The sequence below is a fragment of the Ctenopharyngodon idella genome, chromosome 1 (genome assembly GCF_019924925.1).
Source record: "Ctenopharyngodon idella isolate HZGC_01 chromosome 1, HZGC01, whole genome shotgun sequence".
Classification (NCBI taxonomy): domain Eukaryota; kingdom Metazoa; phylum Chordata; class Actinopteri; order Cypriniformes; family Xenocyprididae; genus Ctenopharyngodon; species Ctenopharyngodon idella.
In genome coordinates, this window is record NC_067220.1 from 41811099 (window position 1) to 42016582 (window position 205484).

Genomic DNA, 205484 nt, shown 5'->3' on the forward strand with positions numbered 1-205484 from the left:
CAGAAGAGGGCAGAGCTTTAACAGCTCACGATTCAGTTGCCAAAATGACGATTGTCATTAGTCAGTAACGGTGTTCAGCCTTATTTTGTTCAAACTGGAGTCGGACACTGATGGAGAGATTCAGGAAGAAGTTTAGGAATGCAACTGGACGTTTCTGAATGGTTAGTGGATAAATGTGCTGGCCTTTGCAAATAAACATAGTGTTTTTAATGTCTTGTCTTTATAGAAAATGTACACAGTTTTTCCAAGACAATCACCTTTTACGCTGCTCTTTACAAACGTGTGGTTATAAAGTGTATAAACAAGGTTTAAAATAGACGACAGACATCTGGTCTCTAAGGCAAGCTTTAGCTGCATTTGTTGTGGAACTGGCTAACAGACACATCGACTGAAACGGTGATTTGCTCAAAAATCATAAAAAATAAACAGTGTGACACTTACTTCTTCTGGAGGATCACGAACAGTTGGTACAGATCCATCCTTGAGTACCAACTTTTTAGCAAAGCCTGCATTGTAGTGCCCCCCATTCACAAAGCAGTCTGGAGGGAAATGATTTGCGCAGACATAGACGAATTTAGGTAGATTTTGGGACGCATTGTCTTCAAACATAAAAATAATCCACTGCGTCCTCATGTAATAATTGTTATTGTTCATATAGATGTAGCACTGGGAAGTCCAAAAAGTTTTAGTGAATCTTTTGGACGTTTCATGTAAATAGTTTTATCAAATAATTTATGATTTATTTAATATTTGGTCAAACCCTGCTGTGCATCATGTTTTTGACACAGTCATATAAATGAGAGTGTTGTCTATTTTTATTAGTTGTATTTATAAATGCATTAATTCAATTTAATGCAAGATCCTCATTTTGACAAATAAATCCTGCTAGCCACGTAAAACAATATTCACCCCCCAACCCCCACATGCACACAAAATCACCTTCAAGTGATTTTCTACTCAGTTTTAGTCTGTTCCAGACAAATCTAGCTCAGATGTATTACATAAGTGACGCAGAAAACTTCAAATCCAGAGGGAAGGGTCACTCGCTCCAGAGTAATCTCTCTCTGTGCCTGATCTCATGGACGCCAGACGATATTACAGGTTAAAGTAGGAACCTTGCGTTTAGCGCACATGCTTAGACATATTGAGGACGACAACAGTTTAGAATCACACCTTGGTCCTGTTCTCAACATTATTTCTTGAATATTTTTTAACATTTTATAATAATGTTTGCAGTCAAATGCATGCCAATTGGTACATTGGAGTTGTGATAGTCTTTTTTTCCCTATTGTGATGTATATCCGAGTGAAACGGCTTCTCAAACAAGAACAAATGTAGGGCGGGGCTTGATTTTGTCTGTGGTGAATTGATTGGATGGTTGTGGTTTGCTATTGGTGGAACTCATGTGAGTGACAGGTTGTCCCGCCCTTGCGCCAGTAAACACATTATCAGAGAAGAGAAGTCGCTGTTATTTTAATTAAAGATTACTAAGGCGCATGAATTAAAAATATATATATGCACAAATATATGCAATATTCCATAAAAAACAAGAACTGTCCATTTTTATTTCATGGTGACTAAAGTGTTCAAATTTTGGCGCCACAAAATATTAATTGAGAAACACAGATCCAAGTAAAGAATCTGGGAATGTTTCTCACTCTCAGAGAACAGATATCCATGTAGTACAATAATTTCACAGTGTATCATGTAGCCTAAAGAGTAATATAGACATATAACGTTAGAGGGCACTATCCCATTGAAATCTGATCCTACATACATATAGATGAAGGTAAAATCTTCTCCTTTTAAAATTAAACGCTAGTGAATGAATGAACCCCCTCTATTCTGTCTGGTGATTCTCATTCATTACTGTAATGAATTCCGCTGAGTCTGAGTCAAGCCTTAACAAAAGAAACGCTCCGTGGGATGACTGAGTTACCTGTAGATACCAGTAAACACCTTTGTCGTGAATGAGGGAGTGAGCAGATGCACGTCATTTCCCTGAAGAGCGCCGCTTCCTTGGAATCGCTCGCGCTGCTTACTGTCGATGTCGCTCTGAAATTATACGGATCTTACCAAAAATGGGATTTACTTCACTTGAAGAGCAATCATTTCGACAGGATTAACCTTTTTTTTTCTCACTCGAAGATATAATATGTGAAAACTGTATTAAAATTCGCTGGCAATAATGCGGATACAGATCTATATCAGTGTCACTGTCTTGATCTTAGTCCAGAAATCCGCCTCAGAGGGTAAGATGAGTTTATTTAATTTATTTTATTAGTATCGTATTAATAGTATTTTTATGTATTAGCTTGTATTAATATTTATTAGTTTGAAAAATACATTTGAATAATAAATACTAAATACATTATTATTTAGGCTACTTTTAAAAATATTTTAAACATTTATCCGTAAAATATTTGTTATTGTTATTATTATTGTTATATATATATGTGTGTGTGTGTGTGTATGTATATATGGATTTTTGGGAAAAACAAGCAAACCCATTCAGTGCGACTAAATGTTGGTAGAAATGTTTATTTTAATTTAATAATTATTTATAGTACTTTCATTTTAGAATCTTTTTTTTTTTTAATCTAATGCAGTCATGTGGCTCAAACTGAGTAGAGTATGCGCTTGCAACGTAAAGGACAGGGGTTCAATTCCCAGGTAGTGCAAGAACTGATAGAAATGTATGTTAATGCAGTGTATATATAAGGAATTATGTACATTTATACATATTCTAATCACTAAACCAGCAAGGAGACAACATATGCTTTTTGTGTTGGTTTCTTCCAGACATCATGCCCGTATTCAGGATCGAATATGGATCAGTCATAAGAAAAACCCATAATGAAATCTCAATTTCTAAAGGTCTTTGCTCTTGGAGCTGCTTTTACAGTGTTGTTTAGCATGATGATAAGAATAAGAGCATTGTTTTATGTGCCGGCGTGGTCCAAAGGGCTGGTGTGGGCGCTATTTTTATTGCACTCACACTTGAGATTAATCCTGAACACAGGTGTATCAGAACTCATCCGAGAGGGACGCAAACACGTCTCTTTACCGTCAATTCACATTTGAACATTTCACATATTCCTGTCATGCATGATGGTTTAATGTGTGCTTCATTAATGACACATCTGGCCAGAAATGCAATCATGACAGACATACTGTGCTCTACACATTAACTAAATCTATAAAACAGGTCAAATTTCAAGCTTATCACAGCTGAATTGCGAATGAATCTGATTGACTCGATAAATGAATCTGATTAGAAGTTGCTGATATGATAAATGTGTGGCAGATGGCAGGTGTAAATGCGTCCATTTAGATTGAGGAAATGATTTTATACACAAAGAGATCTAATTTTTAGACATAACTCAATTCGAACCAAATTTCAACCCCAATAAAAGAGCAACAGCTTGCTCCTGGAAGTAAAACTTTTTGTTGTAATGTGAGATGTTTTGGGTGGGGGCTTGTAGTTCTCAGAAGTTCTGACAGTTTTGAGGATGTTGAAATCTTTCTTATGAAAGGAGCATGAAGACAGACTGTGATTGACACCACGGATCTTGTTCTATTCTCTGATTTCTTAGAAAATAACATCAGCAATGAGAGAAATGGGCGGATATGTGTGTGTCTGTGTTCCCGTCACATTTCTCCTCAGTCATGGTACAGATAGTAATGGTTATTGGTCAATAGTCAGAACTGGGAAAACCAGTTTGAGAGCTTCATTACAAAAAAAAAAAAAGTGACTGATGACGCTAATCAAATCATTCATAAAAATATATAATGCATTATCGAGTTTGGGGTTGGTAAAATGCTCTTAAAATAATCTTATCTACTTACCAAGGCTGCATTTATTTGATTAAAAATACTGTGAAAACAGTAAAAAAAATTGAAATATTATTACAATTTAAAATAACTGTTTTCTATTTGTATATATTTTAATATGTAATTTATTTCTGTGATGCAAAGCTGCATTTTCAACATCATTACTCCATTAAATTTTACTTTGTTCTCACAACATAACTTGTATCTGAAAACCTTAGACATAAAAGACAAGTTAAAGGATTAGTTCACTTCAGAATTAAAATTTCCTGATAATTTACTCACTCCCATGTCACCCAAGATGTTTAGTCTTTCTTTCTTCAGTCAAAAAGAAATTCAGGTTTTTGAGGAAAACATTCCAGGATTTTTCTCCATATAGTGGACTTCACTGGGGATCAACAGGTTGAAGGTCCAAATGTCAGTTTCAGTGCAGTTTTAAAGGACTCTACACGATCCCAGACGAGGAATAAGGGTCTTATCTAGCGAAACGATCGGCCATTTTCTAAAAAAAAATATAAACTACATACTTTTTAACCACAAATGCTCGTCTTGCACTGCTCTGCGATGCGCCATGCATTACGTAATCATGTTGGAAAGTTCACACTTGACGTAGGCAGAGGTACCGCAGTAGGTCAAAAAACTCCATCTCACTTTCTCCCCCAACTTCAAATTCGGTACTTCCGCCTAAGTCACGCGTGACCTTTCCAATGTGATTACGTAATGCGTGGCACATCGCAGAGCTAGTGCAAGACAAGCATTTGTGGTATATAAGTATATAGAAGTATATAGTTTTTATTTTTTTTTAGAAAATGACTGATCTTTTCACTAGATAAGACCCTTATTCCTCGTCTGGGATCATGTAGAGCCCTTTGAAGCTGCACTGAAACTGACATTTGGACCTTCAACCCGTTGGTAATTGTTGAAGTCCACTATATGGAGAAAAATCCTGGAATGTTTTCATCAAAACCCTTAATTTCTTTTCGACTGAAGAAAGACAGACATAAACATCTTGGATGACATGGGGTGTGAGTAAATTATCAGGAAATTTTAATTCTGAACTGAACTAATCCTTTAAGAGAGAAGAAAAATACTGTATGAGGGTGAACCAAGTCAGGAGAATAAAACATCTTCCCTGCATTCTTAAATGCTAAATACTCATAATTATGTCATATTACAGCAATCAAATGTTGACTTTATAGGCTTTTAAAACACATCTGAAGGCATTTGCAAAGTCCAAAAGACTGGTTATAAGGTTAACATCACACACGGCAGCAGACAGAAACTGGCATAATCAACGGGAATAATAGTGTGCGTGACAGGTTAAATGGTGTGTGATGGCATACGGCAAGTGTGAGCGTGTGTGTGAGTGGGTGTTTCGAAGGTAGAGCCAGAGGGAAGGGAAGACGGTTTTTGATTTGGCTTGTGTTTATCATGAGACCCTGAAGAGAGCGAACGCTGGGAAGGGTCACATGGGGGCGTGGAGCCTGTAAAGACTTGTTCATACTATCCCAAACACCAACAGTCAACTAGCGCAAACCGCTGGAAGTCATTGTTTGTTGGTGTGTCGGGTCAGTCTGAACCAATACAAAAGGAATTACTGTAACTGTGGCTGTTTAGGTAAAAAATAAGAACGTATAGTTTGCGTACATGAAGCAAATTAAGACTGTTTTAAGGCTATTAAGATTTTTTGTTATTGCAACATTATTTTATATAAAAAATATTGGCAGCTCACAAAAATCAGCCTCTTTGCTACTGTTATACAGTAATGAAAATAATATTTTCTGGACAAAAAAGAATATATATATATATATATATATATATATAAACTACCATTCAAAAGTTTGGGGGCAGTAAAAAAAAAGTTTTCAAACAATTTAGTACTTTTATTCAGCAAGGACACAATAAATTGATCAAAAGTGACAGTAAATACATTTATAATGTTACAAAAGATTAATATTTCAAATAAATGCTGTTCTTTTGAACTTCATATTCATCAAAGAATCCTGAAAAGAATGTATCATGGTTTCCACACAAATATGAATCAACATTGATAATAATAATTGTTTCTTGAGCATCAAAGACATTACATTTTAACATATATTCAAATAAAAAAAAGTTACTTTTAGATTGATATTTCTTAATATTACAGATTTTACTGTATTTTTTTACTGTACCAACCCCAAATGTTTGAATGTTTGTTGTGTATATTCAGCAAAACAAATACTACTATGATGTATACTTAATATACAATTTACTGTATAATTGTACTTTACAAAAATAATTGAATATTTAAATATATCACTTTTTTGTCTTGAGAATTATGTTACAATGCAAAAAAATCTTAATGGTCCTAAAAACAGGCTGAATTTTCATTATAAAACATACGTAATTATTTTTTCTAAAATTTTACCCACATATGTGACAGTATTCATAGGATTTTGTCCCTACTCTGAATGGAAGTTATGAGCATGGTTTCATTTAGCATAATAAGAAATGTAATATTCATGAAAATCAGGTGGTCAGACTCTAATATGATTAACTCTCTTTTAGCCGTGAGTCGCCCGCCTCCTCCTGCTAACGTGTCCATACAGTGTGACAGCTATGGAGTTGAAGCACGATGGAAATATCCTGACCTCAGTCGGGATGTACACTTTTTTGTGGAGGTGAATGATTTCAGTGAAAGGTATGAATCAATCTTTCACAGCAACTAAGAGCCTTTTATAGTCTTTAAATGTTTATTTTAGCTTGATTAAATGACTGCTGGACCCTTTTAAAATATTAGTCAAACCATAAGGCTGTTCATTTGTATGCCATCATGACCTTACTGTTATTATTTATGTGTTCCAGGAAAAATAAGACCACACAAAATCTAAGTTTAAACATATCCAGTATGCTGTTTAATCCAGAATTCAATCGCTATTTTGTCACTGTGAGGGCCGTGCGGGGAGGACAGGAATCAGATCTATGCGAATCAGCTATTTTCAGCTTCAATACAAATGCCGACAGCAAAATAAAGTGTATGTTTAGTCTGTATTTGGTTGAATTCTGAAATATCATCTATCATTGCAAACACATGCAGTATGATCTAACAGTACTATTGTGCATTCAGGTTATTTGGATTTTCCCGAGGTTGAACTTTTTCCCAAAGATGGTAAACTTCACGTCCAGTTCATCAACCCTCCATATCTGTATGGAGACACGCCGGCTCTGAGGAACCTCAATGATGATCTGAATTACTCTATTGAAACAGAAGAGGTATCATTCACTTTCCTGTCCTCTCACATGTCCTCTCACACGCATAGGTCACACAAAAAAGTAGCCCATGTGACTTATGATATATTTCAAGTCTTCTTAAGTCATATGATAGCTTTGTGTGAGGAAACGACTAAGTAAAAACTAAGTAATTATTAATGCTAAAATTTAATCTTTCATAAAAATGTTTATGTACACTATACTGTTTAAAAGTTTAAGGTTTGGTACAAGTTTTGAACGTTTTAAACTGTTTAGTATTGTAATATATTTTAAAATGTAATTTATTCCTGTGATCAAATGCTTTAGTCTTCAGTGTCACATGATCATTCAGAAATCAATCTAATATGATGATCATACTATATTGAAATCAGTTTTGTTGTTTATTATTAATATCAATACATTTTTCAGGATTTCATTTTTGATGAATAGAAAGTTCAAAACAACAGCATTTATTTGTAATAGAAATCTTTTGTAACATTTACTGACACTTTTGATCAATTTAAAGGTGCAATATGTAAAAATTTTGTCCACTAGAGGCCTATTCAAAACAAAGGCGTAACTTGATGATGCCAAGTTTGAGTGTGGAATCTTGGGACATGTGGTCTTCAACTCAACGGACGGTGCAAAATAATAGGGATAGGACTCGGGAAGAAATCATGTTCATGGATGCGGTTATTAACGTTACTGTAGCTTTTCTGGTCATGATTATGAGGTAACGCAGCTCTGTTTATCATATTAGATACACTTGAGAGTGTTGAAAATGTTATAACGTTACTCTGTGCGTTCGCTCGGTGGCTGCTGTGAGACACTTGTTACACACTGCAGTAAGATAGATCGATTTTAGAATATCATATTAAATGCTGGATGGCTTGTGTTGATAAATAGCATGCATTTCATTTTAAAACGTATTGTATGATGGAGAAAATTCTGTATTACTGTTACTAAAAATAAAGTTGTATCTGATTATGCTATGTTAGCTCCTTCAGAAAAATAGTGTTTTTCTCTGAGGCAGCGGTAAAGCATGGTACTCACAAAAAAATCAAGAAAATTAGATTTAAACAATAAGACTAAACGCGTTGAGCTATGTAACAATAATTAGTTTTCTGTCTATAAATATGTCAAAACAGTTGTTTCCTTGTATATTAAAAAGTGTAATATATTAAAGTGTCTTTGGTGTTTTCATGGTTTCTACAAAATAAAACCGGAACCCGGTTAACGCGGGTATGACGCAATTGACAGGTGACTCCTCACACGTCCCGGAGCCTTGGTTAAAATTGCAACTGAACAAAATATATAATACTGGCCTAGTGGTTTTTGGATATTTTACTGCAAAAATATTACATATTGCACCTTTAATGCTTCCTTGCTAAATAAAACTATTCTTTTCCTTGTCACTGAATTTGACCCCAAACCTTTGAATGATAGTGTATATCTTAAGTAAATTTTTGTGTGAATTGTTCTTTTAACTAGTTGTTGATTACGCTAATTTCAAACTTTGTATGAACGCATTCAAACGCATCTTCTGTAAATCCTGTGCGAGTCTCAGTGAATTGTTTGTTTTATTCCCCACAGACTGAGAATAAATCAACCTGTGAAAGAAAGAATAAAACATGCGAGACGTCCATTGAGTTTTCTGAGCACAGAGGAGTGTACTGTGTCAATCTGACAGGAAAGTTTGGACAGAGACCACTCAATCCTAGAAGCAGCTGTTTCGAAGGAGACATAAGAATCTGTAAGTGCAGTTTCAACAAACTTCCACTGATTTCTACAGCAGATAATAGTGGAAACACAGCATCCCTGTAAACAGTGCTTGAAATATAGACAAATATAAGTGTTTTTATTTACATATATATTTTATTAGTTCATATCTATGATGACTTTACTATTATTTCAAAATATTTAAAAAAAACTGTTTTCTTGATTTTAATCGATTCCCATTTTTATGAACCGATTTAAATTTTTAGTCTATGCTATTTTCAGGTGATGCATGAACTAAACATTTGCAGCACGCCTCTTATCCAGTGAATCACATTAAGCTTTGAGCTTTGTTACTTTTGATATGAAAGTCTTAGCAAATTTGTCAATTATATTAAGACATTCATACAATAAATGCCGTTTTGGTGCTCTAATGTGGCGTGATGGATCGCTGTAGCGCCTCAATTCAAGCGGCACGTGAACCAATCATCTCTTCCGCTTTATTACTAGTTACAGCACCAAATAAACAAGTGAACATCAGAAGGTATGTTAAAAGATACAGTACAACTTACTGAAATTATTCATGTGATCACTTAATTATGGTTTCGACAACAGCAGAAAGACTTTAATTAATCATCTTTTAAACAATGTCATAATGTTAAATTTACCTCAGAAAAGCTTGATAGACAGCTAGAAAAATTAACTCTAGAGACGAGCATTTGCTAAATACATGCACTATATTACATATTTGTTTTATTTTTACTTAAACTGTTCTTCAGTATTTTATGCATTTGCATAAATCCATCACGTTTGATGGATTTATGCAAGTTTCATCAGTTTTAATCAACTGTTTGATGTTTACAAGTCACTTAAAAAAACGAGTCAGAGTAGAAACATAATGTCATTAAAAGTTATAAAACATTATTATTAAAAATGCCTTATGTGCAATTTAAATGTTTGTATACCAATCAATTGTTAATTTTAATTTTTTTTCCTTGGAAAAAAAATAGACATGTACTGTACCTGCTATATATATCCAAATTAATCAATATCAAATCGAATAGAATTGAAATTGCAAGCTTGTGAATCGAAATTGAATCAAATCATGAAATTTGTGTCAATGCCCAGCCCTATTTTAAAATGTTGAAACTAACATTGTGAAACTAACATAATTAGTTATTAGTAGATGCATGGAAACTTTTGACTTCCAACAAATTAGGTTTCCAGTTAAAGCAGTTTACCAAAGCAAATGATTTTTTACACACGAGACAAAACAAACACTGTACAAGCTCACGGGTACCAAGTATGAAACACAAACCTAGCAATACTGAAGGATAATAAAAAACAAACCCAACAATAAATACATGCACAGCTGAGGATGATGTAATTCACTGATGTTTCTCATTCTTCCACCCAGATCCATCGTTCACCATGTACCTGTATCCAGTGATGGGAGTCGTCTTAACGTTGATTTTCATAACCGTCATCATTATGCTGCTAGCGAAGAAATTCAACTCAGGAATTAAGAAGAATGCTATCACTGCATTTCCCAAGTTTTTGGTAAGTTTTTGTTTGACCTGATTGTTTGACCTGACCTAAATTGTTTAGTAAAAAATTCTCATGTAATTGCTGGATTGTATTGAATTCACCAAATTGTGTAAGAATAGTTGCACAAACAATTTACACAAAATCATAATCATCATATTTTTTATCTGTTTATGTAATCACTGGTGCACAATCCAATTTAAGCAAGACATCAAAAGACATAAATATTTATGAAATGAACAGCTCTACAGTGTCACAGTTTCTAGTTTGTTTGAGTTTAGACTTTCCAAATTTGGACGTGTCAGTTAAAAAAATGAAGGCAGAAAGAATTTTGAATGTATAATTTGTACATTTGGTGAAAAGTTGATAAAGAATGGGTATAAAGTTGACTACTATCCATCTAATATTCCAGACAACTTTAAACAAGCAACTCCTCAACATCAGCATTGTTATCGTTAACTAAAACTAGTTTTTTGTTGTTGTTGTTTTGTTTTGTTTTTTTGGTAATTTAAAAAAGCTGAAATGAAAAAAAGTATAAATATGAGATGAAAAACTTAAATGAGAAATGGTGAAGCTGGAACAAAAATAAGTTTGTAGTTGAAGTACTAAAATTACTAAACTAAATCTGATATAAACATATATTAAAGCTTAATAGAAATATTAAAAAAATTTAAAAAATGACAAAAACAACAAAATGACTAAAAACTTAAACTTAAATTAATTGAAAACTGAAAATATAATAATAAATGCTATTTCAAAATTGTTAAAAATTGTTTTTGGTAATTGAAATAAAGCTGACTTAAAATATAAATATTAGACGAAAACTTAAATTTAAATAAAATCTTAAGAAAACAAGACATGTTACCTTGGCAACTAACTGAAATAAAATAAGCCGAAGTACTAAAACTATTAAAACTACAATAACAAATAAATTAAATAAATTTAAAAAGCACATAAAATTACTAAAATTAATTGAAAAACTGAAAATATAAAAATAAATGCTATTTCAAAATATTATATAATAAAATATATTACATATTAGAAAAAAATAAAAATCAAGAAAACTAGACATGTTACCTTGGCTAACTAACTGAAATACAATAAGTTGAAGTAATAAAATGACTAAAACTAAAATAAAATATAGCAGAACATACTAAACTGTTTGCAAAACTAAAATTCAAATAAAAATGAAAATATAAAAATAAAAGCTATTTTAAAAAGTTACTAAATACTAGAATAGTATATAAATAATGCTAAAAAAAAACCAAACACAAATCACCATTCAAATGTGGGCTGACAAATCTGAGCTGGTAAACCACATGCGACTCTGATTAAAAGGGAAGGTTCACCCAAAAATGAAATGTTTGTAATCATTTACTCGACCTCATGTGGTTCCAGACCAATGACTGTCTGTCTTCTGTGCAACACAAAAGATCAGTGTTTTTATGTCCTTACGATAAAAGTCAATGGGACCAGTGTGGTTTGGTTCCTAATGTTCTTCCAAACATCTTTTTAGGTGAACTATCCCTTTAATTAGCTAGTTTTTAATAAGATTTGTCTTGGTCTCTCTGGTGCGAACTTGTTACAGCAGCATTCCTGCACAGGGCTGGGTGACTGTAAATTGTCTCTTTCTGGTTTGGTAGGTTTTCAACCCAGCATCAACAGACCAGTGCAAAGTGCTGAGTGTGAAGCCGGAGATTATGGACAGCAAAGTGCAGATCGAACCGGTCAGGGATCCTCACGAACAAACCACGTTAATAGAGATGTACAGCGATGAGGAGCAGTCCTCCGGTGACAGGGATGTGGGAAGAGGTGACTCAGACAATCAATGTGCATATGGGCCTAATATGCTTGATGAAGATGAGCCGGGCAACCTTTCGGATGGCTACGACAGTCCACACGTCGACGTACTCAGTCTGTAGATGAGTCGTGGAGATACGGTGAATGTTTATGGATCCTAGAGACTCCCCAAGGCACTCCTTGGATTGCTTCCAGAGGTTTAGAAGTGAAGGAAAGTCCCATACAGACAGTAAAAGCACCTGCTGCCAGGATGTTCTGGGAACATGACACAGGTTGGGGGCTGTTCAAACAAATACAAGCCCTCATATGACATCATGAAATGGAATTCCCCCGAGGTTTTCCGGTTCATGGCAGAATGGAAAAATCATGTGTTTGGCATTTGTCTTCATTACTGACACTCCCTTTATTTGAATTGAAACTCCTTTTGAATTGACACTAGTTCAGGGGGGGTAAGCATAATGCTTATAGTTGTTGCTACATGTGGTAGTTTGATCTACAGGTCGGCCAGAATCACATCATTTGGCCTTTGAACAAAGATTTACAACATCATTTACAAGTACTGCTCAGGTCATGTGACTCGTGTCATTGGATTTGTGTTGTATTCTCGCACGTCTCGTCGGAATTACCACCATTGCAAAATAACTTGCATTTTGTGTTTCTGTGGCAACACTCACAACACCAAACGGATCATTCATTCACCTCTATATTTATCTTTTTTTTTTAAATATGAAATGCACCAAGGTATCATGAGCAATAATAGAATGGCACATCAAACAGAAATGTACACTACCGTTCAAATATTTGTGGTCAGAAAGTATTTTTTCAGCAGGGTAGCCTTAATAAGAGTCTTCCTTCAAAAACATAAAAAAAATCTTACCGACCCCAAACGTTTGAACGGTAGTGTATGCAGTTAACTCTTATAAAATACGTCCAGCTTGCAATTACAATTTCCAGCAAAAACATGAACATTAGAGCGCATTGTCATGTAGCAGATCTTCAAGCTCACTCCAGATGAAAACAGGAACTTTTATTTCAGGTCAAAGTTGTTTATTATTCAGATCATTTGAATGACATTTATGCACTTTGTCTAATCATGGTAGAGGAGAAGAGAATTTCATCATAATGAACCGGGAAGCCACTTTATAAGCCATCTGTCCTTACAGGCAGCTAATAGTTTGCATTAAGTTCATTATTGTGCCACTGGTGAAAATGTGATTGATTTTTTTTTTCCTCCCAGAATGTTTTTTTTAATTTTTTTTATTAAAAGCGGGGTGGGTATTCTATGAAAAAAATAGTACTTGTGTTTTAATGTGTATGTGTGTTTTTATAAACTTTTTAGAATGTGATGAATAGGTTTAATTACATTTTTGTACATATATATTTACCTTTAAACAGTCAAGCCTGATAAACAGAACAGTTTCTATAGATTCCATTCATTATGATGTATCCATGGCAACACTATTCATAAACATCATTTAGAACTGCTTATACACTGCATGAGATAAAACATGGAAGTCCTGGTAAGGTAAATTATGTCATGTACTGCAACACACGTGTTTCAGTAAGGTCCTATAGTGTCCGCTGGTGTTGGGAACGTGTCGCAGTGGTTTTGACAGTCTCTGGAGTGTCTCTGCCGTCCTACGAGAGCTTCAGGCCCTGAACGTTTGCTCTTAAATTAACCATCTGTTTCTCCTGCATCTGTTTCTCCTGTTTGAATGCCAGTTTGTTTGCCTTCTTCTCCGTCCTCCTCTCCTGAAACAATGAAGGGGAAAATATGAATGCCAGGGTGCTTTTTAGCTATACATGCTGCTAAGTGATTAATTACCAGTGTTGGGAAAGTTACTTTTAAAAGTAATGCATTACAATATTGTGTTACTCCCTAAAGTAACTAATTACATTACTTTTTATGAAAAGTAGTGCGTTACATTACTTTAGCGGTACTTTTTCTCACCTGGTTTTTAATAACAACAAAAAAAGTTCTATTTTTAGTTAATATAAAAGCCCTTTCACAACAAAAGTGAAATGAATAAGCCTCAGGCTGAAGGAAATGGAATGTTTTTCACTTTTTCTAAAGTCATTTTTGCTTATTAGTACGGTTGAATTAGATCATTGAAGGTCAGCAGTAAAGACATTGGTTAATAAAGTGAGATTAAATACAAAGTATATTTGTATGATTTAACATATTAGAATATTGCACAAACCCTGCAATAATTAAAGATTGCATTCCACTGTTTTTATCCGTTTTGAGAAATACTGACTCTGTTTTTTCTTATTCTGATGGATTTTTCCACTTGCTTTATTGTAAAACAAGAAAAAAAAAAAGCCAAGTCTCCTCAACAAGCTAATAACGTTGGACAGGCAATAGCGCAGAGGAAACAGGTAGATAATCATCGGTAATTACAACATAAACTGCAACAGATTGATATTTAAAATAATTTTCAGCATGACGCATGAGATTACGCACCTTCCTCTCGGTCTTGATGGCCTGTTTCCTGGCTCTCCTCTCCTCTGCGCTCTCGTCCCGTGAGCGGGGCTGCGTTGAGACTCTGGGCAGGTCCGAGTCGTTTATCCTCTCCATCCTTTCCACCTGTTTAGCCGTCGGGCCTCGTTTCGCCAAAACGTCCAGAGGAATCCCTGTCTTACTGGACACTCGGATCTGCTTGGGCTGCAAACATACTTACAATTAATTCATTTGGCAGATGCTTTTATCAAAACCAACTTATATTGCTTTCAAAATATACATGTTATCACTTCATGCATTCCCTAGAAATTGAACCCATAACCTTGGGGTTGCAAGCGGCATGCACTAGTCTACTGTTTGTATTACAGTACGTGTCACGTTTTACCAGCTGTGTTTTAAAGCTCTGTAAATCCTTTTGTATCTATATCCATCCCTGTGAACAAACATCGTTTGCCATAATGACCTCTGTAATGTGTTGTGGTCAAGATACATCACATGCAAACTATTGTAAATAGAGAGTAAACACAGCGTAGGTTTGTGTGTGACACATAATAACAGCATTATTAGTCACATATACTATGAATGAACTCAATGAATAATGCATTAAAAATCCATTAACTGCATGAGTAATATTTGTTAAGATTAATGTGATCAATTGAATAATACAAGATCACATCACATTTCAGGAAAGATCACTATCTTATTGTTACAAATATAGTATGTTTGCTTCTGTGTCTGTGCTGTAGGTGAAATCATTCATACACGTAATTCAAACCACATCTTAAATTTGGTTCACATGCAAAAATGGATGCAGATTTGAATTGGAAATTGAACTTCCAGTGCATTTCACCCTAGGCTTCTTTATCTGTGTAATGAAATAGCAGTTTATGAAATATCCTTGGCCGAATGAGACATGTGAGGCAGGTTTCTTCACCTTTGGAGGGTCCTGGATGAGTTTGGGCCGGTTGTAGAGGTTGGAGTAAGTGCCTGAAAGAGAAAGATAAACATGATCAATCACCCCTGATTTACAGCATCATTCAAACTCCTGATACTCCAGCATCTCTTAGTAATCAGGCTTTGAACTATGAGGACACGATATCTTCATATGGCAGATGAATAAAATGACAATTGAAGTGGAAGATCATGCAAATGAATAGTGTTTTTGTTGTCCATTTCTCTGCTGTGGTGAGAATCACCATAACATCCTCAAAACTATATCATTTTCAGGAGATGCGAAAGAGGAATCATTCTGGTATTTGCGGATCTCTGTTTGTGCGGCTGTGTGCACAGATAACAGTGCATGAGTACTGAATTGAGTTCTCTTTCGTGTCTCCTTGTGCTTGAATGGTTTAAAATCACTTAAATGTGTACATTTGCAAGACTTAACATGCAAATGATAAACATTCACTCTATGATGGTTAAACTGTGTGCTGAACCGTGGGGCTTGGTCCGTACGGATTACGGATCAACTGTGATCCATTACACCATATACATTTATGTATTGTAATATTTGACATATGGCCATCAAACACATGTAAAAGAATATATTAAAGGGTTAGTTCACCCAAAAATGAAAAAAATGTCATTAATTTCTTACCCTCTTGTCGTTCCACACCCGTAAGACCTTTGTTTCTCTTCAGAACACAAATTAAAATATTTTTGTTAAAATCCGATGGCTCAGTGAGGCCTGCATCGCAAAACAATACAATAAACACTTTCAATGCCCAGAAAGCAACTAAAATCGTATTTAAAACAGGTCATGTGACTACAGTGGTTCAACCTTAATGTTATGAAGTGACGGGAATACTTTTTGTGCGCCAAAAAAAACAAAATAACGACTTTATTCAGCAATATCTAGTGATGGGCAATTTCAAAACACTGCTTCATGAAGCTTCGAAGCTTTACGAATCTTTTGTTTTGAATCAGTGGTTCGGAGCGCCAAAGTCACGTGATTTCAGTAAACGAGGCTTCGTTACCTCATAAGTGTTTCGAAATTTCAATGGTTCACCACTGGGGGGCGTGACTTTGGCAGTTTGATACACGCTCCGAACCACTGATTCGAAACAAAAGATTCGTAAAGCTTCGAAGCTTCATGAAGCAGTGTTTTGAAATCGCCCATCACTAGATATTGTTGAATAAAGTCGTTATTTTGATTTTTTGGCACACAAAAAGTATTCTTGTCGCTTCATAACATTAAGGTTGAACCACTGTACTCACTTTAGCTGTTTTAAATATGTCTTTAGTAGCTTTCTGGGCATCTGAAAGTGTTAATTGTCTTGCTGGCAATGCAGGCCTCACTGAGCCATCGGATTTCATCAAAAATATCTTAATTTGTGTTCCAAAGATGAACGAAGGTCTTACAGGTTTGGAACAACATGAGGGTGAGTAATTAATGACAGAATTTTCATTTTTGAGTGAACTAACCCTTTAAAAGCCTCTGTAAATTAATAATAAACTCACATCCACACATGGCATCAGAAAGTGCACTGCACTGATAAACTGTATGGATTCAGACTCACTGATGATGGTCTCACAGTCCCAGCGCTCTGCAGGCGGCTCTATGACCATTGTATCAATCGCCACTTCTTTGTCATCTTCATCATTTTCGTCTTCCTCTTTCACAGAGGGCAGCTCCGCAGGACCCAGCTGATCTGGTTTCTGATAACTACACAAACACACAAAGTGATGAGAGGATTGATCTCAAACACACACACACACACACACACACACACACACACACACACAGATGGTGTGTCAGTCACACACACTCACTCTTTCTCTTTCTGAATGAAGTAGTCTTTGATGACCTCCTCCAGGCGCTTGCTGTCCGGTTCAATGTAGCCCTCCAGCTCCGCGTTATCCAGCGCTCCGATCTCGTCATCATCAAACTGCTCGAAAAACTATTCAACAACACAACAAACATGGAATCATGCTTTATTATAGAAGTGTACATTATAAATTAAAAAAAAAAAAATTTTGTGGCTGAAAAGAAAAGTGCTGTGTTGTAATGAGAACTTTGCATCAAACATTCACAGAGAACGTGAACAGACCCTTACGTTCCTCATTATCTGTGTGGAAGATCTGCTGACTGACCTTCTCAAAGCGGTCGTCCAGCAGCGTCAGCTGTTCGTTCCTCCTCATGACGGAGGACGTGAGCGAGTACTCCGTAAAACGACTCTTCGTCTCGCAGTCGGCAAACATGAACTCTCTCTGGCCGCCTTCCTCGTCTGACAGACCCGCTGAGTCATAATCTTCCTCATCACCTTCATCATCCGTGTCCTCCCACTCATCATCATCATCATCATTATTACTGAGGCCAAAAATGACATCTGATGTAGGTGGGGTTATGCAGATTCAAGGATTCAACTCATAGGCTGACTCCATTTTATTTACATAGTACCAGCACAAAACCAAACACATTAAACATTTAAAGGGTTAGTTCACCCAAAAATTTAAATTCTGTCATTTACTCACCCTCATGTCGTTCCACACCCTTAAGGCCTTTGTTCGTCTTTGAAACACAAATCCTTTTAATGAAATCTGAGAGATTTTTGTTCCTCCATAGACAGCTACGCGACTACCACTTTGACGCTTCAAAATGTTCAAAAGAGTTTTATGTGATTTTTATGTTTATATTTAAATAAAAGCCTAAATTAAATCTGTTCATCAGAAAAATTGAACTAAACCACTCAATTCATATAGATTAGTTTTACAATCTCATTATTTTTGAAGAGTCAAAGTGGTAGTTGCACTGCCGTCAATGGAGGGACAGAAAGCTCTCAGATTACATCAAAAAGATCTTCATTTGTGTTCTGAAGATGAACAAAAGTCTTACGGGTTTGAAATGACATGAGGGTGAGTAAATGATGACAGAATTTTCATTTTTTGGGTGAATTTTTTGTAATTTGTCAGTTTTACCCCGTGTCACACATGACGTCATTGGCCTTGATGACGAAGTCATCTTCCAGCATGTTCTCTGGGTCGTCGAAATCAAAGTCCTCATCCAGCGCAGCAACAATGTCAGGATCCATATCCAACCGCGGCCCTGGAAAGCAAGATGCAAAATTACATCGTCTCATTTGTATTTGGCAGTTTCTTTATTGCATCACGTCTCAAAAGCGCTTTTCGAGACCCACGCGTTCTGTGCTGTGCTTTTTTTAAAAACCATTCCTGTGCTGCGTCTTGCGTTCTGTGTGAACGAGCCCTAACACTACCGTTCAAAAGTTTGGGGTCAGTGAAATTTTTAAATGTTTTTAAAAGAATTCTCTTCTGCTCATCAAGGCTGCATTTATTTGATCAAAAATACAGTAATATTGTGAAATATTATAACAATTTAAAATAGCGGTTTTCTATTGTAATATATTTTAAAATGTAATTTATTCCTGTGATCAAAGCTGAATTTTCAGCATCATTACTCCAGTCTTCAGTGTCACATGATCCTTCAGAAATCATTCTAATATGATGATTTGATGCTCAAGAAGCATTTATGATTATCATCAATGTTGAAAACAGTTGAGCTGCTTCAAGTTTGTATGGAAATGTGATACTTTTATTCAGGAATAGTTGATGAACAAAGTTCAAAAGAACAGCATTTATTTGAAATGTCTTTACAGTCATTTCTGATCAATTTAATGAGGTATGATTTCAAATAAAGTAAATGAAATAAGTGTTTTTCTGCAGCAACATGAGCAGGACTGATTTTGATCTCCACCCAACTCACCTGAAACAGGAGCTGCTTTGTTTAATAAACCCACTTCCTCTTCAAACTCTGAGGCGAACACAGACGAGGGCAGGTTAATTGAGGACGCCTGCATGAACAACACACATGACATAAAACAACAAAACTTCAGCAGGTCATCAAAAACACAAGCATAAAGACGCTCATCGTCTGTAAGAGACACAACCGGACCGTAACACTGTTTGTCGTCACCCTCACTGTAGCCGCGCTAATATTTTTAGTAAAAATGACCACACTTTTAAAGGGTTAGTTCAACCCCCCACCCAAAAAAAAGAGAAATTTCTGTCATGAATTACTCACCCTCATGTCGTTCCACACCCGTAAGACTTTCGTTCATCTTCTGAACACAAATTAAGATATTTATTGAAATCTGAGAGATTTCTGTCCCTCCATTGACAGCCTACTACCACTTTCAAGCCCCAGAAATGTAGTAAAGACATCATTAAAGTAATCCGTGTGACTCCAGACGGGTAATCTTAAATTTTATAAAGTGACGTGAGTGCTTTGTTTGCGCAAAAAAAACATTAATATTTTGTAAATAAAGTGGTAAATTTATGTTTTTTGCTTAAAGCACTCACTTCGCTTCATAAAACTGAGGTCACATGGATTACTTTTATGTCTTTACTACCTTTCTGGGGCTTGAAAGTGGTAGTTGCATCAATGGAGGGACAGAAAGCTCTCAGGTTTCATCAAAAAGATCTTCATTTGTGTTCTGAAGATGAACGAAAGTCTTACGGGTTTGGAACGACATGAGGGTGAGTAATTAATGACAGAATTTATATTTTTTGGTCCCTTTAATATTTAAAGTCTTTCTCTTCAAGGAAAACGGACCTTAGTCAGGGTAGCACCATATTTAATTTTTCACACGAATCAAAACAATCTACCCTGACTAAAAATACTGATGATATCAGATATGTGTATATATTTTTGTCCTGTAATATCACCTACTTGTGACTAGTAATGACAAGTAATGAAGACTGATTTATATCTGTGATGTGAACCATTTATAAAATCATCCTGTTTTCACTGTAAATATGTCAACACAAAACATTAACGGTGAAATACACAATATAAAAATGATATAATCAGTGTCAGAACATTATCAGATATGTAAATCTGGTAGCTGCAGGGAGGAGCTGCTGCCTTACAGGGACGATGACATCCTCTTCCTCCATGTCCTCTTCATCCTCTGCAGGCTTTGGCCGTGCGTCTCTGTGGCGGCAAGGGGCGGAGACTAGCTCCGCGGGCTGGGGCACATCCCTTAGGTGCTGAAGGTAATCGTAGTCGTCATCGAAAAACACTCCAAACTTGCGCTGTTCCTCCCTCCTCTTCTCCACCTCCACCTGCAGGAACAGATGGCAACTTTAGTGACACGCTCCAGAGGCTGATATTTGGATGTTGTGACCGTTTAATCCTAGAAAAACCAGTTTAGTGTGTTTGTTTTACCTTGGCAGCTGGCAGAAGGACATGTTGAGGTGCCATCTCGTCTGCTGCGAGCGGATCTTTCTGACTTCTGTGCACCAGGTGGAAGGACACGGCATTCTTCTTATTGATGAAGGCTTTCTTCTTTCTGTGAGGCTGAAGACACACAAATGACAACTAACATACACAGCCAACACACAGATCTGCCATATTCCGTGACTGCAGGATCATTTTAGTGACTTTAGGATGAATTTTAGTGAATCTTTAGTGAGTTTGAGCCAACTGTTTTACAATAAACACATTCATTATTATAATAACACAGCTTGCTAAAGCAACACAAATAGATCTGTGATCAAAACTAACCTGAACCCATAAACAAGTCTTTTTTAGAGCAAAGTCACTGTACTTAGCGTTTAAATAGCACTATTATAAACAATTAACAGTGATACATGATTTACATGTAAACACATGGATTCACTAGCATGACAGGTAAAAAAAAAAAAAAAAAATGTAAATAAGAAATTACTCACCATTCTTACACGCTAACGAATTATCTGGAGTTTGTATTTCAGATTTCAGTGTCTTTAATAGCTTCAATGTTGTAAAAAAGTAAACAACGTATAATCAAATCATAGAGATTCTTCTGTCAGCTCAAAACACATGGACAACAGCGGCCATTTTGAGACTCGACCATCTCGACTGAGTGAAGGGGAGAAGCACAGTCCATGCGATAATTTTGCTTTAAAAAATGTTATAAACAACAAATTAATATTCATATATATATATATATATTTAAGGCTATTTTTAATACAACGATTATAATCAAAATACTGAAGCGAGCGGATAAATGACAGGAATACAGACGCGACCGTTGTAGTTCCAGAAACACCCCTGATTCACTTTTGGTTTAGTCTAGATGGGGGACATGGCGTGATGATGATCATGACGCTCGACGCTCCCCTGCAAACTCTGCATGTCGTCGAAAATATATGGCAAACTTTTTTATTCTAATTTAACACATATTACATCGGCTTTTTTGCATTTTTATTAAGTCATTTTCCCAAATTGTTTTCCTATTTTATGAATATGCCCATCGTTGCTGTTGCAATGCCTGCTGTTCTGAATTTGTGTTCTGTTTATTAAGTCTCTTAAATTTAAAAATAATAAATAGTACCATTTAATTATGTATTTGGATTTTTAAGGTTAGCTTTTTTAAAAAAAAAACATAACATCTTTATTTTATGTACATCGATATGATTATGAACCTCCTTCATTCCTTTATTTGCTAGTTCCTTCTGTTTTTTTAATGTTTAATTTCATTAACCAGGAATGAATTGCACATTTATTTCAATTTTATTTTTTCCTGGTGATGATTCATTGACAGAATGCATGAACCTTGTTTAATATTCAACAAATTATTAAACATATTTCAGTCATTGGTTGCTCTGTCACAGCTTGTCAATAACAAAAGCCACAGTAATTTATTGTAATTTTTATTCATTTATATTCCTGATTTTGTTCATTTATGCATGCACCTTTCAAGATGAAAACTTGGTGGTTTAGCAGCTCTGTGAAGAATACAACATCTTGCAAATATCACAATTTCTTGCAAAATCCATAAAGAGTGAATATGCCTCAAATCGCAGAAAAATAACAGTAAACGTGCCAACAAGGACACGACATTGTTCACAAAAAAAAATCAGAGTAAAACTTTCACATGAATCCATAGTCAGTAGTGTGTGTGTGTGTGTGTGTGTGTGTGTGTGTAGATCTGTTCAGAATAACAGTGAAAATGCACAGTAGCACCGCTGACTCCATCCATCATATTGTTCTTGCTGAATTTGGTTGAATCCTCAGATGTTCATGGACAACATCAGGAACTGTGAAGAAATGAAGATTTGTTTATAATTTTGACCTGACTGCGTGTTAGAAATACTGAAATTATCAACTGCCACAACTGAAACATATTTTTTTAGTAGATTTAGAGCACCTCAAAACACATCAAACGTTAAAAGTTGTCAAAAGTTGTTAAATAAGGAAACTACTAAATAATATGTGAGTTTACATGCTTTACATTTCTATATTCTAGTTATTCTGTTATGCCTTTTTTACATTCACTAATGTAAATACAAAAGGTAAAAAATGGTGCGTTACCTGTTGCATGTTCAGACTGATCTCTCCTTTCTTTTTGCTATCAAAGGCCTGGAAAACTCCTGTAACAAATGCCAAAATCTATGTTTAAGTGCTCAGGTTTGATTTACACCCCACATGTTATGGAAGATACTGAATACTACTAATAAATCACATATAAAAATTGCAGTCCAACACAGAACAAATACCAGCATAAGACAAAATAGACATTAGCGAAACATCAGCAATGAAATTTCCCACAATATTGAGTCTAAGACTGATCAGACCTTCAGGTTAACAGCCCTGTATGTTAAAGCACCGCCGTCACTTACGGAACATGTTCTCCAGACGCACGATGCACGTCAGGTAATCATCAAAATCGATGTCAAAGTTCTCGTCTGCGAACCGCAGACCCAGCAACTGCAAAATCTTATTGTTCAGCTGCATCCCTGAATGAAGAAAACACACACATTGTTTAAATCAGGGGGTTTCAAAATGGAAATGTTTACAGAAAAACAGTGTAAAAATGTTTTTTTAAAAATACAAATAATCATAATAATAATAAAATAAATAAATATAATTATTTTATTAAAAATATATTAAAAATAGATCAATAAAAATGTAATTAACATAAGAAAATAAGTAAATAAACAAGCAAATAAATAATGCATCTAACAGTACAGTGCTATAATGAGAACAAAACAAAATATAACTTAATAGAAACAAAATACTTTCCAAATAATATTTAGACATATTTATAATATTCATTTTTATTAATTTGAATGAACATATTTTGGGAGTCTGTTGCATCTAAAAGACTGAAAACCCCTGGTCTAAATCGTGTACCAATGATTACTCAAAAACAGATGTTTAAATAATGTAAATTGCACTGTTATAGTTCATCATCAGGCTGTCCCATGCGTTTACCTGCGGCGTTAAGAGCACTGCGGAGCTCGTAGGAAGACATGCGTCCTGAACGATCCGTATCGAAAGACAGGAACAGCATCTACAACAAGCACACGACACAACTTTCTCTGTGAAAACTTCGTTCTGAGAAATATGGTAATTCACGAGTAAATGTATGATTCTGCAACTTACGATCCATTTCTTCAGCTTATCCCAGAAGACTTTGAACTCCTCGAATTCCAGCATTCCTGAGCCATCCACCTGTACTTGGTTCAGGAAAACTGAGCAACAAAATTATACAGCTCAGAGTTTTATACTCATATTCCCTACATATCAAACTTGAGAACAGTTTAATAGACTTTATTTGTTAGTTTCTGTAATTAAGCTTGGGGCAGGAGTGGGTTAATATTTTTTAATTTATTTTTTTAAGACTAATAACACATGTACAGCCATTGAGAGGATACATCCATCAGGTTTATGATACTGTGGCAGGTATTGAGGGTCAAACCATCAAACTTCACCTCTTTCCCTGCAGAGAGACACAGTTACATGACATGTTAGCATTCATATCACTGAATATTATTCTTGGATTAAAATAATTGAAATGGTGACAGACTCACTTCTGCTCAGAACATTGTTCAGCACGTGCTGCAGTTCTCTGGCGCTGATGGCTTTATCCTACACAGAGACATTGGGGAGAGTGTAAAACATACTGTAACCAGACGAGGGCGCGCTCGGTCTGTTTTATACACTATCTATCTTATGCCATCTCCATCACTCTTGTACCGACACAGAACTGCTCAGGGATTCCCAAAATTGTTTTTAAGCCCCTTTGACCTAAAACATACACATAAAGTACCCTCTAAGATTTTAAATTAATATTTCAAATATGTAACACATTCGCGGTTCTCAAATGTCAGTTAATGGTCACATGACATACAGGCAACCAAATAAAATATTTGATCATTTTAATTAAACTTTTTATTTAGATTGTTTTTATTTTTTTTAAATTAATTAAATTTGTTTTAACTTTAATTTTTTATGATGTAATTATTAGTTTTTCATCATCTCAAGAAAACCCTGCATTTCCCCATTGGGAAACCCTGCGGCAGACGACGGTTGACTGGATGGGAGTTTTCGATGGAAGCTTACACGAAAGGTAATTAAGTACGACTTTTTATCTCACAATTGCGAGTTTATATCTCACAATCCTAAGAAAAAAAAGTCAGAATTGCTAAATAATACTTCTTTTTTCCGCAATTGAGAGAGAGTTTATCAGAGTTTATCTAATTTATGTGAAATTATTGACGTTTATATCCCGATATTATGACATTTTCCCCTCAGAATTGTGAGATATAAAATCACAATTAAAGGGTTAGTTCACCCAAAAATGAAAATTCTGTCATTAATTATTCACGCTCATGCCGTTCCACACCCGTAAGACCTTCGTTAATCTTCGGAACGCAAATTGAGATATTTTTGTTTAAATCCGATGGCTCCGTGAGGCCTACATAGGGAGCAATGACATTTCCTCTCTCAAGATCCATAAAGGTACTAAAAACATATTTAAATCAGTTCATGTGAGTACAGTGGTTCAATATTAATATTATAAAGCGACAAGAATATTTTTGGTGCGCCAAAAAAAACAAAATAACGAATTATTTAGTGATGGCCGATTTCAAAACACTGCTTCAGGAAGCTTCGGAGCGTAATGAATCAGCGTGTCGAATCCGCAGTTCGGAGCGCCAAAGTCACATGATTTCAGCAGTTTGACGGTTTGACATGCGATCCGAATCATGATTCAACACGCTGATTCATTACGCTCCGAATCTTCCTGAAGCAGTGTTTTGAAATCGGCCATCACTAAGTAAGTCGTTATTTTGGGGGTTTTTTGGCACACCAAAAATATTCTTGTCGCTTTATAATATTAATATTGAACCACTGTACTCACATGAACTGATTTAAATATGTTTTTAGTATATTAATGGATCTTGAGAGAGGAAATGTCATTGCTCCCTATGTAGGCCTCACGGAGCCATCGGATTTAAACAAAAATATCTTAATTTGTGTTCAGAAGATCAACGAAGGTCTTACGGGTGTAAAACGGCACGAAGGTGAGTAATTAATGACAGAATTTTCGTTTTTGGGTGAACTAACCCTTTAACTTCTTTTTTATATATATATAATAATTCTGTTATCAGGCTTCCATAGTTTTCTGTGTCTTACCGATCCGGCGATCTGTTCAAAAAGTCTCCTCAGGCCCTTCTCCTCGTCTGTCTCTTCCTCAGGTGGGTTTGGCTTCGGTGGCTTTACAAATTAGACAGAAATACACAATTTTAACATCTACAACATAAGTGCATGTCGTACTATTTACACACAAACTGTATTTGAGTCTTTCCCAGCGCACAAAGACACAAAAATAAACCATGAACCAATGATTTTGTTTACTCACTTCTGGCAAATCTGCTTGAATGGTGCTTCCCATCTCGCTGCAAACACAAAACATATTACATTGTACAATTATGCGCTGTAAAAATACTGAATATAATGAATAATGCTTTGAGTATATGAGGAAGTACCTCACTGACCATCATCTTACTAACAATAATAATAAATAGTTTCTGCTTAAGATTCAGTTTCTCATCGGAAGTTTTATTTTATGGAAACATGTTTCCAAAATGTAAATGTATATACAAAATCTGGCTGATAAAACTGAAGAGTAGGTTGGATAGACATACATAGCTCCTGCTTTCTTCTCTGAGAAGATCCGGATTAGGAAGTCCGCCTCATTATGCGGCTGGAAGGTGGTGGGCACCAGCAGGTAATTTCCTGGCGGCAGTCTGAAGCGCTCGGACACCTCCCTCATGTTGATGTAAGAACGGCTCCGCGCTTTAGAGCCATTGTAGCGGAAAAAGTCCTTCCCCTGGTGGTCTTGATCATCAGGAGCCTATGAGTATGGTAAGTGAGCAGGTCAGACTTCAGTGGAGCTGAAGAAGTTCTCCAAACTCATCTACAGCATTTTATCTCTCTCACCTCGTAAAGGGCAAAGCCGATGGTTTCCATGTCAAGCCCCTCCTTCCTGAGTCGACGGCGGTTCTTCTGCATCAGGGCCACAATGACGCTACACAGCTTATCACCATCATCCGGATCCTTCAGACGAAGCTTAAACTGCGGGTTTGTCCAGAATGTGTCTGAGAAAATCAAGATCAAGAGGAACGCAAATGTAGATCTTTGTAACACTAAAGAAAGAAATTACTGTAGTCTCATGTATAAATGACAGCATGGATAAACATGCATACTTTTATGATGAAATCTACACATTACATGATACTGACCGATGTAGTTCCTGCAGCCGCCAGCAGTGGAGCCCCTGATCCAGTTGCCCTCAAACAGGTTCACTTCCCACTTCTTCGTCATGTCATCTGATAGAGAGTCTGCAGTCAGGTTACAGATCTCGATCTTATCGTAGTTGGATTTGAAGTCCCCAAACTCCATCCTGCAACACAGCAAGTCATAGAAGTTAAAGTGCCGCAGGTCGGAAAGAGCTTATTGGACACTTGCTCAGCAGAAACTTCTCAGAGCCTTTTTAGTGAAGCTGTTTAAGAGGAATCAGCCTGTTGTGAACTAGACTGATGGGTCGTACGTACCAGAACTCTCCGTCATCCAGGGAGTTGTGCAGCAATCGATTCTTCTCTGCACTGTCAATGGCGTTCCATTCCCTAGAGCTGAAAATACAAGATTTGTGGCATTTACAGTGACATCCCACGTACAAATTTAATATATTTAAAGGGTTCGCCCAAAAATTAAAAGTCTGTCATTATTTACTCTCCCTCATGTCGTTCCACACCTGTAAGACCTTCGTTCATCTTCGCAACGCAAATTAAGATATTTTTGATGAAATCCGAGAGTTATATGACTCATCCATAGACAGCAATTTAACCAACACTTTCAAGGTCTGGAAAGGTACTAAAGACATCGTTAAAACAGTCGACATGACTGCAGTGGTTCAACCTTAATGCTATGAAGTGACGAGAATACTTTTTGAGCACAAAATCAGAAAAAAAATAATGACTTTATTCAACAATATCTTCTCTTCCCTGTCATTCTGTTACTCTGTTTATGTCCAGCGCTTCCAGGTTCTACGTCTGAATGCTGGCTCTGTATTGGCCAAAGCTGCACATGTGAGCAGCACAACGCATACGCGTGATGCTGACACAGGAGCCGGCCAATAATCGGTCACCGTTCTGACGTAGAACCTGGTACGTAGAAGCTGAACGTAAACAACATATAAGAATGACACAGAAGAGAAGATATTGATGAATAAAGTCGTTGTTTTTGTTTCGTTTTTGCACACAAAAAGTATTCTCGTCGCTTCATAACATTAAGGTTGAACCACTGCAGTCATGTCGACTGTTTTAACGATGTCTTTAGTACCTTTCTGGACCATGAAAGTGGTTGTTAAATTGCTGTCTATTGAGGAGTCATAGAGCTTTCAGATTTCATCAAAAATATCTTCATTTGTGTTCCGAAGATGAACAAAGGTCTTACAGGTGTGGAACGACGTGAGGGTGAGTAATTAATGACAGAAATTTTCATTTTTTGGTGAACTAATCCTTTAAATGTATTTAAGGAGAATTTAAATGCATATTAAATATACTTATCAACAAACAATTTTTAAGCTGCAAATAAGTACTAAACAACTGCTAAAATATTAGAGGAGCACCATATATTGACAGCCAATATATTTACTTCCAAGTGGTAAATGAAATTATTGTTATTTATACTGATATCTTTAACTGCTAATTTGTCATGTTATATTTGCTAATACCATTGTTTTTGGGCGCTTTTTGTAATGTGCATGTAAAACCTAACTGGTCTAAAGAAACTGCATTTTTAATTTTAAGATAAATGCTCTGTTGAATAAAAAGATCTATGCATTCTGCTCCATCTTTTTTGTTGTTGTTGTTGCATGCAATACATCCTGAGCAAACATTGGATGCTTACTTGTCACTCCAGGGCCCGTTCCACTCCACCTGACCCCAGGGGTTACGGATACGAATTAGCTGGACCTTCGCTCCTCTGTAGTTGACCTGAAGAGACAAGATGAAAGAGAGAAAATAAATAGTGAATATGAGCCAAAAAAAGAGAAGATAGCAATAAACAAACATCTCGTTTGAATGAGGGTTGATGTGGTTACCTCTTGCACTCCAGTGATGGAGTAAGCATGGCCTTTAACCAGACCAGTAGTGGTTTGGGCTTCGGATTCAGCTGAACTTGTGATCTAGTGATATGAAAACACAAACATCTGGAAATCAGGAAGAGAAGATTGTGTTATTGATGTCACTTTGAATCCAACAAAGCTTCACTTACATCAATGGAGCAGCCAAGCATGGACCCTCTCTCCACAGCTTTCTTGAGGATGACGAAGAGGTTGCTGGGTGCGTTCTTTGTCTCGTACATCTCCCCCACGCCGCCGGTGAAGTCCTCCATCGCCTCCATGGTGCTGCCACCTTTCAGGGCTTCATAGCTGCCGTTCAGTCTGAGAGACACACAGGATTGAGTTTGACATCTCAAAACTAGATTTGACACGACATTTTGTTTTGTAAACTAAAGTGCATACTTGGCATAGGCCTTCTCCAGAAGCGCACTCCAGAACTCAGTTTGGTCTGCGGAGTGGACGAACACCAGGTTGTTCCTCACACATGGGAGTCTGTCGTCCACCACCACATCCATCCATTTATTATGCTGCCAGAACTGCACAACAAGATGAGTTTGATTAGCATTCAAGGCCATTGTGAACCTGTAGACATTCAGCGAGTGAGACTCACCTGGAAATGGAAGATACCGGCATAGCCGCGATCAAAGCCCTGGTCATGTGGTACGACCCTCTTCAGTGTGTCCTCATGGAGGGTCAGGGAGGCGATCGCTGCCAACAGCCAGCAGTCTCCTGTATGGTCATACATGATGGACAAAATTTAATGGATGGCCATTTATAATATGATTAGTATAGATTATCTCATTCTTTGGTCATTGAAGGTGTTTTACTCAGATTAGGGTCTCATTTTCCATAAACCATTTGAGTAACCTGAAACAAGAGGAAAACATACCCAGCTGCCCCTGACAGATGTCTGTCCTGGTGGCTCCTCCTGTGATGAATTTTGGGTCTTTGCAGATTTCCTGAATTTGAACAGATCAGAGAAAAATATCAATCAATTTATCTATCTATTTATTCAGCTATCCGTCTGTCTATCTACCCATCCATCATCCATCCATCTGTCCTTCTATCTATCCATCCATCTGTCTGTCTATCCATCCAGCTATCCATTTATCCATCGATCCATCCATCCATCCAAAATATTTTAGATGTATTTTGGGGAAAAATATGACAGAAGAGTTGGTTAGTGTAGGTTGTTTATACAACAGTAAACTTAGCTCCTATTCATTCTGCTGTTGTTAAACTTTAAGCTACTTTTTACAGACATTTCCAGAAGTTACAACACATCACATGACCAGCGTTTACTGTAGATCTAATGGAGCGTTTGATTAAATACAAAGGGAGAACGCCCATGATGCCTGTGTGAGGTGTGTTCACATTCTTACACAACCCCACACTCTTCACTCTGTGCATATCTAAGGTCACTCTACAGGAACGCCCTGGAATGAAATGCAGTTGAAGTTTCATTCAGAGGTCCTTAAAGTGTGAGGGGTGTGGATCATCTGATATCAATTGTCACAACCACTGATGACCTGTTCTTAAACTCAACCCAATAGTCTATTTCTAACTTAATAAAACCAGGATCCACTTTTCATTCGAACAATCAACACAAAATAAACAACATGAATTCTGTGCATGCCGACATTCCACCTGCATTCCTGACCTGTTGCATGGCAACTGTCTCCAATGGCTGCTTCATAAATGTATTTAATGCACAAATATGACCCTTTGTTGTGGTTACACATTGACGTCAGGAAATATAGCACTGCTGTGTTCATAAAATGGACAACCTGTGGTGTTTCCCAAAAGCATTGTGAGCTAAGTTGATCATAGAGACCATCACTCTTAAAAATAAAGATGCCAAAAGGGGGTTTTCACAGCAATGTCATAGAAGAACCATTCTGGGTTCCTCTAAAGAACCTTTCCATGAACAGCTCTTAAATGAACCACATTTTCTTAGTTTGAAGAAGATTTGAAAAATCTAAAGAACCCTTTTCTGATGTAAATAACCTTTTGTGCAATGGAAAGATTCCATGGATGTTCTTTATGGAACCATCAATGCCAATAAAGAACCCTTATTTTTAAGAGTGATTATTGGCAGTGGTTCTGAGACATTCTTGGGCTTTCAACAATGCTTTTGGGAAATGCAGCCCTGGTTGATTTGAGGCCTGGAATTACTCTGCAAACTTGCATGACAGGTTTTAAAATGTGCAAACTCACATTCTAAAACATGTCAATTGCATGTTAAATTAAATCATGTCATCTGCCATAACAGTCAAAAATCATGCCAACATTTTTAATTAGCAAATCAGTTATAATTACTAACCGTTAAAAAAACACTCCCATTCATTCATCTAACATCCATCTATACATGAACTAGAGGATCATCACAGAGAAGGAAATGCTTCAACCCATTTAAAAACAACACGCCTCTTAACAACTATTTAGTGCCTTTATCTGACACTAAAGTGACTAAATTCTGAATTTCATCCTCTACTTTAGTATTGAGGTAGCCTACAATTCCCCCTGCAGTGCCCATTTATATGAAAGTAAAAACCCATTTAGGGTAATCTGCTTCAGTGCTCCATCAAATCCAGCTGGTTTGTAATGTGATTGGAGTCTTATTTTGTTTGGGTGAACAAGTCTTGTTTGATATTGCAGTGAATAATTGTCAAAATTGCATAAAACGTCCCAGGCTACCCCATCATACCTGAGACACATCAACTCTAATTCCTGCAGGAACCTTATCCAGAATCTCCAATATATTTATATATGCAGAATCATGATTCTACAGAAGTGCTCACTTACCGCTGGCCTCTTCCATTCAAAGTTAACTGGGACCCTCTGGCTGTAGAACAGCGAGGCTTCCACAGCAGGGAAATCTGGATCCTCAAACAACTTTCCCTTCTGTAAACACTCCAGCCGGAGCTGTTCAAACGTCTTCCCGTCCGCCTGCGTGCTCTCCACTAGGGTCGCCTGCCCAGAGCCACTCGGCACAGTCACACTGTAGGGCATCTTCAAATCGGCCACAAGCCAAGCTCCAAAACCACAGAGAGGACACTTGTAATGCTCTTCTGGAGCAGTATGTGTGTATGTGTGAGATTAATTCAGCCACACTGGCCGATGGACAGGCTTGTCAGGTTGGCGTCACACCCATCAAGAGCAGAAACAGGTTAGGGTGAAAGCAGCCACGCCTGTTAGTGAGGAGGCGGATCGGCTGCTGCTTGAGAACTTTACTATGGTATTACTGTACTAGAATGGTAATAATCAGATTTGCAACATCAGAAATGAGATCGGGACAGCCATGAAATGTTACAAAAATATATTTACAAGTATCAGAATAATGCAAAATCATTTCTTTTGAAGGAAACAAACAATACAAAATTCTTTTTTCTTCTTCACAGTTCCAGACAAACATCCCATGATTGTGTTGTTGGCCACCAGGGACACAAAAAGATAGTGCTCGAGATGGAGGAACTTGACTTAATTCAAGGAAACTCACATCATCTATTCATCCATGAGTTACTCTGTTCAACAGGCAACAAAAGACAAAACTGTCATCTAAATTATTCTCTTTGTTGTAGCAAAACTAAATCTCAACTTACCCTTGATGAGAAAACCTGTTAAACTCAATCTATAGGGAACTTACTCTGGGTAAATGGCATGTTAAACTGATGTGAAACAAAACAAGGATATATGCATTGATGGTTCTTCATTAGGACTGCTGAAGTAGAATAATCCTGTTCATCCGGCTTCATGGTGAAAATCCAGAGGAACAGTGCTGGAAGTGCTTTCAGAACATGGGCCATCAACAAAACTGCAATGTCACAACGGAAATGAGCTGAACTGAAAAATCCAGACATGGAAATAATGACCTAACTTGTCTAATATTTACATCTATATGAAAACAGCAGGCTACACCTCTGACCTCAATAGGCATTAACACACATCATAACCAAAAATAAAGCAAAACATCACCAACATTCTGGCTTTACAAAACACACAAGGGTAAATCTCACAAAACCTGTCATGAACATGTGCATTTCACAAGAAAAAAAATAAAATATATTTTGTGCAAAGAAAATGAAGTACCATTAAGATTGTTTGAATTGTGACTATTCAAACACATTTGCCAACCAAATTCTTATTGTAATAATAATATTTACACATCAAGGTAGTATTTGTTGTACTTTAATGCAGATTAGAAAAAATACAGTGCATTGTTATGAACTTATAAATAATAGCAGTAAAATGCATTCACAATTATTGTATTACACCATTTTTTTTATTGGGAAATATTCAGATTAAAGTAATGAGGGTTATGAGCTTGATTTATTTAAATCAAATTACACCAAATACCACCATGATAAACATGACCCTTAAATCTCCTTTTTCATTACAATTATGAGAACTTGGGAATGAGTTTGTCTTAAAAGTAACGTCACAATGCAAACAATCTTAAATGGTACTATAAGGTTACATTTTTCTTACGTAAAATATATATTTATTTGATTTTGGGGTGAAACATATGGAAGCTTAATTCAGCCATTGAATAAAAAAGAAAAACAATATAATTGCGACATCTCACAATTCTGACTTTTTTCTCGCCATTGTGAGTTTGCATTCGCAATTGTCTTTTTTCTCAGAATTACGTGATATAAACTTGCAACTGCGATATAAAGTTAGAAATGCGAGATATAAAGTTGCAATTATAACTCGCAATTGTGACTTTACAACTCGGAAATTCTGAGAAAAAAAGTCTCTTTCCCTCGGAACCAGACTTTATAACTTGCAATTGCAAGTTTATATCTCACAATTCTGAGAAAAGAAGTCAGAATTGCGAGAAGAAAGTCAGAATTGTGAGACAAAAGGTCGCAATTATTGTTTTACGAGTCGTTTTATTCTATGGTGGAGCCAAGCTTCCATAGAAATATGCCCTAGACATGATTTTCTGAGATTGACCCCCACACACTCTCACTGTTCCTGTTTCTCCAGCGCAGTGCCCGTCACCAGCAGCAGGTTACAGGCCATGAACTGCACATTGAGGATGTTGCTAGTGCTGCCCGTGTACTGTCCAATCAGCTCGCTGCTGGAGCCGTCGGTGGGGGCGGTGCCGTGGGCGCTGCGTATGTCCCACACTCGCACGGAGTTGTCCATAGAGGCGGAGGCCACCAGACTGCTGTCCTGGCTAAAGGAGAGGCTGGTGATGCTGTCGGTGTGACCGCGGAGATCTTTGAACAGGCTCCCGGACGCCAGGTCCCACAGCTTCAGTCTCTGGTCCTCTCCAGCCGACGCCAGGTACTTCCCGTTGGGCGAGAAGGCCAGCGACAGCACGGGGCCGCGGTGCCCGGTGAACAGCCTCACGGACGCCCCCTGCTGCGTGCTCCACAGGCGCACGGTTTTATCCGTCGAGCCTGTCGCCACGTAATTGGAGTTGGGATGGAATTTGACGCAGTCGACGTCGGAGAGGTGGCCGGCATACAGGCGTAGCGGATATGTGCGCGCGAAGCTCCAGAGGCGAGCGGTTCTGTCGTGAGACGCCGTGGAGAAATACAGGCTGCAGGGACTGACGTCCACGTCCCAGACGGGGTAAGCATGGCCGCGGTACAGGACGGTGTTTGTGAAGCTGTTCAGATCCCAGAAGCGTACAGTGGAGTCCTCCGAACAGGACAGCAGGCCGGAGCAGTCTGTCAGGAACGCTGTGCGGTACACGGGGCCGCTATGAGCACGCAGGGTCTTTATCTCACTGCCCGAGGCATCCTCATCATCTGCCTGATTAGAAACAAAAATACATGTCAGTGACTTGAGATGGATGAAAACACATTAAAATAATTAATATAATAGCAAATATTGTAGAAGAGAATCTCTATTGCAATGCAATTAATCTGGAGTGTGATTTTGGACCAATGAGATTCTGATATATTTACAACATTATTACAGTTTATTTGAGATATATTTGATAGTGTTGATGATACAGAAATAACATGAAATTACATTTACTCAAAAAAATTACTAAGGAAATCATTTTGTAGCATTATACAAGGCTTAAAAATGTATAAAATCAATAAAATATCACTGTTGTAGTGTTGTCAAAAGTACCAACTTCGGTACCAAAATGTTAAAAATGTTACGATACCAGCATTTCTCTCTAACATTTTGAGTGCTGTTGAGCGGATTCTTAAACACCTCTGATTGGCCATTGTGCTCACGAGCTCAACAGATTTGTCTGAGACGCTCTTCACCGAATGCTTACACAGATACACAAGGGAGCGTTTGAAAGCAGCATTGTAGCCAATCACAGACATATCTGTTGAGCGTGTGAATGGCCAATCAGAGGTGTTTAAGAATCCACTCAACAGCGCTCAAAATGCTAGGGAGAAATGCTGGTATCATCACATTTTTAACATTTCGGTACCGAAGTCGGTACTTTTGACAACACTACACTGTTCATTAAGTTAAAAAAAAAAAAAAAAAAAAGTGTCAGATTATTGTAAATTATAATGCATTTTACTTCTTTATTTTACTTAAACATTTTAATCTACTTGACAAAGACTGTTTGGTCAACATGAGGGTGTCCATTAATAAAATAAAGTGAAATAAAAACCTTGTAAGCCATTTTAGGAAACATACTGAAATTCATCAAAAGATTAAAAATATCCAGACACAATTTAGCTCCAGTCCTATCAGTTATCATTAGATGTGCACATACTGATGCTAATATGAATGAATACACCATCAGCTACACAAAGCAAGAGAGACTGACAGCTGTCACTCACCTCCTCCTCCAGCACATCACAGGCGAGTCTTATTTTAGACACATCGGCCCTGTGAGGCCCCGCCTTCAGCTTCCTCGCCCGCAGACTCCACAGCTTCACAGCAGAGTTATCGAACCCCGCCGCCAGCAGACGGCTGTCCGCCGACACCTCGGCCGTGTTCAGCAGCTGATCCGTGTGCTGGAACGCGTAGAAGCAGACGGTGGTGAGCGAAGGCGGGCCTTCTCGCACACGCTTTATGCAGTCCTGCAGTGCTTCCAACGCCGCCTCGTTCTGAGGTAACCCTGCCGTGACCTCTACACGCTCTGCCCCCTCTGACCCATCCACTGCAGCCCATGTAGTGGAGGAAGAGGAAGTGGAGGTCGTGTTTCCCGCTCCTATCCCAGCACCGTACAGCTGGTAGTCGGTTCGACGCGCTGCCGTCACCTCCACCTAAGAAAAGACAGGTATGATAATTATGACAGGTATTATACTAATTACAAAGAAAACAAAGACTGTAGGTCAAAGAGGACTCCTCCGACTGATTTTCTTTGAGTACTTCCTGTCAAGTAGTATTTTGCAGGTGTTCTGGGCTGCTCATACCTGCACATGCGTGCTGAGCACCCAGCAGATGGCGCTGTTGTCGTCACTCTGCAGATAACGCAGCAGGTAGCTGTACGCTTGATCCGTCAGGTGCACCACGTACTTGTGATCCAGGAGGGAGCAGAGTTTAGGGTTTGAGGTCACATCCTACAAGACAAAAAAAAAAGGCTCCAGCATGCTAGAAAAAGCTTCTGGCTTGGAATAATGCTCAATGCAATCCCACAATGCAATGTGCTCAATTTGACCTACTATTTCCAATGTGGATTTTCCAATGATTTTAAATTTTTTGTTTGTTTATAATTTTGCACTATAACAGCCATCACAGAAAGTATAGAAAGTAAATAAGTAATATACACACACAATGTTTTTTTTCTATTAGATTTACTTTGAGTGTTTATTTTATTAACACTTAGCTATTATATTCACTTTTATTTTCATGTGTTAATTTGCCATCACATGAATAAATTGCATTTTATAATATATTTAAAAAGAAAATAGTTTCACAATATTACTGCTTTTATTTATTTAATATATATATATATATATATATATATATAAAAAAACAAAATCTAACATTGTTTTTAATTTTTGTTATATAGATACTGACTGACTGCTTTCATTTTGTAAAATGATAACTGAACATCACTGCATCCAACAAAATGAGGTCACGTGACAAAGTAGCATATTATTGTTTGAAATATTATTTTAGCATAATTTCAACTGTTTTACTTTTTATTAAAAAAATAGCAGGTTGTATACAGTATGCACTACGAAATATTCAGAAAGTAGCTTTTTATTCTAAACATGGACTTTCTCTCTCTTTAGTTTCTCAACAAACACAGGAAGCAGTGCTAATGTAACAATTAAGAGCAAAAGTTGTGCATTTGGTGTGTAACTGATGCTTAATTGATGTATTTAATCACTTTTTGTCTTGCCGCAAAGAATGATGGGAAATGTAGTGTTGGTGTGTCTCATTAACCAGCTAAATAAACAGCAAGCAACCAAACAAAATGCATACAAACTAAGCGAACCATTAAAGATTAGTTCATTTCAGAATTAAAATTCCCTGATGATTTACTCACCCCATGAAATTAAGAAATTAAGGTTTTTGAGGAAAACATTCCAGGATTTTTCTCCATATAGTGGACTTCACTGGGGTTCAACAGGTTGAAGGTCCAAATGTCAGTTTCAGTGCAGCTTCAAAGAGCTCTACACGATCCCAGACGAGGAATAAGGGTCTTATCTAGAGAATCATTTTCTTAAAAAAAAAAATAAATAAATTAAATACTTTTTAACCACAAATGCTCGTCTTGCACTGCTCTGCGATGCGCCACGCCTTACGTAATCAAGTTGGAAAGGTCACACGTGACGTAGGCGGAAGTACCGTGGTAGGGTGAAAAACTCCATCTCTCCATCCGACATCGTTGTTTTACCTTTTTTTGTAAAGGGCGACTGACTTAGTCTTTGTACGTTCGCTTTATAAACACATTAGATCGGTACTTCTGCCTACGTGACCTTTCCAACAACACTACGTAATGCGTGGCGCATCGCAGAGCAGTGCAAGACGAGCATTTGTGGTTAAAAAGTATTTTTTTTGAAAATGACCAATCGTTTCACTAGATAAGACCCTTATTCCTCGTCTGGGATCGTGTAGAGCTCTTTGAAGCTGCACTGAAACTGACATTTGGACCTTCAACCTTTTGGTAGGCTGTTGAAGTCCACTATATGGAGAAAAATCCTGGAATGTTTTCCTCAAAAACATTAATTTATTTTCGACTGAAGAAAGAAAGAAACATCTTGGATGACATGGGGGGTGAGTAAATTATCAAGAAATTTTCATTCAGAAGTGAACTAATCCTTTAACAACTAAAACATATTTTCTAACAGTAAAAGTAACAGACCTGCAGCGTGAGGGCTCCTCGTAGCAGGTCCACGATGGCTTTCTGCTCGGGGTCCTGCTGGAAGAGCGAGTGGAAGCGCCCATAGAATGAGTCTACCGCCCCCTTCAGGCCACATCGTGCCATGTCCAAGTGCAAGTAGAGGAAGAGCGGAAACAAGACGCCGTTCACCTCCTTCACTAACGGTGATTCTGCATCTGAGACGAAGAGAACGGTGATTAAAACCAGAGCACTTCCTGCTGTGGATAAGAGCATTATGTGTGTTTGTGATGAGCTCATCTCACCCTGCAGGAAGGAGCGCAGTCTGGAGAACTGGGTCTCATACTGCTGAGGGTCTGACTGACACGGGGCAGCGGACACCACATTTGCACAGCTAGACTCCGTCTGAACTGCACACGGCAGAAAGAGAGAAAGGGTGAAGATTAGCATCGCTATTACTGTTATTCAGGGTTCATTTAAATAACAACATGAAGTTCAGTCACCCGTCAGACTGGCAGCCATCTCCTCAGCGGACTGGGAGAGTTTAGCCCCCTTCAGAGAGCCATCTGTGTCTATGTACTGTCTCCTCTTCAGGTACTGGGTCACCGCATACTGGATCTGCTCCGTCCGGACCCGCTTCATCTCCTGAAGAGGGCGCATAACATACACTGAGTGTCATGCATCTCCAGTCATAACAGCGATCAACTGCGTAAAATGCCAACAACATACAGACTAATGCATGAATTCACATTATTCATTGGCTGTGTCTCGAGATCATATCAATCTGAATGTTTGATTTAATTTTAGGGCATCAATAAACATGCTTGAATATTTGATTCAATTTTAATCAATCATAAACATGCATGCTTAAATATATGATTCACTTGTAGAGAATCATATGCACACTTGAATATTTGACTCTATGTTAGAGAGTTACAAGCGTACTTGAATATTTGATTCAATTTCAGGGAATCATAAGCATGCTCGAACATTTGATATGATTCTAGGGAATCAGAAGCGCGCTCAAATATTTGATTCAATATTAAGGAATCATAAGCATGCTCAAATAATTGATTGCATTTTAGAGAATCATAAGCATGCTTGAATATTTTATTCGATTTTAATGCATCATACGTGTGTTTTAACATTCTATTTGAACGTTCGATTCTCTTTTGATCATCATAAGCGCATTCGAACATTCGGTTAATTTGCGCGGCGCGTTCATACATTCGAATCAAACATTCGACTGAATGTCTGAGTATCACAGGCATATTCGAACATTCTATTTGGTTTCTGGGTATCAGAGGCGCTCTCGGACTATAATGCCTCTAAATGCTGCCTAGAAAGACAGCTCGTTAGGTGCTGTGACACATTCACAGCTGGTTACTGTCCGTGCAATGCAGCCAAGTCAATGTGAGTTGAGCAGACAAGCCAAAACACATATCAATTCATTTGTTATCCTTAGATAAGATTTATAAAATTAACTAATTTAATAAATCATGAACGTCCAAATATACGCGCGGCCTCAATCACTGAGCTCATCATCACACTTCTGCACACTCTGATCTCGAATACACCCAACTCGTTCCGGTTTAGATCTGTTTTACAGTTTAGTAAAGATTTTTAACACCTACTGCATAATCCGTATATGACAGTCCGAGAGAAAAGTGCTCGTTTAAGCCATAGATAAAGTGTTCAGGAGAAGACAGCAACTCCCCACCGCTGCTCCATTGGTCGCGCGCACTCTTCTTCTGCGCCTCCGCTGATGGCGCGCTGAGCGGCAGGTGCTGCACTGCGCCCTCTAGCGCATCGACCGGATAAAAACTTTTTCGTCTCAGACATGTGTTGAAGTATGAAGCTGAAAATAGAGAGGCGTTAAATTACATGTATTATAGGATTTGATATTGTAATTATATAATAATAGGCCTATTTATTACGTATTAATTTTAAATTAATGACTTTAGGGTGCAATTCTTGCTACTTAATGAGACTGTAAAAATACATTTACCTTGTTATTACATTAAATTCACATTCTGTTAATAAATTGCACATATATAAAATAAATAAAATATGCATAAATAAAAAGTAAATAAAGACAGTATTTCAAGTGATATAAAGTCAGTGTAGATTGAAAAAGGAGAGATTTAAGAAATTACAGAAATAAAGGAGAAATTATATTTAATATCATACGACATTTTGGTGCAGACACACTTGTGTTATTATAATATGCACCAGTTTAATATTTGCATATTTTAATTTAAATATAAAAAAACAAAATCTGTTTTAGAGTGAAGAGAAACTACATTTCCCAGTGCGCTTGTCCTGTAAAACTGACCCAAGATTGAAACTGTTTTACTATTTTAAAATAGTAGGCAGTATAAAAGTAACAATTAAGTGCAAAATATGTGCATTTGGTGTGTGACTGATGCTTAATGTATTTAATCACTTTTGTTCTGCCACAAAGAATGATGGGAAATGTAGTTTTGGTGTGTCTCATAAACCAGCTAAATAAACAGCATTAACTAGCAAGCAACCAAACAAAATGCATACAAACTGAGTTAACCATTAACAACGAAAACATATTTTCAAATAATAAAAGCAATGGACCAGATTTACGTCTTAACACACTTCATCCACGTTCATCCAAATTTCAGCGATCCGCAGCATGAGCGCATGCGCATTTGAATGACGCACAATGTGTGCGCTTTGACTGAACTGAGCGCGCGGTAAAAGGGTTTTCCAAAGTTTATCGCGTTTCGTTGCCTCCGAATGAGTTTCTGTCCTTTGTAAACAGAGCGTCGGCCCAGTATGTTTACTCCCCGCGGCACACCGAGCTCAGGCCGCAGACAGGCGCCTCGGACCGGCGGTCGGAAGAGTGTGAGCTCCGTTCAGCCCGGGCTGCTGTTCTCTCCACGCCGCTCCACTGTCGCAGCCAGGTAAAACAGAGTAAACACACACACAGAGGCAGGGCTGGCTTTTATATTTCTGTCGTATACATGTGAATTTGATCAAGAAGCTTAAGAAACCATTAAAAAATTATATTCTTCAACAAAAAAAGTACCTATATATTCTCGTGTGACATAATACCATGTTGGATTATGATGTAAACACTGTAGTACATAAATATGACAATTATTTAGTATCATGGTATACATCGAGTTACCATGGTATTACCATCTGATTCCATCACTCCACTTTTGTGTTATAATCTATTGAGTTTTGTAATGCATTCAATCTTTCAATTCTGCAAATAATTCAATTCTTGTATTAGTATTTGTTTTTTTAGAAACTCGAAAATTAGTGACGGCAGCTAGCAAATTAGTCTAGATTTAAGGCGCTTTTATGATTGCAAAACGTTTAAAAGTACATAAAAACAAACATATTCAATTAATACTGAATATGACCAGTTTCCTATAATACACAAAAAAAGTTTACTTTTGTTTTTGAGCTGATTTGTGAGAGCATCTCTCTTCTTTCTCCAGATCTACTCCCACACGAGTTCAGAGTCATGCTGTTGTTGAGTCGTATAATTTCGACGTTCAGACGTTCGGATCATCTCTACCTGTCAAAGTCATGGAGGCACTGACCATGGCCGATGGTAAAGATTGATGTCTTTATCTTTACATAGAGCCTGTGTCTCAAAACCTGGTAATCTGTCTACATGGGTGACGTTTGAAAGATCACTAGGTTTTGAGAGCAGATCCAGTGGATGTATTAGGTGCGAAGGCTTCTCGATGTGTGACGTTGTGTCTATTGCAGTGGATGATCAGATCTCTGTGAAGGTCGAGGCGTCCGGTTGGGCGTGGATGGTTTGTGGAGAGCATCTGATCGTCTGGAAAGTGTCTCAGACGTCTGTTGCAAAGGTCAGAATGATTGGTCACACTATTGTTTGATGCTGAATTTGCTGCTGAGACAGTTTGTATGAAGTTTATGCTTTGCTGTCATTGCAGCTGTCAGTGTGTAAAGACCTCCAGCTGCCCTCCAGTGAGTTTGCGTACAGTGCTGATCTCATCTCCATCAATTCCTCCGGTCCGCTCGATCTCGCAGCCATACAGGTGAGATCTTGCATGTCTGAACGTTACCACTGGAGATTTCAAGTCACCGTTATTTATATAACGCTTTACACAATACAGATCGTTTCAAAGCAGCTTCACAGTGATAAACAGGAAAATAACACAATCAATGATGCAAACCTAATCAAATATGAGCGAAATTCAAACTTATTTAGTGTCATTATTTAGCTCATGTCAGTTCAATGTTGATTCAGTTTGGTTCAATAACAGTGTCACTGTTGCAAAGTTAATCAATTATGAAACAAATTAGATTCAGCTATAAAGCAACTCTAAAGAAGATTATTCAGCTTAATTCAGTTTAAATTCGGCATGAAACGGAAGTTGCGATAGTCTTTTCTTCTCTATTTTGATGTATATCCGAGTGAAACAGCTTCTCAAACAAGAACAAATGTAGGGCGGGGCTTGATTTTCTCCACAGGGAATTGATTGGATGGTTGTGGTTTGCTATTGGTGAATCTCATGTGAGTGACAGTTTGCCCCGCCCTCGTGCCAGGTAAACACTTCATCAGAGAAGAGGTGATGCTGTAGAAGGAAGGGGAAGTTATTTTGATTAAAGATTGAGGCACACGAATAAAAAAAAAAAGTGCACATAAATCATTTATAACAAATACTGCAATATTCCATAAAAAAACAAGAATTGTCATTTTGATTTCATGGTGACTTTAAGGTTTGTTCTCAACTGATAGTGTCATATATTACTGAATATTAACTGTGTTTTAAACTCCATGATGCAATTCGTTTAATGCAAACATCAATGCAAATGTGTTCTTCACAGTCCATCAGTGCTTTGGCCGTGTCTCCGGACGGCTCGGCCCGGTTCTGGCCCAGTCTGGCTCACGAGGGCACTTACACTGAGATCTCTCTGGACCTGAGCGGACACTTGTGCAACTACGTCACAGCTGTTAAGGTGGGCAATCAGGCAATATAAGAGTCCTATATTGATCAAAAATACAATAAAATCAGTAATATGGTGAAATATCTTTAAAATAACAGTTTTTATTTGAATATATTGTAAAATGTAATTTATTCCTGTGACCAAGCTGAATTTTCAGCATCATTACTCCAGTCTTCAGTGTCACATGATCCTTCAGAAACCATTCTATATATATATGTGCCTGTTTATGGGAATTGTGCTTGTGTAATATCCTTTACTTATAGGACTTCTGTTTTCATTTCTGTTCTTCCATGAAGTGTTTCTCTTGCTCTTTCAGGGCGGTAGTTTCATTGTGTCATCATACCGTGGACACCTGCTCCGGCTCAGTCCGGATTCCTCCGGTAAACTTTACCAGAGGCCTGTGCAGCAGGGTCAGGGGATGCTGTCGGGGATTGGACGCAGGGTTTCTAGCCTGTTCGGCATCCGCGGCCAGCCAGCCGACCTCACGGTCAGTACGGTTTGATCTTTAGAGGTGGATGCAGATCATGCTTTTGATTTGTTCATGCAGTGACAGGATATTTCTCTCCGCAGGTGTTCAGTGTGTTGTGGGTGAAGGAAACCGGCTGTCTGTACTCTCTCAGCTCTTGTGGCGTCAGCAAATGGGAGGTGGATGAGAACGGTGAGACGCAGGTGTTGAGCTGGAGCACCAATCAGATCATCACAGACAGCATCACCGACGCCATCTGGGTCAGGAACATTTACTGGAAGCTTTTAGAAATATATAGAAATGTGCTTTTGTGAACTTCATCTGATGAACCAGTAGTTCACCCAAAAATGAAAATTATCCCATAATTTCTTCACCCTCAAGCCATCCTAGGTGTGTATGACTATCTTCTTTCAGACAAACACAATCGGAGTTATATTAAAAAATATTTTATAATGAGAGTGAATGGCTGTCCTGATTTTGAAGCCCAAAAAAGCACATCCATCCACCATAAAACGAGAAAGTCGAATTCCGGCATGTGATGTAGGATGTAGGAGTATCGTAAGCTTAGACGCCTCTTGCGGTTTAAACAAACAGGGCTGGGCAACAAACCCAAGCTCCTCCAACATCTTCTCTTTAAAATTTCTCGTTTTAGACTTCTAATTCATGACCAGTGTTTTGTTTTGCTCTGCCCTCTGCGCCACCGCATTCGTCAATACGTCATGCCTCAGGTCAGAGTTCACTCTTCCGCTGGAATGGGTTTACACAAACCCATCGCTTCACTTCAGAAGGCCTTTATTACCCCCCTGGAGCTGTATGGATTATATTTATGATGGATGGATGTGCTTTTTTGTGCTTTCAAAGTCTAGGGTACCATTTACTCCAACTATAAAGCTTGGAAGAGTCAGGATATTTTTTTTAATCTGATTGTATTCATCTGAAAGAAGAAAGTCATATACATCTAGGATGACTTGAGGGTGAGTAAATCATGCGATAATTTTCATTTTTGGGTGAACTATCCTTTTAAAGGAGTCATGTCATACAGAACATTGTTTTTGTCATTGTTTTTTTTTGTATTAGTAAATTTTATATGCCAAAACAGTCATTTATTTTTCTTTCATGGCCATTTCTACCTATTTTCTGACTCTACCTTTTCTTACAAATGTAAATATCTTTATATTAATTTACATATATATATATATATATATATATATTTTTTTTTTTTTTTTTTTTTTTTTTTTTTAAACACGTGAAATGAGTAACATAGCTTTATATATTTATATAATCAATTATGGGCTTAGTAAGATTTTTTTTCATGTTTTTGAAAGAAATCTCTTCTGTTCACCAAGGCTGCATTTATTTAATCAAAAATACAGTAAAAACAATAATATTGTGAAATATTATTACAATTTAAAATGGCTGTTTTCTATGTGAATATATTTCAATGTAATTTATTCCTGTGATCAAATCTGAATTTTCAGCATCATTACTCCAGTCTTCAGTGTCACATGATCCTTCAGAAATCATTCTAATATGATGATTTGACGCTCAAGAAACATTTCTGATGTTAAAAAAAACTGCTTAATATTTTTGTTGAAACCGTGATACATTTTTATCAGGAGTCTTTGATGAATAGAAAGTTCAAAGAACAGCATCTATTTGAAATAGAAATCTTTTTATTATAAATGTCTTTACTGTCACTTTTGATCAATTGAATGCGTCTTTGCTGAGCAAAGCACTCCATCTTCCCATGAAATGACACATATAGGTGTGTGCTTGTGTAATAACCCTTACCTGTCTTATAGGACTCAGAAAGCAACTACTCAGAGATCAAGAAAGGAGTGAATGTCTCGTATCTGGACATGCAGTACAGCAAGTGAGTTCTGAATATCATGTTCAAATGAAAGTAACACACAGACAGTACATGCCAGCATTGACAGCTAATGCTCTGTGATTCTCAGTGCGGGGCTGGTGGTGTTGGCGGCAGCATGGCACCCGGGTGACACTCCATGCTTGGCATATTTCTGCTTGGTCACTCTTGGAGAAAGCGCAGCGCCCTCCCCAGACCTGCTCACTGTGGAGGTCACCAAACACAACCCACCCTTCCAGGTACACCCTTCAGCAATAGTCGAATCATCTGAATGTATAGACTGTGAGCTTCTGAATACAGCTGAATGAATTCTGCTCTGGTTTTGTCCTTCAGAGTGAGGAAGAGCTGCAGAAGACACGTTTGGTGTTGCCCGAGCCGTCGAGTCCTGCTGCGTACCTCTATAACGAGGAGCTGGTGTTTGCCTGCAGCACTGGAGCTGGACGCGGAGGTCTCGCAGAGGAGAAGATCTCCTTCAGCGCCCCAGGTACATTCGTCGGACTGCGAAAACCAAGCGAAGAAGCTAGCCTTCCTTCTGTAGTCTGTCTCATGTTTTTTGTGTCTGTTCTCCAGGTGATCGTATCCGTGGTGGTGGGGTGTGTGCCGGTATGCCGGTGTTTTTCTCTCAGAACAGCGGGCTGGTTGCCATTTCAGCAAGAGAAGGTGCTTCCCTCCTGCCTGAGACTATGGAGGATTCGCTCTGCACCTCAGTGGCTGGACCTGAGGTCTGGAGTCAATATACTTAAAGGGGGCATCATTTTTTTTCCAAGTCAAAATATAAAAATATATTTATAAATGAAATATTTTTTATGTTTTCAGGGCACTCCGTTAGAGACGCCACCCAAAATGGACATGGTGGCACAGGAGGACAAAACTAAACTGCTGAAACAGGCTTTCTTACAGTTCTGCCGGTGAGTTTCCTTCACATCACAGACGTAATCTGTGCGGCGCTTCTGTTTATGACTGTGTAGCTTACGGATCATCTGCTGTGGTTTGATCTGCAGTCATGATCTGGTTGGTGCTCAGAACATGGTGGACGATCTCTTCCCCAGCGACGGAGAGGGAGGTGCAGAGCTGGATGCCGTTGTGACCCAGATTGATCTGGATCTGGTGGACGACTACCCTGCATGTGACCCCCGCTGGGCTGAGTCTGTTCCTGACGGTGAGCGAGGGGGAGACGACCTTTCATTATGGACCAATAAATTAGTTCACCACAACCGTCTTAATTTTTGCGAATGAATTAAGAAAAAAATCCGGCCATAAATATTTCTTGTCAACAATGAAAGTTTTTTTTTTTTTTTTTTCACAAAAACTGGAAGACTTGTGTTTTTGTTCTTTTGGTTTCTTTTTGTGGAGACTATTCCACATATGCTTTGTCACTTGGAGTTTGAAAGACAAACTTCTAAATTAAATTTAAGAAGGTAAATCCAAGAGTTAAATTTGTTAGTTTCAGACCCTGGTCAATTTGTTCACGATTGTGTGTTTTGTCCTGTAGAGGGCGCAGGATTTACACTGACATCACTGATCCTGCTGCATCAGTTGGAGGATAAGATGAAAGCTCACCGCTGCCTCATGGACTTCCTGCTTCAGGTTCCTCCTCAGCTGCACAATCTATGAGACTTGTCTCATCCTTCACAGCATTCAACAATGCCTTTTCTCTCTGTCTGCTCTACAGACAGGTCTTCTAGACCGCCTCACTTCCACAATAGTGCGCTCGTCCCCAATGGCAACGCGGCTCTTGCTGTGCGAACATGCAGAGAAGCTTTCGGCTGCCATCGTGCTGAAAAACCATCATGCCAAGCATCCCGAGCTGGTGAACACAGCCATCCTATCAGCCCTGAAGAAGAACAACACCAAAATACCATCCAACCTCACACCCGCCGACGTGTTCTTCAGAGAGGTGCGAGACTTCAACACCCTGTTCATCGCACTCTAATGTAGAATATGTATTTCTCTCTGATTTATCATGTGTCTCTCTCCAGGTGTCTCAGATCTCCTCCATCTTCGAGTGTCTGTTGGATGAGGAGGAAAAAGCTTTAAAAGAGCATCCGGATGCCTCCAGGTGGGCCGAGGTGGTGCTCAACGTCAATGACATTGTCAAGGTTCCCGTCTTTTTTTCACCTTTTCATTAAATCATGCTCTCACACATTGCCGGTAACATGTATATTATATATAAAATTCATCCCACCAAAGTGGCTAGTAGGAGTGACTGCATTACACACCACTGCTGAAATCCACCCGCATTTGGTGGTTTGGGTGTTAATGTTAAGCCCTGCATGGACTTAAAGCTACATAAACTCCATTTCCAAATTCATGAGGTCCAAGAAAATATTTTGCATCATCTTCCTGGTCCCTGAGTTTGTGTAATGAATAATCATCATGTTTTGTGTGGTGTAGGATATGCTTCAAGCAGCAGCACAGTACCGAGAATCCAAAGCATCTCTGTACAGAGCACCAGAGAACTGCAGCCCGGAGCCGGAGTACATCCCATGGACAGGTACACACACACACACACACCACTGAAAGGACTTCCTGTGCTTTTTCTGATCACTGTGAGCTGTAAGCGCTTGAAGCTTTCCATCAGTTTGGGTTTCATAGCTTGTCCATCTTGCTCTCAGCCTCAGGAGGAGTCAGCGGTGTTCGTACCGCCATCACACGGCAGCACGAGATGATCCTGCACGCGGCGTATCCTCACGCGGACGCCGAGCTGCGCGCCGTCCTGAGCGAGCAGCTGGTGGCGCTGTTGGACTCTCTGTTGAGCGGTTATGTGGCTCAGCTGACGTCTCTCCGCCGCTCCGGTCAACAGGACCGCTACGACACGCTGGAGAATGAGTACACGCAAAAACGCTCGGAGCTGCTCGCACCTCTCTGTGAGTTATTTTTATGATTGGTCAGTTTGCATGTCGGTCAGATGGTCTCTTTCTGTTTAATACATGTGTGTTGTCTGTGATTCTCCCAGTGGAGTTGGGTCAGCATCAGTGGGTTGCGGCGCTGGCGGAGAAGTACTGTGACTTTGACATATTGGTGCAGTTGTGCGAGCGGACGGATAACCAGAGTCGACTACAGCAGTACATGGTCAAATTCGCTGATCAGGTAACAAACCCAAAAACATAAATCACTGTTCAAAAGTTTGACATCAGTACAGTTAATACTTTTATTCAGAAAGGACACATTAAATTGATCAAAAGTGTCAGTAAAGACATTTATAATGTTACAAAAGATTTCTATTTCAAATAAATGCTGTTCTTTTGAACTTTCTATTCGTTCAAGAATCCTGAAAAAAAAAAAAAAAATGCATCTCGGTTTACACAAAAATATGAAGCAGTATAACTGTTTTCAACATTGATAATAATCAGAAATGTTTCTTGAGCATCAAATCATCATATTAGAAAGATTTCTGAAGGATCATGTGACACTGAAGACGAGTAATGATGCTGAAAATTCAGCTTTGATCACAGGAATAAATTACATTTTAAGATATATTACAATATAAAATTACTATAAATTGTAATAATATTTCACTGTTTTTACTGTATTTTTGATCCACAAATTCAGCCTTGGTGAACAGAAGAGACTCTTTCAAAAACATTTTTAAAAAAATCTTAACGACCCCAAACTTTTGAACACTGGTGTATTATCAGCAGATGTGTTTGGATAGTGTAGTTGAAGTAGTTTTTGACTAGTGCACAATATTTAAATATTTGTAGAACTGTCCTTGTGTTAGATTAAACAGCATTGCACACTGACACTTTGAAATTCTTGCGAAACTAAAATCCCAGTTGGGTTATAGTACCTGTGCCAAATGGGTTTACCCACAGCCCTCTCTGTACCCTGCAGAACTTCGCTGACTTCCTGTTCCGCTGGTACATGGAGAAAGGCAAGAGAGGGAAACTACTGTCTCAGCCAATAGCAACACACCAACAGCTGGCCAGTTTCCTGCAGGCTCACGATCACCTCAGCTGGCTGCATGACGTACATGTGCAGGACTATCAGAGAGTAAGAGCACTATATATATACATAATTCACTTTAATGTGTGCCACCGTGAGCTTTCTGACACTGTTAAATGCTTTTTCTTCACGCCAGGCCCATCGTACCCTGTACAGTCAAGCCAACACAGAGACACGATACTTCAGCAAGAAGAAGACCCTGCTGGCCCTCAGCAAACTCACGGCTCTCGCGTCAGACATGCCTGAAGCCGTGCACCGCAGACAGCTCACCGGTCAGTAATGTGTAATGTGCCTTCATATGAGTTTGGAAGTCATAATTACTGTCATCTGTCTTAAAGTCGGCAGGAAACAGAAGTTGCAATAGTCTTTTCTTCCCTATTGTGACCTATATCCGAGTGAAACAGCTTCTCAAACAAGAACAAATATAGGGCGGGGCTTGATTTTGTCCGTGGGGAACTGATTGGATGGTTGTGGTTTGCTATTGGTGGATCTCATGTGAGTGACAGTTTGCCCCGCCCTCGCACCAGTAAACACATCATGAGAGAAGAGATGCTTCAAGAGGGAGGGGAAGATATTTTGATTAAAGATTACGAGGGCACACAAATTAAAAAAAAAAAAAGATGTGCATGGATAAATCATTTATAATAAATACTGCAATATTTCATTAAAAAAGGTTAAAAATGGTCAATTTTGATTTTATAAAATGGATTGCATATTGATTTTCCCTTTTTGTCATGCGTTTTTAGTGCTAGTACATCAACAAAACGAGGAGCAAAAGATGCACAGATTGTAATTGATGCGTTTTGTATTTATATCTTTCTTGTGTAGACACAGAGAATGATGGGACATGTAGTTTTTGCTCAGTATGTCTGGCCTAATGATTAGACCATTAGGCTGTGATACTCATGCAGGCCACATGGCTTCAAATCTGACCTGCATTTCCCTCTCTCTCTCCCCAAATGTTCTGAGCCCCTGATTATTTCATCTGCAAAAAACATTTTCTGAAACAATTGTGTTGTTGTAGATATAGTGGAGCAGGAGAGGTTTCTGCTTCATCAGGAGACTCTTCCTAAACAGCTGCTGGATGAGAAGCAGATGAACCCAGACATCATGCCTCTACTGAGACCTCGTGACCTCATATATGTGAGTAATGCACATTTGGCTGCAGTTTGTCATTTCTTCACACTTCTTCATCCTCATTTCTCTTACTTTATTTCTCTCTTTTCCTCCAGCTGTACATCTGCGACGAGAACCGTGGAGCCAACGAGTACGACTTTAAAAAAGCTCTGGATCTGCTGGAGTACTTGGAGGAGGTATCTGTAAATAAACAAGACAACGTTTAAAAAGAAGTTACTTTTCCACTTTTCTTATATGTATTCATCACCTGTAGGAGGATGCGGTTGATATCGATGCCCTTAAACGAGAGATCTTCAGTAAAGCCTTAAAGAAAGACTGGAAGGAGAGGTGAGCATCACGAAACTCACTGAAATGAGATTAGTGTGGGTGGATGTTTCATTTTACTTGACTCTAATGGTCTTGCATTGACTAATTGGTTGATTTGATTGCAGCTGGTCATCTTCAGACGATAACGATGATCCTCTAGAAGCAGCCAGAGACAGCACTTTCGTCAAGATCCTACAGAAACTCGTTCAAGAAGGTACGGTGACTCTGTCGGAAGTTTATCTAGAAGTTTGTCTTGAGGTTTCAAATGGTTTAGGGATTATTTGAGATGTGTAAAATATAGTATCTGACTTCCAAAGCATGAAGAACCCTACTTTAGTACATGCAGCGAGTTGCAGTGCAAAATTTGCATATACAGTGAGGGTGTGTTTTGTGTTTGTGCACACAGGTGTTTCTCTGCAGTCGTACCTGCCTGACGTGAAGGATCTACTGCAGGAAGATGAGCTGGAGAGTCTGAAATCAAAGCCGTACTTTGAGTTCCTCCTGCGAGCCAATTATGAGCACTACCTGAAAGCTCAGATATGATTTCTACTTTGTGTCCTTGTTAATATTCCAACTTTTTGTACTGTTCAGTAAATCCAACACTTGAATTTTCTGAATAAAATGTATTTCTGTAATTTACAGGCAGATCATTTTCAGTGGTTTTCTTCTGTTGCAGGACAAAAGACATCTTTAAACAGCTGATTTAAGGCTGCTCTGTGCCTGCTCAAAATCCTGTGTAAAGATGCAATGCTGCGTAAATCCTGCTCTGACCCACCTTAGCCCCTAGTATTCTGCGCTTCTGTGCCACCTTTGCAGTGTAAATTTGACAAAAGATATGCCAAATTTACACTGTATAGGTGGCACAGAAGCGCTTCTGAAGTGGCATTTCAATGTCTTAGTTTACACATACTGTTTAAAGTGGCTCAAATGTGGCATAAATGCTTTTACACAGCAATTTTAATAGTATACTTTTATACTAGGGGCTGAGGTGGGACAGAGCAGGCATAATTTAGTCTGGTTTTTACACAGCATTACATCTTTACACGTAATTTTGAACAGGCACAGAGCAGCCTTAACTTGTCTGTGTAAAGATTGAAAGTGACTATTTTAAAGAAGCACATGTACACCTTTAGAGCAAAACATTTAAAATTGTAGACACATTGTAGTGTTCAAAATGAAGCATCGTGTTTGTCGTTAGTGGACCATGTTCAGCTAACATGCATCCATTAAAAATCACCAGTTTATCGAATGTAAAATTGTGCAAAATTGGTTCAGAAAAGTGTTAGCAGGATTTGTATGCAGATACCACTTAGTTAGATATCTAATGCAACGAAATGCATACATTCTTAAGTGTCAAAACACTTTGGGGCCAATGTATGTGCAAGGCTTTGTGTGACCTTTTTGACATCATTTTGTCTTTCTTTTACTCCTTGTTCTCATCTGTCGCTCCCAATCTTCCTCCTGCAGCTGGTGTGAAGAGAGCAGCTGAACTGATGGAGAAGCAAATGTCTTCCCTGAGCTCCTAAAAATAGGGAAGGGAGGGTAAAATTAGTGCTGTCCACAGTAAACTTTACTAGACTTTACTGGGGGTTCTCTGACACCCTATATAGGGTGGGAGCCTCTGGATTCCCTAAAGACACTAGATAAACTGTCTAGGAAATATGATACTCAGTTGTTTGTGATGAGGCATTTAGGCTTGGCATCAAATATCATTGAGATGCCTAAAGGGTTGTCTAATGATTGTCTAATAATTTAATAATCATCTCCAAGTAAAAAAAAAAGGAAAAACATCATTATAATATCCTGTTCTCTGAAAGGCAGGGAGGTTTGCTAAGTGGTTATTTTGATATTATTGGTCATTGGTGATACATTTGCAATGACTTCACAGCACTTCTTTACTATTATAACATAATGAAAGCTGATGAACAGGAAATTACATTCTCAACCTTATTTTAAAGGTGATAGTATGTTTTTAATATGGTGACTGCAAGCAGACTTAAGTAGGAGATTTTCCGAGATGTTTTCTCCTACTTTTCAAACATTTTAGGGATGTGACTTCTGCATTTGGGGCTTTATAAAGGGGAAAGGAAGACATTGAAATAGACGCTGATATACCAATCGCATAGACTGATCGCACCCCTAATTTAATTCAGAATTGCTATTATTTTATTGGATATTGTTCAATTTGTGCAAACTGAGACACTTTTTGACATTATGATGACTGGCCCAATTTATTTGATTTCACAATATTAAATATATCGCACCTAATAAGGCTTAATCATTCCTGGTTTTGCTGCTGTTCTTCAAATTAAAAAGACTTCAATAAAAACCAATGCCTCACCAAAGAAAAAAGTTATTTTTATTTGAGCTAATTTTTTTTCTTTTTTAAAGGTAAACAATCATAACCCACTGCCATGCCCTTATATTGATATATAGCCCACAAACACCCAGTGCTGGCCTCTGTGTCCATTCGTTTGGTGGCGCTGGACTCTCCTTACACGGCCCTGCACCCGCCCGCTGTGGTTTGGGGTCTAGAGCGCCATATATGGACCGTCCCGCGCGCCCGGAGCGCGGCGCTGTGCAGCTCACAGGCGTTGAGACCCTCCGCTCGACCCAACGACACCCAAATATGGACGAGGATCGGGAAGAATTCCATTCGAAAGCATGGACATTCCTTAATGGTTGTTCGAAGAGCTGAAAAAGCAGAGGACGCCGGGTGTATATAAGGCGGTGCGACTCAATGTGTAGCAGGAGCCATCGGCACTTCTGTTTGACTTGAGGACTCTGAGCACGAGCAGCCACAGGTAAGCGCGCGCCGACACGAGAACGCGCACCCGTACAATTACTATTTCACGATGTCGGAACACGATTAACAAGGATCGCGATTCAGACCTGGAAAATTAAAGATGTGAATGGAAGGATTTAACGCTAATCTTTTTACAACGGTTTTGCTTTTGTTTAAGAGGGGGCAAACTTCTTTCTTTGGATGATGATATGGACACTTTGCTCTGTGTATCTTAACTGTAACTAAATTAAATTAAATTATCCTAAAGTATTTTCTATCTAGCTATTTTTTAACCAATCCGTAACGCGCAATTGTTATGTTAGTATGCAGTATGCAATTCAGTGATGTTGATGATTATTTGATGATATTAGTGCAAATGAAATACAAAACTGTCTTCTCTCACATCTTTTAATTCAGATTCCACAAAAATATTAAGTGTTAGGTAACTGAATAAATAGAATTTAAGATTAATTTAATTTCTTATTAATGCGTTTCTTGTTGAACATTTGTCAGAGGTTTGGTTTGGATAATGCAGTCAGTTCTCAACAAATTTCTATTAGTTTAGCATTTTGAGTTTGTAGTGTCCTTTTCAACTTCTCAATGGCTTTGTTTTCTCACTGACTCTGTCTATTCTTAGAACCCATCAGGATGTGTGACGACGACGAGACTACAGCTTTGGTGTGCGACAATGGCTCTGGCCTGGTCAAGGCTGGTTTTGCCGGTGATGACGCCCCCAGGGCTGTCTTCCCTTCCATCGTCGGCCGCCCACGTCACCAGGTACATACAGAGATCCTTGCTGGATCTATGTTAGTCTTCGCAAGGTGAAAGGATTGAATGGGTTATCTTTGAGCTATTCTGATCATGTCACTCTTGCTCCCCTCCAGGGTGTGATGGTCGGTATGGGTCAGAAAGACTCCTACGTTGGAGACGAGGCTCAGAGCAAGAGAGGTATCCTGACCCTTAAGTACCCAATCGAGCACGGCATCATCACCAACTGGGACGACATGGAGAAGATCTGGCACCACACCTTCTACAACGAGCTCCGCGTGGCCCCTGAGGAGCACCCAACCCTGCTCACTGAGGCCCCTCTGAACCCCAAGGCTAACCGTGAGAAGATGACCCAGATCATGTTTGAGACCTTCAACGTCCCCGCCATGTACGTGGCCATCCAGGCCGTCCTGTCCCTGTACGCTTCTGGCCGTACCACCGGTAAGACAGCATGCTGCAAATGAAAGGGCAACAATTACTCAATTAGGGCATTTGACACAGTTTTAAATTATATATTATCCACTAATAATTAATCTAAACGTGCTTACTGTTAGCTCTGGCTGACTGATTTCTTGTTCCCGGCTGTTATTAGGTATTGTGCTGGACTCCGGTGATGGTGTGACCCACAATGTGCCCATCTATGAGGGTTACGCTCTTCCCCACGCCATCATGCGTTTGGACTTGGCTGGTCGTGATCTGACAGACTACCTGATGAAGATCCTGACTGAACGTGGATACTCTTTCGTCACAACCGGTGTGTACCTTGTCACGTATTGTGTACCTTTTCACTTACCATTGTTGGGGAAACTTGCTTTACTTGTAAAGGCCCGTTCACACCAAGAACGATAACTATATTTGCATCCACACCAACGAACGATAAAGGTCTGTTTAATCTAAGCTATTGGGGGTTCTTGTTGCATTTACACAACTTTAACCAGCAGATGTCCTCAGCATGCTATGTTTCGAGTGAATAGCTAGTGTAATCGATCTAATCTAACAGTGAATGTAACTGACGAAGTCAATATAGTTGAATAAAAAAACGCCTAGTCTTTTTCACTGCAACTTCACAGGAAGCTAGCCAATGTTGTCGAAACTAGCGCTGGATACCTGAGGTAATTTTATTTTGCACCATTTGATAGCCTAGCATAATGATCTCATCGTTAATACTTCTTACCATTTATTCTGAGGGTATGGCTGATTGTTTTCCATATATCCATTTTCTTTAAAGTATCCTTTAAAAAGGGTCAAACGGTGGCTTTTTCTGGACCTCAGCGATTAACTTGTTGTCTGCCATTTTAAATGCGCGAGCCCTTCAATTAGAATGGATTCTGATTGGCTCAGTGTTTTATCGTTCAACAGCTGGAAAAAAAATCGTTCTGAAAGTGATCCCAATGATATAATTTCTCTATATTGTTACTGTTATAGCTGTGGTGTGGACTCTGCTATTCTTTTATATTTAGAAAGTTTTTTAGAACTATATCTTTATGGATATCTTTATAGTTATCATTCTTGATGTGAACGGCCTTAATGTGTTACCCCCAACGCTGCTTATTACTGGAATATGTAGTTAGCCTTCTAGCATGTGTAAAACAGACCAAATAAACTACTTTTGATTTGTGTTCCCCACAGCTGAGCGTGAGATTGTCCGTGACATCAAGGAGAAGCTGTGCTATGTTGCCCTGGACTTTGAGAATGAGATGGCCACCGCCGCCTCTTCTTCCTCCCTCGAGAAGAGCTACGAGCTTCCCGACGGTCAGGTCATCACCATCGGTAACGAGCGTTTCCGTTGCCCCGAGACCCTGTTCCAGCCTTCCTTCATTGGTATGTCTGAAAACATCTGAAATGATCAGTTGTTGTCTTACCTTTTAGTGCTCCAACCATTTATATGCTCACTTTAAAACATCTGAACAGGTATGGAGTCTGCTGGCATTCACGAGACCGCTTACAACAGCATCATGAAGTGTGACATTGACATCAGGAAGGACCTGTACGCCAACAACGTCCTGTCTGGTGGTACCACAATGTACCCTGGTATTGCTGACCGTATGCAGAAGGAGATCACAGCCCTGGCTCCCAGCACAATGAAGATCAAGGTAAAAGGGTCTACAGCAATAATAATCAAAGTTTTTGAGTCATATTGAGGGTTTTTCCATTTTGACTGTAAAACTGCCCATGTTTTGACAAGCTAGATTGGTTTTCTGAGTAATAATTGATCTCCTCCTCCTCTGTAGATCATTGCTCCTCCCGAGCGCAAGTACTCCGTCTGGATCGGCGGTTCCATCCTGGCATCCCTGTCCACTTTCCAGCAGATGTGGATCACCAAGCAGGAATACGATGAGGCCGGCCCCAGCATCGTCCACCGCAAGTGCTTCTAAGCGCCTGGCTCAAAGCGCCCGTATCATTGCTTCCTGCTTAGGAACCAAGCGACGGTGCATTGCTCCTGTGGACAGTTTTTCTACAGCCGTTATTTATGCAATGACGTAGGAGCGAGCAGAAGAAGCATAAACTGAGAAAAGGACACTAACGTCAAGGGAGAGAAAAATACCAAGCGCTCTTATTGCACACAAATGTATTTATTACTGACTTCCATGGCTTGGTATTTTGGCGAATGCTGTTGGATGCCTCTCTCTTAGATTCCAGTGCCATACGTTCCACTGTACGCATGGTCCAGTTGATGACCAACACAAATCACACTTCAGCAGACAAATAAAACTGAGAATCTGTTTTTAAACATGGTATTCGTCAATGAATATGTCATTTTAGTACTCTTATAAGATACAGTATACTGGGTTTCAGCCCACACTGAGACAGACTAAACATTTACCCTTCCTCTCAGACGGTTTACAGATGAATAACACTGCGAGAAGTCTTGTTATGTCTGTAATCTGACAACTATAAACCTTTTGGGCTGTTTAAATGGAATGAATGTGTATGGGACAGTTAAGCATTACATACAGTAGCACTGACAGTCTTACAGTTTATACTCCATAAAATAATAATAATAATCTTTATTAGCTTTTAGTGTACATTACCTGATTCGGTTGAGTACTTGTAAACCTAAAATGAATAATAGTACTGTTTTAATACTGAATATATTACTGAATAATTTTTTTTTATTCAGTTTGTACTATTTGTACTATTAGCTATAAAGAAAAATGTTTTTAAGACAAAATACCATAGTATTACCCTGATACCATCAGTGTACAAGCTAAGTTTGTCAGTCATTCATGTTAAATTTTAACCAACAGCATAGAGATAAAATCAATACGAGCAGAAAAAAAATTTGTACATCCAAAAATTATTTTTCATACCTCAAAATCAGTTTTTTTGTTTAAATTGTGTAATGAGGCGAAATCTTTCCCTCAGACAGACAAGTCTCCTGCGCACGCGCTGAGAAACTGTCGTCGCTAGTAATGAGAGGAACGTAGTAGTATTATGTACCTCTTTACAGTTGATATTCTCCAATATGTCCTTTCCCATTACAAAAATATTTCCACAAATAATGAACTTCTTCCACTCACTGGAACAAATTAGGATCAATTAAAGGACGGATTGGATTGTGCGTGCTTACTTGCGCATCAAGTCCTCAGGCAGTCCAAGTATGAAGGTGTGCGCATGCGCACTATAAATCACCAAAGCTATAATATCAGTGAGGGTTGTTTTTCTAGTACGCAGCAGGCGCTCAACAATGATGGACAGATGTATTTGGAATTCGTAAGGATGTTAGGATAAAAATGTACGTCTTCATCCAACGTTAAAGCCTAAGGAACGGAAAAGAAAGGAGAAGGTGAGTTTAAAGCGCTTACATTTATCCGAGTCAATGTTTACATACATATCAGGGCAGGTGAAGACAGACCTGTAAACAGAGTGCGCTGCCAGCGAAACCAGACGCTTTTTTAATTAATAAATTATCGATTGATATTTTAAATGGTTTGACCGATTTCTTAATAAAAAATTTAATGTAATTTGATAGTTTTTAATGTAATTTGACAGATTATGATTATGCATGCTTGAACATGTCGCAGCAATTTAGCGATTTATTAAAATCGTACGATAAACGTGTATTAAAAACATCACAAGAACGTAAAAAAATGTCCCTTTAGAAAGATCGGATGTGACATCGGCTTATGTATTATGTAAAGAATATAAATAAATAATGTGGGCACAGGGCTGTAACCTACTCTGCTAAAGAACTGGAATTACAAAATACACTCCTCCTTCACGGTAAGGCAGCAATACCAAAATCATCACAATCCACACTCGAAGAACAGATGGTCACGTGAAGTATGCGTACTTGCATTGACAAGACTGCCATTTACATTATAATCTTCATTCTGTAGGTGACTATATCAACAGAGCGAAATGTCTACCAATAACAACATCATGTCCAAGAAGATCCGGACAGAGTACATGAAGAAGTTCAAAGATCCCAAGTGGGAGACTTTCTCGAAAAGTTATGAGGACTCTGTAAAGTACAGACTGACGCGGAGGCTGATGGAGCAGACACACAGACCGTTATTCGAGAACGGATGGGACAGCGGGTCTGACTCGAGCGGAAGGTCCAGTCCCAAACTGCAAGAGGTGAACATCTCAAATGGCAGACACTACATATCTTCATCAGAGTCCAAGAACGAGACCGCGGAGGTTCTGAACTCCTGGAAGCCACAGGTGAATGGAGAAGTTCACACGGATACTAGTGCAACTGTGGAAAGCTCACCTCCCTTGGGTAGGTTGTCTTGTGTGATCGTTTATCATCAAGTTTCAGTTTGTGAACTTTTCCTTTAAAATAAACATATCAAATTATTCATTTTGCTTTTATCACAGAAAATGGTCACAAAGGTGTGACCACTAACGGACCATCAGAATCTATTCCAAAACGGCGTCAGAGATACCGGGCGCCCCGTTCAGAGCCATGTTACCCTAATAAGGAGCTGGATAGTGATGAATCCCACTTATCCATATCAAGAAAACCATCCAGGGCTAAGAGCCAACCACCGGGCAACACCAAGGAGCGGACGTCCAACCGTGAGAACAGACGGTCCTTTATCCGTCCTGACTGGGCAGAAAGGCACATTGAGACCCGGGAAAGAAGAACACCGAATATTAGAGCGTCTGTGTCTGCTGGAGAGGTGAGGCCTGCTAGTAACCGCAGCTTTCTTTGTCACCTCTGATTTAGAGTCAATGAAATCTAGATGAGAACTTTATACAATGTGACATTATGTCCAGATCATTATCTCAGATTTGATTATCTCAGAAATTTGCCGTGAGAAACTTCCTTACCCATACAACGGAAAAATGTTTTTAGATATGTATAGACAATATATATATATATATATTGCTAATATATATAATAAAATAAAATATATTTTGATATTTTATATTTCTGATATTTTTCACAGTATTTCCTAATATTATGTGGTAATATTTATTTATTGCTTTATTGATAGCCCAAGTGAATTAAGATTTTATATATATGTGTGTGTTTTTCAATATATTTCCTCATATTATGTGGCCATATGTACCTTTAAATATATTTGATATATTTTTAATATAGCTAAATATGTTTATATTGCTCAACATATATATATATATATATATTTTTTTTTTTTTTAAGCAGCTAATATATGTTGTAGCTATTTTACTTAGCTGCAAAATATATTTTGGCCAGATTATTTATTTTATTTTATTATTTAATTGATCAATTAATTAATTTATTTGTGTGTGTGTGTGTATATATATATATATATATATATAAAATAATATATAAAATAAAATATATTAACATATTATTTTGATATTATATATTTCTGATTTTTCTTTCAGTATTTTCTAATATTATGTGGCCATGCAGTTCATAACAATAACATATATTTTTGGTTAATTTATTAATTTATTGCTGTATTGTGTATTGGTAGCCCAAGTGAGTTGAGATTTTTATATATATATATATATATATATATATATGTTTTTCAGTATATTTCCTCATATTATGTGGCCATATGTACTTTTAAATCTAATTTTATATAATTTTTAATATATCTAAATATATTTATATTGCTCAACAAATCGTATTTTAGTTTTATATATATATATATATATATATATATATATATATATATATACAGTCAAACCAAAAATTATTCAGACATTCAGATATTTTTGATATATTTTTACTAGTGGGTGCAGGACACTATAGTTAATTTATGTAAGTGAGGATAGCAAAGTAAACTGTGACATATTATACCCAAAGATTCTTCATACAGTGGACTACCAGTAAAATTGATAAAAATTTGGAACCAAAAATTATTCAGACACTTTGACCTGACCATGTTTTGCTTAAGTGTTATCTGATATAATTAAGATTAATTTTTTTCTGACACAGTTTAACTCAGAGATCGTGTCATATTTTATTACCATTTTTTTAAACTATAGTGAATAAACTGTATTAATGAATGAAATGTTCAAGGTGTCTGAATAAATATTGGTTTGACTGTATATATATATATATATATACTGCTCAATATTTAAAAAAAAATATATATATAATAAAATATATAATAATATAATAAATATAATAAAATATACTTAAATTATGAAAAGCTGCACTGTTTACAAATATTTTGGCCAGATTTTTTTTTGTTTGTTTGTTTGTATGGGTAGCCATTAACAGAAGTGAATATGAGTGTGTTTTTGAATAAATTATACATACAAAGAGGGAAATTTTGAAGTGACTAAACAGCCGTGTACTAATCAGTGGAATGAAGCACCGTGTGACATCTGACACTGCGTGTGGAAGCGGTGAATTATTCAGCGTAGAGCTGTGATATCCTGAAGCGAGATTACCTTCTCTGGTATACAAAGGTTCAGTGGGTTAAACAAAGTTGCATTTCATCATTGTAGAAAACTGCAAATGAGAAACTGCAACTGCAATCTGAATTCATTTTCAGATTCATCGGGCCGACGTGGGCGTCCAGACACGAAGAGAGTCTAAAAAAGGTGGACGAGCATCAGACCACCGGAGGGCGAGGTCAGCTGACCTGGAGAAGGCCCGTAGATCAGCACTGAGCATGGCGGACGAGCGCTGGATGACGGAGTACATGCGCTGCTTCTCTGCTCGACTGAGGTAGAGGCTGATCCAGGATCAGTTTATATCAGTGGATTAGACGCGAGGCCACAGGAAACAGATCCCAAACCAGCACTACAGGACCATTACAGAAGAGTTTGAAGAAAACTGAGGAACAAGTTACATGCATTCCTTTATATTCAATATGAGAACAAAAATGAAACATAGAGGTTATTCATTAAATATAAAATAAATATTTTTTGATGCTGGCTACAATCAAGGACCAAACATTTAACTACAACACCAAAACACATTTGGTATTGTTTTTAATATCTCCAATATCTTGTTTCTATTCACTATTTGTTGACATTTGATTGTCATTTTATTCCCAGTTCAGTGTTTGATGGTGTTATTTGAAGGTTTCAGATTTTCTGTCCTGATTTTAAATATGGGCTGCAGGGATTTAATGATGAAAAATAATTTGAGTGGACCAAACGATATCTGTTTATGACTCAGATGATTGTTTATTTTATTCTCTCCAGAATGTTATTCTAGACACTCCAGCCTGCCTGTCATTAACATGTCAGCTGTAAAATGTAGTTGTTTTGAATGTGATTGACTGATGTTTGGTTTGTTTTATTTGATCACATGCAGTGCTGTGCAACTATGTACTTTTGCAAGTCACCGGAAGTGTATTTTCCTCACCAATCACCAACAACCATCCTTTTTGCACAAAGATGTCAAGTAATTAATATTTTTAGATGTAAAAATAATTGAGGGCTAGTTGAAGGCCATCTTTTGATTCTTGTGAATGTGATCATTTCAGCTGTGCATATTATTATTATTATTATTATTATTATTATTTATAGAAGTTTTTTGCTTATATTTTATATTTTGCTTCTCTGTGATGTTTGAAATGCATCAACACTGGTTATGTCATAGACACTATGAATGAGCCGTGACACTTTACTTGAAACTTCATGGTTTGTCGAGAGATGTTTGCTTTGCTATTAATCTTAATAATTGGTTGCCTGTTATCTGCACTTATTTATTTATTTAGTCAGTTATTCACTTGATTGCGATTTCATAAAAGGAAACTCATTCTGTTTAAGACTAATCACAATGATGTTCTTGAATGAAGTATATAAAATATGATAACTTGTTGATTTTCTTCAGCAATGTTTACATTTTGACCACTGTATTTGTACATGAGAACATATTTTCATTTGCAGAACAGAAATACTTCTAAAAATGCATTGCAGTGAATAAACTATGTTTGAGTAACATCATGTCCCCCTGAAATTCTGCTCATGAATCACAATATGAGTCAAAATATGCTATGGGGTAATTAAATATAACAAATCATGTAAAAAAAAAAAAATCATCTTTTATTGGAAAATTAAACAACATTTTATTAAACTTTGATAATTGCCTTAATCTAAAAAGATAGTGATCAAACCTGTCAAGTTCCTGAATCTTACATCAGCATATGAGAGTAAAATTGGATGACTGCAGGGACTCGTTTCAAGATTACTCAATTAACAGTTTATATATTGGCAAAATTATGAAAAATTATGAGAAAATTAACTTTTCCCTGCCACTGACGGAACACTGTTAAACAGTAGGGGGTGCTATTACGCATCTTCCACAAGAGTACCTCTGGATCAAAACACAGGCACAGAAGAAGAAGAAACAAGTGAGAGCATTTGTAAGCAGATGCATATGTAAAAACATGTGACGTTCTGGGGGCCATTAAAGTTCTGTGAAAATGATCAAAAATAGTGGCGGTGGCTGGCAACTTTTTTTTAAATGCTGACGGGGAAAGAGTTAATGAAAATATTAAAAACAGAAATGTCAGAATCAGAGTGCATAGTTTGTACATAAAAAATGTCCGTCAAAATATAAAGAACACACATGTTGAACAACAGGCCATAAAACAACGAGTTGCAATAATCAAGACGTGAAGATATAAAAGCATGAACAACAGTTTCAGCATCTTTGAAATTTAGTGAGGGTCGTAAATAGACAATATTGCGAAGATGGAAAAAACAGGACTTGACAAGCTGATTGATATGGGGTTCAAAACATAGCCTAGAATCAAACAATACACCTAGATTGTGTATAGTGGAAGAGGGATGGACTATAACGTCAATGTTAATGGAGAAATCACAGGATTTAGGGCCTACTAACAGAATTTCAGTTTTTTTCTGTATTCAACTTTAAGTCATTTTGAGCCATCCATACTTTGAGATCATGTAAGCAAGATGTTAAAGAAGAGAGAGGAAAAACAGAATTGGGCTGTACAGTGAAATAGATTTGCATATCATCAGCGTAACTGTGGAAATTAAAACCATGGCGCCGGATGATCTGACCCAGAGGAAGTATATAGGTTAAAAATAGAAGTGGACCAAGAACAGATCCTTGAGGCACTCCACAGGAAAAAGTGACAGAATGAGATTTGAATTTGTCAATGCTAATGAACTGCTGCCACTGTAGGACAGTTTCTGTAATGCTGATCTAGATTGGAGTACAGAATGGCAAACGGTATCAAAAGCTGCACTCTGGTCCAAGAGGGCCAGAAGGACACCAGAATCAGAGGCGAGGAGGAGCCCGGAACACACCAAGCCGACGCCGACGAACTAGTGGTGACTAAAGCAGACTGCAGGGTTGGCTCACGTCGGCAGCGTCTGGGTCCAAAGTTGCCCTGACACACCAAACCGACGCTCGACACCCAACGGCCAAGTAGCACGTCCATTCTGCGCCTGCGTAAGAAGAAATGCCTTCCTGTACCAGCAGGTGGCAGTACCTGAACAGCCAATCAGAATGATCTGATGGCCTGACTGATCGACGAGCTCCGACGCTGATTCAACATGTCGAATCGGCCGGAAAAAACCCGACGACAACCAACTTCAGCCGACGGTGCGGAACACACTGAGAAAACTTAGTCGGCTGACGAACAAAAACTGCCCGACGGCCGACCGTCGGCTTGGTGTGTTCCGGACCCTAGAAGAGCAGTCTCTGTACTCTGAAGGGGGCGAAATCCAGACTGAAATGGTTCCTGCAGATTATTTTTGTCCAGGTGTGTCTGTAGTTGTGTGGCGACCACCTTTTCTAAGACCTTTGACAAATAAAAAGGAATATTGGAAACCTTAAGGCCGGAACACACCAAGCTGACGGTTGGCCGTCGGGCAGTTTTTGTTCGTCAGCCGACTAAGTTTTCTCAGAGTGTTCCGCACCATCGGCTGAAGTTGGTCCTCGTCGGCTTTTTTTTGGCCGATTCGAAATGTTGAATCGGCATCGGAGCTCGTCGGTCCGTCGGGCCATCTGATCATTCTGATTGGCCGTTCAGCTACTGCCACCTGCTGGTACGGAAATGCATTTCATCTTGCGCATTCACAGAATGACATGCTACTTGGCCGTCGGGTGTCGAGCGTCGGTTTGGTGTGTCAGGGCAACTTTGGACACAGACACTGCCGACGTGAGCCAACCCCGCAGTCTGCTTTCGTCGCCACTAGTTCGTCGGCGTCGGCTTGGTGTGTTCCGGCCTTTAGTCAGGACTGTGCCATCAAGGCCAGGTTTTTAAAGTACAGGGGTGATCAGTCCGAGCGGTACATAACCAGTCATAAGGGAACTATTTATCATGTGAGTGATAGGTATAATGAGAGAAGGGAGAATGTTTTTGAGTAAGTGTGTTGGTACAGGATCTAGCTGAAACAATAGAAGAATGCATAATCTTAATATAGGAAGCATATCGTTTTAAACATTTTCAGAATTCTAAAACTTTATTTCCAAGTGGACATAATTACTGATTTCCAGTGTGCTCTTTTGGACCTCACTATATGTGTGGTTAATGTCAACACCTCAACTGGTTTTCTAAGATTCTTCACCCAACCAGCTATTGCACATGTGCCATAAACTGTCAGGCATTCACAGCACAGTCTAAATCCTGCTGACCTGCTGACGGACAGCAGACAGCTCTGAGGTCTGAGTCATGTCATGATGTAATGTAATGCACGCCTTTGTTTTCAATAGACATTGAGGGGGACAAGTCCCCCCCAATAATTAGGAATGGCCAAATCGCCCCCCCCCCCCCCCCCCCCCCCCCCCCCCCCCCCGTTGTGGAGGTTCTATTTTTCCGGTACAGTCACAAAACAAATGCACACAAACATGTCCCTGCTCTTGATATACAACCATTGATGGACATCTTTTAATTTAATGAGAAAAAAAACTATGCAAGGGCGGATTAGAAAGGTTTTCTATGCAACCTTTATTACTGTTGACAAAAGTGTTACCACTAGACCACTCGACACAGTGGACAGGAAACTAATGTGTGTGTGTGGGAGATGTGCTAGAAAGTATGTGTCACCAGTGAAGAGTTGTGGTTTACTGGTATAATGTGTCTAAACAAACATGTGTTGAAGCTGCATAGTTTATCTTAATTCGCATTATGATTTGACTGTGTGTGTACTGTAGCCTATCATTTATGTTGAAAAACCAAACGTTAATGTCTTTAGTAATATTACACACACCATACGTCGAATTTCAAGGCCCGTTTACACCAACAAAGATAACTAAAGATAACGCTTCAGGTTTGTCGTCTGCAGCTTTAAAGGCTTGCGCTCTTTAAATCGGAGTGAATGGATTCTGATTGGCTGTCAATGAATTTTTCAATGAACGTTTCTCTGTGCAGTTGTCGTTAATATAGTTGTGGTGCGGATTCTGCTACTCTTTAATATTTAAAACGATTTTTAGGACTATCTTTACCGTTATCGTTGTGTGTATCGTTGAACGGGCCTCGTTATGCTGCTTTAGAATTACTTTTTATTGTGAAAAGTGCTATAAATCCATTTGAATTGAACTGAATGTTGCAAATGATAGTTTATTTATAAATAGGGTGACCAGATTTCTCATGGTGGAATAGCCTATGGGACGGGTGAGCAAGGGGTGGGCAATATGACCATGATATTTTTATTTCACGATATATATATATATATATATATATATATATATAGCAGTATATATTGTTGTTATATATTTAAAAAAAAATTACAAACAAATTACAAACAATACAACAAATTGAGGTACAAATTGAGGTACGATAGAGGTACAAATTAAATAAACTTGTTTTTCAGATACAGTAGTTTTATTTACCATGTATACATTTATTATTTACATTATCTTTTCTTGTTTTATTAACATTAATTACAAATATTTAATTAGGCTACTGTCCCTTTAAGACCGAATCCATGGATGTAATATACCAGGGGTGTCCAAACTCGGTCCTGGAGGACCGCTGTCCTGCAGAGTTTAGCTCCAACCCCAATTAAACACACCTGAACCAGCTAATCAAGATCTAACTAGGCATATAGAAACTTCCAGGTGTTTTGGAGCTGGTTGGAGCTAAACTCTGCAGGACAGCGGATATAACAATTCGAATAATAATAACCTTATTATTCAAATTGTTTAGATTTATTACATTTATTGTTTCAGATTTATTAGAATGCATATTAGCTTCTTTTCCACTGACAATTTAAATTTGACAACATTGTGTATTTGCTGCGTAAAAATTTGTTTCCACATTGATCTGAACAAAAGCAGAGGACGGGCTGAATAAAACACAACACAACACAAACTAATATTGTTTTGTTTGTATTGTTTTTAGGTGCTGCTGTTTCCTGCATCATCAACACAAAGGTCTAGTTTTGGCTGTTTAAGGGTGTTTGAGTCCATTTGAGTGGTCACAGATTCCTCTTGTTGACTTTTGAAGCTGATTACATGTTTGAATGTACAATACACAAACGTAGTAGTTTTAATCTGCAGGGAGTTTTTAAGTTGGATTGCAAATTTTTATTCTTGTTGAAGGCAAGTGAAATTACTTCCTGTTTAGGTTTAGCACTAATTGTAAAAACGCCACTCATTCTAAAGATCACAGCTCATCCGTGAAGACGTACTGTCCAACATAAGAGCCAAATATGGAATTAGACTCTATTTATCAAAATGTTGGACAGAGAAATATTGAGGACACATCTGGACCTCAAACACTGAATCACGGGCAGGATGAAGGAAAAGATGAAAAGCACAGTAAGTAGAAAATTACTTTAAATCAGAGATGGTGTCGCAGATGGTGTTGTTAAAGTATGTCACTAATGTCTGAGGAAGTGACATATACAATCAAATAATTTTTCTAAGAACAATTTGTCAGTGTTTTTGCCTTTATATTTAATGTATTAACACTTACACCGATCAGGCATAACATGAGCACTGACAGGTGAAGTGAATAACACTGATCATCTCTTCATCTTGGCACCTGTTAGTGGGTGAGATATATTAGGCAGCAAGTGAACATTTTGTCCTCAAAGTTGATGTGATAGAAGCAGGAAAAATGGGCAAGCGTAAGGATTTGAGTGAGTTTGACAAGGGCCAAATTGTGATGGCTAGACGACTGGGTCAGAGCATCTTCAAAACTGCAGCTCTTGTGGGGTGTTCCCGGTCTGCAGTGGTCAGTATCTATCAAAAGTGGTCCAAGGAAGGAACAGTGACAGACAGGGTCATGGGTGGCCAAGGCTCATTGATGCACGTGGGGAGCAAAGGCTGGTGCGTGCGGTTCGATCCAACAGACGAGCTTCTGTAGCTCAAATTGCTCAAGAAGTTAATGCTGGTTCTGATAGAAAGGTGTCAGAATACACAGTGCATCGCAGTTTGTTGTGTATGGGGCTGCATAGCCACAGACCAGTCATGGTGCCGTGTGCGTCACTTATCCCTGCTAACAAGCCTGGCATTGGCAGCCCTAAGTGGACCCATAAAGGGCCATTGAAGGGCCTCTGAGAATTTGCATCAGTTTAATTAGCTTTTTTTCTTGCAACTTTTGTCATAACAAATGTGCTTCAAAAATACACAGTTACAGCAGCCAAAGAAACATTAAAGTTAAGGAGTCAAGGGTCAAGAGCCAAACTAAAGCAAGTGCTTACCTCCATAACGGTGACTTCAAACTTTATTATTTTCAATAAAACAGTGCTAAGGCTTCCTGGAGGCTAAGTGAGGGCTGCCCATGCAGGGCCAGCGCTGAGGGGCCAAAGTTTTGCCAATGAGCAAATTCTCAGGCTTGTTTGCAGGGATAACACCAGGATGCTCTATGGGAAGAAGGCAAGCCGGCGGAGGCAGTGTGATGCTTTGGGCAATGTTCTGCTGGGAAACCTTGGGTCCTGCCATCCATGTGGATGTTACTTTGACACATACCACCTACCTAAGCATTGTCACAGACTATGTACACCCTTTCATGGAAATGGTATTCCCTGGTGGCTGTGGCCTCTTTCAGCAGGATAATGCACCCTGCCACAAAGCAAAAATGATTCAGGAATGGTTTGAGGAGCACAACAATGAGTTTGAGGTGTTGATTTCGCCTCCAAATTCCCCAGATCTCAATCCAATTGAGCATCTGTGGGATGCGCTGAACAAACAAGTCCGATCCATGTAGGCTCCACCTCACAAATTACAGGACTTAAAGGATCTGCTGCTAACATCTTGGTGCCAGATACCACAGCACACCTTCAGGGGTCTAGTGGAGTCCATGCCTCGACGGGTAAGGGCTGTTTTGGCAGCAAAAGGGGGACATAATGTTATGCCTGATTGGTGTATACACAAAAACTTTTTCAGTATGTTCTTCTTTATAGTAGCAATGTTTCTCTTGTAAAAGAATATACTGTAAAAGCTCTTATTACAGCATTATCTAAAGACAAAGGCAGATTAAAAGGTTGATTTGAATCCTTTTGAATCCTTTTTAATAGGACAGGTATTCACTGATATCTGTGTGTTTTCTCTCTGTTTGTCAGGAGGAAGTAGATGTTTGGTGTTGATGACAGTGTGTCTCGGGCTCATTTGTGTTCTTCTGCTGGTCATCATCATACTGCAGCACATCTCCATCACAGCAGAGAGAGAATCTCTGTTCAAGAGTTACAAAAACACAGTTGAAGAGATCAATCAGACCATCAACATCTTACAGGACAATTACACTGATCTAACACAGAAGAAACTGGAGCTGGAGACCAGAGTCAAAGATCTCACTGCTGAGAAAAGTCAGTTACAGAGAAGTTTTGATTCTTTGAGTCAGAAGAATCTGGAGTTAGAAAGCAAAGTCACGTCTTTGAGTGATAAACTTTTGAGTGAGTACACAACTGTTTTATCTAAGTAATTTATTTTTTTCTAGTTCTCTTCATGTTTACTCTATATGCATACAGTTTTGAAAAGTAGTTAAGGAAATCTGTGTGGTCCAGGTTTTTTTTTCATATCCCATGAGTTGAAGAGCTGGTCTGAGAGCAGGCAGTACTGCAGGGATCGAGGAGCTGATCTGGTCATTATCAACACTGAAGAGAAGCAGGTGAGTTTGTGTGAGTGTCTGTTCATGAATGAGAGGAATCACACTTATTCCTGTTTTCATTCACACACAGAGACTCATATCTTCAATCATCAAGGAGAGAGCGTGGATTGGTTTGTCTGACACTGAGACTGAAGGCAGAATGATATGGGTGGATAATTCACCACTGAATCGAGGGTAAGTGACAAAACACTCACAGAAAACCAATGTGTATTTAAGTCATTTTAATTCTCATTTAAAATTGAGATAATCACAACCTTCAAAAATCAGATACAGCTCTTCCACAAACACAATTATGACAACAGCCACAATATATATAATATTTCCCATGAGTACATTATATGGATAAAGTCTTCTCTCTTTTGCTTTAACTTCTGCACTTTAACTTCTGCACTACTCTGCTGTTGTGGTGCTGTGAATATTGTTGACTCTTTTATGATGAATAACTTGTTAAGATCCTCGTTTGTTGTTTGCTGAATGGATAAAAACTTTCATTGAACATTTGAGGTTCAGAGTAACTGAAAATCAGACACATTTTATTCAGGTTTTGGTTCAAAGGTGAGCCGAATAACTATGAGGGAAATGAGGACTGTATTGAACTGGACCCTACACAAGACCCCGTGAACAACTGGAATGATCTGCAATGCTCTTACAAAAGGAAAGGGATTTGTGAGAAGAACTAGATTTTATCTAGTCTTGTGTTTTTGCTTCTATTATTTCATTGAATCGTTTTATTGCGAATGTATAATTTCTGCCAGCTGATGTTCATATGAATTTGTTAGAAGGAAAATGTCAATATGATCTTATTCTAGCTGTTATCATGCATCTTATTTGTTAGTCTGAGGTGTTGAAGTGAAAATCACAGTAGATTGCCCTGATTCACCCTATTATTCTGATATTGAGTGTCTGTGAAACTGCCTTTGTGTTGTTTTGCTTTTACTTTCAATAAAATGGTCAGTAACTATTATTACTTTACTAAATTGTATTTTTGTTCTTGCATCATATTTTATTCTTGTGTATCTGCTTTATTGCAATTATTGTTTTTTTTGCGACAACGCCACCAATTCTACTCCAACAGAGGAGATCTGGGCTGCGTTCAGCCCCGACAAAACATTTTTTAAATGCAAACGGTGGTGCGTTGAACACCCTGTTCTGATGACGCAAGAGTTGCAACTATGGCAGCTGAGAAGGCCATTCTTTGTGTTCTTTTTGAAGTATTTTCAGAGCCTTTACTATAAAACTCTTACGACAAACATGTCTTCTAATATCTTCAATTGTTGCGTATACCGAGCTGCAGCGGACACATTTGTAAACGACATTTGTGAACTACAAAAGACTACAAAACTACAAAAGTAACACAATAGTGTTTTCACAACTTATAAAAATAGGAAAAATATAGAGAGCAATTGATAACGGCAGTCAGAAGAGAGAAAGATGTCATTTTTACCTTCACTCCCATAGCTGCTGTATTAGAAACACCCTCACAGCAGCATTAGCTAGTTTTTTGTCATTTGATGCAAAGGTAATATAATACAAAGTATAGTGTTATAAATGGACGGTAAAAAGCATCTGCTAATATTGAACCCTTCCAAGTTCCAAAAGTCAACAAAATATGCTTTATTTTATTCCTTTGCCAATGTTATTAAAATATCAAGAGTGCTTTATACTATTACAGCAGTTAGAGAGCCATCCATATTAGATATAGATACGGGTCGCTAAAGACCTGAATAATGATTTCGTAAGGGAAAAAATGTAAATAACATATCAACTCCATAGCGGATTCCAAGTGATCAAGGGCTTAGTATGTTCCAGTTCAGCCCATTGCAAAGGATCCGGCAGTAGTAGGTAGTCGTGCAATGTAACGTAAAGGGCCTGTCACAAAATAGCACAAAATATCATTGGCACACAGTTACCATCAGTTGAGGACATTTATTTGCCCAGATGTCGGAGCAGAACCTCCAAAATTATTAGAGATCCCTCTCACCCTGCACACTACCTCTTTGATCTCCTCCCTTCGGGTAGGAGATACAGGACAATTTACTCTCATACCAAAAGAATTAAAAATAGCTTTTTTGCTAGAGCTGTACAACTATTGAACATTTCCTGACTGGTTCGTGTTTATAAATTATATTTGTAATTGCACTACACACTTTAGACAGTTTTTTTTATATATACTTTTAATCTATATTGACATTTTTATATTTATTGTTGTGCTTTTTGTCTATAACTTTTTTTATTTTTAATGTTGTTGTTTTACGTATATATTGGAGAATGTGCGATACTAACAAATTTCGTTGTTTTGCACAGAAGTACAATGACAATAAAGATTTTAACTTAACTGTCAAATACCCACACTTGTGGTCTTTGCACTTGACCACTTGTCTACTTACATGGTGTATTTCCTTATTTGGCCCAAGTGTTCAAGCGGGTGTGAAGACTGCAAGTGTGTGTAGAACTTATGATTACCCGATGGGGCACGTTTATAGTGTTGTAAAAATGCAAGTGTTTATAGAGCTTTATTTTGATTCTGAATACTTTGCATTTTAAAATAAACTTATAAATGTCTGTTCAGTCAACCAGACAACACAATTTACAACTCAAATTCCGGAAATGTTGGGACTTTTTTTTAAAAAATTTGAATAAAATGAAAACTAAAAGACTTTCAAATCACATGAACCAATATTTTATTCGCAATAGAACAGAGATAACATAACAAATGTTTAAACTGAGAAATTTTACACTTTTATGCACAAAATGAGCTCATTTCAAATTTGATGCCTGCTACAGGTCTCAAAATAGTTGGGACAGGGGCATGTTTACCATAGGTGTAGTATCTCCTCTTCTTTTCAAAACAGTTTGAAGATGTCTGGGCATCGAGGTTATGAGCTTCTGGAGTTTTGGTGTTGAAATTTGGTCCCATTCTTGCCTGATATAAGTTTCTAGCTACTGAAGAGTTTGTGGTCATCTTTGATGTATTTTTAGGTGAAAGATCTGGACTGCAGGCAGGCCAATTCAGCACCCGGACTCTTCTACGACGAAGCCATGCTGTTGTAATAGCTGCAGTTTGTGGTTTTGCATTGTCCTGCTGAAATACACAAGGCTTTCCTTAAATTGATGTCGTCTGGAGGGGAGCATATGTTGCTCTAAAACCCTTTATATACCTTTCAGCATTCATAGTGCCTTCCAAAACATGCAAGCTGCCCATACCGTATGCACTTATGCACCCCCATACCATCAGAGATGCTGGCTTTTGAACTGAACGCTGATAACACGCTGGAAGGTCTCCCTCCTCTTTAGCCCGGAGGACACGGCGCCCGTGATTTCCAACAAGAATGTCAAATTTGGACTCGTCTGACCATATGACACTTTTCCACTTTAAAACAGTCCATTTTAAATGCCCCACAGGACACAACGGTGCTTCTGGACCATGTTCACATATGGCTTCCTTTTTGCATGATAGAGCTTTAGTTGGCATCTGCAGATGGCACGGCGGATTGTGTTTACCGACAGTGGTTTCTGGAAGTATTCCTGGGCCCATTTAGTAATGTCATTGACACAATCATGCCGATGAGTGATGCTGTGTCGTCTGAGGGCCTGAAGACCACGGGCATCCAATAAAGTTTTTCAGCCTTGTCCCTTACTCACAGAGTTTCTCCAGTTTCTCTGAATCTTTTGTATGATTCTTTTATGAATCATAGTTTTGTTATTTCTCCTTGCAATGTGCTGATTTGTGTGCACTATCATTTTTGTGCTCGACTTTGGAATTTGTTATTTCTGCAGGTTTATATTTTACTTGCAAGCTTTGTCACTGTGCTCGCGCTGCTGTAATTCACTTGCGCGCTGTGTTTATGCGCTTGCACTGTTTTGTCCATTATTTAAAGGTGCAGCCTGTAAATTTTAGCGACATCTAGCGGTGAGGTCGCAAACTGCAACCAAAGGCGGCTCACCCCTCCCTTTCGAAACAAAATAGAGAAGCTACGGTGGCCGTCTGGCCGACACAAGTCAAAGATGTCGTCGTCTGAGACAGCAGAGAGTACGTTAGCCAGTCAAGCAAAGAGGTTTCTTCTTACTTCTAACAAAGAACGGTCTCTGCTTCTAATAAATCAGACGACTACTACTGCTACTACTTCTTCTTCTTCTTTGTGCTTATTCAACGTCGTGATGATGCAATCTGCCTCGAAAAACACCAACGATTTAGAAGAAGAACAACATAGTGATGAAACGCGCTCTTGTAGAGCAGTTTGTCCATTTAGGGTTAATGTAGAAACATGCCAGCACAAAATGACGACTTGACTTGGAGGGGGGACCCGCGGTGTATGAGATAGAAATGGCTCATTCTAAGATAATAAAAACATGACGGTTCATTATATAAGGTCTTTATACACCACTGAAAACATAGTTATGTATATTATATTGCATTTCTGTCAATAGATCCTCCCAAATTTTACACATTGCACCTTTAAAGGGATAGTTCACCCAAAAATGAAAATTCTGTCATCATTTACCCACCCTCAAGTAGTTCCAAACCTGTATGAATTTCTTTCTTCTGCTGAACACAAAGGAAGGTATTTGGAAGAATGTCAGTAACCAAACAGACTACCATAGTATTTTTTTCTACTATGGTAGTCAAAGGGGGCGAGATCTGATTGGTTACTGACATTCTTCCAAATATCTTCCTTTGTGTTCAGGAGAACAAAGAAATTCATTCAGGTTTGGAACTACTTTACAAATTTCAAATCAGCAACAAATATGTCCCATAAATGTTGTTTCTTGTGCTCAAATAGCATTAAAAAGCTTTTCATTTTTCGCTTGTGTGCTGTTTATGCGCTTGCACTGTTTTGTTCATTATGTAATGCCATAAAAGTCAACGTCTTTGAATCATTGCTTGAATTAGTAATAATAAGAAAGGTGTAAAAAAATTAAATAATAAAATATATATATATAGCTGATGGATTGAAACAAATATTTCTCTTATTTATAATCGATCATTTAATCAGTTATATTTTAATCATAAGAAATCATTTATTGTTTTATGTTTTATCATTCTTTTATGACAAATGTATATTGTTTCTTTCATGAAATACCTTTTATGCTGTTCCTTTTTTTCTGTTGCACACATATGCATTGGGTTTCTGAAAGTTTTTCACTAGCATATGCAAATAATGTGGTGTTAAAGTATGTGATATTTTGAGTGCCACAGCTGCAGAAGTAGACATGTATATGGCAGAGGCAAAAGCCAAGGGTACTTTCGAATAGAACTTTAATTTCACGGGTACGCTGTATTTCTGAGAATTGAGGAACTAGACCTTTAATTTCCATCACATGATGTCTAGCACAATATGACATGATAAAGAGGAACTCGTGTATGTGTCCAGTTTATGTGTCCAGATATAAGAAGGTCCATTTTTCTGTATGTTCAGTCTCGATCTGATACTCTCTCAGTCGTGACTCAATTTTGCTCTTTGGTATTCTGAGATCTCAACAAAATTTATTTTTCCTTAGGCAAGAATATTTTACTTAGATTTTGTTAAGATCTTACCAAACTTTTGATTAAGATTTTTACTAACATTTTTCTTAGATAATATTTAGATTTTGACTTCAATATTTCAGAGATATTGGAAGTTGGTTTCTAAATGTTTATTCTGTTATGATCATTTTTCTTTATTAAATTTGCATTTTTATCATTCAAAATCAATATGTCTATCATTTATTATTTGATCATGTTTTATTAAGCTATAATATTGATTTAATCATCTGACCTGGATCTCCTCATTGCATCAATAGTCTATGTTGAAAATGTACGAGGAAAGATGAGTCAACAAGCTTATGTGCTGGGGCTCAGCCCTGGACAGCCCCGGCCCAATTTAACCCTGTCTGTCAGTGTGTCCTGTAGGATTATTCCACATGTGATGAACATGTGTCCTCCGCTGTCTGTCCAGATCTGAACCACTGCAGCCTTCACCTGTCCCGTCTGAATGGAGCCGCGTGTATTAGTGCTGCTGCACCTGTCGGCAGCTCATCAGCAGACGTCAGTCACAGCTGTCACGTGACATAAGACATCATATGAGCTGCAGAACTTTCTTGACAGAAATCATGACTGCTAGTGTTCATACTTAAGGTTATGCATTTGAATAAGTAATAAGGGTGTACTCCAATATGTCTGCATGTCACAGCATTACATAGCATATCAAAGCAAGTGTCATTTATTTTAAAGAAAGCACTTTTCAAGTGTGTGTGTGAAGAATCAGTGGATGATGTTGATAGTTAATGTGATGAACTCCACCTGTGGTTATTCTGCTCGAACACCTGTGTGAACTTGAGGAGAACTGACGTCAGTTGATTCAAAGACACTGAGCAAATATGTTCAAGAATTATCAAGTGAAGAGAAAAGATCCTGCAAATGGCCATGCAGATATAGACAGTAATATTGATATTTTATTGATTTCATTAACTAATTCAGACCTTTCAGTGTGTCTCTATGAATGACCACATGCGGTGAAACCATCAATGTCATTCCAGCAGCGCCACACAGAAGATGCTTCAGGCTGGATGACTTTGACCTCTTGGTTTTACATGATTTTCAGGATGTAACTCAACAGCGTCCTCTACAGGTGGAGCTCCACACATACTCAGATCTGCTTCAGGAGCACATGAAACCAGAACAGCTCCAGCACATTTACAGAGACAATTAAAGCTTTAGATTCAACACTTCTGACAATAACAGTGTATTAAATATGTTAAGAAGAAAATATTGTTCCCAGTTATGGCTTTTGGACACAAAAATATGCAACATCACCACCAGCTAAATTTAATGAATAATCAGAAACAGTCAGACTACTTTTCAGTGTCACATTGATAACGTTTCTCTCATCTACTGGGGTGGATTTCAGCAGCTCTCAAGGCCTGTTGTACTGATGTTATTCCTGCATGATTTCTGCAGCAGGTGGAGGTTGAGGTCAAGAGATCCTGAGAGGGAAAAAACCAGTCGCCATCTGCCCACCTAATTCCCACAGGTGGCTTCTGTCTCGACCCATTACAGGATCAACTGCAGCACAGGAGCCGATCTGCAGCAAATTAATTTTGACCAAAGTGCAATAATTAAATTATTCCTAATAAAAGAAAAACAACAACAACAACATCATAACACAGGCAAGACTGGCACAGCAGACTATTAAATTAATGTAACAGATCATAATAAACTTATGATTTGGGGAAAATTGAACTATTATGCAGAATTACAACAAATGTGCTAATATGATTGGTCAATTTTCCTGTCATTTGAAATTAGTCTCTCAATGACCTGCTATGGCTCTGTAATTTCCCAGCTGGACCACCAATCACAGAGCTGAAAGATTTAGGTGGAAAAATCACATGGAGAAAACGGGAATCTGCACAACACAATATTAATATTGTTTTGTTTGCACTGTTTTTAGGTGCTGCTGTTTCCTGCATCATCAACACAAAGGTCTAGTTTTGGCTGTTTAAGGGTGTTTGAGTCCATTTGAGTGGTCACAGATTCCTCTTGTTGGCTTTTGAAGCTGATAACATGTTTGAATGTACAATACACAAACATAGTAGTAGGAGTTTTTAAGTTGGTCTGCTAGTTTTTATTCTTGTTGAAGGCAGGTTTGAAATGAAATCACTTCCTTGTTTAGGTTTGCACTAATTGCCACTCATTCTGAAGATCACAGCTCATCCGTGAAGACGTACTGTCCAACATAAGAGCCAAATATGGAATTAGACACATTTAAACCTCGAACACGGAATCACGGGCAGGATGAAGGAAAAGATGAAAAGCACAGTAAGTAGAAAATTACTTTAAATCAGAGATGGTGTCGCAGATGGTGTTGTTAAAGTATGTCACTAATGTCTGAGGAAGTGTCATACAATTTCAAATAATTTGTCAATGTTTCTGCCTTTATATTTAATGTATTAAATACTTTTTTCAATATGTTCATCTTTAGATATTTTACAGTATATATACCAGCTAACAGAATTTTGTTATAAGAAATTGTTATATGAAACTTGTATCGTTCCAAGAACATAAAAATGTTCAGTTTCCTTAATGTTATTAGAATGATATTTAAAGGTTAGTATGATGTTCCTGAAACATTCTTTCAATCATTCAAACACCTGCTGTGAACAAACACTGAAAGAAAGAGAAATAAGAACACAAACTACAACTTTCTTCAGCCACAGCCTTAGATGAACTGAAGATAAAAGTCATTTCAAAAGTATACTAAATACCACTAATACTTAAATTGATTTTTAGTGCATTGAAATACCGCAAAAAAATATATAGAGGAGTTTTATTAGTGCATTTCTTAATAGTGTGCTTTGAATGCTTTAAAAATTCGTTAAATCTAGACTTTTATATAGTAATCCTAAGATTAAATTAAATTGATTTTATTAAAAATATATTACTTAATTAATTTTCATTTTAATATTAATAGTTATATTAATATTAATATTACTTAAAATATGTTACTTAAGTACACTTAATATAAATGCACTAACAATTTATATTATACTAACACTAACAAATTACTAGTACTACTAAGAAATTAGCACTAACACTTACATTGATTTTAAGTGTAGTCAGATAATGTAAACCAAATATACAGAAGGGTCGTTCCGCGTCAAATCAACCAGAGGTCCCCGGCTCAAATTTTTGATTTTGTTAATATTTTTTCTGTTGAAAGACAAATATAAATAGTGATGAAAGCCAAAATATTAAATGTCACAGATGTATATTTACTGAGTAATCCACTATTTTGTAGAGGGGGGTCAAAATGACAATTTTCACCTGAGATTTGGAGCCAATTTACAGGGGTGTAGAAATGACTTTAGAAAGATGGCAGAATAATAATTTTATTTTTACACAGAGATTCGTAGTTCTGTTAGTAAAATCTGTTGACTTTAGCCATTTTTGTTTCATTATATGCCAACGATGACAGTTCAAAAATGGGAAAATTGTGTTTTGTGCCTCAAGTTTGCGTGCCTGTAACTCAAGAAGTATTAAAGATATCTTAATATTATTTTAGATTCTGGTTCTTAACAAACTTTCCTTTTGGTAACTGCATTTTAAAGGCCCTGGATGGTTCAGTCCCAGAGATATGGAGATCTTAATGCGGCTCTATGAGTAAATTGGTAAATTGTACACATTTTCAGTGCACTGTAAAAAAAAAAAATCATAAAATAAAAGGTCAATGACTGTCAGTTACGGCTGCCAAACAAAAACCTTAAAATTAAAGTAAAATATTCTAATTTAAATAAAGTGCAAAAAACTTTAATAGAAATTCTCATGAAACTTTTTTTTAAAAAGAAAAACAGTTATTTTACAGATATTTCCTGAATTATTACAATAAAACACCTTCACAGCAAAACATAATCTTAAAAAACAAAACAAAAAAAAAACAGATGACTTTTTCAGTTAAAGCAGTCAGAGAAAAACTAACATGGAAAAAGTCAAGGGTCAAGAGCCCAACTAAAGCAAACTCTCACCTCCATAATGGTGACATCAACATCTAAACCTCTGTTAATTCTCATTAAGAACCGTTGTATAAAAGAAGTAAAGTCTGGACTGTAATAAGTGAAGATGCTGAGATCTTGAGAGATCTGTTAGTGTTTCATGTTCTGTTGCTGTCAGTCATTTGAATCAAATCAGGAAATACCTGTAAAATAAAAGTATTTTTTAACATTTACAGAAAATTTATGATAAAGTTTTTTGCACTTTATTTAAATTAGGATATTTGACTTTAATTTTACAGTTTTTGTTTGGCAGCCGCTGCTGCCATTGACCATTTTTTACGATTTTTTTTTTTAAAGTGAAGGTATTTGATCGTAATAATTCAGTAAATACCTGTAAAAAAAACAGTGTTTTTCGGTTTATTTAAATTAGGATATTTTACTTTAATTCTACAGGGTTTTTTGGCTTCCATTCATTTGACCGTTTTATCATTTAACTGTTTTGTTACTGTTTAATTACTGATTGTTTTTGAAATTTTACATATATCTGTTTGTAATTTAAGAAAACAGAAAAAATGCTGTATAAAAATACAGTAAATATTCTGTAAAAACATGTGAATTACTGTAATTTTTCAATAATGTCATAATATTTAAAATAACAGCCGAGTTGTTAATTTAAAGATATTGTTTGTAATTTTACACAGTTTTGAGTATAATTTAAAATAAAAGAAAATGATTGTAAAAAAAATTTATTTTCTGTAAAATAAAGATTTTTTTTTTTTTTTTTTTTTTTTTTACAGTGCATGCAAACTTGAGGCACAAGTTTTTGAACTGTCATCTTTGGCATATAATGACACAAAGATTGCTAAAGTCAACAGATTTTACTAACAGACCTACGAATCTCTGTGTAAAAATAAAATTATGATTCTACCATCTTTCTAAAGTCATTTCTACACCCCTGTAAATTGGCTCCAAATCTCAGGTGAAAATTGTCATTTTGACCCCCCTCTACAAAATAGTGGATTACTCAGTAAATATACATCTGTGACATTTAATATTTTGGCTTTTATCACTATTTATATTTGTCTTTCAACAGAAAAAATATTACCAAAATCAAATATTTGATCCGGGGACCTCTGGTTGATTTGACACGGAACGACCCAGAAGTGTTTTATAAGTGCATTACTTAAAAGTGTGCTATGACTGCTTTACATACAATTTTAGTGGATTTTTATACATACTGTCACTAAGTTCTATTTTAATGGATTTTCATGAAAAATAAAACATGCAGTTTAAATTTGTATTAATTTAACAGTAAGAATACTTTTAACATAAAGTACTGAAAGTGCTATATTTTATATATTTTAATGTGGGAAAAAAGTGCTACTAATGATAGTGTACTTGATTGTACTTGTCACGGTTCGCGGGTTCACTGGTTTACTCTCGCCGTTTCTCAATATGCGTTCTTGTCTATTCTTGTGGACTTGTGAAACATCAGTCGCTGCCCAAGTACTGTTTCAACTTGCCTCAAAATGTTTAAGTTAAGAATTTCAAAGTTTAAGTAAACAGAACTGGCAGATTTTTATTTTGTACTCATACATTTTAATCGTTCTTAACTTAAAATGTTTGAGTACACTAAAGCATACATTTAACTTAAATTTATCATGTAACCTCAACATAAACTTTTCTATTAGTTTAAACTTTGCTAGCTGTAACAAGCTGATTAATAAAAAAAAAAAAAACTTGTTAATGTGTTAATATGTTAACAATAGCATGTTATAACACTTGCTGAATTAGTACAGCAATATAAAACATTTAATATACTTGCTCTCAAACCAAGCCGCATGCACCGCTTGTCTTCATCATGGTAACTCTCCAAAAACCCACATTATATACTTCTAAATTAGCATAACAAACCATTAATCACTACTAAATCTCCCACTTAACATTAATCTTGCACAAAAAACATTATATAACACTTAATTTTAGGATGTACTCTCCCTTTCGAGTGATATGGGCAAAGCAAGCTGGGAAATAGAAATCCCAGCCCAGTTTCAGTTAAAGTTCAGTTCGTCTAAATTAAAAGAAATAAGTTCATAAAACTCAAAACAATAAAACAATGAAAATTACTTAAAATATATCAGTTCTGAGAACTTGAAAGAAAAAGAAAGTTCTAAATACTCATAAAAGTTAATTTGACTGAATTAATTTGTTTAATTTAAGTTTGTCCTACTCAAACGAATTATTTTGAGCGTTGGGGTTTATTGTGGTATTTGCTGCATTCGCTATTGAATCCTCCTTATTTCATGTGACAGTACTATTTAAAGACACCATTAACATGTAGTTAAGTATATCATATAAAAGGAATATTAACATAGTTACAATACATTTGGAATTAATTATTTAATGTATAAAAATATGTGGGCAAAACATAAATACATTTTGTATATATTTATCATATGTTATTCTTATATTTTAAATAATTCATAAGTGTATTTTCTATGTCTGATGAGTATGTTTAAATGTTTATGAAAGATGGGTTCAAGTGTATAAGTGGTAACTAAATATATATTTTTTAATACAGAGATAGTATATTAAAAGCACATTTTAGTTCATATTCATGGAATCTCAAAATAGCACAGTTGAGTACACTTAGATGTTCTTAAGATTCTTAAGAAGTACTAAAGAAGATTTTTTAGTATATTAAGTACAAAATTAGTGCACAAAAATAGGGCACTTTAAGTACATTACGGAAGTGTACTAAGTGCACTGAAATAAAATGTACTTTAGGGCATTTTTTCACCTGGGTTCACCACAGAATTAATAACACCGCTGTGAAATCTTGTGAGAAGGTTTCACACGTTTCTTGTGAAAAAGTTTCCATGTCAGAACTGTTTGATCTGATATCTGTGGTTTAACAGAGAATTCTGCGACAAATTTGAATGCTTCTCACAAGATTTCACAGCGATGTTATTCATTCTGCGGTGAACCAAGTGCATTCTTCTCAGCGCTGTGCAATCTGGAAACCACGAGAAACACTGTGCCATGAACACAAAGTGTAGGCTAACTGTAACGTAGTAACATTAACAGGTGTTTTGAGTTGTCGGAAACATCTGTTAACCTATTTTTTTTTTTTTTTTTCTTGAAATTTTGTGACTTTTTGTCATTTAGGGTGATGAACATGCATGCAAAATTTCAAGAAAAACAATGTAGTTTTGATAGTTTGTGAAAATATAAAGTTGTTTTACAAAACACTTCTGTGTTGTATGTCAGAGCTCTTCAACTCTAGTCTTGAAGTGCCAGTGTCTTACTGAGTTTAGCAACTTTTTATTTTCAAAGTTTGTGAAAATATAAAGTTGTTTTACCTGTTAATTGTCTGTCCCACTTTTTGAGCAACGTGATCTCATGAGAATACGTGTGTATTTTTACGTAAATTGTGGTTCTACCACACGTACATTTACTTTCATACACACAAAAACGTACATTGACGTATTTAGAAGACTAAAACGTAAAAATACTTACGTATTAACAGCAATAAAAACGTAAATCATGTAACGTAAAGTGTGAATGTATATGAATTCCCATGTATTAATATTAAAATCGTGGCTTTAAGGATTTAATTTTGTTTTTAGTCGAATTTATTGAAAGCAGTTTACTCATCTACTTAATATGAAATAACATTTCTGTTCGTGACTTGTGCTGCTCGTTTCGGAGGATTGCATAATGTTAAACAAGACTACAATTTAAAACCTTATGAATAAATTTTCTGTAATTGTTTAACCATTTTGTAATATTTAGTGTGTTAGCTGTGCGACACAGAAGACGTTTTCTCCTATGCAGTGACTGACAATACAACCATAAGATACACCAAAACACAACATAAATTCACAAATCACATCAATTTTATTTGTTCGCTGTACTCCCAATCTTTAGAATCCATATGTTTGTAAGGAACAGATCCAAATTCAGCCCTTTATCCACCGATCTTCATCTTCATTCTCAGCAACAGCGACCATCACAGTCAAAGCTCGCGCTCGTTATGATTCAAATTGAAAGTGGCGCCACCCTCGAGAAGCGTTACGACATGGTTTACGGCACTGATATCAAACGCTCATTGGTTCTCACCTGCTTCGTCACAGATTGCGACATGCCGTGTTTCAGTGGATTGACATTTGAAATGAGTGTCACGCCTTCACGGAGAGAAGCCGGATTCATCATATTTTCATGGATTAATAAGTTAAATTCTGCTCTGTACCCTATAAAAAACTATTACCGCCAGAGAAGACTGACTGGAACTCATCATCATTTGAACTACTTTTGGTACCACTTTTGACATTTTAGCAAAAAAAAAAAATTATTGTGATTACGCTTGTTTGTCTGTCACTCTTATTTATATTAGTAGGTAGTTTAAAGAAATGGTTATGGGTAGGTTTAGGGGTAGGTGTAGGATTAGTGGCTCAAAATATCGTTTTAATGTTATATTTTTACTAAAATTGTCATTTTCCTACACATTTCTGCCCATTATGTTTTATTCTTTTAACATTCTGTATAAAATGGGTAGGTTTAGGTTCGGGATGGGGTTTAGAGATCTTACATTTATCTACAAAACGATAAAATGGAAATTATACATATATCTTTAAGACATGATAAGATTCGTAAATATTTTACGTTTTTTTCGCTGTAAAAACGTAAGTATTTTTACGTTTTAGTGCCATAATTACGTCAATATTGTACGTTTTAGCACCTTTATAAATGTACAAAAATGTACGTTTTGTGTCTTTGAAAGTTACGTATTAATACCTACGTATTAACAATGAGACCAGGCTGTTTTGAGCATAGATACAAAAATGACTTTTCTAACTTAAATTGTTAAAAATCTTAATTACTTAAGAGCACAGTCTTAAGTTTGATATCTTTTTAAAGGGAATACATCACAGATTACTGTAGAAGTAAAAAAAAAAATTGTAAAAGTAAAGAATAAAAAGAGTTATAGAAGTTTGTTTATGAAAATTTAAAATATATTTTATATAAAATATATTTTTTACAAAACATGTGAACTCTAAAACTTCAAGAAAATCAAATCTAAATATCCAAACAAGTTCTGTGCCAAATTTTAGGCTGATATCTCAAGAAAACAACTTTCAGTAAGATTTTTTGTGCTCAGTACCAAACTTTTTCTCTAGATGACATTCAGACTCCACCGGTGACCATATAAGGACTCTTCGATTTCCATATATGGTTTGAGTGATCTGAACCATATTTTTCATTGCTTTTCAAAATATTTATGAAGTAGCAGAGGTGTAAAGACGAGGGGTCAGAAAGTAAAAGTCCTGTCATATTTTTTATTCCACCCACTGAAGCAGTGTTAAAGTTAATGAGATAATTAAGTGATAAATTGAGTGATGATTGACCATTATTGAAGACACCTGATGATAACAAGCAGAATCACCAAAGGAGAAAATCACAATTTTTAAGTCACCATCGTGGAGATCAGGGTTTGCTTTAGTTGAGCTCTTGACCCTTGACTTTTTAACATTAGATTTTGTTTGGGCTGGAGTGAGTCGTAACAGCCAGACAAGCAAAAAAAAAAGATGATCAGGTGGTGTTGGTTATGTTTTCACATAATCATTATTTGATCTGAATCACTGAACTCATTTAGAGCCTAATCTCTGAGTTAGATTTGCATTATTTATTACAGCAGCACTGTGATTCTACAGCAGATCAGCTTTTTCAACATAATCTGAAGGATTTCTCAAAAGGTGTTCTGACCAAAAAAAAAAGTAATTCATTTAGAGACACAGACATCAAGAATCAGCCTGTGAATCTCAACAAGTGGTGAGAATAATAAAGCATGTTGCAGTGCATTCTGGGTGCCACCAATCAAAATTCATCCATGGCTCCCATCATGCATTGCTGCATGAATAAATTATGAGCTTAATTGTCTTAGTAATTTCCTTTATTGTCACTATTTTTCAGGTCAAATAATGATTATACAAAAACATAACCAACACCACCTGACCGTCTTTTTTGTAATGTTAATATTTGATTTGAATTCAATCCCTAAAACACATATAAAAAACATACGGAAAGAATCAGAGCGTGTGTTATAGTTTGGCCCCACATCACAAATGAGGAATCTATCGCTATTTATCTATTGCTCTGTGATTTCTTTTGAAAATCAGACTCCAAATATGAAAACTACAGTCTGAAAGCTTCAAATGATATATAGTTTATCAAGATTATTTTAGATTTAGACTAAGATATTATTGTTATGAATGTATAATGATAAATGTCCCACAGGTGGGGGGAGGGGCGGTCTTAAAAATAGTGGTTAAAAACATTTTTAAATTATAAATTCAGATTTTTATTCTTTGTAATGTGTTAAAAGTTAATTATTTGTATTTTTTTATTTTAATTGATTGTATGTTTTTTTTTGTTTTTTTTCATAGTGTGATTTTTGGGGAATTGTATTGAATCCAGTTAGGGTCAATTTGACTCGGACCATACAGGCAGTTGCCAGAAATCGAACAGTGCATTAGGGTTAATTGCGAAGAGAGAGAAGTCTCTTATCACCGGACCTCAGATTTCGTGTGGGGTTGTAGGGATGGAGTAGCTCAGACAAATAGCTCGGTGCCTGTTTATTTAAAGATTTAAAAACAAAAAGAAGAATTTTAAATTACATTCAAAATTGCACAGGTAACCAATGCAGCGATTTTAAAATTGGAGTAACATGATCAAATTTGCGTTTTCTTTTGAGAAATTTTGCAGCAGCATTTTGCACTAATTGGAGATGAGCGATAGCGGATTTGGACATGCCATAGCAAAGAGAGTTGCAGTAATCCAAGAGAGATGTAATAAGGATCACAATCTCTAAGGTTTTCTCAGAGAGAGAGGATTTAATCTTAGAAAGAAGATGTAGCTGAAAAAAGCAAGAACTAATCACAGAATTTATTTGTTTTTCAAATTTGATGTTCTGATCCCAAAAAACACCTAAGTTTTGAATGCAGGATGAGGTAAAAGGAGCAAGGTAGTCCAGGTCAATGCTTCTGCTCACAGAGCTATCATGGTGGCCAAAGACTATAACTTCGGTTTTTGATTCATTCAAAAACAATTTTTTTTGAGAGAACCACATTTTCACTTCATCTAGGCATGCAAAAATAGATTCCAGAGCAGCATTCATGTTGCATTTCAGAGGTAAATAAATTTGGTTATCATCTGCATAGCAGTGAAATGATGCACCATGCGTTCTGAAAATGGAGCCCAGAGGAAGTAAATAAGAATGGGTGCAAGAATGTGATGTACAAAAAATTATTTGTTCATCCTTCATAGTTTGTCCCCATTTGTAAAACTAAAAGTTTCACAATGTATGAAAGCAATAACTTATTTAGAAATAAAAAGACAATAAATTACCACTGTAGATGCTGCAGAGGAGCACTTATTGGCTTATTACACAGTAAATTCCCCGATGTTAAATCAACATCGGTCTGTGTTCATATGGGATCCACCAGCAGGGTGTTAAAAGTAACACCGTAGCAGTGTTAGAGTTAATTAGGTACTTAAGTGGTTAATTAAGTGATGATTGTATGATTATTGAAGACACCTGATGATAACAAGCAGAATCACTGAAGGAAAGAGAAACACAAGAACTACAACTGACTTCAGCCACAGCCTTAGATGAAATCGACTGAAAAGACATTAAATCTCTCTTATTACAAACCAGACTGACTTTATTTCTGTCATTTGTCTACAGTTCTTTTTTGAGAATTAACAGGTTTAGATGTTGATGTTTTATTGAAAATGTTTGGTCACCATTATGGTGACCATTTAGTTGAGCCGTTACTCTTGGTTTTTATGTTAAAGGGGGGGTATCACACACAGTTTCTGCCAATCTCATGTTAATCTTGAGTACCTATATAGTAGTATAGCATCCTTCATATCGCCGAAAAGTCTATCATATTTATAAAAGATACATATGCTGTACCGAGTCTTTTCGAAAACATCCGAGCGCCTGGAGGCTTGTCCTGTGAGCGGAGCTAAAGAGTGACGAGCTGTCACAAGCATGCACAGCTTTTGTGTAGAGATCGTCTGCAAGCTATCAATGGTCAGCTAAACAAATGTATTTAAACACACACAATACACCATCGCACTATCCCTGGATAACTTTTGAATCACTATAGTGAATATAGCGTATAGTGAATGATGAATAATGAATTTATGAATTCACTACGTTCGTGTTGTTTACATTATATGCACTTAGGCGCCTATTGCCAACCAAACAAACCTTTGAAGCAGTTTTACTCACCACCTGAGGTTCGGACTCACGACCGGGATCATTACTACTGTGACCGCTCTATCTTTCAGTTTCAAACGATCTGTAAATCCAGCATGGAACTGGGCCTTGTTTATGAAACCATAAGCGCCGATCCCAAGGGCTTGAGCAGCCACGGAAAAACACGAGATATTCTCCATTCATTTTAACCAATAAAAAAGTGATTGCAACTATCAGTTTCTATGGTTATTTTAAAGACAAATATTGAGAGTACATCAATGTAATGCGTGAGCACATCTCTCAGCTCCACTTAACGCTGGGTTCTTTGGGAAGCAAGGTTATCTTTCCCCTCACAACCAAAAACACACTTCTTTGGTGACATTGTTGATTTCGTGGTCTAAAAACAAAATGACAAATCTTTCTCAAGCAAGTCCTGTGCAGCGCTGCTGACGACTTCCGTAAACCCAAACGAAGCACGTTGATGGGCGTGCTCTTGCTCTCTCGCTCTGGTCGACATGTGCACACACGCTCTTCCAGGAGAAGTGCCTGTACAAGGAATTCTGACATCACATACTTGAAAAAAATATCCCGAAATTTAAGAGAATTTAGAAGAGCATTTTTGGCACAGAAATCCAGTTGTTCAATATTAAGTTATCTTCACAGATCAGACTATTTGAATTTTGAAACACATCATGAAAGAAAAAAAAAGTCAGACACATTCACAGACATCAAGAATCAGCATATGTCTCTCATCAATGGTGACATGCTTCATGCTACATACTGGGAGTCATGAGTTTTACACTATGGTGGCTCCTAGCATGCATTGCAGCATGTCACCATGGATGAGAAACATATGCTGATTCTTGATGTCTGTGTGTATGTAGCACTGTTTTCAAATTAAGTGTTACCATCTTCTGTATTTACTGTACAAAGAAAGTGTAAAACTTCAGCAGTTCAAAAAGCTTGTACTACGTCTTATACCTTCCTTATTCAATCTAACTCCTTAGTGTTTCTCGGCGCACCCATATTTAGTACATGGTTTAGTCCCGATGAAATGAATATTACTGGCACACTACAGGCTGTTAAATGGGACACTGAATCAGTGTTAAAGTTAATGAGATAATTAGGTGACAACGAGCAGAATCACAGAAGGACAGAGGAACAACAAGAATTACGACTTCAGCTACAGCCTTAGATGAAATCAGCTGAAGATAAAAGACATTAAATCTCTGAAGATCTGATCAAACAACTCCACAAACATCATTACTAGCTTCACTTATTACTAACCAGATTGACTTTATTTCTGACATACATCTGCAAAAGTTGTTATTGAGAATTACCAGAGGTTTAGATGTTGATGATTTGTTGAAAATAATAGTTTGGTTTGATGTCACCATTATCGAGGTCAGTGCTTGCTTTAGTTGTGCAGTTTGATGCTTGACTTTTTAAGTATTAGTTCTTCTCTGGCTGTTGTAGCTGTTTGTTGTGGCATTAAAAACAAAAAATAATGTAATCAGCTGCTATCAGCTCTTTTGATGATAAGAGTATCATCATCTAGTGATTTAATTCACTGATCTGATGACTGAGTTTTATATGAGCAAAATCTTAAGTTTATGTTGGATGTCTTCTAGAAATACAACAAAAACCGTTTTAATCAGAAAAGCTGAATGAGTTTGAAACATATTGTACATTAAACACTTTAAAACTCTTGCAAAACTTCCTCACACACAGACATCTAGAATCAGTATATGAATCTCAACAACGGTGACATGCTTCATGCCACAATGCATTCTGGGTGCATCATGCAAAACTCATCCGTAGCCCCCAGAATGCATTGCAGCATTAAGCATGTCACCATTGTTGAGATTCATAGGCTGATTCTAGATGTATGTTTGTGAGTAAATCTCACCATAGGTAAAAGTGCTTAGTGTACAATCTTTTTTAAATCCCATTCAGATTTTCTGATTGAAACAGTGTTGGATCTTTAGGAGAATCCCAATAAAACAAAGTTAGTAAGATATTGCTCATATTGAACTCAATCATAAGATCAGTGAATTAAGCCATTACACAATGATTGTTTTCTTATCACAAAGCAGCCACATCATCTTATTGTGTTTTCTCTTGCTTTTCTTCCTATAACAAACTCAGTTACAGCAGCCAGAAAAACTCTAAAATAAAAATGTCAAGTCAAACTACCCAACTAAAGAAAACACTGATCACCATGATGGTGACATACAAACCCAAATTTCAATAAAAAATGAACAACAAAAAAAACTCTCTCTCTTAATTCTCAATAAGAGCTTCTGTAGACGTATAGTAGACATAAAGTCAATCTGGATAGTATTAAGTGAAGCTGGTAATGCTGTATATGGAGTTGTTTAATCCTCATCTGCTGAGATCTGAGTTGTAGATCTTGTGTTTCGATTTTTCTGTTCTTGTTGTTTCTCTTTCCTTCGTTGATTCCTTGTTAAAAGTAGCTATCTTCAATAATGCGCAATCATCACTTAATTAATTACATAATTATCTCATTAACTCCAACACTGATTCAGTGTTACATTTAACAGCCTGTAGTGTGCACACTGAAGAGTGTTCATTTCATCTGGGCTAAACCATGTGGGCAACATGGGGATCCCGCCAGCAGGATCGTGACAGTTAAGAGGTTAAGGCTGTGGCTGAAGTCAGTTGTAGTTCATGTGTTTCTCTTACCTTCAGTGATTCTCATTATCATCAGGTCTTCAATAATCAAACAGTCATCACTCAATTAATCACTTAAGTATCTAATTAACTCTAACACTGCTTCAGTGTTACTTTTACTTTGAAATGAAACGGCCCTCGCACTCGGGCTCACCACCACCCGTTGGTCTTAGGAAAACAGTGAACTGGGCAACATGCATGTAAGCGAGTAAATATAGGAGAATTACGGCATTTCAAAGTGCCACACTTCCTGCTGCCAGCAGGAAGCACTATGACTGCAACTGAATATTGTCATATAGATGCCTTTAAGCCAGGACTCTTATCACACATGTGAAGTTTGGGGCAGATCGGACATTGTATGCCTGAGTTACAACAACTTCCTGTTTCATGGAAAAACATCAGATTTTGTCAGTCCGCCACGGACACGCCCTTCAACAAAAACTGTAGATCTTTGATATTTATCATTGCTAAGGCCTTAAGATTAGACTGACCAAATATGATGTTGATCTGGTTAAATCTCAATGAGGAGTTAATCACAGAGTAAAACATGACATTTCCTGTTGCCTGCAGGTGGTGCTATGACTGTAACTGAATATTGACATGTAAATGTCTTCAGGTCAGGACTCTAAAACATGTGAAGTTTCGGGCAGATCGGACACTGTATGCCCGAGTTACAACAACTTCCTGTTTCATGGCGAAACATCGAATTTCATCAGGCCGCCACAGACACGCCCTTCAGCGAAAACTCTAGATCTTCACAATTTAACATCGCAAAGGCCTTTAGATTAGACTGACCAAATATGACATTGATCTGATTAAAGCTCTAGGAGGAGTTAGTTAAAATACAATGACTGGAAATGGCAAAAACTGCACAAATTTTGCAGAGAAAATTCAAAATATCTGACTTCCTGTTGGGTTTTCAGATTTTGCACCCAGGGACATTTTGTAGGGATTGATATGCCTGAGTTACAACAACTTCCTGTTTTGTAGGACGTGGGCTGTTACATCTGTCTACCGAACAATTACAATAGGGTCCTCACACCATCAGTGCTCGGGCCCTAATAATAGGACAGGTATTCACTGATATCTGTGTGTTTTCTCTCTGTTTGTCAGGAGGAAGTAGATGTTTGGTGTTGATGACAGTGTGTCTCGGGCTCATTTGTGTTCTTCTGCTGGTCATCATCATACTGCAGCACATCTCCATCACAGCAGAGAGAGAATCTCTGTTCAAGAGTTACAAAAACAATCAGTCCATCAACAGCTTACAGGACAATTACACTGATCTAACACAGAAGAAACTTGAGCTGGAGACCAGAGTCAAAGATCTCACTGCTGAGAAAAGTCAGTTACAGAGAAGCGCTGACTCTTTGAGTCAGAAGAACCTGGAGTTAGAAAGCATAGTCACATCTTTGAGTGATGACCTGATAAGAGAAGCATCTAAACGAGGTTAGTAACTATTTTGTCTAAGTAATTTATTTTTTTCTTGTTCTCTTTATGCATACAGTTTTGAAAAGTGGTTATGTGGTAAAATCTGTCTGTTCCAGGTTTTTTCATATCCCATGAGTTGAAGAGCTGGTCTGAGAGCAGGCAGTACTGCAGGGATCGAGGAGCTGATCTGGCCATTATCAACACTGAAGTGAAGCAGGTGAGTTTGTGTGAGTGTCTGTTCATGAATGAGAGGAATCACACTTATTCCTGTTTTCATTCACACACAGAGGTTCATATCTTCAATCATCAAGGAGATTGTGTGGATTGGTTTATCTGACACTGAGACTGAAGGCAGAATGATATGGGTGGATAATTCACCACTGAATCGAGGGTAAGTGACAAAACACTCACAGAAAACCAATGTGTATTTAAGTCTTTTTAATTCTAATTTAAAATTGAGATAATCACATAAATCAGATACAGCTCTTCCACAAACACAATTTTGACAACATCCAGACAACATCCATATATATATATATATATATATATATATATATATATTTCCTATGAGTACATTATATGGATAAAGTCTTCTCACTTTTGCTTTTCTGCACTTTAACTTCTGCACTACTCTGCTGTTGTGGTACAGTGAAGATCCTTGTTTGTTGTTTGCTGAATGGATAAAAACTTTCACTGAACATTTGAGGTTCAGAGTAACTGAAAATCTGACATTTTATTCAGGTTTTGGTTCCAAGGTGAACCAAATAACTATGGGGGACAAGAGGACTGTGTTGAACTGGACCCTACACAAGACCCCGTGAACAACTGGAATGACGTGCCATGCTCTTACAAGAAGAAAGGGATTTGTGAGAAGAACTAGGTTTTATCTAGGCTTGTTGTGCTTTTGCTTCTATTGTTTTATTGAAACGTTTTTATTGTGAATGTATACCAGCTGATGTTCATATGAATTTCTTAGAAGGAAAATTCAATATTGTCATTATTTTCTCTGCTATAATAAACTCACAACATCCAGTTTCTCACGATGTGAATTAGGGTGATCTGAGACACCAAACCTCTGATGTGTTCATCACTTGCTCCATCGCAAGCAGCTCTATGTTAATATGATCTTATTCTGTCTCGTTTGTTAGTCTGAAGTGTTGAAGTGAAAATCACACTAGATTGCCCTGATTCACCCTATTATTCTGATATTGAGTGTCTGTGAAACTGCCTTTGTGTTGTATTGCTATCATTTTCAATAAAATTGTCAATAACCATTATTAGAGGAGACCAGAGAGTGTTTTAACACACACTGTAAAAAATTGTCCTGTGAATTTACAGGTAATTACTGGCAAAAAAGTTGCCAATACTTTACCGTAATCTACATTGCAGTATGTTGCTGTAAAAATACCATGCACTCAATTAAAACTCAAGTCAGCTAATTTCATTTGAAGAAATTGTCTGACTGCCATTTAAATTCATAAACTAATATTTATAATTTTATGAGTGTTGTTACTCACTTTAAATTATTTAACTTTAGTCCACTAAAAAAAAAAAAATCATTAAAACTAGAAACATCAAGTCAGTTTAAATCTCTTGCCGATAACTGCTAGCTAACAACAGTACATGTGCAATCACAATTAGCTCAGAGATTATCACTGCATCAGCAACTACACAGTTACTTCCTTTAAAGAAAGCAACATGCAGCATAACATCAGTGTTTCTGGATCATCACTGACTGAAGCACAGGCTCTACTCTTCTGCACAGTGGTGACACACAAAACTCAGACAACAGAAACCCTTTAAATCCCAACAAAACATTAAACACCAACATCTTGTGCAAAAACACATTAAAAAACACTTCAATTCAACATTTACTCTGATCAATTATTGAGTTGTATTAACTTTTACTAATACTTCAGTTAAATTAACTTTTTTTATTTAATAAATTTGACTGTTACGTTTTACAGTACATTGCTGTTTTTTCATGATTTTACGAAAAACCAAATTACCGTTTTTCTACAGTTTGTTGCTGTAAAATTAAATTTACAGTTTATTACTGTAAAAAAGTGTTTCACTATGCGTGTTTATTCGTCTTACACCTTTAACCCTTTGAACCCCACAACAAATTCCCCAGTGTTTAATGAACACTTACATGTGTCCACACTACAGTGTTAAAGTAACACTGAAGCACTGTTGAAGTTAATGAGATAATTCAGTGATTAATTAAGTGATGATTGAGAATTAGTGACAAACACCTGCTGTTAACAAGCAGAATCACTGAAGGAAAAGAAACAAGAACAGAAAAAAGAAAATCAGAAACACAAGAATCAACTGAAGATAAAAGAAGACATTAAATCGCTCAATATCTCAGCAGAGGAGGGTTAAACAACAAAAATAATATTACCAGCTTCACTTATTACTAACCAGGTTGACTTTATTTCTGTCAGACATCTACAGAAGTTCTTATTGAGAACTAACAGAGCTTCAGATGTTGTTTTGTTTCGTTTGACGTTACCATGATAGAGGTCAGTGCTCGCTTTAGTTGTGCTCTTGACACTAGTGATGGCGAGGCGATGCACTGAAGCTTTTCAGCCAAGTAGTTCACAAAAAGATTCATTTCGTTTCATTTGGCTTCAATACCACCTGGTGGTCGAAGAGTGTAAAACAAGGTTTTTTTTTGTTATGACATGAAGAAACTAAGAGAAAATATAATGGTGTGTTGTTGGTTATGTTTTGATTATAACATGATCATTATGTAACACTTAATTCACTTAACTTATCCAGTGTCTAATCCATTATCAGAAATGTTGCTTTTCAGGTTTTTTTGTTTTTCAATACATTTATTTTTATATTATACTGTAACACTACAGCAAAGGATGAAGCAGTCCTTAACAATCAGTCAAGGATTTTTAAACTTATCATTTTCAAAAAAAAAAAAAAGTTTGATCTATGGCATCACTCGCATTCACACAGACATCAAGAATCATCATATGAATCCCAACAACGGTGACAATCAAAAAAAAAAAAAGATAAACAGATCAACTCTGAACATCATAAAACGCACTACTAAAAGTCAACACAAAAACAACAGCAAAAAATAAAGGCAAACAGTAAGAATTAAAGAAAATAACCAGGCAATTCAGCTGTATAATTTATTCGTGCCGCAATGCATGCTGGGAGTCATGGATGATTTTAGTACTATGCTGGTACCCAGCATGCATTGCGGCATGAAGCTTTTGATTGTCACCATTGTTGTGATTCATACGCCAATTCTTGATGTCTGTGTGACTCTTTCAGTAGATTAACAGTAGTTTCTTAACAGCAGGTGTTCATCAGTGTCTGAATTCACACACGTGTTTTCATTCACTCTGTCAAATGGACTATATTAGTGAACTAATGTAGGGAATAGGGAATGAGGATATAGGGTGTGATTAGGAACACGCTGTTAATTCACGGTATATTCCTGTAGGCTACTTTCTCGAAAATGTCACATATTACCTAGAATGCGTTGTTTTCTACGGTATATTACTGTTTTAATGGAAAACAGCATGTTACTGTCGAAATTTGGCCGTTTTTTACAGCGATTCTTTACAGTGCAGGGTTATATGTAACAAGTTTGACAGGTCAGAAAAGAGCTGTGGTAATCTCATCAATATCATACACTTCCAACTTTTTGAGCTCACATGAGAAATTGCATGTGACTGTGAGCAAATGTGTAGATTTTATGACCAAATAAACTGATTTTCAGATCAAGATTTTTTTTTTTTTTGCCTATAGCAATCATTGAATTGTAGATACAGTTATTTAACTTACATGACCTTAAGTCTTAATTTGATGCTTTGTATTTATGCTAACTTCAAAGCCTACATACTAAAACAATTACACTCTCAAAAAGGATGTGTTAATTAATCATGTGTTAACAATAATAATCAATGTGTAATAAAATGTGCTATTCTAACACATTTTGTGTAATTTTAAGTTGATCATGGGTAAAAAGAAAGAGTGAGAGAGAAACAACTCTGTGTCCAACACAACATGTGTTAACTATCATCCAATCACATTGCTGCTACGTCACTCCGCAAGCCGTTAAGCAAGTTCGCGCCTCTTTCTTCATCGGTGGATGACTTGGATGCACATATGTAAGGTATTTGGATTTATTTGTTATTATGGCTGTTTGGGGTGAGGATAGTTTATTAAAAATGTTACAACCAACCCCTATGATGCTTCTAATGAGTCCAGTTATCGAACACATCCTCTGTTGAGGCAAAGTCACGAGTTTTGTTGTTGTTTTTTTCCCCGTATAAACAAAGACTATATAATAACACAAGACGTGCCGTTGTTTTGAATGGGAGAAGGTGCAACGCGCAGTATGGCGGAATAAGTCCCGCCTTCTAAATGAGAGCCAATCGCTGACAGGTAAAGTCATCGCGTCACTGCAGCGCCCGTTAGAAGCTCCGGTTTCTATAGAAACAGTCAGACGCTCGCCTCCGAAATGAGGCACAAGAGACGCGCATTTAGGTCTGCTCATGCGTATTAGCTTGATCCAGCCTAAAAAATAGTTTTTTTGTCATGATTCGAGCGTTTAGAAAAAAATTTATGAGACAGTTGTTGTCAGATTTCATTGGTGATTACAAATATGAAATTTAATCGAAAGCTTGACAAACAACCTCTGAGTTACTGATGTTCAAACAAAAAGTGTTACAACCATCACGGCTCTCGCCTACTATAGTAAATTGTATTTTTGTTCTTATTTCATATATTTTATTCTTGTGTATCTGCTTTATTGCAATATTATATTCCTGCAATACCGGAGACTGCAGTTTCAGGACTGTGGTTCTAGGAGTTTTTTTGCGACAGCGCCACGTAGCCAATTCTACTCCAACAGAGGAGACCTGATTAAAACTTCAATCAAAGACATACAAAGACTATACCCACGTAAATTATTCATTTCATTATTATTATTATTATCTTATAGCTATATTTTTAACGTAAGAGCGGACGCGGCGGTGTCAGCAGTCTACAGTTATTGTGTAGCTGTGGTACTGCTGGATGTTGTAAACTGGCATAATTTTCAAATTATTTTAATTTATTAACGTACTAATAAACACACTAATTTGTGGTGCAATTGTTTTAGCATTTTCTGCACTTTATTAAATGGTTAGTTTACCCAAAAATGAAATTTCAGTCATTAATTACTCACCCTCATGTCGTTCCACACCTGTAAGACCTTTGTTCATCTTCAGAACAAAAAATAAGATATTTTTGATGAAATCTGAGCTCTTTCTGACCTCTCTATACATAGCAATGTCATAACGAATTTCAAGGCCAAGAAAGGTAATAAAGACATTGTTACAATAGTCCGTATGACTACAGTTGTTCAAACTTGATTTTATGAAGCAACAAGAATATTTTTTGTTCAAAACAAAAATACATTGTGGCAACCTGTCAGGACTTGCAGTTTTGTTATTTCTCTTTGCAATGTGCTGATTTGTGTGCACAATCATATTTGCGCTCAAGTTTGGGATTTGTTATTTCTGCAGGTTTATATTGTATGTGCGAGCTTTGCCACTGCGCTCACATTAATTATTCACATGTAATTCACTTGCACGCTGTTTATGCACTTTGAATCATTGCTTGAATTAGTAAGAATGAGAAAGGTGTAAAAAAAAATAAAAACAATTAAAATAAAATATATATATATAGCCTATGTTGAAAACGTATGATGAAAGTCCACTGATGAGTTACCAGCGTAAGCTTATGTGCTGGGGCTCAGCCCTGGACAGCCCCGGCCCAATTTAACCCTGTCTGTCAGTGTGCCCTGTAGGATTATTCCACATGTGATGAACATGTGTCCTCCTCTGTCTGTCCAGATCTGAACCACTGCAGCCTTCACCCGTCCCGTCTCAATGGAGCCGCGTGTATTAGTGCTGCTGCACCTGTCGGCAGCTCATCAGCAGACGTCAGTCACAGCTGTCACGTGACATATGACATCATATGAGCTGCAGAACTTTCTTGACCGGACAGAAATCATGATGAGAACTAAAGTCATCCACTAATAAAACAGCTCATTTAAAGACACTGAGCAAATCTGATAAAGAAAAATGAAGTGAAAAGACCTGCAAAATATCATGCAGACAGGCTACAGACATTTATATTGATTTCATTAAATAATTCAGACCTTAAGTGTGTCTCTATGAATGACCACATGCGCTGAAACCATCAATGTCATTCCAGCAGCGCCACACAGAAGATGCTTCAGGCTGGATGACTTTGACCTCTTGGCATTACATGATTTTCAGGATGTAACTCAACAGCGTCCTCTACAGGTGGAGCTCCACACATACTCAGATCTGCTTCAGGAGCACATGAAACCAGAACAGCTCCAGCACATTTACAGAGACAATTAAAGCCTTAGATTCAACACTTCTGACAATAACAGTGTATTAAATATGTTAAGAAGAAAACATTGTTCCCAGTTATGGCTTTTGGGGAAAAAAAAAAAAAAGCAACATCACCACCAGCTAAATTTAATGAATAATCAGAAACACTCAGACTACTTTTCAGTGTCACACTGATAACGTTTCCCTCATCTACTGGGGTGGATTTCAGCAGCTCTCAAGGCCTGTTGTGCTGATGTTATTCCTGCATGATTTCTGCAGCAGGTGGAGGTTGAGGTCAAGAGATCCTGAGAGGGAAAAACCAGTCGCCATCTGCCCGCCTAATTCCCACAGGTGGCTTCTGTCTCAACCCATTACAGGATCAACTGCAGCACAGGAGCCGATCTGCAGCAAATGAACTGAATGAATTTATATTAGTGCTGTCAAATCTAACATAAAAGTTTATATATATATGTGTGTGTGTGTGTATATATATATATATATATATATTATATATAAATATATATGTGTGTGTGTGTATATATATATATATATATATATTTACAAACTTTTATGTTAGTTGTGATTAATCTATTTGACAGCACTAATATATATACATACACTGAGCAGCTTGGTAATGATACCTAATAAATCATTATGTAAAGCTGAAAATGTTCTTATAAAAAGAACACAAAATAGAATGTCCTCATTTTAAAACTTTTTTATAATTATTTAAAATAAATACAACAGTTCTGAAGATGAACGAATGTCTTGCGGTTGTGGAACGACATGAGGGTGAGTAATTAATGAAAGAAATTTCATTTTTGGATGAACTAACCCTTTAAATAAAAGCATCTGCCAAATGCATGAAAATGTAAAATATATGTAACTTCCATAGACAATGAAATTCATATTAGCAGGCTATCAAAAATTATTTTTCACTGAGCTTTTGTGCTGCTTTCATGTGCTATCGGAATTATCATAAATACGAGTTTCCTAGTTAAAAAATTGGACATGAACGCCCTCTTAAGTCATAATTACTACTGGGAAACTCGAGGATAATTTTGATACCCAAGTTCACGAGTTGGGCGATAACTTTAAACATGGCGGAGGGGAGAATGAGTGCTGCGGTGACGGGTCCTAATTAGTTTTTATTAGTTTAAGAATAATCATTTGAAGCATATTGTATGTTTTATACACAGCGAAAATAGCCTGTATTTGACTGAAGCTCCAGAATTTCCAGAATCTAGCATGGTAAATGTTTATATGGTTGTCAATGAATGGGATGCTAAATATAAATTTGGTATTAATAAGATGTTCCAAATAAATGGTGTCCTCCATGATTCCTGTTTTCTGACAACAAAGCACTTTAACGCGATGAGCTTGTGATCACAACTTCAGAAGCGGGAAGAAGAAAATTTCTGATAGCATGTGAGTGTTAAATTTGCTCAATATCTGGTTATCACTAAACTTGTGTAGCTTAAAACATTAAATTGAGTATATGTCCACATATGAATCTCATTACCGCACAAGCATCAGCCGACACCTGTGAGTCAGAGATTAGAGGCTGTAAACGCTGCTGCTGCTGCTGAGAGGGTTTTGTGTTATTTCAGTTGTCAGATTGACTCCATTCAGATCCACTCAGAGCCTGAAGCCTGCAGTAAGTGTCATTGTGCAGGTAATTGTTATTCTGTGATGGCGATAATTACGTCTGCTGTGAGAGTCCTAGATTGCAGAGGGAAAAGCGTAACACAATGATGTAAAAGAATCAGATCTGATTAAAGGCTTTAGGGCCATCTGAACGGGCGAAGTTCATTTTCATTGACGCAAATCTACTTCTAGTCTAATTTAACTGTACAAAACGAAAGCATGTTAACTCTTTCATTTCTGTAGTTCAAAAACACACATGCATTTCCAAATCTTTTAAAACACTGTCTAATATTACACTTATCTTGAGTACAAAATGAAGTAAACAGTAGAAATGAAGTTGTAAACAAAACATCAGATACTACACAGGAGTACAGCAGGTGTAACTCAGACATCAAATCCCCTCCTTCAGTCCTGATCTTCAGTCTGTTCACAGGATCAGATAATCCACTGCTATGAATGCAGGGAACTGGGCCAAAAGACACAAACACTACTGGGTCACAGGTATACAACACATAACAGGTGACACTGTATTTATATGGTAACACTTTACAATAAGGTTTTATTTGTTAACATTAGTTAACCGGGCTAACAATGAACAATACTTCTACAGCATTTATTAATCTTGATCTCAACATTTACTAACACATTTTTAAGATCAAATAAAGCACCTGTTAAAATGAGTTAATGCAGTGTGAACTAACATGAAATTTTTTTTTTATTAACTTACATTAACAAAAGTTAGCTCATTGCTAGTTCATGTCAGTGAATACATTAACTAATGTTAACAAACTAACCTAATTGAAAGTGTTATATATATATATATATATATATATATATATATATATATATATATAATGATCTCCTTTAATTTTTACTATTCTCTAATAATAATAATACAGAATTTAATTACACATATGTCTACAAATGCTATCCAGTTCTTGGTAACCACAAGGGCATTTACAACATTTATCTGTAAAGAAAAATACAATAATCTGTATGCAATAATTTATAAATTTCTCTTATGTCTTTATTTTTCATCTTTGAAATCTGCAAAATTACTTAAAAAAACAACGTTTTTACATAACCTTTGAACAGAAATGATCACTTTGTTGATGTATAAAATAAATGTCCTTAAATCATGAAATCAAAACTGACCCTATTTACTTTCTTAAAGGGATAGTTCACCCAAAACTGAAAATTGTCTTCATTTACTCACCCTAAAGTTGTTCCAAACCTGTACGAGTTTCTTTCATCAGCTGAACACAAAAGAAGATATTTTTAAGAATAACAGTTGATGGTCCCCAATGACTTCCATAGTATTTTTTTCCCATACTATGGAAGTCAATGGGGTCCATCAACTTGAGGGCGAGTAAATTATGACAATTTTCATTTTTGGGTGAACTATCCCTTTAAAGGATTAGCTCACTTCAGAATGAAAATTTCCTGATAATTTACTCACCTCCATGTCATCCAAAATGTTAATGTCTTTCTTTCTTCAGTTGAAAAGAAATGAAGGTTTTTGAGGAAAACATTCCAGGATTTTTCTCCATATAGTGGACTTCACTGGGGATCAATGGGTCCAAATGTCAGTTTCAGTGCAGCTTCAAAGCGCTCCACACGATCCCAAATGAATAATAAGGGTCTTATCTAGCGAAACAATTGAATGACGTAGGCAGAAGTACCGATCTAATGTGTTTACAGAGTGAATGTGCAAAGACTAAGTCAATCGCCCTTTACAAAAAAAGGTAAAACAACGATGTCGGACGATTTTGAAGTTGGAGGAGAAAATGAGATGGAGTTTTTTGCCTTACAGCAGTACTTCCGCCTACGTCACGCGTGACCTTTCCAACGTGATTATGTAATGCGTGGCGCATCGCAGAGCAGTACAAGACGAGCATTTGTGGTTAAAAAGTACATTTTTATTTTATTTAGAAAATGGCCGATTGTTTCTCTAGACAAGACCCTTATTCCTCGTCTGGGATCGTGTAGAGTCCTTTGAAGCTGCACTGAAACTGACATTTGGACCTTCAACCCGTTGGTAACTGTTGAAGTCCACTATAAGGAGAAAAATCCTGGAATGTTTTCCTCAAAAACCTTAATTTCTTTTCGACTGAACAAAGACAGACATAAACATTTTGGATGACATGGGGGTGAGTAAATTATCAGGAAATTTTCATTCTGAAGTGAACTAATCCTGTCCTACATTGTTTCTCATTGAATATCCTGTTTAATTTGGAAATACATCACAGTAAAATGGGTTTGTGAGTCCGATTTCATCTTGACTTTAAGGATGCATTTTAAATTGTAAGCATCTGACTTCAGCAAGAAAGGCAACTCAAACCCACCAGTGTAACGTAACTTCCGCATCACTGAAGGTCAAAGCTCTGAACACAGCTCAGTTTCCTCCACCATGTTTCTGAGAGCTGTTTGATTTTATCTGGAGTTTTTTCTCTCAGCGTCTGAATCCTCGGCCATGCCGCCTGCTCCGCATGCCTCATACTCGCCAAGATGGCGCCGTCGAACACTTCCTTCAGGTTCTTCTGTGTCAGAGCAGAGCATTCTGCAAACGTCACGGCACCGATGCTCCGGGCGCACAGGTGGGCCTCGTCGCTGCTCACCGGTTTCTCCTGGCCGTCTGCGAGTCGGATCAGCACCTGGACATCCTCCCGCAAGTCGCACTGGGTGCCCACGAGGATGATGGGAACGCCCGGACAGAGGCGCTGAACCTCAGGGGCCCAGCGGTCCGTCACGCTCCTGAAGGAGGATGGAAGGACCACGCTGAAGCAGAGCAGGAAGACGTCAGCGTCACGGTAACAGAGAGGACGAAGGCGGTCAAACTCGTCCTGTTGAAGAGAACCAGTGTGAGCAATAAATTGATCATTCAAACATTGCAAAGCCACTTTTATATAGTTTTTTTCCATATTTAAGTATAACCTAAGTTGCAAATGCTTTCGTATTTATAACAGAAGATGTGCCAGTAAATATGCCAAATAATAAATTACAGCAGGGACATTTCATCAGCCAGTTCTATTACTGTGTGCTGAACACATCACAGAGTCGATCTATGTGACAGTCAAACAGGAAATCTACAGGACTTAATCCTAGGAGAATCCACGGATCTAAGTCTAACACTAGGTGGCGCTCATTGGTCACATCCTGTTGCTTACATTTAGACGCTGATCCGCCGCCCCCCATCTCTGCCATTCACAGCACAGAGAGAGAAAGACAAACCGTCCATCAAGACAAACTGATAGATAGATAGATAGATAGATAGATAGATAGATAGATAGATAGATGGATAGATGGAATGATAGACAGAAGGATAGATAGATAGATAGATAGATAGATAGATAGATAGATAGATAGATAGATAGATAGATAGATAGATGGAATGATAGACAGAAGGATAGATAGATAGAATCATAAAACGATGGATGGATGGATGGAACGATAGAACGATAGACACAACGAAAGATAGAATCATAAAACGATGGATGGATGGATGGATGGATGGATGGAACGATAGACAGAAGGATAGATAGATAGATAGAATCATAAAACGATGGATGGATGGATGGATGGAACGATAGAACGATAGACACAACGAAAGATAGATAGAATCATAAATGATAGATGGATGGATGGATGGATGGAACGATAGAACGATAGACACAACGAAAGATAGAATCATAAAACGATGGATGGATGGATGGATGGATGGAACGATAGAACGATAGACAGAAGGATAGATAGATAGATAGATAGATAGATAGATAGATAGATAGATAGATAGAATCATAAAACGATGGATGGATGGATGGAACGATAGAACGATAGACACAACGAAAGATAGATAGAATCATAAAACGATGGATGGATGGATGGATGGATGGATGGAACGATAGACAGAAGGATAGATAGATAGAATCATAAAACGATGGATGGATGGATGGAAGGATGGAACGATAGAACGATAGACACAACGATAGATAGAATCATAAAACGATGGATGGATGAATGGATAGAACAATAGAATGACAGAACGATAGATAGAACGATAGAACAATAGATAGAATGATAGAACGATAGATAGAACAATAGAATGATAGATAAAACAATAGAATGATAGATAGATAAATGATAGAACGATAGAACGATAGAACGATAGATAGATAGAATCATAAAACGATGGATGGACCGATAGAAAGATAGACACAACGATAGATAGATAGAATCATAAAACGATGGATGGATGGATGGATGGATGGAACGACAGAATGACATAACGATAGATAAACGATAGAATGATAGATAGATGATAGAATGATAGATAGACGATAGAACGATAGATAGAACGATAGAACGATAGATAGAACGATAGATAGATAGATATCTCACCTGTCCTGCCATGTCACACAGTTGAAGTTGAACTGGTCTTCCATCCACCACAACTCTTGCTAAGATAGTGAAACACTTACATTTTAATCAATTTGTATTCATTAATAAATAATAAACAATAAACCTGAGCTAAATGTATTAATGAGTTACTGCAAGGGGGAAATATCGCGTATAAGATGTCAAAAAGTCCATGCTAGGTCTTATTCTATATGTTTACTTATATCACTGTAATATGAAGCAATTTGAAGTGATCGGGCGCGTACTTGAGTGCACACTTACAGAAGCAGTATGGATACTTGAAGTGAGTTTACCTGTGAAGTTGTCAAAGGCGGTGGGAATGTGTTCTGTCGGATATCCGTTCGTGGTGTAGCTGACGATCAGACTCGTTTTACCCACCGCTCCATCCCCGACCAGCACACACTTGACCCTGCGCTCAGATACGGCCACGGACGCCGGGGAGTCTCGCGGAAGAGTCGCTCGCGGTGGAACCGGAGGCGGGTGATCGTCTTCATTTACCGGCGCAGCCTCATCCTGCGACGGCATTGCGTTTTCCGGTAAACAAATGCAACTTTAGTGGTGCAAAACAAGCCTATGGCCGCTGTCAACACACTGATTGTGTAAAAAAGCTGCTTTATTTACCATTCCTGCATCGTTAAATGATAGCGCGGAATCCCTCGCGCACCTGCTGTGTTCTTTCTCTCGCGCTCTCAAGTCAAGTTCGAGCGCGCGCACCCGCGTCAGGTTGATTGACAGACGAGCATCTGCTGCAGTAAGAGGATTAATACTCGACACATGCGCTCAGTGTTGCGTTTCACTGACCCTCACATCTCCTCCCAGCGATGGAGGAGAGAACAGAGAAGTTGGAGGAAACAATAGAAAGGTATTTTCTCCTCAAAAATCAACATCTTTTTCGAGTTATAATACTAATACACTAAAAACATGCCAAAAACTAGAAGATATATATATATAGAGAGAGAGAGAGAGAGAGAGAGAGAGATAGATAGATAGAGTACAAAGTCAAAATTACAAATATCTCCTGAATAAAATATGAGGTCAAGTGATAAACGATGTGAAAGGTCAAGGATGTGCTGACATGTGACAAATCATTGCTATGGGCAACCAAGACTGGTCTGTTTTGAATAAATAAGTAAAAGATTGGTTAATTCTCTGAAAAAGTGTAAACATTGTTAGTGGCGCTATCAAAACCAGTGTCATGGGTATAAGTTTGTCCTTGCTAGTTCTGCATCTTCACTCAGAACAAATACTGATACTAATTTAGCTATTAAACAACACCTTGCTGTTTTGACTTTATATCTTCTTCTCAATCGCAACACGTTCAGTGATTATGATGAAAAACAGCAAGCTCATCCCTGTCTCTCCCTCTCCTCCATTTATCTTCCAGCTCCTCCTCACCTCTCTCTCTCTCTTTCTGGGTTGAGTTCGCAGTGAATCTGCTGCCATCTGTCCACCCGTGCGCTCCTGCAGCCACCAGAAGGCCTCAACATGTGCTGATGTAAATGGAGAGCTCAACTTTCCCAGGACAGAGCTGACCCTGGCAGCCGCCCTCACACACAAACACACACACACACGCGTATATCACACCATCAAAGGCACCTCACGCCCCTGATCCCCGCACACACACACACACACACACACACACAGACAGAAAGAGAGATTCGCTGAAAACACATTTGCTGAATACAAGTCCATCAAACAGCCGTCAGATCATGGCCAGATAAGAGCTGATACCAACACACACACACACACACACACACACACACACACACTTACACTCTTCTGCTACCTCTGGAACATTCAAGCTAATATGTGTGTATTTGTGTCCATGGACGTTCACACAAGTCACACATTTACACATCTATATATGTGTGGGTGAATCTCATGAAACCGGGCCATATTTCACCCTACAATCATAAGAAAAAAATGTTTTAATATTATTTGAATTATTATTTAATTTTTTTACAAAGAAAACTAACGCTCATTTTAAGGCCATTATGTTTTATGACATTATTTTGACAATTAAACAATTATTATGCAAAAACAAAAATAATATATAATTATGAGTAATCCAGTAAATTAATGAAAAACTGGTTAAGAAATGTCCATATATATATATGGATATATCTAAAATATTCTAATAATGTTGTATAATATTAGAGATGCACCAATACTAAATTTCTCCACCGATAACGATAGCTGATTATTTAGTGATATCTGCCGATAATGATAGTTTCTGTCTTTTATACCTTCTTTTAAATTGATGATAATTTCATTATAATTAATCATTAATCATTATATTTTTATCTTTATATTTTGAAAGAAATGCAAATAAAAACTAGTTTCAGAGTAATTTCTATCAGTTATAAACAAACACGTTACTCAAATTATTATTAACAAACATTAACTAATTTCTAAAGATTAAATTAATATTTCTTAACTTTCTGAATGTTATTAATTCATATAATTACTATTTATATTGCATTTTCCTGCCCTCTTTTGATTGACAGGACATATTGGCCCTGACTATCGGCTGTTTTTAAACTAGTGACGGATAGTGTGAAAATTTGCTTTTAATCGGCCGATACCGATTATTGGTTTATATTATATATAAAAATATTATATTTGTGCAATGCAAAAAATCTGAATAGTCCTAAAACAGGATTCCTTCTTTATGCAAAATATTATGTAAAATATATAATATATAGTCAGATTTTCTGTTGATTTTAGGTTGAAATATGGGCTGGGCTTATTTTCATGAGTTTCACTGTCTGAATGTGTATGTGTGTGTTGACGCAGATGTGTCTCTACACACACACACACAATGCTGTCCCTCAGGACCTGCAGTGTGTGTGTGTGTGTATTGTGGGAGGACTCTATCTTAATAGTCTCAGTGTGAAATAAGGGGCCGGATCATCTGATGGGTAAAAATGATTAGAAGAGGAAGGGTCTCGGTGGAACACAGGACTCTAAGCTGGGGAGGGACGGACGGATAGAGAGATTCCCAAAAGAAAGAAAGAAAGGATGAGGGTGGGAGGGGAGGGATGAGAAAAGACATAGGGGATGCAGAGGGGCGCCAGGGCACGGCGATGTCACACACTTTTTTTGTGCCTCAGTCAACAGGCGTGTGCCATGATGTGTGTGTGTGTGTGTGTGTGTGTGTGTGTGTGTGTGTGTGTGTGTGTGTGTGTGTGTGTGTGAAAGCACAGCCCTGCTGTCCAGCTTTAGTTCAGAGCATGGGAACCGACTGAACACACACTCCTAATGACCCGCGTGCTGCTTTTATTATATCACACACACACACACGTACACACACACTCCTAATGACCCCTGTGCTGCCTTAATAACACACCAACAGGCGTCATTAGATTCGTCCACACAATGGCATTATCACACAGATCTGCTTCTGCAGCAACACAACAGAGGCACATGTGTGTGTGTGTATATATGTGTGTGTGTGTGTGTGTGTGTGTGTGTGTGTGTGTGTGTGTGTGTGTGTGTGTGTGTGTGTGGATGGACGCCGACATCCTGATGTGGGTTAATACACATGCTACATGCTATTTTGTAGCTTTACATTAACGTTTTTTTTTCAGTCTGCTTTTTTTTCAGTCTCTAAAAGTAGAAGTGTTTTTTTTTTAATTTATGAAGTTGTTTTGTGAAAAAATGTTCATTTTGATTTACCATCTTACCAACTTTTGTAAGAAATTATGCAAACCAGAAAACCAAACATATTATTTATATACTAATATTTATCTTTATGTAATTATGTCCATTATGTTAAAAATTGGGTGTGTATGTAAATGTGTATTTATGCATGTATTTTTTTATTTTATATTAATTTATATATGTCCATTACTAATGTCAAAATTGTTTATATAAATATGTATATAAATATATATATATAAAAAAAAATATATATATATAATTTAAAATAAAAAATACATATATATACATTTATATACACACGATTTTTAACATTAGTAATGTACATAATTTATGTATATATATATATATATATATATATATATACATATTTTAAAATAAAAACAACAACATCCAGTCTCATATTGGATTTTGACATAATTGACAGGTTTATTTTATATATTTATTTGTGTATATACACCAAAAAAAAAAAAATCAAAATTATTGTTATTTAATTAGATTATTAAATTAAATTCGTTGTTTAAATTATTTATTAAATTAATTCGTTTATATAGTATGTATGTATGTATTTATTTATTTATATAAATAATTTATAATATTTGTATAAATAACCCATAACTTTACAATGATTTAACAGAAAATACTACTGTAAATAAATTAATTAATTAATGAAAATGTAGAACTTTACAATAAGTTTGTATAGTTTAATATTAGCGTTAACTTTAACATTAAAATAAAGATTAGTTGCTGTTTACAAGTAAAAGATTTTAGATTTTATGCCTTTACAAGTTGTACAATACCTTTTTACATATATAAGTAATCGTGGTAAATGGGTATACTAATGGTTAAATATGTGAATATATAAATATAAATATTATCTATCTATCTATATATATATATATATATATATATATATGCAATTTTTTACATTAGCAGTTAACAATTTTAAATAAAAGTAAACAGTTAAATATGTTTTTCTTGCTAGTTTGCATACGTTTTTACAAAAGGTGGTAAGATGGTAAAGCAAAATTTCTCTGCACACTCCTTAAACGATCATTTTTGCACAATTTGTTTCAATAAGGCTCAATAAACAGTAATGTTTGAGTACCGTAGAAAGATTTCAGCATCAAAAAAGCATTAAAGTCACTAAACGCCTCCCTCACGCATTAAATAAGTCTCCATTCTCTATAAACCTGAATAAATGACACAGTCGCTCTGGAGTATCTCTTATTATCTCATAAACAGCTGTGAGTACAGGTCATTCGAGAGGCACGGCCTCCAGTGCGTGCTGGACTTTGTCTTCATTAAAGTTTGGAGAAACCATGCCTCTGCATTTGTGCCCGTGGGCTGAATGGGCCGCGGGTAATAGATGGAGTACAGGGACCTTTGAGGCGTGTGTGTACGTGTGGAGATGACCACTCCACAGCAGCTGTCTGTCCAGCTTGCAGGGGCATCGGCACACAAAAGCCCCTCTCCCCCGGGGCAAGACACGCAGGGCAGGGGTCTAAGACCTCTACAGAGAGCACACAAGAGCGACAGAATGCAGGAAAGCCAGAGAAGCACAGTGGAGGAAGAGAAGGCTGAGTGCTGAGAAAGAACGAGGGCTTCCCCCCCTTCACCTTCAGGACCCCTGTTTGTCCCAGAGCGACCGGCGTGTACGAGAGAATTCCTGAAGAGATCACAACAGGTGCACAGTGGAGGAACACTGACAAAAACACAGATAATCAGAGAGAGAGAGAGGGTGAGAGTGCAACAGGGAAATAAACTCTGTCCAGTATGAACTGACTCCAGACCTGCTTATGAGTCTCAATAATGTCAACAGCTAACATATATTTAATATTAAATATATAAACTATAATACTTTATATACAATTTTAATTTATAAAGGCCTATATTATTTAATGTTAATTTGTAAAATTCAGAATTCCATCAATTAAGAAATTAAATAAAGAAATTATGAAAATTAATTAAGAAATTATAACAAAAGGTACACAAAGTTAAACTTTTATATTACACCATATTTATTGCAATTATAATATATATTTTATATTTATGCATATTATTGATGTAGCAAATTAGCTCAAAAGGGAAATATTCACGATTAATCATAAGCAGTTATGAATAATTATTAAGATTTCCCTTTTGAGCTCATTTGCTACATTAATTAAAAAACAATCAACGTCCATAGTCTCATATTTTACATAACTGACAGATTTATTTTACATATTTATATTCATATACATCCATATGTATAATAAAATTATATGTATATATTAGATATATGTATGTTATATATATTATATTTATATATATATATATATATACACACACACACACACTATTTTGAGATTTTCTAATATTTACATATAATTGTATTTTTATTAGAAAAATACCAAATGAATAATAAAGTTATATATATTTAACTATTCATTTTTATATTTTTACAATAAAAATATAATTAAAAAAATTAACAGGTTTTTGTCAATATGAGACTTTGCTGTTTTTTTTTAAACTTTTAAAATTTAATTTAATTGTATTAAATTTAATGAATATATATATATATATATATATATATTTATAATAAGATTTAATTAACATTAAAGACAATATTCATAAAATGTAATAAAATTAAATTAAATTTTAAAATAATTTTTTAAAAACTATATATATATATATATATATATATATAGTGATATTTTTCTAATAAAAATATAATAAAAATTATTCTGTCAGGTTTTGGTCAATATAAGACTATGCAGTTTTTAAAAAATAATTTTATAATTATCTTTAAAAGTTAATTTCTTTTTATTATATATATATAATTCATTTAATTTTATTTATTATATATCATTTAATTAATAAAAACATAAAAGGTAATATTGATAAAATTAAAAAAATGTAATACATTTTAAAATTATAAAATTATTTTTTAAAAACTACATAGTATCATATTGACCAAAACCTGGCTGAATAATTGTCCTGGTCAATATATCATCACTAATCGTCACTAATCAATGGTAACAAACACTGGGGCAGGGTTTCGACAGTTATTGAGCTGCTGGTTTAAAGGTGAATATAAACATGAGCATCATGGCGGTGTGTCTACAGATCTCGAATCATATCTGATGTTGAGCTGTGATGGATGAGATGTCAGAGGACGGGGTTCGATCACTGACTCCGGATCAGTGCGTGCTCAGAAAACAACTCCTTTGTGATGAAGCTCTTCCCACGAGCTTCATCTTACCACCGACACACTCGACACCTGCCACCGGCTTTGTCTTAAAAGCTCATCTTAGTTATTCTGTTTTTTTGTGGCTTTGTTGAGGGCAGGTCACTTTTGGAGGGTGTGACTCCGACATTCAACACTTGATTTTGTTACAGAAGCGTGATTACTGTACCTGCAGCTCTTGTAACCTACAATCACGCCCCGTGTCCCATCACACACCATGTGTTTCTTCCAACGTGACACTCGAGAGCTTTAGCGTCCCATATTAAATGAACTTGAATCCATGCAATGTACCCCAAACACACACACACACACACACACACACACACACACACACCTGTGTTGTCAGCGTTGTTTGGAAATGAGCAATCACCCTGCAACAGATTGTTTGAGCCTGTCTGGAAGATAGTGCTCATGACAAAGGCTCATAGAGAGCATGTGTCCTCAGGGAATGTGTGTGTGTGAGGGGGTGATGGAAGTATAGAGCAGGGGGTATAGTTACTGCCCCCTCCTCCCCTTTTACCCCTTTGTGGGCCCTTCTGAGGAGGATTGAGGAGGTTAAAAGGGAGGAGAGGGAGAAGAAAAGGAGGATGGGGGATGTGTGAGCCCTAAACACAGGTGCCTACATCTGTTCATCCTCAGGGCAGATGCTGCTGCAGAGACACAGAGAAAGAGAGAGGACTAACTTTTATGGGCTTCATTTTCAAAACAAAAGCCTGGAGTACACTACAAGTCAAAAGTTTGGACACACCTACTCGTTCTTTGTTATTATGCTTCTTCACATCTTGAAGTAATAGTAAAGTGGAATTATGTAGAGTCTAAAAATTAAACTTAGTCTAGATCCAAGCACTGCTCACTCTGGAAATTCATCAACCAGCATGAGGTGCATCTATAAACACTACTGAACACTCTTAATAAGGTGTGTCTCAATTTGTGTTCTTATGCACTATTCTATGACGTTTTGTAGTATAAATAGTGTGAGTATGTTCACACAGAAAATTCCAAAGAGAAAAAATGCACTTTAAATACACAGTGCATGCACTTAACTAACCGGGGGGGAAAAAGTGTGGAAAGTTGGACACTTGATGACACTGTCGCAGCTTTAATTACATAGCAGAGGGGGAGGGGCTATCATGACAAAATAACCTTATGTTCAAAAACATACACTGTTGAGTGCATAAGTACATAGGCTATAGTGTGTCATTTGGGACACAACTAAAGTTTCCAAAAGGGGGTTCTCAAGTTTTGGTTCCCCAAAGAATCTTTCAGTGATCAGTTCTTAATTTTTTCTTAGTGTGAAGAACAATTTAATATATATTAGAACCTTTTTTCCCAACAAAGAACACTTTGTGGAATGGAAAGGTTCCGTGGATGTTAAAGGTTCTTCATGGAAGCATAGATGCCAATCATTTTTAAGAGTGAAGGAGGAACATGCGCATTGATGGTGCTTTTCATTCTTTGTCCATTTCAATTAGATTCTATGAATAAGTTCATGCACAATTTATACTGTGACACCAAAATATATTTGGACACATAAGTCACACTTAAAGGCACAATATGTAAGATTTTTGGATTAAGATGTCCAAAAACCACTAGAACAGTTATATATTTTGTTGACTTACATTATCCCAAATGCTTCCAAGAATGTTTAAATCCAGAGAAATAAGCCATTTTATTTTTACCATGTCGCCTATCAATGACATCATACCTGCGTTACCCTTGATTTCCGTTTTTATTTTGTAGAAACCATAGAAAAACCAAAGACGCTTTAATATATTATGTGTTTTATTAGACAGGTGAGCAAATGTTTGGATACAATTATAGACAGAAAACTATCATTATTGTTAAATAGCTCAACACGCTTAGTCTTATTGTTTGAATCTCGTTTTCTTGATTTTCCACGAATAACCTGTTTTTATGCCTCAGAGAAAAACACTATTTTGTCAAGTGGCTAACATAGCATAATCAGATGCAGTAATACAGCATTCTCTCCGTCATACAATAATTTTTAAAATTAATTGTATAGGGCTGGACGATTAATCGAAAAGTAATCGAAACCGAAATTCAGAACCTCTAACCGACGTAATTTTCCCATGTCGGTTATTTGGGTTTTTTAATCTTGTTAATACTTCCCACTTAAAAACATACTACCGCGTGTGTAGCCACGTGACTTCGCCCCATCCAGTCAACACACAGAGACGATGCGCGAGCGGTGAGCCTTGCGTCTTCACTAAACTTTGTCAGTTGTATGTGTTTTAAGGTTTGCCAGTTTGGACATTCAAGCGATTTAGACGATCGGATGTGTATTATTATATCGAGCTACCGTGCTCGCGCAGCTGCGTTGTGGCACGAACACTCATACAAACAGCACTGAGAGGAGCAGAAACTAGTTGTCAGCGCTGTCCTGTGATTTATCACTAAAGTAGCTTAGAAACTTAGAAAGTTATTATAGCATATATTTTTCTACTTTTGAAGGAACTATTTACAACCCACAGCTTCATAATTAATAGAGAAACGGTATGATTAATTCACACACGCAATCGCTCTCATTACGTACTGGTACTGTGCTAATTTATCTTTATCTGATTTACAACGAGCAGAAATCTGTAAGAAATGTTACGAACCATAGATAAAATAACTGCTGAAAGTGAGCTATGTCAGATCACTCTTTCAATAGGAAAAAATATCCCACCTTTAATAGTCAAGCATATTTACAGTACAAACCTTGTCAGTGAACTATGAGGGCAAAACAACAACAAAAAACAGAAACAAAATAATCGTAAATTAATCGTAATCGAGGTAAAATGTTCAATTAATCGATGTTTTGATTTTAGGTCATAATCGTCCAGCCCTATAATTGTATGCCATTTAACAAGCCATCCAGCATTTATTAATATGATATTTTAATATCAATCTAGCTTACTGCAGTGTGCAACAAGTGTCTCACAGCAGCTGCCGAGCGAACGCACAGAGTAACGTTATAACATCTCAGTCAAATGTATCTAATATGATAAACAGCGCTGCTTTACCCCACATACGAATGACCGAAAGAATCATAAGTGGTGACTGTGGCATAATAAAAGTTCTGCTGCTCTCAAGCCATGCGTTGCATTCGTCTCTCTCATGAGCAATCGCTCCAGTGGCCATGTTCAGCTCCCACAACACTCAGCCCTGCTCTGCTTCATACTACAGTAACGTTAATAATTGCATCCATGAACATGATTTCTGCCCGAGACCTATCCCTATTCTTTTCCACCGGCTGTGAGGTGAAGACAACGCCTCTGTTTTGAATAGGCGACCTCTAGTGGCGAAAAATTACATATTGTGCCTTTAATGCCTTATCATCACTGCATTGGTGTTCGAGCAGAATAACCACAGGTGGAGTTCATCACATTAACTATCAACATGATCCACTAATGCTTCATAAACACAAAGTGGCACAATATACTCGATTTTGAGCACTTGATATTTATTTTTTAAAATCAGCTTTAAAATAGCTTTAAAAAACTTTTTGAATTTGAAGATCAAGGTAAATTATACTTAATTTGTCTTCCGGGAAACATGCAAGTATCTTCTGTTGCTTCCGAAGGGCAGTACTAAATGTAAAAAAAATTATATTTCAACAAAATAGGAAAAATTTGGACATCTTCATCCTGTTCAAAAGTTTTCACCCCCTGGCTCTTAATGCATCGTGTTTCCTTCTGGAGCATCAGTGAATGTTTGAACCTTTTTTAATAGTTGTGTTTGAGTCCCTCAGTTGTCCTCAGTGTGAAAAGATGGATCTCAAAATTATACAGTCACTGCTGGAAAGGGTTCAAATATGCAAAAAATATGCAAAAGGACCTGGAGGATTTTTCTGAAGAACATTGGTCAATTTAACTGCTCAAAACAAGCAAGGGACTCATGAACAACCATCACAAAACAAAATCATTCAGGTAACCACACACATGCTGTATTAAGAATCAATGGTTCACACTTTTGAATGGGGTTATTTTAATAAATTCAGCTTTTTTTTTTTTTTGTCTTGTGGGCTATATATAAACATCTTTTATGTAAAATATCTTTCTCAGGACAGTACTAAATAAAAAAAAACATGCATTTTGTATGATCTCTCTTATTTTGTTAAAATTCTTCACATTTTCACAGATTTTGCAAGTGGTTCACATACTTTTTCTTGCAACTGTATATACAGTACTGTGCAAAAGTCTTAGGCACTCCAAAAAAATGTTTTTTAAGCCAGTTTTCTATCTTTTGCTGTAGTGTGTCATTAGAAAATATCAGTTCACATTTCTGAACATTCCTTTTGCCATTAATTGTAATAATCCAGTATGATCTGATCTTATATATATATATATATATATATATAATATATATATATATAAGCCTATAGTTTTTTAAAAAGTGCATAGTCTCATGTTGGCCAAAAACTGACAGATTAATTGGACTTGTAGGCCTATGCTATTTTAAAGTATGCTTTACTTCTTTAAAATAAATGCCACTTGGTTTGTTCTTATTTCATTAGATAACATACAGACATTCTAGTGACTTAAAGGGTTAGTTCACCCAAAAATGAAAATCCTGTCATTTATTATTCACGCTCATGCCGTTCCACACCCGTAAGACCTTCGTTAATCTTCGGAACACAAATTAAGATATTTTTGTTGAAATCCGATGGCTCAGTGAGGCCTACATAGGGAGCAATGACATTTCCTCTCTCAAGATCCATTAATGTACTAAAAACATATTTAAATCAGTTCATGTGAGTACAGTGGTTCAATATTAATATTATAAAGCGACCAAAAAAAAAAAAAAGACTTATATAGTGATGGCCGATTTCAAAATACTGCTTCAGGAAGCTTCGGAGCGTTATGAATCAGCGCATCGAATCATGATTCGGATCGCGTGTCAAACCGCCAAACTGCTTAAATCACGTGACTTTGGCGCTCCGAACCTCTGATTCGACACGCTGATTCATAACGCTCCGAAGCTTCCTGAAGCAGTGTTTTGAAATCGGCCATCACTATATAAGTCGTTATTTCGTTTTTTTGGCGCACCAAAAATATTCTCGTCGCTTTATAATATTAATATTGAACCACTGTACTCACATGAACTGATTTAAATATGTTTTTAGTACATTAATGGATCTTGAGAGAGGAAATGTCATTGCTGGCTAGGGAGGCCTCACGGAGCCATCGGATTTCAACATAAATATCTTAATTTGCGTTCCGAAGATTAACAAAGGTCTTACGGGTGTAAAACGGCACGAGGGTGAGTAATAAATGACATTATTTTCATTTTTGGGTGAACTAACCCTTTAAGTGTCCACAGTATTTGTCTACAAAATTTTATTTGAAGCATTTAAGCCATTAGCCCAAAAGGTATTAAAGATTATTAGAAACATATAGGCTACATTGTGAGGTGTGAGCAAGCTTTTGACTGGTAGCTAGCGGAACTACAAGAGAAATCCTACAATCATCACGTGGGATGAAAGTGCACTGCATCGACATCTTTAGCGTGGGGATTGTGGTGTCAAAAATGCCTATGACTTGTCAAATCAATATGTTGAGAGACAGAGGTCGATATGTTGTGGTGGCAGGACGCGCGCATCAGTCCCTGGAGCCTTCGAAGCAGATGTGTTTTGATACGCGCAGGCACGCGACAAGCGTCAGCTCCCAAACGTCCACGCCTGTTTCCTTACGCTCGCACACACCCACAAACAGACTCACACGGGCGCAAATAAGAGGATCCCTGCGTAATTATTGAATGATTGTATCCCCTCGGGAGGCCCCCGAGAGAAGCTCAATGAAGCCAAGACCACCATGTCCATGGCAACGACGCATTATAATGAGCCTCGTGGTCAGAGCCAGGGCGCGCGTGGATTGTTCTGCGTGCCCGCGGGCAGCTGGTCAAAGTAATATGATCTGAAACAATGCATGGACCACAGGTAGCCTGATGAACGCGCGTGTACCAACGTGTTTTTGTATTTTAGCAGAACTTTGATAAATATGTGACTAAAACACTTATTTTTCATTCCAAGACTGAAAGGGTGCGAATTACCCCTCTGACCCCCAAAGGAAGTGAAAACAAAAGGTTGGCGGTGTCTTAGTAAAAGTACATTTGCTTATTCTGTTTTAAATATAAGTAGGCCTACGTTTCGACAGGGTTTTGGTAATGATAAACATTTAAAACGAAGTAGGTAGTCAAAGCGTTTGCCTGTCTGAACTGGAAAATATAGCTAATGCGCGATCAGTTTCGCAGTATGTCGATAAAGTTTGACATGTCATTATTAAAGATTTATATAGCCTATAATAAAGTGATAATTATATCACGAAAAATGCTTTATTTAGAGTATTTTAGATAATTTATGGTTGACCAGCTATGCTAGTTGCGTGACACGAACCTATAGACACATGCGCCAAGGAAACTACTTATTATTTACATTTAAAAAATAAGTAGATGTTTAAAATTCCCTTAACCCCCTTCCTAAAAGCGATCGTATAAATCGCACACTGGATGCGCGCGCCCCTCTTTCTCTCTCTCCCTGCTCTATCATCCATGTTACCTTCTCCAATCTAGTGCCACGTTTTTGTAAGATACACCGTGGCGCATCAAATCAGATTCTCCAACCCCTTCGCCGATCGATAGGTCGCAAACAACATTATAGCCCCTAATTGTGATCCCCACACGACTTCATATGATCGATCCCGTGTGATGCGAGCCCAGCTTAGGTTCCCACGGCCGCCCATGTGCTGTCTAACTCCGCTGGGACTGCAACACTTCTGGCTTCGCCTGCGCCATCTGGCCCCTGCCGGCCCATACCGTTACAGGTTCTTTAACATGCTTCTAGTTCAATTTAGACCCAGGGCAGTGAGCACACACACACACACACACACACACGGGCAGAGGGAGGGAGGAGACAGGCGTTTAGTCAGTGGCAGATGGTGTGTAAGGGTCTGGTCGCGTCTGAAGGCGTACCGTAGACCCCCTTCAGTGACTGTCCCCCGAGGGGCTTCACAATCAATGAAAAACGAAAGCGCAAAGAAAGGCAAGAACAAGAAGCGAGCGAGTCCCACTGACCTGATAGCTGAGGGGCTTGAGTTACTGCAGGCTCCAGCACTTCAACTGTTAGTTCATTCCACAGGGGAGAACGGACGAGCAAAACAACCTGACCAAAGTTGTTGCTTAAAAACTCATGTTTGCCTTGCACACTGTAAAAAGTATTAAAAAGGGGGGAAAGAATGTAAACATAGGCTACTACAGTAAAAATCTTTAAAATGGTTAATTTTAAAACATTACAAAAATACACAAAATCATCACACGTGCATCACTAAATATAAGCCAATAAATTCATTTTTTTTTTTTTTTTTAAATATATTTAAAAAGGAAAAAGTAGTATAATAGTATGACATACCTTACACTCTACTACACTGGTAAAAAAAAAAATTGTCTCAAAAGGTGGTTTTCGAAGTGATGTCAAACACTGTAAAAGAATATTTGTTAAAATGTGATTTGTTATCACAACATTTTTTCTTTTGTCAAATCAACTTAAATAATTAATGTGGTTCAGATAACATAATATTTTGAGTTTCTGTTGATTAAACCAATCACCTTCATTGTATTAACTTAAATTTTTAATTTCACTGAACTCAAAATTTAAGGCAACCTGTTAACTTCTAACCAACAATTATTTTTTACAGTATAGAACCATTTTTGGTTCCCAAAAAAACTTTCAGTGAACAGTTCTTAAAAGAACCTTTTTAAAAAACCTTTTCCCACTATAAAGAACCTTTTGTGGAATGGAAAGATTCCATTGATGTTAAAGGTTCTTTATGGAACCATAGATGCCATTAAGACCCTATATTATTAAGAGTGTACTAAGAAAAATTGTATTTAGCAACAGCACATAAAAATTTTGAAAATACAGTGCAGGCCTATGAATAGCTTGTTTTTCATGGGTAAGGGGCATTCCCAGAATTCCCTATGCAAACTATCAATTTTATTGAGTTTTACTTAAAAAAGTTAGTTTTGCCTTCTTGATGTTATCTGTGTGTTTTATGCTGCATTATATGTTGTTTAGTCAGAGACCTGATGTTGTTTTTGTGGGTCACACTAAGGCCAATTTGATCATATTTAAGGCATCAGGTGATCTACCACCTGTGTTGTCATCAGAACATTTACAGTTAAAAATGAATGTAAACAAAAAAAGTAAATATCTCAGACATTTTGGTATTTGTCATATGGAATTAGTAAAATATACAACACTTTCAGAACATTGCTACTGTATTTTTTACAGTAAAGCTTCACAACTGCCAGTTTTTAAATCATAAAACTGAACAGTATAGAAATACAAAAACGTGATTTTTGGTTCAACAGGTTCCAACCTATTTTGGATTCATTTTAAGCCAGCCATTTTTAAACAACATTTGGGTTAAATAAAACTACCCAGCACATTGGGCAAACATTTAACCCAACCGCTGGGTTAAAACAACCCAATCACTGGGTTTGTCCATTTTCCACCCAACTTGAGTTGTTTTTAACCCAGCATTTTTAGAGTGTAGTATAAAAGTATACATGTGAGGGAGAAAAATTAGTAAACTAAACAGTAAAGAATTGGAACTGCTAAATTCAAATCACGCACACAGGGAGCAAATACAGAAAAAGAGGAATTCCATCTTTTCCAGCCCATGCCCAGAGTCCCACCCCAGCCCCCCGCGACCAGCAAAGTTTCACCAGGAATCGATTTTTTTCCACTCTATGATGTCAGAAAATTTGGCTCATTTAAAGGTTGGTGGATTGGATTGGAAATACAGAAAGAGCTGAAAGCATATCTTAACACAGTGATGTAATTTGTCTCACTTGTGTTTGGTTACTATGGACCTGAGGCGAAAAGCTTTTGTGCTTAAGAAAATCGCACTTAAATGAACGACCAAATTAAGACCCCCCCTCCACAACCCCCATTACACACGCGCAAAGCTCGCCCTTTTTCTCTTTCACACACACACTTTTTTTTTCGCACAACGAATACTAGCTTTGGGGGGAAAAAACTCGTAGCGGGTTCTAATGTAAGACAACAGTCGGGCATCGAAGAGGTTCAAAAGACGAAGAAAAACAAACATATATTTGTTTGAATGGGCTCCTGAGAATGGAACGATAAGGAGGCGATTTGCTTGTTTTTGTGGGGCTCCGCGGATCGGCCGATTATGAGAACGGTAGCGCAGGTGCTCCCTGAATTACCATACAGCTGAGAGCAAACTTATTCCGCCAGCACACAATAGCGGTGCGCCCCGGGGATGGCCACGCGAGTAACACACACACACAAGCTAACACACAAACGCACACGCGCGCGCTTCGGACTCTTTCACTGCACGCGTACACACACACGTACGCGCGCGCACACACACACAGCGGAAAAGGGAAAAGCAAGTGGAGAATTTGGCCTCCATACAAATGATGCGTATTCTTTTGTGAGTTTGCCTGACGCACACACAGTGTTAGCCTGAGGAATGTTTTTTACACACAAATCAGGACTCCCTGAAGCAGGAAACGCAAAGGGAAGCAGGCATTTGAAAACTGAGATTGTCTTCCTGTAATGTGCTGGAATTTAACTTTATAAACTTTTAAATATGTTTTTTAGACACACAAAAACACGCGTAACTCCCTGAGAGTGTAAATGAAAACAATATAAGATGAAACTTTTACGTCACGTATTTTGCATTGTGTCATATTCTAATGCAAATAATAATAAATAATCTGTCTAAAACGTCAAGTTGTAAATTACCGTCACTTCTGCGCGCACACACAGCAGCGCTGATGTGTTTGGTTGGTTGGTTGGTAGGGGCTGGTTGCAAGGGAGCCGCATTGTAAAGCGTGGGACAGATTGGGGGGTAGTGGTTCATTAGCATATTATTACCCCGGCATGTGGCACCCCGTATAAAACTGGCGGCAGGCGGCCTCGCTCCAGATACAAACGCACAGTGTCCGCGGGAGAAGGACGTGAGGAGTGATGTTGGACCAGTGACAAACCCTGGTTTAGGATCAGACGAAGAAGGAACTATAAGAGAGAGTACACTCCGAATTTTGAGGATTATATCATTCCGACGGAATTCAACAAGTCCGTTTATTTTAATTTGGGACTTTCGGTTTCTTTTGGACACACTTTTTTTCCGGGGAAGAACTGGGAATTCTTTTGACATGAAAGGGAACTGCGTTCACGCTCAGTGTCTTTTGAAAGCAAGCCTATTCCAATGAATCAATCAGCGATTTAATACGAGACTGATCTGGGAGCAGCTCAAAGACTTAAAAAAAAAAAACCTATTTATTTATTTATTTATTCATCATGGGACGCCACTTACTGTTGCTCTTCTCCATCCTGTACATGCTGCTCTGCCAGGTAAGGACTCCTCGCTCATGTCAGAATAAAGTAATGTGTTCATTCCTATCACATTTAGATCTAATTCATTCATTCTTCTCCAGGCGTCTTCCTCAGGCGTCTTCGAGCTGAAGTTGCAGGAGTTTTTGAACAAGAAGGGCGTACAAGGCAACAAGAACTGCTGTAAAGGTGGGATTACCACCCCATACCAGCAGTGCGAGTGCAAGACTTTTTTCCGCATCTGCTTAAAACATTATCAGCCCAATGCATCTCCAGAGCCACCCTGCACCTACGGAGGCACCGTCACCCCTGTGCTGGGGTCCAACTCTTTCCAAGTGCCAGATACCTTACCGGATGGTTCTTTCACCAATCCCATCAGGATGAATTTCGGTTTCACGTGGCCGGTGAGTACCCTTTTTAGCACACTGACTTTCAGAAGTAATTCAGAAGTCAGATGGTCTGATGAATCTGTTTTGTTTGCTGTTGCAGGGAACCTTTTCTCTTATCATTGAAGCGGTGCATGCTGATTCCAAAGAGGATCTGACAACAGGTATGTGATCTGATAACAAAAGTTAATTTGAATACTGTTGAATGGCATGACTGAAAAACGTGCATCTTCTATACAGAAAACCCAGAGCGCATCATCAGCACCATGACCACCCAGAGGCACTTGACTGTGGGCGAGGACTGGTCCCAGGACCTGCACAGCGTGGGTCGAACCGAGCTCAAGTATTCCTACCGCTTTGTGTGTGATGAGCACTACTACGGCGAGGGATGCTCCGTGTTCTGCCGGCCCAGGGACGACGCATTCGGTCATTTCACCTGCGGAGAACGTGGAGAAATTATCTGCGACGCAGGGTGGAAGGGCCAGTATTGCACAGAACGTGAGTAAAAATATTGTATATTAATAAATTAATAGGTATTGTAAACATTGCATACTCTGTAAATATTTGAAAAACTCAACCCAGATTTGAAAAGGCTGTGCTGTTATTTAGAAAAGAGAGGGAGAAAAAAAGAAGAGGGGGAAAAGAAAAAAAACAAAGTTAACGGTTACAAACAACTTGTAACTAAAACCCTGCCCCCCACACTCACACTCCCCCTTCCAGCCCACTCTCACAACACACCACTTGATTTATTCCAGTCGGGAGGAGGAAAGTTTTTAGGAATAATCTCACGCGTGCCATAAATTTACATGCTGCCGCTCGATTGGTTGCTCGCGGAGTGGGCCGGCTGCCGATTGGCTGGCGGAGGGGAGGTATTGTTTGAAGTGGGCAGCTGCCGGGAGTGCGCAGACAATGGAGCAGCTGTCGCCCGCTGGCCGCGCATACACCAGCTGTCCACTCTTATCTTCCCTACCCGGAGACATTGAGAGCACAGGGGAGAAAAAAAGTTTTGACCCACAGTGAAGAGAGGGAGGAAAGAAGGGTCCCCTTGTTTGTGAGTGCCCCATTGTTGTCATGTGTTAAGCAGGAATTCTTCAGTGGTGATTAGGAGATTTTGGTATTTTTTTAGCAAGGGAGAACGCTAATGGGTTTAAGTGATTCCACCTTCCCTTCTTATTTGACGCAAAATGTGTTAGTTAGGATTTACGGAAAGTTAAAATAAGAAAATGTGGCTCCTCGATCCTAATGCAGGTGTTTTATCCTCCTTACAGCAATTTGCCTCCCGGGATGTGATGAGGAGCACGGCTTCTGCGAGAAACCCGGAGAGTGCAAGTACGTTCATCACAATGTTCACGTCATTAGCTGTTGAAATCACATTCAGGACTGATTTTCTAACCGGATGATTTGGTTTATTTTGTGCATCAGGTGCAGAGTGGGCTTTAAAGGCCGCTACTGTGATGAGTGCATACGTTACCCAGGATGCCTTCATGGGACCTGCCAGCAACCATGGCAATGCAACTGCCAGGAAGGCTGGGGAGGCCTCTTCTGCAACCAAGGTAAGCACAAAAGATCAAAGAAAAGCATTTAAAATGGCCTTGAAAGACTAGAAGGATGTTTGGTAGAGAGGAGAGAGGCTGGCTGAAAGAGAATCATGAGTTCACAAGTACTCAAGACAACAAAGAAAGAGCAAGCAACAGCTGTCCAGCTGCGGTCCAACCATGTGTCGCTGCTTTTGGTCGGATTAATGCTCAACATATGTCCACCTCTGTTACAGATCTGAACTACTGCACACATCATAAGCCCTGCCTGAATGGAGCCACTTGTAGTAACACCGGCCAGGGCAGCTACACCTGTTCCTGTCGCCCAGGATTCACTGGAGCCAGCTGTGAGATTGAGGTCAACGAATGCACTGGGAATCCCTGCCGCAACGGAGGAAGCTGCACTGTAAGTGTAAATGTTCACATAATGACTTAGACTTGTATACATCCACGTACAAACAAAAGTTTTTGCAATAAAACACCCATTCTTTTGCTTTCACAGGACATGGAGAACACCTACAGCTGTGCCTGTCCGCCTGGTTTTTACGGCAACAACTGCGAGCTTAGCGCCATGACGTGTGCGGATGGGCCGTGCTTTAATGGCGGACGCTGCGCCGACAACCCAGATGGTGGCTACTTCTGCCAGTGTCCCACTGGATACGCAGGGTTCAACTGCGAGAAGAAGATCGACCATTGCTCCTCCAGTCCATGCTCAAACGGTATGATGCACTTTTGGATTTGAACTTCACAGATCTTTGTGTTGAAACAAGTCCAGAACCTCATTCTCTTCCCTCTTCGATCCACAGGTGCACGCTGCGTCGACTTGGTGAACTCGTACCTGTGCCAGTGTCCAGAAGGGTTCACGGGTATGAACTGCGATCGCGCAGGGGACGAGTGCTCGCTGTACCCTTGCCAAAATGGCGGGACATGCCAGGAAGGTGCCAGTGGTTACATCTGCACATGCCCACCTGGTTACACCGGACGAAACTGCAGTTCACCTGTGAGCCGCTGCCAACACAACCCCTGCCATAATGGCGCCACCTGCCATGAGAGGAACAACCGCTACGTATGTGCTTGCGTCCCGGGATATGGAGGACGCAACTGCCAGTTCTTGCTTCCGGACAGAGCGTCCCAAATAGGCAGCGACGTTCCCTGGACTGCTGTGGGGTCGGGAGTCTTGCTGGTGCTGTTGTTGGTAGTCGCATGTGCCGTGGTGGTGGTTTGCGTTCGTTCGAAGGTTCAGCAGCGACGACGGGATAGAGAAGATGAGGTCGCCAACGGCGAAAATGAAACGATCAACAACCTTACAAACAACTGCCACCGTGACAAAGATCTGGCCGTAAGTGTCGTTGGGGCACCTGTCAAGAACATCAACAAGAAGATCGATTTTCACAGCGATCACGACGACCTGAGCATGACTACAGAGAAGAGGAGCTATAAGACGCGACATGCGCCTGCAGACTACAACCTGGTACATGAAGTAAAATATGAGGTGAAGCATGAGGTGAAACTGGAGCACGCTGGGAAGGAAATGACGGCGAAGGAGTTGTCCGATAGCTGCGAGGACGTAAAGTGCCAATCTCTGCAGGACACTTCCGAGTTCGAGGAGAAGCGCAGGAAACGTCTGAAAAGGTAAAAATCGAGATTTTTCCTGTAACTATTAACTCAACTTCCTCTCAAAACTATGCATTGCTAACATGCTACTCTCTCTTCTCTTCACAGCGATGCATCAGAAAAGTCAAAATATTCAGAATCGAGGTATTCTGAATCAAAGTATTCTGAATCGAAGTACTCAGAATCAAAGTACTCAGAATCAAACTATTCCGATTCGCTGTATTCCGAGTCAGCATGTGCGTCGGCATGTGCATCGGCATCCACGTCGGCTTGTGTCGACACCAAATACAAATCCGTCATGGTGATGTCGGAGGAAAAAGATGAATGTGTAATTGCAACTGAGGTGAGTGGCACTTTACTTCATGCAAACAATGTACATCCATTCAGCGTTCTTACCTTGAATCTGGGAACTAACAGGCTTTTTATTGTCTCATCCTTTTCCCCATCTCAGGTGTAATGGGCCTGCAGGAAGCCGATGCTCATTGTGTCCTATGGGAGACATTTTGAACTCCCTAAGAAAATGCTGCTGCTCGAAACCTTAGGTGGAAACGTCCCACCTCGTGACTACTGCTGCTGAGAAACTAAGACTGATTAACTGATATTCAGGATGAGCTGGTTCTCTGTACTGAAAGAGGCACAGGCAGTGGTGGCCTGTAGGCTTGGAAACTTGTGGAAATGATAATGATGGCAGGAGTGTCATTGAAATTTCAAATGTAGTTGTAAAATTTACCTGTAAAGCCATTTTAAAGGTGTTGGACAATATGTGTCCATTTTTAAAGTTTTTTTTATTAACGTGGGTTCATCACACACGAAAATGGCATTAGGAAAAAAACGGAAACAGAAAGATACAAGAAAAGTAAAGTATCGCAGTGTTTTGCCATGTGATGTCCAATACAGCATTGTGGCAATGTTTTAACAATATTTTGGCAACATTTGCTGGTTTTTCGCCAATAATTCCCACAGGCTTTTACTGTGCCCAGAGACTGCACCAAACATTAAGGATGTTAAGGAAGTAGTTTAAAATAAATGTGTCACAAATCGTCTTGCCGTTGACTGTCTCAGCGACACCGTGGCAAAGTTGTGACAACATTTTAGCAATATTTTGGCAACATTTGCTGGCCCCACAAGTCAGTGTACAAGGGACTACATCAAAACGGTGGATGTTCAGCCATACTGGCCTGTCTTGCACTGGGTTAAAATGTCACATGATGTCATATCCTGTCACATGACCAGTGGAAACTATGTGTATTACTTGATCACTGTGTAAATGGGAAAAATAAGTGCTCAAAAAAACAAAACAAAAAAAAAAATCTCAAAGTCTTCCAAGCCTCCGCTTTTTTGCATTATGGTTTAGAAAATGTACGTAATTTGTTTTTCGACGTAAGAAGATAAGTTTGTGTTGATGATGAATAATATCCTTGTTTGTATGTTTTTTTGTTTTCTTTTTTATAACAAGAGTTGTATGATTTAAGTTAATTTATTTTTATTTAAGTTGTATTTCTAAATATTTGTAATGTTTTTAAGATTATTTAAGTTTGCGTTTTTCCTAAGTTGCTCCTGTTACTTGCAAAGGCACTTCGGGTTGCTGGGATGTTTTGAGAAAAAGATATTTAAAGAAGGATTGTAAAAAATGTTATTAATGCTATTGTTTTCATTAACAGGTTTTTGTTTGATTTCCTTTCTCTGAATGAAGTTTTAGCTTAAATTATTTTTCCAAATAAAGATTATGAACTATTGAATACATGTTATTGTTTTATTAACTCTGCTGCACCATAGACTCCTTTTTCACACTTCTTATTTCAGCTTTTTCAGTCTAAAGTAAAGACAAACTTATAAATCCCATGAACATACACAAGAGCCACCAAAAACAAACTGCAAAACATTTAGATGCTGCTAAATTGGAGCCTTTTTTCTTTTAAGTCTCTTTTGTGGTGATTTGCGTTTTCTATCGAGTCTTTTCTGGGTGTTGGATTTATGACTTCTATGTGTGCCACTCTGTAAGGGTTGGAAATGGTTCTTTAGAAAATAGGGAATAGATTGGGATGCGGGTTCTTTATAGGGATGAGAACGAAGCTAATCATTAACATCTGCTCTGGCCTCTTGGTCACCCCATACTGGGCTATTCATCGCTTTACCCCACATTCTGCCTGCCGCGGGTGCATCGCTCAAGAGAAGGGCCTTTGAGAAAAGCCGTCAAATAGCTGCAGGATGTTTACAAGTTTTCCAACTAGACTAGAGGGAGAAATTTAAAGCTTTGGGAAGAGCTGAGGGGGGAAAAAAAACCTTGAACTAGCTGGCAGATTTCCTAAATGGATGAAACTATTTGGCAGGTGTTTTGGCGGGAAAGCCTTTCTTGATTTCAAACATGCATGACTAAAATAACCAAAACCAAAAAAAAAAAAAAGAAGTGTTTAATGCTTTTCTCTTAAAAAACGTGTGTGCTTTCGATTAAGAAAAACTTTGCAAGAGATTTTGTATCCTAACATTGAAGTAGCTAGAGAACAAAATGTCTTTTGTTGAGCTTTTATGGCTAAACATTAAGCTGGAGGAGAAGTTCAGAGGAGTTCTGGCTGAGGTCTCTTACAACACTCATCAATGGAGCTCTGGGGAACAGGCAGAGTCACACAATGTAGTGGCGGACAATAGCCGATACAAAAGGGCACCATTTGGGAGAGGCAGTGTGTGCCTATGAATGGAGGGAAGGGAGGGGGCAAAGAACGACAGATGTTGTCTGTCCTCCTGAGTCAAAGCGTCCTGCAGGCAGAAAACACCAGCTAGACCCCACATGGCCATGGATGAGAGACACAATGGAGACCCTTCAGCTCACGTCTCTTGGTCTTCTCTGATATTTCACATCTGAACGTAACTTTAAACTACTTCACATTGCATTGCAAAAAAAGCACTTCACTTAATTTACATATTGACCCTAAGATCAATAATTAAAAGCTTTATTTTAGGCGGTTTTACAATTTATTTACACCAAGACAAGTCTTATTACTGCTCATACTTAAAATTATGGATTTTTCAAAATCCCTAATACTTAGCAACCTCATAACTCTCATAACATAAAACTCATTTACTCAGAACACAGGAGCAACCTCGTAGTAATGCCCTGACAGCCACCCAGAACACTTTAGCAACCACATACTGCATTTTCTGGAAAATAATTCTCATTTATTTTTTTATCATCTAAAACATGCTATTCCATAGCTACTATTCTATGCAATTAATGCCAAGCAAAACATGCACAAAGCGCACGTTTGAATCCGTTCCGAATGAGAGAGAATTGTAAAAGATTTTTTGTGGAGTGAAGGGAACTAAAATACATATTTATAGTGTTTATTATGTTTGCAAATGTATTGTTTTATTTACAAGCATTTTAAATTATTTTTGAATGTAGTAATAAAATATGACTTATATACAGATGCACCTTATGTTTTTTTTTTTCTCTCAACAATGCAGTTTTGACCCAGTGCGACTTATAGTCAGGTGCGACTTATTTAACAGAAAATACAGTAGCCATGTGCTAACAACCACCCAAAACACCTTAGCAATCTCAAACCCTCAAAACAACCCAGAACACTTCAGCAATCACATAGAAATACCCTGGCAACTACTCAAAACACCGTAAGAATCACATAGCAACACCTTGGCAACCACCCAAAACACCTTAGAAATCTCAAACCCTCGAAACCACACAGAACACCCCAGCAACCACATAGCAACACCCTAGCAACTACTCAAAACACCTTAGAAATCTCAAACCCTTGAAACCACCCAGAACACCCCAGCAACCCCATAGCAACACCCTAGCAACCTCATAGCAATGCCCTGGCAACTACTCAAAACACCTTAGCAGTCTCAAACCCTCAAAGCCACCCAGAATACCCCAGTAATCACATAGCAATGCCCTAGCAACTTCTCAAAACACCCTAGCAATTTCAAACCCTTGAAACCACCCAGAACACCCCAGCAATCTCATAGCAACGCCCTAGCAACTACTCAAAACACCTTAGAAATCTCAAACCCTTGAAACCACCCAGAACACCCCCGCAACTCCATAGCAACACCCTAGCAACTACTCAAAACACCCTAGCAACATCATAGCAATGCCCTGGCAACTACTCAAAACACCTTAGCAATCACATAGCAACACCCTGGCAACTACTCAAAACACCCCAACAGTCTCATAGCAACGCTTTGGCAACTACTCCAAACACCCTAGCAATCACATAGCAATGCCCTGGCAACTACTCAAAACACCTTAGCAATCTCAAACCCTCAAAACCACCCAGAATACTCCAGCAATCTCATAGCAACGCCCTAGCAACTACTCAAAATACCTTTGAAATCTCAAACCCTCATAACCACCCAGAATACCCCAGTAATCACATAGCAATGCCCTGGCAACTACTCAATCCACATTAGCAATCACATAGCAACACCCTAGCAACTTCTTAAAACACCATAGCAACCTCATAGAAACACAATGGCAGCCTCATAGCAACACCCTATCAACCGCTCAGAACACCTTTGCAAAGCCATAGCAACGCCCTGACAACCAACCAGAACATTCTAGCAAGATTGTGGTGAGTTTTGCATGGGCAGAAGAAGGGTAGATGATGTAAAAATTGAACTGAATGTAAATCATTTTATGTTTGGTCTAAAGAATAAATATAGTCCTGGCCTTTAATATTAAAATTATAGAGCAATCTTAAGATCGCTTTCTTAAGAAGGCCTCTGCCAAGTGCAGAAAGGTAGGTTTTGCGCAAGCAACTCAAGATCAAACTGGGTAAGCGTTCTGCACTTCAATTAGCACTAGATCTTGAGCTGGCATCAATGTGACTTCATGGAAAACAAAGAAGGGAATAAGAGGTTTGCTCTGTGATCCTGTTGCATTTTAATGAGCCGATCATGTAGAGTCCTCAGGGAACAGACGTAACACTATATTCCGGCACAACATGGACGCTAAAATACTGCCACAGCGTACTCAAATCGCAAAGTCATCAGTCACGTCCAACTGAGCTGTGAGGGCTCGGTTCACGTCCGCTGACTATAGTTATTTATGCGCCATTACCAGCAGGTGAATTTGGAAAACTGACCAGGGAAGAAACTGAGGCTGGTACCGGCAGAGCTGGAAATAACTGAAGAACACAGATAAGAGGACGAGAAGAACATGTGAACTGGGAACAGGAGAACAAGGAAGAGGACTCGGGTGCAATAGGGACAGACCAGGTGTGATGAAATAGTCATGAGGAGAGGCAGAGTCTAGCTTGAGTTACACCTGCCGGTCCTAAAGTAATGAGGAAAGAGCGAGAGAAAGAACGCCACAGAGATGGGCAGAAGGAGGAGAGATACAAGACGCTGGCAAGGGCATTCGTGAAGTCTTGGGAGCACTGAGAAGGTTTGTGTTTTATTTGTGGACTTCTGCTTTTGGATTGACTATTGTATTCTATCTTTGCTGGCTACTTTCTGTTTACACTAACAGTGCTTGCTAACCTTGCATGTCTGTTCCGTAAGCTCATGCCTCACACCGTAGTGTACAGCTAAAATTCATTGTATCTAGATGCTAATTTGACTTATTTTATGATGTACCATCGCTTGATTAGTTGCTTGAGCTCTGGCATAAAATCCTCTAACCTTTAAGCCTTGAGGAACTTGTTTAACCCACGAGCTACATTAAAATATCCTGTTTCTGGTACAGATACTGCTAAGATTGCACTTATCGCTGTATTTAGGAGTTAAAAGTCTCTACCTTCACCTCAGCAATATAAATTATTCAAGAATGCTTGGATTCTGTCACAATCTGCCAATCAGGGAAATTAAGGTGATGTGTCCTGAACAAGCAGCTGCTGTGATGCCAATTTGTTCTTCGCTACTACGTCTCTTGACACGACCGTGTGCATCAATCCCGTGTATGTACTGCCGTTTCGAAGGGCCATCAAAGTCACCAGACAATCTATAACAAAACGAAAATCAGATGCTTATAGAAATGCATTTTATGGGTTATATGCAAATCAGCAAATGGTCAATGCAATAAAGTTTTCTCCTTACATCAAAACTTATCCACAATCAAAAAATGACAAAACTATAATAGTATGCCAATGACACTAAAATACTGCCGTGAACCGTGGACCAAAAGTTAATGTTGCATTATATGCAACTATTTTACATTAAAATTTACATTTAGAACATTTCATTTATATTCTCTACATTTCAATGAAAAACTAAGAAAAAACAAATGTTAAAACAAAACAAATAAGAAATGATGAAATGCTTAAATGGCATGTTTTTTCCACCTATTTCCCTTTCTCTTTTGATATGGCTTGGCAGGCCAAATCAAAGGTCATCTCTGGTCAACTGGTTAGGGCATCTCTGGCTTAAACGGTTTACAAGCTTTCCTCGATTAAAGAATACATTGAAGATCACCGTTTACATGACCTGACACACATCTGTTTCGTAAGATCAGCATCATTCTCCTCGAGCTGCAGGTGGAGCTGAACACTATTTGAAATACGTCAATATGTTACTTGACCGTGTCTAATTCAGATAATGGATGAAGACAAAGACTCATTAGAGAGTGTTGCACCATCTGCTTTAATCTACTACTAATAAACTTCACTGAAAACCAGGAACAAGTAATAAAGATGTGGACAAGTTGAGTTATTTAGTCAAACTGATCATCATTTAGCCAATAAGAGCACTATATAAATATTATTTTGAATTCCATACTACAATTCCATAGATTTTTTTTTTTTTTTTAACCCATCAGGCAGAATTTTTTTCTTGTTTTATGCTAAAACTTAGTTAATTTTGATAGGAAAAATTATGCCAGAATAATAAATCTGATGATCTTCCATGTGCAGACACAAGCAACAGCTCTAGAACAAAGCGTGACCTCTGAGAGAGGAACTGAAGATCTGCAATCTGAAGGAGCAGTCAGACCTATAGTCAGACCTAAAGCATGACTCGACTGGAACCGGCTCTCCAGCGCTCAGAAAGTCGCTCTGTGATAGAAACGCAGAGCAGGAGAGAGAGCGCCAACACAAGCAGAAGAGGAAGCATCAGTATGAGCAGAAGAGAAAGTGTCAGCCAACACACAGGTGAGAATTAATGCTGTATGTGTTCACGCCATGTCATAATTACTGTAATTACTAGATGACAACCCTTGACGTTCCAATCGGAGCTGTTTACATCCTCGGATTTAGAATTAAACTGTGTAATTTGAGTAATCAACAGACAAAACCACAATACATCAAGTAACAGTTGTTATGCAAATGCCTTATTAATAAACGTATTGTTTATTTAGTAAGACATTAGATGTATTCATCTCTGTGCTAGCTACACTGAACTGCATTGTATGTCTTTAGTTTATTTTTGATTAAACAAGGAATTTACATATTACGAGATAATACTTAAAGGGGTCCTTGATTATGATTTCACTTTTTTAACTTTAGTTAGTGTGTAATGTTGCTGTTTGAGAATAAACAACATCTGCAAAGTTACGACGCTCAAAGTTCAATGCAAAGGGAGATATTTCCTTTTAAAGAATTCGCTGTTTAAGGACTACAACAAATGACTGGTAGGGACTACAACAAGATTCTTTCCGGGTTAGTGACATCACTAACCCTAAAATTTACACAAGCCCTACCCCCGGGAGCACGCAACAAAGGGGGTGAGGCCATGTTTGGCTGCTTTAGAGAAGAGGAAGAGTTGTTGTAGTAGAGTTGCTGTTGCCATGCCGTCATTTTACGCCGGACTGCTTCATAAACGAGGGTCAATTCAACACTGGATTTGCACAAAAGATTAACATGACGGCACATGCTAGTCAATGAGTTGAATCAACTCCACAGCAACTACATAAATTTATCCACTAACCATTCAGAAACGTCCAGATTCATTCTAAAAGTTGTAACTTCTTCCTGAGTCTCTCCATCAGTGTCCGACTCCGGTTTGAACAATGTAAGGCTGAACACCGTTACTGACAATCCTCATTTTGGCTGCGTGAGATTCTCCAGCTTTGTTGTTGTTGAGCAACCGAAGCATGAGCTGTTAAAGCTCCGCCCTCTTCTGAAAAGCGGGCTGGGAGCAGCAGCTCATTTGCATTTAAAGGGACACACACAAAAACGGCGTGTTTTTGCTCACACCCAAATAGGGGCAAATTTGACAAGCTGTAATAAATGATCTGTGGGGTATTTTGAGCTGAAACTTCACAGACACATTCTGGGGACACCAGAGACTTATATTACAGTTGTGAAAGGGGCATTATAGGTCCCCTTTAACAACACTTTATTGCTGAAGCCACTGCCATTTTGAGAGTTTCCGCACGACAATGCAGCTGTCATGTGGTACAAGTCGGAAATTCAGAGTTTACAAATAGAAATCACCAGTTCTATGAGGACGCTTTTTACAATTTGGAATCTCATAATTATGGTAATACCAAAATTGCATGAACGCAGCGTAAAGGCTCACCACAACTTTAATGATAACGACACAAAGGAACGATATTGTTGGAATCACTTTCAGAACAATGTTTTCCAGTTTTTGAATGATTAAAAACACTGACAGCCAATCAGAATCCACCCAACTTTAAAGAGCTTGAGCAATTAAAGCGGCAGAAACTGCAGCGCATTACAATAATATTGTAGACACTATTATAGTTATCGTTATAGTTTTGTAAAGTTATACAGTGAGTGTTTTGTGTTGTATACGCAATAATAAATAAATAATAATTAAAAAAATCAATTATACATCAGTGCTGTGTCAATGCAATGTCTTCCTCAAACAGAGACTAGAAGAGAACCAGAACAAAGTGGTGGCCGTGCCATTTTTAAGAGAGCCAATCGCTTCCTCTCCCGAGACCGGGAAAAAGAAGATGGCAGTCCTCCTGCTCCCTTGCGCCACTACGAGAGAGGCCACCCTCTTCCGGCCAACCACAGCCCTGAGCGCAAAGCCACCATCCCCTACCGAAATCGTGACCTGGGCCTCCCGTCCCATAGGAGGCGCTCCGACAATCTCAGCGATGAGGCAATGAGCGGCCTCTCCCCCCAGCGACACATGTCCTATTCAAATTTCAGACGTGGAGACAGTCAATCTCGCACAAGCCCTCGTTCCTGCAGCCCGAGATCTACAAACATCTCGCCACAAAGGCGGGGGGAATCGCGCAGCTCATCCCATCGCCGAGGTTCCACAACGCACGGTCATCGCACGTCCTCACAACATGCTTCTGGGAAATGCACTCCGTCACGAACAAGAGATTCGGTAGTTACGCGCACCACATCCCCCTCGCGAAGCTCAGGTACGAATAAATATGCAGACTCCTTTAGTCCCGCCCACAAAAGAAGCCCCTCCCAGAGTTCTTACGGGCACAGCTTGGATTCTGAAAAGCTGTATAAGAATCTCAAGTCAATCGCGAGTTCAGCAGAGTCAGACGCCTCCGAAGAAAGGAACAGCTGGTCAAAAAGTTTACATTCTGATATGGAAATCGACGGCGATTATAACGAACGCAACCACAGCGGTCGCAGCAGTCGAAAGAGTGGTGGCCGCAATACTGGCTACAACAGCAGGGATTTCTCTCCAAACGGAGGCAATTGTGAAGTAATTCGAAGTCGAAATAGTGGTTTTAATAGTCGCAACAGCAGAAACAGTGGTTCTAACAGTGCTGGTACCTCAACACCTTATCGAGATTACGATGAACATGGTACTCTAAAAAACAGCAATTCAAAAAATAAGAATCGCAAGAATGGCGTATACTCAGAAACCTCTGACAAACAGTCCAGATCTGATTCGCGTCAATCACTAAGCCCCACCCACTCCCCTCTAAGCCCCACCTCACCTGCATCAACACCAAATATCTCCCAATCAAGGCGGAGTCGGAATCAGGTGCCTTCCCCTGATTTGCCCAAATCCCAAGCCTTAATTGCTGAGACGGACAAGCCGGTCGCTGATAGGAGCAGAAGCAACATCAGGCGGGGCTTGGAGGCACTAATTCTTTCAGAGAACACCAGGTCTTCCAGCCAACCAGCAGTGCCAGAGATGACCATTGAGGACTATGTAATCATAGCAGACATTCCCCGAACAAAGCAGTACCCTGAGGAAGAAGAAGCAATAATAGTGAGGAGGAGACCACAGAGCAGGAGCCCACGACGAGACAATCAACACAGGTCAGAAATTTAAAGAATGAGTGATACCGCTTTCTCAGTGACATGGTGCCGGTACTGAAGCCAGAGCAGATGCCTAATATCACCCTGTCCCAAGCATTTCCACTGAAAAAAAGTGAGGGACATCCCATTACAAGCTACTCCAGTTACCATCTGAAATAAAATAACTTGTGTTAAACATATTGGTAACACTTTAGTTTAGGGTCCAATTCTCACTATTAACTTTGCTTATTAGCATGCATATTACTAGGATATTTGCTGTTTACTAGTAGCCTACTTATAAAGTACATATTAATGCTTTATTCTGCATGACAATATTCTACATCCCTTAATCCTACCCAATACCTAAACTTAACAACTACCTTACTAACTATTAATAAGCATTATTAGGAGTTAAATGAGGCAAAACTCACAGTTAAAGGTACACTACGTAAATCGCCACTAGAGGTCTCTTATTCAAAACAAAGGCATAGCTTGATGTCGTCTTGATTTTGCATAAACATGGTAGGTGTTGTCTTTACGTCTACAGCCTGCGGAAAAGAATCGGGATAGGACTCGGGCAGAAATCATGTTCATGGATGAGATTATTAACATTACTGTAGTATGAAGCAGGGCAGGGCTGAGTGCTGAGGGAGCAGAAACGAAGCCGCTGGAGCGATTGTAATGAGAGAAGAGCGACACACTTTCGAGAGCAGCGGAACTTTTATTATGCCACAGTTGCCGCTTCCGCTTTTTCCGGTCAAGCATATGTGGGGTAACGCAGCACTGTTTATCATATTAGGACATTTGTGTGTTGAAAATGATGTTATTATGTTACTCTGTGTGTTCGCTCGGCGGCTACTATGAGACACTTGTTGCACTCTGCAGTAAGATAGATCGATATTAGTCATGGTAAAACATGGTACTCACGGTAAATCAAGAAAACGAGATTTAAACTGTGTTGAGCTATATAACAATGATTAGTTTTCTGTCAATGAATGTATCCATCGAAACAGTTGCTCACCTGTCACATAAAACACATAAAGTGTCTTTGGTGTTTCCATGGTTTCTACAAAATAAAACCGGAAATCGAGGGTAACGCGGGTATTATGTCACTGATAGGCGGCGCACAGACATGGTCCGTGTCCTCATTAAAATGGCTTATTTCTCTGGATTTAAACATTCTTGGAAACATTTGAGATAATGTAAGTACACAAGTCAACAAAATATATAACACTTTTCTAGTGGTTTTGGGATATTTTATTCCAAAAATCTTACATATTGTGCCTTTAATAGTTAGTTAATATAGTGAGAATTGGATCCTAAAATAAAGTGTGACCAACATATTTAATTAATTAATAATTTTTACATTTTAAAAATCTTAATTTTGGAATCCCTAAAAATACATTTTGTACAATCTCAAAATATTTCCAGCAGACCCCCTAGTACCAACTTCAGGCACCCTTTAGGTCAGCAAACCCCCTCATTCCAGCTCTCAAGCCAGTGAAAATACAGACTGGATCTGGGAAAGCACCAGCACCATTTCAGTGGCAAAGGGGTATGAGCGAGTGACTAAGAGAGAGACACAGAGAGAGAGTGGAAGTAAAATTTGCTTCTCCTTTCTGTGGTTAAAGCTATGGGGATGGGAGATATGGCAATGAGCATGAGGTTTCAGAAGAGCGAGGCAGAGGAAGAGAAAGAGAGAGAGGAAGAGACCGGAAAGAGAAAGAGCGGAGACGTCTAGACAAAGAGGGAGGTTCATCAAAGACCAACAGCACTACATCAGGCCATTCACAGGTGCTCGACAAGTTTACACACCCTTTTCTCATAGTTTTCATTTCACTGCCTCCGCTGAATCTGCAGTGTCACACTTAAAAAAATATTTGGATTTATGAAAAAATGGGCAAAAAGAAAAATCCTAATAGACTGAAAAAAGCATCTGAGACATATTTGAGTAGAATATTATAGAGATTTTGGCGTGGGCTGGTATGTAACAACTGAGCAAGAACCGAATAACTGCATAGCAGCACACTAAAAAAACACCTAGAAGAACACCTACACAAACTCATAGCTATGTCTGGTCCTGCCAACCACCCGACAATGATACCTTAAGAAAATAAATAAATAAATAGCCTGTATTAATTTTGCTGAGTCAGTATCTCTCTGTTCTCAGAGGTCCAGTAAAAAAGCAGAGAACATTAGGACGGTAAACGGAGGACACAAAGGTCCAGAACAGCCCCCTCAGATGCAGGTAAAGTCACCACTAGTTTACCAACGCTGAGGTATTCGGTTTCTAGTTCAGAAGCAGGTGTCTCTGTTCGCAGAACGGACGAAAACGCACTTCTGAGCTACTAGACAAAAATAACATTATATTTAGAGTTAGATATAGATGTTTTAGTGAAGTTATGAGAGGATTTGACGCGAAAATTGTACTGAGAGGAGTTGTTCATTTCAGGACTGTCAGTGTTAATGTGTCAAACCACGAGCTGCTTCGCGGAAGCTTGAGGTCACATGACCAACTGTTAGAGATGCTTGTCTAGTCACGCAGGGATAATTTAACGTTTTGTATTTATAATTATTTTAAAAGCCATACTTAAGTGCGGAAACTAAGCGCTAATTTGTATTTATTTAATTCACAAGTAGATCGCCGTGCAAATACGTTTGATGACACAACGTAGGCTACTAAGCGAGAATTGAGCAACTAAACCAGTTTCTTCCCTCTTTCATGCCAACAACCGGATACCCATGTCGGTAAGTCGTTAAAAATGCATGTAATTGTTGAAATACTTGAGTAAATGATTCGTTCACGCGCTCAGCCTTCTGCGCGCGCGTATGTGAGTTCTGGACTGGAATGTCTCGTGCTCTGGCTTTACTGTGTTCTGGAATGTTGCTCAGGACAGATTCATACATACATTCATACATACATCTAACTGTATATGTCGAGCTGATTATATATTGAATTGCTTACACATCCGCTTGTTTTAACGCAACTGATTCTGTTTTATAAGCTTGACCTTCTGAACTGTAAAAAGGGATGGATGTATTTGTTGGATGAAGATGAAGAGGTAAGGATGATACAGGTCTGCTTCTCTTGAACTAGATTCATGGAATGACATTGCATGACAGACCTGTCTGCGCGACTTCCTTCCTATACTTTATTTTTAAACACTCATTTCCCCCTAATGTTTAATTGTTTTATGGCAGTTTTATGATCTTGTATTAATTGAGAGACTATGTAGGATTTGTCCTTTTAAAAAACTAATTTGTAACACTGCAAGGCTGTTTAAAGGTGATTAAAATTCAGAAATGGTGCACATTTACAGGACCTAAGATATACTTCCTCTCATATAGACTACATTTTTGTAAAATTTGACTTAAAATCTTACTGTTGAATGAAGTTCAGAAAAATGTAGGCCTATCTTTGTTTGTGTTAAAGGGGTCATGAATTGAGAAATCAAATTTTCCTTGATCTGTTGATATGTCAATGTACCATTAAAACATCCTGTAAGTTCAGAACTCAACTTCCTTGTTAGTCAAAAACACCTTTTATTGAAACCATGCTCCGAAAACGACTTGATTCAGGATTTTGTCACATTATGATGACGTAATAGTCTATTTCATCGCGTCTTTGGTGCGTTAGTGAGATGACAAGGAAAAGAAGAGAGATATAGGATCACTGGACTAATAACATTACCTTCCAAAGGATCCTAATGCTATGAAAGTGGTTATTTATTTTCAAGTATTGAGCGTTATTTGTTTATTCTGTACATTTCACTGTGGATTCTTTGGTAAATCATTCACAGTTTTGGTGCAGGCTTTGCAAACAGACTTTTACTGTAAGATATGGACCCGACAGTAATGCGACGTCATGCAATTCTAATGCTTAATCCGTGATCAATAATTTCTGATATGTAATGATTCATGTACAGTCAGATGTTCTTTATCTCAAAATCGTTTATGCGTAAGTAAATAAAGCCAGTGACTAAACAGTCATTGTTTCTCTTAGTAGAATGAAAATAACCTGTTATTTAAATTGCTTTCTGTACATAATTTAATCACAAATCAAAAACGCTCCCTTTACAATCGCTGGAGCTGTCAATCACGGACAGCGCAAGTTTATCTAACTGAGTTCTCTCACCAAAACTCCCAGTATAATCAATAACACTGTCTACACTGCACAATGAATCTCTTATTCAGATCGTGTTTGCATTGTTAGTTATGATGAAAGCATTCGTGAAAGTGCAGAGGTCGAGTTGCATTGATGACATGACTGTATTCATGCATTCAACAGACATGTCTGTCATCGGCAACAATGCTCATCACTGCAACCTTTCATGTGACGGGAATAGATCTAAATATAATGCTAAAATCAACACTTTCACGATTAGTTAATCTTGACGGCTGTAATAGTAAAAACATAGAAAAGATTTCAAGAGAGTTCCACATGTAATACTTATTTAATATGCAAAGATGTCAGCCAATCACAGTAGTGGGCGTTTACAGTCTCACAGCAGACACGCCCCTTAAATCAGAGGGCAAAAATCAGGACAGAAAATGGCCTTTTATTTCTAAAAAATTACAATTTTTGTTGTGAAAATCACACTAAGATTATAAGTGCACATCAGGAAGCATTATAAAATAATAAAATAATGCAGTTCTTTACAGCATATAGATGTAGACAACTATGACATACCTCTGTTCATTTGCAGTGGAGGAAGCACTGGTTTGTGATCACTGACTCAGAACTGAGATACTATAGAGACTCTGATGCTGAAGAGGTGAGCGGGAATAATTGAAATTGCCATGGAATTAGATTATTAGATAAGGATTGTACAATAAATAAATGTAAACATGGTAAAATATATAAATGGAACTGAGTGTACTACATTTGTAATAGTATCTGAAAGTATGATCAGATTAGGCATGGAGGATAATTGATAATAATAATAAATATCTTGAATTCTGTTTGTTTTTCACTTTGACAGAGAGATGAGGCAGATGGTGAGATTTATTTACATCACTGTCTGCGAGTGGAGGAATTTGATGCCGACAAAAACTATGGACTTCAGCTGCATGTGAGAACTTGTCACAAATGTTTTAAGAGGACAACAAATCATGAAAAATGAAGAATATTCCGAATGTGTCCCGAACCTCTGTGATTGATCTGCAGATGCATGATGGACTGGTGACCCTGTCAGCGATGACCTCCAGAATCAGGAGGAACTGGATCGACACACTGAGGAGGAGGATCTCCTTCAGGGATTCAGCTGAAAGCATCCAGTATGATCAAACTGAGGGGAAAAATAAAAGCAGAGAATCAATTAGTGGTGAATTTCACAAAAACATGTCTGAAAAGAGAGGATTTTTTTAGATAAGACAATAAATACTATTTTTAGGACCATTAAGGGTGTCATTTTCATAACAATTAAGCATATATTATAATACACAATAGTATTTGCTACAATGTCTTAAATTTATGCAAATTTAAATGAAAAAAGAATGTCTTGACAGCTATATAGCATTACCATAATTAGCATATATTCTAATGAGATTCATCATTTAAAATAATGAGAATTACAACAAACTTAAAATTAAAATAGGGATGTGGTTAATTGTCATGAAAATAATATCACAATGCAAAATTGGGCTTAATTTTCTTAATCTCTATGCTAAATATAATAATGCAACAAAACTTGATCTTTGTGCTAAATACGATTTTAGGTTCATGTTTTTCTGATATTCAGCCATAGAGAATTTATATGCATATTCCACATATATCAAATATCATAATAAAACGTTGCTATATTGGTTATGGTCATCTAAAAAGATTTTGCTTTGTACTTTTAAACTGAAATAACCATTACTGATGCCTAAGTGGAGTCGGTTTGAGGTTTGACTCAAGCTTCTGTTTAATTGTAAACAGGAAGTTGATTTCTCTCTCTGTTCTCAGACACCCAGACAACAGTGACATCAGCGACAGAGAGAACTCCAGTTCCCAGAATGCACCATCTCGAACCTCTCCCGCACCCCATGACCCAGGGTCAGATGTCGTCGGTCCATATCAAGATGAAACCAGCACGATGTCCTCACCTTTAACCAATCGGAGGGAGGCAGGCGAGGGCCGTGACCGAGATCACGAAAGACGTCTGGAGGACCGAACCAAGTGGTTCCAGGAGGGAATATCCGACAGGGAGGGCGAGGACCCCTGGGAAAAGGTGGAGTTGAAGAAAGGTGCCACTCCGGTGGTTCTGACCAAGCCAAGGGTTCCTGACGCTCAGACGGTGCCGGACATTGAGAGGAAGTGGGCGGACTTTGAGCAGCTTCCTATCGGAGAGAACAGGTCACCTGTTGGTTCCCAGAATCCACAGGCGACGAATGAGGTGCTTCAGCGAGAGGTGTGTTTTTATATCATGGTCGATTTATTAACGGGATTGAGGCGAGTGTGACATCCTTTTTGGTCCAGCAACATTGCATCATCTTCATCCCCTATGTGTGTGATCTCGATGCGTTGCGTTGGTCAGGTGGTGTATCTGAGGCAGCAGATCGATGCGCTTCGTCAGATGCGTGTGGCGGCCGGTGTCGTGGGTCTCTGTGGTCCTGACGCGCCTTGCGCTCTGAGACTGGAGCAGATGGAGAGAGAGCACAGAGAGAGACTGAAGGAGATACACAACGAGCACGAGAGAGAACGCAGAGAGATGGAGAGAGACAAACAGAGACTGTTGCAAGAGGAAGCCAAAAATACTGTTCAGGGTCAGTATGGGCCACAAAACATCACTGGGCGTCATAATTCCACAGACAATAATTTTGAAATCATTTATAATGTTACAAAAGATTATCTCAAGTAAATGCTGCTCTTTTGAACTTTCTATTCATCAAAGAATCCTGATAAAAAAGTCTGTTTTCACAAAAATATGAAGCAGCACAACTGTTTTAACATTGATGATAATCAGAAATGTTCTGCAGCAAATCATCATATTAGAATGATTTCTGAAGGATCATGTGACACTGAAGACTGGAGTAATGATGCTGAAAATTCAGCTTTGATCACAGGAATATGTTGCAATTTAAAATATGTTCACATTATTTTAAAGGGTTAGTTCACCCAAAAATGAAAATTATTGCATTATTTATTAACCCTCAAGCCATCCTAGGTGTATATGTCTTTCTACAATCTGAGTTACATTTAAAATGCATTTTTGTAAGAAAAATATCCATATTTAAAATTGTATTAACTATAAAATCTATGCATCAATTTGCAATTTGAAGTCTAAAATGAGAAATTTTAAAGAGAAATATCAGAGGATTTCGATATAAGAGAAAAGGAGCTTTAGTTTGTTGCCCAGCCCTATATGTTTGAACTGTGAGAGGCGTCTAAGCTTACGCTACTCCTACATCCTGCGTCATACATTGCATCAGGGGGTTACTCTCGTGGCGCAAGTCGTCTTGCACAGTATGTGTACGGTCGTCTGCTGGAAGCTAGTTTTTATTTTAGATTAAGTTTAAGTTTAAATATGGATATTTTTCTTACAAAAACCCATCGCTTTGCTTCAGAAGGCATTTATTAACCCCCTGGAGCCGTATGGATTATATTTATGATGAATGGATGCGCTTTTTTTGGCTTCAAAATCGGGCCCCCCATTCACTGCCATTATAAAATTTGGAAGAGTCAGGATATTTTTAAATATATCTCCGATTGTGTTCGTCTGAAAGAAGATAGTCACATACACCTTGGATATCTTGAAGGTGAGTAAATCATGGGGTAATTTTCATTTTTGGGTGAACTAACTCTTTAAATTATAATAACATTTCAGAATATTACTGTTTTTACTGTATTTTTGATCAAATAAATGCAGCCTTGATGAGCAGAAGAAACTCTTTCAAAAACATTGAAAAATCCTAATCTTTCAACAGTGTTGCAACGTCCTGGTGACCATCCAAAAAATCTAGTGCTTAAATTGAGTGATTTTTATATATACGACCAGGTGAGAATTGAGTATGTTCATTTCAAACACTAATACATTTAATTTTCATTCATGCAGCTATGGAGGCTCTGAGGAAAGCTCATCAAGAGGAGATTGAGAGACTGAAGGGTCATGGAGGAGGAGAGCCAACAGACCCCTCCGTCAAACAACAGCTGTACGTCCACATTTATACAGTTTACTCACATCATAACACTCGTTCACATGTGCACAACTGACACAGTTTCACAAGGAAACACCACCAAAACTGCTCTTAGCACATTTTTGTGTTGCGTAGCATGCTGAGCTTAGCAGAAAACATGTTGAAAATGCACTAACACCTATTTAGCAACATAATCCTTTGCAATATCTTTTGCACTGCAGGAACGTTTCATAGTTCCTTTTTAACTATTGACAGAAGTACCCGCTTTTTGGGGAACTAAATCAGCTCCAAATTCAGAGTAGGGTCTAACCCAGCACTACAGGAACTACCAGTGATGTAAGGGTGTGGTGATTGGCCGAACGCATGCCATACGAAACAATGGCACCTGCCAACACACACACAGTCAGACATGATGCATGTTCACAGATAATTTGTACTCAGTAAACCTGCAGAATCCATCTGATTTAATCCTGTAACAGATGAAATAATAACAGTTTACTGAAATAATGGATGTTTGCTGTGTTGGATTCAGCTCAGGCATCTTTGAAGAGTTTGAAATGGACTTTAGGTCTCTAAAAAGTTGAGAAGGTGTCGCATACTAGAAAGCGCCAACATCTTGTAAATTATTTGACCAGCGTGATGATATTCTCATGGGAATCCTGTGTCAATAATTATTACACACGTTCTCATCTGTGCCGTGATTCTTCTCTCACGGCTCAGAGATTCAGAACACAAGAGCGTCATTTAAAGTGGCAGGTGTTTGACTGACAAGATCCCACTGAGAGAATCGATTGATCACTCATCAGTCAATCAGTCCACTGAGGTGAATCAGTTAATCAATGCACGGCTTTGTGTTTCAGACACGAGTCGCTCTCTCTGCAGCGGGAGCTGGACGGTCTGTCGGAGCGTTATTCCCAGCAGTGTGTGGAGCTCAACCGCATCCAGAACAGCACTGAAGATCGAGATGGACAGATCCGACAGAAGGAGAGAGACATGGAGCAGCTCCGCCAGGAGAACCAGGTAGACAGGAAGTGGGATGAGAGGAATGAGGCTGTTTTAAACATTTTTCCAGAAATCCTATATGCCATCGGATGATACACAATCAACATGTGAAGCTTAAATTTCAACTTCTAGAATCCCCAAATTCCAGATTTGCCAATTTAATAATGTATGATACACACATCTGAGACTAACTGGACCAAAAAACATTGAAGTCCTCCTGGGACGTTCACAAATATGAGGAAATCAGAATTATGACATGATTTTGGTTAAACCAAACAGGACTCAGTTGCCCTTCTTTACTTCCTGACAAACACAGGAAGCTTTTTTACTTCTAGTATGTGTAACTGATGCTTCATGTATATTATCAATCACGTGCTGCCACAAAAAATGATGGGAAATGCAGACAAGTTTGGGGTCGATAAAATTTTTTTAAGTTTTTGAAAGACGTCTCTTCTGCTCACCAAGGCTGCATTTATTTGATCAAAAAATACAGAGAAAACAGTAATATTGTGAAATATTATTACAATTTAAAATAAAATGTTTTCTATGCGAATATATTGTAAAATGTAATTTACTCCTGTGATCAAAGCTGAATTTTCAGCCTCATTCCTCCAGTCTTCAGTGTCACATGATCCTTCAGAAATCATTCTAATATGATGATTTGCTGCTCAAGAAACATTTCTGATTATTATCAATGTTGAAAACAGTTGTGCTGCTTCATATTTTTGTGTAAACCATGATAAATTTATTTTTTCAATATTGTTTGATGAATAGAAAGTTTAAAAGAACAACATTTATATGAAACAGAAATCTATTGTAACATTATAAATATCTTTACTGATCAATTTAATGCATCCTTGCTGAATAAAAGTATTACTTTCTGTAAAGAAAAATCTTACTGACCCCAAACTTGAAGGCTGGCAAGCATTTTTTCTTTAACAGTAAGGAAAATGCATGCAAACTGAATGTACAGTCAGTATTCACATGTAAAGCCTGCACCATTATTGAGATGCTGAAACAATGATTACAATTTTCTGTATATTAAGGTAATATTTTAACACCTCTTTAATTGTTACATTCCTAACTCGAAAAGTAGGAGCTTAAAGAAAATGTCCCACTAGTAATTATGGTGACATTCATGTGATAAAGGCGATCATTTAGACATCACATTTCATCCTGAGACTCAATCCATCATGCCAGACATTGAAATCGAACACAGAGCACCTTTAATTTTTCAACACGCATCAATTAGTCAGAGAGGAAAAAAGCCACTAATTTCATCATGTGTGATATGTCTCAACAGACAGCATCCTGTTTCACTGTTCTCAGAAGAGAAGTGACTGTCTGAGAGTTTAGGTCACTGATCCAGGACTAGTTTACTTGTGCTAGTCAGAGTAATTGCCGTTATACTATTCATGAAACACAAACGGTCACCTCATTGTCAGTGTGTGAATGAATACGGCTTCATGTGTGGTTTTTAGTTTGGATGTGTCAGAATCACATTTCCTCTTCCTGTTCACACAGGAACTGCAGGCGCGTCTGACAGAGGAGATAAGTCTCATGCGATCCTTCATCACAGGTCAAAGGTCAGGAGTTGTCCCCCTTGGCAGCTACGAAAGGAGCACCTCCGAATTAGAGGTGAGGCTCTGACCTCTGACCCGTAGATTATGGCTTCATCATCAGATTTAAAAAGAGTAATAATTCAGAAAGATGTGTACAGATGCATTTCAGAAGCATATTAGAATATTTTAATTCATGCAAATTAAGTCAGTATGTAAATCTCCCAAAATTATACTCTACTGTTCAAAAGTTTGGCAGCATATTAGAATGATTTCTGAAGGATCATGTGACACTGAAAACTGGAGTAATGATGCTGAAAATTCAGCTTTGATCACAGGAACATATTGCATTTTACAATATATTCACATAGAAAACAGTTATTTTGAATTATAAAAAATATTTCACAATATTTGTTTTTACTGAATATTTTTGAGCAAATAAATGCAGCCTTGGTGAGCAGAAGAGACTTCTTTTAAAAACATTAAAAAATCGTACCGACCCCAAACTTTTGAACGTAATGTAATGAAATAAGGCAGAGCAGATAAATTGATGTTATTGTAACAAATTTGCTAATATATCAAAAGTTACTAAAACTCAAGGACTGTTGTTAGATGTTTAGCCATATATTTGATACTCTATCTATGCAAACAATAATCAATAACAAACAAGTCAATTCACTCTCCATCAAAAAGATGCAGAAATAGGAGGGGAAAAGCAAGGATTGATCTCACCAAATCCTGTAATCCTCCATTTTGTATCCAAAAATAATCCACTACATGATTAATCCACAAAAAAAAAATACTTATAAATCCCAGACTGTAGGTGAAATTATATTCTTGTATCATTCTTGTACATTCCTCATGGCTGTCACCTTTGACCCCATTTCTTCTTTCAGATAACCCTAATTAAAAGTCCTCTGCACTTTCTGTCATGTTTAGGAATCAGAAGAAAACAGCGATACTATCGCAATGTTAAATTTGGTGTCTTTTTGGAAAACAAAAGTATTGAATTTTTTTGTAATAATATGTTGAAGTTTTATCTACACAAATATTGATTTGTTAAAGTTTCTCCATGTCTGAGGCATTTAAAAAATATTTTATAATTCCTTAAAACAACTAAAAAATAGGAATGTAATTTAATTTGCTTTTCATGTTTTGGTATTATTTTTATTTTTTATTTGTTTATTTATTTATTTTTTTTTTGTGTTTACGATATGCTGCTTGGTCTTATTGTTAATGTGTTTAACAATGATAATATGTTAATGCCTGTTTGTTATTTGAAAAAGATTTAATTAAAAAAAAAAGATATTTAGTCTGCACATCTCCAAACATCACGTGTCCAGTAGAAGGACAATCGGGCTCATTTTTAAATTTGAGGGGTGAGATTGAAGATGCTTTTAAGGTCCATATCTTGTAATTACGACATTAACCAGCAGGGGCTAATTGACCATGCTAACCTGGCTTGACCCCTTATTATATGTCAGATTTTGGCAAATGCATTTGATACCTGGGATTTCCACTCTGTTCATACAGAGACTTTGCATTACTGTGCACCGAACATATAACCAAAGTCCCTTCTATAGTCTTTGATATAACGCATACTGTAAAAATAGTGTGGGTTTGGTCGTCTTGGCTTCTGTTGGAGTTTAGAGACACGCGAGGTTGATAACATAATCAGGGGCGGGGCATGTGATGTGATGTGAGCGATGTGTTTCTGTGGACAAACACTGCCATCTACTGGTCATATTAGTAAATAACCCAATTGTTATTTTCCAGATCCATGTTTTTACAATAATAAATCCTTAATAATTCGATTAACTTTTCTTTGTCCTGCTAAATTAGATGTATTTTGTTTAATTTGTCCATTTGTGTGGGTGGTTTATAAATTATTAATGATAAAACTGGTTTGAGTGTTGACAAATAATATTGACATTGCTCCATAATCTAAGTGAAAGATTATATTTTAGATGCTGTGTGGTCACTATTTCCTTTTCACCAATTTTAATCTTTTTTTGCACTAATAGTATGACAAATTTGGAACAAAATATAGATTCTTGATTAATATGAGGTCAAAAATGAATGAATACTTGAATTAGTATTGTCATACTGACGGACATGCTCATGTGTAGATGTTGCTGAAAGTGAAGGAGAGTGAGGTGGAGTATCTTCACAAGGAGATCAGCTGCCTCAGGAAAGAGGTCCAAACTCTAACTAAGGTACAAATCTGTATGAAATCAAAACGCCATTCACGTTCTTAATACATGCTTCTAGTCTTATTGCAAATAGATCAAACTATATAAGTTTTAGATTTACATTCGACCATGAATAATTGATTGATTATAGTAATATCTGTAGTAACAGGTGTTCTCTGTGCCTGCAGGAGAATGAAGCGCTGAGCGAGCGCTATAAGGAGGTGTATGTTGAGCTGAGTGAATTAAGGGGTCGCAGTGAGAGAGACATCAATGCACTTAAAGAACACCTCAAACTCACTGACGCTGCGCTGGAGGAGGGGCGTCTCCTAGGCAACCGCAGCACCGACCAATGAGAACTCAGCAGGAGCTCATAAGAACATTAGAGTAACATTGGGATGCATTGGTTTTGGCCACATATATACAAGATATTGTGTTATGTGGAGGATTTTTTTTTTTTGGTTAATTTAAAAAGCTTTTTCTTTAGAAACTACAATGGTGCTAAAAATGAATAAATATTCCATATTCTTAAAGCAAGATATATTTTAAGTTAAATGCAATAAAAATTTAAAAAAAAAAAAAAAAAAAAAGGCCTCTGTTGGACTCTCTAAGTGCGTGAAAAAGTGTATGAATCTGAATGTGATGTCCAATAACACACACACACACATTTATGTCACATATATAACAAAAACACAACCAGCAACTAACATTCAAACAATTTATTAAATAGAAGAGAGGCTATCGATGAGGGAAGCCTCAAATCATATTGTCGTAGACAATATTTTGAAACATAAACTAGCATTAAACGTTGGCTTCTGGACAGGTTTAGTGTAATGCAGCAATATGAACACAAGAGAGTGTTGACAATCTTCATTATTGCATAAATATATCCTGTTCATCTGCATCAGGCACATTTAAGACGATCTGCAGACTGCTGGAGTGAAACCTGCACAAGAATATAAATATATGGAACCACAAACACATCATATAATGGTAATACACAATATAAAGAGATTAGTCTACCTTCGCTCAGTCATCATCATCATCATCATCTGGGACGAAGATCTCATGTTCTTCCAGAAGGGCAGCGAAATTTTTACTGATCAGATTACCAACATAGAGGAAGGGAATCACCACTATCACCATACGGGTCAGACCGAACGGGACCTGTAGAAATATTACAGAAGTACATCAAATTGTACCTTAATTAATAATAATAATAATAATAATAATAATAATAATAATAATAATAATAATAATAAATGTGCATTTTGAAACCTTTACAATTAATAATTTGGCGGATAAAATATTACTTAAAAGCACATTTCGTATAAACCACACACAGATAACACAGTCGTCAAACTGACATAAATAATTGATTTTAGAAACAACCGTACACGAAGTACACTTCCTCGTTTTATAAAATATGTGCCGCTCCAGCAACATGATTGGCCAGCAGTCATGTCAGTCAAGGCATTCTTAATTTTCATTGGCTAGCAAGAAGCCCAACCCTGGTTACTGCGTCCCTTCGGGAGCCTCCAGCTGCAATGTTTAGACATGTATAAACGCACCTTAACTGGTTTAGGAAGGACACCCCCCGATGTGTTTGACACGGCGGCTCGGCTGAGAGTCGGTCCTGTCGCATTCACCAATTTTGGACCCGTGTTGCGGTTCAGCATTGCTGTATTTCTAATGAAAAAAGCTCGAGAGAGAAGACCCACCAACGACGCCATGTTTCCTGCTTGTGCGCTTCAGAGACACGCCCAGTGAACCCGCCTCATTTGGATTTATAATTAGGGGGAGGAGCACATATGTGTCTGTTTACCATAGGCGTTTACTGAATTCGGCAAAAAACAAAAACGAGTTGACAGAAGTGATTTGTGTTTGTACAATATGTCTATATTACAGTATTTATGTCAGTAAAGCTTCACAATGATTTGGGCCTCTATACATTTCAATGACTAAATGGAAGGGTGGGATTTCGCACAAACATTCATGTATCAGTATCAACTTTTTCACTAGAGACACACCCGCCAGGTCAAGGTACACATCATTGTATATGATAAAGCTCGACAATTGCTTTTCTTGATAATATGACAGTGACTGTAGCATCTAGAACGCTGACTTTAAAAAATAGTATTGTTAGCATTTAATTATTTATTAAGTGTACATTAAAGTGATAAAGTAAAATAATAACGTAATCTTGAATTCACTGCAATATGCATCGATTGAGACGACTTTGACATTATAATGTTGTGATTAGCTGACTAATTAGAAACTACATAAAATACAAATGATTTGCAAACAATTAATTTTGACAGTGGTTGATTGGTTGAATAGTATTTAGAGCCATATGAATTGCAGAACGTAGCAAATAGCCCGCCCTCATTTCTTTGATTGACGACTTTTTTGACCAATCAAAGCTCTCATCGGAGAACGCAGAGCCAATCGGCGAGCTGCTCGGGCTGGACTGAGGGCAAATCCAAAGAACTGGAAAAAATCAAAAATGGCGCCCAGCTCGAAATCTGAGAAAGATGACAACAAACAAAAACAACAGAGAAAACACAAAGATCACGTCATCAAACTCCTCACGCGCGGGCGGGTAGGCAGAAAAAGGGACTTTTCGCATTTATGTCGTGAAATGTTTCAACAGCATAACGTAGATAATAATGTGTGTGTTATTAGCATGTTTAGCTGTAGCCTATTTAAACGCCTTTATGTGTCTCTCAAAGTTCATTATTTGTGTATGCGAAGCGTTTAATGGGCACACCTACAGAAAAGCAATGGAAAAATATTTATTTGCAGTATGTGGTTCTTTGGGGCAATAACAACAAACAATGATCATGTTTATGAATCTGTCATGATTGAAATGTCCATCAATAAGTACATTATTATTCATTATTCTGCACTGACATCTATCATTCACATCGAAATGACATACTCTATCCTCAACCCCATATCATTTATTGGAAAATGTCATTTTTCTTTAACATAAATGGATGGTAGACATGCCTCAGCCAGGTTGAGCTCAGTACAAATATATATCATGGTCTTGATATTTAGCAAAACACATTAATAGCTTTATCAGTCTAAAATCTTATTTAACTGGCTTAGTTATGGCTATGTTTTCTAGTTGTATTACTCTCTATCTGTATTAATGTCTCTGTCTGTCTGTCTTTCAGCTGAATGGGCAGCTCTCTCAGCGGCTCTTCCGAAAGCTCCCTCCACGTGTCTGCGTCCCGCTGAAGACCATCGTCAGTGAGGAGTTCCTCAGAGCAGGGTAAGGAGAACATGCGGTCTGTGTCGGAGTCATGTGAATGCTGTATCTGATTCATCTGTCTCTCTGCTATCACAGGCACATCTTCCTGGGCTTCACCAAGTGCGGCCGGTACGTGCTGTCCTACACCAGTGACTGTGGAGAGGACGATGACTTCTCTTTCTACACCTATCACCTGTACTGGTGGGAGTTTAACCTGCACAGCCGCCTCAAACAGGTGAAACAACCGTTCGCTGAGTCTATCCTTATTTCACCATGAAACTTGTTTACTGGTGCGAGGGCGGGACAACCTGTCACTTTCATGAGATCCACCAATAGCAAACCACAACCATTCAATCAATTCCCCGTGGAGAAAATCAAGCCCCGCCCTACATTTGTTCTTGTTTGAGAAGATATACGGATATACATCACAATAGAGAAGAAATGACTGTCGCAACTTCTGTTTAATGCCGACTTTAAGCCTCTGGTGGTCTTTGGTAATTTTAAACAGAAAAATTTTTCATTTTACATTTACACAAATTTTGTGACTTGTGTGGCACTTGCTATATGAACACAAAAAAATCATGGACGTGATTAGAAAAGGCTAAATGGTCTTAAAAATATAGTCAAAAATGACCGCGATAGAAAATAAATGGGAAATATGGAAAAAAAATTGGGTGTAAAATCTACAAATCGGCTATGATTATGTAGTTTTTGATAACTAATATATCCAAAATTTGATATATATAATGCAAATGCAAAACCTGCAAATGCAAAACTTAATAATACTAAGCAATTATGTCTGAAAATACTCTTTTAAACAACTAGGGAATACACAGCCCCATATATAAATACATATATATATATATATATATATACACAAACACACACGATAGGCATTTTTAACATAAGACTGTTTTAATTAAAAATAATATTAATTTTTTTTCCTATTATTTGTATTATTTTATATGGAAATAAATGGTGCCTAATTTAAAATCAGAATCAGCGAATCAGAGGTGAATATTGTCTAGATTAGTACCATGAAATCCCCTCAAAAAACATTAAGTAATATGTATTATTGAATAAAGTACATTCATTTTGTTAAAAACATGTTACACTAATTGTCTGTTTTGATTGCCGAGGATCACGAGTGCGGGTGGTTAGGGGGTGAGGGGGTTAAACTATTTGAACAGTCTGTAGTTGTGGCTTCTTCCCATCTAGATCGACGTGACACTTGATCTGTTTCTTTCTCTTTTCAGGTGCATCATGTGCGTTTGTTTGCGGGTGAGGACATCTACACCGATCTCTATCTGACCGTCTGCGAGTGGCACAATGATCATTCCAAGCTGGTTGTCTTCGGCTTTAAGTAAGAACCTGTCTTCCTCCTCTGTGCTGTCTGTTATGGGTCAGTGGCAGGGTAGTTTAAAGTCCCCCTGTAGTCAATAATTTTATCCCTTAAAACTCATCTTTGATCACCAAAATGACATATTTTATAAAAAATTCCTGTGAAATGCCTTAAAATAGCTTAAATGTAACTCTACACCCTTGCTTCATTTACTATACACCAAACCATGAATATGCAAATTAATTCCCGCCTCCACTCAATCACACCAGCTCAGAATACCTGATCCACTCGCTCAACTGTAGTAAACGCTGCACAATAGCAAGTGGAAATACTGGTTTAATTCAGTCATATATGTTTGAACCAGAAACTGATTCAAAAGAAGGACGAGTGAATTAAACAGGCTTGTCTACAAGTCGATGTATCAGAATGATAATATGTTTTATGTATCTCTCTCTACAACTTCGAACACTTAAAGGGTTAGTTCACCCAAAAATGAAAATTCTGTCATTTATTACTCACCCTCATGGCGTTCCACACCCGTAAGACCTTCGTTAATCTTCGGAACGCAAATTGAGATATTTTTGTTTAAATCCGATGGCTCCGTGAGGCCTACATAGGGAGCAATGACATTTCCTCTCTCAAGATCCATAAAGGTACTAAAAACATATTTAAATCAGTCGAATCATGATTCGACACGCTGATTCATTACGCTCCGAAACTTCCTGAAGCAGTCTTTTGAAATCGGCCATCACTAAATAATTCGTTATTTTGTTTTTTTTGGCGCACCAAAAATATTCTCGTCGCTTTATAATATTAATATTGAACCACTGTACTCACATGAACTGATTTAAATATGTTTTTAGTACCTTTTTTGTACATTTTATGCTTTCTTTTCTTTTTGTTTTGTGGCTGCGATCGGTGGAAGGGGATTTGACTGTGTTTGTCTCGTAATGTTTTGTGTAATACTTTATCATTTTATTTCCTGTCAGACACTCTGTTTTATTGTGTAACAGTTGCAATATCTTTTATAAGTCTGCAAAAAACTCAATAAAAAGACATGGAATAAAAACACACTACAAAATTTAAAGTGCCCCGATATGCTTTTTCAAATATTCCCTTTCATGCAGTGTGCAGTAAAGCTGATTATGAATGTAAAAGGTCTGCAAAGTTTTAAAGATCAAAGTGCACGATAACTACAGTTATCGTCTCCTAAAAGAAAGAATCGATTCTGAACTGCTGAAACAAGTTGTCAGCAATTCCAGTCTCACTTCTTGCTTGAACCTACATAAGTGTAACAAAATTTGCATAATGTCAGCCTATGGTCTTCATTGGCTGTCTGCAAGCAATGTCTTCTTTGACCCTCAAACACTGTAGTTGTAGCTGAGGCCTGGAACAGTTTGGTTCGTGTTGTTGACATGCCGAGAAGACGCTGTTTTCAGCACTGAGCATCCACTTTTCATACACTTCCAAACGATGAGATTCGGGCTCAAATTGACTCAAAAACAACATTAGGAGTCTTTAAAATAGCATAATAAGGGCACTTTAACTAACAAAAAAATAAAAACGAATTCACTATTAAAAAATATAATAGTATCTCAGTGATAGTAAAATAAGACCTCTCAGTGTATATCTAAACTTGTGCTCTCTGTGATCTGTCAGCACACGCAGCTCCAGTTCAGCCCTGATGAACATGATGATGAGTGATGAGAACAACAGAGACATCTACATCACCATCACCTCGATGCCTCCTGCACAGCCGTGCAAACAGTGCTGTCCCACGTCCTCCGTATCCACCATACGCACAGGTACACACGCTGTGTTATTGACCGCTTACTAGGGATTGGAGCAGAGCAATTAAACGCCTTTCTCCGGTGCAGGTGGCGAGTGTCTGCAGCACGGTTACGTTCTGAACGCTCGCTATCAAGTGGTTTATCCATTCCCGACCTTCCAGCCGGCGCTGCAGCTGAAGAAGGACCAGGTGATTCTGCTCAACACCAGCTACTCTCTGGTGGCCTGCGCCATCTCCCTCTGCCCAGGTACACACAGATTGATCGTTCACGTCATTGTATGTTACTTTGTTGATGTCCACGTGAGTGTGTGCTTTTGTGCTCTCTCTCTCAGGTAGCATTATGATTCGTTTTAGAAAATTGTTCGTTTGGACAGTTAATTTTAATCAAATGATTAAAAGAATGATTTACTGATTCATTTGATTCAATAGTTTTCGTAAAAACTGATAACTCATGAATTTACTTTTTCATTCAAAGAACTGACTCATAAAGAGACATTTGTAAAAAATAAAAAAATTAATTCATCAAAGAATCCTGGAAAAAATCTGCGACAGTTTCCACAGAAATACAAAGCAGCACAACTGTTTTCAACATTGATAATAATCAGAAATGTTTCTTGATCATCGAATCATCATATTAAAATGATTTCTGAAGGATCATGTGACACTGAAGACTGGAGTAATGATGCTGAAAATTCAGCTTTGATCACAGGAATAAATTACATTTTAACATATATTCAAATAGAAAACACTTATTTTAAATTGTAATAAAATTACACAATATTATTGTTTTATTTTTACAGTTGTATTTTAGTGTGAAATTATTATTGTGATTTAATGATCTCTATTAAAGGGTTAGTTCACCCAAAAATGAAAATAATGTCATTTATTACTCACCCTCATGTTGTTCCACACCCGTAAGACCTTCGTTAATCTTCTGAACACAAATTGAGATATTTTTATTTAAATCCGATGGCTCCGTGAGGCCTACATAGGGAGAAATGACATTTCCTCTCTCAAGATCCATTAATGTACTAAAAACATATTTAAATCAGTTCATGTGAGTACAGTGGTTCAATATCAATATTATAAAGCGACGAGAATATTTTTGGTGCGCCAAAAAAACAAAATAATGATTTATATAGTGATGGCCGACTTCAAAACACTGCTTCAGGAAGCTTCGGAGCATTATGAATGTTTTGTGTTGAATCAGCGGTTCGGAGCGCCCGAGTCACGTGATTTCAGCAGTTTGACACGCGATCCGAATCATGATTCGACACAAAAGATTCATAACGCTCCAAAGCTTCATGAAGCAGTGTTTTGAAATCGGCCTCACTGAGCCATCGGATTTCAACAAAAATATCTTAATTTGTGTTCCGAAGTTGAACGAAGGTCTTACAAGTGTAGAACGGCATGAGTAATGAACGGCATGTAATCTCTCTCTGTGTCTCTGTAGGAGACGGGCAGCAGGATTGTCAAAACAATCAGATCTTGTACCGAAAGAGAGAAGCTTCTTCCTCTTCTCCTCCTGCTGGACCTATATCACCATCCTCATCCTCATCCTCATCAACCTCATCTGAGGAGTCATCTAACATCAGACAGTCAAAGCCCCATTTTACCCCGCTCTCCCCCGGCCAATCACAGGCTGCTGTGCGGGCCAGAGAGTTTGCAGCTGACATTTTCCGCCGAGCCCAGGCTGGAACAAGGGAACACGACAGGTGCAAAACCAAAGAGAAAGAAGAGACTGAAACCCAGCGATTCCCCAGCGAGGAAGACCGAACGACAGAGGGACATGAACGAGACGCTGAGGTCCCAGGACCCTCGTCTTCCTCCTCGGGAGAGAACCAATGTTCAGTGCCGCCCACAGAGGCAGAGGAAAGCGCTGTGTGTAACACAGTCATGTCTCCTGGATCCACCTCCTCCGTCTCCTCTCTGTCTCCACATGCTCATGAGCCTTCATCCTCCTCTTCGTCCTCAGAACCTTCTTACGTCAACTACACCACTCTCAGATACAGACTACCACAGGCTGGAGCGGCAGAGCAGCCGAGCGGTACTACATTTATTTATTAAAATGTGCATCTTTGATACCAATACAGAACTTTGGACATTACTAAAAATAATAACATAACTTGCAGTTCAGTGAGTCAGATGTTGATTCAGAAACCGCTCTGGGCAGTGTTTCCCAAAAGCATCGTAAGCCTAAGTTGAATCGTAGCTCCATTGGTGGCAATGGTTCTACGATCAACTTAGGCTTGCGATGCTTTTGGGAAACGCAGCCCTGATCTATTCAGTTCAGAGGAGGATTCATCAGACTGATTCAAAACTGTAACTTGTCTTTTTAAACTGTTTATAACAACAACTGACTCGGAAGAGTTATTTGTCCGTGAATCGGTCTACTCTGCTCGTGCTGTATGTTTTTGATTCTCTGAAAAGAATCTGCTCATAAGATTCATTTGTTTGTGAATCAGACTACAGTGGTTGCACTGTATATATTTTTGTTTCACTAAAAGTAATTTACTCGCAAACCAGGCTACACCAGTCACACCTTATATTTTCGATTCACTAAAAGAACTGATTCATAAAAAAAATAATTTGTGACTCAGACTACACTAGTCACACTCTATGATTTTGATTCACTAAAAAGAGTCATATTATAAGAGCCATTTTGTTCATGAATCATACTACACTGGTTGCACTATATGTTTTTGATTCACTAAAAAGAATCAAATTATAAGAGTCATTCGTGAGTGAATTAGACTACACTGGTCACAGTTTTTTTTTTTTGGATTTACTATTTGTGAATCAGACTACACCAGTTGCACTGTATGCTTATGATTCACGTAATGGACAAAGAGTCATTTGTTCATGAATCAGTTTACTCTGCCAGTGTTGTGTGTTTTTGATTCACTAAACAGAACTGGTTCATAAAAGATGTGACTATTTGACAATGTATAATGTTGAAGAATATGCTTTTTTCCCCACCTAAATGTGCATCTGATTACATAATATGTCTATATAGTCTAAAGTGTGTAGAATTTTCTCATTTCTACACCAGACAGCTCACCTGAACCAGTATATAATCTATAGTCTGTCTGTCTCTTGTCTTCAGGAGAGGAAGATGATAAAGTCCAGCTTCCTTTCACTGTGACGGATCTGAAGGGACGAAACTTACAGCTGGTGACGGGACAGTACAGCGGTCAGGTGTGTGTCTGAGACGTTACTATGATACTGCACATGTCAAATGCTGCAGGATGTTGTGTCTGAACTCTCGTGTCTCTCTCAGTGTGTGTGTATCGAGCAGCTGACGCTGGATTTCGAGTATCTCATCAACGAGGTCATCAGGAATGATGCTGATTGGGGCTCCCAGTTCTGTTCCTTCAGCGACTATGACGTCGTCATCCTCGAGGTGACGTTACTTGTTTAGGAGGAAACTGCTGTTTTGTGTTTTATGATTTGTTTATCCGCTTGATAAGTAGTGAAGTAAGGAATGCTGTTTCCGGGTCTAAGCCTCTATTCGTTTCACTTGGGAATGCTGTCTCAACAGCCGTTTATGAGCACTATTTATTCATATTACACATTTAAGCTAAGCCTTTTTTACTACAGTCTCCATGGTCGCTCGGCGCGATTCTCTGATTGATGAAACCAATGGGATCACTCGGGTCCTAAAGGGGACCCGATTCCTGGGGGGGACTCGATTTCCCACCACAGCGGAACTCAGCTGTTGCACTCTATTGGTGCAGTGTTCTAATTTGCATGTGTTATGTTGTTTCTATGGTGACAGGTTTGCCCGGAGACCAACAAAGTGGTGATCAACATCGGGCTGCTGCTACTGGCGTTCTCTAATTGTGAGGATGAGCACTGCAGGTACACACACATGTTGGTAAACCTATCATTATGAGGAAAATCCATAATGGTTTTTATACTGAGCTAATGATATTTTCTGGAAAACTTTCTGCATTTGGCCTGAAACCTGAATACACACTACATTATGTAGGCCAAACCAGTTCATACACACACACACATTTCAACCTGTCCACACACACACACATGCATAATGAAATGCTCATTAATACTTTACATTCTGTCTTTGTTTGTAGACCGAAGTCGTATCACTCCAGTCTGCAGGTCAGTTGGGATTTAAACACAGGAGCGTGTCACACAGTGGGTGTCGGCGACCTCACTGAGGTCAAAGGTCAGACCAGGTAACGACCTTCAGATGTTCTCTCTGGGTAGATAGAGGTGTGCTGTCCGTCCCTTCATTCAGATGTCATCATATGCTTGTCTCTAGTGGAAGTGTGTGGAGCTCCTACAGGAAGTCATGTGTGAACACCGTCATGCGGTGGCTCGTCCCAGAGAGCAGCTCACGCTACATCAACCGCATGACCAATGAGGCTATGCATAAAGGTGTGGTTTACACGGACACATGCTCATCAAGTCTGCATTTATGTGATCAAAAATACAGTAAATAATTGGCGTGTCATTATGAAACTCAGGATGTGTCTTCAGTACCTTGCTCTGACAGTACTCAAAAAGTTTTGGGGCAGCGCCACCTTGTGGTCAAAGGTTATAATAAAATTTCCAAAAATGCTAATAACTTTTGATTAAATTAGCATATTGTAATGAACTGGTCTTAATAGATTCCTTGGGTCATGCCGAGAACATTGATACCAATTTTGCCACAGTCTGCCAAACTTCCTGTCGGCCATTTTGATTTTCTTAAAAAACCTACTTTTTCGAACCCCTCGTAGAGCGTTTGTATGATTTTCACCAAATTCAAGTCAGATCATTTTCAGACTGTGCCGGCCAAAAATTTATGGATTGTGTTGATAAATTAAACTGTTTTTGTATACTGTTACAACAAATTTGTGGCATGATGCCAAAATGACTCTGCAGTGCTTTGACATATTGACATCAAACTTGTCACCTCACTCTGACCACACCACATCAATTTGGTCACAGCGCCACCTATTGGTTGAAAGTAATAAACCAGTAAATCAAATTACTAGTGATTGTATTTATACATTTTCAGCCATTTTACCTTAAATCATCTTAAAATGTCTTTAATTGCTCGTTGTTGCAGCTGGTCTGATGCTCCCAGCCATGTTGGCACGACTTATCGTGTTCTTTGCGCTTAGCCCTGATAATTGCTGCTTGCAGCTATATTTTATTCCTGTAATCAAAGCATCCATCCTTCCAGCATGATCCTTCAGAAATCATTCTAATATGCTGAATTGATGCCCAAGAAGCATTTCAGATTATTATCATTTGTGCCGCTTCATATTTTTGTAGAAACAATTTTCTTCCAGGATTCTTTGATGAATTAATAGAAAGTTCAAAAGAACAGCATTTATTTGAAATGAAAATCTTTTGTAACATTATCAATGCCTTTACTGTCACTTTTGATCAGTTTAATTCACCCTTGCTGAAGTAGTATTAATAGTATTCATTTCTTTTTTTAAAAATCACACTGATCCTAAACTTTTGAACGGTAGTGTATATATGATTTCCATGATTTGCAGACAGCCTCACAAGGTGAAGGGATTTATATTTTTTGAACAGATTTAAGACATTTTATGGTATTTTATATTTAAAAATGGAAGCCATATGTGTTTTCCTATGAGTAAAAATAAAAAAGGGTAATTTTGAGATTAAGAAATTAAGTCACATTGTGAGATATAGTATAGGGAGTATAGGGCAAAACAGGACTCCATATTTAAAATGCATTTGATTAATTCAAATAATTTATTTATTTTTAAATGATATTTTTGCCATTTTTATTATGGGTATTTGTCATTAAAACTTTATTTAATAACTAATAAATTAAGTAATTTACTTGACTTTAATCAGTTAATAAATAATAACACTATTTGTTACTTCCAAAAAGTAATTAGATTAAATAATACGTCACTTGTAACATGTTACCCACAATACTTGACTTGTGACAGTGTTTTTAGAAATCAGAAATGTGACTGTGCTGTGTGAGTTCATGTTGTTTTTCCGGTTATTGCAGGTTCTTCTCTCCAGGTGTTGGCTGATAATGACAGAGGCACGTGGATCGTCCTGTGAGAGAGACGACACTCACACTCACACTGCTCCTTCAGTGCTGCTCTACAGACTCTATACAGTCCAAACGCACCCGCTCTCAGTGTTTCCGTCATGTTTGTCATGTGTGTCTGTGGGAAAGGATTATTCAGGGACCTGCAGCCAGATAAAGACGCGTTTGGGCCAAACAAATCCCACCTGTATGGATGACGCCGCTGGACCTCTGGGATCATCGCATCGCACCTTTGACTTTATGAAACACGCCAACAGTCACCATTCAGATGCAAAACACGGCTGAAGAACTCAATGTCTGTCTCTGTTAAACTTGCACACTTTGCCCACACACTTGTTTTGATGTTAGTGTAATGAAACGAAGTAGTTGGTTTTGTGTTTGAAAATTGCCCAAAGTTGGAAAGTGCAACAGTACGTTTTCATGGGCGGAAAGCAACAGCAGAGAAGGAAAGCTGCTTTGTTGCGATATGTTTTGTTTGTTTCAGGATGCAGTTGTTTACATTGTTTAGACATCGTGTCATCAGCCAATCAGAAGCTGTCGACCCCTCCCGCCCTTTTTTAATAGTGGTCGTGGCCTCACAGCTGGACTGGATGAGAACATTGTTTTTACGCAACATTGTTTTACTTTATTTTTGATAAAATTAAAAATTCCTTGAATACTTTATGGGTTTTATGACTTTCATTGCATCAGAATAAGCAGTGCTATTTTAATATTATTAATAGACCTTATGCCCTAGAGAAACGTGTGCAGCCATCTTTAGAATTTTTTTGCGGTGTATATTTCTATGGCATCGCTGTCAATAATTAGCTGGTGAAGTGGAATTACTTATTATAGAGTTAACAAAAATTATTATGAGCAGATGTCTTAACAAATGTCAGTAGACCGGAAAGATTTTAAAACAAACAGTTATTCATAAATACGTAAGATCGCTGTGTAAATATAAACCGGAAGTCAAAAGACAACGAGCGCAGCGCTGAAAAGGGGCGGGGCTACATAAGGTCTATATAACAGAGTACCTCAGGGATGACGTGTTTTTGTAGGCAAAACCTGGAAGCGAGTTTGCATTTTAGCACTTCCGGTTCCATCGCCCTGAAGTCAATGGGTTTTTTGAATGGGTTTTTGTTCAATCGCCTGAAATAAGGTCTGTGGTTAACAAAGCCTCTAAATATTTTCACGTTTTGATCTATGATATAAAACACACCAGTTATAACCCACTTGTGATTTTTTTTTAAACCTTTATTGTGTCTTAAAAACGGCGGTTGCTAACAAATCGCTAAAAGGGACTACTTCCTTTGCCGGGGACTTTAGATGTCATCATGACAAACAGGACGTTTGGACAGCATTTCTCATGAGAAAGTGGATAAGTATTCATACACAGCGCAGATCATAATCAGTGAGCATGTTTTTAAAAAAAGTTTGAGGAAGCTTGGTTGTGGTGACGTTGATCCGCGACCATGGTGTGCTGTAGTCCGTTTATAGCCTACCGTTAGCTTTTTATATCTGACGACTTTAGGCTTCAAGATGTATAAATGTTGTAAACTTGTAAAGATTATCTTGATAGACAAAACGTGTAAGTGTCATAACCCTTTGTTAAACAGCTTATTTTTTTGCAATTTTCCAAAAGTCTATGGGGAAAATGCATAGGCTTTCGATTGAGGGAACCCATGCGCCGCTAACTTCCGGGTTGGCTTGCAAAAACACATCATCTCTGAGGTACTCTATATAGTATTTATTAATATTTTTTAGCTTTTAATATTAATAATAAATAAATAATATAATTTCAGTTTACATTTTAGTCAGTTTGCTATGTGCTTTTGTCATTTGTGTTAGTTTTTTATATTTCAATTTAGCTTTATTTCAGTTTTAGACATTTTAGTACTTGAACTCATTTTAAGATATCTAATTTAATTTTTCTACTTTAAGTTTTTCTTCTGATATTTTATTTCAGCTTTATTTAAATTTTTGATCATATTTTTGATAGTTTTAGTTAACAATAACGACACTGAAAATGAGTTAAAATGAATGTTTGTAACAAATACAGCACATCTGAATGCATGAATTTTCTTAAAAGCTCTTCTTTAAAGGGACACTGAACTTTGAGGCACAATAATACAGATTTTTACATCGATTTCTGCTACAGTTACACTTCAAATAAGGCCATTATGGTTTCAAACAGTACAAGATCATAAAACTATATCATACATTAGCATAATCAAACACTGGAATCATTTCATACAACTAAATCCATACCATTTGCATATAGTAGTACAATGAAAGAAACATTGATTTATATACGTATATATATATTCAAAAACAATATAAACATGTGCGTGTGTATTAATAATCACTAGCATATCTATTCTTTTATTCATTAAGCGTGAACAATCATGTTTGTGCAATTAAAACTGCTGCAGAATCATTTCGATCATTAGATCTCTGTAACCTTTGGAGACGTTTGGCAGAACACTCTAGCTGCTGATTGGCTGGCAAAACCAAAGTGTTTATCACTGAAAACAGAGCCGTTAAATATTTCAACGGCTCTGGCTGAAACAGAGGCTCTGGCTTTTTACAGATGATTAACGATAAAACTGGCAGCCAATCAGAATCCATCCTGCTTTAGAGAGGTTGAGCATTTAAAGCGGCAGACGACAAAACTGCAGCGCGCGGTTAAAATAAACAGAACAATATCGTCCGTTGGTGTGGATGCTAATTATCGTTATAGTTATCGTTCTTGGTGTGAACGGGCGTTAATTAGATACAGAATATGTATGACTGAAGCGTCCAATCACTAAACATCTCGGTACTCTTTACTAATAAATGTGTTCAGTGTGTTTGTTAAAAACGAATCATTTGTGCTCGGCTCACTTGTGTGGATGTAGAATGAATGATTATGAAGAACACTGACAGATGAAATGAATCTCATTATGAACACATGACTCTTTTAATTCATTGTAGTGGTCAATGATTAAACATACATTGAACCTCATTCATGAAACTTGAGCTGAATGAATCTGTGGAAATCATTCTTTATGTACATTTTTGCATTGAATTGAACATGATAATTACGTGAAAACGGTTTTACACTGAATTGATTCTGCTCATATTTTATGAACGAGGCCTGATCAGATGCCAGACTGAGAAAATTAAAGCATCCTCATGATTGTTTTTGACATTTATTTATACATTTATGGATCTCTAGATTGAATAATCCTCTGAAGGCACATTAGATCCATTAGCATCAGTCTGATCGAATCACAAAGCATCAAAATTAGACATCTGATTAAAGCACAACAATTGTATATATTTTCATTAATATTAAAAAAAAGAGAGAGAGAAAAAAAAGTCGAAAGCATGGGAGGACATGTGGCGTTACAGCTGTGAAATGCAAAATCTTCAGTGACACCTTACATGACTACACTCATGAATATTAATGAGGAACAGGTCTAGGTAAGGTATGATTGGCTTTGGCAAAGGATGATTTCTATGGCAGCATGGAGCAGATGGACTTTATCAGAACAGCACTCTTAAAGGAACAGTTTGCCAAAAATTACACTTCTGTCATCATTTTTACACTCATCCTCATATCGTTCCAAACCCGTATGACTTTTTTCTTCTGCGGAACACACAAAGACAGTCTTTAGAACGACGTGAGGGTGAACACTTTAATTTTTGGGTGAGCTGTTCCTTTAAGAGTAAAGACACATGGCAGCTTTGATTGAGAAAATGAAGGCAATGAAAATGTGTGTGTGTGTGTGTGTGTGCTTAATTAAGGCATGTGAATGTTACCGTTCTTCATCAGCTCATATAGCAGCTCTGAGGTCTTCTGCACCTTAGGAAACTCAACTGATCAATTTCTCGCTGTGTTTCTTACAGTAAATGACCTGAACTTCCTCTAACAACTCAGCAAAACTGAAGAGTGTGTTTAGATCTGAACCTGACTCTGAAAGCAGTGACTTCAGCACATACAGTCATTTTATCCACAGACTGACAGTGTAAGTGTGAATGTGTGTGTTAGTTTTGAGTGGTGTTGTTGAACAGCTCTGTTCTGGCCAGTTTTGTGGGCGGCTCCAGTGACTCGTCCCCCAGAACCACAGAGTTGTCCGGAACAGGCATGTCCTGATCCTCATCGGTCTCATCTGTCTCATCGTCCTCTTCCTCATCTACACACATTCAGATACCAGATACATGACATTTACTGATGAGAGAATGTTCTGGGTGGTTGCTAGAGCAGTGGTATGTGGTTGCATATAAAATATGGATTGGTGTCAGGCATTTTTATAGTTTTGAATTAGCATGTACCTTTATCAGGATCCATTGACCTCTGACTTCTGTTCAGACAGGCAAACTGAAACAACAAACATGAAGTAAAATCACTGTATGACTGTTTATTTGACAGTATGCAAGTGTGTGTGAATGCGTACCTCTCCCATAACAGCGATAGGCGTCTCTCCTTTAGCCTGTGCGACTCTGTGCTCGATCAGGTAGTACATGTACTCGTCATACAGCAGTCTGATCAGATGAAACGAGCCGAAACTGGCTGCGCTGCGCAGGGTCAGATCTCTGATCACCATTGAACTACAAAACACACACACACACACTCAGTTAGATTATTACAATATAACAACTAAAGACAGACACTAAAACCCCTAAAAGCACACAGTACGGGGCTGCCATCAGCTTTTTGACTCATTTAATCTGTGGCCCTGTTTCCACCTGGTATTAAGATGCATTTTGGTTGATTGGATCACAAGTAAATACAGCTGTAAACGGGGTCTAAAACGTTTTGAGCAATGTGATCCACTTTCGACCACTTCCAGAGGTAGTGGAAAACACGTGTTCGAACAGCACAAAATACCGCCTACTGACCTAACGCATAAACATTATGGGACACACGCTAGCCAGACAGGATTTAAACAATAGGGGCTTTCGCACTGGGTAATTCTAGAAACTTCTAGGAACTAGTCACCAGGATGGTTCCCCGAGAACTAATTGCTCCCCTAGGGCCGTTTTCCTGGTTGCGTCGCACCGCCAGTAGGGACTCTGATGTGACGTAAGCTGCGCTTGATGTTGTGACTTTTATTTTGACGTCTTCATCAGTTTACGATCTGTTTAACAGCCTGTCTAATATGTTATTAGATAGAACTGTTATACAAAGAAAGAAGACAGTATATGAAAAAGCATTATCGTTTGCCATGTGGTTGATGTCCAATGTCACTAGCTGAGCAGAAATACTTAATCATGTTTCTCTTGGTCCCCTCAAAGTTGCGTTGGATTTTCTCCTTAACTCGAGAGGTCTATCTATCATTGTTTTCCATGTTCGTAGAGTTAGTTTGAGGATTAAATATATAGGCTATAAACTGTGTTTACACAGCTTTTTTTTTTAAACGGCGAGTACTGGTGTTTCACGTGCGTTCGGCCAATCAACACTTACGTCACAGGTAGTTCCTATTGTGCTGGTTTAGACCCTACTCTGAAGTAGGAGCTAATTTAGTTCCGCCAAAAGGAGTTCCTAGAACTAAAATCGCTCCTAGTTCCACGGCTAAATCTGGGTACTTTCGCCAGTAGTTCTAGGAACTATGAAAATGTTCCTCCGGTGTGAAAGCCCCTTTTGTCGGCTGAAGACCCAAGTTTGGTTTGAATAGGAAAAATGTACCAAGCACAATGTTCTCTCTCCATTCCTGATTTCTAACACACACTCACTGTGTTCGGCCGGTCTTGCAGCTGTCAGAGCAGAAATGAAAGCTGATGCACTCCATATGTTTTTCGTCATCTCTGTGCGCATTCATAATTAAATTTTGTGAGCTTATTTTGTCCATTAGATCGAAAGATCCGAAAAAACCCATACCCATAGACCCTCTCCTCGAAGAAATCAGGACAGAAGTGGTTGAAAGTGGACAGACAGATTAACAAAACAGACAGATTAAAACACCAGGTGTAAACGGGAATGTGTCTCCCTCGTTCACTTGTGATTCGATTGACCAAAATACATCTTAATACAAGGTAGAAACAGGGCCAGAGATTCAATACACAAAACTGAACTCTGTGTACACTGGGCAGTAAGCAGTACTCTCACCTATAGAAGCTCCATTTGAGCAGGAAGAGTTTGGCCGCTTTGGGTAAGGTCTGGCTGTCGGTGTACGGCTTCAGGACCTGTGAGACCACCCCATCCAGCCACGCGGCCCACTGCTCCAGAGAGTTCTGCTGCTGCAGGGTGATTTTAAAGTCCTGCTCCAGCCGCTGGACCATGCCATCTTCACAACCACACACCCATGAGGCCTGCTCCTAAACACACACACACACACACATATATACAGATTTAGAACTGCAGGGAGATCTGAGGATGTGACAGGAACAGAGCGAGCTGTGTTACCTGTACATTGGTGAAGTCGACGCGGTTGAGGTCACTGAGCATCTGTGTGATCTGAGCCGTGTTCTGCAGGACAGCGCGGGCCGCCTGAGCCAGATGATTGAGAGATGTGTAGCGCCGCAGAGTCTGAGCGAATGCTCCCGCACACACCACCTATACAAAACAACACACAGCGTTAGCATGACCACACTGAGGACAGAGGCCAGTCAGAGGAAACCTGTGTGCGTATCAGACCTTGATGCGGACCATCTCCTCTGGGATGCTGATCATGGCATTTGTGAGCCAGTTCTCCAGACTCTTAGCAAAGTTACGGATGGCTTGAGTTAAGGCACCTACAGGAACAGAGAGAGAGAATCAAAATAAAGATAATGAGACATCTCAAATTCTGCATCCAAAGTACAATTTTTATTTACTTTCATAGTCATTTGCTGCAATGAAATGACTTTAATCATAAGGAAGTGTTGAGAATGTTGAGCTGTACTGAGTTCTGTTGAATAGCATGGAAATTTGTGAAGAATTCTATTTTTAGAGTTTTGTATGGTTATATAGAGTCAAGCAAGTGACATTTTTTAACATCCTCTGATAGCATAGTGACAGTAGGACTGTCTAAATAAGTTGACAAGTTTTCATAAAAAAATCCCTATGGAGAAAATAAATACTATGAAAATAGTTTTAGTTATGATTTTTCCCCCCATTTGGTTAAGTCTAGTTAGTTTTGTATCAAATACAATGTGATTTTCGATGATCGAGATCTGCCAGCAGCTCATTTTTCCTCTTGAGCAAGCGGTCTGCTCACAGCTTATCCTGCCATGAAAACTCCCATAGACCAGCAAACCAATGAGAACGCGGGACAATGGTGACGCTCCATAACAAAACAGCGAAGGCGCAAAAGCTGCTGTAGATCAGCTTACCCGGAAGTCTCCGTAACTGGCAGATTTAAAGAAAATTACCATCATTTGGCAAATAAATAAATTAAAGACAGTTACATACACATTTCCAATCATGTAGGCTTTATGGTACACCTCAAACAAGGGATTTAATAGAAATTTATAATGTTAATATTAGTTGCCAAGTCCACGAATGGCTTGGGTATGCAGAGCATTCGCAGCTTATATGGACCGCACGCCACTGTCATTGGGACTAAAGTTGATATATAGTTTGTATAGTGTTGAGTAGAGTTTGAGTATCTCACAGAGGATGGTGATTATAAATAGTGTGCACAGCATTGTGTAGTTTTGTAACTCAGTGGGATGGAGTTTATATAGAATTTGTGTAGAGTTGTGTAACTCACTAGGGATGGGTCTCAGGACATCAGGAATGAGGATCTCCCTAGGCTTTGATACAGCAAGTTGATTTATATAAAGTTTGTTTAGAGTTTGTAGAGTTTTGTAATTCATTGGGACTAGAGTTGATATAGAGTTTGTATTACATTGTGTAGGATTGTGATTATTTTTAGTTTGTATAGAGTTATGTAGAGTTTTGTAACTAATTGGAATGGTGTTTATAGTTTGTGTAGAGTTGTGTAACTCATGGTGGATGATAGTTATATATAGCTTGTATAGAGTTTAGTAACTCACTGGGAATGTTGTTTATATTAAGTTTGCATAGAGTTATGTAGAATTGTATAATTCATTACTTTTGTATATGTTTTGAAGAGTTATAAATAACTGCGAAGGAGTTTATATACATTGTGTAGTGTTGTGTGACTTACTGTGGATGTTTGTTTGGCATTGTGTAGAATTGTGTAACTCATTGGGACTAGAGTTGATATAGAGTTTGTATAGCATTGTGTAGGGTTGTGTATCTCTCAGAGGATGGTGATTATATATAGTGTGCATAGCATTGTGTAGAGTTTGTAACAGTGGGATGAAGTTTATATAGAGTTTGTGTAGAGTTGCGTAACTCACTGGGGATGGGTCTCAGGACATCAGGGATGAGGATCTCCACTAGGCTTTGGTACAGCAAGTTGTCGCATTCGCGGGTCCAGTTGAGGACGGGCTCATATTTACACAACAGAACCAGAACTGACTTGGGCAAACGCTTCTCTGATTCATCGTTACTGTACAGACAGAGAGACGTCAGTGAGACACAAGACAACATCACAACACCTGTGATGGTATGAGAAGTCAATATATGTGTGTGTGTGAGCAGCTCTCACAGGTCAAGTGTGTCCGTGTCACTGGTTTGTCCTTCACTGAACCTCCAGAAGCTCTTCCACAGCGTCTCCACAAGAGGGAACTGCAGGTTTACCATCACGTCCAGAATCGCCTACAAACAGACACACACATTATACACCAGAACACTACAATAAACACACATCTGACATCCTGAGCACACACACACACCTCGCAGTGCTCTCTGTAGACCAGCTGATATGTGAGTACGTGTTGAGGAAGGAGTCCGTCCGGCAGAGATTTACCCTCATCCTCGATCACAGGGAACTCCGGCAGACTGCGAGACGCATCTGACACACACACACATTCAAACAGCTGATGTCATATCCTGAGAATACGATTACGAATACATTTCCATTTTACAATATCCTGTATAGAGAAAGACAGACTATCTTACCCAAAAACTGCTGATACTGGTGAACCTGGGCGCTGATGTCGGATAGTCCCCCACCTTGTTGATGCCCCACCCCCAGGCCCATTCCATTGGTCAGTCCCTCCACCTTCTGCACAGGCTTTAATCTTTACCAAGAGATGAAGGGTGTCAATCAAACTAACAACAGCAAATCATTAACACAAACTGTAAACACAAACACACACACACACACACACACAGACCTCTGTTTCTGTGAGTACGGCTGTTGTCTCATGGCCAGGTGTTGCTGGTCCTCTACCAGTCTGTGCAGGGGGGAGTTGCTCTTGATTCGAAGGCCATAGTAATGGTACTTAGAGTTCCCTCTAAAACACACACACACACACACACACACACACAAACACACACGCTTTAATATTAGCCTGTTCTAGCCAGTGTTATTTTAGTATCATTGATATACCATTACAGTTTTTGTTAAAGGGATAGTTCACCCAAAAACGAAAATTCTGTCATTAATTACTTACCCTCATGTAGTTTCAAACCCGTAAGACTTTCGTTCATTTCATTCGGAATACAAATTAAGTCCTTTTTGATGAAATCTGAGAGCTTTCTGTCCCTCCATTGACAGTCAGCTCTCGGGTCAACACAACACGCATGTGTCATGGTGCTCTCGTGAATGTGTTTTGGAGATTAATATTTTGTAAATAAAATGGTAAAACGTGTTTTTTTTTTTGCACAAACAAAGCACTCGTGTCGCTTTATAAAATGAAGGTAAAACCACTGGAGTCATATGGATTACTTTAATGATGTCTTTACTGCCTTTCTGGGGCTTGATAGTGGTAGTTGCGTAGACTGTCAATGGAGGGACAGAAATCTCTTGGATTTTATCAAAAATATCTTAATTTTTGTTCAGAAGATGAATGAAGATTTGACATGAGGAAGGACATAAGGGTGAGTAATTAATGACAGAAATTAAATTTTTGGGTGAACTAACCCTTTAATATTTTGAATTAGATATATTTTTTGTTTTCACTTTAATTTTAGTTAAAGCTGTATTAATTTTATTGTGCATTTTGGCTTTTTTAAATTTCTATATAGTTTTTATTTATAGTTTTAGTTATTTTAGTACTTCAAGTTAAACAAAAATGAGAAATGTTAACTTGGCAACTAGCTGAAGATGTTTTTGGTAAATATTTTCCATCATAGATTTGTTTATAGTCTTGTTTCTAAATAAAAAAAAACGTCTGGACCAATGAGATTTGACTGTGGGCGGAGCAATCCGGTACAATGAATAGAAAAATAAAGCAAAATGTTGCACGTTGCTTGTCGTGGCTTGAAGATTTATTGCGCCACACCTGGTCTGGACCGTGTGATTGTACCTGGTGCCGAGGCGTCTTGTCCTGAGGCCCATGAACACAGAGCGGATGAGTTTGCCAAAGGAGGCGGCATTCACGGGTTCCAGCTTGGTCTGCTGGCAGTGCAGGAGGTAATGACAGTAGAGAGTACAGCGAGGAAGACTTACACCTTCAGCTGTCTCGTAGTTATCCATCAGCCACTGCACCTGAAGACAGAAGACAGTAGATGTTAAAGGGTGAATTCACCGCTGACAAGATGGGCCTTTAAAGAGGACCTATAATGCCCCTTTTCACAAGATGTAATAAAAGTCTCTGGTGTCCCTAGAATGTGTCTGTGAAGTTTCAGCTCAAAATACCCCACAGATCATTTATTATAGCTTGTCAAATTTGCCCCTATTTGGGTGTGAGCAAAAACACGCCGTTTTTGTGTGTGTCCCATTAAATGCAAATGAGCTGCTGCTCCCGGCCCCCTTTCCAGAAGAGGGCGGAGCTTTAACAGCTCATGCTTCGGTTGCTCAACAACAACAAAGCTGGAGAATCTCACGCAGCCAAAATGAGGATTGTCAGTAATGGTTTTCAGCCTTACATTGTTCAAACCGGAGTCGGACACTGATGGAGAGACTCAGGAAGAAGTTACAACTTTTAGAGTGCATCTGGATGTTCCTGAATGGATAGTGGATAAATTTATGTAGTTGCTGTGGAGTTGATTCAACTCATCGACTAGCATGTGCGATAAATTTTGTCAGCAAAAGTCTGGTAGAAACATTCATGCCGTACCGATGAAAACAAACATACTCACAGTTGCAGGCGAAGCGCGTGTGTTGTGTGAGAAATTCTGGTTCCCTCCGCCGAGCATGTACCCTCCCTGAATCACGTAACTCCCCGCCCCTCCGCTGGTGACCACGCCTCCTGCCCCGCCCACTCCCGACGAGGACCCACCAGCCACCACGGTGATCCCCGAATTGCCGTCTGAGAACATGGAGACCACCCCTGTGCCCGTATCGGATGTCACAGACACAGCCTGAGTGGTGGCAGGGGACGTGACCTGCGAGCCGGTGGTGGGCGAGGTCTCATAGTAAGTGACAGAGGGCGTGGCTTGAGGGTAGAGGGAGGAGTCTGTGAAAGGGTAACTACTGGAACGACTGAAGAGGGAGAGAGAAAGAGAAATACAGAGCAAGGTAAATGTTTTCAGGAGTCAAGAGAAGCTAAATAAATGCCTGTGTGTGTTTATGCTCACATTGCAGTATTGTTGTAGTTGGTGTCTCCCTCCACAAACTGGCCTGAGTACACATGCTGTACCTACACACAAACAAACAAACATCATTTCACATCAGACATTTAAATGGCTCTTGTCTGCCTGTAGATGCGCCCGTCTGTTTGTCTCCTATAGCTGGACCCTTTTATTTTTACCCATCTTTCCCTCAGGTTTGGTTTAATTGAGTCAGATATGAGGGCGAACATCACAAAACATGTCTATACAATGTCTTCCAAATTATTATGCAAGTGACATATAAATAGGATTTCAGTACAATAAACATTCAGATTTTAGTTTTTCAAATAAAGTGTTTGTTTACTTTATTCCTCATATCTTTTTAGATAACTGGTATCAATCTCAGACAGGTTTGTTCAATAGTTTTTCAGGTCTACTTAGGCCTTAAGGGGGTTGTTCCACATTATTAAGCAAGTCATAGTTCTCATGCAATATGGGGAGGAAGAAAGATCTTTCTGAAGATGAAAAGCATAAAATGGTGCAATGTCTTGCAAAACGCATAAAAACAACTAATATTTTGAGAAAACTGAATAGAGATTATCAAACTATCATAAGATTTGTGAGTGATTTACACAAGAGAACTAGGTCAGATTCAGCCACTCCTAACCACAGCTCACAAAGAGAAACATTTACAGTGGGTTTAGAAATACATTTTCAAACAGGTTTAGTGCCGAGGTGTTTTTTGCAGCATGGGATAGTGCGTTGTCCAGAATGAAAGTCATTTATTTCAGAAGGCACTATCCTTCTTTTTATACCATAGCAGAAAACGGTCAGTTATAAACTCATTTTGACACCCTCAGAGACCCTAAAGGGACCTTCCATCTCACTTCCCAATATTCCAGCCCAAATCATCACCCACTCACCAACCATCCAGAAATCCATCCATCTGGACCATCCATTGTAGTACGGCATTCGTCAGTGAATAAAACTATTTAAAGAGGACCTATAATGCCCCTTTTTCTGGTGTCCCCAGAATGTGTCTGTGAAGTTTCAGCTCAAAATACCCCACAGATCATTTATTATAGCTTGTCAAATTTGCCCCTATTTGGGTGTGAGCAAAAACACGCCGTTTTTGTGTGTGTCCCTTTAAATGTAAATGAGCTGCTGCTCCCGGCCCCCTTTCCAGAAGAGGGCGGAGCTTTAACAGCTTGCGCTTCGGCTGCTCAACAACAACAAAGCTGGAGAATCTCACGCAGCCAAAATGAGGATTGTCAGTAACGGTGTTCAGCCTTACATTGTTCAAACCGGAGTTGGACACTGATGGAGAGACTCAGGAAGAAGTTACAACTTTTAGAATGAATCTGGACGTTTCTGAATGGATAGTGGATAAATTTATGTAGCTGCTGTGGAGTTGATTCAACTCATCGACTAGCATGTGCCGTCATGTTAACTGTAATCCTGCTATGTCACTTGCATAATAATTTGGAACACAGTGTATGAAGTCAAACCTAAATTTGTACTTAAATACATTAAACTAGACCTCATGTTTTTATGAAGTTATGAAGTTTGTGTGTTTGTACCTCAGGTGTGATGTGTAGATTACTGACCCCCAGTTGTCCACTTTGACTCTTGGTTGTGGCCTGAACAACTGACCTCTGCTGGACACAGACCACCACAGTTTATGGACTTATCTGATTATTATGGCTTTGATGTATATAACCCATATATACACAAATGTACATGCATTACCTGTGCTGTCTGCACCTGCTGCACTACCTGTGTGGGTACACCTGTCTGTCCTGCCGGAGGAGAGCTAGATTCAGAGTCATTTGAGTGAAGAGAGCCCTCTATATAAACACAGAAACAAGCCATATAAACAATAAAATACTGTATAATATGCTTTTCAGGCAGAAACTCATTCGCATATTAAAAAGATCATATCATTGAAACAAGATTGTTCTTGATGTTTTGAGATTAATTGTATGAAAACATACTGTAACTTTAAAAACTCAAATGGAAATTACAAATGGGGAAAAAAACATTTGACGCAAAACTGCAAAAGTGACTGAAATCATCATGATTTTGTCACCTGAATGATGAGCTCATTAACATATGACCACCCATATTTACATATTCATATTCATATTCAGCAACTTATCTACAGCATTGTTACTCATTTCATTGTTTTTATATGATGTTACCAGTCATAAGAGGTAATTTACACAAGATCAAAATCTTAAAGGTACAGCAGCCAAAACAACCTGTTTAGTTTAGAGGAACATTCTGGGTTTAAAAAAAAACAAAACAAAATTCAGCAAAACTGTAGAATATGGCTACTTTACAGTAATGAATATAACATCCACCACATCTTACTACAAAGAGACGCACATATGTGTGTGTGTGTGTGTGTGCAAGAGAGACACACAATGAGAGGAAGACACACTGAAAAAAAAGATAAAGAGACAAAAACACTAAATGAGAAGGAAACACGTGACAAAACCGCGCTCAAAAAGGAGGAAATGATGACTGTGTCAAGGGGAAGAGACGCGTTTCACTCAGTACAAAACCTACAGAAGGAAATAAAAATCAAGTCAATACAGAAATATCTAAATGCCAAAACAAGCCCTCGTACTTACGATACAGCACATCCAGGCTGTACAGACAGCTACTGTAGAACATGATCTGAACACTCAGGACACATCCAGCCATTTCTCTTTATATCACGCTCATACGGCCGGCCTTGAACAATTAATCTCCACAGATGGAGCAAGAAAGCTCTAGTTCAGGTAAACATGGGTATCAGATAGAGAGAGAGATTGAGAGAGGAGAAATCAAGCTAAAGAAAGGATGAGAATATGCACCGTTTACTTTTATTTTGATTTTCATTCTGTATTTTCCTGCATCCTTCAGTTTATCTCTCTACTCAATTAAATTATTCTCTGATATCACCATCCTTCACGTGTTCAGCTTTCAACTACAGCCTTTCTACAGGTGTTTTGCTGTTCTCTTTTTTCATATCGATTAATACAAATGTCCATCTGCTATATAATTAAAATTACATACTTACTTTTTTTTTCTATATATTTTATATAGAAACTATTTTAGTCAGCATGAATTTTTTATATAGACATGTAATTTATGTTAAAGTTTTATGTTGAGATTTTAATAATATATAACATAAATTATCAATAAATACAGTATATATATATATATTGGTTTTTATTTTCGATATAAAAATATAGTCAATATTATTTTCTATTAATTTAATATTTTGATTAAATTATCACTGATTATACACTACCATTCAAAAGTTTGGAATAATTAAGATTTTTTAATGTTTTTTAAGAGTCTCTTCTCTCTTCTATATTGTGAAATATAATTACAACTAAAAATAACTGTCTACTAATTGAATATACTGTAAAATATACAATCAAAGCTGAATTTTCAGCCTCATTACTCCAGTCTTCAGTGTCACATGATCCTTCAGAAATCATTCGAATATGCTGATTTGCTGCTTAAAGGGTTTGTTTACACAAAAATGAAAATTATCCCATGATTTACTCACCCTCAAGCCATCCTAGGTGTATATGACTATGTTCTTTCAGATGAACACAATATGAGATATATTTAAAAAATATCCTGACTGACTCTTCACGATTTATAATGGTAGTGAACGATTTTGAAGCCCAAAAAAATGCATCGATCCATCATAAAAGTAATCCACACAGCTCCAGGGGGTTAATAAAGGCCTTCTAAAGCAAAGCGATGGGTTTTGTAAGAAAAATATCCATATTTATGGCTGTACGCATTGATTTGCGGCAGGAGAATAACCCCTGACCCGACGCATGACGCAATGACGAACGAATTAGAAGTCTAAAATGAGAATTTTTAGAGTTTGTTTCTCAGCCCTATATGTTTGAACTGTGAGAGGCGTCTAAGCTTACAATACTCCTACATCCTACAGTCATACATTGCATCACAGGTTATAAAGTTTTAAATATGGACATTTTTCTTACAAAAAACCATTGCTTCACTTCAGAATGCCTTTATTAAGGCATATGGATTACTTTTATGATGGATGGATGCACTTTTTGGGCTTTAAAGATCACGCCCCCCATTCACTACCATTATAAAGCTTGGAAGAGCCAGAATATTTTTAAATATATATTTGATTGTGTTCATCTGAAAGAAGAAAGTCATATACACCTAGAATGGCTTGAGGGAGAGTAAATCATGGGATAATTTTCATTTTTGGATGAACTATCCCTATATCCTTAATGTTTTGTAACATTATAAATGTCTTTACTGTCACTTTTATCTTCACATTCACTTATTTATTTGAGGTTTTTGTGGCCACTATCTTTAGTCTATCAGGTCTCACAGTACCGTCCTTCTTATCCATATAAACTTTGTGTTAATTAAAGCTACAGCGATAGGAAGTCCATCCACACACACTTCTCCAGGCTGCTGAGTAGGCAGTGCTGTCATAACGGCTGCCAATTAGAGCGTTACAATGTTCAGTCATCAGAAAAACGTGTGTGTGTGCGTCTGTGCGTGTTAAATAAAAAGCACAAGCACAAGGAAACATGTGTGGAGATAAACACGCAACAGCAGCCGTGTGTATTTCGAGGTCTTTCTATTCAGGGAGAGACCTAGAGAGTGTCAGGTGTCTGCTAGATCGCATTACACACGCTTTCGTACACGCAATGCATATAAACTAGCGGCGCCATAATGGTCTGGTCTGCAGGTTCAGTCGCAACTAAGTGTGACATGGGAAGTTAAGTCTACATCTAGTGAAGTGCGTGTGCTCACCGGTAACGGTTACCACAATGTACTGCTGGGCGCTTTGGCCGTTTCCTGACTGGGAGGCAGGGCTTTGTATCTCTCCTGCAACATACTGCGCTGCGGTCACGGCTCCCTGAGGGGGTGTGGCCAGGACTTTCTTTTGAGCGACCGAGGGCGTGGCCTGCACTCTTATGATAGAGCCCGTCTGTGCTGAAGCAGACCCCGGCGAGCTCTGCATGTCAGGACAGGAACTGAGACGTGGTGGTAGAAGTGGCTTTTTGCTGGGTCGATGAGGCTGTCGTGACGTTGCCCCCTTGTGACTGGGAGGGTTGAAGCTCCTCAGCAGTGTAGCCTGAAGTTGCCATGACGACAACAGCCAAATCCCTCTGCAAATAGAAATGAAAAAGACAGATTAAGCCATGCAGGAAGTTAAAAGCAAACAGATTTGGACTTCTTGTTTTAATGATAGACAGTATTGCCCTGGAGGCTATTTCACAATTACACTTAAATTACATTTGTGTCCTTATGGAAGAAGAATTCAGTCAAAACTATTGTTTTTTTCATCATGCACTGGTAAATTTTGAGATTATGGGCCATTTTGCTTCCATAACATGTCTTCTTTCAAACTAGTGGAAAGAAAACAAGCAAAATACACATTTAAGTGTTTGTTTTATTACACTTTATCTATTTGCGTCTGTACATTCAATTACAATACATAATTTTAAAGGCCGTTTTCTCCACATGATTTTTTTTCTCCTGCACTTCAGCAGCACTTACATACACCAATCTATATTCTGAAGGTTTTTATACAGGGGATCCTTCATATACCATTTCTTTATATATTCCTAAATTGGCTGTTGACAGGTCAACAAAATTTTGAACCTGGTTTTAATAAGTGTTCAATTTCTGTTCTGGAAATATATGCAAATTAGAGCATACTAATAGTGTGCGTAGTATAATGTAGAGCTGCACGATTAATCATTAAAAGATTGCAATCTCGATTCAAACATTCCTAAATGCCGCTGATCCAGAGAGAGCCGATGTCATGTATAGGTATGAAACAGCTTCACAAACAGTCTTTTGAACATCACAGTATGGTTGTCTGTTGCAAACATTTAAATGATCACAGAAGTACTGGGATAAAAGTTTATAGTTTGGATATAAACACTGACGTCTACGGTAGCGATCAAAATAGAGCAAATCACCTTTTGAAAGTAACTTGATGCTTCAAATAAAGATTGTATCAATTACATCGTTACACCAGTAGGTGGAGACAAATGACTGTTAAAAAGTGTATTTGTCATTGAATCAATCATTCAAGAGATTTGTTCAAAATGCTCATTCCTCCAGGGCTCCGTTTATGTCCAATTTTATTTATGCCCTTCCTTTGCTAACATCCCTCCGTCTTGTTGACTCAGATGCACGTCATTGCTTACGTTGCTTGAGTGCCCAATACTGGCGGAACCCTTGCGATGTGTTTATATGGAACGCGCTAAGCCCTTGATCACTGCAATCCGCAATGGAGCTGATTTATTATTTACAATTGTTTCCCTTATGAATTTGTTTTATGCATCATTCTATAGGCCTGTATGCTTGGGCTGTTGGAGAAAATATAAAGAAATTACACAAATGAAAATGATTACAATACAATAAACTGTAACAGTCATCTTAAGGTAGCTACAAGTATTATGTGGTTAAATGTTAAAATAACTTCAATATCGTACATTAGAGTTGTGGGGGTAAATTAAGCACGACCTGCTGTGACATTACAATCACGTTGCATTGTGGTCTATGGATCTGCCTGAAGTGTACATATTGTGTAGACTCACTCCCTCAGTCAAAATCGAGGGGATGAGGGTCTGCCCAAATAAACTTCCCTTGTCCACTTGACGAAGTTGAAAGCACTTCAAAATGGCAGTGGGGATTCCCCCCGAGGGGAAGTGCTCAGGGAAATTCACAAGTGTATGTCTAAAAGTGGAGTTAAACTCAAACAAGTATTCGAGTGAGTCACTGAATCATTCATTGAAACAGATTTTTTTTTAAATACAATTAATTCAAATTGATTAAACATTTTTAAATAGACTGCAGCAATTAACATTTTGTCATAACCTCTAGTAAATCACATGTTATTTTGTTTAGTTGTCTATTCAGAATCGTGGGAGAATCGTGTGATCTGTTTGAAACAAAAAAATTAAGATTCTTAATTTATCCAGAGTCGCGCAGCTCTAGTATAGTACACACTTAAAATTTATTTAGATATTACATTATTTGCATACTTAAACATTTAAAAAAACTTGTAATACAAAACAATTGTCTTAATATACTGTGATTCATCAACAAAGGACAGTATTGTAATATCTATTAGTTAAAAAATGTACCCTATTCACCTGTAGTCTCTTGCATTGTTAATATGTTATTATAAAAATGCAATAGTGCCTTATAATAAGGACACAAATTTTCATCAAAACATTCTTTTATTAAGCAAATTCTGCTGGCTTAACTAAATAGTTATTTGAATACAGATTTAGAACATAGCCTAACATGCATTTAGAATATTTTATTATTTCTCAACAACAACATTTTAGCTAAAAAGTGTCAAACATTTTGTCTCACTTAAATTCCAGCAGGGTTTTTTTTTTTTTTTTTTTTTTTGAGACTGCATGTAAAACTAACCGCATTCTCTTTCCCTGTCGGACGCACATAAATCCTTTGCGGTTTCGAGCTGGCTAAACTTGTTTAACAGTACTCTCGTTTTTCCTCAAATTAGAGGTAACAGGCGGCCCTTGCGTGCCCTGTCTTGTGATGACAGCGTGTGCCAGTGCGCATATGAAGTTACTGTCAGAATTAGTGAGGAAGCCATTGTGTTAAACAGCCTGAAAGGAACAACTCATATTATTAAAATCATTCCATAAAAATAAAACCAAAAGGGTGGGAAATCACAACACTTAATACAACTTTTAAAAAATACATATCTTCAACAATTTAACTGAACAAGCATGCTATATTCATAGCTTACTTTCAAATATGCTAACAAATTTACATGCAAAATGTCACAGAGCATCAACTTTTGATGTCATAATGAGTCTTTTGTTATAACTGGATGGAACATAAATCTGACTAAACATAATGTGGCGTAATATGTACTATATGGTCAATTTTATGATTTCAATAGCAAAGTAAATGTGATCTTCATGCATGATTTTGCCTCAATAATATAGTATCTATTTTAAATGTATATTGTACATAATATTTTATATCTGTATGTTTTAATATGTATTTACTTTTTTGTTTATTGCTGCTAGAGAACAAAGTATGTAACTGGATAGACATCTGTCAATCACGCCCTTTTAACTTCCCACGCCCCGCCCCTGTCCGGGACACGCCCCCTCCACTCCCTCCGCACTGGAGCTGATCTGGCACACATATGGCTGTTCGACGACTCCCTCTACAAAGTTTTCAACCCCCTGAAAATACAATTCACGAGAGTTTGATCCACCGAATGCCTACATTTCACCATCATTTGCCTTAAATAAACTCCAGAAAAACGGAGCACCGAAAAAAAGACTACAGTCGAATGCAGATTCACTGTCAAAAGTCGCTCTTTGACATTTGATCCTGAACTACTCGCCCGTTTCAGTCATCAAGTCAGTTAAACACACTTCTGACGTCATGGTCACCATAAACAAACAACAACAAGTAAAAGTCGCACACTCTCACGTTACAACACCCGCCATTTTGTAGCTCTAGAGCAGATTTGACATCGTCATAACAACCGCCAGCGCGTGCGAGAGGCGCGGGGTCGAGTTGAAGCGCGATAACTGAGGAAATCGCGTCTAGCACACTTCAGCACTTGCAACAAAAAACAAGAGGAGGTTGCGTGAAATAAAGTTGTTTCGTTCACCTTTCGCTTCTTGCTGGACGATCTTAGTTTGGCGCGGAGTTTTATTTTCTTAATGTCTCAAATTGTTGTTGTTGATTCTCGTTGCTGGGTTCTTGTCGCCACGACTACCGTGACTATGGCGCCTCGTCCTCACCGGGGCAACTGTTGCTACCCACCCGTCTAAGCACCGCCCTCTTGCTTAGCAGCGATTGGCTGCGTGTCGCCAAGGGAAACGGTCTTCTCTCTTCACTATTGGATAAGGCGAGTGTCTATAACAAACTTACATTGTCATTCGCTGTCAGTTGCTGTCAGTCGAGCTGCACCATTACGCAAGAAGTACACGCCCCCTTCGCGTTCATTTATTGGACCACATTTCTGTCAGTCAAACGTCACGGTCAACTCCGGTTACTCAATCAGAAAAGAGTCTTGATAAAAGGAAAAGGTAAACGTTATTAACCGCATAGCTATTTATGAAAAATGTATAAAAATAGTGTTCACAACTAGAGAAAAATCATATTTATTAGCATTACTCTTACAAAACGTTGCCATATTAAACCGTTTTTGAACCAGATTATAACACCATGGTACTTTGATATATATTTAGGCTATGTATTATATTATATACCATTTGCAACGTAAATATAATCCAAAATAGTTTAAAGGTACACATCCACAGATACATGTCCAAACAAAACATATTTTTTCCATAAAACAAAATGTATTTATTAAGACTAGTGTCCGAATAATGTAGCCTACCCTGAATAAATTAATTAAAAAGAATATAATTTATTCTCATTTTAAGCATAAAAGTCTTCAAATGTTTCATTTTATTTCTAATTTTGTAATATTTTAATTATACCTATGCATGCAGTGTGAGTCCATTAGCATATTAATCATAATACTTTAAATTATCACTGAGGTCAGACAGGCAACCAATTAGCCCATATGCTGAAGGCTCATCCATGTGCTGTTATCTCTGTGAATGCCAGTGTCTGAATCATATTCTCCAGACTCCGTTATCTCATGACTCTATGATTAAGAAGAAACAGGCTTTTGCTGATATGCTTATAAGCTGCTTTCTGATTCTAAATAACCGCATACACATAACCATCACTCAATTTCTCACATCCATATCCTCTTCTTATCTGTTTGAAATGTCACCCGGGCTCCTCGTGTCACGAGAGGTCAGCTATCCCAGCCTGCACCCTATGTGTTTTCTATTCTTTAAATCTTTATTATGTATTGAGGATATTACTTGGGATATCATGTAAATTCTATGGTATATGAATATGGAAATCATGCAGTACCATTGTATTACCTCAGATGTGAAATCTTGCTCTTATTATGTGGTATCTTGGTTGATGTTTTTTTTGTTGTTTTGTTTTTCATGACGCCACAGGGCAAGATGTCTTCACAGCTCCTGTGTGGTCAAAGTGTATATTTAATGTAAAGTTGGCAAGAAATGGACGTTGTGATAGTCTTTTCTTCCCTATTGTTGATGTATATTTCAGTGAAACGGCTTCTCAAACAAGAACAAATGTAGAGCGGGGCTTGATTTTGTCCGTGGGTAACTGATTGGATGATTGGACGGTTGTGGTTTGCTATTGGTCGTTCTCATGTGAGTGACAGGTTGTCCTGCCCTCGTGGGTAAAGATTAAGAGGCACATGAATTAAAAAATAATAAAAATGATGATGTGAACGGATAAATCATTTATAATAAATACTGCCATTTTAAATATATGAAATATAAAAAAATAAGAATGGTCAATTTTGATTTTATTCATTCTTTCAAAACAGAATTTTATATATTTAGGATCATTAAAATAGACATTTACATGTATCTGACTGAAAGTATAGCGCTTGTGCCAGTGTGTGCGTTCAACTTCGTAATTCATTCCCCATTTTGTGAGATTAGACAGTGTGTATGACGACAAAAAGGTCAGGAGTGATGAGATTAGGTCGCTTCATTCGACATCACCTCCATATAGAGGTGCACAGGTTAATTATAGAGGCGCTGGGCCGGGGGCTTTGTTTCCCAAAAGGTCTCTGCCCTGCTATCACAGTCCATCTGACTGACACGCAAACAGCGTAGGCTCCATGAACCCCTATAAAAGACACACCAGGCTGAGGAGACGTTAGACCATCTTTCAAACCAAGAAGGACCTCTGAGAAACACTTTCAGCACCTCAAACTTTCACTCTCATCATCGTCCTCATGTGTAAAGCTGCAGTTCTCACGTTCGCCCTGCTGATGGCGCTGCTGGGCAGCGCTCAGGCCACAGACGGACACCCCATGTACGGAGTGAAGCTGTGCGGCAGAGAGTTCATCCGGGCGGTCATCTTCACCTGTGGAGGCTCGCGCTGGAGGAGATCTCTGGATGTCTCAGGTAAGAGTGAGATTTGAAGAAATTTTTGTTTATTTCATTTTATTATTTACTTGTTATTCCAGTACACACAGTTAGAGGAACCCAAATTTCCTTCCATAGATGATGTAAGTTATTTCGACTTTAACGGATTTAACGGTAGCCTACCTTCTCGACACCTTCTTAAATGAAATCATTATTAATTATATTAGTAACAAAATGTTTACTTTAATGTATTTTCATATGTATATGTTTTTTTTTTATGTTTTTTTTTTTTAGTAAAAAATGTACCATTTATACTTAAAGGGTTAGTTCACCCAAAAATGAAAATAATGTCATTTATTACTCACCCTCATGTCGTTCCACACCCGTAAGACCTTCATTCATTTTTGATTAAATCCGATGGCTCAGTGAGGCCTGCATTCACAGCAATAACATTTCCTCTCTCAAGATCCATAAAGGTACTGAAAACATATTTAAACAGTTCATGCGAGTTCAGTGACTCGGAACGCCAAAGTCACGTGATTTCAGCAGTTTAGCCGTTTGATAGGAGATCCGAGTCGCTGATTCGATTCGCAAAGCTCCGAAGCAATGTTTTGAAATCGGCCCATCACTATATTGTTGAAAAGTCGTTTTGTTTTGTTTTCTGGCGCACAAAAAGTATTCTCGTCTCTTTATAATATTAAGGTAGAACTACTGAACTCGCATGAACTGATTTAAATATGTTTTTAGTACCTTTATGGATCTTGAGAGAGGAAATGTCATTGCTGTGAATGCAGGCCTCACTGAGCCATCCGATTTAATCAAAAATATCTTAATTTGTGTTCTGAAGATGAATGAAGGTCTTACGGGTGTGGAACGACATGAGGGTGAGTAATTAATGACTGAATTTTCATTTTTGGGTGAACTAACCCTTCAATGTTGTCACATTTTCCTGGTTAAATAAACATTACATTAAAAAAAAAAGAAGAAACCAAATACAATTTTGTATTTTTACATATATAATGTTATTAATGTTCTATTTATTAAAACCAAGTATAAATCTCATCAAGTTTTACATTTATTATAAAAATATTAACTAAAGGCAGTAATCATTTAAACAGTATATTTTATTTGTGAACTGATTTTCAGCTGTTCTTTTTAATAATCAAATTATTTTTGAATCATCAAGCAGTTTAAAAATGGTAATTTTGATCACCCAAAGTAAAATAACAGCACATTTCCTCAACACGACACATGATTTGAAGAATCACTCATGTCAGTCTGAACGAGTGCTAAAGCTGCTTGAATCACTAACACAGACTTTGAGCAATAATAACAGTGACGTATTTTTTGTTGTGTTGTTCTCTGATCAGGTGACCTGTCCAGTGATCTGCTCTCCACTCATGACGACGAGGCCTCTGACAGCTGGGCCGCCAACCCCATCCTCCCTGGACTGTCATACAGACCCCGTCCCTGACTCAGAGGCCCTCCCCTGGGCCGGAGAGGGTCAGGAGAGCCCCGTGTTCAGCCGTCCCGCACGCTCGCTCATCTCAGAGGAAGTCCTGGAGGCCTTGCGCACGTCAGACAGGAAGGGACGGGATGTGGTGGTCGGGCTGTCTAACGCCTGCTGTAAATGGGGCTGCAGTAAGAGCGAAATCAGCTCGTTATGTTAAAGGACTGTGTGATACCATTTCTCCACCCTTCCTCATCTTCTACTTACATTCCAGCCTTCCCATATGTGAAGAATGAAGCTTGCTGAAGGTTGTTTCTATAAAATAGTGAAAATATTTGTGTCAGATATGTAGGAATAGCAGATTTTAGCCAAAGTGAAGAGCCTGTTTGTTACTGTGTTCAAAACGTTTTCTTCATCTCTGTCCTTGTGATGTTCTTGTATGGTCATTGATTTAATAACAGCAAACTGGAATAAAGTTTTGATTGCGATAGAGCTCAGTCTCATTTGGTTTATAGGATCATTCAATATGAAGTTTACAGAGTGCACACTTCAATTATAAGCAGTACAAAAAAATAATTTAATTGCATACTACTTTCTGCAGTATGTAGGCAATAGCTGTGTCTAAAATCGAATACTTCCATACTATATAGTATGCAAAAAAACAGTACGCCAAAAGAGTAGTATGTATGAATACATAATATTCAAAAATCACTATAGGTACAGTATAGGCGAAAAGCACCCAGAAGACCTACTACTTCAGCAGAGATTCTGAAATGTACATTCGATAGACACTTTCCTATCCCATGAGGCCACAGGAGAGGATTTATGAATGGCAGTGAAGCGACACAACTGACACTGATAGGTCACGTGACAGTAACAACATGGCGGATGTAGTACTTCTGAATTACATTCATTCTACCCATATTCATACTATATAGAACATACTTTTTTAACGTTCACGAAGTAAATTAAAAGTATGCGATTTCGGACTCAGCGCAAGTGAATTCAGTACATAATGTAAATTAATCTGTATAAAATACACAGTTAACCTACTACATTTGACAAAATGTGCATTATACAGCAGAACACACTCAAAGACTATAGATATAAAAAAAGAAAAAGAAAAAAAAAGACGGTAACGAATGGGAGAAACTCCAACGCGCAATATGGCGGAATACGTCCCGCCTTCTAAATAAAAGAGCCAATCGCTGATTGGTAAAGTCATTGCGTCACTGCAGCTGCCGTTAGAAGCTCCGGTTCCCATAAAAAAACCTGAGACTCGCTCTCAGGGCTGCACATGCGCATTGGCTCGTCTAGCCTTAAAAATAAACATTTTTAACGCTATTTGAGCATAAGAAACACCATTTATGGGACAGTTCATGTCAGTATTTGTTGCTGATTTAAAATATGTTATTGTGAGTTCGCCAAGCAGTTTATTAGATTTCAGCATTCCCCCATTCAAATAGATAGGACTTGGTCTTGGATGCCCGAAATAGCTGCCTTTCCTTACAGACTTTCCTTGAAAGGGACGACACACTGCAGTGGACACTGTGTCCCGCAATTCATTGCTCTCTCAGCGATATCTGTCTCTTTCTTGACTCACGATTTCATTTGAAATAATAGAACTGCATAACAGTCGTGACATTTTTATATAAAGTTGAATTAAAATGCAAAATAACAGCTTTTATTTAAAATATGATAACTGGACAAGGTCAGTGAATTGAACTTAATGAGGTCACGTGACCATTTTATAGTAGTAGGTAGTATTCATAGTATACAGTGCAATATTTTGGACATATCATGATGATAATAAGATGATATTCTCTCATTCTTTGAGTACGATGGAGTGCCAGGTAAATACATACATATACACATAATATAGTAATAATCACACATTATTATGGTAAATCAAAGTACCATAGAACTAGGGAGGCTAATGAACCTGAAGGACCCATTATTTCATCTTTGTCTCCATCTACAGGTCATAGCATGAATTACAGCCCACTAAAATTAATTTAAATCCCCCACAAGTCTTCGTTAACGAAACACAGATAACAATTTACATAAGTTAGTCACGATATTTACCTTTTTACTCGAATAAAAACTAAACGGTCAGTATTTAGTAGTAGTACAGCTTCTTGTAGTTTTATGTTAATGAGATATGACGTCAGCGTCACAGTACGGAAGCCGCACAGATCCACACTGCGCGATTAACGCGTCCGCCATGTATCAGGCGCCGCCGGTGAAAGAAGAATAACGGCAAGCACACCGATTAAATCCCGCAGAAATCACGCAGTAACCCGCGGCGAGCCATCCGTTACCGCGACCCGACGGCTATCAGTGCTCGTTCAGCGGCAGAGAGAGATAAACGCAGATAGACGGACAGAGAGAGCCTCTGACTGAAGGTGAGAGCGTTTGGCGGGTTAGCACAGCGGCTAACGGCTACATCAGCGTCTGTGTGTGTTTATACATCATCATTTTACACGCTCATCACACACATCTAACCGATTTAATGCGTTTTATTACATGTGTTATCGGTTAACGCATCTGATGTAAGCTGGGGAATTGGGTTAAACCGGGCCGCGTAAACACACAAACACACGGCCTACACACACACACACACTCATACACACACAGAGATTATACACTTATACATGTACACGACACACGAATATAAACACAAACACCACATTCACGTAGACACACACAAACATACACGCGTACTCATACAGATACTCAGTCGTTTTATATATATATATATATATATATATTATATATAATGTATATATTTTGTGTGTGTGTATATATATATGTGTGTATATATATATATATATATATATATATATATATATATATAATGTGGAGATAGACAGGTAAACTCATAATAATATAGCCTATATACCCTCAAATAGATAGATACACACGTATACAAACAACATCCACAATGTACTTAAAATAAGTGCACAAATATGCGTGACGTGTGCAAAATAGTCTAAAAGTCCACATTGGAACTTGGAAATAAAATTTTAGGAATTTGAAAACTGTAAAATGAAGCAACATCATGACTGAAGGAATTTGAATATTCTGCACCGTTTCTATATGACTAATCAAATGAGTGACTTTGATCATGTGACTCTGTACAAATGGTCTGATGTCCTTCTGTTGAAGCTCAAGATGCTCTTTGAAACATCTCAAGTCATGCTGGAGAACATGATCATCAGGTTTTGTTCATGAAGCAAATTCATCTTTTTTTCACGTACATTGTTATGCAGATAACAATATAGTATGCAGTGATTATAAAACGAGAAAAATGCAAAACCCAAGCATTTTCATGAGTGTCAGAAGATATACTCGCACATTCACACGGCCCACTCACACATCCACAGCCTCCACGCATATTCACACCCTCATCTGCCTCGATCCCACTTAAACCACATCAGATGGTGAAGCTGATGTGTGAACCTCTCGTCCAGGTGCTCGCCTCGGATTAGCCTGCTTTCAAAAATTAAAAGTGTTTTAAACCGGGTATGTGTGTGTGGGCGATAGTTTTGTGTGTTTTCTAGGACTGTTGGTGTAGCGCACTCATCTGTTTTCTCTGTGTGTGTGTGTAGCACAGGATGGAGTGGCAGCCGGATGAACAGGGTTTACAGCAGGTGCTGCAGCTGTTGAAGGACTCCCAGTCTCCAGACACGGCCACACAGAGAGCCGTTCAAGAGGTCTGTGCACAGCACTTCTGATTATAATAAGTTACATATCTGTGAAGCTTATTTATCCAAGTTATCACCAAATGAACTGTGAAATTTAGCTGTTACAACCGAATGAATGGCAGAATTGTTTTCAACACTGTGCTCTTGAGAATCAAACTTTTAGTATCTGTGTGGTCATTTTTTGTTTTCGTTACAGATGTGTACAGTAGTCATGGATCTTATTGGCATAATAAATCTCATTAGTTTATCTTTTTCACTATTCAAGATTGGGATTGGTAGGAATTGTTTTTTGAAAGAAATTAAGGGCCAGATTTACTAGACAGGGCAAATTAGCATGAGAGCACAATCCCATAAAAGCGCAGATGGGAGTGGAAAGTTCTGCTCGTGATCTAATGAAGACGTGCAAATTAAAGAACACAGACACAGCCGGATCATTTCCATAATGATCAACACAATCTACCAAGAGCAGTGCAAATTAGCATCTGGTTTAAGACATCCTTTTTTTGGGGGGGGGGGCGGTAAATAATGGCGCAAATACCAGTAAATTGACGAGGGTAAACCTTAGTAAATCACTTTCAATGATTCATTTAAATACAAACCTCCCATAAATTTTGTGCAGATGCAATAAGGTCAGCCGCAAAAATAACTCAGTCCACGCCTTTTCAGTGCTAATTTTGCACTGTGTGTCTTTAGTAAATCCTGACAGTAGTTTTTTTTAACGCCAAAACAGGGTTTGCGCTGACGCAAGCTGTTAGTAAATCTGCCCCTAATACTTTAATTCAGCAAGTATGCATTGATCAAAAGTGACGGTAAAGACATTTATAAAGTTACAAAAGATTTCTGTTTCAAATAAATGCTGTTCTTTTGGACTTTCTATTCATAAAAGATCCTAAAAAACAGTATCACACAAAAATGAACTGTTTTCAACATTGATGATAATCAGAAATGTTTCTTGAGCATCAAATCATCATATTAGAATGATTTCTGAAGGATCATGTGACACTGAAAACTGGAGTAATGACGCTGAAAATTCAGCTTTGATCACAGGAATAAATTACAGTTTACAATATATTCACATAGAAAACAGCTATTTTAAATTGTAATATTTCACAATATCACTGTTTTTACTGTATTTTGATCAAATAAATGCAGCCTTGGTGAACAGAAAGACTTTTTTTAAAAACATGAAGAAATACTTCCCAACTTCAAACCTTCAAATAGTACTATGTATCTTTGTCTGGGTCATTGACGAATAAGGTTTTTAAAAGTGTAAAAAAACATAATGGAGATATAATTAATTTTTTATTTAATTATTAAGTGTTATTTAATAAGTATTTAAATAATTACTTTATTAAGTGTTAACAATGAGATTGTGGTTTTTATAATCAATTAACACTGCTTTTGTTTTTTTTTTTTTTTTTTACAAGATGGACAAAATTTGTCACTGAATGTCAATTTTGGTTATACCGAATGACGATATTTTCAAACAATGCTAACAGGCTAATATCTAGCTAGCTAGCAAAAGGACAATCAAACATTTTATATTTAGTACAAGTTTTTAAAATATTACAACATTTTCCATGTTTTATAGCGGTTGTACCGAATGACCTGATGTTTCGGGACATGCGTATGAGCAAGTGAAAACATGAATTTTTCAAATAGTTAAGAGAGAGTTAGTTATTTATTTTGCTTCACAACCATGTGGTCCTTTGCAGGCGTCTGAATGATGTCACATCCTGTCACATGATACTGACCGTATGACTTGATCCAGAATTGTCCCTTTATATTGGTTACTCCGAATGACATCGATGAAATTTATTTTTCCGGACATTCTTTCTCAAAACAAAGCAACGACTTCTACACATAATTTTAATACCATTTTGCACTATGTTGATATCGGACCGTAAATGACTCATTCATGGAAATGAATTAATCTTCTCCACTCTAATGGCATTTTTGCTTTTGGGGTTTAAATCAGAAAAACTAACTAGTCTACTGGCATGGTTTTTAGGGTACATAATAGTCCAATAAAGGTGCATTAAATATATCCATATCCAAAATATGTGCAAATATTAAGATCTAAAATCTTACTTTTCTAGTGGTAAATGTTTGTTTACATCTTAATGTCACTGCTCTGATATCAGATCTCTTTGTTGTCTGTGGAATTTATCATAATATTTTTGTAACACTTTCATTAGAAACTGGAGCAGCTGAATCAGTATCCCGACTTCAACAACTATCTTATCTTTGTCCTCACCAGCCTGAAATCTGAAGGTCTGTATGATCCCATCATGCATCATCGATCTCATTTCACACACACACTCTCCTGCAGCATGTATAACATGTCTCTGTGTCTCTGCAGACGAGCCCACCCGTTCTCTGAGCGGTCTGATTCTCAAGAACAACGTGAAAGCTCACTACCAGAACTTCCCTCCGGCTGTGGCCGACTTCATCAAGAGAGAGTGTCTCAACAACATCGGAGACCCGTCCCCGCTCATCCGTGCCACCATCGGTCAGTCTGCACCCGGCTCAGTGTGGATTAAACACACAAAACCTCTTTAAAGTTGTCCAGCTGAGTTAATTTGATTTTATTAGTGTTTTATTTCTTTTCTCTTAGAGAAGTATGTATTGTAAAGTGAGTAAATATGGGCCGAACAGCTTTTTTTAAACTTTGCATTATAGTTTAATTGGTGTCCGTGTGTGTCCGCAGGTATCCTCATCACTACCATCGCCTCTAAAGGGGAGCTGCAGACATGGCCAGAACTACTGCCTCAACTCTGCAACCTTCTCAACTCAGAGGATTACAACACCTGCGAGGTAACACACACACACACACACAAAGCTTTTACTAGGAATGCAGTATGGTTACCATTTTTCAACATGCACATTCAGTGTTCTCCAAAATGTGCAGTATTCATCCCAAAATGCAGTGCCCTTGATGTGGCCCTCTGTTTGAATACAAAAGTTGTACCAGAATGTGCTTTATTTGTCTGCTTGCCAAACATTGTCAGTGCATTTTTACACACACAAAAACTTATAAAGTTATGTGTTTTCAAGATGATAATGGCAATGTAGTGAGCAGAGATCAGTCGATATCTGGATCATAATTGTGTGATGACCAATTATCAGAACTGATTTTTTATTTTTATAAATTAGTTTAAAAAAATGATGTATTAATTACAAAAAATGATTTATGCTTTTTGACTCAACTAGACTGCAATGATAAAAACAATTACTTTTCCTTGAAAATAATAACAGTACTACAACATAACTGTATTTCATGTTAGAGATTATGATGTTTGCACAAAAAACGGTACCGGTAACCCCGTAAACAAAGCAGCTGCGCTACTTTCTGTTTCTGAACAGTATTTAAATGTTTTAAACAGCCATTCAGATTTTTGTATTCACATCACTGCACCAAATACTTATTTATTTTCAAACTTAATTTTTTTTTTTACATTTTTAAAGGTGCAGTGTGTAAATTTTAGCTGCATCTAGCGGTAAGGTTACGAATTGAGAATATAGAGAAGCTACGGTGACCAACACAGGACTAAAATGTCATCATCTGAGACAGAAGAGAGTAGCCAGTCAAGCAAACGCGCTCTGTAGAGCAGTTTGTCCATTTAGGGCTACTGTAGAAACATGCCAGAACAAAATGGCGATTTAACATGTAAGGGGACCCGTGGTGTATGTAGATAGAAATGGCTCATTCTAAGGTAATAAAAACATAACGGTTTATTATGTAACAGCTTTATACACCACTGAAAACATAGTTATGTATATTATATTGCATTTCTGTCAATAGATCCTCCTAAAATTTACACATTGCACCTTCAAACTGACCTAAAACATATCCTGGATATTGTCTGAAAATGTCTGATTCTTTATTATTGTTCAGTAACCCTTTACAATAAGGCTCCATTAGTTAACATTACTTAACTACATTAGTTAACATGAAGTAACAATGAAAAATACTTTTAATACATTTGTAAGTCTTAGTTCATGTTAATTAACGTTCACTCAATCAAAAGTTGTATTTGCTAATATTAATGGACTTGAGCTAACATGAACTAACAATGAACAGTTGTATTTTTATTAATTAACGTTAACAAAGAATCCTAACTACTGTATCAGTTGTAGCTATTGCTTATTGTTAGTTAATGTTACGGAGGTTTCACACAGCAAGCGTGAGCGGCATGTGAGCAGCACACATTTTTTTGGTGTGCATGTTAACCAGTGACTGCATTCACCCTGGGAACAGGAGCAGTGCGTGAGCGTCAAGCAGGAGCGTCGCGTGAGCAGCAGTGAAGTGATGGTTTCGGCGCCGAGTCTATTTTTGCTGCGCTGTTAACACTACATTAAAATGCAGTGCACTCTGTTCGAATACAAAAGTTGTACCAGAATGTGCTTTATTTGTCTGCTTGCCAAACATTGTCAGTGCATTTTTACACACACAAAAACTTACAAAGTTATGTGTTTTCAAGATGATAATGGCAATGTAGTGAGCGGAGATCAGTCGATATCTGGATCATAATTGTGTGATGACCAATTATCAGAACTGATTTTTCTTTTTTATAAATTAGTTTTACAAAATGATGTATTAATTACAAAAATGATTTATGCTTTTTGACAACTAGATTACAACTAGCACACTTTTGGTGGACAAAATAAATATGATTTCACACAAAAAGTGCTCAAAATGCACAGAATAAGCATGTCTAGTGTGTTTTAACAAGTAAACCAGAAAAGAAAATGAAGAATAAAAATATTTATAGAAGATTTACCCATTTAAACTTGGTTTTTAATTATTCAGTTTGGGTGAAAGCATGGTGTATTATAAAAAAAATCTAAAGTAAACTAGTGAGAAAATGATATATAAACATTCTTGTAGTTATTACGCAGGTATATAGGCTCTAGCATACCCAAATCAAATCCAATTTTGCAGTCTTGTAAACGTGCACGTGGCAGATGATGTAAAACACAAAGCTTACCTCATTTGTGAGCAGCAATGGATGACACAAGGCTTTTATTTATTTATTTTTTATGTTTACATGCGAATATTGTACACCTCCCCATGTTAGTAAACTTTCAAGACTATCAAGCTTATAAATGACTAACATATAAAAACAAATTTATTGTTGTCTTTGTAAAGAAATGCGCACTTTATATGTATCTTGGAGCCGCTGCTGTGACGCTGTACAAACGCTTCCAGTGTGAATACTTGCGCGTCTCTGCAGCTGCAGTGACGATGTAGTTACGCTGACGTGAAGCTGACGCGCCGCGCACGGTGTGAAACGTCCGGCCTTGTGTACTTTATTCTCCCTATAATGTCTCCTTATATCCCCTTATTAAGCTAAAACACGTTATTTTAAAAATTTGCATTGCGCTCCTAAAGTTTTCAGCTAGTCCTATATCAGAGAAGAGATGTCACTGCAAAAGGGAGGGGAAGTTATTTTGATTAAAGATTATGATGCACATGGATTTTAAAAAAGAATGATTTGCACAGATAAATCATTTGTAATAAATATTGCAGATATAAAAATAAGAATTGTCAATTTAATGTGACTTTACCGTGTGTGTACAGGGCTCTTTCGGTGCGCTGCAGAAAATCTGTGAGGACTCGTCTGAACTGCTGGACAGTGATGCTCTGAATCGCCCCCTCAACATCATGATCCCCAAATTCCTGCAGTTCTTCAAACACTGCAGCCCCAAGATCAGGTAAAGAGCCACACACACATATTTTAGAACTGATAACAGCCTTTTTTATAATGAATAACATCTACTAATTCACATTCTCCCTATAGGTCTCATGCCATAGCGTGTGTGAATCAGTTCATTATCGGCAGGGCTCAGGCTCTCATGGACAACATCGACACGTTCATAGAGGTAAACACAAGTTCAGTTGGGTTCACAGTGAACTATGTAGTTATTTCTGTGCTGGAGGCTGAGCTCATCTGTTCTGTGTGGTGTGTTTTCAGTCTCTCTTTGCGTTGGCGGGTGATGAAGACTGCGAGGTGAGGAAGAACGTGTGCAGAGCTCTGGTCATGCTGTTGGAGGTCCGAATCGACCGTCTGATACCGCACATGCACAGCATCATACAGGTGAAACATCTGATGCCACACGAGACATTTTGAAGTGAAAACGAGTTGTAGGAGGCTTGAATCTCATCTGTGTTTCTCTACAGTACATGCTGCAGCGTACGCAGGATGCGGATGAGAATGTGGCGCTGGAGGCGTGTGAGTTCTGGCTGACTCTAGCGGAGCAGCCCATCTGTAAAGAGGCTCTGTCAGGACACCTGGTTCAGTGAGTACTACACGCCATCATTATGAGCTGAACACACAGATGAAGCCACAGTTAGTTTCTGTTTGAGAGATCAGATCTGAACTCATGTTTTAAGATCGAATGTGTTTCTCTACAGACTCATCCCCATCCTGGTGAACGGAATGAAGTATTCTGAGATCGACATCATTTTACTGAAGGTGAGTCACCATATATGAGTCATATTTCTTTAAATCAAATCATGTTTATTGCATTAAGGTGCGGTCACAGAATTGATTCTTATACAACTATAGTATTTGTTATATATATATATATATATAAAATGTGTTTTTTTTGTTTTTGTTTTTTTTACATTTTTAATGTAATATTTATATTTTAGATTATAGTTAAGAATAACTACACTTATAATGCATATAGAAAGGGCAGTGTTTTAAACTGAGCCCTACCGATTTCTCAAGATCTCCTGAGAAGTGAGCACTATGTAGGGAGCATGTGAATCAGATTGCATCTGTCTTTGTGTGTCTCAGGGTGACGTAGAGGAGGACGACAACGTTCCTGACAGCGAGCAGGACATCAAGCCTCGCTTCCACAAGTCACGTACCGTCACGCTGCAGCATGAGGGAGGAGAGGGGGAGGAGGGGGAGGATATTGACGAAGATGAAGATGACGACGATGACACTCTGTCTGACTGGAACCTACGTGAGTAAACCGACCAATCAGAGTGCGCTTGCTGTAAATGATGTTACATGTGTATATGTATATAATTTCATAATTGGACTTTGCAACAACAATGTTATTGAACTGACTCGAGCTGAATAATGACACTATTGCCTTCTGTAGGGCTGCTTTACAGCAGAATTTGATCATTATTTTCCTGTTTATTAATGTGAAGCTGCTTTGAAACGACCTGTATTGTATAAACAGCGATATAGATATAGGTGACTTGACTCGTATATATTTGTGTGTTCATAGGAAAGTGTTCGGCGGCGGCGCTGGACGTGTTGGCTAACGTCTTTCGGGATGAGCTGTTGCCGCACTTGTTGCCGCTGCTGAAGGGTTTGTTGTTCCACCCGGACTGGGTCATCAAAGAGTCTGGGATCCTGGTGCTGGGAGCCATCGCTGAAGGTCTCACTTACATACTTATTTAAAAAAAAAATTGTGTTTGTGTTGTAATATGTTGTAGATGGTTGTAAGAGTGCATATTTTATCTCCTTTAACTTTCTCCCTTCCTTCCTCGCTTGCTTCCTTCCTCCCTTCCTTCTTTCCTTCCTTCCTAGCTTCCTTCCTTGCTCCCTTTCTTGCTTCCTTCCTTCCTTCCTCCCTTCCTTGCTTCGTTCCTTCCTCACTTCCTTCCTTCCTTCCTTCCTTCCTTGCTTCTTTCCCTGCTTCCTTTCTCCCTTCCTTGCTTGCTTCCTTCCTCACTTCCTTCCTTCTTACCTCCCTCCCTTCCTTGCTTCCTTCCTTGCTTCTTTCCTCCCTTCCTCGCTTCCTTCCTTCCTTGCTCCATTCCTTCCTTGCTTCCTTTCTTCCTTCCTTCCTTCCTTCCTTCCTTCCTTCCTTCCTTCCTTGCTCCATTCCTTCCTTGCTTCCTTTCTTCCTTCCTTCCTTGCTTCCTCACTTGCTCCATTCCTTCCTTGCTTCCTTCCTTCCTTCCTTCCTTGCTTCTTTCCCTGCTTCCTTTCTCCCTTCCTTGCTTGCTTCCTTCCTCCCTTCCTTCCTTCCTTGCTTCTTTCCTCCCTTCCTCGCTTCTTTCCTTCCTTCTTTCCTGCTTCCTTTCTTCCTCGCTTCCTTCCTTCCTTCCTTGCTCCATTCCTTCCTTGCTTCCTTTCTTCCTTCCTTGCTTCCTCACTTGCTCCATTCCTTCCTTGCTTCCTTTCTTCCTTCCTTCCTTCCTTGCTTCCTCACTTCCTTCCTTCCTATCTTCCTTCCTTGCTTCCTCGCTTCCTTCCTTGCTCCATTCCTTCCTTCCTTCCTTGCTTCCTTCCTTGTCATTATTGGAATTTTGGTTGCATAATTAACTGTATCTGCCATTTCATTTAATGTCAAACTAAAGTAATTTCACTCAGAGCTGCCCTGTCACAGGAAGGAAAGACTAATAATGTTATTTAACACATTCAGAATATAGATTTTATGAGTATTGGCTCAATAATCTGGTTATTTATTTTCTTTAAACACGTTATTGTATCGGCAAAATACAATATTGGTCTACTTATAATTTGTATGTATGCATATTTTAGTACAGAAATCAAACAATTTCAATACTTATGTATATATTAAAAACATGTCTTGAGTATTTTAAACTTGTTTTGCTGGTAAGCAGTATTGAATGTGTGACGCAGCCCGTTTAATTAAGTAAAATATATACATGATTTATTTTGAGATTGTATAGGTTTGTTCTGTATAGACACTGTATCAATTTTATTTATGCAGATCTTAAAAAAGGTCTTAAAGTCTTGGATTTGATTTTAAGAACTCTGCAGACACCCTGAATTGACTGAATCCTCTTGTCTCTGTCAGGCTGTATGCAGGGAATGGTACCGTACCTGCCGGAGCTCATCCCGCACCTGATCCAGTGTCTGTGTGATAAGAAGGCTCTGGTTCGCTCCATCGCCTGCTGGACACTCAGCCGCTACGCACACTGGGTGGTGAGCCAGCCGCCGGACGCACACCTCAAACCGCTCATGACAGAACTCCTCAAGCGCATCTTGGACGGCAACAAGAGGGTACAGGAGGCCGCCTGCAGGTGTGTTAGAAATGAGGCTAAAAATGCTTGAATATTTAAAGCGGAATAATTTTGGGGTAATGAAGTAACTCTGTAATGTTTTTTCAGTGCATTTGCGACTCTGGAGGAGGAGGCGTGCACAGAGCTGGTTCCATATCTCAGTTTCATTTTGGACACTCTGGTGTTTGCGTTCGGGAAATACCAGCACAAGAACCTGCTCATCCTCTACGACGCCATTGGCACCCTGGCAGACTCCGTTGGGCATCATCTCAACCAACCGGTAACAACCCCGTTTTCCACCATTTTTACAAACGTCCCTTTTTACATACTGTCACTTTAAAGTAAGATTTTGTAATGTTTTTGAAAGAAGTCTCTTCTGTTCACCAAGGCTGCGTTTCTTTGAACAAAAATACAGTAAAATCAGTAATATTGTGAAATATTATTAAAGTTTTAAATAACTGTTTTCTATGTGAATATATTGTAAAATGTAATTTATTCCTGTGATCAAAGCTGAATTCAGAATAATTACTCCAGTCTTCAGTGTCACATTCTAATATGATAAAGTCTTTACTGCCACCTTTGATCAATTTAATGCATCCTTGCTGAATAAAAGTATTAATTTCTTTCAAAACAACAACAACAAAAAAAAAAACTGACCCTAAACTTTTGAACAATAGTGTCACTCCAGTGTGTCACTGGTTTGTAAACCTTTTCTGTTTTTATTTTTCCAAAAGCTATATATACAAGTGGGGAAACTCAAAAGACCAGATGCTATTTTCTTTTATCTGTCAAAATGATAAAGCATTTTCAGTTATCTGTCAGTGTTTTTGAAGCCAATAAATGACACAAAAGGTTGGGTTAGAGCATCCGCTGCTCATTCCTGTCCTTGTTGACCTGTTTTACAAATCTTAGTATCACTAAATACCATTAGTGCACATTTGCACACGTAGAGCTCAGTGGTGTGATCTTGTGGTGTTTTTTGTTGTTTGTGAACAGGAATACATCCAGAAACTGATGCCACCTCTGATCCAGAAGTGGAATGAACTGAAAGACGAGGATAAAGACCTGTTTCCCCTACTGGAGGTGAGACACTCGAAACAGAGTTAAAGCCTTCATTTCGTAGTTTTAATGTCATCACAAATAATTGTACATTCATTTTGCCAAAACTTTTGTCATTGAAAGATAAAATGGACAAATAAATGACCCTCATTTATTGTGTGTGTGTGTAGTGTTTGTCGTCTGTGGCCACAGCGTTACAGAGCGGTTTCCTCCCGTACTGTGAGCCCGTCTATCAGCGCTGTGTTACTCTGGTGCAGAAAACACTCGCACAAGCTATGGTGAGAACACACACGTATTCATGCACATCTGAATGTACATCAGTGAACCACAGAGTCAATAACCCACCCCTGTGTGTGTGTGCAGATGTACAGCCAGCAGCCAGATCAGTACGAGGCTCCAGATAAAGACTTCATGATTGTCGCTCTGGATCTGCTGAGTGGTCTGGCCGAGGGGCTCGGGGGTCATGTGGACCAGCTAGTTGCCCGTAGCAACATCATGACCCTTCTGTTCCAGTGTATGCAGGTACAGTGTGTGCGAGGGTTTAAAAATGTGTGGTGCACTGTAAAAAAAAGTTTTTTCAACTTAAAGTGTGCTGCCTTAATTTTAAGTTTAGTCAACTTGAAATGTGAAGTTGTACTAAGTGATAACTTTGATATTTGGGTTAACTAAACTTAACATTTTAAGGCAGGACACTTTTAAGTTGAAACATTTTTTTTTTACAGTGTGGTGGTGGTCATTTTTATTATTTGAATATTTACAATATTAAAAAAAATAAATGCAATGTAATAATTTTAATATTTAATATATTATAATTGTATATATTTTGTTATTGTATTTACATTCATTGGTGGTGTTATTATTATTTGAATTAACTATGTTATAAAATACATTTATTTTAATAAAATTGATTATTTTAATATTTTATTTGATATTATATTTACTATATTTTATGATTTAGTTGGTTAATATTATTATTGTTAATATTACAATATTATATTAATTAATTTAGTGAATTATAATATTTAATTTACTATTATACATTTGTTTATTGTTGTTCATGTTAATATTATGAGTTATTTTAATCAACTATATTATTATAATGTTATAATTTTATTATTTGAATTATTTATATTATAATTATTTATATTGAATTATTATATTTTAAAATGTATTTATTATTCAATACTTAATATTTATTTTTTTTAAATATTTAATACGATTTACAATATTATGTATGTATTTTATATTGTTATTTTAATATGTATATTAATATTTATTTAATTATTTACTATATTATTATAAAATAAATTGTTGTTGTTGCACTATAAAACATGTCCAACTGAACGGTGAACGTCTTGTGTGTAGGACACTATGCCTGAGGTGAGGCAGAGCTCGTTTGCTTTGCTGGGTGATCTGACCAAGGCCTGTTTTCCACACGTCAAACCCTGCATCGGTAAGACGACACGTGTTCATTTGACCTGCATGACACACCCTTAGCTTATTCATATGAATTAATCTTTGAAACTGTGTGTGTTTAGCGGAGTTCATGCCAATCCTGGGGACGAACCTAAACCCTGAGTTTATCTCGGTGTGTAATAACGCCACCTGGGCCATCGGAGAGATCTGCATGCAGATGGGTGAGGATCATCACACTGAATCACTGAATTACAATGACATCATAGATTTTAAAATCATAGAATTTGATGGATTGTTTGACATGTCGTTTAAGTGTATTAAGGTGATTGTGACCACTTTATCATATTGTTGGTCATGTGTTGTCGTAGGTGTGGAGATGCAGCCGTATGTGGCTCTGGTTCTTCCTCACCTGGTGGAGATCATTAACAGACCCAACACTCCCAAAACCCTGCTGGAGAATACGGGTATGACCTCTGACCTTATAAAGTCATTTACCTTTCACACAGCTGATAAATAATCCCAACACCTTACTCCTGTTTACAGCCATCACGATTGGTCGCCTCGGTTACGTCTGTCCACAGGAAGTGGCACCCATGTTGCAACAGTTCATCAGACCCTGGTGAGTCACTACATCTAGAGATGTTTTTTTGGAAGAATAAATACAGCAAGAGTGCATTCAAATAAATGCTTTTCTTTTGAACTTTCTATTCATCAAAGAATCCTGAAGAAAATGTATCAATTTTTTTTTCCCCACAAAAATATGAAGCAACTGTTTTCAACATTAATAATAAGAAGAAATGTTTCTTGATCATCAAATCATCATATTAGAATGATTTCTGAAGGATCATGTGACACTGAAGACTGGAGTAATGATGCTGAAAATTCAGCTTTGATCATAAATAAATTACATTTTAACATATTCAAATAGAAAACCATTATATTACATTGTAATATTTCACAACATTACTGTTTTACTGTATTTTTGATAAATGTAGCCTTGGTGAACATGAGACTTCTTTCAAAAATATTTAAAAATCTTACTAACCCAAAACTTTAATTTGATTAATTAAGACTAGTATTCCAATTTTTGGTTAATATATTTCTTAAGACAGACTTACTAAGTTAAATTTTTGATTGTCTTTTTGCAGGTGCACGTCGTTGCGAAATATCAGAGATAACGAAGAAAAGGACTCCGCCTTCAGAGGCATCTGCGTGATGATTGGTGTAAATCCTGGCGGCGTGGTCCAGGTCAGTTCTGATCCTCTGACTCCATTGTGATTGACACTGATGTTACTTTCCTTTATCACATCTGTCTCTCCCTCCTCAGGATTTCATCTTCTTCTGTGATGCGGTGGCCTCCTGGGTCAACCCTAAAGATGACCTGAGGGACATGTTCTACAAGGTTAGACACACATGGAGCTGCGTTACATCAAAACCTTCACCACTGTAAAAGATTCCTGTTGTTAAATGAGGTTGTGTGTCTGTGTAGATCCTACACGGTTTTAAGGACCAGGTCGGCGAGGAGAACTGGCAGCAGTTCTCGGAGCAGTTCCCGCCCATCCTGAAGGAACGCCTCTCTGCATGCTATGGCGTGTAGCCCCGCCCCTCTGCTTCACACACAGCTCACGCTGTCAGGTTAGTGATGGCTGTTGATGTCTAGGAATAAAGTACCCTGGTAAACAATCACTTTCCGCATATCTGCAGTACATGGCAGATAACATGAGCTCCGTCGACTGCACTTTATATATAGATTCCACCGCTGTTCATTTGCATAGTTAAACACTGCAAAACAATTTAGATGCTTAAATATAATGGCAATCTAAATTTATTGGTAACATCATAAGGTTTCATTTTATTAACATAAAATAACAGTGCTTCTACAGCATTTATTAATCTTAGCTAATGTTAATATCAGCATTTACTTGCATTTTAAGAACAAAATTTGTATCTGCTAACATTACTTAATGCACTGTCAACTAACAGCAATATGAGCATTTTTTATCAAAGGGTTAGCTCACCCAAAAATAAAATTTCTGTCATTACTTAGCCTCATGTCGTTCCACACTCGTAAGACCTTCGTTCATCTTCAGAACACAAATTAAGATATTTTTGATAAAATCCAAGAGTTTTTTTTGTTTTGTCTCCCATAGAAAGCAACATAATTACCACATTCAAGGTCCAGAGAAGTAGTAAAGACATTGTTAAATTAGTCTACGTGACTACAGTGGTTCAACCTTAAAGTTATGAAGCGACGAGAATACTTTGTGCGCAAAAACAAAACAAAAATAACGACTTTATTCAACAATTTCTTCCCTACCCTGTCATTCTCCTATGCAGTTTACGTTGCAGACACATTGCAGGCTTCCAGGTTCTACGTCCGAACGCCGACTCTGTATTGGCCGGCTCCTGCGTCAGCATCACACGCATGCGTCGTGGTGCTCATGTGAACGGCGTCAGCCAATACTGAGCCAGCGTTCGGACGTAAACACGGAAGCTCTGAACTGCGTCAACTGCGTAGGAGACTGACATGGGGTGAATATGGGTAAAAGAATATTGTTCAAACTGATCGGTCTGTTGCATCACCATCGGACAGTGATTACATCACCTTATATCAGCGTCTGTCATTGAAATAATAAAAATGATAACAGATTAAATAAAGTGTGAATATCTGTAAAAAAAAATTAAATATCGGACTATTGCTGCTTATGTCACCCTCATTTGCCCACAGTCACTTACGGGATATTAAAAAACTTATAAAAGATTAGCTATAAAAGTATTTATCTGTTAAAACAGTCAAACAGATCAGACTAAATAAAGCGTGAATATTGGTAAAAAGGAATTAGCTGTGAAACAGATTACTGGTCTGTCGCATAATTAAAGGTTTCTGCTTATGTCGCCTTCATTTACAGGCATTTTACAGGATAAAGTCGGCATGAAATCAAAATGGGCCCTATTTAGTTCCGCATATTCCTAGTCTTTAGGTGAACAATTAATCCGTGCAAGTATATAAAAAAAATCTCTTTTTTTTTGTCTTTGTAATCTTTAATCAAAATCTGACAATGTACTTCCCCTCTGGAATGCCCTTCCTCCGACTGTCAGGCCCCGTTTACACTAGTGCGTTTTCATTTTAAAACGCATAACTTTTGCAACGGTTACATCTGTTGTTTACATTACTCCAGCGTTTTTGACCCTCAAAACGGAGACTTTCGAAAACGCTGCAGAGCCCGTTTTAGTTTGAAAACGCAGGGGTTGTTTCAGTGTAAACTGACCAAAACTGAGACTTTTGATAACGATGGCGTGGCTGCCCACATTCGCTCTCGCTCTGTAGACGGAACTGCGTGCTTTGCTGGCTTTGTCATTTTTAGCAGCCATTGTGCAGTTAAACTCTTTTTTTTTTTTTTTTTTTTTTTTAATACTGCAGCTACCTATATGCGCAAGTGTGCATGAACGGTCATGTGACATGCATTTTCAGTCGTGTAGTGTAGACGGAGATAGTTTCTGAAACGCTGTGGAAATGCCAGTGTAGACGAGGATAGTTTTCATTTTAAAATGAAATTCATTTTCTATATCCAATCAATTCCCAGAGGGAAATAACAAGCCACGCCCTCTTTCTCATTCATTATTCCATTTCACTCAAAAAAAAAAAAAAGTCAGTTGCAACTTCCGGTTCACGCTGACTTTAAGAACTTGTTAAAGATTAGGTATAAAAGTAATTATCTGTCAAACCGATAATCGGTCCAAAAAAAAAAAAAAAAAAAAAAAAAAGCTATAATCTACTTTGCTCTTATTTGTCTCTTTCTTTCTGTTTCTTTCAGTTGAACCTTTAGGAGGGGGGAACTCATCCATCTGTGTATTGCACTGCCCTGATCATGGGGGAGAGGGACGCGATTGGCCGCTCCGCCTGACGGACAGATCCCACGCCCTTTGTGTGTCCATGAGGGTGGGTGGGTGGGTGGGAGGGGGGAGGGGACTCCTCTAGTTAACTGCAGAATGCACCCAATCACGGGGAATAAACCTAAAAACGTAGGGAAGACGAGAGATAGCGTAACCGAGGGAGAGCGAAAAACAAACTTAAGAGAGCGGGAGGGAGGAAGTAGGTTTAAACGGGAGGGAGGTATAGACAGTTATCTGGGAATAATCGCTAAAAAGATTAAGATTAGGGAGGGAAGCTAGACAGCAACTGTTATACAACTTTTTTTAATCTCAAGTTAATCCCAGGCATAAGAATCAAACGCATTCACACGCTGACTGACCATAGAAACTCTTGCACATGAAGCTGCAATAACTACGAGCGGCCTGCGGCGCCAGCGCTGCCGTAGCAATAGCATAATCAGACTTTAACACTGAGACTATCTAGGAAAGACTAGCGTCGTTTTTCTTTTTTTAATAATTACTATTGAAACGAGAACAATCTCGGCTTAAAAAAAGATGGTTAGCGCGCTATCGCGAATTTGTGTTTTTGATCGTTAGTAAGGGAGCATTTATGAATTCACAGTTTTCATCATCATCCTCATCGGCTTTGTCGTCGTCCTGTCCGATTGTCGTCATGATTCTCTGCTTGCGTCTCTTATGCGTATTGTTTAATTTCCAATGTTTCTTCTCACTATTTTGCGTAGTTGGCTTGTAGTTTTTTCCTGGGCTTGGTCAGTGTTCGCTGTTGAAACTCATCGTAGTTTACAGATTTCAATCACACCGTAGTTTAATCTTGTCGTGATTTCGAGAGATTCGGTCTCGTGGCGAAGGAGCTGGAATGGAAACTCCACAGTATAACGATCATGACTTGCGTTATGTATGTGTTCGGTTGTGTGTGTGTGTGATTTGTGTAACAGTGTGTGTGATTTGTGTAACAGTAGCTGTGTTGGGAGCTTTTAAGTGTGTTTTGTTAGTGTCATTGCCATGTTTTTTTTTTTTTTTTTGTACTTCGCATTTCGTACGTGTATTCTGCGTTAATAGGTTGTTAATTGTTTTAAGGTACCTTACACTTGACTCCTGGACCCCTATTGACCAGTAAACTGTGACCAACGATGTGTGCGCGCTTGTGAGTGTGTGTATGAATGTATTTGTACCGATAAATTTTGATGCCATATTGATATTTGGTATTTAGTGATTTAATCAGCTTATCCAACAAACTACAACTATATCAAATATAGTTTTACAACAATAAGGTTAAGTTTAAGTTTTTTTTAGTTTTGCTGCTATTGCTGATTTTGGTTATTTGATAAATAGAACTGAATTCACAACATTCTATTGGAGCAAAATGCATAATTTAAATTGGATTATCGCTTGTCATGCACTTTTGTTTTGCTATTTTTATTATTTTTTTTGTAAGGACTTTGCTGGTAAATTTACTGATAAAACTGTTGGATTCATCATGCGTCTTGTTTTTTCTTGTGACGATATTTGTTGGTTGGAAGATTTGAAATAAGAGCAAGCTGAAAGCAAAGACAGGAAGTGACAGTTGGAAGGATGGCGAGGCGGAGAACGATTGCTGCGTGTGGAAATCTGCACTGAGACTCTGAAAGACAAAAACAATCACACCTTTCTCTCTTTACCTTGCCAGGAAAAATAAAACGATTTTTTACCAAGCTGAAGAAGTGTTTTCTGTCTTTTGTATTTTTTTATTGAAAACTGCAGTCAAAATTAGCGTGTTGTGGCTTTTATTCCATTTTTGTAAGTTTTGAGCTCATCTATATCCGTTATTATACCATTGATGACGTCATCTTGTACTCATGGGTGTGTCAGTTTTTCAAAAATGCTCTGGAAAGAGAATGTCCTACTCCTTGATTAATTAAAGGCAGCGGCTATTTACACCAAGTGAAAATAGCATTTTCTTAGCGATATGCTATTTACACTAGGTGAAAATGGCTATAGATTCTATTTACACCATGTAAAAGTATCAGTTCTTTGCAATAAAAG

General features: G+C 38.0%; 16 protein-coding genes and 1 long non-coding RNA gene across 27 annotated transcripts; 10 read left to right on the forward strand and 7 right to left on the reverse strand.

Moving 5' to 3' along the window:
* Positions 1–1952: 1952 nt before the first annotated feature.
* ifngr1 (interferon gamma receptor 1) lies at positions 1953–13415 on the forward strand. The gene is made up of 7 exons (XM_051899496.1): positions 1953–2252; positions 6382–6514; positions 6679–6848; positions 6941–7086; positions 8656–8815; positions 10196–10338; positions 11967–13415. The coding sequence occupies exons 1-7, from the start codon at positions 2189–2191 to the stop codon at positions 12243–12245; spliced, it is 1095 nt and encodes a 364-aa protein (XP_051755456.1). The 5' UTR covers positions 1953–2188; the 3' UTR covers positions 12246–13415.
* Positions 13149–21483, reverse strand: ltv1 (LTV1 ribosome biogenesis factor). Its single transcript, XM_051899485.1, has 11 exons — positions 21275–21483; positions 20769–20900; positions 20471–20665; positions 19305–19392; positions 18503–18629; positions 17678–17894; positions 17357–17484; positions 17104–17249; positions 15519–15571; positions 14588–14788; positions 13149–13875 (listed from the first exon to the last, which is right to left on the reverse strand). Exons 1-11 carry the CDS (start codon positions 21275–21277, stop codon positions 13762–13764), a joined length of 1404 nt encoding a protein of 467 aa, XP_051755445.1. The 5' UTR covers positions 21278–21483; the 3' UTR covers positions 13149–13761.
* A 738-nt stretch (positions 21484–22221) lies between these two features.
* On the reverse strand, positions 22222–32167 carry capn9 (calpain 9). Its single transcript, XM_051900710.1, has 20 exons — positions 31804–32167; positions 29888–29957; positions 29609–29727; positions 29401–29534; positions 29151–29319; positions 28978–29061; positions 28785–28870; positions 27428–27505; positions 27116–27276; positions 26814–26971; positions 26519–26727; positions 26233–26269; positions 26007–26087; positions 24401–24458; positions 24245–24309; positions 23973–24041; positions 23802–23880; positions 23207–23323; positions 22899–22957; positions 22222–22624 (listed from the first exon to the last, which is right to left on the reverse strand). Exons 1-20 carry the CDS (start codon positions 32008–32010, stop codon positions 22598–22600), a joined length of 2067 nt encoding a protein of 688 aa, XP_051756670.1. The 5' UTR covers positions 32011–32167; the 3' UTR covers positions 22222–22597.
* Positions 32168–32302: 135 nt separating this feature from the next.
* taf5l (TAF5-like RNA polymerase II, p300/CBP-associated factor (PCAF)-associated factor) lies at positions 32303–40026 on the reverse strand. Its single transcript, XM_051900722.1, has 7 exons — positions 39862–40026; positions 38731–38872; positions 38533–38637; positions 38252–38445; positions 36351–36497; positions 35772–36200; positions 32303–34767 (listed from the first exon to the last, which is right to left on the reverse strand). The coding sequence occupies exons 2-7, from the start codon at positions 38867–38869 to the stop codon at positions 33970–33972; spliced, it is 1812 nt and encodes a 603-aa protein (XP_051756682.1). The 5' UTR covers positions 38870–38872; positions 39862–40026; the 3' UTR covers positions 32303–33969.
* An 875-nt stretch (positions 40027–40901) lies between these two features.
* Positions 40902–51555, forward strand: nup133 (nucleoporin 133). The gene is made up of 26 exons (XM_051893574.1): positions 40902–41163; positions 41710–41825; positions 41987–42090; positions 42178–42282; positions 43076–43207; positions 43512–43682; positions 43766–43921; positions 45464–45534; positions 45620–45767; positions 45862–46012; positions 46099–46250; positions 46345–46436; positions 46530–46687; positions 47021–47115; positions 47201–47425; positions 47508–47627; positions 47923–48022; positions 48144–48395; positions 48485–48618; positions 49363–49521; positions 49610–49745; positions 50498–50616; positions 50706–50786; positions 50864–50937; positions 51042–51130; positions 51323–51555. Exons 1-26 carry the CDS (start codon positions 41036–41038, stop codon positions 51457–51459), a joined length of 3405 nt encoding a protein of 1134 aa, XP_051749534.1. The 5' UTR covers positions 40902–41035; the 3' UTR covers positions 51460–51555.
* Positions 51556–51685: 130 nt separating this feature from the next.
* On the reverse strand, positions 51686–58058 carry LOC127512573 (uncharacterized). Its single transcript, XR_007930220.1, has 3 exons — positions 57911–58058; positions 57502–57526; positions 51686–52438 (listed from the first exon to the last, which is right to left on the reverse strand). It is a non-coding gene; the product is annotated as an uncharacterized LOC127512573 (long non-coding RNA).
* Positions 53462–57200, forward strand: acta1a (actin alpha 1, skeletal muscle a). The gene is made up of 7 exons (XM_051893587.1): positions 53462–53720; positions 54339–54478; positions 54586–54910; positions 55062–55223; positions 56099–56290; positions 56381–56562; positions 56701–57200. Exons 2-7 carry the CDS (start codon positions 54350–54352, stop codon positions 56842–56844), a joined length of 1134 nt encoding a protein of 377 aa, XP_051749547.1. The 5' UTR covers positions 53462–53720; positions 54339–54349; the 3' UTR covers positions 56845–57200.
* A 37-nt stretch (positions 58059–58095) lies between the features above and the next one.
* ccsapa (centriole, cilia and spindle-associated protein a) lies at positions 58096–62816 on the forward strand. Its single transcript, XM_051893598.1, has 4 exons — positions 58096–58256; positions 58810–59195; positions 59294–59598; positions 61417–62816. The coding sequence occupies exons 2-4, from the start codon at positions 58832–58834 to the stop codon at positions 61594–61596; spliced, it is 849 nt and encodes a 282-aa protein (XP_051749558.1). The 5' UTR covers positions 58096–58256; positions 58810–58831; the 3' UTR covers positions 61597–62816.
* Positions 62817–77554: 14738 nt separating this feature from the next.
* On the forward strand, positions 77555–93039 carry LOC127521350 (CD209 antigen-like protein C). The gene is made up of 5 exons (XM_051910573.1): positions 77555–77704; positions 91448–91780; positions 91879–91979; positions 92050–92153; positions 92504–93039. Exons 1-5 carry the CDS (start codon positions 77635–77637, stop codon positions 92640–92642), a joined length of 747 nt encoding a protein of 248 aa, XP_051766533.1. The 5' UTR covers positions 77555–77634; the 3' UTR covers positions 92643–93039.
* An 8924-nt stretch (positions 93040–101963) lies between these two features.
* si:ch211-133l11.10 (rho-related GTP-binding protein RhoU) lies at positions 101964–105084 on the reverse strand. 2 transcript variants are annotated; one of them, XM_051909497.1, is made up of 4 exons: positions 104827–105084; positions 104499–104718; positions 104188–104246; positions 101964–102632 (listed from the first exon to the last, which is right to left on the reverse strand). In XM_051909497.1, exons 1-4 carry the CDS (start codon positions 104827–104829, stop codon positions 102156–102158), a joined length of 759 nt encoding a protein of 252 aa, XP_051765457.1. In that variant the 5' UTR covers positions 104830–105084; the 3' UTR covers positions 101964–102155. The 2 variants fall into 2 exon arrangements, with proteins under 2 accessions (XP_051765457.1, XP_051765445.1); XM_051909485.1 differs by having other exon boundaries at positions 104499–105084.
* Positions 105085–120149: 15065 nt separating this feature from the next.
* Positions 120150–126734, forward strand: dla (deltaA). Its single transcript, XM_051909462.1, has 11 exons — positions 120150–121481; positions 121565–121864; positions 121950–122010; positions 122087–122344; positions 123115–123175; positions 123269–123399; positions 123618–123787; positions 123884–124100; positions 124188–125013; positions 125104–125338; positions 125447–126734. Exons 1-11 carry the CDS (start codon positions 121428–121430, stop codon positions 125450–125452), a joined length of 2319 nt encoding a protein of 772 aa, XP_051765422.1. The 5' UTR covers positions 120150–121427; the 3' UTR covers positions 125453–126734.
* Positions 126735–129935: 3201 nt separating this feature from the next.
* On the forward strand, positions 129936–148595 carry triobpa (TRIO and F-actin binding protein a). Of its 8 annotated transcripts, XM_051897322.1 has the most exons (17): positions 130029–130399; positions 131862–132098; positions 133784–135158; positions 136769–136931; positions 137308–137385; positions 137778–137885; positions 138143–138199; positions 139844–139912; positions 140120–140209; positions 140305–140414; positions 141085–141529; positions 141656–141884; positions 143174–143270; positions 144116–144275; positions 145782–145895; positions 147946–148032; positions 148197–148595. In XM_051897322.1, exons 6-17 carry the CDS (start codon positions 137880–137882, stop codon positions 148359–148361), a joined length of 1629 nt encoding a protein of 542 aa, XP_051753282.1. In that variant the 5' UTR covers positions 130029–130399; positions 131862–132098; positions 133784–135158; positions 136769–136931; positions 137308–137385; positions 137778–137879; the 3' UTR covers positions 148362–148595. The 8 variants fall into 8 exon arrangements, with proteins under 8 accessions (XP_051753274.1, XP_051753266.1, XP_051753258.1 ...); XM_051897283.1 differs by lacking the exon at positions 137778–137885 and having other exon boundaries at positions 130026–130399; XM_051897298.1 differs by lacking the exons at positions 137778–137885; positions 145782–145895 and having other exon boundaries at positions 129998–130399.
* A 114-nt stretch (positions 148596–148709) lies between these two features.
* smdt1b (single-pass membrane protein with aspartate-rich tail 1b) lies at positions 148710–149781 on the reverse strand. Its single transcript, XM_051897364.1, has 3 exons — positions 149577–149781; positions 149029–149172; positions 148710–148951 (listed from the first exon to the last, which is right to left on the reverse strand). Exons 1-2 carry the CDS (start codon positions 149736–149738, stop codon positions 149035–149037), a joined length of 300 nt encoding a protein of 99 aa, XP_051753324.1. The 5' UTR covers positions 149739–149781; the 3' UTR covers positions 148710–148951; positions 149029–149034.
* A 652-nt stretch (positions 149782–150433) lies between these two features.
* On the forward strand, positions 150434–161108 carry dcaf15 (DDB1 and CUL4 associated factor 15). Its single transcript, XM_051897351.1, has 13 exons — positions 150434–150607; positions 151188–151285; positions 151361–151499; positions 152521–152627; positions 154266–154411; positions 154484–154642; positions 155849–156442; positions 157502–157593; positions 157676–157798; positions 158174–158256; positions 158490–158594; positions 158681–158796; positions 160403–161108. Exons 1-13 carry the CDS (start codon positions 150512–150514, stop codon positions 160456–160458), a joined length of 1914 nt encoding a protein of 637 aa, XP_051753311.1. The 5' UTR covers positions 150434–150511; the 3' UTR covers positions 160459–161108.
* A 2256-nt stretch (positions 161109–163364) lies between these two features.
* Positions 163365–177091, reverse strand: rfx1b (regulatory factor X, 1b (influences HLA class II expression)). The gene is given in 18 exon segments (XM_051899172.1): positions 163365–164607; positions 164747–164792; positions 164869–165022; positions 166521–166729; positions 166818–166967; positions 167049–167146; positions 168722–168873; positions 168973–169082; positions 169160–169278; positions 169386–169507; positions 169604–169723; positions 170738–170919; positions 171513–171855; positions 171951–172012; positions 173504–173581; positions 173673–173770; positions 176736–176949; positions 176951–177091. Coding segments are annotated over 18 exon segments (2529 nt in total). The 5' UTR covers positions 177074–177091; the 3' UTR covers positions 163365–164458.
* A 5130-nt stretch (positions 177092–182221) lies between these two features.
* On the forward strand, positions 182222–184877 carry rln3b (relaxin 3b). Its single transcript, XM_051899186.1, is given in 3 exon segments — positions 182222–182974; positions 184306–184403; positions 184405–184877. Coding segments are annotated over 3 exon segments (471 nt in total). The 5' UTR covers positions 182222–182802; the 3' UTR covers positions 184606–184877.
* A 1679-nt stretch (positions 184878–186556) lies between these two features.
* LOC127512965 (transportin-2) lies at positions 186557–205162 on the forward strand. Of its 3 annotated transcripts, none has more exons than XM_051894366.1 (25): positions 186557–186790; positions 187997–188101; positions 190291–190366; positions 190455–190604; positions 190803–190909; positions 193677–193810; positions 193897–193978; positions 194071–194193; positions 194277–194395; positions 194490–194571; positions 194899–195070; positions 195344–195496; positions 196889–197114; positions 197202–197373; positions 198090–198176; positions 198323–198430; positions 198516–198674; positions 199518–199605; positions 199691–199789; positions 199937–200032; positions 200112–200187; positions 200717–200816; positions 200896–200970; positions 201058–201203; positions 203384–205162. In XM_051894366.1, the coding sequence occupies exons 2-24, from the start codon at positions 188003–188005 to the stop codon at positions 201163–201165; spliced, it is 2691 nt and encodes an 896-aa protein (XP_051750326.1). In that variant the 5' UTR covers positions 186557–186790; positions 187997–188002; the 3' UTR covers positions 201166–201203; positions 203384–205162. The 3 variants fall into 3 exon arrangements, with proteins under 3 accessions (XP_051750326.1, XP_051750341.1, XP_051750334.1); XM_051894381.1 differs by having other exon boundaries at positions 186558–186790; positions 194511–194571; XM_051894374.1 differs by having other exon boundaries at positions 186565–186790; positions 188002–188101.
* The last annotated feature ends 322 nt before the right edge of the window (positions 205163–205484 follow it).

What these genes read in the sequence shown, in the direction of transcription:
- ltv1 (XM_051899485.1), bottom strand. An exon ending in GGACTGTGAGACCATCATCA is followed by an intron (nt 15,572 to 17,103) that starts GTGAGTCTGAAT and finishes TTTCTCTTTCAG; the next exon opens with GCACTTACTCCAACCTCTAC. An exon ending in CCATCAAGACCGAGAGGAAG is followed by an intron (nt 13,876 to 14,587) that starts GTGCGTAATCTC and finishes TCATTGTTTCAG; the next exon opens with GAGAGGAGGACGGAGAAGAA.
- dla (XM_051909462.1), top strand. Translation starts at nt 121,428, where the DNA reads ATGGGACGCCACTTACTGTTGCTCTTCTCCATCCTGTACATGCTGCTC. An exon ending in GGGCCAGTATTGCACAGAAC is followed by an intron (nt 122,345 to 123,114) that starts GTGAGTAAAAAT and finishes TCCTCCTTACAG; the next exon opens with CAATTTGCCTCCCGGGATGT. An exon ending in CGCAGGAAACGTCTGAAAAG is followed by an intron (nt 125,014 to 125,103) that starts GTAAAAATCGAG and finishes TTCTCTTCACAG; the next exon opens with CGATGCATCAGAAAAGTCAA.
- ccsapa (XM_051893598.1), top strand. Translation starts at nt 58,832, where the DNA reads ATGTCTACCAATAACAACATCATGTCCAAGAAGATCCGGACAGAGTAC. An exon ending in GGAAAGCTCACCTCCCTTGG is followed by an intron (nt 59,196 to 59,293) that starts GTAGGTTGTCTT and finishes CTTTTATCACAG; the next exon opens with AAAATGGTCACAAAGGTGTG. An exon ending in CGTCTGTGTCTGCTGGAGAG is followed by an intron (nt 59,599 to 61,416) that starts GTGAGGCCTGCT and finishes ATTCATTTTCAG; the next exon opens with ATTCATCGGGCCGACGTGGG.
- LOC127512965 (XM_051894366.1), top strand. Translation starts at nt 188,003, where the DNA reads ATGGAGTGGCAGCCGGATGAACAGGGTTTACAGCAGGTGCTGCAGCTG. An exon ending in CACCAGCCTGAAATCTGAAG is followed by an intron (nt 190,367 to 190,454) that starts GTCTGTATGATC and finishes GTGTCTCTGCAG; the next exon opens with ACGAGCCCACCCGTTCTCTG. An exon ending in TCTGTCTGACTGGAACCTAC is followed by an intron (nt 195,071 to 195,343) that starts GTGAGTAAACCG and finishes GTGTGTTCATAG; the next exon opens with GAAAGTGTTCGGCGGCGGCG.
- capn9 (XM_051900710.1), bottom strand. Translation starts at nt 32,010, where the DNA reads ATGCCCTACAGTGTGACTGTGCCGAGTGGCTCTGGGCAGGCGACCCTA. An exon ending in CATCTGTCAGGGGCAGCTGG is followed by an intron (nt 29,728 to 29,887) that starts GTATGTTTTCCT and finishes ATGACCATACAG; the next exon opens with GAGACTGCTGGCTGTTGGCA. An exon ending in GAGAAGAAAGCAGGAGCTAT is followed by an intron (nt 26,270 to 26,518) that starts GTATGTCTATCC and finishes TTGTGTTTGCAG; the next exon opens with CGAGATGGGAAGCACCATTC.
- taf5l (XM_051900722.1), bottom strand. Translation starts at nt 38,869, where the DNA reads ATGAAGCGGGTCCGGACGGAGCAGATCCAGTATGCGGTGACCCAGTAC. An exon ending in TGCTCAGCACGCATGTGCAG is followed by an intron (nt 36,201 to 36,350) that starts GTATGAGCAGCC and finishes GTCTTTTCTTAG; the next exon opens with GTGGAGGTGACGGCAGCGCG. An exon ending in GTGATGTGCTGGAGGAGGAG is followed by an intron (nt 34,768 to 35,771) that starts GTGAGTGACAGC and finishes GTTTCTAATCAG; the next exon opens with GCAGATGATGAGGATGCCTC.
- acta1a (XM_051893587.1), top strand. Translation starts at nt 54,350, where the DNA reads ATGTGTGACGACGACGAGACTACAGCTTTGGTGTGCGACAATGGCTCT. An exon ending in CGCTTCTGGCCGTACCACCG is followed by an intron (nt 54,911 to 55,061) that starts GTAAGACAGCAT and finishes GGCTGTTATTAG; the next exon opens with GTATTGTGCTGGACTCCGGT. An exon ending in CCAGCACAATGAAGATCAAG is followed by an intron (nt 56,563 to 56,700) that starts GTAAAAGGGTCT and finishes CCTCCTCTGTAG; the next exon opens with ATCATTGCTCCTCCCGAGCG.
- ifngr1 (XM_051899496.1), top strand. Translation starts at nt 2,189, where the DNA reads ATGCGGATACAGATCTATATCAGTGTCACTGTCTTGATCTTAGTCCAG. An exon ending in GTGAATGATTTCAGTGAAAG is followed by an intron (nt 6,515 to 6,678) that starts GTATGAATCAAT and finishes TATGTGTTCCAG; the next exon opens with GAAAAATAAGACCACACAAA. An exon ending in TGCCGACAGCAAAATAAAGT is followed by an intron (nt 6,849 to 6,940) that starts GTATGTTTAGTC and finishes TTGTGCATTCAG; the next exon opens with GTTATTTGGATTTTCCCGAG.
- nup133 (XM_051893574.1), top strand. Translation starts at nt 41,036, where the DNA reads ATGTTTACTCCCCGCGGCACACCGAGCTCAGGCCGCAGACAGGCGCCT. An exon ending in CCGACGTGTTCTTCAGAGAG is followed by an intron (nt 47,426 to 47,507) that starts GTGCGAGACTTC and finishes GTCTCTCTCCAG; the next exon opens with GTGTCTCAGATCTCCTCCAT. An exon ending in GGAGCTGCTCGCACCTCTCT is followed by an intron (nt 48,396 to 48,484) that starts GTGAGTTATTTT and finishes TGATTCTCCCAG; the next exon opens with TGGAGTTGGGTCAGCATCAG.
- LOC127521350 (XM_051910573.1), top strand. Translation starts at nt 77,635, where the DNA reads ATGGAATTAGACACATTTAAACCTCGAACACGGAATCACGGGCAGGAT. An exon ending in AGGAAAAGATGAAAAGCACA is followed by an intron (nt 77,705 to 91,447) that starts GTAAGTAGAAAA and finishes TCTGTTTGTCAG; the next exon opens with GAGGAAGTAGATGTTTGGTG. An exon ending in TCAACACTGAAGTGAAGCAG is followed by an intron (nt 91,980 to 92,049) that starts GTGAGTTTGTGT and finishes ATTCACACACAG; the next exon opens with AGGTTCATATCTTCAATCAT.
- dcaf15 (XM_051897351.1), top strand. Translation starts at nt 150,512, where the DNA reads ATGGCGCCCAGCTCGAAATCTGAGAAAGATGACAACAAACAAAAACAA. An exon ending in GAGGTCAAAGGTCAGACCAG is followed by an intron (nt 158,595 to 158,680) that starts GTAACGACCTTC and finishes GCTTGTCTCTAG; the next exon opens with TGGAAGTGTGTGGAGCTCCT. An exon ending in CAATGAGGCTATGCATAAAG is followed by an intron (nt 158,797 to 160,402) that starts GTGTGGTTTACA and finishes CGGTTATTGCAG; the next exon opens with GTTCTTCTCTCCAGGTGTTG.
- si:ch211-133l11.10 (XM_051909485.1), bottom strand. Translation starts at nt 104,730, where the DNA reads ATGCCGTCGCAGGATGAGGCTGCGCCGGTAAATGAAGACGATCACCCG. An exon ending in CGCCTTTGACAACTTCACAG is followed by an intron (nt 104,247 to 104,498) that starts GTAAACTCACTT and finishes TCACTATCTTAG; the next exon opens with CAAGAGTTGTGGTGGATGGA. An exon ending in TGTGTGACATGGCAGGACAG is followed by an intron (nt 102,633 to 104,187) that starts GTGAGATATCTA and finishes TCTCTTCAACAG; the next exon opens with GACGAGTTTGACCGCCTTCG.
- triobpa (XM_051897283.1), top strand. Translation starts at nt 131,960, where the DNA reads ATGACTCGACTGGAACCGGCTCTCCAGCGCTCAGAAAGTCGCTCTGTG. An exon ending in AGCTCCGCCAGGAGAACCAG is followed by an intron (nt 144,276 to 145,781) that starts GTAGACAGGAAG and finishes CTGTTCACACAG; the next exon opens with GAACTGCAGGCGCGTCTGAC. An exon ending in AGGTCCAAACTCTAACTAAG is followed by an intron (nt 148,033 to 148,196) that starts GTACAAATCTGT and finishes CTGTGCCTGCAG; the next exon opens with GAGAATGAAGCGCTGAGCGA.
- smdt1b (XM_051897364.1), bottom strand. Translation starts at nt 149,738, where the DNA reads ATGGCGTCGTTGGTGGGTCTTCTCTCTCGAGCTTTTTTCATTAGAAAT. An exon ending in TCCTTCCTAAACCAGTTAAG is followed by an intron (nt 149,173 to 149,576) that starts GTGCGTTTATAC and finishes ATATTTCTACAG; the next exon opens with GTCCCGTTCGGTCTGACCCG.